Source organism: Quercus robur, chromosome 9 (assembly GCF_932294415.1).
Source record: "Quercus robur chromosome 9, dhQueRobu3.1, whole genome shotgun sequence".
Taxonomy (NCBI): Eukaryota; Viridiplantae; Streptophyta; class Magnoliopsida; order Fagales; family Fagaceae; genus Quercus; species Quercus robur.
In genome coordinates this window covers 29397326-29685683 of record NC_065542.1, presented here as the reverse complement: position 1 = coordinate 29685683, position 288358 = coordinate 29397326, and the positions used below count along the sequence as shown (strand labels likewise).

General features: G+C 36.7%; 7 protein-coding genes and 1 long non-coding RNA gene across 23 annotated transcripts; 3 read left to right on the top strand and 5 right to left on the bottom strand.

Moving 5' to 3' along the window:
- Positions 1-20824: 20824 nt before the first annotated feature.
- Positions 20825-21409, bottom strand: LOC126700941 (uncharacterized). Its single transcript, XM_050399103.1, has one exon. It carries the CDS (start codon positions 21407-21409, stop codon positions 20825-20827), a length of 585 nt encoding a protein of 194 aa, XP_050255060.1.
- Positions 21410-29540: 8131 nt separating this feature from the next.
- LOC126700939 (uncharacterized) lies at positions 29541-31349 on the top strand. The gene is made up of 4 exons (XM_050399102.1): positions 29541-29965; positions 30059-30224; positions 30614-31105; positions 31209-31349. Exons 1-4 carry the CDS (start codon positions 29541-29543, stop codon positions 31347-31349), a joined length of 1224 nt encoding a protein of 407 aa, XP_050255059.1.
- Positions 31350-83831: 52482 nt separating this feature from the next.
- Positions 83832-85946, top strand: LOC126700938 (uncharacterized). The gene has a single exon (XM_050399101.1). It carries the CDS (start codon positions 83832-83834, stop codon positions 85944-85946), a length of 2115 nt encoding a protein of 704 aa, XP_050255058.1.
- A 40524-nt stretch (positions 85947-126470) lies between these two features.
- Positions 126471-128952, bottom strand: LOC126700937 (putative F-box protein PP2-B12; the record flags this gene model as incomplete). The annotated part of the gene is made up of 3 exons (XM_050399100.1): positions 126471-127274; positions 127361-127482; positions 128536-128952. Coding segments are annotated over 3 exons (984 nt in total), but the record flags the coding sequence as incomplete, so codon positions are not given.
- A 4035-nt stretch (positions 128953-132987) lies between these two features.
- Positions 132988-135283, top strand: LOC126700405 (uncharacterized). The gene is made up of 2 exons (XR_007647129.1): positions 132988-133300; positions 134422-135283. It is a non-coding gene; the product is annotated as an uncharacterized LOC126700405 (long non-coding RNA).
- A 2945-nt stretch (positions 135284-138228) lies between these two features.
- On the bottom strand, positions 138229-248300 carry LOC126700400 (F-box protein PP2-B10-like). 16 transcript variants are annotated; one of them, XM_050398545.1, is made up of 4 exons: positions 152316-152608; positions 139517-139607; positions 138969-139090; positions 138229-138861 (listed from the first exon to the last, which is right to left on the bottom strand). In XM_050398545.1, exons 1-4 carry the CDS (start codon positions 152537-152539, stop codon positions 138420-138422), a joined length of 879 nt encoding a protein of 292 aa, XP_050254502.1. In that variant the 5' UTR covers positions 152540-152608; the 3' UTR covers positions 138229-138419. The 16 variants fall into 16 exon arrangements, with proteins under 16 accessions (XP_050254502.1, XP_050254493.1, XP_050254492.1 ...); XM_050398536.1 differs by lacking the exons at positions 138969-139090; positions 139517-139607 and adding exons at positions 151323-151566; positions 151674-151795 and having other exon boundaries at positions 138229-138617; positions 152219-152607; XM_050398535.1 differs by lacking the exons at positions 138969-139090; positions 139517-139607 and adding exons at positions 151388-151566; positions 151674-151795 and having other exon boundaries at positions 138229-138682; positions 152219-152607.
- On the bottom strand, positions 160327-162879 carry LOC126700402 (F-box protein PP2-B10-like). The gene is made up of 3 exons (XM_050398551.1): positions 162514-162879; positions 161046-161164; positions 160327-160946 (listed from the first exon to the last, which is right to left on the bottom strand). The coding sequence occupies exons 1-3, from the start codon at positions 162832-162834 to the stop codon at positions 160508-160510; spliced, it is 879 nt and encodes a 292-aa protein (XP_050254508.1). The 5' UTR covers positions 162835-162879; the 3' UTR covers positions 160327-160507.
- Positions 248301-263596: 15296 nt separating the features above from the next.
- LOC126700936 (F-box protein PP2-B10-like) lies at positions 263597-276224 on the bottom strand. The gene is made up of 4 exons (XM_050399099.1): positions 276143-276224; positions 266502-266692; positions 264251-264369; positions 263597-264140 (listed from the first exon to the last, which is right to left on the bottom strand). The coding sequence occupies exons 1-4, from the start codon at positions 276222-276224 to the stop codon at positions 263726-263728; spliced, it is 807 nt and encodes a 268-aa protein (XP_050255056.1). The 3' UTR covers positions 263597-263725.
- Positions 276225-288358: the final 12134 nt, after the last annotated feature.

Genomic DNA, 288358 nt, shown 5'->3' with positions numbered 1-288358 from the left:
ATTGATCTTAATTATTTTACTATTATTCTAATGCTAACAAGTTTCCAAAATACTTAAAAAAACAGCACTATAATAAATAAAAAATAAAAAAAAGAATAGTAGTCAATTAATAAAAAAAAAATGACAATTACTTTTGCGCACCTTGAATTTGGTATTAAGATTCTCTCAATTTGTTTTTGAAATGAAGTAATTTGAAACAAAAAAGGATCATTTTGTGGAAACTTTTTTTTGCATTAAGAATACTCTCTAGTTTTTTATGGAAGGATAGGAACTATTTTATGGTAAATATTGAGTTGTAGAATCATTCAATTTGCTTTTATTTTGGTGGGTTGATTTTGAAAACTATCCTTACTGGATAGAACTGAATACCTTGATAATAAAAAATCTACCCCATTTATCAGTTATTACTAAGAACCTACCCTCCTAATCTAGGGGTGTAACTAGAGACAAATCCTTTATGGATGGGTTTATTAAATAAGTTCAAAGTTCTTTACTTATTATGTTCTGTGTATTGCTTTTGTAAATATTGAGTCCAAACACTAATAACATGTTCTTTTAAAAATAATTACTAAATTTAACAACTCAGCTTATCAGTATGAATAATATTTGCTCTTTGTTTCCTTTTCGGTGTCATCTTGGACCAACACTTGGGCTTCATAAAAGGTCCAATGGCAGCAACATTCCTCCAAATTTTCAAAAAAAAAAAAAAAAAAAAAAAAAAAAAAAAAAAAAAAAAAAAACCATATCCTGATAATTCCCATGCTGTGAATAGAAGACCCGACCTGACCCAAATCAAAGAAAAATAAAGCACCCTAATTTAATGAAACCCCAACCTGTGAATCCTAAGTCTGTAGTCTCTGTTGCAGGTATGTGTTTTTGTGTGTTGAACTACTTTTTGCTTTGGTTTGCTATGAAAAATTAGGTAGAAATAAGAGGTTTTAGAATATTTTGGTTGGATAGTTGGAATCATTGAAATGAAGCTTTTCACAAAAATTGCATCAAATAATAGCAACTGCGAGTTAATTATGTGGGTTGAATACACTTAACATTGAGATATGGGTGTGTTGAGAATCAAACACTATAAACTTTCAAATCTTTGAGACTTTCACCACACTTGCTTACGCCCCAGTTGGGCTCTAAATTAAATTTTCTTTTATTGCGATGATCTTAGCCACATAATAACTAGATTTGACTGTGTACAACTCATTGTTGGAATGTGACCAAAACATAGCATCATTGGTCTGATAACAAATTAGGGGGAACACGTAGAATTGCCTCAACATTCCCCCTATCAAAGTTTTAAGACTGAGATAAGAGTTGTAATAGCCATCTTAATTTTATGTTTTCAAAAATGCTTGCAAATTGTTTCAATCAAATGAAATAGAAGAAGAAGAAGAAAACGGACTTCATCTCCTTCATTTGAGAGCTGTCTACCTAAAGAGTCGTAGACAGACTTCATCTCGTCTCGTGTCCATGGACACGAGACGAGATGAAGTCTATCTACGACTCTTCGGTTCTCGATCTCCTTTTCGATTCTCTCTTCCTTTATACAACAACAGCAACAACATTTTTACATTTTTCCTTTATACAACATTTATGTCATACATTTATTTGTTTGTTTCTTATAGTTTCGTCAACTTAGCGGTTGTGAATGTTTCTGGGTATTTCTTATTTTCTGGTTTCTTCAGCTTTTCTGGGTACCCATTTGGAATCTTTAGGTACACAGCTGTCAAAGTTTGCATTTTTATTGGTTCAATACTTTGGTTTCTAAATTTTGATTTGACCCCATCTGTTATTTATTTATGTGAATTGGTGCAATGAGTAAATGGTTTTCAATGTGCGTAATGTTTTGAATTATGCAAATTTTAAGTAGCTGAAAATTTTCTCCTGCATTTTTTATTGATTAACTTGCTTTCATGATTTGATTGCTTCAAATTGTTGTTATATAGCTATTGTATACTTTGAATTTTTGTGGGTGCTTCTTGAATTATGGACAACAGTGTTGTATTACTACATTTTTGTGTGGAATTAACTGTTAATTTTTAGGCATTGGATGGGTTTTATAGGTTTAGTGAGTCCATCTCAATCTGTTTGATGTTTAATTGTACCAAGTAGGAGCTTTCTTATCTGAAATTTCGTTTTCTGGATTGTATCAGAAGGGGTAGTTTTTGTTAGGACCCTGACTGAAGTACATTGAGAGGCTGCATGGCTAGACAGTGTAGACTGCAGGGCTAGACAGTCCGTGATGCAGGGCGGCCTGATGGATAATGCAGGGTAGTGTGTTAGGCAGTGCAAGGTAGTGTGTTAGGATGAGCTGTTCTGACAGAGGGGTGTTAGGATGAGCTGTTGTGACAGAGTGGCAAGAGAGGCTTGTAACTAGTAGCTATAAGGTGTTGTACTTAGTTAGTTAGGCTTAGTTGGTTAAGCTGTGCTGTGTTGTACCTAGTTAGGTAGTGTTGTACCTAGTTAGTTAGAATAGGATATAAGCCACAAATCAGATTGTAAGCATGCTTTGAAGAATAATACATGAAATAGCTAATTCTTGAATTGCTACTGAAGGTAGATTCCCTCGAAGAATCAATCAATGGAGGCCTAGTTCCCTCGAAGAACTACTAAACTAAAAATCAATAGGTTGGATTCTTATCAGTTTTTTATTATTTTCATACCAAAGTTTAGTGCTTACTTTTATGTTGATTGTAGTAGTTTTACTTGGTATTTCCTCAAATATAATTAGAAAGTTTAATTTTTTTTTTATAATAATGATTTTTTTTTTTGTTTTCATTTGTTTTTTTTTTTGTTTTCATAGGTATATATCGTAAATTGACTTGGAACTGAAATGGGATTAATGAGTTTATTTTTGAATATCTTTGATATCTTTTAAGTGGGGGGGGGGGGATTCAAACCTTAGATGTTTCTATTAGAAACAGTAAGCAATGCTATTGACCTAAAAGGCTCTTCATGTTGTTTTTGATTATCTTTGAGTTGAATTGATGATAGCTTTGCATGTTTCTGATTTAAAATTTTTTTATTCATCTAATGTGAACACTTTTTGCCTTACTTTGCCACTTTTTAGATTAAAAAAAAAAAACACTATCCAAGTTTCCTGTGGTTAGGGTCTTGATGTGAAGTAGATACTGTGCATTTGTGCTCAAATTCTTGAAAGCAACCATGTAACATTGGTTTGGTTTAATATTGTTAGCCAGTTTTTCACTAACTTCTTGAGGTGGATTGAAGTTAGGGTATGGTTATATTATTATTGTCAGTTTATATTAAAGCTTAATAAGCCTTAATTGCCAAGGAATTTGTAACTTAATTGGCACATTTCCATGCACAAAGTGATTTAGGGTTTATGGAGAAAAGGGTTTGAATTGTGGAATTAAAAAATGCTTAATAAGTTTTAATTATAAATCAAGTGTGTGTCAAAGGAATCATTTGCGCAACAATGGCAAGGAAAAGAGAAAATAATTTGCACAACAAGTAATGGCTTGCTTGCTTGACTTCATTGCTTGCAATGGGACAAACAATTAACCATCTACTAAAGCCTAAACTAATGGAAGTTGCCCTCCACTTTTTTACTTCTACTCGTTTTTAACAACCATTTCTCTTTTGTCCTTTCTCTGGTATTTAGTTTTGTAGTTGTGCCTGTGATTTTCTTCACCTCTCAACATAGTATATGCAACCTCCAATTCCTCCAAATTTAAAATTGGGTCTGTCAAAGTTCGATTGTCCACATTTCTTTAAATTGGGCCTTCTCGAATTTAAAAACTTGAGGCTGTCAAATTTGCCTAATCGAACCATCAAACTTCTCAAATATTATTCTGGAAGAGGATGCTGCAAATGTTCTGAAACAGAATGAAGAAAAGCCTTATTGGGTCATCTCCTCAGTCATTGAAGATATAAAGCTTTCATTAGGTCTCTCTCTCTCTCTTATATGCAGGACTGAAATTATCTAGCTCACAATTGGCTGCTTGGGCCTTTAGTAGAAGTTTGGGCCAGCATCCATCTCTGACTTGTTGATTTGGATTTTTGTTCCAGATGACAGGGATGGAAAAGGGCCCTTCTTCCTCTTTTTCGAGATTAGTGTCATTTTATTTTTATCAATGCGATAATAGAATTCATTGGCCATCTTTTTAGTTCCTAAAAGCAAGTTACTTTTCATCATGATGAGTAAAACTTTGTGCTAAATGGCTTTGCCAACTTTAGTACTTATATGTCTTGTAAGCCTGAACTCAAGTGCTAAAGTGAGGCGGACGAGATGCTTAACCACTAGACTCTCACTTATCATTTGAAAAAAGGAGGAGAAAATTCAGTAATTTCTGTGCATACCTAAAAACAATATAACACATAAATCACCCTAGACCTTAAAAGAGAAGAAGGTAAATTGTAACTATTTCCCATAAATTATAGGGGCAGTTACACTTTTTCAATTGTTTATGCTAGTCTACTCTGTTGCTGTGCTTGTTGGTGGTTTTCTTGGTTGCTTGTGCTACTGTATTTGCTGTTGTGGTCTCTCTGCTTGGTGTTCTTTTGTAATGTGTGCTTGAGTGGGCTCTCTGTTTATTTTTGAGAGCTTTTCCTAGTGTTTGACTGAGGATGATGCTTGGTGTTCTCTGCTATCTCTATTTTTGTTAGTGTTCCCCTCTTTTGCTGTTTCTTGAGTAATGCTTTTTGTTTTTAATATTAGTATTCTATAAATCTATTTTCGTTAAGTGCGAGACACTAGAGCATATTTATTGATATTTGTCGGCTTTGGGTGAGTTGATATCTCCCATAGTAAAGTAAATGGGATAGGAGAGGAGGAAAACAGAGGTGACCTAGAGCATATTTATTGAGTAGGTACTAGTAGGCTAGTAGCCCCTAGCCAGCGTGTGATAAAGAAAGTTTTACAAGCAAATGAGAAGTATATATATATATATGCTTATAAACAACAACAACAACAACAATTTCTCCATTATTAAAAGTACTACAACAACAATACCATCAAAGTTGTAGTCCCAAGTTTGTGGGGGTCAATTATAAATTTTGAAAAGATTATTCAAGGTCAGTTATATTTTTTTGCTTCTTCTCCATTCCACTTTATTTCAAAAGCATAATTTGTTACTTTCTAAATTAACATGTTATTTTTAGCTACTTTTATAAATGTTATTTCTCCAAAATCAAAATTCAAGAACTCAAAAGGTAAAGGAAAATATTTATTCTTAAATAAACATTTACTTGAATTTTGCGCTGCATATATCGAATTATTTCTCCATTATAAGGTGCCACACCATTCCCTTCCGGCTCTTGGCAGAGCAGGCAGTGAGCCTCACAGCTAGAAAAGGTACTAAAATCTAATTATTCTCTTGTTTGCATTCTGGTCTTTGAAGATAGAAGTTTCGGGCTTTTGTCATGCGATTGAATTTGCAATAGATTTGGAAAATTAGAGAAATGAAGATAGATTGTCATTCTCAAAATGTATTGAAGGAGATCACTACACAAGCAAACACCATGCCATGATAAATCTCGGTCACCTTTAGCATGCTACAAAGATTCTACTGAGTGGTCTTAGACATGTAAAATTCGAATATTTTTTGGGTGGAAGGATTAGCTAAAAGAGTCTCAATATCATAATGATATAGTTTACAGGGTGGAAGATATACCCCCATGAATTTCAAATATTTTACTCATCATTGTTGTACAACACTTATAATTAAATTACACTATATATATATATATATATAAATATAAAAATAAAATTACATATTTGTTTCTTTTTCAAAAGAGAAAAAAAAAAATCTCATTGCTATGCTGACAAAAAGGACACAATGGAGAAATTTGACATCACTAATATTATTTTTATTATTTCTAGAGAGAAGAGATGAATTTTTCATTTTTATTCTCGTGGTTTGTTTTGTTCATTGTAGATAAAAACTAAAGTCATCTTTTGGCCTTAAAGTTTGAGGGTTTTTTTTTTTGGCTTTTTACATTTCAAAAATTTTTTTTTGGCCATTCATGCTTGATTGATTTTGTTTTCATATTAGCACTGCCATTTATTTCTGTTAATAATTTTACAGTTAAGTGCCAAATGAGTAATGTTTATTGAACCACATCACAAATGATTAAGTGCCATGAATCCATGAATCAATCTATGCTTGCCTAGGTGTGTAGTTAATCTCTCCTTTCTTTTGCGTGATGAGACTATGGAATGGACATATATGATGGAATCAATGGGCTTGCATGGATGATGAGGTTAGTTATAAACAATTGTAAGGGTGCATGTGTAGTTAATTTTAGCCTATAACCTTAATTGCTTGCACTACAAAACGCGGGGGCATTAGGCCGCGTTTTGCCACTTATTAGATTAATTTTTGTCCTAATTTCACTGCACTTTGCTTGCTGGAACCATATTTGTGTGGTTAACTCATGAACCTCATCTGGGAAGTTGTACCATATAAATATAGTGTTTGATGCTGTTATATGGGTAATGGTAAAAGTTTCAACTTTCAAGGAATAAAGGGTTGTTCATTTTGGAGCTATTCTGAATAGGAGTGAGTTTTCGATTCTCTCTTTGAATTTCTGTTTCTCTTGCTCTACATTTGATATGCGCTGTTTCTGGTTTGTTTTGTGAAGTATGTGCATCAAATCTGTGTTTGGTTGCTGGGAAAATGAACTTTCTAGTGTAATTGCTAATTTTTTGCCTTCTTTAGAACCTTTTCAACAGAATAGAAAATGAGAACTTGCTACTGCTTTTGCTCTTTTTGCTGCTCAAGTGGGGTCTAATTCTATTGTTTTTCTCATAACTTTGCCATGCCTTTAGCTTTTGTGTTTAATTTCTGTTTTTTCCCAAAGATCTAATCTGGTATATTGACATTGAAGGGTGTAAATGTGGCCTTTTACACCACATCCTTACCAAATTTTGTATGTACTCTTTTTTCAGTTTAGTATAGTTTTTCTGGGAATATTTATACCATATATATATTTTTTATAATATAAGTCTTTCTCTCCTTTTTACAGGCACCAGCGAATCGAGGAAACGCAGTTAACACATTACACAACACAATCATAGCCAAGTCACCCTCTGCAGCCTCACTCCCAAATGGTTCTTATACCTTTTTAGGTCAGGTTTTTAACTATCATTTCCACAATTACATTTAATTTAAGTTTTTAATTTTTATTTTGCATCTATAGCTATTATCTATATATGTCTGACTCTCCCAGAATATATATATTTTTTATTATTATCACATTTTAAATGAAAATAAGTTCCATGATTGATTATGCTCCTGATTATTTGATGGGATTTTATGCCATATGTGTATTTGTTGTTTTAAAATTTGAAGGAATTTAACAATAAGAGACTTACCTGTTCACTGGCCTTTTGGATTGAGCTCAACTATATATGGACTATGGATTGGCCTATGCTGAACCTAATCCAAAACTTCATGTGACTCTCCCAGCTTCTAAACCTAACCCATAATATTGCCACTTACCAATTCCTAACACAGCCTCAATATCACAACTTGTCCAATACTCGAACATAGCGGGCCGATTTGTTAGCCCACACACTAAAAGCAATTTTAAGCCCTGAGTTTCTACAAATTGTCTGTTCTAAATATATACCAAGTTATAAACTCATTTCTTTCTCCAAAAAAAAAAAAAAAAAGCTATGAACCCATTTACCGTTACTGTGAAAATTTTTATTTTATTATAGGAAAGAAGAATAGGGTCTGGATTGACCAATATGATTGCCAAGCCTATCTTCAGAGAAAAATATAATTTTGAAGCAATTAATTATTGGTAAAATTAAGTGGAAATAGTATGTATTATTAGGGCTAAGTGGAACGTGTGTATTGCATGTATCCCACATGAAAGGTTATTCCTAAAAAAGTGTGGTCTTACTCTTAAAGGAAAACCCAAAATGGTCTCATTTTTAATGCTTTGTGAATCATAGATGAAGCATGATATTAATACAAGACATTAGTGTCTAATGCATGCATTGTCGATCAGTGATATATAAATGGATTAGTTTTCCAATCTGTTTTTTAAGACAAGTTTACATATTATATACCATTAGTGTGGTCATGTGCTATACATTTTCGTGTTGGACCATGCATTTAGAACAAAACTAATATAGGCCATGAAAGAGCTATATATATAGCATGCATGGACCTAAAATCTGGATTGTGTTTGGGCCAGTCTTGTGGAACCAAATCAACAATATCGACAAGAAAGTGAACTAAGTACGGGGCCGAGAGCACTCCTAGATTTGGTATGTTGTCCCTAAGCTCCTTTATCTTTTTTGTATTATAAATCCGGTTTAAAATACTATTATTCTTATTTTTGTGTGTATTATAATAAGTATTACTGTTTACCCTATTTGTATGCGCAACCAATATATTTGTTGAATTAGTGCAAGTATGTCATTAAATAGGGGGCCCTCATTTCATTCAATGACTTTTTTGCATTCATGCATTAGAGTCTCCAAAGAGAAATATGGGTTTGTTCAATGACTTTTTGGCATTCATGCATTACAGTCTCCAAAGAGAAATATGGGTTTGTTCGTTGTACGTGGAGATTGCTTCTGCCTCTTTTGCGTGTTGTTATATATTCATTGTTTTCTGGGATGAAAACATCCATGAAACTCAAAACACCTCTAAGAAAATAGTGTGAGAGGTGAAATCTGTCTTAAGAACGTAATTTGAAACACTAGCCTTGATCATTTTTGAGTTTCATAATGCAGTTGTATGGTTTGAGTTTTAATTTTTATGTCTTAATTAGTCACACATTAATTTGTTCACATATTTTTTTTCTTCTCTTTTTTATAGAATCATGAAAGAAAAGTGTTTCATGTAATATTTCCAACACTACAAATATAAAAAGCTTTTATTTTTCCTTTTTGCATTTTATGCATTAATTATAATTTTTTTTTCAATATATCTGAACACTTACTTTTTATTATTATTGAAAACCATTTTCTTTTGTGTTCTTTTTTATTTTTATTTTATCTAATTTATATACTAAGTTATATCTAAAATTTGGACATACTGCCTTATGGTTTCATATTAAATTGAAGGAATGTTAGCATTGATAGAAGTACAAGACTGCTATATGTAAAATTTTTAGAATCTCTTTTCTTTATTAAAAAAAAAAAAATGGCTGTTTTGAGTTGTGTAAAGTCAATCAAAGTGACTCTCCATTTGTGCCTTTTGAAGGGATATCACTCCTTTGATATAAATAATGATATCCATTTTCATTTTATGAGTACTGAAATTATGGTTAAATGATTAAAATACTATTTTCCAACAGTTTAAATTTGAGACATTTAGCAATTTATTAGATCCATGCCTAATTTTAGAGAATTTGAATGTAAAATTTAAATTTCATAATTTACTTTTACATCCTTAGTTTGTCTTATTGTTTAGACATTTACAATTTGATAATATGGTGCTTTATAATTTACTTTTAATTTTATTAAATTTTATTTTTTATAATTAATAGTCTTGAAATGTGGGATTTGAACCCTAAATATCTGTAATAAAAATACCAAAATGTGTCAGTCGAATTACTTGGCAATTAGAAACAAAACACATGTTTTAGCCTAGATCTCCCAATGTGAATTGAGAGTGTGTTTTTGAAAGGTAACCCAAACAACTGGAGAAGATAGAGGTGACAGATGAAGAAAAGTACCTATACATAATTCATGGGGATAATAATTTGTGGGGGCACAAGCTAGCTAACATCCAACTACTTATTTTCAAATTGTGGTTGCTTGCTGCTGTAGCGTGGATGACAATTGACAGGTTAAAACCCAGGTTTTCTTAACATGCCCTTCATGGGCCTCCCAAGACCTGTTGCTGTAGTTATAGTACCTCGGAACTATTCTGGATTAAGACAAGTGATTCCACCCACATTGATTTGCTTGTCTTTTACCCACACCCTTTTTAAATAATCATTGCTAGTAGAGAAATTAACGATAAATGTATGAAAATAAGAAAAATAAATACGGTAGTTAGAAGATGTATATATGTTAGATACAAAGTTCAAATTTTCATTTTCTTCTATGTTATGAGTTAAGACAACAAATATTCTACAATCTTGTTTTATTGTCTAAAAATTTCTGGGTAATTTAACAGTCTTTTTAGGAGAAAGAAACAGAACATATAGTATTGAGAGTGTTGAAAATCATATATAATTTGAGATTAAAATAGATTCACTACCTACGAAATCCAATGACAAAGAACAATTATTGAAAGCAAACAATATAGGTTAAAACTATCTCTCAAAAGAAATGTTGAGTTTTTTCTTGTGGCTGTAGTGCAGTCGCATATGGGTCAATTAAAAAAGTGTTTTATTTATTTATTTTTGGAGTCCAATTAACGAGTGTCCTTAGAACATTTATTAATGAATCCCTTTAGAAAATTTGTAATACTACTTTCATGAGAAATATATATAAAAAATAAATAAAATTTTTAAAAAACCAATTCTTTTTTTTCCTATCAAAATTTTCTAAAAATATTTTTCTAAATCAAAGTGGTTAGGGCATCTTTTAACTTTTCTCTTGTTTTGTTGCTTTCTAATAGAGTGAGAGTCAATAGATTCCTTGTTAACAGAAGTGTAATAGCACCCATTAAAAAAAGCCAGATGATAATGTGCTCTTTTTTATTCTAATAAAAAATAAATTTTTATTTCAATTTTTGTGTTTTAGTTTATGCTTAATTATTCACAACTTATGTATTGATATCATTTTTATAAAAATATATAAATTGTAGTTTTTTAAGGTGGCACAAGGGGTAAAATGACATCACTGTAATAGTCAAATGGGTATATTACAAAATTTGAAATTTGAATAACCAATTTAAAAGAAACCACAAACATAGAGAATTTATAATACATTTTAACTAACCTTTTTCATTAATTTATTTGATTTAAAATCATTTGAATAGAAGAATAGTAGTATTTAAAAATAAAAATAAAGTTCTAAAAAGCCAGACAAGCATTCTTATCAAGCTAGTTAAATTAGCATTTTAGTGAAACTATAGCTAAGCGCCAATAAAAGCATCATGCATCAATCCCAGCAGTTTAGCATTCACAAATAACAAAGGAACAATAACTTATTACTGCTATTGAGTTACTGCTCATTAACAAAGTTTATTAAAAAAATTGTGACGGATTGGCGGATTGGCAAAGATGGAGTGCAACAGATAGTGGTTGGGTTTGATGTGGAGGATTTATGCATTGCCGAATTTGGTTGATAAATGGTAGTTGATCTGAATGTTGCTAGTAGATTTGTGGCAAATCTTTGTTTGATATGAAACTGTAAAAAAAAATTAAAAAATAAATAAATAAATTTTACAGTAAACATAACATTTAAATGGAATAGATATAAAATATTGAGGTTGATGTCATTGTCTATAAATAACAAATTAGCTAAAGTAACAAAAAATAAATTGTTTTTAGTCAATTTAATTAAAAATTGCACTGAGCTTGGTGCTAATGCTTTATAAGTTCTAAGCTGTTTATATTCATATATTATAATCTTTTTTTCTAAAATATATTATAATCGTCAGTTAAAAGATATTTGTGTAAATAAATCTAACACCATATTTCAAAATGTAGTACTATTTTTTTTTTTCTTCCCTTAAAATAGTTAGAAATCTCTACTCTACTGCCCTGTTCTGGACTCCTAGGTACAAGGTGCCATCAAACAAGTTAGGTAATTGGCGGAAATGTATACGTTTAAGTTTAAAGCATACAATTGAAGGCAATGTAGACATCTAAAGCCTCTCATTATTGCAGCGGAAGTAAAAGTTTAAGCTGTGAATCCTATGTAGTGTAGATATAGGTTTAGGACAAAACTTTAAGTTACGCGTACTTCAGCTATTATTCGCTTTTTTGTGTTTTAATGGAAACCAATTAACCAATATTCGCTTTTGAGTGTGATCGAATCGAACAGTACTGAGCTAAATAAATTTGAAATTACATGGAGCTCACGTACATTTAACACAATAACACCGATAGTACATTTATAGGTGTCTCGTAATTTAATGAATTGAAGTTAGTTACCTAAATTTTCTTTCATTAATTTTATTTCTTACTTTTAATTTATATAGCATTTTTGTTTTCATTAATATACGAATTGTTTTAAATTCTAACTTACATTTTTCAGAACATAGCTTCAAGTGATTATTCAAAATATATGAATAATTATCTCTTATATTTATTTATTTCGATATAATAAATAATTGTTCAAAGTATTATTTCATCTCAAAAAAAATTCTTCACCTTATTTCTTCAAGAGCTGGATATATAGCATCTAATGTGATGCTAAGCATATTTGCATGATGCTTAAGGTATATATGATTAAATTCTACAGCTACATTTAATTTTTCAAAAAAATTATTTCTTTTATTATTAAATAAAAAAATTGTCATGTTATTAAAAATTTTATATGAGGTGACAAATTATAGACCGTTAGATCTTGGAAAAAAATCTTAATCAACCATGAAATGGATGAAATAGAGAAGTTCATTTTCCAATTAAAACAAGATTCTTCCGTATAATGAAGTTTTCTTTTTCTTTTTCTTTTTTTTTTTTTTTTTTTTTTTTTTTTTTTAAAACTCGATCAAAGGCATATTTTAGATAATTAAAATATTTGACATTGTTATTGTTTAATATATACGAGTGAGTGAAATCTCACACATTGAATAGTAATGAGAATAGTGAGTTGTTAATCTAACATTATTAAACTCAAACCAATTAATTTAAGTTTTTTTGGTTAAGTGGTGTCATATATATTGTAGGGGCGGTTTTTAGGGCCCAGGCCTAGGCCCAGCAAGAAAGTGGTTCTGGCCCAAAAGTCCCTAGACAATGAATTTGTAGAGAGCAGGTTACAGAACTAGGACTGGACGAAGTGAATGTCAGTTAGATGTATGCCATGAAACAGACCAAACATGAGAATATTCCATTTAAGTTCACAGGGTATCAGTCCGAGGAGACGTATAAGTGCACCTCTTGCTCTGGTTACAGACCACAGGATTCTTTCACCTCTCTCTCTCTCTCTTTTTGCTCAATCCTCCGATCCCCTCTTCATGGGGATTTCCTTCTCTTATATAGCACCCTTAAATTGATAAGGGCTTTACACTTGTTAACCATCTGGACTTTCACTTGAGTGCCTGTCCCATCGGACATCCACCGTATCTTTCTGTGAGTTGCACTAGCCAAGATAACACTATTCACCTGTCTTCTCTACATTAATGCGATTGGAAAAGTAGTTTCCTTGCATTTAATGCAGCAGCTGTGGTTGCCTCCTGGACATCTAACATTTTCCCTTTGCTTAGGATGGTTCCTCACTGTGTGCAGGGTGTACGTTGGACTCCCATTTGGTGTGTCCGAGGAGGCATTCCTCCTCGGACGCCCCTTAAATAAGTCCGGCCCAACAGGATTGGGCTGGAAATCTTCTGGCCCCGTTTTCCCTTCTTGTCATGGCTAGACTCCGCGCGGGGCCCAAGGCCCACTGTTGACTTGTAAATTTTACCCCTACAATAGCCCCTCAAAATTCCGGCTCCTTCTTTCTTGTCCGAGGAGGAAAGGCGGGATTTTGACATTCATAGGACTATTTACTGTGGATTCTTGCTTCACCCGTGTGGCGGTATGCTTCTCACGTGACTCATTAATGACAGAGGTGTTTAATGACCCATGAGGCGCTAATTATTGCTTTTAGCGGTTTTATATCTTTTTAATCCGACGGCTGGATGTTAGATCAACGGTTGGGATCATTTCCGTTTCCCTAGGCGGGAGTATGTCTGTCCAGCTTCTCCCGGATACATAAGATTTTCAAAGGCATTTCCTTCTCATTTTTGGACAAGCATCCAAGCACTCAGAGCACTCCCGCACTTTCCCTTTCAAAGCGTTCAAGCCTTCGCAGTCGTCCCCTTGAAGATTTCCTGCAAGTTCCTCACCCGTAAGTGCGCACTCCTTTTCCATTGCCTTTTCCGGCGTTATTTCTTAAGTAAATCGTCTTCGCGTCACCTAGGATTAGGGGGATGGGTATACTTGACAAATTGGTAGATTCCCCGGCCGGTATGGAAGGCTTCAGGGCCAAATATCGTATTCCGCCAGAGGTAGGTCTAGAGTATTGTTCTCTGGAGGAGGTCTTAATCAAGAGAAGAACGGGGCAAGTTGCCATTCCAGTGATAGCCTTTGTGGAAGGAGGAATGACCATCCCTATGGGGAGGATAACTAGGGATTATTTGCGTGGTCATAGGTTGGCCCCTCACCAATGCGTCGCGAATATGTTTCGGATCCTGGGGTGCGTAGAGGTCCTGAACAATCAGATGAACCTCGACCATACATGGCATGACGTGGTTCATCTATATGAACTGCAAAGCCTCGGCGACTCATATTACTTGAAGTCCAGGTCTGATGAGGTGAGGTTGATATCCTGCCTTCCTAAGTCCAACAAAGGCTTGAAGGACGACCTTTTGATCGTCTCCGGACAGTGGCACGACGGTATTCATTGCCAAGTCAGGGCAGGAAAACCAGGTGGGGCACCATAGAGTTAGATCCCTTGGAAGGGATCTTAGTTTTGATCTTTCCCTTTTTTTTTTTTTTTTTTTTTTTTTTTTTTTAATTGTTTCGATTCTGACTTTGCTTGTTTGCCTCCTCGGATTAACATAACCCTCTCTTTGGGCTTTGCAGACAAGGCGCATACGACTCCTCGGCTAAGTTTGGTCAACGTCCAGGCACTCAATTTCCTTCTAAGGTCTGAGATTTACGTGAGTGCAGACGGGCAATTACGGGCTGCACCTCTGATTTTGGACTACGAGCCCCTTACTCGTGCTCTAGTGGAGCCCGGCCAAGCAATCAGGGCTGGTAGTCCGTGATTGGCACGGATCGACGTCTCCGTACCAGGTTTTCTTGCTTCGAGAGATTTACCTCCCGTCCAGCTGCCTGCTCAGCGTGCCTTTCCCGCAGTAGTTGTCCCAGCGGAAGAAGCCGACTCCTCGCACTTGTCTTTGGAAGATCAGATAGATCAATTCCATTTCGCTGAGGAGGGAGAGGTGTCGGCCAGGCCAGTAAAGCTCTCGGACTCTGACTCAGATTTAGACCGCGCCTCGGCAACTCCTGATCTTGGCTTAGTAATCGCACAAATTGATACCAGCCAAGAGCTCGAAGAAAAGGGAATGGACCTGAAACAAAGGTCTGGTCTCAGGAGCCTCCTTTCCAATAGGAACAAAGGGCAGTCCTCCAAGGATGTCCCGAAGGAGCAGCCAACCTCCAAGGCTCCTCCTCCTCCTCCTCCCACATCGAATGCGGCACTGCAGCCTATGCCCAATTTAAGGCGAAAGAGGTCTGTGGGGGAGTTGGAGGAGGGTGAGGTTGGCCAAGAAAAAGCCAAGCCTCAGAAGAAAGGCAAAGAGACCAAGGAGCCCAAAGAGAAGAGGACCAGGTCCATTGATAGCCGAGACGAGGCGGCTATTCGGAGGGAACAACGAATATGGTCGCCACGGCTCGAATTGGATGGCGCTCCAATTTCCTGGGATGCAACCCTGTGGGAATCCCAACAACGGGAGGCGTCATTCTTGGCTGAGGCCCTGCAACAGCCTCTTCTTTTGCCTCACGACATGAAGGGGCTCTGGGATACTCAGCAACCAGAACTCTTCATGTCGCTGAAGAGGGACATGGAAATGGTAAGTGAAAACTTTTACTATCTCGTTCTCTTGTTACGCATCTATTTATCCGTCAATCTCTTTTAATTAGGCCTTTACTTTTCCGGCGCAAGTCATTCAGCAAATCTTCGTTGCTGAGGAATGGGCCAAAAAGGCACGTGAGGACCTTCATAATGAGGCTCAGTCCCGCTGTGCTGCCGAGAGGACTGCTGGCGACCTCAAGAAGGAAAATGATAGCCTGAGCAATAAAGTAAAGGAGGCAAAGAATGGCCGGGCGAGCGCGGAAGCCGGCCTTAAAAACGCTACTAAGCAGGCTGAGGATCTGCGCCTACAGCTCCGCCAGTCCGAGGAAAATCTCGTGACAGAGAAGCAGGCGGTTTCAGATCTCAAGGCCGAGCTTGCGAAGGTCAAGGGGGAGGCCCGTCTGGCCAGGGAGGCGGCTGAGAAAGCAGTAGCAGCCTCTTATGATCGCGGGGTTAGGGACACTGAGGTCAGGCTGGCCGAGGAGGTAGCTGTTGTATGTAGGGAATACATTATCCTGTCTTGGGGTGTAGCCTTGGACCGGGCGGCAGTCCCAGTGGATTCCGATCTCAGGAAAGCTGAGAATATCTTTTTTCCTGAGGACATTCGTGAGATCCCTGACGTGGTTGCGCCTGAAGAGCCTCTCCCAAAGAAGGCTTTAGCCTCGGACTCCGCTATGCCTGAAGTTGAGGATACGCAGCTGGCCGTAAAAGACAAGTTGCCCGAGGACAGTCTTTCAATCAGGGAGGTTGTTGCACAGGCTAAGGAGACTGTTCCGGGGCCCCAGCCAGCAGACGACCAACCCGGGCCTGCTCAGGGATCAGATTTAGGGAAGTAGTATAGGATTTTACTTGTTAGACCCTTTATATTTTGTTCTGTTTAATGGTTGTAAAAGGATCGCTTTTGGGGATTTTAATGAAAGGTGTCGTTTCCTTTTATTCCTGTTGTTTTACTTTCTCTTCTGTTTTCATCATGAATGGATGTTTATTCTTCCATTAACTGTTGAAAACCAAGCATGAGTGAATGAATGTGTAAAAAATGATAGTCGATAATTAGAAAAAATGGCTGCGAGGTTAATTTCCCCCAAGTCTGCAGTCCGAGGAGCCAGGCAAGACTTGGGTTCTGTTTAACACTTAGTGAAAATTGCTGCGAGGTTAATTTCCTCCAAGTCTGTGGTCTGAGGAGCCAGGCAGGACTTGGGTTCTGTTTAACACTTAATCAAAATGGCTTCGAGGTTAATTTCCCCCAAGTCTGTGGTCCGAGGAGCTAGGCAGGACTTGGGTTTTGTTTAACACTTAATCAAAATGGCTTCGAGGTTAATTTCCCCCAAGTCTGTGGTCCGAGGAGCCAGGCAGGACTTGGGTTCTGTTTAACACTTAGTGAGAATGGTTTCGAGGTTAATTTCCCCCAAGTCTGTGGTCTGAGGAGCCAGGCAGGACTTGGGTTCTATTTAACACTTAGTGAAAATTGTTGCGAGGTTAATTTCCCCCAAGTCTGTGGTCCGAGGAGCCAGGCAGGACTTGGGTTCTGTTTAACACATTGTGAAAATGGCTTCGAGGTTAATTTCCCCCAAGTCTGTGGTCCGAGGAGCCAGGCAGGACTTGGGTTCTGTTTAATACTTAGTCAAAATGGCTTCAAGGTTAATTTCCCCCAAGTCTATGTTTCGAGGAGCCAGGCAGGACTTGGGTTCTGTTTAACACTTAGTCAAAATTGCTGCGAGGTTAATTTCCCCCAAGTCTGTGGTTCGAGGAGCCAAGCAGGACTTGGGTTCTGTTTAACACTTAGTGAAAATTGCTGCGAGGTTAATTTCCCCTAGGTCTGTGGTCCGAGGAGCCAGGCAGGACTTGGGTTCTGTTTAACACTTAGTCAAAATGGCTGTACAGTAATACGGCGTCAAGAATGATGTCTTTCATTAATAACAGTACTTTTTCAGGTTATTTACATTCCATGGGCATGGCACCACATGTTCATCCAAATCTTCCAAAAAGTATGCCCCTATGCCGGCTACGGAAGTGATACGGTATGGGCCTTCCCAGTTTGGTCCAAGCTTTCCCCATGCAGGGTTCCTCGCAGTGCCCAGGACCTTCCTCAGCACTAGATCCCCGGGCGCCAATGGCCTTGACTTCACCTTGGCGTCGTAGCCCTGTTTGAGCTTTTGCTGATAGTATGCTAGGTGGACCATTGCACTTTCCCTTTTTTCTTCGAGGAGGTCCAAGCTTTTTTCCAGAAGGCTGTTATTAGCAATGGGGTCGAAAGTAGTAGTCCTCTGTGTTGGGAAGTTTATCTCCAGTGGGATGACAGCCTCGGCTCCGTAGGTCAATGAAAAGGGGGTTTGTCCCGAGGACCTGCTAGGCGTGGTGCATTATGTCCATAAGACGTGGGCTAACTCTTCAACCCACCTCCCTTTTGCATCGTCCAACCTTTTTTCAGTCCATTCACAATGGTTTTGTTGATGGCTTCCGCCTGTCCATTACCTTGTGGGTAGGCCGGTGTAGAGTATCGGTTGATAATTCCCAGCTCATTACAGTATTCTCTGAAGGCTTTGCTATCAAACTGGAGGCCGTTGTCCGAGATCAGGGTGTGCGGGGTTCCGAACCTAGTGATAATATTTTTCCAAACAAACTTCTTGACATCGACGTCCCTAATGTTTGCCAGCGCCTCAGCCTCGACCCACTTTGTGAAGTAATCGGTGCCGACGAGAAGAAATTTCTTATTCCCTGCCACTTTGGGGAATGGTCCTAGTATGTCTAGGCCCCACTGCGTGAATGGCCAAGGGCTGGACAGCGGGTTAAGTTCTCCGCCCGACTGGTGTATGTTCGGGGCGAACCTTTGGCATTGGTCGCACTTCTTCACATATTCCAGAGCTTCTTTATGCATGCTCGGCCACCAGTAACCCAGTGTCATGGCCTTGTGGGACAGGGACCTACCCCCCGTATGGCTTCCACAAATCCCTTCATGTAACTCCTTCAGGATGAGTTCTATAGCCTCTGGGTGCACACACAACAGGTATGGCCCCGAGAACGAGCGTCGGTAAAGTTTGGAGTCCTCAGACAGCCAAAATCGAGAAGCTTTCCTCCTGATTTTGTCGGCCTTAACCTTGTCGTCTGGCAAGGTGTCGTGCTTTAAGAACAGCACCAGGGGGTCCATCCAGCTAGGTCCCGCCCCAACGTTGTGTACCCAAATTCCGTTGGCCTTCTCTGTTGTTAGGCGGCAGAGATCCTCAACTAAAATAACCCGCGGAAGGGGCTGAGCCAAGGAGGTGGCCAGCGTTGCGAGAGAATCAGCATGGGTGTTCCCACTCCTGGGTACGTGCGCTAAGCGGAAGTGATAGAAATGGTTCTGCAAGTGTTTAGCCCGAGCTAGGTACTCCTGCATTCTTCCATCCTTCACCTCCAACTCCCCGTTCACTTGTCCCACGATGAGTCTCGAATCCGAGAACATATTTACGAAATTTCCACCTAATTTCCTGATCATTGACATCCCCTCCAATAGCGCCTCATACTCGGCTTCGTTATTCGTGGCTGAGAATCCAAGCCTCAACGACTTTTCTATAGTTATCCCTTCGGGAGAGACTAGAACGAGCCCCACGCCTGAGCCCCTTTGGTTCGCTGCACCGTCGATGTGTGCTTTCCACCAATTGTGTTCATGCTGAGAGACTGTGCTGATCAGTTTCTCACCAGCACTTGGTGATCCCGACACTTCCATTCCTTCTAGGGTGGGCTCCGCAAATTCAGCTACTAGATCGGCGAGGACCTGACCTTTTATGGCGGTGCGAGGCATGTATCTAATGTCGAAGGCGCCCAGGATCGTTCCCCACTTAGCAATTCTTCCTGTGTAGTCGGCGTTGCGGAGGACGGATTTCAACGGAAGTTGAGTTAGCACAACTACTGTATATGCCTGAAAATAGTGGGGGAGCTTCCGCGTGGCTTGTACGATGACCAAGATAGCTTTTTCGAGGGGGAGATACCGGGACTCTGCCTCCTGCAGCGATTTGCTCACGTAATACATGGGTCGGCATCGGGACTGGACATAATTGGTGGTCGGACGAGGTATTCCTTGAGCTGTTGGAAAGCTAAAGCAAACTCCTCAGTCCACTTGAAGCCTTTCCACTTGTGCAATAGGAGGAAGAAAGGTCTGCATCTGTCCGCTGAGCGGGAGATGAAATGGTTTAAAGCAGCTATCATGCCGGTAAGCTTCTGGACCTCTTTGGGATTCCGAGGAGGCTGCAGGCTATGAATTGCTCTTATTTGGTCAGGGTTAACTTCAATTCCTCTGTGGGTCACCATATAGCCTAAGAATTTTCCTGATCCCACCCCAAATGAACATTTGGATGCGTTCAGTCGTAGCTTGTACTTTCTCAGAATTTGAAAGACTTCGCCGAGGTCTCTGATGTGGTCGGCCACCAATCTGCTCTTTACCACCATGTCATCTATATACACTTCAACGTTCTTACCCATTTGCTGTTCGAACATCCTAGTCATCATCCTTTGATAGGTCGACCCAGCATTCTTCAAGCCGAAGGGCATCACCTTATAATGATAATTTCCAACTGGGGTGACAAAAGCAGTTTTTTCTTGGTCTTCGGCAGCCAGGGATATCTGATGGTAGCCCTGGAAGGCATCCAAAATACTCATTCGGGGGTGCCCGACAGTCGCATCTACCAATCGGTCTATCCGTGGCATTGGGAAAGGATCCTTCGGGCAAGCCTTGTTTAAGTCCGTGAAGTCTACGCAGACCCGCCATTTCCCACTCTTCTTTTTTACCACAACTGTGTTGGCTAACCATTCGGGATAGAATACTTCCTTGATAGCCCCAACTTTCTTCAATTTTGCGACCTCTTCTCTCACAGCGTCTGCATGTTCTTTTAACGGCCGCCGAGGAGGTTGCTTCTTAGGCGTTATAGCCGGGTTAACATTAAGGTGATGGCATATGAGATCTGAGTCAACCCAGGGGCCTCATAGGGATCCTAGGTGAATACGTCTGCATTCCGTTGAAGAAAATCAATTAGTGTTGACTTCTCCTGTGGTGGTAATTCCGAGCCGATTTGAAAAAAACCTTTCAGGGTCTGATCCGACGAGTACTTTCTCCAGCTCCTCACAGCTCACCTCCTTGGTTGGTCCTCCACCACCTGCAGTTGGGACCGGGGTCATTGATTGCTATAAGCCGTTCTCGGCTGAAGTGGAAGGTTCACTACTTAGTCTTTGTGAGATTGCCGATACCATGAATTGCCTAGCCATTCCTTGGTTCCCTATTATTTCTTTGACTTGACCTTCTGACGGATACTTCACTTTTTGGTGCAAGGTTGATAGCACAGCCCCCAGTGCATGAAGCCACGGCCGGGCCACGATAGCTGTGTAGGGGGAGTATGCATCTACGACAATGAAGTTCACCTCTATCACGTTTGAGTCTGTTTGCATAGGCAGCCTTATCATGCCTTTCGGGGTGACGATTTTTCCTTCAAAACTGACCAGAGGGGAGCCGTATGGCGTCAGGTCTTCTGGCTTCAAGTTCAACCCCTTGTACAAATCAGGGTACATTACCTCCACGGCACTGCCTTGATCAACTAACACCCTTTTCACGTCATAACCTCCAATTCTGAGCGTGACGATTAGGGCATCGTCGTGGGGTTGAAGGGTTCCTTGCTTGTCCTCCTCCGAGAACCTGATTAATGGCGTGGCACTCACTTTGACTCTCTTGGATTCCCTTTCGTCCGGCTCAGTCGAGAACCTGCCCACTGACATTACTCTAAAAGGGCTGGAACCGGTCCTCCCAGGTGTGGCAAGAATGACATTTATTGTGCCAATGGGTGGCCTCAATGTGCCTTGTCTGGTTTCGATATTTGACTGTTCCTGCCATCCTTCAGGGCGGTGCAACAGATGCCTCAACTTCCTTTCTCAGACAAGCCGATCCAAGTGGTTTTTCAGATTCCTGCAATCATCGGTGGTGTGACCTGGTTCCTGGTGGTTCGCACAGTACAGATTCTGATTACGTTTTGATGGGTCACCTGCCATCTTGTTCGGCCACTGAAAGAAAGGTTCGTACTTCACCTTCTCTACGATCTTGTGCAATGGTTCTTGAAACACAGCATGGACTGCCTGAACCCCAATAGGTCCGGACTGTTCCGTGTAGTCTCTTCTTGGCCTGTTATTGCTGTTAAAGCGGTCCGACCTGAAGTCCCTCCTCTCCTGAGGGACAACCTTCGCTTTACCATTCCCCATCTACTGGTCCTTCTCGACCCTTTTGTACTTGTCAATTTTGTCCATGAGTTAGCGCACGCTGGTGATTGGCTTCCCAGTGAAGGATTTTCTTAAGCCATGTTCTGTCGGCAAGCCCCTTTTGAACGTACTAATGGCAACGTCATCGTAATTTCCCTTTATCTCATTATACATTTCCCAGTACCTGTCCGAGTAAGCCTTCAGCGTCTCTCCTTCCCGCATGGACAAGGATAGGAGGGAATCGAGGGGCCGAGGGACCCTAGTGCTGGTGATGAAGCGGGAACCAAAAGCCTGTGTCAGCTGTTTAAAGGAATTTATGGAATTCGGCTGAAGGGCATCAAACCATCTCATCGCCATGGGTCCCAAGCTAGACGGAAACACCTTACACATTAACGCCTCATCCCTGGAGTGGACGGCCATCCTTTGATTGAATTGGCTTACATGCTCTACTGGGTCGGTCCGACCATTATATATGGCAAACGTTGGTTGATGGAACTGCCGAGGAAGCACTGCCCTCTCTATTCGACGTGTGAACGGCGACTGGGAGATGCGATCTAGGGCCTTGCTCATGGCATCGTTGGCCAGGCCTTGGTAAGATGGGCTCTTGTGGCTGCGTTTGCGAGGCTGCTCTTCCTCATAGGAAAAAGTCTCGCTCGGAGGGGTTCTTGATCTTCGCCTGTATTCATTGTCCTTATCACTGCTAGTGTCGGAGTCGGGTGAAGGACGTTTTCGCTGCGCTCGGTGCAGCTTCTTCTTCAAATCATCAATCTCTTGCTGTAGAGCCTTTCGTTCGTTCTGCTTATGGGATGCACGATCTTTCCCCTTTGAGCGGCTTCTACTCGTGTGAGGGGTGTTCACACTACCCTCTCGTTGATTATCTTGGTCCTTCTCTCGTTAGAGATTCAAAAAATTGTCCTGCCATTGGGAATCTGCACGTTCGGTTTGGCGCGGACCTGATCCTTCCATTTCTTACTGTTTCACTTGTCGAGACGCAAGTTCTCCCCACAGACGGCGCCAATTGTAGGGGCGGTTTTTGGGACCCAGGCCCAGCAAGTAAGTGGTTCTGGCCTAAAAGTCCCTAGACAATGAATTTGTAGAGAGCGGGTTACAGAACTAGGACTAGACGAAGTGAACGTCAGTTAGATGTATGCCATGAAACAAACCGAACATGAGAATATTCCATTTAAGTTCACAGGGTATCGATCCGAGAAGACGTGTAAGTGCACCTCTTGCTCTGGTTACAGACCACAGGATTCTTTCACCTCTCTTTCTCTCTTTTTCCTCAATCCTCCGATCCCCTCTTCATGGGGATTTCCTTCTCTTATATAGCACCCTTAAATTGATAAGGGCCTTACACTTGTTAACCATCTGGACTTTCACTTGAGTGCCTGTCCCATCGGACATCCACCTTATCTTTTTGTGAGTTGCACTGGCCAAGATAACACTATTCACCTGTCTTCTCTACATTAATGCGGCTGGAAAAGTAGCTTCCTTGCATTTAATGCGGCAGCTGTGGTTGCCTCCTGGACGTCTAACATTTTCCCTTTGCTTGGGATGGTTCCGCACTGTGCCCAGGGTGTATGTTGGACTCCCATTTGGTGTGTCCGAGGAGGCATTCCTCCTCGGACGCCCCTTAAATAAGTCCAGCCCAACAGGATTAGGCTGGAAATCTTCTAGCCCCGTTTTCCCTTCTTGTCATGGTTAGACTCCGCGCGGGGCCCAAGGCCCACTGTTGAATTGTAAATTTTACCCCTACATATATTATATTAATTATTTAATTAGAGTATCTCCAATGTGTTATTCCCTAACCGTCATTGTGTTCAATATTGTATGGGGAGGGAGATTAGAGAAGGTTATTTTTCCCCCTTTTTGTTAATCATATTATATTAAGGACATAGTTTATGTCCAATGCATTAGTGCACTGGGCATATTACTATGTAGCACCAATAACAACAATAATATTTAAATAAATGAAAATATTAGTTGGGTATGGATTCGATGGGTATAGACAGAAAATTTAAATAAATAAAAATAAAAACCAAAAAAATAGTACTTGACTAGAAAAAAAAAATAATATAATTTTTATGTCCTCAAAATGGCATAGTTTACAGGATGTAGTTTAATACTGTACGTCAAAACTACATTGTTTTCAGCTTAGTTGGAATTTAACAATGGCCCCAACAACGGGTATTGACAAAGGGACGCATATCAAAGCATATTTTACTTTTTGGATCCAAATTCTAAATGTTTAAACTTTAAGCTTTAGAGACAAAACAAAATGACCATTAATTTTTAATAGTTACAATATCAATAAATTTTTTGATATTGACAAAGGGACTCAATGACCATTACGCTGAAGTTTAATTTGGTTGACAAGAAGCCACTTAGTCCATAAAAAGCTTCTCAATAGCAAGGCAAGTACTGGGACCAAGCAGTAAAGAGTCAGTACCAATAACACCTTCTAGAATATCTACAGAGTAGTAGTATTTAACTAGGAGACAACTGTGATGTCTTACTGCATCCAAAGAAAATATTCTAGATTTAAAACTTTTTCAGCTGAAGGTTTTCCAACAAGGACAATGGCAAATGAATTGGCCACTAATATCACCATTAAGCTTAAAGCTCTTCAAAACCGGAATAACAAGGGATTTTCAAACAAGATAGGTTGAATAAGTGGATTCAATGCGAGCATAACTCTCAATATTGATGAACAAAAAAGGAGTAGCATAAAGAGATACCCAAGGAATGAATTCAAAACAGTCACTAGACTCTAGATTAGTCACTGCCTAACCAATTACTACTACAGCTTATAAGAATATTACAACTATGCTCATTTCATGGGTCATAAGTACAACACTCATACATCATTCACAAAATACAAACTTATATGCTTAATACTAATTCAATCCAAATTAATGGTGTTAAGAAATCACTAAACTCTTTCTTGGTCTCTGTCTGTGTTCAACAAAAACTAATAAAATAATACGAAGAAAATAAAAGATATAGAGAGAGCAAAAGGCAAGAGAGGAACCAAGGAATATTACCTAGTTTTGCGTAGCAGCCAGTGTTTGCAATAAAAAGCCCTTAGCAACTACATTTTTACTATTCAAAATTGTTGTTTTACAGTGATCTCTATGTAGGTATATATTGGAACTAAATTGACTTAGGAGAATCCCTAGGTTGGACTTAAATCAAGGTCAATTAATGTTACATGATTTCAGACAATCTAGTATATCAACATGTACTAAATGTGATATGCATGGTACACCAACATGGTGACAAACCAGAACTAGATGGGTTGTAGGAATATGCCAAACCAATGTGTCAAGATTTTTAAGAATATAATAATTTTGCTCTATTCTATTAATACTTATTAAATGCATGATTGTCCAACCATGTTTTGAAATTCTATAATTACCCAAGAATCTTTTGAAATTGACAAACTAAGTGAATTTGTAATTGGTTTTGGTACATAAAAGAAAAAGGTCAACTGATGGCCAACCAATAAATCAACCGAGGCCAAAAACAACAAACAACTCTTCTTATAACACTAAATGCTTACCTCATTGTTTTGGCTAAGATGAAGGGCAATATCAAACTAAAAGGTTCAAATCTTAAAGCATAGTAATGAGTCTACTTGTATATGTCTATAATTGATTAGTTTTTACCAGTAACACTCATTATGGTTAAAACACAAGATTTGAATCAACGATATTCACCCTCATGGTGACAAAAAATTATAATATGAAAAAGGGATCTCCTAGACTAGAGTAGTTATTCACTATATATCTCTACATTGGTAAGGTACTCACATCTCAAATTTTAATAGTTACAATATCAATTAATTTTTTGTGTTCTATCATACGTTATGTTAAAGGTAGTTTTCCTTGTTTGTTCCAGTCACTTAACCTACTCTATTATGACTTATGACAATATGATTGCTTGTGCATTACCCTATTACTATTACAAACACAATTTTACATCAAAAATCACAATGTTACATTAACCTTGCTGCTATGTAAGTTTTTGTAGTTTCACATAATATGCTAAAGATTGCAACTCCCATTGTAATTGAAGTGAACTACAGGCCTTTCTCATAATAATAGTAACCATTTAGTGCATCACCAAGTCAAATGAATAGTCCAATGGTCAACTCCTGGACTGTGTAATCATATTTTATAGATTTTAATATAATTATGTGTTTGAATTCAATGGGGGAATCCAATGTATTTAAGTTGTCTTTTTGTCTAGTGTCATCCAATGTCTTTTTGGTTTAATTCTCATTATATATGCCACAGCTACAACTTATTATATAAAACTTTTCATGTTCTTTAATATGAATTATTTCTTAATTTCAGGTGCAAACAGTAAACAAGTCGTGTGAAAATTTCATCCATACTGGGCATCAAAAACTGACATTCGCTAGCAGGTTGACGCTGAACCATAATTTACGCTTATTTCCCGTACAAAGAGTAATATTTTGCAACTTCATGTCACTAAATGTATGCTGATGGAATGGTTTTTATTTTGTTTAGGAGTTCTGAATTTTATTTGGATATTTAGTAGTTTTTTGTTGTTGAAGTACATGATTTTCTGTTGGGGATGGACCTAGCAGGGGGCTCGCCCCCCCCCCCCCCCCCCCCCGACCAAATTTTTTTTTTTTTCTTTTCGTAGGTATATTTTATGTTTTTAATAGTTGGGCCCCTCCCTCCCAAAATCGTGGCCCCTGTTAGCCAACCCCGCCCAGACAACCTATAGGACCCTTTTCAAATTTTTGAAGCAAAGGAGATTTAGGTCTAGGCCTAGAGTTGGTCATGCATATGCATAGTAGTATTATTTTTAGGGCAAAACCTAAGTACAATCTCTTGTGCTATGCATTAGATTCCCAATTAAACACATTTTTGCATTGACAAATAAAGAAGAAAATAATGTTATTTTTTCTAAAGATAATTAAGTTCAATGTTACTATGTCTTCATAATTTATCTTATTCATGCTATCAGAGTGTCCAAACCCATAGATGTATCTCAATGGATTTAGTTAAATTACTTGATTACTTGGTATTATAAAGTGCCTATAATGCCATGATTTTTCAGTAGATTTCTATGTCACAACAACCTCGATAATAGTTGTCATGTAAGCTAATATGTAGATTTTGAATATGTTTCAGTTGTTGCCATGTGGTTATAATGGTTGTTGTGTTCCCCATTATTTTACTTTCCTTTTCAAAACCTGCCAACTTTTTGTCATTTATTGGGTGCCATTGCATTATTTACTTCTGCAATGACACCCAATAAAACAGAAAGCAAACAAAATGAGTCCTTTATTTAGGCATTGTTGATGTATTACGTTCATATAGGTCATTTCAAAGCACATGTTTGGTATGAAACCAACATCACACTCTTGCATCCACACTGATTACTCGACACATTTTCAAACAACATCATTACGAATGAATTTGTCAACCAAAATGTTTTGAACTCACTTTTGACCAATGACCCAAGTAATTGAGTATCATGGTATTACAGACTTAATAATTATGAAGTATTTAATAATTATTACAATTACATGAATTCGGTATTTGTTTTCATATTTTGAAAACACTTATGCTTAACTACTTTTACAACTTATCACATTGAGTTAGTCTAGGACAAGTGTTATATGTTCTAAGAAAATAGCTGCATACTTGGGTATGTCTGTTCTTAACAAATGAGAAATGAATGTAATTATAATCATTAGTATCTTTGTAGTAACAAATCTTGGTGTAGGTAAAATTCCGTAAATATTGTATCGCAATGGACAAAAGTTGGATGGAGAAGAGGAGGGGTACAAGGGAATATTTTGAAGGTGTAAACCAATTCATGGAATTTGCCACTCTATCCGTGCGCAATGGGAAGATCTTATGTCCTTGTGTGAAATGTGTGAATTTGCTTATACAACCACTAAATGTGGCACGTGAGCATTGTTGGGCTTCGGGGATGCTTAAAAAATTACAAAGTTTGGAAATTTCATGGTGAATCGGTGGCTGCTACGCCGGCTACCGAATGTGGGAGCTCTCATGTGCAAGAAACCCAAAATCTATATGGTGATTTTCGTGGGATGTTGCACGATTTGTGCCCCCCCTATGAAATGCCACCCGAACCAATGGAAGAAGGTCCAACTACACAACATCCGGCTGAAGGTCCGAATGATGATGCCAAGAAGTTTTACAAGATGGTAGATGAAGTAGACAAACCTTTATATGAAGGTTGTATAAAATTTAGCATTTTCTCAGCCATTGTCGTGTTGTTCTAGTTGAAAACTCTGTGTGGTTGGACAAATAAGTCATTTACTCTGTTGCTTCAAGTCCTGATGGATATGCTTCCTTCAGACGCTAAGTTGCCAAAGGACCATTATGAGGCTAGGAAGATAGTTTGAGATTTGGGTTTAGGTTATGAGAAGATCCATGCTTGTCCCAATGATTGTATGTTGTTTTGGAAGCAAAATGTTAACCTCGAGGCATGTCCTTGTTGTAAAGCTTCAAGGTGGAAAACAAATGAGGCATCTGTTGCTAGTAAGCATGCTTCATCCAATAAGGGGAAGAAGAAAGCTGCGAAGATCCTACGGTGGTTCCCCTTAAAGCCAAGATTGTCGCGACTATTTCTTTCACCCGATCTGGCTAATTCTACGAAATGGCATGTTAATGGTCGTACTGATGATGGGGTAATGCGGAATCCTACTGACTCAGATGCATGGAAAATGTTTGACAGTAAGCATTTACAGTTCTCATCTGACCCTCGTAATGTCAAACATGGATTAGCTGCGGATGGGTTCAACCTCTTCGAAATTATGAGTACTAGTCACAGTACGTGGCCTATCATGTTGGTCTCCTACAATCTCCCACCTAGGCTATGCATGAAACAGTCATCTTTGATTCTATCATTAGTTATTCCTAGTCCTACCTCGCCAGGGATTGCTATGGATGTGTACTTGGAATCATTAGTAGAAGAACTAAGGGAGTTATGGGATGTTGGAGTACAAACATACGATGCATCTTCAAAAGAAGTATTCTAATTGCGTGCAGCATTGATGTGGACCATAAATGATTTTCCCGCATACGCAGATTTGTCAGGTTGGAGTACCAAAGGTGAGTTGGCGTGTCCTTCTTGTGTCGTGAAGACCGAGTCTCGATATTTGAGAAATGGACGTAAATTCTGTTACATGGGACATTGGCGATGGTTGGATGTTGACCACGATTTCTGCAAAGAAGGTATGTAATTTGATGGATCTAATGATACTCGATTGGCTCCTGAACCACCAATCGCATCTGACATTATTGTGGAAATTGAACATTTACTTGGACATTGTCTGGGTAGGAAATGTCAACTTGCTTACAAAAAAAGGAAGAGAAGGGAGGTAGACCTGAGTGGTTGGAAGAAAAGGAGTATATTTTTCACCTTGCCTTATTGGGAGGATCACAAGTTGCGACACAATCTTGATGTGATGCATATAGAGAAGAATGTGATGGACAATGTACTAAGCACACTATTGAACTTGAAGGATAAAACGAAGGATAATTACAAGGCACGCCTTGACTTGGCGAACATGGGGATAAGGAGTGAGCTCCACCTACAATGAAAAAGTGATGATCAGTGTACCAAACAGGCCGCATGATTTCATATGACTTCATTGGAGATAGATGGTTTCTTGCAAGTTTTGAAGGACGTAATAGTGCCTGATGGGTATGCTTCCAATATCTCACATCGTGTGAATATGAAAGAATGCAAGATTTCTGGTTTGAAGAGTCATGATAATCACATATTGATGCAGCAACTTTTACCCATAGCATTATGTGGGTCTTTGCCATCTCATGTTACTAGGCCTTTGATAAAGTTAGCTTGCTTCTTTAGAGAAATTTGTTCCAAAACCCTTACGGTTTCAGATATTGTGACTAGTGAGACAGACATTGCAGTGACATTGTGTGAATTGGAAAAGATATTTCCTCCATCCTTCTTTACAGTGATGGTACATTTGGTCATGCACTTAGCTGCTGAAGCTAAGATTGGTAGTGCAGTGCACTACCATTGGATGTATCCTATTGAGAGGTAAGATGTGTGTAATATTATTGATCAACTTCCAGTTTCATGTGCGTGTTCGAATTACCATTGCCAATCATTAATCTTATCATTCTTTTATAGGTACCTCTCACGTCTTAAGTCTTACGTACGAAATAGAGCTACTCTAGAAGGGTCTATTGCTGAAGGATACATAGTAGAGGAGTGCTTAACATTTTGTTCACGGTATATGGAAGGAGTTGAAACTATATTCAATCGACCCACTAGGATGATTGAGGAGTCAACGGGGGTGGTTTCGATCATGACACTAAACAATAAAGAGTGGACCCAAGCCCATCGCTACGTTTTATTCAATTCTGAAAACATCAATTGCTTTCATGTGTAAGTATTACGTATACAAATATGATTGCACATCAATCCAATGTACGTAAAGTCTATTAACCCTAATACAATTGCCTACATAGGATGCACAAAAGATTGATAGAGGATGAACTTTGAAAAGGCCACAATCGTAATGTTTCCGATGCCATTATATATAAGCACCACATGGAGAAGTTTTGTACTTGGTTTAAGGGTCACGTATGTATGACATTTTCAACTTATTAAACTTGTAACACTGTCTTAACTATGAGTACTTGTACTGATATGAATTATTTTATTTTGGTCAACTGATGTTAGGTGATGTCCCTCACTGGTGCTGATAAGGAAAGAGAGGGAGTTAGTGATACCCTTGTTACATTGTCCAAATGGCTGTATATTTATGTAAAGCAGTTCAAGCATTATGTCATAAATGGTTTAAAATTTAGGAGTATAAATGATGAGGCAAACAGGAAAATGCAGAATAGTGGAGTTAGTGTCGCTACTGATGGGGGCAGTACTTACTATGGTATTTTAAGTGATATAATCGAGTTGAATTATTCTGACAAAGTCAAACATGTGTTATTCAAGTGTAAATGGGTTCATGACCAACATAGGAGAGGATATAGGACTGATGAATTTGGGTTTCCTATGGTGAACTTTACACACTTCATACATGGTGGGGATAAAATGATGGATGAACTATACATCTTGGCATCTCAAGCTATACACATTTTTTATGTGGAAGATAAAAGGCATAAAGATTGGTATGCTGTTGTCAAAACTAAAGCTAAGGACGTGTTTGATGCTGGTGTTGGTCCCCAACGTGAGGAGGATGACACATAGTTTTTCTAAAAATGTTCCCTACAATATAAGTACTAATGAGGTTGTGAGTGACAACCTTCGTTGGGCTCAGGATGATTTAGAGGGAATGACAATTGATGTCTCCATCATTGCTGAAAGAGATCTTCATGGAGTAAACAATGAAGATGAGTTTATTGACAATGAGTCTGACAATGAAGATGACAACGAGGATGAGTACATCGAGGATGAGTAGTGTAATAGTTTAGTGGTGTATTATGCGTTTGGATGTTAAAGTTGTTAACAAAAATGTTTCCATTCATGAATTAGTTGGAATGCCTCTATGTAGTATTTGTTGAATTTGTTAATTCCTCTTAATTTTGTTAATTCCTTTAATTTTTACTTATTATGTATCCAATTCCTTCCTCTCTTCGCTATTGGATTTGAAATTCATTTCTTATGAACTTGGATATATGTTCGTGTGGTGTTAGGGTTTCATTTTGTTGTGGTTGTAGTGTTTGGCAAAGAGAAGCTCTTAAACTTGGATATATGTCTGTATATATTGTTAGATATTAAAATGAGTTATTTTACCTAGTCTGTTTGACTTACATTTTATGCAGTTGATTGTTGTTTATAATTAACAGTTTTTTTGTTTTGTAAAGTTGTTAGACGCAAGAATGGGTAAGAAACGCCGATTGCCACTTGTAGAAGTTGGCGAAGGACCCTCAAGTTCACGACAGAGGGGGGAGGAGCTGCAAGCCGCCCATACTAGTGATGCTGGGTCACAACCCCCAGGTAGTTTACATGTCTTGAAATGTAACGTTTGATATTTATTACTGTTGTAACTAATTTTTCGGTTGTTTTCTATAGGAATGGAAAGGGACCATCCATTGACAGTTGTGCAAGTTGGCCAAGGTTCGTCACGCTTACGAGACAGCATGTAGGAGGAGTTAAGGGCCGCCTATGTGACTGAGCACGCAAGATGGGAGGAAAGAGAAGATGATGATGATGAGACATAGCCGCCTTCTGCAGGTAGTTATTCGTACAGTGTAGATTATTCGTACAGAAATGAAAATGGGCACCTCCTTTATAATAACAGCAATAATACTAGAAGTTCAAACCATAAGCATAAAATACTACAAAATTTCTCATTATTACTAGACTATCACTTTAACCTCCAGTATCTTAGCACTTTGATGTAATGAAGCTTTTAATGCACTAATACATAGTGTAAGTAATGAAGTTAGCTAGAAGGAGTGTAATTGCACTAAATAAATCATAACAAAACTCCATATTTTAATAAAACTTAAGAGACCATTTAGAGGAAGATGAAATCAAACCATTTAGTATATGCAGGTCCAAAAACATATGCATGCATCTTCATGAATTTATCTATGTATACATGTATGTTTGTTTGTATATATGATTTTAAAATTAGGACGTAAATTATATGGCAATAGCATCTTTAGGTGGCTGAAACCAACAAAATAAAATGGCTTCCAGAGAACATCTAGAATAGATGAAATTTGAACTGCTCGTCCAGCTTACTAACACAATCATATTAAATAATAATAAAAATTATCCATATTCTAAGGTGCTTAGTATCCTCTTAGTCTAATCAACATGGAAAAACATAGAGATGTGAGATAGCTAGAGTATTTTGAGGTGATTAGAACCCCTTTAGTCTAATCAACAAGGGAAAACAGAATGATACACGATATAAAGATATGGGATGGCTTTCAAGAGACAAATCTAAAGAATTAGCTTGACATTTCAAGGACATAGTTTAACAATTAACTTGATACAAGATTAGCCAAAGACATAAATTTTACACTGAAAAACTTACATTGATTAGCAAGGAGACCACCTCACTGGGCATAATATCAGATAAGTAGTAGTTCTTTTGAAGAGAGAGAAAAGGAGGAAAAACAAGGTAATTGGCCGGTTGGATTCAAAATTTTGTATCATGTAAGACACCCTTGATAATTTTTTATAAGATATAACACAACCAGACAGTTTAAAACATCAACTTCGTTCAATTGTCAACACTAATTTTATAAACATGACTACCCCAACAAACACATACTGAGAAGCAGAAGCATCTACTTAGACAGACAAGAAATTTTTTTTTTTTTTTTTTTAATAATTAAGAAAAGGGAACAAATCGTTCACAAGGCTAATTCAATTTCTCAGCAGAAGAATCATCTCTCTGCAGGAAAACAAAAACTTTTTACAAGATGAAGAAAAGAACAATTAAGTATTACAACCATAAATTTCCAAGAATACTTTCAGCCAGGGAAAGAGAGAGAGAGATTTTTTTTTTAAGGTGCAAAATCAGTTAGTTGTTGATAAAGAAAATTAATTTTAACAGGATAAAGACAATAAATTCTTCAAGTAAACGACATATGACTTCCAATCTCCATAACAGAAACAACCCACCTTTCAAAAAAAATTTGTTTTTTTTTAATAATAAATTTCTCCAAAAGATTATATCTTTGATCATTAAATTACATAACTAACATAACCCAAAATTCCATACACAAACATAATTAAGATAAGATCGTACATATGTGTGTACCTTAGCTAAACCTTCCAACCTCCAAAGACCCTTCAAAAAGCTATTTTAAACCAAAAGGAAGAACAAACCAGAGAAGGGTTTCAGTTTCTCTCTCTCTCTCTCTCTAACCTTCCTCAGAATTCCAATACCACATGTTTCTTTTCCTCATAGCTTTTTAACAGAGTTTTTGTTTTGTTTTGTTTCTCTGTCTTTCTTTTAGCTGTGTATGTGTGTGTGTGTGTTTTTTCTCTCTCTATAACTTTGAATCAAGTTCTCTTGCTTGTATGAATTTACTTTTCTTTCCTTTGCTACGTTTCACCTTTTGTAGGATTTATATTTTTTGTTTCTTTTGGTTTTATAATCATAATGATGAGAAGGAAAGAGAGAGAGAATGGTGACCACTTTCTCACTCAATGTAGCCAACTTCAACTAACTTTACTTCAACTTCAACAAACCTTTTGGTTTGTTGTGCATTTAGATGAACTTATTTCTTTTATTGTGTAGAGAAAGAGTTATATCATAAATTAGATAATGCTTTAAAAAATTGTGCATTTTTTTTAAAGGTGTAAATAACCACGTTCAAGGGAAGGATGGTTTAGTTAATAAGTTTGGTCCAAAGCTAACATATAAACTTGGGCTATGTTAGAGCAAAACAACAAAAGAAAAGATAGATAAAACAAATTTAATAAATTCCCATAATAATGGAATGGCAAGGACCTTTTGTTTTATAGTAGATTTCTTTTTTCCCCTTCTTTTCTTCCCTCTCATTTGGCATTTCAATAAATGCACATCAATTATTTTGCTGGTTATATAATGCAGTAAAGATTTATAAATAAATAAAATTCAAAAGACAAGTATAACCACCTCATTTCACTTGTATGTCAATAATAATAAGTATAGATGGAACCATTGATAGAACAAGAGGTCCCAAATTTTTTTCTTTTATTCTTTTGACTTTTGAGTAATATATATATATAGTTTATAACATTTTAAAGCTTGGGTCTTCAAAATTACCCCTAGCCCCCTTAAAAATTCAGTTGGAACAAAAAATCAGATATCAACTAGTCCATATATATTATACGTAACCCACTCCGAAAAAAAAAATAAAATAAAATAAAAGAAGAAGAAGAAGAAGGAAATGTTAGTTGATTACATCATTTGATTTTTTAATTAGAAGAATATTAGATATATATAATGTGATACTACATAGTACATATTACTTTTCTTCGATTTGTAGATTATGGGAAAGTCAAGTCCAATATTAATATTTTCAAAAGAAAAAAAAAATACAAAAACCTTAAAAGCAAATGTTGGTGATCAAGCATTGCCAACTTTTAATGTTGATAACGCAATTTTGGGAAATCCTTGTACAAATTTTAAAAAGTTGAAATCAATTAAATTTATTATTACTTCATTGGTATGTAACCCTATATTGCATCCACAAATATGGGATTATCAATCATAGATTATTTTTATGATTTAAAACAACATTGAGTTCTATTTTAATGGGTGATTGATTTGAAACAAGAAACGATTATTTTGTCTTGTTTTTGTTCATATGTTGTTAACATTGAATATATGCTAGTTTTATTTTGCATGCATTAATTTAGTTTTGAATCTTAGTATATTTCTTATTCTTGAATGATGAAATTTTTTGGTTCATACTTTGATCCTGCAAAAATGAAATATTTGTTTTGTCTCATTTATAGTGTCTCATGTATGTGATATAAACCCACCTCCCCTTCCTGAAAATCAGCCATACATCCTTTGTCTTTTAACCCTATCAAAAAAAAAAAAAAACTATTGGAATTTAATCTGAAATTCCCCTTCAGTTAGGTGTCCAAGAAACCCTCTTTAATGTTATATATATACATACATATATATATATATATATATATTTATTTATTTATTTGGGTTATGTGGCTGTTCAAATTCCATGTCTTCAAGCATAGAGTGAGAAAATTCTTTAGGTAGCAATCAAAAGAAAACATGAGTTTTGTCACTTTCAAAATTGGGTCAACAATCTACTCATAGTCAAGAAGACAAAGCATAGCTACTCTTCTCAATTCTGATATTTATTATTTAGTTCATTGAAAGGGAGAATAAGTAATCTGAAAGAAATAAAATTTTTTAAAACTACTAATATGATCTTTCAATTATTAGACAAAGTTTAATTTGATCCTTTAACTAATTGTGATAATTTTGCCCAAGTCAATTTTTTGCCTTCAATCCCTTAACTATTGATCTTAATATTGGCAAAACCAATTACAAACTTTACTTGAATCAACACTTAAAGGGTTGATCTTAAAAGATTAAATTAGTAAGCAATTCATCAATGTCTTGGTTATGTCTAAAGTTAAATGGTTAAAGGACCTTTTTTTTTTTTTGAGAAACACTCAAAGGACCCAACTATCAAATATATACACAAATCTATGCAAGCGACTAATCGAACCCCAAGCTTCTTTGGCGTGAGGGGGATAGTCACCTACCTTGAGATGAGATGGTTGTCAACCATGCTAACCAATGTGAGGGTTCTTTATGGTCGATCAGTTAGCATGGTCTCATTCTCAAAAAAAGTGTCCATTAACACTATGCATATTAGTATTTATTTTTCCCAACAAACAGCCATCATATTTTATGTTATTGAAAAATGTCTCATTTGGTTATAGATTTAGAGTTGTTGCCGAACACACATCCCATTAGATGACCTAAAGGGACAACTATCTTATGAGTCTTAGGAGAAGGGTTTTCCAGCCAAAACCAACCTTTCCTACACACATACCCCCTTCATATGTTAAATAAGCTAGGTATGCAAGTTTTGACACAACTACTCTTATCATTCTCTCTCTCTCTCTAGTAGTTCATTAATTTCACTATTATACAATTCCTAACTAACTTTTGGGTCCATTGGTTAAAGTTGAAGTGATCCCTCGTTATTCAATCATTGTCAAATTCATTATGATTCGAGTTATTTTAGAACTACAACCAATTCCACACTCATTTTCACAACTATCTTATATGACAAAGTATACTACAGTACACTTTTGATGCGATGATCACTTCACAAATATAACTGCTTGTGAAGTATGGAGATAAGAACCGAAGTTCAAGTCTCCAAAATGGAGCTACACACACACACACACATATATAACAGTGACACGTGTATCTCTTATCTTATCCTAACATTTAAAAAAAAAAAAAAAAAAACAATTACCTAGATCAAAATCAATTAGTGGCCAATAATAAACAAAAATTATTCTAGAATAGAAGCAATATAGTCAAAATTTATAATGAGTTATTTTGTAATATTTTTCATGTTTATTTACATTTTCTATATTCGTTACTGCATTATAAAAGTGGTATTAGCTACGAAATAGCTAAAGGTGATGTCATATCACAATGGCCCATGTCAATTCTTGTCAAAATTATTGTGTGCTTAACAATAACATTTACTTATCCACTCCAATATTAATCCAAGTAGGATTTGTTTCGGCTTTGTGATTATCCAATGACTAGTGAGTAGTGACAATCTCTAACACCCGCATTAGGTTATTTGTACTCTATATGATAAAATATTAGAAACTCATTTTAATTTCGTTCTATTTTGAAACTGTAAATAGGAGCAAGTAGGTATGTGATTTGGTTTTTTTATTATTATTTCGTAATGAGTTGATTAGCTCCAGTTTCACCATTTATAGCTAAAACATTGTATTCAAAATCTAGTGAGTGAAACTCACATAACACATGTTGCTATCTTTTAGGGAATTCATCAAATTTCACTCCTAAATCTTTTTTCTTTTTTTGGCTGAATACTCCTCAACTTTGACACATTGTCATTTTAATCATTTCATTGGATTTTCAATCTGAACAATTATAACTCCTTACCTAGAGGTTCAACCACGTGACATGTACATGACACTGGCAGTAATGGTGTTTTCAATATTATAAGTAATATGGTTGAATTATATGCAAATCATGTGATTAAGAGCATCTTCAACAAGTTCTCTACACCCAAAATTTGGAGAATAAATCCACAAAAGTTGCTCCAACAATCTCTCTAAATCACTATTCATTAAGAAAAAATTGTTTGCTAATGAATAGTGTTTCTCTTGGTCTATGACCCACTATTCATTAACAAAACAATTTATGAGAATAAAAAATTCAACCAATCATGGTTGCGTCCAGTAGCTTCACCAACTTACATAAATATTTTGGATAAAAATAGTGTTTTAGTTTTGAAAGGGATAAAAAAGAAATGCTACCTAAAAGATGCATCGAAAGAAGATGTCCTTAAAAAAATACCAGATTGGGCTGATGAGCAGGACTACCACGCGCTAGTTGACTATTGGTTTGATTCTAAAATGAAGGTTTCGCTATTTTCTTGCTCTATTATCTTTTAGTGGTAATATACATATGATGGGGTATTTGGATATACCGAGTACAATGTTTTAACTGATTTTTTTTGTTTTAATTTGTTGGCGGGAATGTGTTTGTAGAAATTAATTGATACGAACAAGAGAAGTCGTGCATTTCAGAAGGATATCGAGACAACAGGGCCTTTAAGTTTTGCCCAAACTACTGAGAATATGGTAAGAAATGCATTATACAACAACTAGCCAGGTTTTAATGTTCTACTATTTTAATCGAACTTGTGACATATTGGTATCAACAAATTCTAGTTGTATTTATAATTTATTTTTTTGTTGAAAGAACATGGTCGATTCGAATTCATGAAAATTAAAATAGATTTTGTCGGCGTGAGTTTAGCATGAGAAATGGCTTGCATGGGGATGACAGTAATGGTGGCAATGCCCAACGTTGTCGTTACTGCAATAATATAAACTTCTTGGTTCAGAAATAATCAATATTAAAAAATCAGAACAAATTTTCCGTACATATTGTTTGGTTAAATTAGTATTATTAATAGTAATCTGTTTTTCAATTTCAACTTCTCTTCTTCATGAAGTCACTTTTTTTTTTCATGTGAGTGTGTAAATGTTCACATTCTGAGCTATAATGAGATGTCAATTTTTTGTGAACATGGAAGTTTTTATATATCCATCAAATAATAAAGCCTAGCAAACATGAAAAAGCTAGAGAAAAATTTTTAAAAAGCCAAAAACTTTAGCTTCTCTTCTAGGGTGGTCCAGCTTATAAGTTTATGGAAAACATGACACGGTGAAAGGCAAAGAAAAACATATGAATATTAGCTGTTAAATATTTGATAACACCATTATTGACATTAATATAAGCTAATCACAAATAAAAAAGAAGAACAAGAAGAGCAAAATTGATAAAAACGCCTAAAGCAGGGAGAATGACTTTTGCAAAATACCAAGGCCTAGCTCAAGCTATATACTAAAGTAATGAGTACTAAATGAAGCCAAACGTAGAGTAGGGTAACAATTATTTTGTGTGATGAATCTGAAGAGTTTGAAGAAACTAGTTTACTTATGGAGAGCACAGTGTTGGGGTAAGGAAGACTTGGCTTTTTTGCATGTTTATGACTGTTAATAGACATTTCTTGTGACGTTTCCTGTTTTTGATTAGTGATATCATTAATATTTATGTTTGCCACTTTGTTAGCAAGAGTTTGGCTTGGTATGTAGCAATTGGTTGTTTTTTGAATTTGCTTTCCTTTGTTACCTTATTTGTGGAAAACTAAATAGGTTGAAAGTGGACAGCTCCAATACAATTGGGATGCATATATGCAGGGGGTTGTAGCCATGTTTAAAACGTAGCTATAGACAAATTGTAAAAATATTCAGGGGGTTGTAGCCGCGTTTAAAACGTGGCTATAGACAAATTCTAAAAATATTTAGGGGATTATAGTCGCGTTTAAAATGTGGCTATAGGTGACAGATATAACCACATTTAAGAAACGTTGCTATAGTTGTGGCCTATACCCGTGTTTTAAACGCAGCTAAAATGTCTTCAAAGCTGTCAACAAGGGTCTTATGGCCGCACTTTTTCAAATGTTGCCTAAGAAATGGCTATTTTATTTAATCAAAGGGCAAGAGTGTTGGTACCAATAACCGCTTGATACAAAGCATTCACATGAAGAAAACAACTCGTCTTTTTGAACGTAATAAACTACATGTTTAAGGAATTTATTTTACATTTATATTGCATGTTACGTTCCAAATTCCATTTGCTATGTTTGGTTGTCGATTGTCGCTTCATTTCACCAACATAAATTTTCACTATTGTAATGAGACTGTTGAATATGATGTAGGCAAAAGAAAGTGGACAAGCAATGAAGCGTGCAAATGTTTTCATAAAAGCATACTGCACGAAAGATGGGAATCCTGTTAGAGGTGAAGTGCGACGTAAGATTGTAAGCCCTATATCATAACCTATTTCTTTTGAATTTTGTGCGTGAAATGTTTATAGCAAATAATATGTTATTTGGTTCTTGCATGAAAACAGGAAAAAATGACTGAAATTTTAAACAACGGGGGCAAACTACAAGTAGACCGTCGCGATGGAATTCTTTGGTCCAAAGATAATGCGTTTGCTCAAGTGATGGGCAAAGAACGTTGTGGACATGTCCGTGGGGTCGGTTTTGGACCAACCCCAATAGGAAGAAGTGGGTCCAACCTTCCATGTTTGCCTGGGCCGTCGTCCAGTGAAACAGCCCAATGGATGACTGAATTGGAAAATTTGCTGAGGGACCAACTTGCCGAGTCAGAGCAGAGGCATCAGGAGCAAATGGCCTCATTGCATGCACGACATAAGGAGGAAATTGCCGAAGCACTGGCCGAAGCAAAGCAGGAATCAGATGTTTGGCATGAGCAGCAACTGGCCGAAGCAAAGCGAGAATCAGAAACAAGGCATAAGCAGCAACTAGCGAAGCAAAGCGGGAAATGGATGAAATGATGTCTGGCATGAGAGCCATAGAAGAAGCCATGTTACAAAGCATTGTGCGTAGTTTAAGCAATTTTTCAGGTAATAAAAACTTTGCCTTTAATTTAATGAAACTTGCGTGTTTATTGCAATGCATTGTTATGTGCTACTAATACAATGTATATAATATATTCAAGATAGCGCTACATCACAGTGAGGACTCTTTGTGGATATTTTAAGATTGTATGTTGTATAACTTTTTGGATATTCATGGATATTCAAAATATTGTACTATTGTAACTTCGTGGATATTCAGAATATTGTAAACATGATGTTTGATGCTCGCTGCATCTTTTTTGTGTCAAATGGACTTTAAACTTTTTTCCTCCATTTTGTTGCTGTATTGAACTACATATTCCTTAAGGATTGATAATTTTCCCATATTCATTGGAGATATTGATTTGTGACAGGTTGGAGAAAATTCTTGCTTGATATTTAGTTGAAATTCTAGCTTGTTATTTTTGTTGCATGCAACAAGTTGGAATTTTTTGTATGTGTGACAGGTTTGTAAAACATAAGTAGGTTTGTAAAACTCATCTGCCCAGAAAAACGAAATAAAAAGGAAAAAAAAAACCAAAAAAAAAAAACTATAGCCGCGTTTTAAAAACTATAGCCGCGTTTTTAAAACGTGGCTATAAACAAATTCCTAACAGGAATTCGGGGGTCTTAGGCCGCACTTAAAACGCGACCTAAGGTTGTGATCTTGGGCCACATTTTAAATGCGGCTACAGATTTAACCTTAGGCCATGTTTAAAACGCGGCCCAAGACCACAACCTTAGGCCGCGTTTTAAGCGCGGCCTAAGACCAGAACCTTAGGCCGCGTTTTAAACGAGACTATAGGACCTGGTCTTGGGCCACATTTTAAACGTGGCTATTGATTTAACTTTAGGCCACATTTAAAACGTGGCTAAAAGGTGTCTCAGAGGCCGTCACCAAGGGACCTATGGCCGCACTTTTTAAACGCGGCCTAAGGGTCTGGTCTTAGGCTGTGTTTTAAACGTGGCCTAAGGTTAAACCTTGGGCTGCGTTTAAAACGCGGCCCAAGACCACAACCTTAGGCCGCGTTTAAAACACGGCCTAAGACCAGACCCTTAGGCTGCGTTTTAAACGAGGCTATAGGACCTGGTCTTGGGCCACGGTTAAAAAGTGCGGCCATAGGACCGTCAGTCCTATAGTCACAGGTTTTAGGTCACATTAGAAAGCGCGGCCTAAAAAAACACGGCTATAGGCTATAGCCACGTTTTTTTTGACATATAGCCGTGTTTTAAACACGCGGCCGTAGAACCTTTTTTTTGTGGTGAAAATTCTATTATATTTTAGCAATTTAATCTTTATAAATAAAAAAAAAAAAAAAACCCAAATTTGTTTCACATATATATACTTAATAAATCCAAACTTATTTCAAACCCATCTATTTATTTATTTTATTTTGCTCAAAAAGAGGCAAATTAACATTAATACTTTGTGTTAAGTTCTGAACGCTATTATATTATATCACACTCAAATCTTAGAGCCACTATATTTAGTCTTGAGTTCTGGCATATATTGAGTAATATTAATCTATAAATATTTGTTGAATGTTATGTGATTATGTCTACCAATTACTATTACCATTAGAAATATTTAAACCATCTAATAATATTAATAATTTCAAAGAGCATTCAAATTATACCGTATAGTGGCACTTAATTAGGATGAATAGAAAGTACTTTGAATGGTTATTTTCAAAGTACTCTATAAAGGCACTTAATTTGACAAAAAATAATGGTTAGTCAAACAAAAATAATTGAAAGTGACATATTTTAGCTTTTGCTATTAGATTTTAATTATTGTCTTGTTTATAATAATTTTTATAATTATTCATATAAAAGCTTAATCATTGTTTAGTAAAAATTTGTGATGGCATTTTGTGTTTTGTTTGAAAAACATCTTCATATAGGTATATTTTGATTTGATAGGTATTTATGAATGTATCAAGATAAGCAATGTATTTAGTAAGAAATATCATGATCATACTTTTGTATACTTCACAAGAGATAATACTATAATATAACATTAGATGACAATGTAGTGGTTTGGATTAAAGACAACATTAAAATAGAGGGCTACAAGTTGAAGTTTTTGAATGGTGAGGAAACTCTATTTTTCTCTTTCCTTTACGACTATCATGATTGAAAAAAGTTAATCCCAACTATATTATCATTAACAAATTAGCTCATAATAGGAGGGGATGAAAATCTTAAACAAAAAAAAAAAAAAAAGTAAATGAAAAATATATATAGTATTTCAATTATAGAGAATACAAAATTTTCATTAGTTGGCAAAGAAAGCAATACGATATGACTTATTTAATATTCATTATTTTTCAATTTTGTTAAAAAGCTCTTTCTTTTTTCACCTCTATAAATAAGTTAAGACATGAGTTTTAGTTAATTCAACTCATAAAGTCTCACTTATCATAAAAATAAAGGACCTAAATTCGAATCCTACCGATATATCTTGGTTTGATGGTAAATAGCGATCATCATGAAACTGATCTCATATGTTTTAAATCCTATTATATTTATAATGACAAGTTGTTTTAATTCTAGGGATGGACCCAGGTGGGGGCTTTGCCCGCCTTGGGTCCAATTTTTATTTTTTTATATAGTTATTATATATTTCATTTTTGTAGTTAGGCCTCCCTTCAAAAACCTTAAGCTCCCTTCTCTTCAATAAGCCTAGCTAGCCTCACCCAAATAATAATTATCCAACCTAAAAACTTAACAAAATCAATAAAAACATTCACAATGGTGATTGTATTTTAGCAGAAAAACTATTTCGCCACCAAAGATTCAAAAAAATCATGTGTTATTAGAAAAGCTAAAGCTAAATATTTTGTAACTACGGTAAATTGGTATAAATACCGGTTGACTATAGCAAGTTGTTAAAAATAAAATACAATATTTTATCAATATTATATCTCTTCCTTCAATTAAAAAATTCAAATTATCTCTCTTCCTTTAGTATTTTAATGAGTTGTTTATATTATTTTAAATGAAGAGATAAAAAAAAAATAGAACATTTGATTTTAATGAGTTGTTTATATTATTTTAAATGAAGAGATAAAAAAAAAATAGAACATTTGATATTGGGTGTATTATAAAGTGAGGTGGTAAAATAGATAAAGTAGTTTTTTGAGGTGTTAAAAGCTAAAATTTTTAGCACTACTACTGTGAATGTTCTAACTTCAACCAAAAAAAAAAAAAAATTTTCTAACTAGCCTAGTATTAAAGAAAAACATTATTTTGTTTTTGTTTTTGTCTTTGTTGCTAAATGATTACATCTTAATGTATTTAGTAACAACGATTTTGTGTATTTATAATTTTTTAATACTATATGGATGCCTATTTGGAGTTTTTTTTTCTTTATATTCTGGCCCCTGCAAGCTTAATTAAAATCCTGAGTCCGTCCTTGTTTAATTTTATGCTGCTATCGTAACAACTTAACACATAATTTTCACAATAAATTATATTGAGCAGCGATGGGTTCTAGTTAGTTTAACTGTTAGAGTCTCTAATGGTTGAATAGAAGATTTAGGATTCAATCTCCGTCTACATCAAAAATTGTCTTGGTTTAATGATAAAGAGCATAATAATAAAATAAAATGAAAAGTGCACTGCAATATTATTAATTATACCAAACCACACAGGCAAATCTTTAACTGTGACACCCCATATTTCCTTTTTTTTTTTTTTTTTTTTTTTTTTTTTTTGTGGTTGCTAAAAACTCCCCTTATTTCCTTTAAAGCAAAAAAGGTGCGTCCAAATTGACTTGGTGCAAGTTGTCAACCCAAGTGTCAGGTTGAAGCCTTCATCAGATTTCCTTTTTTGTATAGAATATATTCCATTATGGTCAGCTAATTGATGCAGTTCACAAATGGAAGAAACAAAGCAAGACCAAGATAAGGACAGGGCAATTTAGTCAGAGGGATGTAAATTTATATAGCGGTCCAAATTTAATTCTTTCATTTCCTATAAATAGAGACTCTACGATGTAGTATTTGCGTCATGCATTGGTATTATGAAATATTATTTGAGAGAAAGAGAGATCTAACATGAGGACAAGAGTCTTGTTTGGTAGCCAAGGATGATTTGCCTGCTCCTCCAAGGAGTTTCAAGTATTGAGTCTCGGATCTCATCTTGTGTGGTTTGTAGGCAGTCTCCTTTGGCTAATCTGATAGGCTCTTCTTTTACATGCTGGGCCTTCTTTTCTTCTAGCAAGCCCTCAACATTAGTTTGCATGCATAATTCGTAGAGAATGTTGGAATATCCTAGTTGGGCATGAGTTTAAGATCATGAAGAAAAGTACATGCATGAGTTTAAGATCATGAAGAAAGGTACATGCATGAAAATAAAATTCTTGTTGATGCTTGCTGCCTTCTTTAAATAGGTTTGAGTATATGTATTTCTCTCTCTCTCTCTCATTAATTATTCCTAAACTCTTGTTTGGTTTTCAGCCTGTAACCTCGGCTGAGCTGATCACAAGCTCTTCTCGATCTCTAATGTTAGGCCTACTTTCATAAGCCCTTGACCTTAACTATGGATGATGCGCTGGAAAAGAATTTGCATCGTAAATTTATGTGAAGAATTGGTAGACAAACGCATAAAATAGTGGTCGTTCGTTCTAGTCCTCGTTTGTTTGTTTTTTCTTAATTATTATTCATTGTTACTACTACTTTGTGACTGGAAACTACTACTTTGTGACTGGAATGTACAACCTTCAAGAGGTCTCAATACTGCTAATATTTAGTACCTGTTTGGAATCAGATTATAACTTCTGCATCTGCGTTTTTTTTTTTTTTTTTTTTTTAGAAGCACGTTCTATGGCTATGGTGACTTTTCTAATGGGTCTCATGCACTATTCACGGGACTCACAAATCTCTTTTTTCAACAAAACTTTCATTAAAAATGAGTCTCACGGCACTATTCACACATTTAAAAATTATTTTCCTATAGTGTTTTTAGTTTTCAGCAAAATAAGCAGTATCCAATCACACCCTTAATTTATCATTAATTTTTGCCCTTGGCTTTATTTTCTAACCCTTTGCAATGTTAGAGAGAGAGAGAGAGAGAGAGAGTATCCCTTCAAGCGTTGCCAAGCATGTGAAAGATGTAACCCTGATGCATTTGCAAGGTTCTACCTATATTTGATTATTTATAGACCTATCTACCGCATGACGAAAATATGTATGACCTTGATCCATTTTTTCACAATATCTTGTTCACTAGATTTCAAACATTTTAAATAATAATTTTAATGTTTTCAATCAAGATATTTAGGTTCAAATTCTCCACTTATAAAATATATGTAAAAATAAATAAAAATTAACTTTTTCTTTAACCAATCTATTTGTAAGAATTATGGACTTGGCGGGTCAACCCTACATTTGATTTCCGAATATATGATGTCAGGAAAGTTAACTTTAATATATATTGTAAGGACACGATTTGGTTCCCAAGCTCAGAAAGTAAAAGGATTTAGGCCCAAAGAGCCTAATATAATGAATTTGTAGAGACTGAGCTAAGAACTGGACTTTAATGAGTTGGACAACAATCAGAGCAGGTTAAATGATGCTAGAAAATAAGAATAAACGATTTTAGACAAGGAAATTCCTCCTCGGCAAGGTCTAAGGGAAGCAATTCTTATATATTTCTCTTAGACTTAAGGATAATTACAGTTCTTGAATGTATAGTGTTTCTCTCTTCTACAGATTATCTCCCCCCCTGTAATGGGGTCTTTCTTCTTTATATTCTCCTTCTTTATATTCTCCTTCTTTACTTCATCTCAGCCCTCCATATGTAGATCAAATTGCTGGTTCTGATCCTTGTCCCATAAGTCCATTTCTGAAGTCTTTGGGGATAGCTGTAACATTGAACATTACTATTCAGGTATCACCTCCACATAAATGCGGTTAGGGAGTTAGCTGTAGAGCATTTAATGCGGTGATAGCAGCTTTCTCCTAGATATTTCTCAGCTTCCCTTTGTCCTATTCTCTCTTAATGCTTATCCTTACTAGTAAAATTGTCCGGTGTGTTGTTCTTGATGGTAGGTCGAACCTTTGACATCTACTCTACTTAGCCGACGAGGCATTTCTCCTCGGACTACTTTCCCAAAAATTTATAACCAAAATCCTTCCATAACTTACTAATTTGTATGTCTTCGTTAAGGTCTAACTATCCTCGGACAACTAAATGTCCTTGGATAAGGCCGACGGCCCAACATACCTTTCTAGGCCCTTCATCCCTACAATAGCCCCTCGAAATTCCACCCTCTTGCTCTCTAAAAAAAAGGGGATTTCGATATTACGACAATTATTCTGCTTTGCTCTTACATCATCTTCGTTTGTTCAGGTGTCTCTTCAACTGCCTAAAAGCACACTCCTGATGTTTCGACATTCGGGATGCGCTTGCATTTATTTTTTGCGGCTCCATGTTCCCCACGTTCTACGGTACGATGGAGATCCAATAGTGGAAGATTTTATGGGGACTTGGGCGGGAATTCTCCTGCTTGATTTTCCCTTTCATATATATATGGCCTGAAGACTTTGACTCTTTCACTTTTTGCATTTTCAAATCTCAAGAACTAGTCCGAGGAGCCCTTCTTTCCTTTTGTAAGTTGTCCTTAGTATTTTCTTCTTCTCTTCTTCTCTTTTTTATTTAGAGCCTTTTTTTCCTTGGCCCTTTTAATTTCACCTCGTCTCCCTACCACTTTCAATTCTTTTTCATATGGGTAGATTTGCTCATCTTGTAGAACCCTAGAGGGCATAGAGAGTTTTAAAGCTAAATATTGTATCCCACCTGGGGTTTCTATTAGGTATTGCCGTCGGGGGGAGTGGCACGCCATGAGGTAGGAAGGAGAAGTAGTAATCCCTATGATCGCCTTTATAGAGGGAGGAATGAGAATCCCTATGGGTAGAGTAACTAGGGATTATCTTATTGCTCACAGGCTTTTCCCTACTCAGTGGGCCCCCAATATGTTTAGGATTTTAGGTAGTGTAGATGCCCTCAATGAGAAGATGGGTGTGAACCTTACCCACAATGACATAAATTGGATTTACAATCGTCACAAACTAACAGGGCAGGGGTATTACTAAAAAACTAGAGTTCCCTCGGTTTGGCTTATATCGTGTCTCCCTGAGTCCAACAAATGTATGGATAAAGATTATCTAATCATCTCAGGGGAGTGGCACGATGGGCTTCATTGTCTGACATGAGAAGGGACACCAGGTTGGGTATTTTAGGTCTAGATTTCTTATTCTAACATCCTTTTGCTTACTAACCTTTCCTATATTTATCCTTTTTTATTGTTATTTACAACTCGTTTCTTATTCTACCTGTGTTGTTTTCTAATAATGTTTTTGATTTTTGATGAATTTGCAGATAAATATTCTGCTATCCCGAACTTGAATCTCGTTAATGAGCCTGATTTGACAAAAATACTCAAGGCCAAGATCTTTGTCCACAAAGACAGATAATTAAGAGTAGCCCACCTCATCCTTGGCTACAATCCCATATCGTCCAGCTTCTAGGTGCCTAAGTATGTGATTTAAGCAAAAGACATTCATCTACACTAGATCAACATCACCATATCGGGTTTTCTTTATGCAGGCCTTGTTCTAGAAGGCGTACAACAAGCAAAACTACCCTTTCAACACACGGCTGAGGAAGAAGCGACTCCTTTCCAACCAGCTATCAAGGAAGAAGAACAAGTGGTTGAAGTCCAAGCTAGTGATTTTCAACTAGCCTTAATCCCCAGAAGCTCCAATTAGTGATTTTAGCCATCTTCCTTCAGCTCAAGAAAGTAACCTCTAGGAAACTTCAAGTGTTCCCAATGCAAAACTAGAACAAGCCTTTTGGATCTCTTGGAGTCCCATGCAGGGGGCAATGCACCCCATCTAGGCCAAACCCCCCACCCCTCTACCTTCCCAAGCTTCTTAGCCTAACCTTGCTGACAAAAAGAGAAATCAGGACCAGAAGGGCAAGGAGGTTGTGGAGGAAGGAAAGGGTCTTCCTGCTATAGAAGCCAAGCCACAGAAAGGGGCTAAAGAGGTCGGGACTGCTCAAATGGGGTCCTCAAACGAAGGATCCATTGTGGAAAGGGGGCATGATCGTCACACCAAGGTTCAGGCTTAGAACCCCCCTTTTGTGTTGAACGGATCTCCCCTCCCTATGGATTCTTCTATTAGGGATTTCCAACAACGCAAGGCTGGGTACATAGCCAATGCCTTGGAACAGCCCATCCTGTCGCCTGATGACATGGCCGACCTCTGGACCATGAAGAAACACAAGGTGTTTCTTACCTTGAAAAGAGACCTTGCGCTGGTAAGTGTTTTGACCTATTTTTAGTTTATTATTATCAGTATCAATTTTTTTTTTTTTTTTTTGGTCATTACTCATACATATTTATTTTTTAAAGGCTGTTCAAGCTATGCATATGGTCGAGGAGTTGGTGAACAACTCTCACAGACAAATGAAAGAGGAGGAAGGGAGGTGAATTGCTATTGTGGAAGCCTTATCCTTAGCAAAGGCTGACCGGGAAAGGAAGAGTGCTGAGGTTGCCTTGCATAGGGTTGAAAAGTAGGTGGAGATCAATGTAGGCGACTCTGTCAGACTAAAGACTAGCTATTTGCAGCTAGGGAATAGATAGAGGTTTTAAAGAAAAAGTTGGAAGAGGCAGAAAAAGCTGCGGAGAAAGCCACAAGATGGCAACGTCATTGTGGTGGCAGAGACTGAGGAAACCCCTAGGGTTGAGGTCTTTGGGATTTGTAGGATCTACTGCCTCCAAGTACAGAACAAGGCCCTTAACCAAGCTGGAATGGAGGCCTCCTTCGCCTTAAAGAGAGCAGAGAATGTCTACTACCCTCTAGCCATTCGAGCGTCAGGCTCCTCAGGCTCCAAAGATTAAACTGCCCCTAAGGAGTTAGATCCCAGCAATGATGTACCTACCAAGGCTTTCCCTTCTCCTATCAGTCCTTCTAAAGAGGTACAGCAAGTTGATGCCCTTGAAAAAGAGAAATAAATGGCCAAGGAAGTAGCCCCTGAGGTTACAAAACCTCCAGTTGTACCCAAGGATTCTCTTAAGGAAAAGGGGCGCCTAAAAATCTGCCAAGGCTCCATCCAACGACAACCCTCCTCCTCAATCCAAGTAGCACCTAGGCCACATTTTGTAGTAGTCCATTCTATTTTATTTTATTTTATTTATTTTATTTTTAATTTTATGTAATTGTTGTTTATGTTTTTGGAATTGTACTTATTTTGCTTTTGCCAAAGCTCCACTTAATGGAAAATATCAAATTTCTTCTTACTTCCTTGTGTTTATGCAATTTTAGACATAATTTCCTTTCCACTCTGTACTTAAGTGACATAAATATGAGATTTAATTTCTAGTAATTCAAGATATAGCATCATCCTTGAATTTAGCAATTGTCCATACAAGTGGTAGTATAATTAATACATTCTATGCAATCAACAATATAACATTTTAACTTTTCCAAGTCTGTAACCTTTAATAAAGTATAATTTTGACTTCAAAAACATATCTGATGTATCTGACATAAGTAGCTCACATAATTATATGTGCCTTAGGCTTTCTTTCTTAATTTCAAACAATGGTAAAACATCTACTTACCTAAAGTTTCACATACCCATCCACTTAGCAGCAGATCAAGACTGTAGTAGGTGTTAATTTACCCATAGTATATGGCCGAGGAGCCAAATATTACTTTGGTTCTGTTTAACTCCTAGAAAGATACTGAGCAATGCTAATTTACCCAAGGTAAGTGGTTCGAGGAACCAAGTATGACCAAGATTCTGTTTAGCACTTGAAGATTTATTAAGGAGTATTAATTTAACTAAGGTATGTGGTCCGTGGAGCCAGACATTATCAAGGTTCTATTTAATACTTAAACAAATAATGAGTATTAATTTATCCAAGGTATGTGGTCCGAGGAGCCAAGCATGACCAAGGTTTTGTTTAATACTTAAACAAATAATAAGGAGTACTAATTTACCCAAGGTATGTGGCTCGAGGAGCCAGACATGACCAAACTTTTGTTTAATACTTAAACAAATAATAAGGAGTATTAATTTACCCATGGTATATGGTCCGAGGAGCCAGGCATAACCAAGGTTTTGTTTAATACTTAAAAAAATAATGAGTATTAATTTACCCAGGGTATGTGGTTCGAGGAGCCAGGCATGATCAAGGTTCTGTTTAATACTTAAACAAATAATAAGGAGTATTAATTTACCTAAGGTATATGGTCCTAGGTGCTCGGCATAACCAAGGTTCTATTTAATAAACGTGACACATAATGTCCTGAATAAAAACTTGGCAAAGCTACATTTCATTAATAATGATACCTTCATAGGTTATTTATATTCTAAGGGCATGGTACAATATTTTCCTCTAAATCTTCTAGGAAATGGGCTCCTATACCGACTACTGAGGTGATACGGTATGACCCTTTCCAATTGGGTCCCAATTTTCCCCATGCTGGGTTTTTTGTTGTACCCACAACCTTCCTCAGCATTAAGTCTCCAAGCGTTAATGGCCTTAGCCTTACACTTGTGTCATACCCCTGTTTGAGCTTTTGTTGATAATACACCAACTGAACTATGACAATTTCTCTTCGTTCTTCAATTAAATCTAGGCTCTTTTCTAATAGGTTGTCATTGTTGTATAGATCAAACAAGCTTGTCGTCAACGTTGGAAATCCAGTCTCTAAAGAGATCACAGCCTTAGACCCATAAGTCATGGAAAAGGGTGTTTTCCCAGTTGACCAACGAGGAGTAGTCTGATATGTTCAGAGAACATGTGATAGCTCCTCCACCCACTTGTCCTTTGCATCATCCAACCTCTTCTTAAGCCCATTCACTATAACCTTGTTAACAACCTCGATCTACCTATTTCTCTAAGGATAAGCTGGAGTTGAATATCTATTCCTAATACCCAATTCACAGCAATACTTCCTAAAAACTTTACTATCAAATTGAAGCCCATTATCTAAATGAGGGTGTGAGGAATTCCAAATCAAGTACCAATATTTTTCCATATGAACCTCTTTGCATTCACATCCCTAATATTAGATAATGGCTTAGCTTCAACCCACTTTGTGAAGTAATCAGTGTCGACTAGAAGCCATCTCCTGTTCCCTGCTGCCTTAGGGAATGACCCTAGAATATCCAAGCCCCATTGAGCAAAAGGCCATGGGCTAGACAAAGGATTAAGGACACCTCCTGGCTAATGAATGTTTGGAGTATATCTTTGACATTGGTCACACTTCTTCACATATTCCCGTGCCTCTTTCTACATATTTGGCCACCAATACCCCTAAGTGGTGGCCTTGTGAGATAGTGATCTAGCCCTCGTATGACTTCCATAAATTCCCTCATGTAACTCCTCTAGGAGTGGCTCCACTACTTCGGGATGGACACATAACAATTACGGTCCAGAAAACAAACGTTTGTACAACTTTTGTTCCTCGAACAACCAAAAATGTGGAGCTTTCCTTCATACTTTATCTGCCTCTCCCTTCTAACCAGGCAGAGTACCTTCCCTAAGGAACAGAAATATGTAATCTATCCAACTAGGCTATACCCTAACCTGATGAATCTAGACCTTCTCCCTCCTCACCTCAGTGGGCTTGTATAAATTTTCAACCAAAATAACTCGAGGTAAAGCTTGTGTCGAGGACGTTGCTAGAATGGCAAGAGAGTCAGCATGCATATTTTTGCTCTAGGCCTCGTCAATGGGCCGGCCCAACCCGTTTTTACTTGGCCCATGGGTCTAATGGGCTGGGCTTAACGGGCTGTTGACTAGTCAATGGACTGGGTCGGGCCGGGCTGGATGGAAAAACCTTAGCCCATGGCCCTACCCATGGGCATTTTTAACAGGTCTTCAATGGGGTTATAAAAATTTAACCCAAAAAATTATAATTATATATTATTACAAACTATCAAATTGAACAATTAAATCTACTAAAAAGTTTCTATTAAAAAAAATACTAAGACATACCTCTTAGAAAGGTACTAAAATAAGATTAATTAACTTTTATTGATAAGAATAAATAAGTACATTGAATTAAATATCAACTCTTAAAGGAAATATTTGAAGAATAAAATATCAATTCTTAAAGGAAATATATGAAGAATCAAATATCAACTCATTAAGCAAAGAATTTCTTCCAACCAACGGTAAGCTTTTTTTTTTATTTTTTTTTTTTCTTTTTTTTTTTTTTTTTTTTTTTTTCTTTTTAAGGAATTTCTTTTCTAATTGTAACTTGTAAGGAAAGAATTGGAATTTATCAAAGGAAAGAATGACTTTCTTTCCAGAGGCATAGAGGTAGGGCAACAGTCATCTTAGTAACTTTGTTTTAAAAATCAAAACTACTAGACTAATACCAAAATATATATTTATTATGCATATTGTATCACAATCATTCCAAGTATTTAGTGGTTAGATGTGTGGTCTTAAAGTTTTTATAATGTCTAAAGTTCAATCCCTCACCCACCCAACCCCTAAATTATTTTGTTACAAATTTTGGGCAATAAGTCAGGCTAACGGGTCAGGCTACTGGGCTGGGCTAACGGGCTAGCCCATCGGGCGCCCATGGGTAAAGAAACCAACCCATAACCTATCTCATTGGGCTACTGGGCTGCCCACAGGCTTCAATATTACTGGGCTGGGCTACCCATTAGCCTGGTGGGCTAGTGGGCTACTGGGCCAGCCCATGGGTCATGGGCTATTTGATGACCCTTATTTTGCTCCTTGGGATATGCTGCAAAGTGAAAGATTCAAAGCCTAACTGTAAGTGCCTAGCTTGGGTCAGATACCCTTGCATTCTCAAATCCCTGGCTTCCAACTCTTCCTTTACTTAGCCCACGACTAATCTCGAGTCCGAGAATATTTTCACCGTCCTTCCCCCCATTTTCTGAACCATAGCCATCCCTTCCAGCAAAGTTTCATATTAGACCTCATTATTCGTGGCTGAAAAACTTAACCTTAAGGATTTTTCAATCTCTTAGGAGACACCACAACCAGCCCCACTCTAGATCTTCTTTGATTAGATGCACCATTAACATACAATTTCCAGGGTAAGGGTTCCTGTATAGAGATTGTTTCTACTTGTATTCCTCCCAAGTTCTGCTTCTCGTCCTTCTCTTCTAGTGGAGATTCAGTAAACTCAGCCACCAAATCTGCAAGGACCTGGCCTTTAGCAGAGGTCTGAGGCATATACTTGATATCAAAAGCCCCTAAGATTTTCCCCTACTTGGCAATTCTCCCTGTGTAATCAGCTTTCCAAAGTAGCAATTGAAGAGGAAGTTGCGTTAAAACTACAATTGTATGAGCTTGGAAATAATGAGGGAGCTTTTGTGTAGTATGTACCATTGCCAAGATAACTTTTTCTAGTGGCAGATAACGAACCTTTGCTTCATGTAACAACTTGCTCACATAATAAACTGGCCTTTGCACCCCATTATCCACCCTTATCAGTACTAAGCTCACTGTATGAGAGGCTACAACAATATAAGCAAAAATAACTTCTTCCTCCTCGGGCTTGGACATAATGGGCAGTTGAGAAAGATATTCCTTCAACTGTTGAGAGGCCAAGGCACATTCTTCGGTCCACTCAAATCCCTTCCACTTATGCAATAATTGGAAGAAAGGCCTACACCTATCCGTTGACCGAGAGATGAATCGGTTCAGAGTAGTAGTCATTCCGGTTAACTTTTGGACTTCTTTGGGATTCTGAGGAGGTTGTAGATTGTTTATTACCTTAATTTGATCAGGGCTGACCTCAATTCCACGGTGAGTGTCAATATAACCAAGAAATTTTGCTTGAACTAATGCCAAAGGAACACTTAAAAGCATTAAGGCGTAGTTTATTCACATGCTTGGACTCTACCTTGCTCTTCACCACCATATCGTCTATGTAGACTTCAATGTTTTTGCCGAGTTGAGGCTCGAACATCCTAGTCATCATCTTTTGATATGTAGATCCTATGTTCTTTACTCCAAAGGGCATCACTTTTTAGTGGTAATTCACAGTGGGTGTAACAAAAGTAGTCTTCTCCTAATCATCCAAAGCTAACAGTATTTGATGATACCTTTGAAAGGCATCCAAAAAGCTCATCCGAGGATGACCCACAGTTGCTATAGAGAGAGAAAATTCCCGACCTATCACAAGTTGACACATCATATTATCAAGTCCACAAAATACAACCTATTACAAAGCGTCACATACTGCTACTAGGTTTTGCTATCACTACTCAGAAACCAACAGAAATTTGCCAAGTGTCATGCAAAAACCAATCACACATCACCGTGTGTAAGCGATGACATAGGTAGTCCAGCATGTGTAAGCGATGACATGAGTAGTCCAGCATGTGTAAGCGATGACATAAGCGGACCAATCAGGTTGTGACATGTGTCACCAATCAGACTCTGCCATGTGTCGCTCACCGACCCCTAAACTCGTATAAATAGAAGCCTTCCTAAGGCATTTCAAGAGACCAAGACTCCAAGACATCTTGGGAGAGGACCGAGAAGAGATCTTGAGTTCAAAAGTCCAGAAGCTTTACTGGAACCAAGCCCTAAAGCCTCTAGGAACTTCAAGAACTTCAACTTTGAATATGAAGAACATTTGAAGAGAAATCATCCAAATCATCTTCCTAGATCTCAAAGGTCATTGGAATTAAGCTCAATAGCCTCCAGAAACTTCAAGAAACCACAAATTGGTGAAGCTCTACAGATTCAGCCTCCAAAGCCCCAAAGAAGTGCCGCCACAAACTTTCAAATACGAAGAACATTCAGAAAGGAATCATCCAAATATATTCCTAGATCTTAAAGTTCACTGGAATCAAGCTCAAAAGCCTCCAAAAACCTTATAAACCATAAATCAGTGAAGCTCTACAGATTCAAGCCTCTAAAGCCTCGAAGAACTTCTACCACAAATCTTTGAAGACAAAGAACACACGAAGAACACGAAGAACGTGAAGAACAAAGGATTTCTAACAAGCTTATAGCCAGAGATTCATTGTAATTCTGTTTCAAAGATCTTCGATCCATTCTTCATCCAAATTGAAGTATATTTGGTGTTTGAATCAAAATCACATTACCACAATTCCAATCAACAAATCTTTCAAGGAGATCGAATCAGAGGATTACTCTTTTGTAATTACAAAGAAATGTACCACACATTCATCAATATAAATTCGCATTTGTGAAACTATTTTACTTGTTTGACTTATTTCGAACTAAGAAATTTAGTTGTCCACAGTTACATCCGCCAATTGGTCTATTCGAGGCATTGGAAAGGGGTCTTTTGGGCAAGCTTTGTTTAAATTAGTGAAGTCTACACATACTCACCACTTCCCACTCTTCTTTTTTACCACCACCGTATTACCCCTACTCGCTTAAGTTTGATCACCTCCTCCTTGACAACATTAGAATATTCCTTAGAAGAGGGCTGAGGTGATTGCTTTTTGGGAGTGACAGAAGGATTGACATTTAAATGATGGTAAATAAAATTTGGATCCACCCCCGAAGCTTCATAGGCACTCTATACAAACACGTCAACATTTCTCCTAAGGAAGACAACCAATTCTTCCTTCTCCCGAGCAGATAATTGCACTCCTACTTGGAAAAACTTCTCCTCGTCATCATCAATAATGATCTTTTCTAATTCTTCACACTTTGCACCTTCTACCACCATGTCTGTGGACAAGACTATTCCCCTTGATTGCTATAAATCCCTCTTTGCAGAGGACGAGGATTCACCTCTAGTCTGATGCTTAATTCAACCACTAAACATTGTCTGGACATAGATTGACTTCCAACCAGCTCCTTGACTTGATCCCCTAATGGATACTTCACCTTCAAGTGCAGGGTGAAAGATACATCCCCCATGGTATGAAGCCAAGGTCTTGCCACAATAGCGGTATAAGGGGAGTAGGCATCTACAATAATGAAGTTCACTTCTATGACTTCTGACCCTGCCTGAACAGGTTACCTGATTTGGCTTTTCAAAAAAATAATTTTCCTATCAAACCTTATTAGAGGAGAATCGTAATAGGCCAGGTCCTCAGGCTTTAGTTTTAGCTCCTTAAATAGATCAAGGTACATGATCTCTGCACCGCTGCCTTGATCTACCAAAACCCTTTTCACATCATACTCTCCAATCCTAAGGGTAACCACTAGGGCATCATCATGCGATTGCAGAGTTCCCACCTTATCCTCATCAGAAAAGCTCAAGGCTGGCTTGATTTCCACTCTACTCCTCTTAGGGTCAGGGATCAAGGCCTCTGCAAGTGGTTAATCTATAGACATCACCCTAGAAAGATGAGAACAAGTCCTACCTGGGGCAGCAAGAATAACGCTGATTGTCCCCAAAGGTGGTCTTAAAGAAGCATCATTCTAAGCTCCTGACCCTTCCTGACGGCCCTGTCCACTGGGCTTATACAAGAATTGTTTTAACTTCCCAATCTTAACCAACTACTCCAGATGATTCCATAATTCCTACACTCTTTTGTAGTGTGTAATGAAGACTTTGATTACATTTTGTAGGGTCTCCACCCATCTTATTGGGCTACCTGAAGTATGACTCATTCTTTACTTTCTCCAAAATTTGGTGTACACGCTCTTGCTGTGACTTAAATAATGCTCCCAAGTGCAAGATTGTCGTGAAGTAATAACTCGATAAGTCCGAGGTCAAATCCGCAAGGAAAAGGGAATTGATTAGCAAACCACAAGACAATAAAACTAATATAATAAAGTTTAATTGAAGAGATTTTTGATAGTTTAGTACAGGTAATTTAAATTGAGAGAAAATTACAATATATTAAGGTGCGTTTAGGGATCCATACACAACACATCTATTAGTTGTCTTAACAATATTTATTTTATAACTCAACTAAAATTCATATGAAGGATGATTTTAGTCAGATGATTTAACAATAAAAACTCAAGAATTAATTGTCTAAGATAGTTTCATGTAATTGATTGATTTTAGGCAAAACAAAACTAGTGAACTAGTTCGTAGGGAATACTAAGCATTTAACGTGCCCAGAGTCTACGATAAATCAAAGAATTATACAGAACTAAACACTTTTCTAAATGAGTAAAACAATCAAGAACATAAAAACATAAGCATTAAAACCAATAAATAATTGTTAAGAACATACCAATAAACGGTTGGGTTTTCTAGCAAGCCATAACACAAATAAAACTCTAAAAACTGTAAAGAAACTTTAAGAAAACCTAAATTATGTTCTACAGCTGCCCTCCTCTGAATTTTTCCCTAAAGACCCTATAAATAGGTAAAGGAATCCTATTACAAGTTGAATTCCCGTTTGGAGAAAATCCCAGGCTTTTAGGCTTCAATTAACTGACGTTTTTGGCCCATTTAACTTCAGAATTCGGACTTTTTGTAAACTACAAGGTTGTATCCCTTTAAGTTAGCTTTCCAGCACAACTTGAATCATCTCGATTGGACATCTGTGCCGAAAGTTATGCTCCAAATACTAACTGGTGTACAGGCTGGAATCCTAATCCGAATTGGACTTGGATTAGGTGCAAATTTCCTTTGATTCCTTGCTCCAATTGGACTTGAATTTAATTGGGTTGGCCTTCTTTGACTTCATCATGGCCCTTGTAAAATTAAAGTCCATTAGCTTTCTTCTTTGCACAAATCCACTTATTTAATTTTATTATCCTACAAAAGACAAATTCACGCATTAAAATTGAATTAAGCACAAAAGTGATTATTCAGCATTATCCCAAAATCAACTGTAAAATGCATGAATTAACTCAAAATAAATATGATAATGCTTTCTAATAATGATATAAATATGCAAAATTAAGCTATTATTAGCTCCCTGAACACAGTGCTGACTATTTGGGTAGTAGCAGACCCAGAGTGCCCAACAAAATCTCTCCTGGGTCAACTATTATTGTACCTCTCTAACCTGAAATCCCTTCGGTCATGAGGAACCACCTTGGCCTTCCCCTTTCCTTGTTGTTGGTCCTCCTTTACCCATTTGTACTCATCAATATGATCCATGAGCTGGCGTACACTCCTAACGAGATTCCTCGTCAAAGACTTCCTCAAGTCGTGCTCGACAGGCAGGTCGACCTTGAAAGTCCTTATAGCTACATCATCAGAATTCTCATCTATCTCATTAAACATTTCCCAGTACCTATCAGAGTACGTCTTCGGGGTTTCTCCCTCTCACATGGTTGTGGACAGTAAAGAATCCAAGGGCCGAGCAACCCTACTGCAAGTAACAAAGCAAGCCCCAAATGCTCTAGTGAGGTCTTTAAAGGAGTTAATCGAATCTTCCTTCAACCCATGAAACCATCTCATCGCCACCAGCCCTAGGCTAGATGGGAACACCTAGCACATCAAGGCTTCATTCTTTGAGTAAACAACCATTCTTTGGTTAAAGTGGCTAACATGCTCCATAGGGTCTGTTCTACTATTATACATGATAAATGTTGGCTGAGTAAATCACTGATGAAGTTTTCCCCCTTCAATCCTACATGCAAAAGGTGACTTAGAAATTTGGTACAAAGCCCTACTCATAGCATCATTACCCAGGCCCCTGTGAGATGGACTCTTGCTTCTCCGCCTATAATGGTGATCCTCATCACATGGAAAAGATTCACTGAGAGTAGTCCTTGATTCTGGCCTGTAGCTATCATCCTTATCATCATTAGAAGAAGGCTCTAAACTTGAAGGAGTCCTTCTACGTTGCTTACGATGTAATTTCCTCCATAGATGGTCTATCTCTAAATGCATGTTCGTAGTATTCTCTCCGTGAGACATGTGACTCCCACTTCGAGACTGGCTCCTACTAGTGTGAGTAGTATGTACAATAACTTCCCAGTCCCTCCTACATTCAAGGTTGAGAAACTGATCTTGACATTAGGAACCAACATATTCTTCTAGGTCTGGACTTGAGCCTAGCATGGCTAAATGTTGATCTCACCAAAGCTCAAGTTCCCCACCAATTGTAAGGACACGATTTGGTTCCTAAGCCTAGAAAGTAAAAGGACTTAGGCCCAAAGAGCCCAATACAATGAATTTGTAAAGAGTGGGCTAAGAACTGGATTTTAATGAGTTGGACAACAATCACAACAGGTTAAATGATGCTAGAAAATAAGAATAAACAATTTTAGATAAGGAAATTCCTCCTCGGCAAGGTCTGAGGTAAGCAATTCTTATATATTTCTCATAGTCAACTTAGCCTTTAATCTTGGGGAAACTATTCCTGAACCCAAGGTTGTGAGAAAGGTACTCAGATCTTTGCCTGAAAGATTCCATGCCAAGATCACTACCATTGAAGAATCGAAGAATATTGACTCTATTCCTTTGATAGGGTTGATTGGAAACTTGCAAACCTATGAATTAGGTTTGACTAGACTTGGGAAAGGAAGCAAAGGTAAGAGCATAACATTGAAGGCTAAGAGCAATGAGACTGATGAGTCGTCAAATGATGAAGATTCCAAGATGAAGTCCTACATCACAAGGCAGTTCAAGAAGCTCATGAAGAATGATAATGTGAAAGGATTTGATAAGGATCATAAGCAATCCAGTTCTTCACAATTTAAAAGGCAAGACAGAGGAAAGAAGGATGCTAAGGATAGCGGTTAGTACACTATTCCCTCCGGACCAAAATGCTGAAGAAGAGGACTTAGTGGAATCTAAGTTTGAGAAAATGGATGAACAATATGACATTCATATAGCCTATGCTAAGTTGTACAAGGTTTCAAAAAAGCATGAAAAATTGTATAGGTTGGCCACCAAGAGGCTGAGTGATGTGGAGCTAGATCGAGATAAGCTTTCTACCAAGGTTGATGAAGCAAATCAAACCATTGGAGCACTAAGATTCGAGAACAATTTCTTGGTTGAAAGAACCAAGAAGCTTGAAGCAAAATTGTTCCAAGTTCAAGCTCAATTGGAGTGGACTTCCAGTGCAAAGCTCGATGAGATGATGAGTTTTCAGAAAGCTGCTTCTGACAAAACCGATTTGGGGTATGATTTCTCCTCTCCTAATATTGCCTTCTCTAGTACAACTGTGTTTGTCTCACCTGCTAATAATGTTAATTCTAAGAACAATGAATCTAGAATTGAAATAGCTAGTGAGAACTTAGACAAGGGCAAATCTATTCTAGGAGCACCCTCTAATGTTGAAAAGAAAGAGACTAGAAACCCTAGGAATAAGAAGGAAAATAATAAAAAGTCTCAACAAAAGAAGCCCCATCTTTGTCATCATTGTGGAGCTTCGGGACACACTCGTCCAAATTGCTATAAGTGGCTAGCCACTTAACAAAGCAATAGTGAGTTATCATCTGGTGGTTAAGGTCAGATTCCATCATCTTTAGGTCCTCTTGAAGATCTTCTTAAGGCCTTCATGTTCCTTTCGAACTTGAATGGTTTCAATTCTTCCCCTTCACCTCTAGTTCAAAGGTTCACGCAAAGGAAAAACTCTTCCTCCAAACCTAAAGTGTGGAAAGAAAAAGGCTCAAAATGATTCAGTCACTTTTTCTCTCTCCCCCCCTATTTTATTGCATTACTTGTTTGTTTTGCTTGCTTGTTTTTAAGTCAGGCTAGTTTTATGCTTTGTGTGTTTCTTTATGTTCTTGTTTAGTTGTTTTCAGTTTTGGTTTTATTTCATTTTTCATAAAAAAAAAAATGAAAAATCAAAAAAATACAAAAAACAATGTGTGTATGTGTATATTGGTACTTGTGTACCCTAGATGGCCATTGAAACAATGTTTTCTAAACTTTGTATCTTTTGTAGCTTAGATAAGCACCTCAATGCACAACTAAGCAAGTGAGTTTTGTGACTCGTGTTTGTGATGAGTACGATTAAGGTTATCTCTTATATCTTATACTCATATCACTCTTTTTGACGGGAAGGACTAGAAAATCCTAAGAGAAAGGCATTAATAATCATCTCACCACTAAAGCCCGCCAATCATGTATGACATCCATATGTTTTGGCATAGCAAAATTGGGATGTTAAAGATTACATAATTGGGTATTTCTTCTCTCTCTATTATATGCCCATGCATGCTGTGCTTAAAAGAAAGAAAAATATGCAAAAAAATAAAATAAAAGCAAAACGAATCAAAATGCTTTTAAAAATGGTTGCAAGCGTGTTTCTAGGAGATGCGAGAGTTATAGGATGTACCTCAAAGGTGATAGTCCCCATCAAGCAGTTATGATTGTGTATGAGTGTATTTGATCTTCTCATATCTCAAATCTTCATAATATGAGACACTTATGCACTCTTGCTATGCTTTCACACACAACACACAAACTCTTTGCTACTTTTGATACATATGCAAGTACGATGTGATTTGGCCATCACAGAAGATACATGTGTTAATATATGCTCACTAAACTGTCTTAAAATGTTTTTAAAATATAAAATTGGTTAGACTTGTTTAGTGTGTGTTTGTGTTTTTGGATCTATCTATGCTATGCATATATGTTGAGAGATGTTTTGAGAGCTTAATATGTTGCTTGGATTTTTATTTGAGTAGCTTACTTGTTGCATTCATCTTTATGTGTTTTTCCCTCCTTGAAAAACCTTCTTTCTTCAAGCTCGACATCTTCTCGATAGATTCATTTCCATCGAGCCCTTCTTACTCTTTTCTTGATAGCATCTCGATAGATTCTCGATCCATCGAGATTTCTGGGTTTCTGCTTGACACATTCTCAATAGCTTCTTGATCCATTAAGCCAAATTTCTTTGATCTCTGTCTACTCGATAGATTCTCGACAGATCCTCGATCAATCGAGACTTTCTTTTACTGTCGACAGATCCTCATCAGCACCTCGACAGATTCATTTCTTTCAAGATTTAGTGCTCGACAGATCCTCGATAGCTTCTTTGATCCACCGAGCTGCATTTTATATTTAAAGGTTGTGTGTGATTTAGACTTCATTTTTTCACTTCTCTCTCGATAGCAAAAGTTTACTCTCGCCCCAAACATTCTCCTTTCACTCAAATCTCTCTACCCCCTCCCTTTTTGGCCTACATCAAGCTCAAATCTCTTGGTAAGTGTTCTAAATCCCATCTTTTTCATGCATTCATGCATTTTTAGACCTAGGTTTTGGGTTTTTGAAATTTTTTGGGGTTTTTGAGATTTTTGTGAAATTTTTGCGTTGGGTTCTGTTGTTTTGATGTTATATACTCATGCATTGCATTCTCATTGCATTATAACAATGTTTCATGAATTTTAGATGTGTGTTTGATTATTGTGGATTGTGTGCTAATAGGTTTGGATTGGGTTCTGCACATGATGTTTTTAAATTTTGCATGTCACATGCAAATGCATTATTCATGCATACGTTATCACTTGTCTTTCTATTTTGGTTGTGATGTGTCTTGTTTCTCTCTCTCTCTCTTGGATAGACTGCGCTATGGCACCTAAAACGCGTAAATCCACTCCGGCTTTAAATCCTCTTCAAGGTTCCGAGTCTTTTTCTTCTGATCCTCATGTCCCTCTCCATGTTCAGTTCCGTGATAAGAAGGCCTAAAAGGATTTCTCAGAGAACTTCTAGAGCCGTGGCATTCGTCCAGAATGCTAGGTTATTCTGTCAAACTTTGCTGACACTCCTCACCCCTCTATATTTAGACTCGAGGCTAGGAATCTCTTCTTGAAAGTCCCTTGAGGTGTCCCGTTGTGTTTATACAGGAGTTTTACTCCAATATACACGACATTGATATCGATGTACCTCAGTTTGTTACTACATTCTGAGGTACACGTATCATAGTTACCTCAAATCTTATATTTAAGGTACTACATGTTCCCAAGGTAACACATTCTAACTACCCTAGTTGTGAGCATCTTTGGACCGTGTCCAGAGATGAGCTTCTCTCTCACTTTTGTGAGAGACCTTTCATATGGGGTGGTAAGCTAAACACCCCATGCACAGGCTTTGCAAAAGGCCCGCACTTCCTTAACATGGTGATGACATTTACTCTTACTCCTCTATCTCACTATAACTCCATTACAGAGCCTTATGCTGGCTTTCTTTATCTCTTTTGGAGGACCTCTTTATAGACTTTCCCTTTCACTTCATCACATCTATTCTAGATGTGTACTTGATATTACCATCTGTGATAAGCTCATCTTTCTTTTAGCTATCACGCGAATCCTTTGGCACTTCTCCATCTAGATTCCTTCCTTTCCCTTCTTCACTACCATGGGTTCCATTATCGTCGGTTTTGTTCGGCAGAGCAAGGCCTAGCTTCGACCGAAGCGGCCACAAGTGGACACGATAGATCTAACAGCTTCTGTTGTTCCGCCTTCTTCTTCAACTCCTTCTACCTCTGCTGGTGGTGGCGTGACCTTGGAGGTCATCATGGAGTAGCTGCAGCAGATGGATGCTCACCTTGACTATCTCAGAGATGAGATGTGTCAGGTGAACACCCGAGTCAGTCGCATTGCCCACAAACAGGCCCTCATGGCTGGAGTTGTTCCTTCTCCCTCACCTTCTCCAGAGGCCTCAGCTAATGAGGATGGTGATGTTAATGATGATGAGGATGCTAGCTCTTCCAGTGATGATGAGATGACGACCTCTTGGTGACTTGCCCTTTGTCATTCGTAACAAAATGAGGAGTAGTTTTGGGTTAAGAGTAGTCTTGTACTTAGGGGAGAGTTAATACAGGACATTTTTGATAGGGTGAGTGTTTATAGATTTTGAGGGATAATATAGGACATTTTTTATAAGGGGAGTCTTGTGCTTAGGTGGAGTGTTAATATATGTACTTTTCTTTTCTTCTTTTTACATTAGCCTCTTGTACACCAGTCTTGTGACGATTTATTTACATACATTGTACTTTTACTTTTCATATATATGATGATGTATTTTTCTTCTTCACCTATTTCTACACGTGTTGTTTCTTTTCTCTCTTTACACACATGTTTCTTTATGTACGCAATCTTTATTTCTATTTCACACATGATGCCTTGATGAGTTTTGTTTAAGTGTTTCAGAAAGACAGGTTGTGAAAGTCTATCTTTCCATGAACTCTCTTCTTGCAAAGTTTTTCAAGAGTTTATGTTAGGATTAGATTTATTTTGTAATTCAACAAATGGTTATGAGTTTAGTGATTTAAGACTTCTTTCATGATTCATTTGTTTGTTATGGTTTTGTTACAGATTGCCAAAGGGGGAGATTATTAGGGACATATTTGATGTATATTGGCTAATCCTTTGACAAAATGCACTTTACTGTAATTTAGTAGATCTAGGATGGGTTTAGTACTTCAAGAAACAAGTGTTTAAGTTAAGTATTGAAGCCATGCAAGTTTAACCAAGAAACAAGTAAAGGAAGTGTCATTCATTAAAGCTCGACAGAAGTCTTGACAAAATCCTTTCTATCGAGATTTAATGTTGAAGCTCGACAAAAGCTCGACATAAACTGTATTAGTCGAGAAACATGAAATCAAACTTTTCAGATTTGATTACACACATATCCTTAAGTATTTGTGTAGGGTTTCTTTTCTCACAACCCTAGACATATATAAGGATTATTTTAAAGGCTGTCGCACAAGGTATTGGGAATCCCTGATTGTATTGTGTGATCGGAGGCAAAAATTGCTCTAGTTCATCATTCTCTCTATAGAAGCTACTGCGTCTTTGAGCCAAGGGTTTTGTGACCAAGGAGCTTCTTGCTCTTCACTGTTGATGAATTGAAGAACTTTGCAGCCAACATCTTCTTTAAGTTGGTGTGTTAGTCACGTACTAGGATCCATGCATCATTGGTTAATCACGTATTGGGATTCATGCATTGAACGGAGAGATTGCCATTACAATACAAGTCCAATTGGGTATTGGGGTAAGGGTTCAACTGTAGGTTGGTATTTAGGGATAGGCCAAAGGTTTTGATAAGATTCGTTATACTTGTAACCACTTGTGATTGATAATAGTAGATTCTTGGGAATGGTGATCTTAAATTCACCCGGTGGAGTTTTGCCTCTATGGTTTTCCCCATTTATAAACAAATCACCTGTATCAAATTTATTTTCCACCTGATTGTATTATGTGATCGGAGGCAGAAATTGCTCTAGTTCATCATTCTCTCTGTAGAAGCTATTGCATCTTTGAGCCAAGGGTTTTGTGACCAAGGAGCTTCTTGCTCTTCACTGTTGATGAACTTTGCAGCCAACATCTTCTTTAAGTTGGTGTGTTAGTCACGTACTAGGATCCATGCATCATTGTTTAATCACGTACTGTGATTCATGCATTAAATGGAGAGATTGCCATTACAATACAAGTCCAATTGGGTATTGGGATAAGGGTTCAACTGTAGGTTGGTATTTAGGGATAGGCCAAAGGGTTTGATAAGATTCGTTATACTTGTAACCACTTGTGATTGATAATAGTAGATTCTCGGGAATGGTGATCTTAAATTCACCCAGTGGGGTTTTGCCTCTGTGGTTTTCCCCATTCATAAACAAATCACCTATATCAAATTTATTTTCCGCTGCATTTAGTTATTTGTTTGTGCTACCACACTATTGCATGTAATTTGACTAATTAATTAACTTGGGTAATTAATTAATTTGCAAAGGGGTCAATTCATTTTAACCCAACAGCAAGTTTTATAAGTAGTTTGTTTTGTTTGGTTAATAGTAGTAGTAGCTTCTGATAATACTAAAAAGAAGGTGGGATGTAATGTGGCATTCTGCTGATGATAAAGAATCCAATCCCTCGCTTTCTATTTTGGGGCTGCTTTTCATCTATTTGCACCTACTTTGCCTTTAATGCAGATGTCGCTAGTAATACTACGGTGATAAAAGCCCCAGGTGTATTATCATCATTGTGATTGAAATTTTTTGTTCTTGTAGAAAGCAACTATATCACTTGCTTAACCATCTCATATTTCCTACTTCACTCATTTTTCTTTTTCTTGATACCTGATATTAACATTAATTTTATTTCTTTCTTATTCTCAATGATTTTTGTAGTCTTCATTTATGAAAAAATAATATTTTCTAGAAATGTATTGTTAGGTTTTTAGATCCATGTAAACTAGATTGTTTAATGTACTTAATTAACCAAGTGAATAATTAGATTTATTATTCAAATATAGGTTAAAACAAAACAATCATATCATGCAGAGTAGCAGAAAAGTAAATAACACAACGATATGATGACCTAGGAAAACCAAACCGGTAAAAAACCTGGGAATGATTTAACCTAGCTGTCCTTAAGATAAAAGAAAATCCGCTATGAAAGAATTGAAGTTTTTACAATAGAACTTGGACCACTAACATCCTATTACTACCACATGTAGAACTTACTGACATGACCATGTGCAAGCTCTAAATCCACGGACTTCTCTATTAGGCCTTTGCAACACAAGCATCCACACTTGTGACTTTGAGACTCCACTCAAAGGTTTTGGATCTCCTTAGACGTTGATCTTGTATGCAACAACTTCTACAACACCGGATCTTGAGATTCTTCAAGAAATAACACCGGTAGAAGACTTTAGAGAGCTTTTGGATACAAAACCCTAGATACAGAAGAGGCACATTCTTCTCTCTTTGAAAAGCCTTATAAAAATGTGCTTAGGGTTTTCTTAATATACTAGGAGAAGTAGATCTGAAACCTTAATCCTTTTTGGGCTTAAGTTGCTGTTGGGCCGAACTTAAAATTCTGCAGACTCGTATTTCGATCGATCAAGCCCGTCTTTCAATCGGTTGAACCTGGCAGATTACGAAATCTTCTTCCTACAACTTGTATGTTCTTGAATCTTGACTTATATCAACTTGAGCATTGTCTAATAATACCTATAGACTTTAGGATTTATATCTAAACAAGTTTGTGTTCACGATTTGCCAATTGTCCTAAACTTTTAGAACCTAACATGTATGTATATGGTCAAACTAGGAATGCTTGCAGGGACAGTCGAATCTTATACTAAAATATAATCATACTACAGATACTTCAATGCTTGTAGGATCGTAACACAAATTATGTACATAATATGATTTGAAATGACTCTGATTTCGATGTTGATTTTGAGATAATTGTGCTCTCGCATTGGAAGAAGAACAATTAGAAAGAGAGAGGGCATCAACATCACATCGTGGTTTTGTTCTAGGCTGCAAGTTCATCCAATGTGATCATGAGCAAGGCCACCAAAGACTTTTTCAAGACTATTTTGTAGAATCATCGATATATCCTCCTAATTTTAAGTTCTATGTTTGCATGAATTTTTATGTCTTTTGCCTTTATTGTAATTTGAAATTTCTCTTCATTTATGTTACTTTTGTGCAAGTACTTTAAAAATTCTATGTAATTTGAAATTTATCAAATCTATGTTAATCTTGAAATTTATCAAGTCTGATTGAAACATATGACTATTGTGAAATATTTACATTTGAAAAATATGACCCTTAAAAAAAGGCTATTGGAAAATATAATTGTTGGGAAATTTGTAAATGTTACCTTTTGGGAAATTTAAAAATAAAGCTTTTAGGAATTTGAAAAATATAGTTGCTGGGAATGAATAATAAAGAAATATTAAAAAAAGAATAAAGAAAGATTAAAGAAATAATATTTAAATGAGATAAAGAAAGGATAGAGAGACTATTGAAATGTATATTTGAAAAAGTAAGTAGGTAAAAGGTAAATATCACTGTTCATTATCCAAACAGTACAAAAATTTAGAAAAACTATTGGAGATGCTCTAAGAAGGAAAAAATTGGCATGTAGGAGATTGGTGTGAGAGGTAGTGTGTTTCAACTTTTTTTTTCAGGTTTTTTTTTTTTTTTTTTTTTTTTGGGGGCAGAGGTCATATCTCAACCGTGTCCATGTCATTTCTGTTAGAGCATTTGCAACAGTGGAGCTAAAAAGCTATACTGCTATTTTGGCTCCACCAATATACCAAAAAATGCTTGCAACAGTGGAGGCTAAGCTAAAATTTTTAGCTGATTTGCTACAGTACACATCTATAGATAGATGTGCATTGTAGAACACATATAAAAAAAAAAAAAAAAAAAATTTAATCCAACTCCTATTAAAATAATAAAACCCACTTTATTTTTCTTCATTCTTTTATTCTATCTCCGTCCATCATCTCAGTTCTCTCAGGAGCTCTCATCTCAATTCTCTCGAGCTCTCATCTCTCTCACTCATCAAGCTCTCCACGCCGTCGCCGTCGCCATCCCAGCCCACGCTGTGGCCGTCCCAGCCGTTCCAGCCCATGTCGTCGTCGTCCCACACTGTCGCCGTTTAAATTCTGCAGATTGAAAGACCTTTCACCAAAAACAATATCAAATACTGGGGGACTTCATCAAATGCCTGATCTGCATGACTATGGACTTGCAGCTGTAGCATGGGATTCTTTTCAATGCTTCTGGGTTGTCTTTTGGTAATTGGCTTGTATAACTTCTCGGCCGTTTAACGTCTATTTCAAAATATTTTATTGATTAATTTGTAAATATTTATAAATTTAATTGTGTTTATTTCAGTTTAAACTTGTAGAATACATGGAAATGAGGCCAAACATATGGTGAATCAAATTGTGAGATGGCTTGGTGCGCATGGCCCATAAAGCCCAGTAAGAAATTATAGAGACAGGTGGCAGAGCAAATTGACAGCCAGACTAACTTCTCTTGTAAATCTGAGCTATAGTCGTCAAATTTCTAAATTTTTCTAGGCAATCTTGATCACATGCATTTTGTGCACAATATAGTGTTATTATTATAGTCTCTGCTGTTTTCTTCAAAAGCAATCATGTCAGATATTTCATATTTTACATACTACAAATTTACAATGAGCTGGTCCATATATTTCTCACTAATAAATTATCATTTGTCTCAAAAGTTTAAGGTGAATTTAATTATTTTGCTATCATTATAAATTCACAATGAATAAAAATGGCCAAGATTTGAATTTAATGGAGTGGACTTACTTTCAGAATAGAGAAATTCAATGAACAACCAAACCAATCTTTTGTTTGGTTGGAAAAATTGGGTCCGCAAGAACTCGGCAGCGGCGGCGGAAGAGTTGGTGGCGGTGGTGGTAAAAGAGTCATCGGTGGCGGCGGCAGCGATGATGGTGGCGGTGGCGGTGGCGGCAACGGCGGTGACGGTTGAAGGTGGTTGTGATTGTTGTTTATTGTATAAGATATATTATTTTATTGTAGTGGATATATTATTTTATTGTAATGGTTATATTATTTTATTGTGATGTTTATATTATTTTATTGTGATGTTTATATTATTTTATTGTGTTAAAAGTTAAAATAGATCCACTGCTGCAGCATGTATGTAAGTAAAATAGATAAAGTAACTTTTGGTGGAGCTAAAAAGCTAAATTTTTAGCTCCACTGTTGTGGATGCTCTTATTAAAAAATAAATAAAATGGCCAGGATATGTTTATAGCCCTATCCAATGCATTTCTCGTATCTTGTTTGTGTCAGACATGGGCACGACAACCCAAATGTTGTGTCTGTACTTTCCAATAAATCAAATACTCCTGCTTCTAGCTTTGAAATTTACAATTTATCCATTGTACGTTGCCTTATTTTGAATCTTCCAAATTTATTGGAGATAAATTATCAAAAAGCTTTTGAACTCATTGTAGCCAATATTGCTAGGAAGCACAGATATTTCATTTAGCATGTAGTACATGTGTCGTACTCATATCTAATTGGTTGTTTCATATTATAATTTTTCAAAAATTACTTGTGCTGTTGTGTCGTACCGGAATCCATGTCCGTGTCAGTGTTTGTGCTTCCTAGCAATATTTTTGTTCAAAGGAATTTGTCATTCGCATGTGAAAACGAAAATGGTCACCTTAATGCAGTGTGATATCATGGTTTTACAATAATTCAGAGCCAGCTCTTAAATTTTCTTTGTTTTGATTTTTTTGAAATTGGTCACTTACTTTTCTTAATGTTTACTTTAACAATTGTCTTATGTTTGATTTAAAATGTTTTTCTTTGTACTTATGCATTGTAACTTGTAAGGTGGAGTTATGGATTGCTCTTTCATGATTTATTTGCTGATCAAGTCTGTTTGGGCGTTTGTCTCATGGAGTGATGGACCCGTGTCCATCCTAGATATCTCTCTTTCTTTTTCCTTTTATTATTTGGACAATGTTTTTTATGCTTTTTTGATAAATTTTATAGTTCTCATGAGGGGGGATTGATATGTTTATGTTTCTTTCGAAAACATAAAAGATGTTAGTTGATCTACAAAACTTTTAACTTGAGCCTAAATAATTTTTGTAGTTTTCTATTGGTTTTCCGTCTACTAGGTCAAACATTTTTTCTAGTTACTTTATGCCGTCAAATTAAGCTTTCCTTTATTCTTTTATTTCTTTGTTTAATATTTTTTAATCATACTTAAAAGATACATTGGATTAATCATATTTTGTATGGAAAATGAAATATTAGTAGAATTTGTATAAAACTAATAATCAACAATTTTATATTTCGAAAGACAAATGGAATAGATTAAAAATATATATAAAAGGTTAAAGGAGTATTATTTAAGTGATATTTAAATATAAGAAAAATACTTCAAAAAATCTATGTTAATTTGTCTATTTATGTTATACAGTAAACATAAATACATTTTATGTTAAATTTGTATCATACCAAAAAATTTGTTTAATCTTTAAATATATATTTTTTATTTTTTATTTTTACTTATATTAACTAACATTTGAGGATCATTTTTTTTTATGAACTTTGTCTTTTAATCTTACTTCTGACCCCAAACTAAATTCTTGGCCAGTTCTTACGGGTATATTAAATACTTTAGGAGTAATACTTCTTCTTTTCTCATTATACTCATAGTAAGTTTCATTAATTAAATTTAAAAAAAAAAAAATTAATTTCAATGTGATTGTTAAAAAAATGTGTTGTAGTTATGACATTGAATTGTAAATGTTGTGTTATATCAGACATATGAGATTATGTTATTGTGATTTGAAAATAGATCTACTCAACTAAGTCTTTGGTTTCTTTCTCTCTCTCTCTCAACATGGTATTCTTTCTTTTCCTCTTAGTATTTGGGTGATGTGTTGTACGACTAGGCATGCATCATCTGCTCACTTGACGCTTTAACAATTAGGTTACTCACAAAGATGAAGAAGAGAATCATCTTGCAAAATATACTCAAAAGCAGAGGATCAAAATGAAACTTTTAAAATATAATTTTTCTGCTAAGAAAGATATGTTAGCGTGCATTTATGGAAATAGAGAAGGGCTACATCCAAAATATTTTCTCAATACTTTACTCTAATTTGAGCAAATAGGGACTTAATGGTTTGCCAATGAAATTGACCCACAACAGCCTAGCTTTGGAATTTTCTTTGGAAATTGGTACTATAGATTTTGAGGGAAACTCAAAGCTAATAATGAACGTATCTCTATGTGACCTCTTGCATAACTTAATTGAAAATTTTTAAAATTTAAAAATTTTAATGGAACAAAGTAGAAATTTTTCTATTAAAAGAAAAAAAAAAGGTTTGGACATTATTGAGTAGGCTAAATTATATCGCCAAAAATTTTGAAAAAGGAAAAGCCAAGAAATTCACTGTAGGATCCAAATCATTATTGTCTGTAAGTTTTTTCTTGCATAGACATTGATGCATTTAAAAATAATAACACGTGTGTGTGTATTTATATATATAAGTTTAATACTAGGTATATTTGGTTTTTATTTATTTATTTTCCAATTCTTGAGAAATCTTGTAAAGATATCGATTGAGATAATGTGCAAATAACTCATTCCAAGTTGCATTCTTTTCTTATGTTATAAAAATAAAAAATAGGAAAAGGTTAAATTGGAGAAACTTTTATGAGTAATGAATAAGGCACGCACCTCAAACGTCTAATTCATAAAGGTAATTCTACCTTCTAATTGCTATAACGAAAATTAGAAAAGTTAAACCTAAAAATGGAAGTTGAGTATGAGCTAGTTCACAAACGTTCAAGAGAAGAAGTTATGCCCCAATGAAAAATGTATATTCTCCTTGATGACAAAAGGAGATTTGTTGTCAAACTTTATGGTGTCCTAAAGATTAATTTGAACTTATGGATCAAATTCTGGCTATTGGTTCTGCTCATCATAATTACCATACTTAAAGGAGCGTTTGGTGATGTAGGTAGTATCTCTCCCTAGCATCTAGAGGGCTTATGGTTTAGCAACTCCTATTTCCTTGAGGTAAACTTTTCACATTCCATGGATATTTTGTTTGTTAATTTGGACAGAAAAGAAGATCATGTATAACTCATGTGACCTTTTGCGTATGTGGTACCACATGAAAAGACAAATTGCCGATTTTCAATCCTTTAAAGCAAAGTTTTCGTGGCACCACAAGAGTTGAATTTGTTAAATGATTTTGTTTTAAGTTTTGAAGCTCCTAAAGGCTATAAAACAAAAATGAACAATTCAATCTCCATAAAATTGAGATTTTCTTTATTTTTAGTAAATTGAAGAGTTTATATTTGTGGATTTAACGTATCTCTTTACTTTTATCTAGAACAAATAGTAACCCATTTTTTCAACACTTTACGTTTTGCATCACATTTTTCACTTTTGAAATTAGTTCCCAAGAAAAAGAAGCCAATATAGATAAGACTTCATTAGCTCTATGGCTTGGCAAGGTGGCCATTTTATAGTGGTGATGGCCTAATGGGTGATTATAGAATAATGTTATAGACACAAAATTTTTACAACAGTTAAATTTGTAGGTTTTTATTGGTCCTTATTTAGATCCATTATTGAGGTTACTTTATTATCTATCATTAAAAACTTAAAAGACCTTAACATTTGTAAAATATTTTATGAAATTTTTTGTGATCGCCATCTCTGTCGTATGCTAGTTGGACTGCGTTCGAAAGAAGAGCGTGAAATAGACCTTCTCTATTACAAATAAACATATAATGCGCCAAGACTCCAAGTTATGTGGCCATCTCTATATTACAATTAAAGGCATTTAAAATTGATTACTAGCATTGAAATGAAATCCTTAGAGCGATTTCAGTACTCCAAATCTCTCTCTCTCTAAAAAAAAAAAAAAAAAACTCTCTCTCTCTCTCTCTCTCTCTCTCCCATAATATTTTTTTTATAATAAAATGTTAAGAGCATGTCACATCATCAGTCCAGTAGCAAAACTCTGGAATAATGGTCAAAGAACAAAAGTCAAACTTCTTCGAGCTAGCGTGATTTCAAAAAATCAAATGAAATCTACAAGTGGCAAAAGAGCCCAAAAACTAAAAATCTAGCCCAATCCAATGCTACGGTGGGCTAGTGGCATAGCATTCTATAGCTTATATGGGTAGGCGATGCCACCAGTCCCTCAACTAAAAATCTGACCTTTTTGACAACCACAAGGCCCATGAAAAAAACAATTGAAATGATATAAAAGATTCTATTATTTTAGAGAGGTTTCTATGTGTTGCAAGGAAATCAAATAAGAGAAATGAAACAAATTGGAAAAATATTAAAAGTTCTTTGTTTGACGAGTTGTCTTACTATCAATGATTGAAAAGTTTTCTCAAGAAAAATGGAAATTCTATTATTGCAAATGGCTAATCTAAACCTTTATAGTTACTCTCTTTTACAGTATAGCTTAGCAAAACAGAGAGAGAGAGTGGGAAAATAAGTTTGTTACAGCATTCCCTGACCGACTTAATTATCTAAGTATCCCTTATAATGTGGGATCCTAGTAATTAATCCGGTGCATTAGGGAAAGATCAAAACGTCAACGTCTCCTCCTTTGCTACTTCTAAGCTAAAACGTCAGCGTTTAAAAATTAAAAAACAAAATGCCCTAAACCTAAGAATTTAGCAAAATACCCCTAGTCGCGTGTAAGTAACAAATTCATATGACATTTTTTTGATCTTACCATTGGAATAGGATCCTATGAATCATCTTCTATCATTGGGCTTTCAATGATGACTAAAATTTGAAGCTGTTATGATAACCATTCAATGTTACAAAGATTATGAGGGAAATGGGGATGATTGTTTTCTTAATTTCTTTTTGGAGAATCCCTTATTTTGTGTTTTTCTAGTTTTAGACTAATGTTCAGTAAAGCAAAGCTGAAGAGTGGGTAGGGACTAGGGATCACTTGGGCTCCAAGTGGAAAAGCTCTCTAATGATACTAGCTAAGATAGTTTACTTTTACACGTTGCTTTTAATTTGAAGAGAGATATTACGTTCATAATATTTTTACAATATTTTTACAACAAATCATAGATGGTTTTTTTTTTTTTTTTTTTTGAGAAGGAAACTATAGATTAAAAATTAAGGAAAACCGGCAATGTCAGCCAGGACAATGGAAAAGAAAGGTGGCGGAACATCCTCCATCCACACAACAAAATCTGAAATACTCAAAGCATGTCTAGCCAAACAATGAGCAACCTTATTATATTCTCTTCTGACATGAGAGTAACATAATTCATTAAAAATATAGCACAAAAACGAACATCTTCGATAAATAAGCCATCAGTTGACAAAAACATACTATCATTTATCAAGGCTAACATTAAAACCTGCAAGTCACCCTCTAGGATCACCTGAGCAAACCCTAAATCTGCAACAAATTGAAGAGCTACTACTGCTGTCTTGGCCTCGATCTCCAAAGGACTGTAGACTTGTGACAACTGCCGAGACATAGAAGCTAACACCGAGCCTTGAGCATCACGCACCACCACGGCAATACCAGATTTATGCTCCTTGGTGAAAATAGCACCATCAAAATTGATTTTAACAAAGTTCGAAGGTGGGTGTCGCCAACGATCTTGAGGCCGAGGAGGAGGAGTCTGGGGTGCTGGCTGGACCGAGACAAACTCATCCAGTCGTTCCTTTGCCGCTGCTGCAATAAGGTGAGAACTGAAACTCAGCATGTGCAAGCGAACTTGATTCCTCTGATGCCAAATGGACCATGCAGGGACAGAGAAAAGCTCTAAGTGGCTATGGTGGTTGATCAACCATGACAACAACTCCTTAAATTCAGAAAAGTAACTGATCTTCGACAAGCCCAGTAGTCGTCATTTTCCCGAACAACATCCAACTCGACGACAAGGCATGCAACGCAATCTCAGGTTCTTGTTTACATCGATCACAAACTGGGCAATCGATAATAGCTCAGCACACTAAATTCACTTTTGAAGGCAAAGATTCTCGGCAAGCTCTCCACATGAGATTCATAACTTTGTTTGGGACATTTACTGACCAAATTCCTTTCCATAAATCTCTAGCACCATCTTTTTGACTACCTGTAATCTCGACATCATTCTCATCCTTCAAGAAGTGATACCCCGATTTACACGAATATTCCCCCTTTTGCGTGAAAGGCCAAAAGATGCCATCAGTACCCTCCATCCTTGATAAAGGGATATTTTTAATGAGCTCTGCCTCCTTAGGAACAAAAATACCATCAATTAAATGGTGGTTCCACTATCTAGCCGAAGCATCAAGTAGAACATCTACTTTAGCATTAGCCAAGGACTCAATCATGGGAGAAAGCACATAAGGATTGTCTTTCCTTGGTAACCAAAAATACTGCCAAATACTAACAGACTTACCATCTCCAATACGACATCGACAGCCCCTTAAGAGAATATCTCGCCCATGTAGGATACTTGTCCATGCATACGATGCTGATCTAGAATTTCTAGCTTCCATGATAGTGCAATTAGGAAAGAACTTGCGGTTTGTGTAAATCTCTGATGAGATCTAGAGGAGCTTTCCTTTACACAAACTTAGGGTTTTCAAGGAGAAGATTTATCTATGCCTTGATGATCAATTCAGTTGCTGCCATTGAAGCTTAAAGAAAACACAAACGGGTGTGCTTGTATCTGGTGGTGAATCCAAGAAAGGAGTCGTCGATGGATTCGGAGCTTGCACGTGGTCGTGTCAGTAAGTTCTACTGGTTGGTAGCAATAAGAAGTCGAGCGTGGGGGCTTGTAAGTCTTATTGTATGAACTTTGATTCTTTCAAGATAGTGGATTCAAGTTTACCTTGAGGATAGCTAAGTCAAATCCTCCCCAGGTTTTTACCTGTTTGGTTTCCTGGGCGATCATATCTTGTGTTATTTATTTTCCGCTGCTTTGCATGATTTGATCTTGTTATTGTGATAACCTAGACTTGTTTAATTGGACTAAGTAACAACTTGGCTAATTACCTAGGCTAAATCGATTATTTAAGGGGTCTAAAAACTATCATTTATGTTTCTAGGGTGAAGCTTTATAGCTTCTTGTACCATTTGTCAATCATGACAAAAAGGTGGAGAAAATATGGTTTCTTTTTAAGATTCTACATGTTAGGGGGAGAAATACATGCTTTTGTAAGGGGGAGTGTTTACCTCTTTGTTGTTTTAGGAGCTTCTTTTAGGTTCTTGTACACCGATCTTGTGACCATTTTTACATACATTGTACTTTATTTTTCATATATGATGATGAGTATGTTTTTCTTCGCCTACCTCTACATGTGTTGTTTCTTTTCTATCTTTATACACATGTTTCTTTATGTATGCAATTCTTATTTTTGTTTCACACATAATGCCTTGATGAGTTTTATTTTAGTGTTTCAGAAAGATAGGTTGTGAAAGTCTATCATGCCGTGAACTCTTTTCTTGCAAAGCTTTTCAAGAGTTTGTAGTAGGGATAGATTTACTTTGTAATACAACAAGTGGTTATGAGTTTTGTGATTTAAGACTTCACTCATGATTATTTGTTTTGTTGTGGTTTTGTCACAGATTGCCAAAAGGGAAGATTGTTAGGGACATATTTTATGTAATTGGCTAATCTTTTGACAAAATGCACTTTACTTGTAATTTGGTAGATCTAGGATAGGTTTAGTACTTCAAGAAACATGTTCAAGCCAATTATTAAAGCCATGAAGATTGGACCAAGAAACAAGTGAAGAAAAGCTGTTCATTAAAGCTCGACATATACCTCAACAAAAATAGTATCTATCGAGACTTGAGAATGAAGCTCGACAAAAGCTGAATCTATCGAGATTTATGAAATCAGAATTTCTAGATCTGATTTTCGACTCATGCTAACATGTATGTGTAGGATTTCTTTTCTCACAACCTAGACATATATAAGGCTTACTTTAAAGGCCGTTATACATGGAGAACACATGCAAAAAGTGACCTAGTGCCTTATTCTCTCTACAAGAAGTTATTACGTCTTTTGCGCCATAGGTTTTTATAACCAAGTACTTCTTGATCTTCATTGTCGATGAAGTGAAAAACTTTGCAGCCAATAATATTCTTCAAGTTGGTGAGTTAATCATGTACTGGGATCCATGCTTCATTGGTTAGTCATGTACTAGGATTTGTGCAAAAGGGTGGCATTCATATATTGAAGAGTTTAGAGGTTCCGAAGCGGTAGAAGGTTTCTACTAGAAGTTTATCTATGGGGATTGTAGAGTCTAGGGACAATAGTTTTGTACTAGATTTGAAACTTCTCTTTACTATAGTGATTTGCTTTTCGGGAAGGTTTTCCCTCAGGTTTTTTACTGTGAAACTAGTTTGTTTCATTGGTTTCACTGGGTCATCATATCTTGTCTTATTTACTATTTTACTGTGCATGATATTGAAGTTTGTTTGTTTTAACAAGGTTTATTCATAATAAATCTAATTAAGAACTTGGGTTTAAAACTTGGTAATTTTACCAACCGGGGTTTAAATTTCCCAACAACTCTTAATTGCATTGCGTGTATGGATGATCATTTACTTGTTAAATGTTCATTGCGGTCATTTCTGAATGACCGTTTCAATATAATCAAGCTATGTTATATGTTCTCATATCTTGTGTTTATCTTGATTGCATTTTATTGTGCTTTATACATGCCTTGTGTTCTACTTGTTTCATGCTTAATGAAGTTTATTTGTTTTGTGCAAGTGTTTCAAGTTACATGTGTATATGATTCAAGTTCTTCACAACTTTTAGATTTAGTGTGAGTAAGTTTTTCCCCTATTCCCAAACTCACGTTTAAGTCTAGAGTTTATTTAAGGGTTTTGTAACGAAATAGCCAAAAGGGGAGATTGTAAAGTTATGATTTCCAACTAGCCTTTGTTGGCTTTAATTTTGTGCCAAATTTGATTGATTTTTGAAAGCTCGGATTTGCGCTAAAACACAAGAGCTTGTTCAAATCCCCAAATAAAAATTACAGCTAGATTTCTTTCCCTCTAATTTAATCAAAGTGTGGAACAAGAGTAAATAAGCGCAATGAACCGATAATACTAACCTAAGCCATTTTTATCCATCATCAACAATAAAATGAAAGCTTAAAGAGTAGGGAAGAGAGATGAAAACACAAGACGACACTAAGACGTGTTATCGAAGAGGAAACCGATTAACTCGGCGAAAAATCTCTTTTTGACCCTCCAAGTCAAAATTGATCCTCTAGAGAAAAAAATTCGAGTACACGAATAGCAAAAGACCCTTCAAGCCTAGTTTACCCCATGTACTTGAGCCTTTCAAACTCTTGCTACTAACGGACCTCTCGAAGTCATGTCTTCTCTAGCTTTTCGGATCTTGCAATGTCGTCCGATTGCATCCGCCAAGCCTCACTAGCTTCTTTTGGCAGATCTCCAAAGCTTCCCAAGCTCCAAAACACTCACTACACTGAATAAGTGTGGGTTGTGTTTAGGTACAAATCTCGTCTCAAGGTATGAAAATAGGAGAGGGAAGGAGAAGTTTTTACAAAAGATTTAACCCTAAATCTAATACTACCTTATGTAGTAACTTATTAACATAACCATGTGCAAGGTTCGAATCCATGGACTTCTTCACTTCTTGGATTTACAACAACACGAGCACACCCTTGCTTATGACTTTGAGACTCCACTCAAAGGTTTCAGATCACTCTTTCTTGTTGATCTTGATGTAGCAAGAGAGAGAAAATGAGAGAAAATTTCTATGAATAAGGAAAATATCTTGCTTAATTATACAAATGATCAACTACACACTATTTATACACTCACTCTACCACTCTTAACTGAACAATAATTAGATCCAAACTATGCGGATCAAGCTCGTAAATCATGAAAAAATACACAGCTAAATAACAAACTTTTGCCCAATACTAACTGAGACTTGAAACAGAGTGAATGACATCGTTTTGCAGCGTGTCCTGTACTTTGGCTCTGCGTTATTCAAAATGGTGTGTTGCGTTAAATGAAACGATGCATTTCACAACATTAATCTAGCTTCACTGTTTTATTTGTCCTGTGCTGTCGTTTTGGTCATCCCTGAACTTAAGCTTCTTCAAATTGCTTCTATCTTCAACATCCCCCCTCAAACGAAAGGGGGAGGAATCCACTAAGAGTTTGCATCTGAGAAGAAGGAACAGAGGAGCAGATAAAGACTTGGTAATGATATCAGCCAAATTGTCTTTGCCTGAGAAAAATCCAACACACAAATCTTTGTGTAACACTTTCTCACAGACATAGTGATAATCAACCTTGAGATGCTTGGTACGAGAGTGAAACACAGGATTAGCAGAAAAAGCAATGGCAGAGATATTGTCACACCATAACACAGGGTCATGAGAAAGAAACACCTTGAGTTCTTTAAACAAAATGTGCAGCCAAAGCACGATAGTCTGCCTCAGTGGAGGATCTGGGCACTGTGCTTTGCTTCTTAGAAGACCAAGAAATGGGATTAGGACCAAGGAAAACAAGTAAAACAGTAGTAGAGCAACAATTAGAAGGGTCCCCTGCCCAATCAGCATCAAAAAAGGCAATAAGAGTCAAAGGACCAAGGGAAAGATGAATGCCATGATGCAAAGTGCCCCTAACATAACGTAGGACACGTTTAGCAGCTTCCAAATGAGTAAAAGTAGGATTACTCATAAATTGACAGAGCTGATGAACACTAAAGGAGAGGCCAAGCCGTGTAAAAGTCAGATATTGGAGTGCTCCAACCATACTCCGATACACAGAAGCATTAGATAGAGCAACACCCTTAAGAGGAACCAACCTGGTTGAAGGACAACAAGGAGTTTTGGAGGGTTTGGAATTCACCATGTGAAACCTATAAAGTACATTGAAGCATACTTGGACTGAGTGAGAGAAAGGCCAAACTTAGTCCTGGTGATCTGAATTCCTAAGAAATAGTTGAGTGGCCCCAAGTCTTTAAGCTCAAAAGCTTGACTGAGAGTAGAGATAAGATGATCAACCTGAACTGTACTATTACCAGTAATAATAATATCATCCACATACAACAAAAGATAAATGATAGTACCAGAAGAATGAAACATGAAGAGATAACTGTCTACAACAGAGGCAATGAACCCAAGATGGAGGAGATGAAAGGAAAATCTCTCAAACCATGCCTTGGGAGCTTGCTTAAGACCATAAAGAGATTTGTGCAACTTGCAGACATAGGAAGGATATTTGGCATCTTCGTACCCAGGAGGCTGTGCTTTATAACCCTCCTCCTTAAGGAAGCCATGTAGAAAGGCATTGGAGACATCAAGTTGCCTAAGAGACCAGTTGCAGCTCATTGCTATAGCTAAGACAAGCCTCACAATTGCTGGTTTAATGACAGGACTGAATGTCTCTTGGTAATCAATACCTGCTTGTCGATGAAACCCCTTAGCCACAAGTCTAGCCTTATACCTTGATATGGAACCATCATTGTTAAGCTTAAGCTTATAAACCCATTTACAGCCAACCAAATTGACATTAGGAGGAGCTGGAACCAAGGACCAAGTATGCTGCCTCTAGAGTGCCTAAAATTTAGCTTCCATTGCCTCACACCATTTGGGGTATTTGGAAGCAATCCTATAAATGGGTGGTTCAATAAAAGTGTAATCTAGAACTGCTTTGTAACATAGTTTGGATATAGGCTTAGTGATCCCACTCTTGGACCTGGTTTGCATAGGATGATGGTTTAAGGTAATAGTTTGTGGAAGGGCAGTAACAAGTGGATTAGACTGAGAGGGAGTAGACTCAAGTAAAGGGAATAAGGAAGTAGGCTGAGACACATGATTAGAAGGTGTATCTAAGTGAGAAGAATAAGATTGAGATGAGGCAAGAGGTGGAAGAGAAGAAGATTGAAATGAGACATTACCAGGAAAAGGACCAAGAAGAGAGGGATGATTGAGAGAATGGAGATATAACTGATTTGAGAGCCAAAGTGTATCAAAAGGAACATGGGAAGAAGTTGGATTAGATGTAGAGACAGTGAGAGTAGAGAAAGGGAATTTTGACTCATTGAAAACAACATGCCTAGAGACGTAGAAACATTTAGAGCTGATATTAAGACATAGATAACCTTTGAAACTAGTGGGTTAACCAAGAAAGATGCATTCCATAGTCCTAGGTTCAAGCTTGTGACTGGTGTAGGGTCTAAGGTTAGGATAACAAGCATAGCCAAAAATCTTAAGTTGTGAGAGGTCAGGTTTTATAGAATATAACTTGAACCAAGGAGAGTGAAAATTCAAAATAGAGGTAGGAAGGAGATTGATTAAGGAAACAGCTATTTGAATGGCATATGGCCAATAAGAAGAAGGTATAGAGGCTTGAGACAAAAGAGTGATAGATGTCTAAATAAGATGTCTGTGTTTTCTCTCAACAAGGCCATTTTGTTGAGGAGTATAAGGGTAAGAGAGCTGGTGAATGATACCTTGTTGTAACAAATAAGTTTTAAAAACATTAGAGGTATATTCACCACCCCCATCTGACCTGAAAATCTTGATTTTTGCAGAAAATTGAGTTTCAACCATAGCCTTAAAATGAGAAAATTTGGTAAAGACCTTAGATTTAGACTTAAGCAAATAAAACCATGTAAATCTAGTATAATGATCAACAAAGAGAACATAGAATCTAAAGCCATCAACAGAATTAACAGGAGCAAGACCCCATAAATATGAATGCACAAGTTTAAAAGGAGAAAAGGCAACAAACTGAGAATTTGGAAAAGATTGATTATGCATTTTACCATACAAACAATGTGTACAAGTATGGTCAATAGAATTACACTTATTCAAAATAGAATTGACATTTGGAAACAGAAGTTTGAGCACTTGATCATGAGGATGACCAAGTCTCTTGTGCCAAAGAGACTTATTGACAACATACAAATTGACAACAGAACAACTAGAAACATTGTTACAGACCTTAGAAGGCAAAGAAAGCTGAGAAGCCCTTTAAGGATAGATGGGATAAACTCCATCTTCACTCTTGCCTTGGTACAGAACCTTCCCCGTGGCCAAAGCCTAAATGGAAAGTACATTCTCATCAAAATAGCACCAATAATTATTGAGATGAACTGAGGCAAGGTTTGAGGCAATGGAAGGAACCTTAAGAACATTATTGAGATGAATATTTGATTTAGTGAGGGGTATAAGAATACTACTAGTGTGTGTAATAGGAAGATTTTGGCCATTTCCTACAACGAGGTGATCCTGACCATTGTAAGGCTTTGGGAAATTGAGGTGATTAAGGCTGGCTGTGACATGGTCTGTGGCAGCACTGTCAGCAAGCCAAGGCTAGTCTTGAATGAGGTAGGCATTGGAAGCAGTGGCCATTGCTGCAAGTTTGGTAGGAGGATGATTCCCTTGATAGGCATAATCCATCCTATGGTAATAATTTAAAGCAGTATGGCCTAATTTACCACAAATCTGACAAGATGGTCTCTCTGACCTTGGACCAGCATTATGTTTGATACGCCCGACCAAAATGGTAATCGTCCATACAATGCAAGATAGGGACGACCTTACTAAAATCGTCCAGAGAGAGAAGGTCGTCCCTCAAAGACCTGAACACTCATTCCCACTTTTCGCAGAACGGTTACGAGACATTAATCAACCTTCAGACCGTTGGGAATGGCAGCTCATCATTAACACCCAGCAAGGGCGTTACAAGGCTAGATTAAAGCCTCCATCAAGACTCCACCAACGGCTAGAAGAAATGACCTGCAAACACACATATATAAAGACTGAACCCCAAAAGGGGTGGGGTAAGAAAACACTCTAGCACACTACTATCATCGCTCTCCTTTGTCAATCTTTCTGACTTTGGCATCGGAGACCTTTTTGCAAGCACAACGCCGGCGAACCACTTCCTTTCGTTCGTCCACGGATTGCAGAAGATTGATTTGGTGAGGAACGGCTTCCATCTGGACGATCATAATCAACTGACGATCAATTCATCATCAGTTTGGCGCCGTCTATGGGAACGACGATTCAAAACGTGATCTGTCCCCAGTCCAAATGGAATCCAGTACAAATCCAGATCCTGCTGCGCTGGCCCTACAAATCCAGTCGCTGTCAGCAACCGTGGAAGAACTCACAAGACAGAATCAAGAGATGAAACAACGACTACTGCAGGAAAGCAATCGTGCAGATAGGGGGGATGACGAAGACAGCAACAGAAGGCGAACCAGCACTCCGGAGGAAGCAAGTTCGGATCTTTTGAGAGATATGAGGAAAGAGATGGACGAACTAAGAAACGCCATAAAAGGAAAGACAGACCAAAGCTTGGAGAGAATCATCCGGAAGACGGATTCGCCCTTTACCATAGCCGTCCAGGAGTGCCCTGTACCCTCCAAGTTTCGTTTACCCCAGCTGGAACCTTTCGACGGGCTGAAAGACCCCTTGGATCACCTGAATACCTTCAGGACGACCCTAGGCCTCCAACAGCCGCCTAATGAGATCTTATGTCGCTCATTCCCTACGACCCTCAAAGGAGCAGCCAGGGAATGGTTCAACAAGTTGCCAACATCGTCCATTGACAATTTCGAGCAGTTGAGCAGCTCCTTTGTCCGTCACTTCGTAGGGGAACAGCGACCAAAGAGAACTGCCGACCACTTGCTTACCATCAAACAAGGAGAGAAGGAACCACTAAGGTCCTACGTGACACGCTTCACCCGAGGAATGTTGGAAATAGACGAGACAGATGACAAGGTACATCTCACGACCTTCAAAGCAGGATTGAAGTCCAGGGATTTTGTGGCATCCTTGGCAAAGAACCCCCCTAAGACGATGGCCGAGGCACTGTTAAAAGCTCAGAAGTACATGAACGCGGAAGAAGCCCTGGCAGCTATTGACGGAGCAGATAAGAGTAGGGAAAAGAAGAAAGAAAAGGAGGACGATCGAAGAGGGCTAAAACGGGATCGGGCTGACAGACGGAATGACGATGGAAATCGAAGGAGAGAAGACAAAAACCCTCGTCCATCAAAGTTCACCCCGCTGGTGATGCCAGTAGATCAAATTCTAACAGAAATAAGGGACGAACCATCCCTAAAATGGCCAAAACCACTCCATTCAGCACCTGGATTGTGCGACAAGAGGAAATACTGTCGTTTCCATAAAGATCATGGGCATTACACGGAGGACTGCAGGGACCTAAAAGAGCAGATTGAAGAGCTCATCCGTAATGGAAAGCTACAACAGTATGTAAAAAGGGGGGATTTCGGCAGGTATAGACAGAAAAGCCAGCCAGTTAATACACGAAGAGACGAAGATCGCCCCCAACCTCGTCCACAGAACGCCCTAGGGGAAATAAAGACCATCGCCGGGGGACCAACCGCCGGAGGATCATTCAAGTCTCTCAGGAAGTCATACCAAAGACAGGTAAAGAGCGTCCACAACGTACCACCGTCAAAGCAAAGACGCACCAGTAAGGACTTGCATTTCTCTGAGGAAGATGCCAGAAGTGTGAAGCTGCCCCATGATGACCCGCTCGTCATTATGATCATGATTAAGGGGTTCAACACGCGAAGAGTCCTGGTCGACAGCGGAAGTTCAACAGACATAATCTATCTTCCTACTTTCCAACAACTAAAGCTGGACCCAAAAAGGCTCCGTCCTTTTGAGTCTCCCCTCGTCAGTTTCAGCGGAGACAAAGTATACCCCAGAGGAATCACGACGTTAACAGTAACAGCCGGGTCATACCCCCTTCAGGTAACCAACCAGCACAATTTTTTGATAGTAAACTCACCCTCGTTCTACAATGTGATCATCGGCAGACCAATGCTCAATCGCTGGAAGGCTGCTATCTCCACCTACTGCTTAAAGGTGAAGTTCCCAACAGAACATGGAATCGGGGAGATTAAGGGAGACCAAGTACTGGCCAGGGAATGCTACCATGCCGTCCTGGCCTCAAAAGAAAACCATACGTGGACAATTGAGGAGAAGACGCCAGAGATTATGGAGAAACTTGAAACGGTAGATCTGGCTGAAGGGAATCCTCCAAGGACGACCCAAATAGGGACGAGAATGAGTCAAAAGACGAAAGGCGAAATCGTCAGAGCAACCTCGATATTTTCGCCTGGAGCCACAAGGATATGCCAGGAATCCCAGCAAGCCTCATCCAGCATCACCTGAATGTTGATCCGGGAAAGAAACCGGTCCAGCAGAAGAGGAGAGTCTTTGCTCCCGAGCGAAATAAGGCAGTGATGGACGAGGTAAATAAGTTGCTTGCAGCAGAATTTATCTGAGAAGTCTACTACCCAGAGTGGTTGGCCAACGTAGTCATGGTCAAAAAAGCAAATGGGAAGTGGAGAATGTGTGTCGACTTCATAGACCTGAACCAAGCATGCCCAAAAGATAGCTTCCCGCTGCCTAGAATCGACCAGCTAGTAGACTCCACAGCAGGACCCAAACTTCTCACATTTATGGACGCGTTTTCAGGATATAACCAGATACAAATGGCTGAAGAAGACCAAGAAAAGACCGCTTTTATCACCAGCCAGGGACTTTACTGCTATCGGGTCATGCCTTTTGGGCTCAAAAACGCAGGGGCCACCTATCAAAGATTGGTAAACCAGATGTTCGAGAAGCAAATCGGAAGAAATGTGGAGGTTTATGTTGACGATATGCTCGTCAAGAGCAAGGAAGAAGAGAACCATCTGGACGACCTCAGAGAGACGTTCAATACTCTCAGACGATATAGCATGAAGCTAAATCCGTCCAAATGTGCCTTTGGGGTTTCCTCGGGAAAGTTTCTCGGGTTTGTAGTATCGCAGAGAGGGATTGAAGCAAACCCCGAAAAGGTAAGGGCCATCCTGGAAATGTCTTCACCCAGGACGGTCAAAGAAGTACAGTCCCTAACAGGGAGAATTGCGGCCCTCAATAGGTTTGTCTCGAAGGCGACGGACAAATGCCTTCCATTCTTCAAGACTTTGAAAAAAGTGTTTTCATGGACGGAGGAATGCGAAGCGGCGTTCCAAGAGCTGAAAAGTTATCTTAGCAACCCGCCCCTCCTTAGCCCGTCCAAAGAAGGTGAAGATCTATTCCTGTACTTAGCCGTCTCAACCACGACTGTTAGCGCGGCATTGATTAGAGAAGATGGTGGTTTGCAACTTCCTGTGTATTACGTTAGCCAGGCCTTCCAGGGTGCCGAGGCACGGTACCCACGTATAGAGAAGATCACCTTCGCCCTGATTACAGCTTCGAGGAAACTTCGTCCATATTTTCAGGCCAATCCCATCGTCGTGATGACGGATCAGCCCATAAAGAAAGCAATGAACAAGCCCGAAGCAGCAGGAAGAATGGTGCAGTGGGCAATCGAGCTCAGCCAGTTCGACATAAAATACCGTCCGAGGGTGGCGATAAAAGCACAAGCACTGGCCGATTTTATAGCGGAGTTCACCGTCACTGAAAACGTAGAGAACATCTGGACAGTTAATACTGACGGATCGTCCACTCAACGCGGAGGCGGAGCTGGCATCGTCCTCACTTCTCCCGAAAAGAATGTAATCAAGTATGGAGTCCAACTTAAATTCCCTGTGACCAATAATGAAGCAGAATATGAGGCATTACTGGCAGGATTGAGAGTAGCTCGGGCACTAGGAGCTGAGAATGTTGTACTCAGGAGCGATTCCCAACTCATCATTGGACAAGTAAGGGGGGAGTACGAAGCAAAGGAGGCAAGGATGCAGAAATACCTCAAGCTGACGAACCAATTGATCAGTTCCTTCAATTACATAGAGTTCGTCCAGATCCCCAGGGAGCAGAACACAGAAGCTGATGAGATGGCCCGAAATGCCTTAACGGACAGCGGAGGTAAAAGGTTCGATTGGAAGACGGAAGAACAAAACCACCCCAGCATACTGGAACTTCAAATTTCCTCCGTCCACACAGACCATGGATGGACGAGCCCGATAGTCACATTCCTTCAAGAAGGACGACTACCGGATGATCCAGAGGAAGCTAAAAAGGTAAGGAGACGAGCAGCCAGATTTACGATACTTAATGACGAACTCTACAAAAGAGGCTACTCCCAACCGTATTTGAGATGTGTTGAAAAGGAGGAAGCCAGGTACATCCTTGAAGAAGTGCATGGTGGAATCTGCGGAGATCACACGGGGGCAAAGTCCCTCGCCAGAAATATCATGAGAGCTGGCTACTTTTGGCCAACAATGCAACGAGACGCAGCCGATTTCGTGAGGACGTGTGACAGTTGCCAAAGATATGGGAATGTTCAAAGAATCCCCGGGGAGAAAATGACCACAATATCATCTCCCTGGCCATTCGCATAATGGGGGATCGACATCATGGGTCCCTTACCTCAGGGAAAGAGACAGGTGAAGTTCCTGCTCGTCGCCATCGACTACTTCACAAAATGGGTGGAGGCAGAAGCTCTGGCAACAATCACCGAAGCAAAGGTACAAAATTTTGTTTGGAAAAATATTGTTTGCAGGTTCAGTATACCAAGGACGATCATATCAGACAACAGTCGTCAATTTGACAGCCAAAGCTTCAGGTCATTTTGCTCGAGCTTGGGCATCAAAAATAAGTACTCATCACCAGGTCATCCCCAGGCCAATGGACAGACGGAAGTAACCAACCGGACCCTGCTCAAGATCATCAAGTCCCGGTTGGTGGGGGCAGAAGGAATGTGGCCTGAAGAACTACCAAGCGCCTTGTGGGCATATAGGACGACAGCGCGGACACCAACTGGAGAAACACCGTTCAGTCTGACATATGGCACAGAAGCAGTTATACCAGTCGAAGTTGGTCTCACAAGCTTAAGGAGAGAATTTTTTGACGAACAAACCAATGAGAACCAATTGAAGGAAAACTTAGACAGCCTGGACGAGATTAGAGATCAGGCAGCTGAAAGGATGGTAAAGTACCAGCAGAAGATAGCAGAATACTATAATCAAAGAGTGAAGCTAAGAAGATTCAACATTGGTGACCTCGTCCTTAGAAAAGTCACCCCTGCGACAAAGGATCCAGCACATGGCAAATTGGGACCGTCCTGGGAAGGACCCTACAGAGTCGTCCATTATTCGCGTCAGGGCAGTTACCACCTGGAGGATTCAGAAGGAAAAAGACTACCTCGTCCATGGAACGTCGAACACCTAAAGAGGTATTACGAAAAGGAACCATAAACTTCATTGTAAAACCAATCTGATACTTCTATCTTATGTAAGCAATTATTCGAATTATAAGTATTGTCCAGCATCCCTTAAGTGTTATTGAGCAGATCATGCGCCACTGTTTTCAAAGATAAGCACAAACGATCGTCCCTAACGATGATAAAATTCCTTAAATGGATGTACATCATCCCTAAAAAGCTTAGTGACGATAAAATTCCTTAAATGGATGTACATCGTCCCTAAAACGCTTAAGGACGATAAAATTCCTTAAATGGATGTACATCGTCCCTAAAAGGCTTAACGATGATAAAATTCCTTAAATGGATGTACATCGTCCCTAAAAGGCTTAACGACGATAAAATTCCTTAAATGGATGTACATCGTCCCTAAAAGGCTTAACGACGATAAAATTCCTTAAATGGATGTACATCGTCCCTAAAAAGCTTAACGACGATAAAATTCCTTAAATGGATGTACATCGTCCCTAAAAAGCTTAGTGACGATAAAATTCCTTAAGTGGATGTACATCGTCCCTAAAAAGCTTAATGACGATAAAATTCCTTAAATGGATGTACATTGTCCCTAAAAAAAAAAAAAAAAAAAAAAAAAAGAAAGCAGCATAGCGACGACAAAAGTTCCTTAAGGGGATCCACGTCGTCTCGAAAGCTAAAATTTCTTGATGTCCATGTGCATCACACAACATGATTTCGTCTGTACAGAAGAGCAAGAGGATCAAACCCCTCAAGTTGATCAATGTAATCTCGTCCATACAGGACAATCAAAAAATCAGATTATGGGGAAACATCTCCAAAACTCCCAGGAAGGTACAAAAATCCTCACACAACTCATGCAATCATGAAGAGCAAAAACAAATGCAGACATTTATAAAATCAAACATAGAGTTAAATTGTTCTAGAAGCAAAAATGGGGGGCCCCAAAAACAGGAGGGGCATCCAAACAACAACTGTTCTTAACTTAGTTCATAAAAAAAAAAAAAAAAAAAAAAAAAATTTCCTTAAGGCAGAATTAAGCTGGAGGGGCAATATCATCGTCCTGGGTGGCCTGAGATGGTTCAACACCGGTAGACGCCCCTGCTTGAGCCGCCTCGTCCTCTTCAATCTCCTTATCGATGGCCTCAAAGTCTAAATCGTCAAGGTTCACGCCAGGACCATGCTTGACCAAATACCTTCGCAGCAGCTCGAACCCTTTGAAGTACCACTGGAAAAGAATGGTGTTATATTCTTCAGTGGTTTGGAAAGCAGTGACGGCCTTGGCCACTGCAACCTTCATCTTCTGAGCGGCCGCCGCTAGGAGTTCGTCCTTCTGTTTCACAGATTGTCTCTCAACGTCCAGCTGCTCCGTCAGTACACGAACCTGCTCCTTGGAAACGTTGAGAGAATCCATGGTCATGATCAAATCCTTCCGCAAATCAGAGGCCTCAGCCTCTAAAGCTTCTACCTTCGAGTTGGCCACGACGGCCTTCTCTTCATTCGCTAAATACTGAGTAGTGATGTGCATGGTCTCCCCCAACACCTATGGACGAGTACAAAGTTAATAAAAATTAGTTCAATCAAAAGCAACGAAAATGATCAAGCAGATAAAAACAAAGAAAGGGACAAGATGTATGATGATTCACCTGCACAAGCTTATGAACGTGGCGGCTCACCATCTCGTGTGAAGGAATGCTCGTGACTTCCCTCATCTCACCAGGGGTAAAAAGCTCGTTGGCACGGTCCATAGCCGTCTCGGCGTCCGACCAAACGTTGGCACCAACCTTCCCTTTCCCCTTACTAGCAGCCTTCTGCTTCTTCGAAGGATGAGCCACCTCCTCAATTGAAATACCAGGAGATGCAGCCAGACCCTCCTCCAGATCAAGCGTAGGTGTGGACGACCCTCTCTCCACCACCTCTTTCTCCTTCTCCTTTTCTTTATCTGTGATTCTCAGCCTCTTCTGGCTTATGCTGGAAAGGGGCTCATTCTTTTTGCCCTTAATTTTGTCATACATCTCTTTGTTAAATTTCGACGTCATCTCTACACAAAAGAGATCAAGGACGAAGAAAAGAGATCAAGGACGAATAAAAGAGGCGTAAGGACGAATAAAAAGAATGCAAATAAACACAAAGAAAAGACGTGAAGTGTAACTTACGTTTTCTCTCTTCACGGTCGAGGGTACTGAGTACGTAGAGGGAAGGTTCTGGTCCCAGACAGTGACGAGCTAAGGTACGCGGATCAATCAGCTCACCAAAATCTTCTATCGTCCTCGCGTACTTGATTGCAGCCTGCACTCGCTCTACAAATCTGGCATCTAGCTCTGGACGATCTTTCACTGCAAAGGACGACATCAAAAAAAAAATAAAAAATAAAAAAATAATGAAAGGGGGCCAACAACATTGGGGTACACGCACCAATCAAATGGGTCTCCCATCGTCGCAGCAACCTAGGTACGTTCCCCCACAGATCATCAGGCAACGTTTCCCAACCATCCCCAGATACAAAGAAGTATCTTGATTTCCAGTAGCGAAAGGACGACGGAAGGTCAGCTACCAGACGAGCCTTCCTATTCCAGGGTACGAACTCATAGTACCCAAATTCTCTAGACTCTTTCAGACGATACAAGTGGACGAACTCATTAATTGAGATCATATCCCCGTTAGCAATGGTCGTCCAAATCACCATACAACTAATCACTATTCTCCAGGAGTTAGGCATAAGTTGCCCCGGTGCAAGGTTAAAATGGTAAAGAAGCTCAATTATGAACGGATGGACGGGAAATCGGAGGCCACACGAAAAAGCAGCCTCGTAAAAGCAAACTTCTCCGTGGGCAAAGGCACAAGCCTTTTGGCCCTTCCTAGGTAGACGAGCCTTAGTTCCCTCTGGAAATTGGAATCTGTCCTTAAATTTACTAAAGACCTCAACTTTCAAGGAGCAATTTTCCTTCAGGGCATGAAATCGACGGACCGTCGCCGGAGCAGGGGAATGGGAGGACGAGGGAGCACGGGAAAGAGTGGTGGTCGTAGCACCGATCCCGGCCTCTTCCTCGACCACGTTTGAGGACGAACCCCTCTCTAAATCACCTAACCCTTCTTCTAAACCCATATTTTCCTCTCTTAGGTGCCCTCTAATAGACCGAAACCAAGCTTGAGACTCCAACAGAAGAGGGTATAAAACACCCAACGCCGAACCTAACCCGGTACCCCTATTAACAAATTCCTCAACTACTGGGTACGAACCGGCAAGGGAAGGCGCACCCAATAGGTCACCGGAAAGCTCTACCAAGGAACCTAGGCGGGCAAGGAGAAAAGCTACGGAAGGGAAGTTACGCCTAACTTCGAAAGTGTCCACCATTAAAGGAAAAAAAGGAAAAAGCTAACACCACCACTCAGCAAGAAGAGAAAATAGTACAGAAAGAAAAAGGAACCTAAGTGACACAAATGCAAGGAAAAACCAGAAAGGAAAGAAAAGCGTAAATGGGGGTGGGCGTACCTGGAAGTTAGGGAGAAAACTGAGGAGGTGAGGAGCAAAATACGCTTAGGAGAGATCAACCGCACAGAGAATGGGGAAATGGAAAAAGGAAAAGCCAAAAGAAATCAAAGGTCTCTGCCTTGGAAAGTGCGGGAAAACTGAAAAGGCACTCACCGGAAACGAGGCACTCCCACCAACAGAAGTCAAACACGTGGCACTGAGAGGAGCCACAGCCGCCACTACGCAATCAATGCGGAGCAGAACTCCAAGCGCCATTACTGAAAAAAAAAATCAAAAATAATGATAATAACAATCTTTTCGTATTCCTATAATCGTCCGAGAAATGGACAACCATGGAATAGGGGGGCAGCTGATACGCCCGACCAAATTGGTAATCGTCCATACAATGCAAGATAGGGACGACCTTACTAAAATCGTCCAGAGAGAGAAGGTCGTCCCTCAAAGACCTGAACACTCATTCCCACTCTTCGCAGAACGGTTACGAGACATTAATCAACCTTCAGACCGTTGGGAATGGCAGCTCATCATTAACACCCAGCAAGGGCGTTACAAGGCTAGATTAAAGCCTCCATCAAGACTCCACCAACGGCTAGAAGAAATGACCTACAAACACACATATATAAAGACTGAACCCCAAAAGGGGTGGGGTAAGAAAACACTCTAGCACACTACTATCATCGCTCTCCTTTGTCAATCTTTCTGACTTTGGCATCGGAGACCTTTTTGCAGGCACAACGTCGGCGAACCACTTCCTTTCGTTCGTCCACGGATTGCAGAAGATTGATTTGGTGAGGAACGGCTTCCATCTGGACGATCATAATCAACTGACGATCAATTCATCATCAATGTTGAACTTGCTGAAATTGATTGAAGTGTTGATACTGAGATGGTTGTTTAATTGGTCATCTACCTCTACCACCCCTGTTGTTGTAGTTGCCTCTACCTTTGCCTCTATTGAAAGTTTGATTGTAACCACTATTGTTAGGTTTTGGAGTAGTTGCTGCCTGGCAAAAACTAAGTCTTTTACATCTAGGCCATCATTCAGAGATTATTCCTCCGCACTAAGCATAGTAGAAAGCTCATCAAAACTTAGTTTTGTACTCTTGGTCCTTATAGCAGACCTAAAAGCATTGAATTCTCTAGGAAGGCCTTTAATTGCAATGTGGAGTTCCTCATCATCTATAATCACTCCAACTATAAGAAGTTTGTCTCTTACTACTTTAATTTTATGCAAATATAGATCTACAGAATCAATGCCCTTCTTTAGATTATGCAATTCACCTTTCAGATTCAAAATGTGTGACCTAGAGATCGAAGAGAATCTAAGACCTTCCAAACCTCCATAGTTGAGGTCCAACCAATAGTGAAGGCAAGAATTGATGGAGTCAAGGTTGAACTCATGAAGGTCAATAATGCCTTCTCTTTAGATTTCCAGATCAAGAAGTCTGGATTCAAGATCGTGGTGTAAGTACCAGAAAGATCTTTCAGAAATTTGTTAGGAACTAGCTGAGGTTCTTCTAGCAATTCAAACAAAGAGTAAGTCTCCAACACCATGGCAATTTGATGTTTCCAAACGATATAATTTGTACAATCTAGTTTCACTGTCATCATGTTTGAGAAATTGAGAGTAGTAGCAATGGTTGATTCATCACATTCACTAAAGGAATTGAAGATGTAGAAGAAGACACCATTGTAGAACTTAAGGACACCATTGTAGAACTTGAAGCTGCCATAGTTGTGCTTTGAGTAGAGATCAACTCGGGCTCTGATACCATTTAGAGATTCTTGATATTATGAATCTCAAACAGAACAAGATTAAAACAGAGAAAAAATAAGGGGAAAGATCAGTGCAGATAATGTGAGAGAAAAAGTGAGAAAAAGAAAGAAAATGAGAGAGAAAATTTCTATGAATGAGGAAAATATCTTGCTTAATTGTACAAATGATCAGCTACACACTATTTATACACTCACTCTACCACTCTTAACTAAACAATAACTATGCAGATCAAGCCCGTAAATCATGGAAACATACATAGCTAAATAACAAACTTTTGCCCAAAACTAACTGAGACTTGAAACAGAGTGAACGACATCGTTTTACAGCATGTCCTGTACTTTGGCTTTGCGTTATTCAAAACGGTGTGTTGCGTTAAATGAAACGATGTGTTTCATAACATTAATCTAGCTTCACCGTTTTGTTTGTCCTATGCTATCGTTTTGATCATCCCTGAACTTAAGCTTCTTCAAATTGCTTCTATCTTCAACATTCCTCCCCCATTGAAAAATTGACCCAACTCAATTCTAACCATCCATCTTCTCTCTGCTTGGGACGTGAAGTGTGCTGTTGCGGTAGTGATACAATCTGGTCTTGCTGGTTTGGCTCCATGACAAACAGGCCTAATCGAATAGTTTCTTCATAAACTTCACCTCCAATAGTTCCCACTGGAGCCTTGAAAGGAAGGCCATCAAATCCACGGGCTCCGCTCCTTAACTTGTAGACAAGGTAAGCGACATAGCATGTTTTGGGAGACAGAATGGAAGTACTCATCTTAATACTGATGTCAAACCACCACACAAGATTAAGTTTCGCTACCTCTGCGAACTTGTTTGATTTTTACATGTACACAGTTAAGAACTAATGAAAAAAAAATAGAAGAAGTCTAAACTTAAAAATAATAAATAAATAAAGGAGTACTAACATGTAATAGGGACAGACTTGGATTCTTCAGGTAGAGAAATCCAACTCCAATACTGAGGAGTGGCACCCAATACAACGGAAAGTTCCCTTGCAGAAAGAAGGTAACATTTCTTACCACTTGATTTGTCCAAGAAAAAGCTCTGCTAGAAAGAAAGAAGATCAGTACAAATATGGCCACAAGCATACGAATAGCCAAATCTTTCATAATTTGAACACCGAGATAGAAGTTCCTTTTATGGCTGTGTGTGTTTTATTCTGTTTTTCTATTTGCAGATGGCGCTATAATTAAATTCATTCAAGAACTGATCCCTTTACTTCTTTTCATTCAACAAATTCAGAAACAGAATTAAGTGTCCTAGAAGTGGAAAACTAGGAAGACAGTTTGTAACAATAGTACTTAATTATTAAGGGATCAATAGTAGCACCTTTTTAGAGTCGTCAATTAAGATGGGGTTATTGGGGAGACTAAGGTAGATCTGTTTCTTAGAAGACAAATTCAAGATATCCAGTGATGATGATCAAGCAATGATGGCTTGATTATCGGACCGCAAGAACCTTTCCTAGATAGTGTTGGACTCAGCAGTCGCACGAAATATAGGCGAAACTGCACACGCTCTGCACACATCCTTAGAACTCGTCAATGAAAATATGTCCGATATGCATCCCTCTAGTAATATTGATATGTCTGTACGTTTTAAGACCCCTTAAAACATAATCAGATTAACCTGGTTATTTAGCCAAGTGATTAACTTAGGTAAATTAAGTAGATCTAGGTTAACTCAAAACAATCATATCATGTAAAGTGCGGAAAATAAAGAACACGATATGATAACCTTGGAAAACCAAATCAGTAAAAAACCTGGGGAGGATTTAACCTAGCTATCCTCAAGGTAAAATTGAATTCACTATGAAAGAATTGAAGTTTACACAATAGCGACTTAGACCACTAACATCCTATTACTACCTCGGGTAGGAAACTTACTACCATGACCCCATTATAGCCCCGAGTCCATGGACTACTTCTTTCTTGAATTCCTAGCAAGTACAAGCACTCTCGCTTGTGTATCTTTAAGCTCTTGAATCTGCAATTGAATGATCACCAAGCTCTTGACATAATCTTGAACTTGGAAACCCTAAGTATGTGTGAAGGCAACCACCTCTTGATCTCACAAAAGATTCACACACACAACATAAAGAGCGCAACCTAAAACATGGCTAAGGTTTTCCTTTTATACTTAAGACAAAACATACTACATGTCAAACGGGCTTGAGCTGAGTTGGAAAATTCTACAGAAAAACAATCTACACGAGCTTTGATCAGTCGAGTCTAATTCTCGATCGATTGAGCTAGGCAGATTTACACAGTAAAACCTGCAGAACACTTGATTCCAACTTTACATATAAACACACTTAGAGCCAGTCTAAAAAAAAGACTAAAACGTTTTGATCATGGTTTGCCAACATTATAAATTGAAGTTCTAATACATTTAAACCTAAAGTCTTAGAATCCAACAATGTCTGCAACGAAGGGTGGACCATTTCTTTCTCCTTCTCTCTCTTTTTCCATAATTTTCTTCTCCTATGTTTCTATCTCTCTCACACCTTTTTTCTTTTTGGCTTTAATTGCTTATTGCTTAACAGTTAAGTATGCATTTGGATTGCGTCTCCTCTACCTATGCATTTGCATTTTTTTTTTTTTAAGCGCTTCATCACATGGGATGTTGTCTGCCTCTTTGACAAGCTTCCACCTCCACTTCTTTTTTTTTTAAGTGCTACACCAGATGGGATGTTGTCTACTGCGAAATTATAAGGTCCACATGGTGAACAAGTGACGTGGTCCACCATTCTACTAAAAGACTCACACCTTTTTAAAATTGCTGAGTTGGAAAATTTTTTTAAACAGAAACTGATTACTGACTTAGCAATTTTAAACAAGCGGGAGTCTTTTAGTGGAATGGTGTACAAGTGACGTGATCCACCAAAGTATTGTATAATTTCTCGTTGTCTGCCTTTTTGACAAGCTTCCACCTCCACTGAAATGTGTTTGTTAGTGTACTGTTTACGGGACCCACAAACTTCTTTTTTCAACAAAATTTTTATTAAAAATGGGTCCCACAATACTATTCACACATTTAAAAATTATTTTCCAAAGTGTTTTCAATTTTCAATTTTCAGCAAAATAAGCAGTATCCAAACGAATCCTAAGTTTTTGTTCTCTCTATGGAATGATTTTTTTAAAAGAATGTTCTAAAATTTAATTCAAGGAGTAAAGCTATGACTATAAATTATTTTACAATATTTTTACAAAATAATGTTGTAGTTGTACTCGAGTTATATGATGTAGGCTAAATTGCAAAGTATACCTTAAAATTTGGAGTTGCTTGGATTTTACACCATGAAGTTTGAAATTTTAATTTTACACCCTGAAGTTTGATTCCATTAGCTAAAAAACACCCTCTGTTAGTTTTCGGTGTTAAGTGACATGTCATCCTATTGACTTGTATTTGTTTTTTTCCAAATCAGCCATTAAACTATTGTTATTTCACTTAAAACAAGATTTTTTTTTTTTTTTTTCAAAATAACACCATTATTCAAACTATTTCGTTAGTTAACATAACTTTCAAACTATTTAGGAAACTAACATCTCAAGTTTGTTAGAATCGATTTTGCTAGCAAATCATGTCTTAAAAACTTGATTTCCTGGGGGAAATCGAGTTTATAAATCTCTAGTTCCTGCTCTAAAAAACCAAAGACCCTACTCTCTACTTCCTTCTTCCTTTTTCTTCTCCAACTCAAAAATCACGATCTCGGCACTGGCATTGGAGCGGCTCTTGGAATTAAAAAAAGGGGGAGAATCGGAGAAAAAGAGAGAATGCAGAGATAGACCTAATTCGCCACTACGATTAGGACAGGTGGGTATGGGTCTCCTTTTCTTCTCTGTGGGTATGAATAGCATTTGTTGGGTTTTGGTTTACAGGTTCCGATTGGGATGAGTTGTGGCATGATTTTTGGTTTTGGGTTTGTGAGTTCCGATTGGTATGAGGTGGTGGTGTGTTTGTTGGGTTTGGGTTTGAGTTTGCAGGGTTCCGATTGGCTCTGATCGGTATGAGGTGTTGGGTTTGGGTTTGTGAGGAAGGTTTTGATCAGAACAATCGTACCTGGGTTTTACTGTTTTTGCTCTGATTGGATCAGAACTGTGAGGAAGGTTTTACTGGAGTTGATTGGATGAGATTAGACCTATGAGGAGGAAAAACTTGATGGAGTTGGTTGAAGGCAATGAAAGGAATTCGGTGTGAAACTCGAGTCTCCTGAGCTTGATTTCAATGTGGCCAGATCAAGGAACTCAAGTCTTTGTACTCGAGTTACTACAGCAAAATCGATCTCTAACAAACTCGAGATGTTAGTTTCCTAAATAGTTTGGAAACTATGTTAACTAACGAAATTGTTTGAAAAATGGTGCTATTTTTAAAAAAAAAAAAAAAAAAAATCCCTTAAAACATAGTGAATAGTTGGCATCTCCAAATAGTGCTGTTTTGTCCAAAAATCAAAACACAAATTCTTGATTTTTTAAGACACTGTTTCACCTAAATGGAAAACACAACTCATAAATCAAATCCCATGACACCCTTTCACCCAAATTGAACCTATTCCCAAATCCCTAACCCATAAAACCCATAAATTTATAGCAGATCTCATAAAACCACTAGCAATTTCATACCAAATCCACTCTAGAGCATTGAACCCCTATCTTGGAAGTTGAGAAGTCGTGCAACAAGTGGTTCTCTCTATATAAAAGATTGTATATATAGATGTAAGAAAAGTAGACTTCAAATGCCGACTGAAACACAATGAAATTCTCTTAATGCTTAGTCGAACATAATGGGATTCCCACAGGCATCTAATACCCCTTAAAAAATTGGGAAACAAAATAACCTTTTCACTAACTCTTTTTTACATCATAAGAAGACTGCATAGTTTAACAAAAAGTAGTTTATTGCACAGTTCAACTCTTTTAACAATAACTAAAACAAACAATTTGTCAATTGTTGAGCCGATGGTTTTGAGGGGATGGGTTCACAATGGGTCTCTGCTCTACGATTTGGTATTGAGTTGATTCATAGGGTTTTGAGTTTGGGAATAGCTACGAAATGGTATCGTAAGAATTTTGAAATTCATGCGAAACGACAGCTATTCTCTATGTTTAAGGGCTGACTTGGCTAAAAAAACATGTCAGCGCAATGACTTGTCACTTAACACCCAAAATGAACTGAGGGTGTGTTTTTGCTAACGGAATCAAACTTTAGGGTGTAAAATTAAATTTTTCAAACTTCAGGGTGTAAAATCCAAGCAACCCCAAACTTTAGGGATGTATTTTGCAATTTACCCTATAATGTATTATAAACCCGATTTATAACACTAGTATTACTATTTTCATGTGTGTTTTAATAAGTATTACTGTTTACTAAAAAAAAATGTTTTAGTCAATTTTTACTAGCTTTCATTTGGGTTTACTACTAACATCACTCTTTTTACTTACCAATAACAACTCATCACATTAATAGTTTGTAAAAAAAAATTATAAGCCTAACATTTTCCTTTATTTCAATATAGGCATGTTCGTGGGTTAGATTTGGTCGTATTGCCCACTAATATGTCACTTGACCCAATTGGGCCAACTTTATTAGGTCTTATAAATCCTAACATTTGGTGAAGACCTTTCAAATTTAGTGAGATCTTTGTTGGATTTAGCAAGATCTAAACCATGAAAAATGGTGACAAGGTGTACTAGGATGGACGACAACAAGGAATGGTGGGTTGGTCGAAGTCATTTCTTTTTTCAGAATCAAGACAAGTTGTTTTATTGAAATAAAGCTAAGAAGCAGTAGGAATTACAAAAGGTAAAACCTTATGAGGAACATCTTCAAGCCAGACCTGAAGGTTCTCTCAACATCTCTAGCCTTTCTTGTTGTGGCGTGATTAACAATATTTCCACTTTGCTTAACATGGTGAACAAATGTTACATTCTTCAAAGGGGGAAATCCACCACTCGAATTGATATTAATCAATTTGAGTGCTCTGCACTCACCATTGACTGTAGACTAAGTTTTCATTTTTTTATTTTTTATAATTTGATAGTTAGAGGTGGAGGGATTTAAATCCTGGATGTCTCTCTTAAAAGTCCGATGAGATGTCAACCAGTTTAGCTACAAAGCTCTTGGCAAGCCTAAGTTGGACAGCCCTACATCTAATACATGAATTTTTTTGTTTTTTTTTTTTTTTGAAAGAAGGTGTTAAGAGCTTTTAATGAGATCAAAGCATCCATAATTTATTATGGTAATTCTATATAGTATGATTTATTTGGTTTTTATTGAACTCAGGGTTGTCCAAACCCATCCAAAGACCCGACCCACCTAAAGAAACCGACTAGACCTGATTCAACACAGGCCAACCTAACTACTTCAGCGGTGGGCCTTTATTAGTAGAAATTGACTCTGGCGGGTCAATTTCGGTTTCCCTCCCCCAAAACTTAAAAAACCCAAACTGACCAATGTACTAAGAATATCCTGTGGAAAATTTCCAAATTTTGCGAAAAATACCTAGATTCCGACTAAAAAACCCAGATTCTGGAGAAAAATTCCCAAATCCCGACAACAAAACCTAGATTTTTGATAGGCCAAAAACATATTGACCCCTTGTGATTAATTAATCGATTAATTAGTCAAGTTTATTAATTTATCAAATTAACATGCAAACGCGTAGTAGCACAAACAGATTACCAATTAAACTAAGTTTGTAGTGGAAAATAAATTGACATGGTAATTTGTTTACGAATGGGGAAAACCAATATGGCAAAAACCTACCGAATGATTTTAAGGTCACCACTCCCATGAATCCACTATTATCACAACAAGCGGTTTCAAGTAATGGAATCCTAATACCTTATACCAACCTACAGTTGAACGTTTATCCTAATACCCAATTGGACTTGTTCTATAGTAAATATCTATCCTTGTAATGCACAGCTCCCAGTACATGACTAACCAATTGTACGGATCCCAGTACGCGACTTCAATCACCAACTAAAGAAGATTGTTGGCTGCAAAGTTCTTCAGTTCATCACAAAATGAAGATCCAGAAGATGCTTGGTCACAAAACCCTACAGTGCACAAACACAACAACTTCTTCACAAGAAAGATGAACTAGGGCAAATTTTGTCTCAGTTCATAATTTGCTTGAACAAACTTTTACTCAACACTTGTGCAACTTGTGTCCCTTTGATGGCCCTTAAAATAATCCTTTTTTATATTTAGGGTTGTGAGAAAAGAAAGCTCAAACACATAATCACGGATTAGAGTCAAAACAAAACTGAAATTTTGTTTTTCATTAATCTCGACAGATAGCTATCTGTCGAGCTACTGTCGAGCCACGAGGCTGGAACAGCTTTTAAAGCTCAATAGATGGTTAGCTGTTGAGCTTTAATGACTGGCACTTTTCAGACTTGAATCTTGGACAGACTTGTGTGGCTTCAACACTTGATCTTGAAACAAAGTTTTTTGAAGTATTAAACAGATCCTAAATCTACCTAAATACAAGTAAAGTGTGTTTTGTCAAAGGATTAGTCAATTACGTAAAATAGTGACATATGTTCCTAACAAGTAAATCACATATGTCCTAACAATCTCCCCCTTTGGCAATCTGTGGCAAAACCATAACAAACAAATAAACATATGAGAGAAGTCATAAATCACTCAACTCATATTCACTTGTTGAATACAATAAAATCTATTCTAACACAAACTCTTGAAAAAACTTTCCAAGAAGAGAGTCTATGGCAAGAAAGACTTTGACAACCTATATTTCTGAGACTCTTTAAACAAAACTCATTAAGGCATCTTAGTGTGAAACAAAAATAATAGATTGCATACAAGTAATAAGAAGCATGTGCATAAAAAGAGAAAAGAAACAACACATGTAAGGATAGCTGAAAGAAACATACATCAACATATAAAGAAAATAAGTACAATGCATGTCAAAAATGGTCACAAGACCTATGTACAAGATAAATGTATCTCAAATAGAAAGAAAAGAAAAATATACAAATAATTCTCACTACATCCCTCAAATATCAACATTCCCCCTAACAAAATGGTCATATACTAACTCTCCCCCTAAGTGTGACTACTCTCATATACCAAAACTAGTCCCCCTTTTTGTCACGAGTGACAAAGTATAAAAGTCTCAAGTAGACATCTCATTTGTACCGGATGAGCTAGCATCTCCATCATCCCCATCATCAGAAGGAGTAGCATCATCATCATTAGCATCAGCAGCATCGTTGGAGTCATCACTCTCATTTGCAGGGGCTCTCAACCTGGCATCAAGTAATGCGACCGAAACGAGTGTTCACCTGACACAACTCATCACTAATAGTGTCAAGGTGAGCATCCATGCGCTGAAGCTATGCCAGGATGTCCTTAAGTGTCATTCCGCTCGTAGAAGAGGAGGGAGCGGATGTGGATGGAGCTGAAGCGAGTTGTCGTACTAGACCGCCTCGATTGAAACTATGCCTCGCTCTGTCTAATGGTAGCATAGTTAATGGCACACATGGCAGGGAAGTGGTCGGAAGAGGGAAAAGGAACATAAAAATGGCATAAAATCCGCGTGATAGCCGAAGGGAAAATGAGATTATCACAAGTTGCCATATCCCTATACACATCTCTAATAGAAAGAATAAAATGTGAAGGAAAATCTATAGTGAGATGCTTAAGAAGAGAAAGCAAAAATTGAGCACGAGGCTCTGTGATAGAGTTATAGTGAGAGAGTGGGTGCAAAACAAAAGTCATCACCATGTTCATGAATCTAAGACCTTTAGCAAAGGTCGAACATGGTGTAAACTGATGATTGCCTTAATCTGCAGGTCACTCACAGAAAGTAGAATTATCTCGTCTTTGGACACAGTCTTCAGGCACTCATATCCGGGGTAGTTAGGATGCTCTACCTTCAGGACACGGAGCACATCGGAGACCAACTCTAGTGTGATAGCAATGCACGTACCTCAAACGCTAGTATGAAAGAGAGGTACTGAAGAATCAATTCCATGCATGTTGGAGTAAAACTCCTGGATTAGCACTGAAGGACATGTGATCAGGACGTCACATAGTGACTCTCAACCCCGACTGTAAATGACAGTGGGTAGGTCAGTGTTGGAGAAGTCTGATAAAATGACTCGGTGTTTCGAATGAACACCTCATCCAGAAAAGTTCTTCGAGAAAAGTTTTTCGAGAAGTCCTTTCGGGCATCCTCATCACGAAATCGAATAGAAAAGGGGGTAGGATCAGAAGATGAAGATGCCCCGGAACGAAGAGGGTTCTGGGATGGAGCAGATTTATGTTTTAGTGCCATTAACGCACTAACGTAAACTAGGGAGAGAAGGAGGGAAGAGAGAAACATGCAGAAAAGCCCCAAACAGTTCAAATATAGACAAATATATTGAATGTAAGGTATGTATGCATGAAAATGCATGAGCATGTGACGTGCAAAGTAAAAAGCATCATGGGCTCAGCCCAATCCAAAACTACCAGTACACAATCAGTTTAACGTATATAACACACATCTAAATGCATGAAATTATAGTTATAATGCACATGGAATGCAATGCATGAAGTTTTAAGATCAAATCTTCAAAATCCATCCCAAAAATTTCACAAAAACCTCTCTGATTTTGAAAAACCCCAAATTTTGCAAAAATCCCAAAAACTTAGATTTCAAAGCATGAAATGCATGAAAAATGAGGGATTAGAGACTTACCAAGTGAGGAAAAACTTGATTAAGCTCGAAAATCGCTTGAGGAAGAGGTTAGAAGTGAGTGAGAGAGTGTTTGGGAGATGAATATGTGTGGACAGATTGGGAGAGATTAAGGAAATGAAGTCCGGATCATGCAGAACATATATATAGAACCTCAGTAAATCTCAACAGATAGTGGTGTCAAGAGATATCGAGCCAGGTGTCGATCTTTAAAAGCTTCGACATATTCAGCTATCGAGAGGTGTCCAGCCAGGTGTCCATAGTAACCAAAGCTCGATGGATCGATGAGGTATCGAGGGGATAGGAGATATCTTGATTGATCCACCTAGCTATCGAGAGGTGTTGAGATTACGATAAAAATCACTTGAAGAGTTCGACAGATAGGCTAGGTATTGAAAGGTGTCGAGGATGTGTCGAGATTGCTTAAAAACAGTTTTTCAAGAAGGGAAAAACACAGATATGAATGCAATCAAGCATGCAACTCAACCAAGGATCCAAACAACATTTTGAACTCTTAAAAACATCTCTTAACAAAAAAATGTTAAGCACAAAGATCCCAAAACACACACACACTAAACAAGTATAACCAATTTTATATTTCAAAAACAAGTTAAGACAGTTAGTGAGTATACATTAACATATGTAAAACCTTGTGATGGCCAAATCACATTGTACCTGCACATGTATCAAGAGTAGCAAAGAATATTGCGTGTTATGTGTGAAAAACGTTGCAAGATTGCATAAGTGTATACATGTTATGAAAATTTGAGATATGAGAAAATCACTTTAACTCACACGCAATCATAACTATTTGATGGGGACTATCACCTTCGAGGTACATCATATAACTCCCACATCTCCTAGAATACATGCTTGCAATCATATTTAAAAGCGTTTTGATCTTTTTGCCTTTTATTTTTCTTTGCATATTTTTCTTTTAAGAAAATCATGCATGGACATATAAAAGATAGAAAAGAAATACCCAATTATGTTAAGCATTTGACATTCCAATTTTGCTATGCCGAAGCACACAAATGTCATTCATGATTGGTGGGCAACAATAGTGAGATGGTTATTTATGCCTTTCTCTTAGGATTTTTTAGTCATTCCCGTCAAAAAGAGTGATATGAGTATTAAGTATAAGAGATAACTTAATCTTACTCATCACAAACAAGAGCCACAAAGCTCACTTACTTAGTTGTGCATAAAGATGCTCATCTAAGCTACAAATGATACAAAATTTAGAAAACTTTGTTTCAATGGCCGTTCAAGGTACACAAGTACCAATGTACACAAAATACACACTGTTTTTGTATTTTTTTATTTTTCAATTTTTTTAATTTTAAGAAAAAAAAACAAAAACAAAAATGAAAACAAACAAACAAAAACATGTTAAGCAAAACAATGCATAAACACTAGACTGACTCAAAACTTGAAAACAAAACACACAAGTAATGCAAACAAAAACAAGAAGGGAGAGAGAGAAGAAGTGATAGAATCACTTGGAGCCCTTTTCCTTCCACACCTTGGAAGAACCTTTCCTTTGATTAAACCCTTGAACCGGCGGTGAGAGGGAAGAATTGAAACCGTTCAAATTTGAAAGAAACATGAGGGCTTTGAGAAGATCTCCAATGGGAGCAAGAGAGGATTGAAGCTAATTCTGCCTTCCAGATGCTATTATGTTGTTGCTCTATTAAGTGACTAACCACTTATAGCAATTTGGTCGAGTATGACCGGCTGCTTCATAGTGATGAAAGAGATGCTGCTTCTTCTGTTTAGGCTTTTGAGAATTAGCCTTCTTAGTCCTAGGATTTTTAACATCTTTCTTATCCTACTTAGAGGGTGCTCCTAAGATAGATTTGCCCTTGTCTATGTTCTCACTAGCTAAATCAGTTTTAATAACATTGTTCTCAATTTTAACATTATTAGCAGGAGGAACAAAAATAGTAGAACTAGTAGAAGCAACACTAGGAGAAGAGAAATCATACACTAAATAGGTTCGATCTGAAGTAGATTTTTGAATGCTGAGCATCTCATCAAGCTTCACACTTGAAGTCCTCTCTAATTGAGCTCTAACTTGAAATAGCTCTGCTTTAAGCTTCTTAGTCTTCTCAGCCAAGAAATTATTTTCAAAACTCAGTGCTCCAATAATCTGATTTGCTTTATCAAACTTTGTGGAAAGCTCTTCATGATCAAGTTCCATATCACTGAGCTTCTTGGTGGCCAGCTTATAAAGTTCCTCATGCTTCTCAAAAAGCTTGTATAGTTTCTCATAGGCTGTATAGATATCATCTTGAACATTCATCTTCTCAAACTTAGACTCTACCAAGTCCTCTTCTTTGTCCACATCTTCAACAATCCCCTTAGTAGGATTGACAATGGCAGTGAAGGCATTCAAGATTCCGTCATCCTCATTGTCGAAATCATCCTTAGGCTCAATGTCACTCAAGGTAGTAGCAAGTTCCTTGCTCTTCCCAAGGCCCTTCAGATATGTAGGACACTCCTGTTTCATATGTCCAAAGCCTTAACACCCGAAGCACTTCGGTCCTAAGGGAACAGTGTACTGACCGCTATCCCTAGCATCTTTCTTCCCTTTATCTTGGCTCTTGTACTGAGAAGAACTAGATTGCTTACAATCCTTGTCGAAGCCCTTCCCATTGGCATTCTTCATGAACTTCTTGAATTGTCTAGTGATGTAGGACTTCATTTTAGAATCTTCATCGTTTCAAGACTCATCTGTATCACTGCTCTTGGCCTTCAATGCCATGCTCTTGCCCTTACTCGACTTGCCAATTCTTGTTAAACCTAACTCATAGGTTTGCAAATTACCAACCAGTTCTGTTAAAGGAATCTTGTCAATGTTCTTTGATTCGTCGATCATGGTGATCTTGGCATGGAATCTCTTGGGTAGAGATCTAAGTACCTTTTTCACAATCTTGGGTTCAGGAATGGTTTCCCCAAGATTAAAGGCTGAGTTCACTATGTCCTTAAACTTGGCATAAAACTCATCAAATGACTCATCTTCCTCCATCTTGATTTCTTCAAAACTTGTAGTGAGCCTCTGAAGCTTTGAATCTTTGACAGCCTTGATTCCCTCATAGGTTGTCTGGAGAGTGGTCCATGCCTCCTTAGCAGTTTCAGTAGAGGATATCTTCTTGAACTCCTCATTACTGACAATACTGAATAAAGTATTAACTGCCCTGCTATTAAAGTTTGCTGCCTTGATCTTGACTTCATCCCAATCGGCCGGCCCTTCCTTTGGCTTGGTCCAGCCAATCTCTACAACTTGCCATACTTTCTCATCTAAAGACTGCAAGAAAGTTCTCATGCATACTTTCTAGTATGCATGGTTAGTGTCATCAAATAAATGAGGTATAATTAATGATTGTCCCCTATCCATGACAAACAGGGGTCAATAGATCAACACAGCAAAGATTAACCCTAATCAGAGTGTGCCTGCTCTAATACCACTTAATAGGACAAAAACGTATTGACTCCTTGTGATTAATTAATTTATTAATTAGTCAAGTTTATTAATTAATCAAATTAACATGCAAACGCGTGGTAGCATAAACAAATCACCAATTAAACTAAGTATGCAACGGAAAATAAATTGACATGGTGATTTGTTTACAAATGGGGAAAACCAACACTGCAAAAATCCTACTGGGTGATTTTAAGGTCACCACTCTCGAGAATCCACTTTTATCATAACAAATGGTTATAAGTAAAGGAATCCCAGTACCTTATACCAACATATAGTTGAATCCTTACCCCAATACCCAATTGGACTTATTCTGTAATGACAATCTCTATTGTCTCCTTGTAATGCACGGCTCCCAGTACGTAACTAACCAATTGCGTGGATCCCAGTATGCGACTTCAATCACTAACTAGAGAAGGTTGTTGGCTGCAAAGAATGAAGATCCAGAAGATACTTGATCACAAAACCCCACAGTGTACAAACACAACAACTTCTTCACAAGAAAGATGAATTAGGGCAAATTTTGTCTCCAGTTACAATTTGCTTGAACAAACTTTTGTTCAACACTTGTGCAACTTATGTCCCTTTGATGGCCCTTAAAATAATCCTTTTATATGTTTAGGGTTGTGAGAAAAGAAAGCCCAAAACACATCATCGCAGATTAGAGTCAAAACAGAACTGAAATTCTGTTTTTCATAAACCTCGATAGATAGCTATTTGTCGAGCTGCTGTCGAGCCATGGGGCTGGAACAACTCTTAAAGCTCGATAGATGGCTAGCTGTTGAGTTTTAATGACAGGCACTTTTCACACTAGAATTTTGGACAGACTTGCATGGCTTCAACACTTGATCTTGAAACAAAGTTTCTTGAAGTATTAAACATATTCTAGATCTACCCAAATACATGTAAAATGCATTTTGTCAACGGATTAGCCAATTATACAAAATAGTGACTGCTAGGTTCTAAAGACTTAGGATTTTATGTATTTAGAACTCTAATTTGTATTGTTGGCAAATCATAATCAAAATAATGTGTTTAGAAGTGTTTTAGTCTAGCTCAAAGTTGTGCATTTTTGTAAAGTTGGAATCGAGTTAAAGCAGGAAAGCATTGTGCCTTTCGGCCTGGCTCAATCGATCGAAAGATAGGCTTAATCGATCGAAGCTCAGGCAGAATGATTTTCTGTAGAATTTTCCAACTCAGCCCTAAGTGTTTTAAAATGTTTTTAGGGTTTCTTATTTGTCCTAAGTATAAAAGGCATACCCTAGCCACGTTTTAGTGTTGCTCATATTGCGGTTTGTGTAAATCTCTTGTGAGATCTAGAGGAGCTTTCCTTTACGCAAACTTAGGGTTTTCAAGGAGAAGATTTATCTACACCTTGATGATTAACTCAGTTGCTGCCATTGAAGCTTAAAGAAAACACAAGTGGGTGTGCTTATATCTGGTGGTGAATCCAAGAAAGAAAGAGTCCGAGGATTTGGAGCTTGCACGTAGTCGTGTCAGTAAGTTCTACTGGTTGGTACCAATAAGAAGTCGAGCGTGGGGGCTTGTAAGTCTTATTGTATGAACTTCGATTCTTTCAAGATAGTGGATTCAAGTTTACCTTGAGGATAGTTAGGTCAAATCCTCCCTAGGTTTTTACCGGTTTGGTTTCCTAGGTGATCATATCTTGTGTTATTTATTTTCCGCTGCTTTGCTTGATTTGATCTTTGTTTTTGTGATAACCTAGATTTGTTAAATTGGACTAAGTAACAACTTGACTAATTACCTAGGTTAAATCAATTGGTTTTAAGGGGTCTAAAAACCATCAGTGACATATGTTCCTAACAAGTGAATCACATATGTCCTAACAATTTTGACAAGATATTAGGTACATCTGGTGAGATTTCGACTGGATCGAGCGAAATCTCATCGAATCCGGTGAGATTTCTGCTGGATCTGGTGAAATCTCATAGAATCCGATGAGATTTTCACTAGATCTGGTGATATCTCACTGTTTTCTCGCTATTTCTTGTCGTTTTCTCAAAATTCTAACTCTGAATGACCCACCTGCTACTTGTTGAAGGTCTAATTTGCCCAATCCGACTATTCTCTTGATCGGCGGCGGGTTGATGGCTGCTCCACTTGACCAGGTCAGGTTGGATGCGAGTTGAGCCAAAACCCGACCCGACTCGACTCGTGGACAGCCCTATTCCAACTTATTCCAATTGTGTTTTCAAAACTTTCTTATTTATTTGGTTTTTATCTGGCTCATTCCAATTGTGTTTTGAAAAAATTTTAATTTTTTTCTAATAACCACAGGTATAAAATATTTGTATTAATTTTTTCCTTTAATTTAGCTTATTTATTTATGTAAAAATTTTAAAATACCAACTCTCTTTAAGTATAATTGTACTTTCAAATTTCGCTTTGATTTTTCTACTTTTTATTATTATTTAATTTCAAATATTCATTTGGCTTTAGTAGCTTAAAAAAAAAAAGTATAGCCAGTCATACAATAAAGTTAATTCCAACTTTTTTTTTTCATTTTAATTCTCTTTTAGGAGCCATTTATTTTTTAAGTAAATGTCTGTTAGAAAAAATTTAAGTACTATAGAAAAAAATAAAAAGAAATTATTTAAAATGTTGAAATCATCGGAAAAAAATTCAAAGCCTTTTCCCTTTTCTATTACATTGCACATATGATGTGTATCATACTGCCTTTAGTTGCACAAAAACTTCATTTAAGGGCATATTAGGGATTGTTCCTTTTTTTTTTTTTTTTTAAATAGAGAGAGAAAGGGATTGTACTTTTAATCTTTTTAATAAAATACTAGCTGCTAAACTGTGCAGTTTTTAGTAACTATAAGATTTTAGCAAATCAAATGCCTTAAAATTTGAAAATCTTAAGGAAATTACATTAGCACTCATCAATTTGTTTAGAAAGCCAATGCTAAATAGATCTACCAATTGCATTCTCATATCCTCTGTCATTTGCAAGGTAAAAGGACTCTTTTGATTACAATTTGCATCCTTCTATCCTTCAAAAGCTTTAAGAAGTGCCATGTGGTCACTGCATAAGAATGTGTATAAGGTTATACAAAATTTTGTCATTATAATCAACATCCTAGAACTAATATCCAATCCAAAAATGTGTAACCAATGTTACATACTATAACAAAAACTTAAAGAGACAACAAAAACAGTCGTAGGTATATAAGAGAGAGAATCAGATCAAACATGTATTTCTATCTTTGCTTACTTTGAGATTGAATTTCAAGACTGAAACTTAAAATCCAGAATTCCAACAACAAAAGCACAGAAAAATCTCTCTATCTAACAGATCAAAAAACTCTACAGAAAAGTACCAACTTTGCTTTGAAAGAAGATCACAAAGACATCACAATAAAGAATGAGATGGAATTACTCCTTCAGTCTGCCATGCTTCCAATCAGCTAGTCTTCTTTTCCACTCTCCCAACCACAAAATCCAATGCTAACTTTGCATTCAGAGGAACTTATAATAATAATAATAATAAAGCAAACAACAAAAATGAAAATATTCATCCTTTTCATCTAATATGCAACTTGATAGATGGTCTTAGGCACTTTTTGCACATAGATTCTTTAAATTGTATATCAAATTAGAAGAAAGGAATTACATGTAAATATATATATATATATATATATATATATATATATAATTTGCTCATGTGAGTTCTAGCTTTAAAACATTCAAGTTAAGTCTATAAAAATCAAACTCTAGAAGATACAAGCATGCAATTGTTTATAGGTAAAGCACACATATAATCAACATGATCATTAAAACAGAGTAAAATTCAACCAACCTTCATGACTCTTTTACAATTTTATTTGGATTATGTGTCTCAACAGCATACCAATGCAATTATTAATTACTTAAAATTCAAAAAAAATTATTTATACATGATAAGTTACAATTCAAATTGAGTTTCATGAGTTCTTTAAATGTAAACAAACCACTGCAATATTTAGAAATTAGATGTACATAGACAAATAGTTAACCCTATACTAAAAAAAAATAAAAAATTTAGTACAGAAGCAAACGAATACCATACCTTTAACCTTGATTCGAATGGAGGAAAAGACTGAAGAGAAAGGCAATAAAAAAGCAGAAATTAATCAGGAATATTAAATCTAAATAAAAGTGAATGGAAGAGCAAAAATTAAGAATGAAACTTGCTTTAAAACAGCAAACGAATGTACAAAGAATTAAATCTGTTGCTATTTGGTATTCATTGAAATCTGCTGTTTTAAATCTGTTGCAGAGAAGGAACAACACAAATGTACAAAGAACTATAAACTAAACAACCGTGAATTGGTTTGGTGCACAAAAAAATATATAATATAAAAATAAAATAAAATAAACATTATCGTAAAAACTATTTATAAGATAATGGTTCTAGAGTCCTAATTAAATTTGTTTATAATTACAGATTTCTGAACAAATTTGATGAATTTGATTAAAAAAGACATGAACTTGTACAGAAGAGGTAGCAGGTTTAAAAAAAAGAAAAAAAAAAAAGAGGGGACTGAAGAAGGCTGACGTTTTAGGTGCCCAAATAATTATTCAATCAAACAAATGATTAAGCTAAACTAAATCAGATGTGCAAAAAAACCTAGATAGCAAAATAAAGCAAAACCTATAGGATTGTTGTTAGATTTTGAAGGTTGGGAGGCTGTTCAATACATCTCCACTTTCTTACAAAACCTATAGAATTTGAATTTCTATGAGTATTTCCCTGACTTCAACAAAAAAGAATAGAGAAAAAAAGGGGTTAGGAATTGAAATCCCTAAATTGACAACCAAAAAAAAAAAAAAAAAAAACCTAATTAAAGACGAAATCCTTAAATTGACAAAAAAACCTAATTAAAGACAATACGAAAAGAGTTTATTCAAAGATTAATTGAGAGATATCGAGAGAGAATGCTCTGATATGGAGGCTGGGTCAGAGATTGAAAACGTTGGCTCCCATGGTCGTGCCCTTGCAAGCTTTCTGTGAAATAGCTTGGATCTGCGTTTGAAAGTGTATAGGTTCTGCATTTGGTGAGTAATGTTGAAAGGAGGGTGCTGGGTTTAGTTTTGTTGAGAGGAGAGGTTCTGCCTTGCGTGTTTTGGTTTCAAAAATATATCGGGGAAGAGTATTTGGTTTGTGAAAGGAGAGTACATATATTTAATAAAAAAGAAATAAATCAGATTTAAAAATTAAAAATTTAGGACGTTTTTTTTTTCTTTGTTTTGGTTTTATTTATTTTTGTTTTATTATTATTTTTTTAATATTGTGCTAACGTGGAAAATTGTGGGAGCTTCAAAAGCTTTGGTTTTATATATATATATATATATATATATATATATATAGATTATTTAAATCTCCATAGCTGGGAAATATCTATAATGGTATGCAATTAGAGGTTACTATTGGTGTTTGCGTGTCGGTTTCATGCTGTGTCGATTCATGAGTATCCGACTATATGAGTCAATACAAACCTGACATATTTATTAAACGGGTAAAGATTTCTCAATCCTAATACAACTTATTTATTTAACGGATTAGTCATGTCAACCTATTTATCAAGTTTGATCAAAATGAAAAGAAAAGAAAAAAAAATAGTTTTAATATAAAATTCAGAACTAACGAGTAACTGCATCACAAATATTCATTCAAAACTAAAATATATCTCAATATTACAAATAGTCATTCATAATATGTCAAAGAAAATAAAGCACAACAACTAATAAGTTTATATACCTAGGGTTTGAAGGGTATATTAGTAAAAGGTCATTTAATTAAATGGGACAGACGGGTCAAACGGGTTTCATGTGATGGACATTAACCCAATCCATTTATTAAATGGGTCAATCATTTCAATCCGAATATAACACAAACCCATTAAATTAGGAATAACCTACTAATTTCATATCGTATCGTGTCGAGTTCGCGAGTCGTGTCCAATTAGGAATAATAAATAAATAAATAAACAAATCGAATTACAAAAATTAGGAATATTTAAGTATTGAACACATAGTATATAAAATGTATTGCAACGAGGCTAATAAAATCTTAAATTCCTCAGAAAACATTTTATTATTGATATCGGTATTTTATTTAAGATTTAACAATGATTTTTTTTTTTATGCACAACCCTTTAAATATATAATTATCATACATTACTGTCACAAAAATAGTGAAATTGAGTGAGGCATTTATAAAATCTGTACAATTTATATCTCTATTTATTTTCATGAGATAATACAATATATATATATATATATATATATATTAAGTTCCTTAAAAGACTAATTTATTTTTTAAGGAGGGATTTAAATTTTTTTTTTTTTTTTTGGAGACCAAGCTATTAAAAAATTTAAATGTTTTTATTAAAATTTGAAGTTAGAGGACAGTATAGCCCCCTTTTTTTTAGTGAAAATTATATCATTGTGATTCTCGTATTTTATACCATTATATGATTGTTAATCCACTCTTCTATTTACGATTGTACCATATTGTATTGTAAGACTTGTAGAAATATTGAACTAATGGTTTCAATAATCAACATAACAGTCAATGGCATTCGCTCCTGATTATAGCTCTTTATCATCAGACCAAGACATTAATCAGTTTTTGGTGTATGCAGGGATTGAACCCCAGATCTCTTATACAACCATCAGAGACTTTACCAATTGAGCTAACTGGAACCCACGTAATAAGCTTGTAGTTTAGATGTTCAAACTTTTGTCCTTAAAGCAAAATATGAACACTACATGAGTTTGTGACAGTACATAAATGCCATGATATTGACACAATATGGTGATGGTAACACAAATTTTATTAATGCTACTTAGTAATGATGAAGCACAAATTTGTATTAACCCCTTGTTGGCATGATCTCGATCCCCGCAACAATAAGGCCAAACTTCACTGAAAAAGACTTTACCTCCCTAAGTCCAAACTGCAGTTCATCATCTTCCCCCACACCCACCCCCCCCCCCCCCCCCCCCCCCAAAAATTGAAAAACGGACCCAACTCAATATCTAACCATCCATCCTCTCTCTCCTTAGGACGTGAAGTGTGTTGCTGCTGCTGCTACGGCAATACAACCTGGTCTTGCTACCCTTGTTGCACGGACGACAGGCAGGTCCAAACCAACAGTCTGTTCATAAACTCCACCTCCTCCAGTAGTTCCAACTAAAGCCCTTAGAGGAGGGCGGTCAAATCCAAAGGCTCCCTTCGTCAACTTGTACACAAGGTAAACAGCATAGTTTGTTTTCGGAGACAGCATGGAAGTACTCATCTTGCTAGAGATGTCAAACAAAGCCACAGAATTGAGTTCAACTACCTCTAGGAATCTGTTTGGTCTTTAAAATGTACAGAATTAAGAACTAAATGAAAAGCCTAAAATTAAAAAAGGAGTACTAAAATAGAGTAGGAACAGAGTTGGAATTATGTCGAGACCTAGATTTAGGAGGAGGAAGTGAAACCCATTTCCAATACCAAGGAATGTCACCTGATTCAATGGTCAGCTCCCTTGCAGGAAGAAGGTAACATTTCTTACCATTCAATTTGTCCAAGAAAAACCTCTGCTAGAAAGAAAGAAAGAAGATCAGCACAGATACGGTTATATTAAGCATGGTGCTACCATCACTAGCCAGAAGCATACATACAACGAAATCTTTCATAATTTTCTCAGAGATATCAGGTGCTTTTTATGTGTTTTTTGTTTTTAATTCTGTTCTTCTATTCACTGATTGCACTACAACTTAATTCATGGATGATCTCACATAACTAATTTAATCGAACACAATTTCGAGAGTCAACTGTGATACTGATACCAACCCACCCAATCTTGCTCCTTCCATTCCATATGGATCAGATTTACCAGGTTATTAATTTTCAAAGCTGTACAAATAGGTATGCGAACCAAAGCCTTACACAAAATTGGATAAAAATATAGCTAACTTGAATGGCATATTATATTATTATGCCACTGTCAGTTTGATAACATTCTGTAATAAAATTTGTTGTAGTTTTTGAAAGCTCGATAGTCTAATTACTAGATCTAATTAAAACCCCTAAATTTTAATTAGGGCTTGATTAATTTTAAGCTTAACACACTTAATGTGGAATATACATGATTAGCAAATTAATTAATCGAAGCATCCAATAATTGCATGAACGAACAAATATGTGGAAGTCAATAATGTAAAAGGCAGTAGGGAAAGAAAATCAAACCCAAGATAACACACGATGTGTTATTGAAGACGAAAACCAATGAACCAGCAAAAAAATCTCTCTGTGGCCCTTTAAACCAAAATGATCATGTTAGTATTTAGATCCCTAGAAAACATAATTTGTTTAACCTAATTTATTAGCCAAGTTGTTACTTAGGTTAATTATTCAGATCTAGATTAAATAATAATAAATCATATCACACATAGCGGAAAAGTAAAAAACACAAGCAATATGATGACCTAAGAAAACCAATGAAATTGTCCAGTTTTAGTTTAAAAAAACTTAGCGAGGATTTTAATGGAAGTTTTTACAATAGAATTAACCCTAAATCTAATGCTACCTCTTGTAGTACTCACTCACGTGACCACACACAGCTCCGAATCTACGAACTCTTTTATTTTGAATTTGTTGCACACAAACGATCCTGTTTGTGACTTTGAGATCTCCACTCAAAGCTTTAGATCATCAGCAGTAGTTGATCTTGTTGCAGCAACTTAATTCCACCGGTTCATGCAATATTAATCTAATCTCCGATAAATGCTTGTTGAGTTAGAAGGTTACAAACCCTCACAGATCTCATAGGAGTAACTCACAAGACCTCGAAAAAGTGTGTTAGGGTTTTGCTTTTATTCCTAGCAGTGTTGGACTCAAATCCTGAACGTTTCGCAGGCTTTTGAGCCTTCTTTAAAATCCGCAGAATTCGTGTCTTGATCGATCAAAGGACACACTTGATCGGTCAAGTCTTGTAGTTTTTGAATTCTTCTTTTTGCAGTTTGAATGTTCTTGAATCTTAACTTGAATCAACTTGAACAATTTCTAAACCTATTCTAAGAAATAAATATCTTATACTAGACATGTTATTATACTCAGTTTCCCACCATTCATAAAATTAGAACCTAAACATTTAATCCTAAATATTTAGAACCTAGCAGATCCACTAGTAAATAAGTTGGAGTATAAAGATAACCAAAGAGACCCTCCAAGCCTAATCTACCAAAATACTTGAGCCCTCCAAGCTCCAACTTCCAATGGACTACTCGGAGTCTTGTCTTCACTGGTTGGAAGTAGAAAGAAGACGCACTGGCAGAGCCTCAATTGCACCGTCTGCAAGCTCAATCACCACAAACAGAGAACACCATTACTGCAAGCTCTTTCTTTCTCCCTCTCTCGTTAGTTTTTCACTACGTTATTTGTGATTTGGGTTTCAACTTTTCAACTCTATTTTGTTTTTGTGGTTTCGAATAGATGGTAGGCCTGATTTGGGAAAGTTATATTATTATTGAGTGGTGAGCAGCTATAGTGGTGAGGTGACTGTATTGGTGAACAGCTATAGTGGTGGGGTGACTAAAATTATTTTATGAGTGTACTTTGGTGTTAAAGTTGTGTCCTCTTTTGGTAATTTACGGTCAAACAATAATTTTAGACAAATATAGATCAAATACTTAGTTGACAATAAGAAACTTCTTTCTCAATGTTCTCATAAGTTTTGCCAAACGCTTATAGATGGTTTTAAAAATGCACATTTTAAAAACACTCATTTTTTAAAACGTACTTTTTAAAACAGCTTATCCAAATAGACCCTATATGTTGGTTGATGCTGGTTGTATCTATTCCCAAGGAGTGGCAAACTATCTATAAGTATCACATACACGCTAGTGCTTATTTTCATTCAACGAATTCAGAAATAGAACTAAGAGTTGTAAAAGTGGAAAGCTGTTTGAAATTGAATTGACCCTAGTATATATAACTTACTGAAGCCAATCAAATAGTTATAGCAAATACCTTTTTAGAGTCGTCGATCAAGATTGGGTTTTCGGAGAGATAGAGGTAGAGCTCTTTCTTAGAAGGGTAATTCAACGAATCCGACGATCGAGCAATGAGGGATTCATAATCGGACGGCAAGAACCTCACCCAGACAACGTCGGACTCTGCAGCCTTACGGAATTTACGAGAAACCACACAAGCTCTGCACGCATCCTTAGGACTCGTCCGTGATACTATCTCCGATATGCATCCCTCTGGTAAAACTGGCATGTCCACACCGCTTGGAAGACCATTCCTTTCTCCCTCTTTCTCTTTTGCCACCTTCTTCTTTTCAGTTTTCTCCTCTGTTTCTCTCTTCCACTAATCACATCCATTTTTTTCTTTTGCTTTAATTGCTTATTTCTTTTTTACTTAATGATTAAGTAACTTCAGTTTTCCTTTTGATTGGTAGGTTTGTCTTTGAGAATTGGAAGGTTTGATTTTAAAATGTTCTAGCTCCTTCGAAACATAAGTTGAGCTCAAATTTATTACTGGATTATGTACTCAAACTCTTTCATTTTCTTATTGAACAAACTTGAACTTTTTCATGAGTTGATTATCTTATTCTTTTCTATTATTTAATAAAACATGACAATTTTTTTTAGTCATTTACAAATTTATGAATTTTTACTGTAAGTAGATTGTTTACATTATCAATAATATGATATCGTATGGATCTATTTACAAATAAACAAAATCAAATCTCAAGTCTATATAAGTATATTTTTAGTATATTAATGTAATGTTCATTAGTTTGTTCACAAACTTATTATTATGTTTAAGCATCGCTTGTTTTATAGTTGAGCTTAAACTTGACTTGTTTGTTAAATAGATGAATATAAATAAGCTTTGTCTTGAGTCGAAGTTGAGCTATTCATAAGTAGTTTCGTTCATTTATATATAATTAGATTCCAACAAGTTAATCAACAACTCATCCAATGCACAATTTAACTTTGAGAAAGTAAATGTAGGTTGGCCACAATTCCTTGCATGAAGCTTCTCATAAATTACAATTGTCTTGCTCAGGTAAAAACATACTTTAATATAATAATAAATTGTCTATTGTCTCAAAAGCTTAAACTGTTAAGAAATTATTAATTTAGCGACCTTTTACCATTACGTATAAATATATAAATAGCCGTTAATGTCTGTGATACACAAAAAATTAGAATTAAGTTCTGATATGATTCAAATGTTTGAATCACATAAATAAATAAATAAATAAATAGTTTCATTATTGTCTACAGATCGAGTAGCATGTCATCTCTTCTCATATATCCCTAAAGGTGAACAATGAAAAATCCAATGTTAACACAAATAAAATCAAAGAATTTGTAGAGAAAACGAAATTTTTCGAGAAGATGAAACATAATTCAACTAGCTTTTAATAGGAACATGTTTAGTATTGGATTAATTTAATCTAATATTATTGGCTCTTAATATATATTAAGATGCACAATGCAGATACTGATGTCGAACTACTTTTTATGGCTCTCTTTTTTGGTAGATAATTACCATTTACCAATGGCTCTTAATATTAAGATGCTGATGTGGAACTACTTTTTGTGGCTTTGAATATTAAGATGCTTATGCTGATGTGGAGATTAGCAGGTGAGTTATACTCTGATGTGGAGTAATAGAGCAATGTTATGAAAACAATTTTTGCAACAATTGAGTTGGTAAATTTTGACTATTTTTTTTTTCCTAGACTTACTACTAACATTACTTTATTATCTACTATTAACAACTTGCCATTTTGACAATTAAGAAATATTTCATAAATATTTTTGTGGCTTTAGAGTCATTGGTACTTATAGTCTAATGCATTGTTTTTACCATTATACTGCTAGATTTGTAGAAATTTGGGACTAATGGTTCTATCAATTAACAGACGAGCATAGATATCTAGTTCAATATCTTTAACAGACAATTTATTTTATGAACAAGTTAGAATATTTGAGGAAGTATATGCGGGTTGGGCACAATCCTTTGCATCAAGGCCCCAGCTGCTCATTTGCTTGTGCCCAACAATCCCGCTGCACCCCAATAGATTCCTGAAGGCATGCGCCCAATTCAAGCAAAATTCCTGAGCTAGGCTGCCATTATCCGTACCAGATGGGTTTCCTGCTTGGTATTATCAGCAGTAGTGGCATATAGTTGGTAATGAACTTACTTGGGCAATCTTTTTTCAATTCAGGTCACTTGTTAAGAAAGGCCGATTATACTCACATAGGCCTTATTCCTAAGGTGAAGCAGCCAACCAAAATTGCGGATTTCCATCCAATCAGTTTGTGCAATATTTTGTTCAAAATTATCTCTAAAATGTGGCTAACTGATTAAAACATGCGTTGCCCGGTATTATTTCACCTGATCAGAGTGCTTTTTTGCCGGGGGAGAGATTAATTACTGACGTTGCTCTTATTGCCTTTGAGATTAACATGAGCCACCACTGCATAAGCGTATATCTAAGATTAAGTATTGTTAACACGTGGATACGACTGACTTATAAACAGTTTCAAGAGTTTGCATAAACACATAACATTCTGAAAAATGTAAAGCATATACCAATCTCATTCTGGAAACATCAACATTGATCTCATGCTTATAACATAAGGTAACATCTTCTTTGAAAACATTTCCTGTAAAACATGATTTGTGATCATTAGCTTGCAAAGCATCATCAATTCAACATATAACTGGGGTTCCATACACCATTCATGAGAATCATAACTTCCATACTGAAAATGCCTGTGCAGATCTCATAACCAAACATAAATTGTGAAACTCATGAATCTAAAGCTAAAACTATCATAGTGTCAAACATATTATATATATACTGGATCATAATCATTTAAATCATTTTCATAAACTTAACTACCCAACCCTTATGGCTAGCCATTTATCTGGTTATGCATCCCCTAGGTACAAACATCAGGGTACAGTTCATCTGATTCTATGTCAGGTACTCCTTGGCCTATACCGAGTACAATGTTACATTGACTTGATCCACAATAGAATATCTTTTCGTTTGAAATTCACTTTCTTTCTAAAAACAATCTTTTCTTAAAAGTATTTAGTTTCCTTGATAATCATTTCCTTGAAAAATCCATTAGCCACAAACAAAGGTTATAAACATCTTGCATATCCACATGATTTACTCTCCATATCTCACTATAAAACATACATATAGTTTGACAAAAAACGTGCATAATTTCAAAGAAACATAAGCATAATCATGTTTATCAAAAAGCTTTGTTTTGAAACACATGGTTACAAAAATATGGGCTGCTAGACCCTCATATCACAATCCCTTACCTCAAGGCAATGCTTTTGCTCGTAGTGGAGTCCCCTACTGGTCTTGTCCTGCTCCAAAATCAAAAACGGCCAATTTCATTATTAAGCACACTATTCAATTCATGGAGTGTTCTAATCCATAATTTCGTTACTTACCTATACCTATTAATTCTTCACCCTAACTAGGCCCCTAGGAATTCCTACAACCATCCCAAATGCAACCAAACACTCAAACATGCGGTTACCAAATTAAACATCAAAACACACAAAACTGTGCACTAATCATTGAAAACTATAGTTGCAAGGCTTATAATTTTTCCTTTGTGTACTAAAGAGTAGAACCAAGGTTCATTAACATTCATCCATACTCTATACATACTAAATAGAGCTCCCACAAATTTACAACTCAATCCATTCACCGTAACTTAGGGGTGGCAAATGGGTGGGTTTGGGGTGGGCATAATTGGGTTGGGTATATAAAACTCATTCACCCATTAATACCCATTTAACTAATTACTTCTAACTCAAATCAAATCCAACCCACCCAATTACCCAATTATCAAAATTACCAAAATGCCCATAAACACAAAAAATAGAGGAATAAGATAAGAAACCAAGTGTTCGATGCCAAGAAAATTTAGAAAAATAAGGAAATGAATTTTGAAAATTGGATTCCAACTCAATGTCGCCCCACAGACCATTTTTGTGCATATCCAACGCTTTCAATTGCTGTAAGTTCCATATTCCGGTCGGAAACCCATTGTAGAAGTTGTTTTGAGAGAAATTCAAGTAATTCAATCCCCAAAGATCGTTAATCCAGGCCGGGATCGGGCCATAGATGCTGTTACTGGATAGATCCAAATGTTGCAAAGCAGTGATCGTGTCGAGAACTGGCTCGACCCGGCCAGTGAAGTTGTTTCCGGCAAGGCTGAGGTTTCTAAGCGCTTTGAGTTCAATGAGAGCGTGAAACTTCAACTCGCCGGCGAGTGCGAGACCTTCAAGGACGATAGCGATAACATTGCCCGAGTTTGCACCGTAGCCGCCTTCGCAGAAGACACCGTGCCAAGCGGAGGGACAGTCATTGGCGTTTAACGATGCAACGGTAGCCGAGTCCCAAGACGAAACAGCACTGTTGGGGTCGCTGTGGATCCCTTTCTTGAATTCGAGTAAGGATCGAAGCTCCAAGTCGGAGGCGGAGTGAAGTAGTGGAGGTAGAGAGAGAGAGTGAGAAGAAGAAGAAGTGTGAGTGAAAATGGCAGTCTAGGAGCTCTCTTTTAATGCTTTTGTTAAAGATATTAACGAAATTGTAATGCTTTTGGTTGCCGAGGAAGATAGGGAGACAGAAATAAGAAAATTAAAGCCTAATTTTGTCTGAGGGCTGGGTTTTTTTTTTTTTTTTTTTAATTTTAATATGAAAAGGGTTAGGTTGAATTTGGGTATATTGTTTTTGAGTTAAATGGGTTTCAATGAGTTTTTAGTTAAAACTCAATCAATAATCACTGGGTCTAATTGGGTTGATGCCCATTTAACCCAACTAATAATTAGATGAGTTTGGGTTCAATTAGAGTGAGTGAGTTTGGGTGGACAAATAAGTTTGGACTTACTTTGTGTCTATGACCACTACCCTAACTTGAGAAATAAATCCCGAAAGTTAGATGGTACAATTCATTCTTACTGCTTTATCCAGCAATGTGCAACTTACTTCCAAACTTCAATTAAGTACTAAAACACATCAACATGTCATGCCATTGTGCATCCTACCCTAACTTGAGAAATAAATCCCCAAAGTTAGGTGGTACAATTCATTCTTACTGCTTTATCCAGCAATGTGCAACTTACTTCCAAACTTCAATTGAGTACTAAAACACAACAACATGTCATGCCAATGTACAAGGATGCTACCCTATATGTCTAACACATGCCATAAAATTCTGAAAGCCAGATTCTAAAGCTACGATTTTACAAAAATTATACAAGCTAGTACACTCAAATCTGCCCCAACAGATTTGAGGTCTAGACAGAAATTCCACTGTAAATTTTATACTCGTCCAATTGGCTTGGGACCAATATCAAGTTCGATAGAATTGCAATTTAGTGTATCATCAATGTCACTTAGTGCTAATAAAAGCACAAATTTTACTAACCCTTTGTTGGCCTGATCTCGATCCCTTCAACAATGAGGCCAGTCTTCACGTTACCAGCTTCTACCTCTGTAAGTCTAATCTGCAGCTCATCATTTTCTCCTCCCTCATTGAAAAACTGACCCAACTCAATCTCTAACCATCCATCTTCACTCTGCTTGGGACGAGAAGCATGCTGCTGCGGCGGAGGTACAATCTGGTCTTACTGGTTTGGCTCCATGACAGACTGGCCCAAACCAACAGTTTGTTGATGAACTTCACCACCTCCAGTAGTTCCAACTGAAGCCCTTGGAGGAGGATCATCAAATCCATAGGCTCTATCAGTCCTTTTGAACACAAGGTAAGCAGCATAGTTTGTTTTCGGAGATAGCATGGAAGTACTCATCCTGCCACTGATGTCAAACCACCACACAAAACGAAGTTCCGCTACCTCTGGGAACCTGTTTGATTTATTTATTTATTTATTTTTTTCGGTAAACCACGATATAATAGACCTGTTTGATTTTTATATGTACACAATCAAGAACTAGATGAAAAAAGCCTAAAATTAAAAATAAAATAAAATAAAGGAGTACTAAAACAGAACAGATACAGACCTGGATTCTTCTGGTAGAGAAATCCAATTCCAATACTGAGGAGTGTCACCATTACCCCATATAATGCTCAGCTCCCTGGCTGAGAGAAGGTAACATTTCTTGCCACTCAATTTGTCCAAGAAAAAGCTCTGCTAGAAAGAAAGAAAGAAGATTAGCATAGATATATATGGTTCTATTCAGCATGGTGCTGCTTTCACTGGCCACAAGCATACATTCAACAAAATGTTTCATAATTTGATCTCAGAGATAACAGCTCCTATCTGTGTTTTTTTAGTTTTTGATTCTGTTCCTCTATAACTAAATCCATGCATGATCACACATAACAAATTCAAACCAAACACAATTTCGAGAGTCCATAATGAAACCAACCCACCCAAATATTCAAACCGACAGATCATAACATAAAATGGGATGTAAATATCAAAATCCACAAACCAAACCCAACAAAAAAGATTGTATCTTGGAAGCAAATAACATAAGATATCATTAACAGCTGAAACGTATGTACTTTTGTAGCTCCATCAATGAGAATTGGATTATCGGAGAGAGAGAGGTAGAGGTGTTTCAGAGAAGAGAAATTCAAGGGAGTCACAGATCGGGCGATGATGGCTTGCCAATCAGACGGCAACATTCTCTTCCAGACAGTGTCTGACTCGGCAGCCGCACGGAGCAGAGGATAAACCGCACAGGCTCAGCTGGCGTCCTTAGGAGTCGTCCATGATAGTATGTTGGCTATGCATCCCTCTGGTAACTCTGCAAACCCATTCCTCTGGGAAAGAGAAACCATGATCGCTCACTACTCTGTTTCTGTGGCTCACTCTCACACTCAAAGCAATGAGAACAAGAAGCAAAGTGACTCAACTTTCTGTAGACGTGTGGAGCGAGGACAAGATGATTAAAAAAATACAGTCAATAGACGGACGGAGACTTTTCAAGATACTTTTTAAAACCGACTTTGCCTCTTACAAGAGCAGGTGGGCCCCACACTAATGGAATGAGAGATTTTTTTCACTTAGAGTATTTTTTTTTTTTTTTGAAACCCACTTAGAGTATATTTGATAAACTGTAATAGGACATAATCATTTCTTATAAATAACTATTCTTTAAAACGATGAAAAATTATTTCTCTAAAATGGATATAATAACTATTCCTATGGTTATTTAGTAATTTTGTTATATTTTTGTTACAGAGAATAATCATTCCTTATGAATAACTATTCTTTAAAATGAGAAATAATATTTTTCTAAAAGGGATGTAATAGTTATTTTTTAGTAGGTGTATTAATTTCTACAATTAATATATTTCTAAATAAATAAACTTTCCATATGCACTTAACAATTATGAAAATAAAAAATCATAAAAAATAACTAATCTCTCTTTTAAATTTAAAAAGTATTATTTTTTATGAAATATAATTATATAAGTAAGATATTTCTTAAAATATATTTTAAGTTTGATTTAAAATGTTTTCATTTCATTGTCTTCAGGGTTTTATTACTGTGTTGTCACCAAATAAATGAATAGTAATAAACATTACTTTACGGTATTTTGTATTCTTTGTAATATTTATTTCTATTCCTATGTAATTACCGTTACAGTCTATCAAACGTGCTCTTAAAATTTGTTGTGAAAGTATTATTAAATATTATAGACGTAACATTTCTCAAATAAATAATAATTTAATACTAACCAAGTTAATTAGTTTTAAAATGTGACCGCATTAGCCTAAATCTTAGGTGTTGACTACATTTTACCCAATAAAAAATAAGATTAAAAACAAAACAAAACTATATCAATTGATTAGAGCCATTAACCCATTTTTTATTTATTGAAGGATAAATTACTATTTTAGACCCTAAACTTTACCAAAAATTCATTTTTCATCCCTAAACTATTGAAAAGTTCATATTTCCTCCATAAATTATTGAAAATGTTTTCTTTATATCCTTAAACTTTACTAAAAGTTTGTTTTTCATTCCTAAACTATTGAAAAAGTTCTTTTTTCATCCTTATTTTTGTCTCTAAACTATTGAAAAACTCTTTACAAAGTTTAGGAAGAAAAAAGAACTTTTTAAAACTTAGGGATGAAAAATAACTTTTTGTAAAAGTTTAGGAACCAAAATGGTATTTTCCCCTTTATTGAATTATTTGTGTGAGTTGTTATTATTGTAATAGAAAATTAAAAGTTGCATTTTCTTTTTCATACACATGCTTTGATTTGTTTTATCTGTGTTCTCTTAAGTATTTATATTTACAACAAGTGGCATTGAATTTGGCTTTCTTAGAAGGTCAACAACATTTTGAGTAGCTTCTTAAATTTTAGGATCTGTTTGGAATCCGCTTATTTTGCTATCTGGTTAGTTGGTGCGAGAGAGGGGGGCCCCCCGGGGGGGGGGGGGGGGGTAGTAGTAAACTATTTAGCTTCCCCGTCCCTCCCTTGGGGATCTTATAAAAAATTCTCTAAGTATTAGTAGTAAACTATTAATAAATGTAGTAAAATGTTATTTGCCCCTCCTGACAAACAAACAACTTTTTACTAGTTATATATATGTATTAGTTAACTTGTGTTTGTGTTTCAAAGAAAAATCCAAATTTCAAACCTATCTTTTGGCTTCCCCAATTTCAAATCTCCTGATCAAACAAAATACCAACCCAAACTTCCAAACTCCAACATAGATCAATAAAAATTCCCATGAGCAAACCAAACACAAACCCAGGTAAATGAAAATTCCCATGAGTAAACACTGAACACCAACCTAATTTTGAATAAAATTAGAAGGTGTAATTTGTAATTTAACCTCAGACTATGCATTTCTAACCCTAACACGATTAGGTCAAAACCAAACCCATTCAAACCATTTAATTTGCCAGGCCAACTCCTGAAATAATAATAATAAGTAATAATGGGTTGGCTAGTCCCATGGCTTGATTTTGCTTTATCTGTGTTCTCGGATGTTCTCTCCAGAACGGACCTCTTTTTGGCTTTTCAAAGCTGCATACTTCACTACCCTTCTCATCATTTCATTATGGGTAAAAAAATGATATTACAAGTAAACTTCTAATGTTCAAAATTTTGTCAATAAAGCAAAATATTAACACAATATAAGTATGATAGTACATCAATGCCACTTAATGCTGATAAAACACAAATTTCATTAATGCTACTTAGTGTGCATTTGGACCTGGATTAAAATTATAAATTATTTCACTATTCAGTTTATTTTTGTTACTATTTATAGGTTTATTGCACTTTTTAGTACTATTTATGAGTCTCATTGTATTATTTCAACTAACTTTACCTTTATTTACGATACTTATTAAAGCACAAATTTTATTAACCCTTTGTTGGCCTGATCTCCATCCCTTCAACAATGAGGCCGCTCTTCCACTGATGAGATTCTCCCTCCAAAAGTCTAATCTGCAGTTCATAATCATTTCCTTCCTCGTTGAAATACTCACCCAACTTAATCTCTAACCATCCATCTTTTCTCTGACTTGGATGCGAAGTGTGTTGCGGCTGCTGTGGCGGTACAATCTGGTCTTGCTGGTTTGGCTCCACGGCAGGCTGATACAAAAAAACAGTTTGCCTACAAACTTCACCTCCTTCAGTAGTTCCAAGTGAAACCGTTGGAGGAAGGTGATCAAATCCATAGGCCTCCTCCGTCAACTTGTACACAAGGTAAGCAGCATAGTTTGTATTCGGAGACAGCATTGAAGTGCTCATCTTGCCAAAGATATCAAGCCAGCACACTTTTAAAAGTTCAGCTACCTCTGGGAACCTGTTTGATTTTTGCATGCACATAATTAAAAACTGGATGAAAAGCCTAAAATGAAAAAAGAAGTACTAAATAGAGTAGGGACAGACCTGGATTCTTCAGGTAGAGAAATCCAGTTCCAAAACTGAGGAGAACCACTCCATATAATGCACAGCTCCCTTGCAGCAAGTAGGTAACATTTCTTACCACTCGATTTGTCCAAGAAAAAGCTCTGCTAGAAAGAAAGAAGATCAGTACAGATATGGTTCTATTCAGCATGCTGCTGCTTTCACTGGCCACAAGCATACGTACAACCAAATCGTTCACAATTTGTACAAGAGATAGAAGCTCCTTCTGTGTGTGTGTTTGTTCTGTTTTTCCATTCGCAGATGGCACTATAACTAAATTCATGCATGATCATATAACTAATTAAAACCAAAAAGCAATTTCAAGAGTCCATAGTGAAACCAATCCACCCAATGTTGCTGCTCCCAGGAAAATCAGAGCTACCAGGTTATTATTTTCAAAGCTGTTAGGCTAGCATAGATACAATAAGTATGCGAAGCAGAGCCTCACAAAAAGTAGGATAATGATATAGAAAGCTCAAAAGCTAACACACTAAAAAATTTGTTGTAGTTTTAGCATTACCCTTATGATTTGATAAAAAACTAACCATATCATATTTTCAATGTTAGTGCGTGGTTTTGACGGGTGATCACACCCTAATAAGGTTATAGCTCTTGGTATTGATATGTGTCTGTTTATACAGGTTGTGTCTATTCTCATGAAGTGCAAACTTGCCTATAAATATCACATACACATTAATGCACAAGACCGAATTCTGAGATCTCTGCCATCCACACAATTAGGATCAACATTCAAGAACTGACCCCTTTGCTTCTTTTCATTCAGCAAATTCAGAAACAGAATTAAGTGTTCTAGAATTCAAACCAAATAAATAAATAATTAATAGTTGTAGAAGTGAAATCTAGGGGTCCGTAAAATTGAAAACACCGTAGTAAATAATTATTAATATTTTTAAATACGCGTAAAATTGAAAACACCGTAGTAAATAATTATTAATATTTTTAAATACGCGTAAAATTACGTAAACAGTATTGTTCAGTATGTAAACACTGCATACACGGGTTAAATTTTATCTCTCTGAAAGTCAACATAAGCGGCTTGCAAAAAAAAAAAAACAAAACGCCCGACGCAGACGCGCAATCCAAACCGCACCTAGGATGACAATAGTAATTAATTATTAAGGGATCGATAGTAGCACCTTTTTAGAGTCGTCAATTAGGATGGGGTTATCGGAGAGACTCAGGTAGATCTTTTTCTTAGAACACAAATTCAAGGAATCCGATGATGATGATGATCGAGCAATGATGGCTTGATAATCGGACGGCAAGAACCTCTCCCAGACAGCGTTGGACTCTGCAGCCGCACGGAATATAGGAGAAACCGCACACACTCTGCAAGCATCCTTAGGAGTCGTCAATGAAAGTGAAACTATGTCCGATATGCATCCCTCTGGTAATACTGATATGTCTGCAACGAAGGGTGGACCATTTCTTTTCCTTCTCTCTCTTTTTCCATCATTTTCTTCTCTCCTGTGTTTCTCTCTCTTTCTCACACTCTCACATGCTCCCACTTTCTCTTCTTTTTTTGGCTTTAATAATTGCTTATTGTTTAATGGTTAAGTTTTTGTTCATTTTTTTAAAAAAAAATACTAATCGTTGACCCGTGCTTTTGCATAGTTTTTTATTTTTTATTTATAAATTTTGCAAATATTGTAAGCACACACATAAAGAAAAAAATATTAATCATCTAAAAAAAAATATATATATATATATATATTTATATTAATTATTATATAGAGAAGTATTTATAATGATTTCACCTAATCCTATTTTAAAATGTGGATGATTTTTTTTACCTCCTTGTTAATATAACTTGTACATTGTCAAAATGTAAAAAATTATTAAGTGTACTTGAGGAGAATGGTAGCAATACCGTGTGTTTGGCAAAAATTATATTGGTTAACTTATTTTATTATTCAGTTTATTTTTACTATTATTCATGGATCTTATTATACTTTTTAATACTATTCATGGGTCACACTTAGGGATAGTCATGGATAGGGTACCCAATTACCTTACCTAATTAGTATCCATACCCAATTGTTACTCAGTTTGTTTACCCGTGGATATCCATACCCTACCCAAACCCAATTTTTATAAAATCACCAAATATGCTTAAAAACCACTAAAAAGACCAAAATATTGTCAAAATCTCTAAAATGAGTAAAATACCCATGAAACCTCTAAAATGGCCAACGTACCCCTAATATCTTTAAAATCACCAGCTATGCTAAAAAACCACCAAAATATTTCAAAATCTCTAAAATGAGCAATATCCATGGAATCTCTAAAATGACCAAAATACCCCAAAATCACCAAATATGCTCAAAAATCACTTAAAATTACCAAAATACCCCCTAAATCTAAAAAATGACTTAATACCCATGAAACCTAAAAAATGTCCAAAATACCCCCGAAACCCAAAAATTACCAAAATACCCCATAAACCTAAAAAAATGACTGAAATACTTCCGAAACCTAAAATTTGACTAAAATACCCCTGAAACTTAAAAATTACCAAAATACCCCAAAAATCTTAAAAATGACCAAAATATCACTAAAACCTAAAAACTAACTAAAACACCCCTGAAACTTGAAAATTACCAAAATACTTCTGAAACTTAAAAATTGGCTGAAATACCCCAACCTGAAAATGACTAAAATACCCCAAAAACCTACAAAATACCAAAATGCCCCCAAAATCTATAAAATGACAAAAATGCCCCTAAAACCTGTAAAATTACCAAAATAAGCCCTAAACCTGTAAAATGACCAAATACACCCAAAACCTCTAAATGACCAAAAATAACCCCAAACCTCTAAAATTACCAAAAATACCTCAAAACCTATAAATCGGCCAAAATAACCCTAAACCTCTAAAACAACCAAATACTGCAGAAAATATCTAAAATGACCAAAACACCCTTGAAACCTTTAAAGTGACTAAAATATCCCTAAACATGTAAGATGACCAAAATACATTTGTAATCTCTTAAATTATGAAAATAGAGGTTTGGGGTATTTTGGATGTTCTGAGGGTATCTTTATCAAGATTAAAGGTTCTAAGAATATTTCAGCCATTTTGTAGGTTTTGAGGGAATTTTGGTAATTTTTTAGGTTTCGGGGTTATTTGGGTAATTTTTTAGATTCTCAGGGTATTTCAATCATTTTTTAGATTACGGGGGCATTTTTGTCATTTTTTAGGTTTTAGGTGTATTTTGGTAATTTTTATATTTTGGGGGTTATTTTGGTAATTTTATAGATTTCAGAGTTATTTTGGTATTTCAATGTTATGGGGGTATTCTTGTCATTTTATATGTTTAGGGGGTATGTTGGTAATTTTAAGGTTTCGTTGGTATTTTAGTCACCTTTTAGGTTTAGAGGGTATTTTGGTAATTTTAAGTTTATGTGGGGTATTTTGGTCATTTTTAGGTTTCAGGGGGTATTTCGGTAATTTTTTAATGTGGGGGGTATTTCGACCGTTTTTTAGGTTTTGAGTGTATTTTGGTAATCTTTAGGTTCCAAGGGTATTTTGGTCTTTTTTTAGGTTTTAGTGGTCTTTCGGTCATTTTATAGGTTTAGGGATTATTTTGGTAATTTTTAGTTTTCGAGGGTATTTTGGTCATTTTCTAGGTTTCGTGGGTGTTTCGGTCATTTTTTTAATGTTTTGGGGGGATTTTTTGGTAATTTTTAAGTTTCAGGAGTGTTTTGGTCATTTTTTAGGTTTAGAGGGTATTTTGGTAATTTTAAGGTTATGGGGGGGGTATTTTGGTTATTTTTAGGTTTCAGTGGGTATTTCGGTAATTTTCTTTTAGGGGGTATTTCGGTCATTTTTTAGGTTTTGATGGTATTTTGGTAATTTTAAGGTTCCAAGGGTATTTTGGTCATTTTTTAGGTTTCAGTGGTCTTTCAGTCATTTTTTAGGTTTAGGGGTTATTTTGATAATTTTCAAGGTATGTTTGGTAATTGCTTTTTCCCCTTATTTTCTGTTTTCAAAAATAATTTTCTATTTTTGAAACTAAAAAACTTGCTTGGCAATCTAAAATGAATAGAAAATAAAAACTGTTCTCAAAACTCAATTTGTGAAGAAAATTGAAAACATGCAAAAATCTGTTTTCAGTTTCTAATTTTCAAAAGTTAATGAAAACACACATTTAATTTAATGAATCTAAATCATTTAATGAGTTAGCATTAGAGTTCAAATCTTAACAACAACATATTTTACTATTTTCTATTTTTTTCTTCAAAAAAACTATCTTTTTAATTTCATCTAACCAAACATGTTTTTTATTTCAAAAATACAAGAAAATTGTTTTTTATTTATATTCCCAAAAACAAATTTTTGAATATAGAAAAGAAAAACGGTTACCAAACATAACCTTAGTTTTTGGGGGTATTTTGGTCATTTTATAGGTTTCAGGGATATTTTAGTTATTTTTAAGTTTCGTGGGTGTTTCGATCATTTTTTTTTTAATTTTTCGCCAGGGGGGGGGGGGGTTTGGTAATTTTTAAGTTTCAGGGATATTTTGGTCATTTTTTAGGTTTAGAGGGCATTTCAGTAATTTTAAGTTTTAGGGGGGGGGGGTATTTCAGTTATTTTTAGGTTTCAGGGGGTATTTCAGTAATTTTCTATGTTTCAAGGGTATTTCGATCATTTTATAGGTTTAGATGGTATTTTGGTAATTTTTAGGTTTTGATGGTCTTTCGGCCATTTTTTAGGTTTACCGGGTATGTTGGTAATTTTTAGTTTTCAAGGGTATTTTGGTCATTTTTTAGGTTTTGGGGGGTGTTTCAGTCATTTTTTATGTTTCAAGGATATTTTGGTAATTTTTAGATTTCAGGGGTATTTCAGTCATTTTTTAGGTTTAGAGTGCATTTTGGCAATTTTAGAGGATTTTAGGAATAATTTGGTCATTTTCAAGTTTTAGGGGCAATTTGGTAATTTTGATTATTGGGTAATTGGGTGGGTTGAGGTTTTCCTATAATAATTTGGTTAAGTTGTGTTTGCGTTAGATCTAATTAGTTAAATGTGTAATAATGGGTAATATCCCAACTCTACCCAATTACCTTCTTCCCATTAAGAATTAGGTGTAACACCCTGACCTAACTTTATAATTAAACTATGTGTTTTAATGGTTAATTATTATTTGAAGCAACCTTCTTTTTTATAATTAATAGAAGAGTATTTAATAAGCATATTATTTTATAATACCTTTGAATAAGAATTGTAAAGATTATAAATAATTTAATGGCCTTTTGTATTTTATATATATACACACACACACACACACATACACTAAGTATGTACAAAACTATATTAAGTGATTTAAGTTATTAGATACATAGTTGGTGTTTTAATTAGGCATATGATGCATGAAATGTTATAGTGGAAATTCCACCCACATGCAATCAATTGAAATTCAACACATGTAAAGCCAAAGTTTCATGCATGTGAACTAACCCAAATACCAAGACTTGGACATGCAATCACCAAGCTCCACCTCACCTCTTCCCTGACTTTCTCAAACAAATAGAACATCCAAGAAGCCATCTCCCTCTCTAGTTTCCATGGGTAAACAACAAATCTGAATTTCTTACGTCACTTTGCTCTCTTTTTCTCTTAAGGAAAGTGCTAGGAAGCTCCCTTGGGTCTTTCTCTCAAGTCCAGGGGTTCACACACCAAAATAAAGATAAGTCTCATCTTATCTCTTCTTTGACTCTTTCAAAACAACTACAGCAATCAAGAACACTCTCCCTTGCATTCGTACGGGTCCAACACCAAAAAGAAAGAAAACTCTCTCAAGCTCTCTACCTCTCATACTTTTGGGTCCAGCCACTAGGAAAGGAACATACTTTCATGCAAGAGTGATTTATTTCTATTTTCTCTCAAGAACCATAAATTTGGTAAGGATTATAGCTACTCTCACCTTATAATCCATGATTTCTTCAAGGAATTTTTAGTAATGGTTTTTGTGGTTTGTGAAATTAGGAAATCATGAACAATCTATATATTTATAGTGTTTTAAGAAGTTTTGAAATTGTGTTGGTGATTTGTTTTGAAGGTAGATTAGAGTTTTCACTAATTAATGATTTTATAGGATTAAGGAAGTAAAAAAAAGTTAGGATGAGTATTTTTGATGCTGTTGCTGGGATTTTTGTTGTGTGTATTTTTCCTCTAAATGGTTAAATGACTATATGTCATTGTTTTGTAACATGTCTAATGATCATATAAAAATCCACATATGAAAATACCATCGTTTGATAATTGTGTGTGAATTTACAAGAAAATGTTACAAAGCTGTCACTGTGACAGATTCTATGTTTACACATGGTAAATTAGGTATTAAATTGTATTCAGTGAATTTGGATACTAGGGATATTTCTTATGAAATCGAGGACACATATGGTTGTAATAGAAGTGGTCTCATAGCATTTGGATTAATATAAAAATAATGGTTTAATTTCCAAGTTGCATGAAATTCTGTCAGGACAGAGTTGAGTACATTGTCTTGTATGCTTTTTAGTAAATCATGGTTTTATGTTTCGACTCCGAAAGTTTTATGGTATATACTGGACATACAGGGGAGTGGTTTTGTAAATTTTCATGACATTTGGATGTGTATGGGCAGCCCATTTTTATTTTACAAATGAGGCATATGCTGCTAAAATGTGCAGTAAACAGTAAATGATAACTCTGACTTTGAGGATTTAATTCTAAAGTTAGGGTGAACGTTTTAAGTTATAATTTAATTTGTTTATCTTTTGATATGTTTAGATCATAGATTAATTTCGTGTAACTTGGTTTGAGGTTTAGTACTCAAAGGAGGGGTTCTAAACCATGCAATGGTTGTATTTATGAAGCTGCTTTGTTCAACATGTTGTATGATGAATATATTTTGTGTTTGTGGGAACCTCATTGAGGTGGGATTAAGATTTCCTTGATTATAAGAGATAGATTTTAACATGAATATGTAAGTTTATGATAAGAAGTAATTGATAGTAATAAGTTTTGATATTTGGTTTAGGTGTTACCAGTATCCAAGTTTAAGCTCCTTCGACTTTAAGCTCTCAGTTCCTCTGCTTTCAGGTAAGGGATAAGTCATATGGGTATTTGGTAAGTCATGAGATTATTTTAAAGTATATTATGTATCAAAAGGTTTTTTATTAGAGATATAGCATATAATCATTACTCTGACAAAGATATGTTCGTGAGCTTTCGAAACCTTATGTATATAATTTGAGCATAATGATGCCATTACTAATTTCCACGAACATGATGTTTAAAGAAAATAATAGAAATGCTATTATTATGAAATGTTATGCAAAATAAGAAATTTCAGTATGATGTAAAGTATGAAATGTTTTCGGGTTATGTCCTCTAGTGATCTAAATTCTATCAGTAGGGGTTAATTAATGGCTTTCCACGGAAAACGTTATATGATTGGCCATTAAGTGGGACTGGCTCTGGTGTACCTGTCATTGTTTGTTACAGCCAACTTGTGGAGAAAGTCAACCTATCCCCATGGTTGAAAGATATGTATTATGATGTGATCTCAGGAATACCTGGCATTGTGGGGAATGCTGGATGCCTAGCACCGTGGTGATAGAAGCCTCCCAAATAAGTACAGACTTATCAGATATGGACTAACCAATAAGTTATTTATGAACAGCTATATTATGTTGTTAATCATTTGAATGATTTTTTTTAAATGCATTATGAAGAGTTAAAAGCTCTCATGAAAAGAAGTTTATGATAAAAAGAAAAGTTGTTTTTTAAAGATAAGAGTTTCTGAAGTTCTATTGTGCTATAAAGATAAAACTTTTGATGAAAGTACAAGTTTATGTTTAAAAGTTATCAGATATCTGTTTTTATGAAACGTTAAGTTTTATGACCATGAAAATTATAATATTTTAGGAGAAAAAGCTTATAAAGAAAATGTTTTCTTATTAGTCAAGATGTTTCTAGTTTAATACAAAATTGCCAATTATCTGATTTAAGTTAAAATAATTATTTCGTAATGAGAATATATATATGGTAACTTTGTAGGAAATAAAAGAAGTTTGATCCGAAAGGTTTTGGTAATATTAACCTGATAAGAAAAAGGAGAACAATTATTTTCTATGAAGAGCGTAGAAGTTATTATTGTAAATAGTATAAAATACTATGCATGAAAAATTGTTCTCCTATTCGAATATTCATAGAATGAAATGATCTGATTTACATGCATCCTTATTAAATTCTCATATATCTTACCTTTACTGAGCTGTGTAGCTCACCCCTTCCACTCTTTCAATTAGCAGGTTTTATTTTGGAGTAGAAGGAGCCTTAGTCGAGTTTGGAAGGAGTTGGTTTTAGTTTTATATGTATAAATCCTAAATTAGCAATTTGATGTTTAGATTTGTAGCATTGTGTATTTTAGGATCTAATGAAAGTGTATACCTTAAAGTATTAAGAGATGTATTATGTGAAATTTAGAATTTGAATAATCGGTGGATTGTGTTATCCTTTAAAGTACAATGTAGATGCTCTGAATATCAAGTGGAAAGTTATATCATTTAAGTAAAGAAACAATAATGAAAAGAAAGAGGGAAGCTTTTGTAAAAGTTTTGGAAAAAGTTAAGTTGGTTCTTGTTAATATCAGGTTTAAGCTTGATATTAGCATGCCGGTCATGGTCACAAATCCGGGTATCGGGTTTGGGGCGTGACACTGGATATTACCTAGAATAATTGGATCAGGTAGGGTTGGATATCCATTATCCAATGGGTATGGCCATCCCTAATCACACTATACTATTTCAGCTAATTTTTACTTTTACTTACAGTACTTTTAGCAAAAAAATTTCAATTTCAGCAAAATAAGCGAATCCCAAACAGACCCTAAGTAGTCTTTTTACTCAATAGTATAATGCAAAATAGTCAATACCATATTGGGGGCCATTTTAGTTTTGCTACAAAAGGAAATAATTTGGTATTTATGTATGCTGGTATGTCATTTTGTTTTTTAGATAAATATCTAATTAATTTATTATTGTCAATTTTTTCTTCATTTGAGCATTGGATTTATTTCTAGTTTTAAAATTAGATATATAATTAGTAATAAAATAATATTTTATTTTATTTTTTCTTAGCTATAGATATATAATTTTGATCATTATTGGTTCCATAATAGTTGGGATTGTTTAGTACAACACTATGCTACAAGCAAAGAAAGTTGGCTCTTTTCACCAATCATCCTCTTTTGTTCAGAATCATCATGCTCAATCACATAACATATATAGAACATATAAATAAATGAAAGATGTCAAATCCAAATCCAAATCAACTGATTCCTTTGTATTTAAAATTATCAAATTTTGATCAAATTGTATTATTATATATTTAAAAACTAGAAGCAAGATAGAAAATTTATAGAGGGAGAATACCTTCCTTCGCTTTAAATACAAAGCAAAACTTACGAATTTTAAGAAGAGAGAGATTAAGTTTCTGTTTGACAAAGATTATTTTTGCCAACTTATTTTACTATTCAGCTTATTTTTGCTACTATATATGGGTCCCACTGCACTTTTGGTACTATTCATGGGTCCCACTATACTATTTCAACTAACTTTTACCTTTATCTATAGTACTTTCAGCAAAAAATTTTCAGTTTCAGCAAAATAAGCTGATTCCAAATGGACCCTAAAGAAGAAACTATACGCTTTGATTGAATTTTTCCGGAACATCCCTTACTTCCTTTGGTCAAAATCATCATGATCGCGCGCACACACACACATATATATAAAGAGAGAGAGATGAAAAATCCCAAATTTAGACTTTGTCGTTCATAAACTTTGTCCTTCATAAATTTATGAATTTTTACTATAAATGAATTGTTTACATTATCAATACTGCAAATAATAATATGATATCATATGGACCTATTTACAAAAGAACAAAATCAAATCTTAAGTCTACATAAGTATATTAATGTTAAAATAGCCTTATATTCATGAGCTTGTTCATAGACACATTATTACGTTTAAGCATCGCTTGTTTTATAGTTAAGCTTAAACTTCAACCTAATCTTGACTTGTTTGTTAAATAGATTAATATATATAAGCTTTGTCTTGAGCCGAAGTTGGTTCATTTACAGTTAGATTCCAACGAGTTAATCAACAACTCATCCAATGCACAATCTAGAAACTTTGAGGAAGTAAATGTGGGTTGGCCACAATCCTTTGCATCAAGCTTCTCATAAATTACAATTGTCTTGTTAAGGTAAAAACATACTAATATAACTTTGTCATCTATTATTCACAACTTCTCACTTTGACAATTGAGAAATGTTTCGTAAATATTTTTGTGGCTTTAAAGTCATTGGTTAGTCATTGTTTTTACCAATATACTGCTAGATTTGGGACTAATGGATGGTTGTATCAATTAATAGAAGAGCATAATTATCTAGTCCAGTATCTTTAACAAACAACTTATTTTATGAACAAGTTAGAATATTTGAGGGAGTATATGCGGTTGTACCATTATATGATTGTTGATCCACTCTCCTATTTACTTTTGTACCATTATAGTACTGCTAGATTTGTAGAAAATTGGACTAATGGTTTCAACAATCAACATAACAGCTTGTCAAGAACTGTGTAGCTTGTAGCTCATGGGCATTCCTGATTTCACCCACAGAATTGAACTTTGATTTAAATCCCTTCTCTGCTGATTTGGACAAAAAAAAAAAAAAAAAAAAAAAAAACAACAACAACAACAACACAGGAGCACTATATCTAATTTACAGTTTGGCCAAGGGTTTTGGGGTTCAATTATAGCTCCAAAGATCAAAATCAAGAACAATGAAAAAGATTGGCTTTACTGGTAATAAGCTTGTTGTTTAGATGTTCAAAATTCTGTCCATAAAGCAGAATATTAACACAATAAAAGTTTGACAGTATATAGATGCCACGATATTGACACAATATAGTGATGGTAACAAAATTTTATTAATGCTACATAGTGATGATGAAGCACAAATTTTTATTAACCCCTTGTTGGCCTGATCTCGATCCCTTCAACAATAAGGCCAGACTTCACTGAAAGACATTTTACCTCCTTAAGTCCAAACTGCAGTTCATCAGCTTCTCCTCCCTCATTGAAAAACTGACCCAACTCAATCTCTAACCATCCATCATTTCTCTGCTTGGGACGTGAAGTGTGCTGCTGCTGCGGCAGTACAACCTGGTCTTGCTGTCCTGGCTCCACGGCAGGCAGGCCCAAACCAACAGTCTGTTCATAAACTTCACCTCCTCCAGTTGTTCCAATTGAAGCCGTTGGAAGACGGTGTTTAAATCCATGGGCTCTGCTCCTCAACTTGTACACAAGGTAAGCAGCATAGTTTGTTTTTGGAGACAGCATGGAAGTACTCATCTTGCCATTGATGTCAAACCAACACACAAAACTAAGTTTAGCTATCTCTGAGAACCTGTTTGGTTTTTACAATGTACAGAATTAAAAACTAAATGAAAAGCATAAAATTAAAAAAAGGAGTACTAAAATAGAGCAGGAACAAATCTGGAATTATGTAGAGACCTGGATTCAGGTAGAGAAATCCATCTCCAGTACCGAGAATCGTCACCCCATGCAATGGTTAGCTCCCTTGCAGAAAGAAGGTAACATTTCTTACCACTCAATTTGTCCAAGAAAAAGCTCTGCTAGAAAGAAAGAAAGAAAGAAAGATGAGCAGAGATATGGTTATATTCGCTGATTGTGGTACAACTTAATATTCATGCGTGATCAGTGATATATCACATAACAAATTTAATCCATACAGAATTTCGAGAGTCTTGATCACATAACCAAAGCCTCACACAAAATTGGAGAAAATGAAAATGTTTAAATAGTTATAGCATACAATAAGGACCAACATTCAAGAACTGACCCCTTATTTCTTACTACGCTTATTTTCATTCAACGAATTCAGAAACAGAGTTCAGAGTTCTAGAATTGGAAAACTGTCCCTTTTAAAATGTTTGAAACTGGAATTGAACCTACGTATATAACTTACTGAAGCAAATCAAACATTTAAAAAGTTATTTAACTCAGGATAATTATGGGATTGTTTGCTTGGCTAATAGTACCTTTTTAGCGTCATCGATTAGGATGGGGTTATCGGAGAGACTGAGGTAGAGCTGTTTCTTAGAAGAGAAACTCAAGGAATCCGATGATGATGATGATTGAGCAATGATGGCCTGATAATCGGACGGCAAGAAGCTCTCCCAGACAGCGTTGGATTCAGCAGCCGCACGGAATATAGAAGAAACCGCACAAGCTCTGCAGGCATCCTTAGGAGTGGTCAATGCTATTGTGTTCGATATGCATCCCTCTGGTAACACTGAAATGTCCACACCGCAGGCGCAGGGAGGACCACTCCTTTCTCCCTCTTTCTCTTTTTCCATCATTTTCTTTTCTCCTCTGTTTCTCTGTCTCGCTCTTTCTCACATACAATCCACATTTTTTTTTGGCTTTAATTGCTTATTGCTTAATGGTTAAGTTTTTTTTTTTTTTTTTACAGGTAGGTTTGATTTTAAACGTTCTAGGGTCCTTTGAATTTATTAAGGAATGTTCTAAAATTTATTTAAAGTTTACTACTACACACACAAACTATTTTATAAAATTTTGTTGTGATCAACTTTGACTAGCTCTCATTTGGGTTTATCACAAACATTACTTTCGTAATTACAAATAACTATTTATAATATCAATAGTTCGTAAAAAAAAAAAAAAAATTACAAATTTTGTATCTCTAACATTTTTCTTATTTCAATATAAAGATGTTCATGGGTAGGGTTTGGTCATATTGCCCACCAATTTGTCACTTGACTCAACTAGTCCAACTCTATCAAGTCTTATATACCCAAACATGTTATTGATTGGTGGGATACAAGTTGTCGACCGGCAAGCCTCAATATGTCAATGGTAAAATAAGTCCAGATTACCGTCCTCCTCATTAATAGTGGCACGTCGCAGAGCTATTGACAGATTTGGTAGAAATTTCACTAGATTCGATGAAGATCTCAACAATTCGGTGAAGATATCGTCAAATTTACTGAGATCTTTGTTAGATTTGGCAAGATTTGAATTGTGAAAAATGGTGTCAAGGCATACAAGGATGAACAACGAAAAGAAATCGTGGGTTGGTTGGAGTCTTTTTTTTTTAATAAATTTTATTTAGAATCAAGATGGAGTTGTTTTATTAAAATAAAGCTAAGAAGCATCACAAATAACAAAAAGTAAAACCTCATGAGGGTAAGCAGCAATATTTCCACTTCGCTTGACATGATGAACAAATGTTACCTTTCTAGAAAGGGAAAACCACCATTCAAATGTTAGTCAATTTGAACACTCTATACCCACCATTTACTACCACATTCTGGCTCTAAATTTAGATTACTCCGGAACATGTGATTTTGTTAGATCCAAGCCTAATTTTTTTGATAATTTGATAGCTAATGGTGGAGGAATTTAAATCCAAGATGTCTCTCTTGAAAGTACCATGAGATGTTAGTTAGTTTAGCTACAAGGCTTTTGGTGAACCTAAGTTGGACAACCCTACATTTAATAAATGACTTTTTTTTTTCCTTTTCAAAAGAAGGTCTTGAGAGCTTTTAATACACTCAAAGCATCTGTCATTTATTTTGGTAATTTTATATATGATTTATTTGGTTTTTATCCAACTCATTCCAATTGTGTTTTCAAAACTTTTCTAATTTATTTGGTTTTTATCTAACTCATTCGAATTTTGTTTTCAATGTTTTTAATTTATTTCTAACTCAACCAAACATGTGAATTTAAAAATTTTAATAATAAAAAATATACATTATTAATATATTTGATTGAAATATATTTTATTATCAATTTAATAATCCATTAAAAAAGAATATTTTTCCTTTAATTTATTTATGTGAAAATTTTAAAATACTAACCCTTTTTAGATATATGCGTACTTTCGAGAAAAAAAAAAAAAAAAAAAAAAAAAACTCAGCTTGTGCTTAGTTTGTCTACTTTTTTAATATTTAATTTCAAATATTCATTTGATTTTAGTACCTTAAAAAAGAATAAAGCTAGTCATACAATAAAGTTTATTCCAATTTTTTTTTTTTTTTCATTCTCTTTTAGGAGCCATTTATTTTTTTAACAAATGTTAGGAACTATTTAAGTCCTACATAAAAAAATATATATATATATATATATATATATTTAAATATTATAGTACACGTGGGATAGTACAATATTTGGCAAGTATCTATCTATCTATAATCTATAATCAATCTCTCTCTCTCTCTCTCTATATATATATATATAAGAAGAGACTTCATGTGAGAAAGCATGAGATTTTGCCAAATGGCACATTCTATGCAAAAAGAATTAAAATATTTTTAAGTGCCACATTAAAGATAAGAACAAATTAAACATTGACTTTTTTTGTTTCATTTGGTTCAATGTTTTAAGACTTTTCTAATTAAAAAGTAAATAGTCTTTGTATCATTTAGTTCAATGTTTCAAGACTTTTCATCCCTCACACATACACACAAAACTCTTTGTATTTTAATTCACAATTTTCTCCTCTTGCACTTCTACCCCTTTATATATACCTATTCATAACCCTTCATGTCATTCCACGTCAAATACATACAAACCAAAAATGATGTCATTTACCTTTAATTTTTTGACGATGCCTACCTATCTCTAATATTGTTATTTCATCTAATCCTTATCGTATGAGTTGGCTACAACCAAGTAAGGGGAGCTTGCATTTTATATTAAGTGACAACGGTAATTACGATTTTGATATTAAGGTCAGACTTTGTGAATTTATGGGTTTTGTAAATGATGTGATTGATTGTGGGTATTTGGGATGTGTATTTTGTTTTAGGATTAAAGAGAAAGAGAAAAACACATTCTATATCAACTTTTATTCTATAATATTCCTCCATTTTTTTTTCATTCCTTCAATTGAATAATTATAATAGATATGTGTGCACAATTTATAATGGATCATTCTATGGCACTCCCATAAAAAAATAGGGGTAGGGTACCCACCTAAATCTAAACCATGCATTCTAATGTTTTTAATCTTGACCATTTAAATAATTTAATTGGGTTACCTTTTACCAGTAGAATAGGTTAGGGTATAAGTTAAAAATAAAATTTCTTTCTTTCTCTCTTGTTCTTTCAACTTTGCTTCTCTTCATTGATTTTCACCACGTCTACCCCCAAATCTCATGTAACCATTTTTCATCCATTTTCCTGAATTTTCTCCTCTAGGTTTATGCTTTTGAATGGTGGGTTTAACCATTTTTTTTTCTCTATTATTTATGTTGGGCCTAGTTGAGAGATTTTCTTTCATATAGTAATTTTTGAGCACTAATATTGGGAAGGTTGCAAAATCTAAACTGAAATTTCCTATTCAGCAGATTCAAATCGAAAATGAAGCCATTTTCTTTGATTTTCCCCCAATTGTAACCCATGTGAAATTTCCCCTCTAAAATATCCTTTAGCAAATGTATAATGTGAAACTTATAGAGATTTTGATTTTGGTTTTAGTTCTTGGCAATGGACATCTCTAATTCCTAACCTTACAACTACCGTATCCAAACATAAACGGGGAATCTGGATATGAAATCAAGAATTTAAATAAAATTTTATGAAATCTAAATAAAGAATATTTTATTTTATTTTATTTTAATCTCAAGAGGACAAAGAATTTAGACTATAGCATAATAGTCATAGAAATTAGATGAAGTAATGAATTCATTGTTGAAAAGCGAAAAAATTTTAAATTGCACACATATGTCCATTACACTTTTTTCACTTAATGTAAAGAATTATTAAAGTATAAAACACCAACGTAGGAATATTGTAGTTTAATTAATGATAAAAGCATCTATTCAATATATTGATATTTATTATGTGGTGTAATAAGTTATTTGTTCATTTAATAATAGCTTTTGTTTCTTTAATACATTAGAGTTTAGCATAAGATATTTATGATATCATATTAATGTTGAGTTGGCTTATGGAAATATCATAGAATTTTTATGGTATCATGTTTATGTTAAGAGTATGATAATGGTAGGTTAAATGAAGGATAAAGTTTAACAACAAAATTGGTTATAGCCTTAAACTACAACCTTACTCAGTATCTTTTTATTGGAGGTGAATTTTGACAAATCCACTATTGGATTTGATCTTCTTCAATATCCTCCATTCTTGCAAAATTTCAAGAAAATTAAATATCAATAGCTATGTCATCAATTGATTGTTTAAATTGCAAGTTTTTGTAATTTAAAATTATGCATAAAATATTAGCTTATAGATTATATAATAAATAATATCCGATTGACGCAATATTTGACATGTGTATTAAGAGAATAAAGAATATGCAATTCAATGGTTAGATTTTTAAAATATGTAGTAATGTTTATTTTATTGAGTAAGGTTGTAATCTAAGGTTACAATAAATTTTGTAGCTAAACTTTGTCCTTAAATGAATCATCATTCTAATATGCATATTTTATTACTCATGTATATTTTAAAAAAGATAAAAATAACCGTTATAAATGGGAATTGGGAAAAGTAAAAAAAGAATTAAATTACAAAAGAAAAAAAATGTATAACAAACTTAAAAAGGAAACAGGTGGCATGGGTTGATGTGATAAGTTTTATAAAATAATATGATTATGCAATTAAGAGATAGGTTATAAGTAGGTTCTAGTTTGCTCAACTGGTAAAGTCTCTGATAGTTGTATAAGAGATCTAAGGTTCAATCCCTGCCTACACCAAAAAACTGATTGGTGTTTTGGTCTGATGATAAAGAGCTATCATTAGGAGCGGACACCACAAGTTGAAATTCTCTAAAAAAAAAAAAAAAAAAAAAAAGAGATAGGTTATAGGAGTTGATGCAAACGTGTAGACATGGAGAAAAAAATAGTAATAAAAAAAAGTGGAAATAAAGAGATAAATTTAAGTGTGTTGATCATTCTCAAAAAAAAAAAAAAAAAAAAAAAAAAATGAAGTGTGTTGATATGTTAAAATGATGTGTTAAATGCATATTGATTAATAGAGAGGGCCTTAAATTTTTTTGGGTGAAATAGTCTTAAATAAAATAGGCTTTTACTAACTTATGCCTAGAGATGGACCCAAAATTTCAAGCTAGGGAGAGTTGGAGTATGAGAAAATAAATTTTTAGTTACAGTACTTTCAGCAAAAAATTTTCAATTTCAGCAAAATAAGCGAATTTCAAACAGACCCTAAGTAGTCTTTTTACTTAATAGTATAATGCAAAATAGTCAATACCATATTGGGGGCCATTTTAGTTTTGCTATAAGAGGAAATAACTTGGTATTTATGTATGCTAGTATGTCATTTTGTTTTTTAGATAAATATCTAATTAATTTATTATTGTCAATTTTTTCTTCATTTGAGCATTGGATTTATTTCTATTTTTTAAATTAGATATATAATTAGTAATAAAATAAAATTTACTTTTATTTTTTCTTATGCTATAGATATATAATTTTGATAATTATTGGTTCCATAATAGTTGGGATTGTTTAGTACAACACTATGCTACAAGCAAAGAAAGTTGGCTCTTTTCACCAATCATCCTCTTTTGTTCAGAATCATCATGCTTAATCACATAACAGATATAGAACATATAAATAAATGAAAGATCTCAAATCCAAATCCAAATCAACCTCAATTGCTTTGTATTTAAAATTATCAAATTTTGATCAAATTGTATTATTATATACTTAAAAACTAGAAGCAAGATAGAAAATTTATAGAGGGAGAATACCTTCTGTGGGGCCAAAGAATTTACGACCTTGGCCCACTTTACATTAGGGCCCAGGGCCCAAGCCGAGGAGAACAATTGCCGAGGACGCATAGTGAAAGTCCCAAAAAAGGCCTAAGGATATGGCCGAGGACAATCTTATACTCAGCACCTCACAGATCGCCTAAAGGAAAGGACGAACTCAGTGCAGGGGCAGGACAAGTGAGAAAGCTGCCAATACTGTAGTAAAGAACTCTGCATCTGACAGGCCCATACTCTTCACCATGCCATTCAACTTTTACAACCACCCCCAACCATTCTAGGTATGGACTGATAAGACAAGTCTCTACCCCAGAAAGTGGAATTGACACGTGGACACAGGAAGGAAAGTGAATGCTAATATAAAAGGGAAAGAGAACAAAAGGGGGGGGGGGGGGACCAGGAAGTCTGGGAGGAGGAGGAAATGAGCATGAATCTCCTCGGAAGAGGTCTGAAGACCGGAACTACTCGAGTCGCACCAGAAGAAGGTTTTGCTAGATACGCTGGGTTCACCCTCGTACAAAATTCATAGGAACCAGGGCTAACCGCTGTCCGGTGACCAAGGGTTAGCCTTACAAGCCCACGCTCTACAAATTGTATTGTTTGGGCCTTTAACGTGCGAACCCCACACTATTTTGTGGGTCGCTACAAATTGTGTCCTTACAATTAGCACCATCTGTGGGAAAGGCTTGTGCATTGGCGTAGACAGTGGGTCGAGCTCCTGTCAACCCAGGGCCTGTGAGGGCCCCTACGTTACTTCCAGCGACCTGATGTTGTTACCCCAGTATAAAATTCTACTATGGACTATGTTTCGAAGCACTAGCGACAAGGACAATTCTAGGGGCTTCCACCATCAGTTCAACGCCCCACGCCTTGGCCGGGGGACTAATCCTCGGTACTTCAAAGAAAAACTACAAGTTTTGGCCAGAACAAAGGCCTTGTATAGTCCTCGGACTCAAGTCTATAGGGAAACCAACTACTTCAAAGAAAAACTACAAGTTTTGGACAGAACCAAGGCCTTGTATGGTCCTCGGACTCAAGCCTATGGGGAAACCAACTACTTAAAAGAAAAACTACAAGTTTTGGACAAAACTAAGGCCTTGTATGGTCCTCGGACTCAAGCCTATGGGGAAACCAACTACTTCAAAGAAAAACTACAAGTTTTGGACAGAACCAAGGCCTTGTATGGTCCTCGGAATCAAGCCTATGGGGAAACCAACTACTTAAAAGAAAAACTACAAGTTTTGGACAGAACCAAGGCCTTGTATGGTCTTCGGACTCAAGCCTATGGGGAAACCAACTACTTAAAAGAAAAACTACAAGTTTTGGACAGAACCAAGGCCTTGTATGGTCCTCGGACTCAAGCCTATGGGGAAACCAACTACTTCAAAGAAAAACTACAAGTTTTGGACAGAACCAAGGCCTTGTATGGTCCTCGGACTCAAGCCTATGGGGAAACCAACTACTTCAAAGAAAAACTACAAGTTTTGGACAGAACCAAGGTCTTGTTGGTCCTCGGACTCAAGCCTATGGGGAAACCAACTACTTAAAAGAAAAACTACAAGTTTTGGACAGAACCAAGGCCTTGTATGGTCCTCAGACTCAAGCCTATGAGAAAACCAACTACTTCAAAGAAAAACTACAAGTTTTGGACAGAACCAAGGCCTTGTATGGTCCTCGGACTCAAGCCTATGGGGAAACCAACTACTTAAAAGAAAAACTATAAGTTTTGGACAGAACCAAGGCCTTGTATGGTCCTCGGACTCAAGCCTATGGGGAAACCAACTACTTAAAAGAAAAACTACAAGTTTTGGACAGAACCAAGGCCTTGTATGGTCCTCAGACTCAAGCCTATGGGGAAACCAACTATTTCAAAGAAAAACTACAAGTTTTGGACAGAACCAAGGCCTTATATGGTCCTCGGACTCAAGCCTATGGGGAAACCAACTGTTATTATTACTAATTAATTGTTATTATAACTACTGGACACAACCCGAGCATTGTATGGTCGCCGGACTCTGTCCCATGGAGAGGTTACCCATTAAAAATTGGGTTAATTCCCAGACCGAATGGAAGTCCCGGTCTACCCTCGGATCCTCAATTCTAAGAGAACTAATGCGAATGTGTTTAGGCCTGGTATAACCACACCTCAGTCCTCGGATTAGAGGCCATAAAGCGATTAAGGCCAGGTATTATCAAGAACACGACCAAAGTCCCTCACTACTCGACAACCCTCTCGGGTGGTTTACTCTTGGTTACTCATTCTCAGATGACTGCCTCACGCGCATTACAGAGCACTCGGCTGTTATCTCGGTTAGTCTCGTATGTTTAAACTACTGTGGGTTGGTACTATTATGATTGATAGTCTTAATAAGTTTAAAATAATAGCGTTTTGTTACAAGTTTTTCTGGCCTAAGTATCGTTAAAGCAAAAATACACATGAAACACATTCATTCACAAAGTAATTACTGTAGAAAAGAAAAAATATTTAGAATTGAACAGGATCATCTTTTATTAAGACAAAGAAATAGTACAACGTACAACGTTTAATGAAAGGGCTCAAGTAAGCCTATACTAAAAGTTAACTGCATAAGCAAAAAGAAAAGATACAAGGGAGAGAAAAATCTTTCAAAACTCTGCTCTGGAAGAGATTATGTATGACAGGATGGCCCTGTTGACGGAAGAGAAGATGAAGCAGCAGACGAAATAAAAACACCAGGGTGGCCCCGGTGATGGGAAAGAAGAAGAAAGGGAGGTAAAAAGAAGCACCAGTGAAGGAAGAGAGGAGGAAGCAGGGATACTTAATCCCCGCATCAACCCTGACTCCTAACACGAAGGTGCCATATTAGCGGCGCTCGCGATTGAGCGGATGGTACTAACGACGAGAAACCCCACTGCTGTCGCACCAAAAATCTGACACGCCTAGCACCTGCTTCGAATTTTGACTGAAAGAGATAGAGACATCGCTCCCACCTTGTGAAAGCGGAGGATTGTCTTGAGTCTATGTCTCCCCTATCCAGATCGCGCCACCTTGAGTCTCGGAAGGACCCAGTGCCTCTGGAGCGAGTGTGGTTCCTTCACTCCCACTTGTGCCTCAAACATATTACTCTAAGGATTGATTGCACTGGAGATGAAGACTGGGAGCACAGCTGAAGGATTAGGAATTTGAAGGGGCCGAAGGGTTTGTATGTAAAGGGAGTAACCTCCTATCCTGCTTCTTATATAGAGGGCAAGTTGGCGGCATTTAATCTACGCAGGTTCCCCAAGAAATGCTACAGACGAGACGGTTTTTGCTCAACTCCCAACACCGTCTACAACCATAAGATTTGGATAGCCTCGTAAAGGAGACATATTCAAGTCGCACCTCGAGCAATGAAACGGCAAAGACGGAGTGTGAGCAAACCTAAGAGGGGTGTCCCGTAATCCGGCGCAGCTCCCAGACAAATGAAAAGACACCGATACTAATGAAGGGTAAAGCTGGGCAATCCATAATATAGGCCCAACATCACCAAAACCCTCCTCCCCAACCAAGAGGTTAGGCAACAGGATTTTAAAGGGCAACAGGATTTTAAGGGGCTATTGTGGGGTCAGAGAATTTACGACCCTGACCCACTTTACATTAAGGCCCAGGGCCCAAGCCGAGGAGAACAATTGCCGAGGACGCATAGTGAAAGTCCCAAACAAGACCTAAGGATATGGCCGAGGACAATCTTATGCTCGGCACCTCACAGATCGCCTAAAGGAAAGGACGAACTCAGTGCAGGGGCAGGACAAGTGAGAAAGTTGCCAATACTGTAGTAAAGAACTCTGCATCTGACAGGCCCATACTCTTCACCGTGCCATTCAGTTTTTACAACCACCCCCAACCACTCTAGGTATGGACTGATAGGACAAGTCTCTACCCCAGAAAGTGGAATTGACACGTGGACACAGGAAGGAAAGTGAATGCTAATATAAAAGGGAAAGAGAACAAAAAGGGGGGGGGGGGGACCAAGAAGTCTGGGAGGAGGAGGAAAGGAGCATGAATCTCCTCGGAAGAGGTTTGAAGACCGGAACTACTCAAGTCGCACCAGAAGAAGGTTTTGCTAGATACGCTGGGTTCACCCTCGTACAAAATTCATAGGAACCAAGGCTAACTGCTGTCCGGTGACCAAGGGTTAGCCTTACAAGCCCACTCTCTACAAATTATATTGTTTGGGCCCTTGACGTGCGAACCCCTCACTATTTTGTGGGTCGCTATGAATTGTGTTCTTACACCTTCCTTGGCTTGAAATACAAAGCAAAACTTTCGAATTTTAAGAAGAGAGAGATTAAGTTTCTGTTTGACAAAGATTATTTTTGCCAACTTATTTTACTATTTAGCTTATTTTTACTACTATATATGGGTCCCACTGCACTTTTGATACTATTTATGGATCCTACTATACTATTTCAACTAACTTTTACCTTTATCTATAGTACTTTTAGCAAAAAAATTTCAGTTTTAGCAAAATAAGCTGATCCCAAACGGACCCTAAAGAAGAAACTATATGCTTTGATTGAATTTTTCCAGAACATCTCTTACTTCCTTTGGTCAAAATCATCATGATCATGCATGCACGCGCGCGCACACACACACATATATATAAAGAGAGAGAGAGAGATGAAAATTCCCAAATTTAGACTTTGTCGTTCATAAACTTTGTCCTTCATAAATTTATGAATTTTTACTATAAATAGATTGTTTACATTATCAATACTACAAATAATAATATGATATCATATGGACCTATTTACAAACGAACAAAATCAAATCTTAAGTCTACATAAGTATATTAATGTTAAAATAGCCTTATATTCATGAGCTTGTTCATAGACACATTATTACGTTTAAGCATCGCTTGTTTTATAGTTAAGCTTAAACTTAACCTAATCTTGACTTGTTTGTTATGTAGATTAATATATATAAGCTTTGTCTTGAGCCGAAGTTGGTTCATTTACAGTTAGATTCCAACGAGTTAATCAACAACTCATCCAATGCACAATCTAGAAACTTTGAGGAAGTAAATGTGGGTTGGCCACAATCCTTTGCATCAATCTTCTCATAAATTACAATTGTCTTGTTAAGGTAGAAACATACTAATATAACTTTGTAATCTACTATTCACAACTTGTCACTTTGACAATTGAGAAATGTTTCGTAAATATTTTTGTGGCTTTAAAGTCATTGGTTAGTCTAATGCATTGTTTTTACCATTATACTGCTAGATTTGGGACTAATGGATGGTTGTATCAATTAATAGAAGAGCATAATTATCTTGTCCAATATCTTTTAACAAACAACTTATTTTATGAACAAGTTAGAATATTTGAGGGAGTATATGCGGTTGTACCATTATATGATTGTTGATCCACTCTCCTATTTACTTTTGTACCATTATAGTACTGCTAGATTTGTAGAAAATTGGACTAATGGTTTCAACAATCAACATAACTGCTTGTCAAGAACTGTGTAGCTTGTAGCTCATGGGCATTCCTGATTTCACCCACAGAATTGAACTTTGATTTAAATCCCTTCTCTGCTGATTTGAAAAAAAAAAAAAAAAAAAAAAAACAACAACAACAACACAGAAGAGCACTATATCTAATTTACAGTTTGGCCAAGGGTTTTGGGGCTCAATTATAGCTCCAAAGATCAAAATCAAGAACAATGAAAAAGATTGGCTTTACTGGTAATAAGCTTGTTGTTTAGATGTTCAAAATTCTGCCCATAAAGCAGAATATTAACACAATATAAGTTTGACAGTATATAGATGCCACGATATTGACACAATATAGTGATGGTAACAAAATTTTATTAATGCTACATAGTGATGATGAAGCACAAATTTTTATTAACCCCTTGTTGGCCTGATCTCAATCCCTTCAACAATAAGGCCAGACTTCCCTGAAAGACATTTTACCTCCTTAAGTCCAAACTGCAGTTCATCAGCTTCTCCTCCCTCATTGAAAAACTGACCCAACTCAATCTCTAACCATCCATCATTTCTCTGCTTGGGACGTGAAGTGTGCTGCTGCTGCAGCAGTACAACCTGGTCTTGCTGCCCTGGCTCCACGGCAGGCAGGCCCAAACCAACAGTCTGTTCATAAACTTCACCTCCTCCAGTTGTTCCAATTGAAGCCGTTGGAAGATGGTAATTAAATCCATGGGCTCTGCTCGTCAACTTGTACACAAGGTATGCAGAATAGTTTGTTTTTGGAGACAGCATGGAAGTACTTATCTTGCCATTGATGTCAAACCACCACACAAAACAAAGTTCAGCTACCTCTGAGAACCTGTTTGGTTTTTACAATGTACAGAATTAAAAACTAAATGAAAAGCATAAAATTAAAAAAAGGAGTACTAAAATAGAGCAGGAATAAATTTGGAATTATGTAGAGACCTGGATTCAGGTAGAGAAACCCATCTCCAGTACCGGGAATCGTCACCCCATGCAATGGTTAGCTCCCTTGCAGAAAGAAGGTAACATTTCTTACCACTCAATTTGTCCAAGAAAAAGCTCTGCTAGAAAGAAGAAAGAAAGAAAGATGAGCAGAGATATGGCTATATTCCCTGATTGTGGTACAACTTAATTCATGCGTGATCAGTGATATATCACATAACAAATTTAATCCATACAGAATTTCGAGAGTCTTGATCACATAACCAAAGCCGCACACAAAATTAGAGAAATAGAAAATGTTTAAATAGTTATAGCATACAATAAGGACCAACATTCAAGAACTGACCCCACATTTCTTACTACGCTTATTTTCATTCAACGAATTCAGAAACAGAGTTCAGAGTTTTAGAATTGGAAAACTGTCCCTTTTAAAATGTTTGAAACTGGAATTGAACCTACGTATATAACTTACTGAAGCAAATCAAACATTTAAAAAGTTATTTAACTCAGGATAATTATGGGATTGTTTGCTTGGCTAATACTACCTTTTTAGCGTCATCGATTAGGATGGGGTTATCGGAGAGACTGAGGTAGAGCTGTTTCTTAGAAGAGAAACTCAAGGAATCCGATGATGATGATGATCGAGCAATGATGGCTTGATAATCGGACGGCAAGAAGCTCTCCCAGACAGCGTTGGATTCAGCAGCCGCACGGAATATAGAAGAAACCGCACAAGCTCTGCAGGCATCCTTAGGAGTGGTCAATGCTATTGTGTTCGATATGCATCCCTCTGGTAACACTGAAATGTCCACACCGCAGGCGCAGGGAGGACCACTCCTTTCTCCCTCTTTCTCTTTTTCCATCATTTTCTTTTCTCCTCTGTTTCCCTGTCTCGCTCAAAAAAGAAAACATACAATCCTCATTTTTTTTGGCTTTAATTCTTATTGCTTAATGGTTAAGTTTTTGTTCTCTCAATGGCCGTAGGTAGGTTTGACTTTTTTTTTTTTTTTTTTGAAACTGGTAGGTCTGATTTTAAATGTCCTAGGGCCCTTCGAATTTATTAAGGAATGTTCTAAAATTTATTTTAAGGGTAATACTACAATCACAAACTATTTTATAAATTTTTGTTGTGATCAACTTTGACTAGCTCTCATTTGGGTTTATTACAAACATTACTTTTGTAATTACCAATAACCATTTATTATATCAACAGTTCGTAAAAAAAAAAAAAAAAATTATTACAAATTTTGTATCTCTAACATTTTTCTTATTTCAATATAAAGATGTTCCTGGGTAAGGTTTGGTCATATTGCCCGCCAATTTGTCACTTGACTTAACTAGTCCAACTCTATCAAGTCTTATAAACCCAAAGATGTTATTAATTGGTGGGATACAAGTTGTCTACCGGCAAGCCTTCATATTTCAATGGTAAAATGAGTCCGCATTACCATCCTCCTCATTGATGGTGGCACGTCGCAGAGATATTGATAGATTTGGTAGAAATTTCACTAGATTCAATGAAGATCTCATCAACTTGGTGTAGATATCGTCAAATTTAGTAAGATCTTTGTTGGATTTGGCAAGATTTGAATCGTAATAAATGGTGTCAAGGCATACAAGGATGAACAACAAAAAGAAATTGGGGGTTGGTTGGAGTCTTGTTTTAAATTTTTTTTTTTTTTTTTTAAGAATCAAGATGGAGTTGTTTTATTAAAATAAAGCTAAGAATCATCACAAATTATAAAAAGTAAAACCTCACGAGGGTGAGCAACAATTTTTCCACTTCGCTTGACATGATGAACAAATGTTACCTTTCTAGAAAGGGAAAACCACCACTCAAATGTTAGTTGATTTTGTTAGGTTCTAAAAGTTTAGAACAATTGGCAAATCGTGAACACACAAGAACATACAAACATGGGTGTTTGTATTTTGTAAAGGCCAAAGAAAGAAGTAATCCGTGAACTCGGAGCTATTATGGGGTCGTGGTAGTAAGTTTTCTACTCGAGGTAGCAATAGAATGTTAATGGTCTAAGTCGCTATTGTACAAACTTCAATTCTTTCATAGTGGTTTTGCTATTTTACCTTGAGGATAGCCAAGTTAAATCCTCCCTAGATTTTTTACCGTTTTGGTTTTCCTAGATTATCATATTGTTGTGTTATTTATTATCCGCACTTTACAATAATATGATATATTTGTGTTAACCTAGATTTGATTAATTTGACTAAGTTATCACTTGGTTAAATAACTATGTTAATCTGGTTGTGTTTTAAGGGGTCTAAAAACGTACAAGTGGTATCAGAGCAGATAGCTCTTTTATTTTAAATTTTTTTATCTAAGAGCTGATCCTTGACCTCTGTTGTCATGGATAATTTGAAGTGTCTTTCTGATCATGTTTCTGCTCGTGTTTCTGTTGATCTCATTAATGCTTGTGAAACTCTCCGTAAGGAATTATTGAAATCTATGAAAATTGCTAAGAAATTCAAGAAAGAGTTAAAATTAGTTAATCTTGAAAAAGAAGAATTGATTGTTAGATTAGATGAATCTAATAAAAAGATTGAATTTTTGAGAAATCAAATTTCCTCTCAAGATGAGAAGATGAAAAGCTTAGAACAAGAGTTAGTTGAATCTAAAGATAAAATTGAAAATTTGACTAATACCAAGCCTGCTGTTGTTAACAAAAGTGTTTATGTTTCTCTTAAGTCTAAAGCTGAAAAGGTTTATATACCTCCTTTCAAGAGGAATAATAAAGAAAAGACTTATTTTGTTAGGTTAGACAAAGGTAAAAGTTCTGATGTAGACGCTGAAGTTTCTAAACCTATGTCTAAACCTACTGTTAGAGAGCATAATTAATCTGTTTTTGTGCCTACCTGTCACCTTTGTGATGTTGTTGGTCATATTAGACCAATTTGTTCTTTGTTGAGGCAAAAACCGAAATCTAAGACTAGATTTGCTGTTAGGAATACTGATGTTCCTAAATTTGTTCTTGTTTGCCACTTTTGTGGTGTCTCCGGTCACATTCTTCTTAATTGTCATAAATTGAAATTTAACCATTTTGTCTAGGATATGTGATGATATTTCTCCTACCATAAGTCCATATAAATTGTTTCATATTCTTTTGAAAAATTTAAGCTTGTTAGCTTGTGAAAGGAATTTGCAGGATTTCAGTCTCTCTCAGAAGATTGGTGTAATCCCTCAAATACACTCTACCTCTCATGGATTTTCACCTACAAAGCCAAAGACTCGTGTTATATGGGTGAGAAAAGATTCTTTAAAGTGAGTGTTGTTTACTTGTCCCTAATTTAATTCTTTCAACTGTTTGTGGACATATTTTGTTTTTGTTTTTGGTCATTTTTGTCTTTTTTAGGTTGTTTTTTATTTAAAAAAAAAAATCAAAAACATTGAAAATTTTCAAAAAGATAAAAATATTTTATTTTATGTCTAGTATTATTTTTCTTGAGGATTACATGAATTATGATATTTTTCTCTTGGTTTAGAACATTCTTGACATTGTGAAGAAACTTGAATAGTATGTGTTATATATGTGCTAAGCTATTTTGATTTTGTATGAGTATGTACTAGTTTGTACATGTACTCAAGGGTTAATTAAGAAATTGATATTTCTTATTTGTGTACCCTCTATAGCTTAGTTAAGTACTGTCATGCATTGCATTTTTAATCATTTAGGATAATGTGTGCTTTTTGTTTTTGGTTATAATTTTTTTTTTTAAACCAAAAAGATTTTTATGTTTTGTATTATTTTTCTTGGACTTGTAATCAAGGATGGCCAATTTATCTTTACATAACATGTCTATGTACCTAGTTTAGCTTGGATGAGCTTATTTATTGCACTTTACTAGTTGAAACTTTGTAGTATATGTTGTGTGGAAAAGATATTTATAGTTTTTTATCACATGCTTTTGATTTTCAAGTCACATGCTTTTGATTGTAAGGACGAAAAAATCCTAAGAGAAAGGCATAAATAACTATCTCACCACTGTTTACTAGCCAATCATGAACACTTTAGTGCATATCGTAAGATTTTGTGTTCAAGAAAGTGTAGCACATGCACAAAAAAAACATAAGGTGTAGCCTCAGCTTAAATAATTAAAATTGGTGTGTACATTATTGAGTTATAATGAATTCTATTCTAAATAAAATTGGTGTGTATAATATGAGGCAAATTAAAAAATATATACATGATTGCAAGCTTGTTTTCTAAGAGATGTGGGAGTTATACGATATAACTCTTTAGGTAATAGTCACTTTCAAATTCATGTGATGAATTTTGTAGAAACTATGCTTGATTTCTATTCACATACCGCCTCACATGTATTTCAAGCTTTTGCTAGTTGCACACACTACACAAGTTACTCTTTGCTAAACTTAGTACATGCTATTGTGTGTGATTTTGGTTTGGCCAACCAAGTTTGAAAATTCCTTAAGTTTTTGTAAAACATGTTTGATGCTTGAAAATATAAGGGTCTTGATTGAAAATCTTAATTTTGGGAAAACTGGGTTCAAAACAAGTGTTTTTGAAAAAGCATTTCATCTCATACTTATGCATTTTATTTATAAAATTCAATGCTTTGAGGAGTTTCTGCGTAAAAATGCTCTGTTTTTCAAAAAATTGATTTTTCCAGATTTATGATCGATCGAATCTATTGCTCGACTAATCGTAATTGCGATAAAAGTTTTGGTTTGAATCTACCTAGCTCGATCGGTGCTCGATAGATCGAAACTGAAAATTTTTCAGTTTTTAAGTTTTTGACCAAATTTTTTTCATGCATCATTTATGTTTAGGATTCACATGCATTGCATTGTTTTTTGTATCCATCTTGCAGTTTTGCAGTCATATCTCTCATTATTTCACACATAACATGCATACACTTTACTAAATTGGGTACTCAACTTGATTTAAAAATTGATTGATTAATTTTTGAGTTATGTACTTTTTAGTATATGCTATTTTTATTTGTGAACTGCAGAAAATATTTTTCTTAAGAGATATAATGGATAATCAATGTGCAAGTATTTTCTCTACTCATGCAACTGTTTATGGGTCACATAGTGTTAGGTTTGCATTTATTGAAAGAGAGAATATTTTCTTCGTGTGTATCCTCAACTTTGTTTTTAAGTTTGGTTTGTGTGTCTTTATTTTCACCACCTCCTAAATTTTCCCCAAAACTATTTTTCCCAAAACTTGTTTTGTTTTTCCTATTTTTATAGGGGGGAAGTTTGTTTTTAACCTTTGCTTTCATAAGGGGAGTTGTCTCTATTTTCTATAGAGTTGAATTGTTTTATGTTCCCTTAATTCTCTATTTTCTCTTGGCTTTTGTTGTGTATGTTGTCTATTTACTCTTTGTATGAGTTGTCTTTGTCAATACGTGACAAAAAGGGGGAGATTTAGATGAAATGTGGGAATATGTGGGAATTCTATTTGTTTTGTTTATGGGGAGATAAAATTGTTTTTCAAAGGGGTAGAATATAAAAACTTTTTGATGTATCTAACTTAATAGGAGAGTTAGTTTACTTTTGTTTTTATATTCTGTTTCATATTATTATTTATACGTCTTTCTTTCCACACATGCGGTGATGTGTTTGTTGAGTGTTTCAGGAAAGACAGGTACATTCTGATTAAGACCTTCTACCTCTTCTTGCAACTTCTAGGTTACGAGTCTCAGATTGAGATTTGTGATGTAATTGGACATTTTATTGTAATGGGTTGTTCTTGAATTTGAGCATTTCATTTTGTATGAAAGTTTTGTCATGAATTGACAAAGGGAGAGATTGTTAGGTTCTAAAATTTTAGAACAATTGACAAATCGTGAACGCACAAGAACATACAAGCTGTAGAAAGAAGATTTCAGAATTTGTCTTGTTCGATCGATCGAAAAACAGTCTCGGTCGATCGAAAGTCGTATCCGTAGAATTTTAATTAAGCCCAAATAGAAATTTAAGCCCATTAAAGATTAGGGTTTTTGATTTACTTCTTCCAGTATATAAAGAAAACCCTAAGCACGTTTTATAGGGCTTTTTAGAGAGAAAAGAGTGTGCCTCTTTTATTTAGGGTTTTATACCTAAAAAGCTCTCTCATATTTTCTACCAGTATTATTACTTGAAGAATCTCAAGATTTAGTGTTGTAGAAGTTGCTGCCTTATCTAGTCATCAAAGGTGCTGATGATTTAAACCTTCAAGGGTGGTCTTGGAGTCACAAACAGGAGAGTTTGTGTTGCTAAACCTTTAGGTGGGATCTCAAAGTTACAAACGTGGATGTTTGTGTTTTGCAAAGGCCAAAGAAAGAAGTAGTTTGTGGACTTTGAGCTATCATGAGGTTGTGGTAGTAAGTTTTCTACTTAAGGCAGCAATAGGATGTTAGTGGTTTAAGTCGCTATTGTACAAATTTCAATTCTTTCATAGTGGTTTTGCTATTTTACTTTGAGAATAGTCAGGTTAAATCATTCCCAAGTTTTTTACCGGTTTGGTTTTCCTAGGTTATTATATCGTTGTGTTCTTTATTTTCCGTACTTTACAATGATATGATATATTTATGTTAACCTAGATCTGATTAATTTGACTAAGTTATCACTTGGCTAAATAACTAGGTTAATCTGGTTATATATTTAGGGGTTTAAAAACGTACAGATTTGAACACTCTATACCCAACATTTATGACCACATTATGGCTCTTAATTTAGATGATTCCGAAACATGTGATTTTGTTAGATTCGAGCCTAAGTTTTTTTTTTTTTTTTTGGGATAATTTGATAGCTAATGGTGGAGGGATTTAAATCCTGGATGTCTTTCTTGAAAGTACCATGAGATGTTAATTAGTTTAGGTGCAAGGCTTTTGGTAAACCTAAGTTGGACAACCCCACATTTAATACATGATTTTTTTTTCTTTTCCAAAGAAGGTCTTGAGAGCTCTTAATACACTCAAAGCATCTGTAATTTATTTTGGTAATTTTATATATGATTTATTTGGTTTTTATCCAACTCATTCCAATTGTGTTTTCAAAACTTTTCTAATTTATTTGGTTTTTATCTAACTCATTCCCATTGTGTTTTCAATGTTTTTAATTTATTTCTAATACATGTAAGTATAAAATGTTTGTATTAAAAAACAAAAAAAAAACCCTCAACTTGTGCTTAGTTTGTCTACTTTTTTAATTTTTAAAAAAGAGTAAAGCTAGTCATACAATAAAGTTTATTCCAAATTCTTTTTTTTTTTTCATTCTCGTTTAGGAGCCATTTATTTTTTTTAGCAAATGTTAGGAACTATTTAAGTCCTACATAAAAAAAGAAAAAAAAGAAGAAGAAATTATTTAATTCTTATAGTACACATGTGATAGTACAATATTTGGCAGGTATCTATCAATCAATCTATAATCTATAATCAATCAATCAATCAATCAATATATATATATATATATATATATAAAAAGAGGTCTCATGTGAGAAAGTATGAAATTTTGCCAAGTGACTCATTATATACAAAAAGAATTAAAATATTCTTAAGTGTTATATCAAAGATAAAGACAAATTAAATATTGACTTTTTGTTTTATTTGGTTCAATGTTTCAAGACCTTTCTAATTAAAAATTAAATAGTTTTTGTATCATTCAGTTCAATGTTTCAAGACTTTTCATCACTCACAAATACATACAAAACTCTTTGTATTTTAATTCACAATTTTCATCTCTTGCACTTCTACCCCTTTATATATATCTATCCATAGCCTTTCATGTTATTCTATGTCAAATATACACAAACCAAAAACGATGTCATTTACTTTTAATTTTTTGACAATACCTACCTATCTCTAATATTGTTATTTCATCTAATCCTAATCGTATGAGTTGGCTATAACCAAGTAAAGGGAGCTTGCATTTTATATTAAGTGACAATGGCAATTACGATTTTGATATTAAGGTCGGACTTTATGAATTTGTGGGTTTTGTAAATGATGTGGTTAATTGTAGGTGTTTGGGATGTGTATTTTGTTTTAGGATTAAGGAGAAAGAGAAAAACACATTCTATATCAACTTTTATTCTATAATATTCCTTCAAATTGTTTTTTTTTTTAATTAAATAATTATAATAGATATGTGTGTACAATTTATAATGGGTCATTCTATGGTACCCCAATAAAAAAATGGGGGGTAGGGTACCCACCTAAATCTAAACCATGCATTCTAATGCTTTTAATCTCAACCCTTTAAATAATTTAAGTGGGTTACCATTTACCAGTAGAATAGGTTAGGGTATAAGTTAAAAATAAAATAAAAATTCTTTCTTTCTCTCTTATTCTTTCAACTCTGCTTCTCTTCGCTGATCTTCACCACGTCTGCCCCCAAATCTCATGTAACCATTTTTCATCCATTTTCTTGAATTTTATCCTCTAGGTTTGTGCTTTTGAATGGTGGGTTTAACCATTTTTTTCTCTATTATTTATGTTGGGTTGAACTTTGATTCAAATCCCCTCTCCGCTTAAAGTCAGCGAATAAAAATAACACTACCCCCACCAACAACATAGTGTGGGTTTGGTATCCAAACAGACCCATAGAAAAGCACTAATAAGTAATATCTAATTTACAGTTTGCCCAAGGGTTTTGAGTCTCAATTTTAGCTCCAAAGATCAAAATCAGGAACAATGAAAAAAGTTGGTTTTACCGGTAAGCTTGTAGTTTAGATGTTCACAATTTGTCCATAAAGCAGAATACTAACACAATATAAATTTGACAGTACATCAATAACGTAGTATTGACACAATATAATGATGATAACACACAAAGTTTATTAATGCTACATAGTGATGATAAAGCACAAATTTTATTAACCTCTTGTTGGCCTGACCTCGATCCCTTCAACAATGAGACCAGACTTACCCCAAAGATCTCTTACCTCCTTAAGTCCAAACTGCAGTTCATCTTCTCCTCCCTCATTAAAAAACTGACCCAACTCAATCTCTAACCACCCATCATTTCTCAGTTTGGGACGTGAAGTGTGCTGCTGCTGCGGTAGTACAACCTGGTCTTCCTGGCCTGGCTCCACGATAGGCAGGTCCAGACTAACAATCTGTTCATAAACTTCACCTGCTCCAGAAGTTCCAATTGAAGCCGTTGGAGGAGGGTCATCAAACCCATAGGCTTCCTCCGTCAACTTGTACACAAGGTAAGCGGCATAGTTTGTTTTCGGAGATAGCATGGAAACACTCATCTTGCCATTGATGTCAAACCAACACACTGAATGAAGTTCAGCTACCTCTGGGAACCTGGTTGTTACATTTACATAATTAACAAAAATGAAAAGCCTAAAATTAAAAAAGAAGTACTAAAACAGAGTAAGAACAAACATGGAATTATGTAGAGACCTGGATTCAGGTAGAGAAACCCATCTCCAATATCGAGGATCGTCACCCCATGCAATGGTCAGCTCCCTTGCAGGAAGAAGGTAACATTTCTTACCACTCAATTTGTCCAAGAAAAAGCTCTGCTAGAAAGAAGCACATATATGGTCATATTCAGCATCGTGCTACTATTAATGAAATCTTTCATAATTTGATCTCAGAAATAGTAGGTTTTTTGTTATTGATTCTGCTATTCTATTCGCTGATGGTGCTACAACTTAATTCATGCACGATCACATAACTAATTTAAACCAAACACAATTTCAAGAGTCCATAGTGAAACCAACCCACCAATCTTGCTCCTTGCTTCCATGTGGATCAGACTTACCAGGTTATTAATTTTCAAAAACTGTTGGCCATGTGAAGATTAACTATTGAGTTTCACGGAGGCTAGCATAGCATACAATAAGTATGTGAACCAAAGCCTCACACAAAATTGGAGAAAAATATAGAAAGCTCAAAAGCTAACTTGATAGTTTGTAAACATTTTGTAATGAAATTTGTTGTAGTTTTAGCATTACCCTTATGATTTGATCAAGAACTAACCATATCACATGTTCAATGTTAGTGTGTGGTTGTTAGGGATCGTATTACAATTGTATTCTACTGAGAAGGAGAGAAATCAGTTAGCGACAGTTAGTGGCAGTTATTGACAGCTGTGAGTTGGTTGTGACAGTTGGCCAGTGGTTACTGTGTCAATCAGTTGTGGTCCGTTTGGATTGAGGGAGAGTAAAGTAGAGTAAAGTAGACTTAGCTTAAAATTAGCTTATTTTTAGCCAACTCTACTCTACTCTACTCTCTTCTACTCCCCCTCCTTCCCCCCTCAATCCAAACAGGCCATTAGAGTAGGGGATTAGGGAATTGCTGAGTGATGTATAAAGAGGGCATTACTGATTGAATGAAGATTTAAGCAATAAGAATGTTCTAAATTCAGTTCAATTCTTTTCTACTCTCTCTCTCTCTCTCTCTCTCTCTCTCTTGGAGGACCAGCTGACCTTGAATACAGCTAGATACATACATTTCTTGATTTCCACACTTAACAGTGGTTGTGATGGGTATAAGGTTAGAACTCTTGGTGTTGATATGTATAATTATACAAATTGTGTCTATTCCAAAGGAGTGCAAGCTTTTCTATAAGTATCACATGATTCACGAACACATTAATGCACAAGATGGACGATTGTGATCTTTGCCATCCACAATTAGGACCAGCATTCAAGAACTGACCCCTTATTTCTTACTATGCTTATTTTCATTCAACAAATTCAGAAACAGAATTAAGAGTTCTAAGAAGTGGAAAATTGTCCCTTCAAAATTTTTGAAATTTGAATTGACTTGTATATAACTTACTGAAGCAAATGAAATAGTTACAGCAAATCAAAAAACGATCAGTTATTAACTTAGTATTATTTATGGGATTGTTTGCTAATACCTTTTTATTGCCGTCGATTAAGATGGGATTATCGGAGAGACTGAGGTAGAGCTGTTTCTTAGAAGAGAGATTCAAGAAATCCGATGATGATGATGATTGAGCAATGATGGCCTGATAATCGGACGGCAAGAAGCTCTCCCAGACAGCGTTCGACTCTGCAGCCGCACGGAATATAGAAGAAACCGCACAAGATCTGCAGGCATCCTTAGGAGTGGTCAACGCTACTATGTCCGATATGCATCCCTCTGGTAACACTGAAATGTCCACACCGCAGGCGCAGGGAGGACCATTCCTTTCTCCTCCTTCCCCTTTTTCCATCATTGTCTTTTCTCCTCTGTCTGTCTTTCTCTCTCTCTCTCTTTGTCTCACATACAAATATATATATATATATATATATATATATATATATTTATATATATATATATATTTATATATATATATATATATATTTTTTTTTCAGTGGCTTTAATTGCTTATTTCTTAATGGTTAAGTACTTCGGTTTATGTTTTCTCTATGGTCATAGACAGGTTTGAATTTTTTTTTCCCCCCCTCTTTTGAATGAGGTAGGTTTTATTTTAAATGTTGTAGGGCCCTTTGAATTTGTCAAGTTATGTTTTAAAATTTATTTCAAGAATTTATTTCAAGAGTAATGCTATACCCATAAATTATTTTACAAACTACTACTGGATAGGTTTCATTTTAAATGTTATAGGGTCCTTTGAATTTGTTGAGGTATATTATAAAATTTTGGGATAATAACACTCCCCCCCACTCCCTTGAGGTTAGAGAAAATGACACTCCACCTCAAACTCAAAGGGAAAAAATATTTTTCCCTTGTTGACATTCAATTGACCAAACTTTGTTATAATATAAATAATATTGTGAACTATTTGTCCTTCCTCCTTAATGATGGTGGCACGTTGGAGAGATATTGACATATTTGGTAGAAATTTCACTAGATTTGATAGATCTCATTAGATCAACGAAGATCTCGTCAAATATAGTGAGATTTTTGACGGATTTGGTAAGATCTAAACCTTGAAAAAATGGTGGCAAGGCGTACAAGGATGGATGACAACAAGAAATGGTGGGTTGGTCAGAGTCTTTTATTTATGTGAAATGTTAACCAATGTGTTTAGGAACTATTTTTAGAAACATTTTATTGAGAAAATGATAAAACAATAAATACTGTTGATAGCTTTTTATATTTCTAATGAAATGTTAACCAATGTGTTTAGGAACTATTTTTAGAAATATTTTATTGAGAAAATGATAAAACAATAAATACTGTTGATAGCATTTTATATTTCTAATGAAAATTGCCTCAAAACTTTCCTGTTATAGTTTATTAACAATTGCCCTAAGGACATTTGTTAACATGGCCCATTCTTTATTTATTTATTTTATATAAAATCAACATGATGTTGTTTTATTGAAATAAAGCTAAGAAGCATCATGAATTATAAAAGGTAAAACCTCATGAGGAATGTCTTCAAGCTAGACCTAAAGGTCCTCTACATCTTTGGCCTTTCTTGCCAAGGCATGTGCAACAATATTTCCACTTCGCTTAACATGACGACACAGTTTACCTTTCTAGGAGGGTGATGTCGTCCAATTTTTGTAACAAAAATTGTAGTGTAGATAAGGTTGTCGTTCCACCGAGAAAAGGAAAACAAGAACACGTCAAAAACACCAATAATATATATATATATATATATATATATATATAATATGATTGAAACTTAGGAAAAAGAAATTTTGGTAAAATTCAATAATTAAAACCACTAGGGCGTTAGGGTTTGTCCACCAATACTATTAAACATTCACTATCAATCCAATTTAGTACACAATTGGGTAAGTAAACACATAAACGATCTGATTGGAAGATTTAGAAATAAGTTTTAATAATAGAACTCTCTTTTTTGTTGATTATATTCATCAACTGTTCTAACAATTTAGTCTAGAAAATAATAAATTTGCTAAAAAAACTCAAGAACAACGCATACCCTAGAGGCAATATTATGGCAAAAGTGATTATAAAATCTTATTCTAACAATAAGAAGATTCAAGAATAGACTTATGAAAGAATTAGAAATTAAATATCAATCTAGCAAAAAAATTATGAAAAGAGAACAATTGATTTCAATAATAAAAACATGAAAAACATGCTTGAATTGAATAGTGGACAACTTACAACATTGGGGATTCACCCATAACCCTAGCTTAGGTTCATAAGCTTCCATAGAAAATCAAAACTCTCAAAAATTGATGCAAAATAAGGTTTCCTAGCAGCCAAAAACGTGGCTGCCCTTGTATCCCTTTAATATTTATAACATTCAAAACCCTAAAACACATGCTCCCCAAAAAGGAAAATATAAAATGTCAATTTCTATTTTTCAATAGTGGGTCAACTTGGTTTTGGCCTTGAATATGTCAGATTCTGAAGTTTTGGTAAACTACAAAGTTTTAAATCTTCAATTCCTCTTTCCATGGAGAAATTATAAGGTCCACATGGAGGACAAGTGACGTGGTCTACCATTCCACTATAAAACTTCCACCTGTTTAAAATTGTTAGTTAGAAAAAAATTTTTAAACAGAAATTAATTACTGACTCAGCAATTTTAAATAAGTGAAAGTTTTTTAGTGGAATGGTGGACAAGTGATGTGGTCCACCAGAGGACTCTATAATTTCTCCTTTCCATGGCCTCATGAATCAAGTCAATCTGACATTAAAATAAAAAGATATGGCTAAAATACCAAAACTGGTCAGAATATTTCCATTACAGGATTTTTTTCATCTTTGGCTCAAACAAATTTCTCTCTTTCCTTTTATGTTTCCACACATCTTTGACTCACTAAATTCTTCAAAAACCACTTCTCAATTGATCTTTACCCTTAGATTCTCTTGACTTCATGTCTGCATGCTTAACTCATTAGTTTAAATCTCCTACAAGAGAAAAATAAACGTAATAAGTATATTTTAGAGAAAACTTACAAACTCTCAAATTTACATGTAACTGTAGGAATAAACAAAAAAGAGATGTGATAATGCCTACCAAAACTAAGAAAATATTGTACTTTTAAGCTATAATCAAAGGGCTCGAATTGACATTAATTGGTTTAAATGCTTTACACCCACCATTGATCGTCACATTGTGGCTCTCAATTTTGATGACTACGGATAAGGCAATTTTGTTAGATTCGAACCTAAGTTTTTTTGATAATTTGATAGTTAGGAGTGGAGAGATTTACCTGGATGTCTCTTTTGAAAATATTATGAGATGTTAATTAGTTTAGCTACAAGGCTCTTGGGGAGCCTAAATTGCATAACCCTACATTATATGATTTTTTTTTTTTCAAAAGAAGATGTTGAGAGCATTTAATGTGCTCAAAGCATCTGTAATTTATTTTGGAATTCTATATATCATTTATTTGGATTTGTCTAACTCATTCTAATTGTGTTTTCAAAACTTGTTTGATTTATTTGGTTTTTATCTCACTCATTCCAATTGTGTTTTCAAATTTTTTTAAAAAAAATTTTATTTCTAATACATGTAAGTATAAAATGTTTGTATTAGTGTTTTTTTTTCCCTTTTAATTTAGCTTATTTATTTGTGTACAATTTTTAACATACTAACTCTTTTTAGCTAGGTAAGTGCACTTAAAAAAAAAAAAAAAATCAGCTTGTGCTTAGTTTTACCTACTTTATATATATATATATATATATATATATATATATATGTGGGGCCCAATAATTTATGGGTCAGGTCCACTTGCTCGTGGGAAGTCCAAAGGCCCAAGCCAAAGAAGGCTACGGCCCAAGCTCAATAACATAAAGCCCAAATGGCCCGGAGATGTTGCCGAGGACAGTTCAGTCCTCGGCAAACCCAAAATTCCACCGAGAAGAAGGGCAAAAACGGTATAGGACCAAACTGGAAAGAAGATCTAAAATATCTCGGGAAAGCTGCCCTTATTACCCTTCCCAGATAAGACTCTACATCCAGCAGAGCCGGATTCTTCGGCTTTATCAACCACCCCCAATGATTCTGGGATTAGACTGACGGCACAAATATCAGTCTTGGAAAGGTTGACCCTACACGTGGACGAAGGACAGCGAGCGTCGGCGAGTATAAAGGAGAAAGTAAGTAATCTGGATAAAGGGACTGGGGACAATGGAGAAAAAACCAGAGACTCCCATCCTACCTCAAGGAGAAAAACTCCAGGGGTGAAAACCACTTAACGATGTATGCACACCACAGAAAGAAAAACCACCGCCGGATAACCGGAGGAAGACCTTAATGATCCTCGGACTAAGTCCGAGGAGTCCAACCCCTCAGGATGTGACGCTATAGGGTTTAAATGTTCAAATCCAACTCCTTTTTTCTACATGAATTCCTCTAAAAACAGGACCGGACCATCGCCCCGTGATCAAAGACAAGCCTTTCAAGCCCACTCTCTACAAATCATATTGTGAGGGATTTTTCATGTACGAGCCCAACATCATTATTGGGCCGTTAAATAATCGTGTCCCTACAATTGGCGCCGTCTGTGGGGAGGCTTGCGCGTTGGCACAGGTGGCGTTCGAGTCAACTCTCTAGCAAGCAGAGATTCGCGGGTTTTCCCCCATCTCCGACGACATGCAGTTGTTATTCCGACATAAACTTGTGCCAGGGCTTACGTCCTGTAGCGCCAACAGCACGGGCAGCTCTAGGGGCTTCCGACCCCAAGTCAGCTCTCCCCGCCATGGTCAAGGGGCTGACCTGCGAAAAAGCAAATAAGTACAAAAAACTACTCAAAAAGTTTTGGACAGAACCAAGGTCTTGCATGGTCCTCGGACTAAAGCCTACGGGGAAGCCAAGTACTCAAAAAGTTTTGGATAGAACCAAGGCCTTGCATGGTCCTCGGACTCGAGCCTATGGGGAAACCAAGTACTCAAAAAGTTTTGGACAGAACCAAGGCCTTGCATGGTCCTCGGACTCCAGCCTACGGGGAAACCAAGTACTCAAAAAGTTTTGGACAGAACCAAGGCCTTGCATGGTCCTCGGACTCAAGCCTATGGGGAAACCAAGTACTCAAAATTTTTTGGACAGAACCAAGGCCTTGCATGGTCCTCGGACTCAAGCCTATGGGGAAACCAAGTACTCAAAAAAGTTTTGGACAGAACCAAGGCCTTGCATGGTCCTCGGGCTCAAGCCTATGGGGAAACCAAGCACTCAAAAAAGTTTTGGACAGAACCAAGGCCTTGCATGGTCCTCGGACTCAAGCCTATGGGGAAACCAAGTACTCCGAAAAAGTTTTGGACAGAACCAAGGCCTTGCATGGTCCTCAGACTCAAGCCTACGGGGAAACCAAGTACTCAAAAAGTTTTGGACAGAATCAAGGCCTTGCATGGTCCTCGGACTCAAGCCTATGGGGAAACCAAGTACTCAAAAAAGTTTTGGACAGAACCAAGGCCTTGCATGGTCCTCGGACTCAAGCCTATGGGGAAACCAAGTACTCAAAGTTTTGGACAGAACCAAGGCCTTGAATGGTCCTCGGACCCAAGCCTCTGGGGAAACCAACTACTTATAAGGAAAAACTACATTACAGGGACCTTAGGATTTATCCGAGGAAAACTCTCCACTAGCAATTGGGGTAGTTCCTAAATTGCGAGGATTCTCAAGTCTGCTTTCGAATCTTCAGCACCAAAGGGATCGATGCAATATAGAGCAATATGTCGCCTGAAAAACGATCGGGGTTCCCTACTGCTCAGTCAACTCCTCGGATGGATTATTTAGAGATTATCATTCTCGGACGGTATTCTCGCACTTATCACAGAATATTCAGTTGTTACCTCGGTTAGTTTCCTAAGTTTAACTTACTATGAATTATCGTCGTAATGCCTGGTAGTGTTGGTAAATCAGAATTAGTTGGATTATGTTTCAAGGTTTCCTGCTCTAAGTATCATTGAAGAAACACACACATAGAGCACACCCTTTCACAAAATAGTGTTGCAAAAAGAATAGTATTCAAAACAGGTAAATAAATTCCCCTTTTTACTAAAACAAAGAAATAGTACAGCGTACAATGAAAAGCTGGAATCAGCTTATGTCAAAGCTTACTACATAATTGAAAATGAAGAAACAAGAGAATAAGGCAAAGCCGAGGAGGCAGTACAGACGAGAGGTTGGCTTCTAAAGCTAACCACATAATCAATAGGAAAGATACAAGAGAATAAGATAAAGCCGAGGTGGTGGCACAGAGGAGAGGTTGGCTATTGCTTCAAGACCTTGTTCTTCCTCAATGCTTTTACATGCCCACAACTCAGGCAGCAAAAGAACCCAGCTTGGGGCCTACACCGTCGAAGAAAAGGTGCAGAGAGAGCCCAGCTTCAGGCTAGCGTAGCTGAAGAAAAGGTGCATGAAACCCAACTTGAGCCTCACACCTCTGAAGGAAAGGTGCAGGGAGCCGGAAGTTGAGGAGCCTTCACCAAAAATTTGCCTGCAACAAGGCAGAGGCGATGATGGCGGAGAATCTTTCTTCTGACACACCAAAATTCTGGCCTGAACAGAACCTGCTTCGGATTTTGACTAAAAGGGGGAGAAACACCCTTTCCCCTCTGTCGAAACGGAATATTCTCTTGAATTTATGCCTCCTTTGCCCGTACCTCACTATTTTGAGTCTCAGGAGGACACAGCGCCTCTGTGGCGAAGAGAGTTCCTTTTCCCCAACCCTCGCCTCAAACATGTTATACTAAGGGAGGATAGCACCGGATATGGGAGTTGTGATGTGGGAGGAAACTGCAGGATTTGTGCGTAGGTAAAGCAACTTTCTCTCCTATTTATTTAAAAAGATAAGGTGGTGGCATTTAATTCACGCAGCGTCCCAAGGAACGCTACAGACAAAAGGGCTCTGGCTCAATTTCCAACGCCACCTGCAACCATGAGATTAAAGGAGTCTCGTGAAGGCGCACCTCGAATACTGGGACGCCAAAGAGTACCGCTTGACCAAAGACTACAGAAATACCTCTTAATTTGTGGGCCTAGTGAATTCGCGGCCCAGGCCCGTTCTACATGGGGGCCCAGGAACTATGGCCCACGCCGAGGAATAGCCGTTGCCGAGGACAGGGAGAAACTTAACTCAAAAAAGTTTTGGACAGAACTAAGGCCTTGCATGGTCCTCGGGCTCAAGCCTATGGGGAAACCAAGCACTCAAAAAAGTTTTGGACAGAACCAAGGCCTTGCATGGTCCTCGGACTCAAGCCTATGGGGAAACCAAGTACTCCGAAAAAGTTTTGGACAGAACCAAGGCCTTGCATGGTCCTCGGACTCAAGCCTATGGGGAAACCAAGTACTCAAAAAAGTTTTGGACAGAACCAAGGCCTTGCATGGTCCTCGGACTCAAGCCTACGGGGAAACCAAGTATTCAAAAAAGTTTTGGACAGAACCAAGGCCTTGCACGGTCCTCGGACTCAAGCCTACGGGGAAACCAAGTACTCAAAAAAGTTTTGGACAGAACCAAGGCCTTGCATGGTCCTCGGACTCAAGCCTATGGGGAAACCAAGCACTCAAAAAAAATTTTGGACAGAACCAAGGCCTTGCATGGTCCTCGGACTCAAGCCTATGGGGAAACCAAGCACTCAAAAACTTTTGGACAGAACCAAGGCCTTGCATGGTCCTCGGACTCAAGCCTATGGGGAAACCAACTACTTGGATGACAAAACTAGGTTTTGGACAGAGCCAAGGCGTTGCGAAGTCCTCGGACTCAAGCCTATTGGGACGCCAACTACTCGGATGGGGAAAGCCCTCGGCTCAAATACTGTAAAATGTTAAGGCCAATAAAAGTGTTAGGATGATGGCGAGACGCCGCACTATTCGGTAGCCTAAGGGGGCTGTTCATTTTTGCGGGTGATATGTCTTCGGATGATTACTTCCTACACCGCATAGAGCATCCAGTTCTAATCTCGACATTGTTTTGGGTAAGTATTGTTATTCACAGGTAGGCATTGCTGTGTCAAACAATTCTATTAAAGTTATAGTGACATCTTTTTGTTAGCAAGTATTTTGGCCTTAGTTATCATTGATTGAAATGCTATACTATTATGCCGAGCAGCGCTTGCAAATTTGTAAAAACATAGAGACAGAACATGCGAAGTAAGATAACAACAATTTTTATTAATATGAAAAATTATTACAACGTACAAAGAGGGGCTTAAACAAGCCTATACAAAAGGTGAACTGCCGAAGCAGCGATAACATCCGCAATACAGATAAGTAAACAGTCAGGTGTCTTTTAAACTCGTCTTCAAAGTCTCTCCAATCTTTGCCTCAGTATTGCTCATATTGAGAGAAGAACCTGCTTTAGAAAAAGATGAAGGAGAAGGAAGAAGAAGATGAAGGAGAAGGAAGAAGAGGATGGAGGAGATGAATGAGGAAGATGGAGGAGATGAATGAGGAAGATGGAGGACATGAGTAAAAGAAAGAGGAGAAGAAGAGGGAAGAGATGAAAAGAAAGAGAAAGGAGCAAAAGAGGGAGAATGAAAAGTACCAGGATGGACCTGGTGGTGGAAAGAAGAAGAAGAAAGAGAGGCAAAGGGAGGCGCCAGTGAACGAAGAGAGGAAGAAGCAGGGGCACTTAGTCCCTGCCCCAGTCCTGACTCCTAACACACTGGTGCCATGTTAGATATGCTCATGAGAGAGCGGGTGGTACTGATGATGTGCTTCCTCGGCTCAGTCACGCCGAAAGTGTGACGTGACGAGTCCCTGCTTCGGATTTTGGCTGAAAGGAAGGCGAGACAAATCTTGAGTCTCCGCCATCCTTGCCCTGACCGAGCCATTTCGAGCTTCGTTAGAACATGGTGTTTCTGGGAGGGGAATGATTTTTTCATTGCTTATTACTATGGGGAGTGTATTTCAAGTTAAGGTATAACCAGAGAGTAAAAGTAAACTCCGGAAGGAATCTAAGGGTTTCAAATTTCGGGGGGACTAAAGGGATTCATCTGTGGGAGAAACAACTCTTGTTTCTTCTCTTTATATAGGGGACGAAGGGGAGGGTACTTAATATGTTCAAATCCCCAAGGAGATCCACCAACCAGAATATGCCCGTTCCGCTCCCCCACGCCATCAATAACTGTCAAATCCAAGAGGTCTCGTGAAGGGAAGACATTAAAGACACGCTTCGGATAACCAAACGTCATAAGCGCATCGTGAACAAATTAAGAGGAACGTCTCGTGGACCGGTACATTTCCTGGGCAGATGAAGAGTCGCCAACGTCAGTCAAAGGCTGAATTAAGTGAGCCATGATAAAGGCTCGGTATTACCAAAACCCCCCTCTCCAACCAGGAAGTCAGACAGCAGGATTTTAAGGGGCTATTGTGGGGCCCAATAATTTATGGGTCAGGTCCACTTACTCGTGGGAAGTCCAAAGGCCCAAGCCAAAGAAGGCTACGGCCCAAGCTCAATAACATAAAGCCCAAATGGCCCGGAGATGTTGCCGAGGACAGTTCAGTCCTCGGCAAACCCAAAATTCCACCGAGAAGAAGGGCAAAAACGGTATAGGACCAAACTGGAAAGAAGATCTAAAATATCTTGGGAAAGCTGCCCTTATTACCCTTCCCAGATAAGACTCTGCATCTAGCAGAGCCGGATTCTTCGGCTTTATCAACCACCCCCAATGATTCTGGGATTAGACTGACGGGACAAATATCAGTCTTGGAAAGGTTGACCCTACACGTGGACGAAGGACAGCGAGCGTCGGCGAGTATAAAGGAGAAAGTAAGTAATCTGGATAAAGGGACTGGGGACAATGGAGAAAAAACCAGGGACTCCCATCCTACCTCGAGGAGAAAAACTCCAGGGGTGAAAACCACTTAACGATGTATGCACACCACAGAAAGAAAAACCACCGCCGGATAACCGGAGGAAGACCTTAATGATCCTCGGACTAAGTCCGAGGAGTCCAACCCCTCAGGATGTGACGCTATAGGGCTTAAATGTTCAAATCCAACTCCTTTTTTCTACATGAATTCCTCTAAAAACAGGACCGGACCATCGCCCCGTGATCAAAGACAAGCCTTTCAAGCCCACTCTCTACAAATCATATTGTGAGGGATCTTTCATGTACGAGCCCAACATCATTATTGGGCCGTTAAATAATCGTGTCCCTACAATATATATATATATATATATATATTTAATTTCAAATATTCATTTGATTTTAGTACCTTTAAAAAAAAAAAAAGTAAAGCTAGTCATACCATAATTTTTTTTTTTTTTCAATACAATAAAGTAAAGCTAGCCATAAAATAAAGTTTATTCCAAATTATTTTTTAAGTAAATGTTAGAAACAATTAGGAACTATTTAAGTCCCATAGAAAAAAAAAATTTAATCTTATTGACTTACTAGCCTTATCACACGTGTTTTGCGCGAGCAGTGGAACTTTTTTTTTTTTTTTTTAAGTGTCATAATTTCCTTTATTTTATTTTATTTTGAAGACATGGATTAGTAGGAGAGTGTCCTATTTGGTAGACCTTTTAAGTGGAGTTGGAGATATATTTTTACTTGGTTGTCCTTAAGTTTTTTCCTTGTTAAACACAAGGTTTAGGGATATTTCTGAACCACATAAAAGTTCAGTCCAAAAGAGGAATCTTTTTATAAATAGTATAAATAGTCCATGTGGGTTAGTATGATGTTTGGCATATATTGATAGAAAAATACAAATCCTTTGTCAAAATTTTCATCATCCACTTTATGCTTTTATTAATCCATATGATATACAGCAACGAATTAAGTCAATTTTTTTTGAGAAACGAATTAAGTCAATTTAACGTGTTGAAATCATTAAAAAAAAAAAAAAATTCAATGCATTTTCCCTTTTCTATTACATTGTACGTATGATATGTATCATGCTGCCTTTAGTCGCATAAAAACTTCATTTAAGGGAATCTTAGGGGTTATACTTTTAACCCTTAAAAAAGGCTTTTTTCTATGAAAAAAAATTATAGAATTTAAATCCCCATGGAAATATCTTTTGAAATGATTTTATGGAATCATTACCTCTCATATAAACCCAAACATACTGTTAATTGGTGGGATACAGATTTTCAATAGGCAAGCCTTCATATTTTCAATGGTCAGATTAGTCGAAGTTACTGTCCACCTTATCATTGGTGGCACGTCGGAGAGATAATGACAGATTTGGTAGAAATTTCACCAGATTCAGTGGAGAGATCACATCAGATCGGTGAAAAAAATGGTGGCTATACATACAAGGATGAACGACAACAAGAAATGGTGGTTGGTTGGAGTCTTTCATTTATTTATTTATTTTTTATAGAATCAACTTGAAGTTGTTTTATTGAAATAAAGCTAAGAAGCATCATGAATTACAAAAGGTAAAACCTCAGGAGGAACATCTTCAAAGCCAGACCTAAAGGTCCTCTACATCTAGCCTTTCTTGCGAAGGCATGTGCAACAATATTTCTACTTCGCTTAACATGACGAACAAATTTTACCTTTCTAGAAGAAGAAAACCACCACTCGAACTGATATTAATTGGTTTGAATGCTCTACACCCACCATTGATCGTCACACTGTGGCTCTCAATTTTGATGACTCTAGATCAGGCAATTTTGTTTGATCTGAACCTAAGATTTTTTTGATAACTTGATAGTTAGGGGTAGAGAGATTTAAATCCTGGATGTCTCTCTTAAAAGTATCATGAGATGTTAACCAGTTTAACTACAAGGCTCTTCACAAGTCTAAGTTGCATAACCCTACATTTAATACATAATTTTTTTTTTTTTTTTTTTTTTTTGAAAAGAAGGTGTTGAGAGCATTTAATGTGCTCAAGGCATCTGTAATTTATTTTGGTAATTCTATATATGATTTATTTGGTTTTTATTCAACTCATTCTAATTGTGTTTTCAAAACTTGTTTGATTTATTTGGTTTTTATCTTACTTATTCCAATTGTGTTTCCATTTTTTTTTTAATTTTATTTCTAATACATGTAAGTATAAAATGATTGTATTAATATTTTCTCCTTTAATTTAGCTTATTTAATTATGTAAAATTTTTAAATACTAACTCTTTTTAGCTAGGTATAAGCGTACTTAAAAAAAAAAAAAAAAAAAATCAACTTGTGCTTAGTTTTCCCTACTTTATATATATATATATATATATATATATATATATATACGAGATGGGTTCAAGTTACACTTGGTGTAACTTCATAATGTTACACTTTTTTTAAACCGTTGATTTCAAAAAGATCTAATGGTTAAAAATGCATCATTAAATGTTTATTACTTTTGACATCCATACCTAATTAATTGCATCTTTTTTTTTTTCCTCTCTCTCTCTCTCTCTTTATTTATTCCTTTCCAAATTCCACCTCATTAAACTGGCATGCCACTTCTTCTTTTTCCTTTCTTTTTTAAAAGAAACAATGATTAATTTTATTGCAAAAAAAAAAAAAAAAACTAAGGAATTGTGCTGTAAACAATCTTGAGAGACTTTGTTGCTGTTACCTCTATGTTTCTATAATCCTCTCCACTGAAATTATATTTCAGCAGTTTAATTTCCTTTCCCATAAATGATGTCGTATTTGCGTTTGAAAACAATGACCCCTCATTCATAGACGCTAATGGATTCATTAAAAAAAAAAAAAAAACAAATTTCAATTTGTATTCATAAACGCTAGTGGATTCATAAACTCAAAATCTCCTAGCAAAAGCAATTATTAATATTCAGTTGCAAAGCCAAAGAGGCAGTAAGTTTTAAATACTAGCTTTCAAAAGAATAAAGAAGTTGGAAAGAAAGTATTATTCTTTTAAACTTTGAAGTTTGAAACAGTAAAAGTGTAAGGTTGAATTTATCAACCATCTTATTGGTTTTATTCCGTGCCAAATTTGCTTGTATTTCAGCATTTAGTAACCCTGTATCTAGGTGGGTTTTGTTGTAAGGGTAGTGAGTGAGATAAAGTGTTGATTGCTCAAGAGTGTACAAGAAAACAGACACTCGCGGCTTAATCTCGCGGGTGACTCGTGGCTGTAAGCCGCCAGATGCAGCACACGTGCCAAGCATGCCAGAAGGTGAACCGTCATGCTAGTTGGAGCACTACAGGACAAAACAGGACAACTGGCCATACGGTTATCTTGCGACTGGATCTCGCGACTCAATCACCCCTGTTTTGAAAAACCTGACCTTTCACATCATCTTCTCACCTTAGTATAAATACCCCTCATACCCACAAATGAAAGAGAGCTTCCAGAGAGATTTTTGAGAGAGAAACCCTAGAGTAAAACAAGATTGATTCACCTACAATCTATACATTAGAGTCTCTTCAAATTCCTCAACTCTCTTCCTCTTCATTGTCAAACCCTTGAGAGGCATTTTACCAAAACCTTGTTCTCACCATATTCATTACTGTGAGAGGGCTGTTTGGTGTCCTGGGAAGCAGTTAGGAAGGAACCAATCTACATTGGTTGATGCTATGGTCTAGTAGCGGAATCCGGGAAGTTAGAAAAGAAAAAGGTTCGGCGTAACCTTGTTGGAGCAAGAAGCTTGGAGGGCTTAGGTGCACTGGGTAGATTAGGCTTAGAGGGTCTATTGCCGTCCATGTATCCCAACTACATTTTCTAGTGGATTGTTTACCGTTTGGAGAGCGGCGGAGAGGTTTTACGTCGAGAGTTTCGGTTTCCTCTTTGATAACACATCGCGTGTTGTCTTTGTGTTTGCATCTTCCTTTCCTTTTATCTTTGTTTTTTATTATCTGCTGTGGGTTGTGATTTTAATTTGGCTTAGATCGTTTTTCCAATTCTATATTATAGCTTTTGTTCATTTTTTGCACACTAGTTGTTTGACATAAAGCTTGAATTGGTTAATTTGTAAATTGGGGGTCTAAACGTTCAAAAGTGTTTTTACACTATTTGAACTTTCAATTGGTATCAGAGCGGGTACACTTGTTGTGGTTTAAATACCTAAGTGTGATCCTTGACCCCTTGTGTTTATTTGCCATGAATTGTGCTTTGTATGCCTCTTTGTATGATTTGGTTGATGATGAATGTAACATGCCACGTGTTTGTGAAAATGCCTCTATGAGTGTTAATCCTCATAAGTGTGATGACATGTTATTTGAATCTATGGGTGTTGTTGACAAACTCTTGAAGAAAAATGCTAAGATGTTTCAAAAGAATTTAAGCAAGTTATTTTGTGAAAAGGATGATTTGATTTTTAAGCTCAATGAATCCAACAAATTGGTTGAGAAATATAAAAAATTTGCTGAAGATTCTCTTGAAAAGGTAAAAGAGTTTGAATGTTTAAATATGGACTTGGATGCTAAACTTGTGTTGTCTAACAAACTTGTTGATGAGTTAAAATGTGAAAATGAATCTCTTAAGATGCATGCCAAGTGTTTGATTGCTGAACCTATTGCTAAAAAGGATGATAATATTTGTTGCAATCATGTTGTGGTACCCGATTTTGTGCCTAGTGTGTGTTCTACCTTAAAGGACAAATTGGTGTACATTCTTCCACATAAAAGAAATCAAAAGGTGGAGAGAAAAGCTGTTAAGTCAAAGCTTCCGTTTAGGTCTCAACCTAATGTTTTGAATGGATCTAAGTTTGTTTCAACTTGCCACTATTGCGGTGTGATCTTTCATATAAGACCTCAATGCTCCAAGTTGAAAAGGGAACAAAACAATGTTGCTAGATCACTTCCCAAAAAACCTAGTAGACCTAAACGCATTGTTTGTCACCATTATGGTGTCTTTGGTCATCTAAGACCTCAATGCTCTAAGTTTCATGTTTTTAAAAGAATCAAAAGAAAAGATAAACTTGAGCTTTTTGGAAGTGCTAAAAAGAGTAAACTGGTTTTGAGTGAAAATAGCATGTTGTTAAAGAAAATGTTTAATGCTCTTAACTCCTTGACTATGTGCATCTCCGGTTCTCATTCTTCCAACCCTCGTCTCACTTCTCTTGAGACACTCATTCCAAACAATCGTTTCGTTTGGATGAGGAAGGGTTCCTATGGTTGAGCTTTTGCTTTTTTAGTCTTTGATCTAATTCTTTCGATCTTTGTTGGACCCTTCATGCATTAAATGTCATATCTTCATGCATTTTGTACATCTTGTATTTATTTGTATGCATTGTTTCATTTTTTATCTTACTTTTATGTTTCAGTTTTGTGTGAGTAAAAAATCCAAAATCGCATAAAAAGTGAAAAATTCAAAAAGTTTGATTGTATATGTTTGAGCACATATCACATGTGAGTTTGGCCTTGTACCTTTGTACAAATGGTTTTGTGCATTTACGAGCTTAGCTTGTTATTTTTGCACTTATATCTTTGTGGGAAAAATCTTGACATCTTTGTGTGATTGTTGTAAATTGATCTCCAAGCTTGTCATGAATGATTAGTCAATAGTCATGTTGGTTTTGATACTTGCGTAGACTTGTGCTTATATCTCTTCCCACTCTTTTATTTTTATTGCTTAAAGAGCTCAATAAATGTAAATCTCAAAATGAAAAGAGATAATGAGCTGCAAAAGTCGTCGCATATACTAGTATTTGACTAGGAAAAAGGGAAAACGACTTGTATTGAAAATGTTTGATGCCCAAAAATCAAAAACTTGTTCATCAAATTGAAATATCAAAAATTTCAGGCATCAATCTCAAAAATGAGATGTATTGCTCAAAATGAGTTGTATTGATTCAAAATGATCAAATGATATGACTTGTAAGAAGCCAAATGAAAAGCTTCAATCTTATGTAATCATTTTCTTGTGGGAGGTTATATATATTCACTTCTATAATTGAGATAGACCACTTGACTTAGTACTAGTTGTGTATGACTTGATTGAATTGATCATTGAAATTTCACTCTAGACTAAGGACTATTCCACATTTGATCCACACACACAACACACATGTCTAATGTTCAATGAATGTCTTATTCATTTGTTAGATTGTATTTGTCTAAATGTGATGTGTGTGTGCTCAATCTTATATGGATTAATCAAAAAAGATTTTTTTATCATTTTATATGTTTTTGGAAATGATTTTTATCACTTTTTGTGTTCATGTTTAGTGCTTACATTGTTTTTCATTGTTTAAACATGTTCTGTGTTGAAAAACAGGTGTCAGAGTTTTTCGCGACTCAGCTGGCGACTCGCCAATCGCGAGTTCATCCAGAAGATTTGGCGACTCACTCGCGACTCACTCGTGACTCGCTCGCGACTCGCGAAAATTTTCGCGACTGAACCTGGCGACTCGCGAAAATTTTTGTGACTGAACCTGGCGACTCGCCTAGTCGCGAAACGCCCAGAAATAGCTTTTTAAGGAGTATTTTTGTGGGAAACTTGTTTTAAACCTGTCCCATCCTCTCTAAAACCCTTCTTTCAATATTTTTACATCAAAACCCAACCAATTTTAATGATTTTTCATTCCATTAACATCTCTAAGGTAATTATAAACTCTTTTCATTAATTTTGTTCTTTAGATTATGTTTTGGAGAGTTTTATGCTCTTGGTTGGGATTTTCATCATAGGGGTTGGAAAAAAATAATTTTTGTCAAATTTCTTCATGGGATTGGTTTCTTTTGTTGATTTGTATTGGATGTTGGCCCTTTATGGCAGAAAGAACATGTATTAAGGGTAGATTTCATGATGTTCATGCATTGTTTCACATTATTGTTCATAGTGTGCATGCTAGGTGTTTGATAAAATGCTTCTTAGACATTTTCAGGCTTGTTTGGACTCCGATGAATACCAAACTTTGGGGTTTCTCATGTTTCCTCATTAAAAACATGTTTGGTTCATTGGTTGTGTATTTAACACACCTTACCCTACATGTGCATTTTTCATGCATTGGTCATGCATTGCACACAGCCACCTCTTACACACACCTTTGCTACCCTTGTCATGCATTGGTCTAGACCTTATTTCTTCATCCTAGCATGTCATGTCTACCTTATGTTCTGTAGCATTTTACATTGTCTTAGGTTTGAGCTTCATTTTCTCATTCATCCTGTACCCCTCATGCATCATTAGCATTGTTCGTACCTTCATCTCTTGCCCTCGTTTCTTCTTGACCCTTGTCTATTCCTGACAAAAAGGGGGAGAGTATACTCTAGAAAGTATACCAGAGTATTTTGTCATTTATATATGACTCTTGTGCACATCCTTAGGGGGAGAAATTATATTTCTCATGCACATTTATAGGGGGAGAGTTATTCCATAAGGGAGATGCATATACCAAGGGGGAGAAGACATTGAGATAATAAGAAAACTTTGTTTTGTTTGTTTCTCTTTATGTTTGTTTTCTTGTATTGCATCATGTTTATGTTTTGAACATGCATATATCCCTATGCTATCGTGCTCTATTGAATGCATGTTCGGATGCTCATTTGTTTTGCTATGTGATCATTGTAGTCATTTCTATATGACTGTTTTGGTGTTTGATCAAGTTGCTCACATGTTTCACATCATGTTTACTTGATCGCAATTTACTTGTTACATTATATTTGTCCTTTTATTACTTGCTTTAACTTGAGGGTCTAATGTGTTTTGTGCAAGTGTTTCAGGTTACAAGTATATATGTTCCAAGTATATATGTTCCAAGTGCATCACAGCTTCTCATCACTTTGAAGGGGAGAAACTTTAAGCACTTTTAGTTTATATTGTTTAAGTTTATATTCAATATTTTGTGCTTTGTACCCATGTCGCTTTTGTAAGCTTTTAGGGTTACTTGTAGGCTTTATGGTTTGTACCATGCTTTATGCAGTCTCTATATTTTTGTTAAATCAATACTTTTATCTAAATGTCTTGCATTTTCTTTTAAGTACTGTCACTCTTGTGCCTTTGTAGGATTGTTCCTAGATGCATATACTTAGTGTATTATGCATTGGTTGAGTGTTGGGCATACAAGTAACTTGCATTGTTCTTGTTAACCTGTATGTTCAAGTGTTCATTCCAAATGTGAATGAGTATTGTGATCACTACCTTGTAGTGGTTACCTGTTTGATCAAGCCATGAGTTGGTTCTTTTCTTCATCTTTGCTTGATCACTTTAAGCCTGTTTCATATGCATTTCATGCTTTTCTGCATACAATGATCATGGTGTATTGTTGTGTTTCAGAAGTTTCATGTTCTTATGATTCAAGTGTTTCACAGCTTCTAGAGTTAGGTGTGAGTGAGTTCTACTTAACTGTTTCCAACTCACATGTTAAGTCTAGAGTCTGTTTTAGGGTTTTGTCACGGAATAGCCAAAGGGGGAGATTGTATGGTTGAATTTAATTAAACATCTTATTGGCTTTATTCCGTGTCAAATTTGCTTGTATTCCAGCATTTAGTAACCCTGTATCTAGGTGGGTTTTGTTGTAAGGGTAGTGAATGAGATAGAGTGTTGATTGCTCAAGAGTGTGTAAGAAAACAAAGACTCACGGCTTGATCTCGCAAGTGACTCGCGGCTTGCAGCCGCCAGATGCAGTACACGTGCCAAGCATGCCAGAAGGTGAACAGTCATGCTAGTTGGAGCACTACAGGACAAAACAGGACAACTGGCCATATGGTTATCTCGCGACTGGATCTCGCGACTCAGTCAAGTCGCGAGCCACCCCTGTTTTGAAAAGCCTAACGTTTCACATCCTCCTCTCACCTTAGTATAAATACCCCTCATACCCACAAATGAAACAGAGCTTCCAGAGAGATTTTTGAGAGAGAAACCCTAGAGTAAAACGAGATTGATTCACCTACAATCTGTACATTAGAGTCTCTTCAAATTCCTCAACTCTCTTCCTCTCCATTGTCAAACCCTTAATAGGCATTTTACCAAAACCTTGTTCTCACCATATTCATTACTGTGAGAGGACTGTTTGGTGTTCTAGAAAGCAGTTAGGAAGGAATCAATCTACATTGGTTGATGCTATGAAAGCAAATTTGCAACTTAATACGGTAAGAATAGGAACTTGTGCAAAGTTAGGGAGGAATTAACTAGGAGAGAGAAACAAAGCAAAAAAAGGAAATAATATAATATTCTCTCAAATTAATTTAGTAGGCTGATGTGATTTTTAACCATTAGATCTTTTTGAAATCTATGGTCCAAAAAAGGTGTAACTTTTGTAGAGTTACACCAGGTGTAACTTGAAACCATCTATATATATATATATATATATACACCTTTTTTGTACCATAGATTTTTAATAGATCCAACGGTTGAAAAAATAGCATTAAATGATTAAGGATTTCCACCTTATTTACCTAATTAATAACTAATTTTCTCTATCCTCATTTATTACTTTCCATAGACCTCATTGGATGTTGTTTAACTGTGTCCCTTTCTTCCTTAAAAAAAAAAAAAAAAAAAAAAACACTTTTGCAAGCTTAGTAACGAAAATTATTTTTATTATAGAACACGGTTTTGACACTCTGCCACCTTCTCTCATTGACTTACACTCCAAAAAATTTGATGCTTTCTTTACATGAACACTCTTCTTGTCCTGCTCCCTTCGTTATTTTAATTTTTGATCTCAAATCTATCCTCAATAGATTTGAGTTTTGTCATGTGTTTTTGCTATAATGCGTTGAAACTGGAAACCACAAGGCTCTTGCTCATTCAGTCATTCTATGAATTGTATAGGGGCAGTTCTGCAGACATAGTGTACTTATAAAATCACAAATTATATATCTTTAAATCTTTCTCAAGGGATATACTTTTCAAGTAACAAGCCTCTATGGGTTGCCTAAATATTTACCGCTATGTACCAGTCAGTAATTAGTCACATTGGTGTTTTGGGCTCCTCATCAATATAACCACACTTTTTCTTTGTGAACTTGAGGGGAGGAGGAGTCCATTCTTCATTGAAATCTAAAGTGGAATTCATACCCACTTGGAAATCCTCCACCAAATCCATATCTTGTCCCCCCATGTCTTCAACGTCTTCTCCTCTATCATATCTCGTTCGTTTTTCTTCATTGCTGAGAACCTCATATGCAGCAGGCCGGCACCCAAGGATTTTGAGAGAATAAAATTTTAAACTTTTTCAGTCTTTGTTTTTTGCCTAGATTCATATATATCCAGCAATTTTAGGAAGAAGGGACACAGTTAAACAACATTCAATGAGGTCTATGGAAATTAATAAATGAGGAAAGAGAAAAAACTATTATTAATTAGAAAAGTAAAGTGGAGAGCAATAATCATTTAATGCTATTTTTTCAACCGTTGGATTTATTAGAAATCTATGGTACAAAAAAGGTATAACTCTTAAGGAGTTACACCAGGTGTAACTTGAACCCATCTCTCTCTCTCTCTCTCTCTCTCTCTCTCTCTCTCTCTCTCTCTATATATATATATATATATATATATAAAATTTCAAATATTCATTTGATTTTAGTACCTTAAAAAGAAAAAGTAAAGCTAGTCATACCATAAAGTTTTTTATTCCAATTTTTTTTTTTCATACAATAAAGTAGCTAGCCATACAATAAAGTTTATCCCAAATTATTTTTTAAGTAAATGTTAGAAATTGTTAGGAACTATTTAAGTCCTATAGAAAAAAATAATTAATTAAGTTTTATAGACTTATAGTCCACGTGTGTGTTCTAGTTAGTTCAACTGGTAAAGTCTCTAATGATTGAATAAGAAAGAAATCTGGAATTTAATCCTCACATACACCAAAAAATGATTGGTGTCTTGGTCTAACGTGAGTAGGGACGAACCTAAGTAGGGGCCCAAGGGGGCCTGGGCCCCCCTGGGTCCATTTTTTTTATATAGTTATTATATATTTTATTTTTGTAGTTGGGCTCCCCTTCCAAAACTTTAGATCCCTCTTTTCCCCAATCAACCTAGTTAGTCTAACTTAAATAGCAACTGTCCAACCCAAAAACTTAACAAAAACAATAAAAACATTTACAATGGTGATTGTATTTTAGCAAAAAAAAAAAAAACTATTTTACCACGAAAAAACCAAAAAGTCATGTGTTATAAGAGAAGTTAAAGCTAAATTTTTGGCAACTACAGTAAACTGGTATAAATATTATTTGATTATAGCAAGTTATTAAAAATAAAATAAAATATTTTGTTAAGATTATATCTCTTCTTTTAATTTAAAAACTCAAATTCTCTCTCTTTCTTTATTATTTTAATGAGTTGTTTATATTATTTTAAATAAAGTGATAAAAAAATAGAACATTTGATATTAAGTGTATTGTAATGTGAGGCGGTAAAATAGATAAAGTAACTTTTTGAAGTGTTAAAAGCTAAAATTTTTAGTACCACCATTGTGAATGCTCTACTTTCAACCAAAAAAAAAAAAAAAAATCCTAGCCAGTCTAATATTAAAGAAAACATTATTTTGTTTTAGTTTTTTTCTTTGTTGGTAAATGATTGTATCTTAATGTATTTAGAAATAACAACTTTATGTATTTATAATTTTTTAATACTATATGGATGGCTATTTGAAGTTTTTTTTTTTTTTTTTTTCTTTATATTCTAGCCCCCGCTAACTTAAAATCTTGGGTTCGTCCCTGCATGTGGGATAGTATGATATTTGGCATATATTAATAGAAAAATACAAATCCTTTGCCCAATTTTTCATCATCCACTTTATGCTTTCATTAATCCATATGATATATGATATATGGCATATGGCTACGAATTAAGTTAATTTAACATGTTGAAATCATACCACTGCACATCCTTGGTACGATGATCACTTCACAAGTATAAGTGCTTGTGAGGTGTAAGGGGTAAAGGTCGGGGTTCAAGTTTCTAGGAGGGAACTTCACATACATATATACTTAGGTTAGGTTAGAATAGAATTTCTATCTTGTATTTTTAAAAAATAATATTAAAATCTTTAAAAAAAATTCAATGCATTTTCCCTTTTCTATTACATTGCACGTATGACATGTCATGCTGCCTTTAATTGCATAAAAACTTCATTTAAGGGCATATTAGGGGTTGTACTTTTAACCCTTAAAAAAGGATTTTTGTTTTCTATAAAAAATAATAATAAAATTATAGAATTTAAATCCTCATAGCTGGGAAATATCTTTTGAAATGATTTTATGTAATGATTACCTCTTTCATAACCAAAAAAAAAAAAAAAAAAAAAAAAAAAAAAAAAAAAAAAGTTGGCCTGACATCATCAATTTCAAGCCGGAGACAAGGATGTTAAATGGGGACAATATCTAGGGAGGTCAATTCAAGTTAGTATGTCAGGTTTGTGTCTTGTCAAGGTAGGAGTATTCGAATAAATGGCTCAACTCTAACCCAACTCATTAAATAATCGTGTCATAATCTTTTGATCCTAACCCCACCTATTAATGAGGTGGGTTGACTTGACCAAATCCACTTGACACGCTTAATAAATAGGTCGTATTGGGTCGACAAAAATGTGACACGATTACACAACCCATTTTAATTTACTTAATATTAAATATAACATCCATTTAGAAATAAATATTTTTTACATCCTAAATGTAGTGCATACACTTCACGTCTTTAACCCATTCAAAATAATATAGTTCAATTTCCAATTATATTAGGATATGTAAAGTTTGTAAAGTTCTAATTTCCAATTATACTTATAAGTTTTTTGTAATTACTTACTTTTCATTTTAAGTTTAAAGTATAGGTTGGATATAAAATGTATTTGACAAATCTAAAATAAAATGAATATTTGTTTGTTATACAAGTTAAAAGAGTTGTATTAAATGGGTCATTTTAGGTTGACACAAATAAATTGATGTGTTAAACATGTCTATTATGGGTAATGCAGGTTAACTCTCTTATGACCTATTTTTTAACATATTGCTTTCGGGTCAACCTATTTAGGATCCAAACCCGTTTATGACCCAACCCCTGGGTGTCATTGACACCCAATGACACCCCTAACAATATCTTAGAATTAAAGCCGAAATTGATGTAAACAAAAATGGACTCAACTTTTGTTTTGTGCACAACTATTTCCACAATATAATTTATACGATTATGAATGTGAAAAAAAAGTAGTGAGTGTGAAAGTAATAATTCACCAATTACATGGATACGCATATCATCAAATTGTCACAAAAATTGGGAGAAAGTATACTTCTAGTTAAATGAAACAAACCACTAAGTGGCATGTATTTGGATAGGGCACCCCAAGATGATCTTTGGCTAGAATTGAGGTATGAAAGGGTCTCAGATTCTTGTTTCGCTTGTGGCCGCCTGGGATACACAGAAAAAGAATGCAAGTTTGGTTGAACTTAGATGCAGCGTGAATTGCAAGTTGAGTACATGATCATGGATGAAACTACTCCTGACATAGAGCTGCAAAAATTTCTATGTGACACAGAGAAAGAGAAGTTAGACAGTGAAGAAATGTTGAATTTTGATTCAAAATGCATGTGATTGAGAGTGAACTCAAGTACTTACTTAACAATGCTAGCGGGACAAACGGAAATGGTTGTCTCCATGTCAAAAAGGAGATGTGTCTCTAGGAAAAGAAGCAACAATGTCGAAGCCAATGGGTAATGAGATGCAAAAAGTGAGAGAATGCATGTTTCACGTGTGAACTATATGGGATGCATAAAGAGTTTTCTGATATCCCAAACAAACCATAAACTTTTGATATGAACCTATTTTTTTTCTCTATAGCTCACAATTAGTCATGTGGGAGAACCAGAGAATTGTGGCAAAAGTTATGAATTTTTTTTGTGGTATTAGATTTTTTTTTATGTAGAAACCAAGAAGTGGTATGTGTATTAATGAATGTGAGGCCACGTGTTTGGAGTCTAATGAGTTTGAATTTTATTAGGGTTGTAAAGAATAGACTTGTGTATAAAATTTTATTTTGAACATAAGTTGAGCTCAAGTTTATTCCCAAACGAGATTACATATTCAAACTTTGTTCATTTTTTTGTTGAATAAGTTTAAGCTTATTTACAAGCTACTTAATTAACTTATTTTTTCTATTATGTAGTAAACTATGACTAATTTTTTTTTTACTCCTTTACAAATCTATGAATTTTTACTATAAATGGATTGTTTACATTATGAATATACTACAAATAATAATATGAAATCATATAAACCATATTATGGTTTTAAAAACGATTATGGTCAAAGAACCGGAATAGAGAGTGGTTCTCGGTTTTATGGTCGGACTAGGGTCGGATCGATGGTCAAACCAATGATGTCATAAATAATTAATTAATAATTATAAAATATAAATAAATAAATAAATAATTTTTATAACTAATATTTTAACTAAAAAATTAAATTAAATAACAATAAAATATTATACCTTAACTTTAATTTATAAGAAATGATATGTCCACAATATTTTCACAATATTTCTACAACAAATTCTAACGCTCCATTTGTTTTGATGTAAAATATTTTCAGGAAAATATTTTCTCATTTTACTGTATTTATTTTGCAGTAAAATATTTAGTCAAAAGTAAAATATTTTCAGTCAACCAAATCAACTAGACAAATTTATGTAAAATATTTTATGCTTAAAATTTTGGTAAAACATTTTACATTTGCTCTCTGGCTCTCACCCCGATGCTTTCACTCTTTCAATCCAAAGTCTCAACAATATCTCTCCCTCAGTACCTCTCACACTATTTCCCATGACTCTCTCCATTCCCACTCTCAGCTCTCCGTTCCCACAAACTAGAGCCACCAAACCATTCTTAAGTTCACGGCAACACTCTTCTCCGGCGACTCTTATCGTCAGCTCCACCTTTGCCATCGTCAGCTCCACCTCTGCCCACACAAACCAGAGACACTAAACCACTCAAGTTCGTGGCGCCACCCATCTCCAATTTCTCTCATCGTCAGCTTCGCTTCTGCCATCGTCGGCTCTACACCTCTGCCCACCGATTCTTGGTTTAACCACTCAAATCCATCAGTTCTTTTTTCAGTCCGACCATACACCGTCTCTGACTCCACCGCCAATTTATTTATCCTCCATCACACCGATTCTACATCCATCGTTGTCAACTCATCCATTGGTTCTCAAATCTGGGTTTTTTTAACCACTTTGGGCTTTTTGGCTAGTTTATGAGTTGTGGTGGGTGGCTGGGTTTTTGAGTTGCGGTGGGTGGCTGGGATGGTTTGTGGGTCATGGTGATGGCTGAGTTTTTTGGTGGCTAAAATGGTTTGTGGGCCAAGGTTTGTGGGTTAAGGTGGGTGGTTGGCCGGCTTTGGCCTGTTTTTTTCCTTCTCCAATTTGTGGATTTGAGTTGTCAGTCAGTCAGTGAAGTGTTAGGGTGGTGGTAGGTGGGTTTGTGTAGATATGGTGGTGGTTTGGGTGGTTGGTGGTGTGGTGGTAGGTTGGTTTTTGCAGGATTAGGTGGTGGTTGTGAGATTGTTAAATTTTTTTCATTTTGTTGAAACATACATTTTTTTTGCATTTTCAAGAATGCAAAACAAACATGGTAAAATGAAAATAACATGGTAAAATGAAAATATTTTCAGTAAAATATTTTACATGTAAAATATTTGACTTTTACAAATATTTTACGTCAAAACAAATGGAGCGTAAGAGACAAGTTGTTACTAGTTGTTATTGTTAGGGTAAAAAAGTAATCTTAGTATTAAGTTCAAATTTGAACTAATAATAACTAATCACCTATAATTTATTATAAAAATATTGTAAATATAACGTCTCTCTTTATTTATATATTAGACAACCAAACTCAAGTCCACTACAAAAATTATTTTAGTTATTCTTTCATTTTTCAAATATCAAAAATTTCATTTTTCAAATATCAAAAAGTTACGTGACAATATCATTGCCCATTACTTTTCCACTACATATCCTACCTTTAGTCCTTTATACGTTGATACTCCACCTACCACATATTTTGAAATCTTACATCCACATCTTGGTTAATTAAAGCTCTGTACTAGTTTCTTCTTTTACTTTTCTCTAATTTCTCATCTCTTTGCCTTCAATACTCTCTCTCGGTCAATATATGTGCATCAGTGCATGTGCAAGTCACCAAGAGCAGCAGCAAGATTTTTCTCATTCTTTTTATTCAGCCCCCAAAAAAAAAAAAAAAAAAAAATACAAGAGCAGCAAGGAAAGCTCTTAAACTGAAGCGGACAGATTGTACCTGCGTGGCTGCATCTTTTTGGTTTGGGTTTCCTAGCTCTTTTCAATTGTAAAAATATTGTGATAACAATAAGTGTTGTAACATTTTCTCAAAACATTTATTTTTAGTTGTGGTTGGTCACAATCTCATATTTTATTATTTTATTTCGACTTGTAAAAAATTGACACGTCAATAATTATAAAAATATTTTGAAATTTGTTGTGTCAGTATAACAATATATATATATATATATATATATATATATACCTGTAGGGTCACGTTTCGTGACGAACCGCAATAGAGTTGGGTTCGCACGTGAATGGGCCCAAACAATATCATTTGTAGAGAGTGGATTCGAAAGGCTGGGCCTTAGTTACCCAGTGGTGGTTCTGGTGGTGTTCATAAGCGCTTTCACCCTTGGAGCCTTTCTTCTGGAGGTAGACTGGGAGCCTTTCTTTTTTTGCCAGTCGTCCCAGCCCCCCCTCTATATTACTTATTTTTTCTTTTATACTAATCTGCATTCACTTTCCTTCGTCCACATGTAGGGTCGACATTTCCAAGACTGATACTTGTCCTGTCAATCCCAACCCAAAGTTGTTGGGAATGGTTAATAAAGTTAAAGGATAAGGCTCTGTTAGGCGCAGAGATATGCATGGGGAAGATGGTAAAGGCAGCCTTTCCTAGATATTTTAGATTTCCCTTCAAGCATGTCCCTTTACCGTTTTGCCCCTCTTCTTGGTGGATCTTTGGGTCAGCCGAGGACTGCACTGTCCTCGGCTGCTTCTCCGGGCCAATTGGGCCTTATTATTCTTGAGCTCGGGCCATGACCTTTTTCGGCTTAGGCCTTTGAACTCTCCATCAGCAAGTGGGCCTAGCCCATCAATTATTGGACCCCACAATAGCCCCTCAAAACCCTGCTGTCCGACATCATGGTTGGAGAGGGGGGTTTTGGTAATACCGAGCCTTTATTATGGCTCATTTAATTCATCCCTTGACTGGTGCTGGCGACTCTTCACCTGCCCAGGGAATGTACCGGCCTACAAGACGTTTCCCTTGATTTGCGCACGATGCGTTTATGCCGTTTGGTTATCTGAAGCGCGTCTTTAATGTCTTCCCTTTACGAGGCCTCCCAGATTCAACGGTTTTTGATGGCGTGGGAGAATGAAACGGACGCATTCATGTTTGCAGATTTCCTTGGAGATCTGAACGTATTATGTACTCTTTTCCTCGTCCCCTATATAAAGAGAGAGGACAAAAGCTTACTTTCTCATACCTGAGTCCCTCAGATTCCTCCCAGAGTCCACTTCTTCTCTCTGGTTATACCTTATTCGATAGAAAGTTCACCACAGTAGTCAGCCATGAATAAACCACTTCATTCCCAAAAACACCATGTCCTAATAAAGCTCGAGATGGCTTGGTCAGGGCAAGGATGGCGGAGACTCAAGATTTGTCTCCCCTTCCTTTTAGCCAAAATCCGAAGTAGGGACTCGTCACATCTCACTTTCGGTGTGACCGAGTCAAAGACATCCATTATCACCACCCTCCGCTCTATCATGAGCATATCTAACATGGCACCAGTGTGTTAGGAGTCAAGACTGGGGCAGGGGCTAAGTGCCCCTGCTTCTTCCTCTCTTCGTTCACTGGCGCCTCCTTCTGCCTCTCTTTCTTTTTCTTTCCACCACCAGATCCATCCTGGTGCTTTTCCTTTTCCCTCTTTTGCTCCTTTTTCTTTCTTTTCATCTCTTCCCTCTTCTCCTCCTCCTTCTTTTACTCATGTCCTCCATCTTCCTCATTCATCTCCTCCATCTTCTGCTCATGTCCTCCATCTTCCTCATTCATCTCCTCCATCTTCCTCATTCATCTCCTCCATCCTCTTCTTCCTTTGCGTTCCTTGATGACAAGAGCTAGCTGAAGTGCTTCCATGTGTTCCAATTCTTCTTCCTTCTCCTTCATCTTTTTCTAAAGAAGGTTCTTCTCCTGATATGAGCAGTACTGAGGCAGAGATTAGAGAGACTTTGAAGGCGAGTTTAAAAGACATCTGACTGTTTACTTATCTGTATTGCGGATGCTATTGTTGCTTTGGCAGTTCATCTTTTGTATAGGCTTGTTTAAGCCCTTCTTTATACATTGTAATAGTTTTTCATATTAATAAAAGTTGCTGTTACCTTATTTCACATGTTATGTTTTTATGTTTTTACAAGTTTACAAACGCTGCTCGGCACCATAATATAGCATTTGAATCAATGATAACTAAGGCTAAAATGTTTGCTAATAAAAAGGTGTCACCATAACTTTAATAAAATTATTTAACATAGCAAAGCCGACCAGTGAGGAACGAAACTCACCTTAAAATTAGCCAAGATGAGGACTAAGTGCTCGATACGGTGTAGGAAGTAACTATCCGAGGACATGTCACTCGCCAAATGGACAGTTTCCTTAGGTTAATGAAAGTTGGGTCGTTTCGCCATCTTCTTAACACACTGGCTTTAACCTTTTACAGTATTTGAGCCGAGAACCTTCCCCATTCGAGTAGTCGGTTTCCCAAAAGGCTTGAGTCCGAGGACTTCGTAACGCCTGGGTTCTGTCTAAAACTTAGATTTTTTCTCAGTACTTGGTTTCCCCATAGGCTTGAGTCCGAGGACCATGCAAGTCCTAGGTTCTGTCCAAAACTTTTTGAGTTCAGTTTCTCCCTTTCCTCAGGTATTTCACGAGGTGCCGAGCAGGAAATTGTCCTCGGCAACGGTTATTCCTCGATGTGGGCCATTGCCCCTGGGCCCCCATGCAGAACAGGCCTGGGCCGCGAATTCACTTGGCCCATAACTTAAAGGGTATTTATGTAGTTTTTGGTTACGCAGTACTTTTTGGCGTCCCAATGTTCGAGGTGCACCTTCCAGAGACTCCTTTAATCCCCTAGTTGCAGGTGGCGTTGGAGATTGAGCCAAAGCCATCTTGTCTGTAGCGTTCCTTGGGACGCTGCGTGAATTAAATGCCACCACCTTATCTCTTTAAATGAATAGGAGAGAAAGTTACTTCACCTTCGCACCAATTCTTTAGTTTTCTCCCAAATCACAGCTCCTATACTCAGTGCTGTCCTCCCTTAGCACAACATGTTTGAGGCGAGGGTTGGGAAGAAGGAACTCTCTCCGCCACGGAAGCGCCGTGCCCTCATGAGACTCAAAATAGTGAGGTATGGGCACAGGAAGCATAAGTTCAAGAGAATACTCCATTTCGATCGAGGGGAAAGGATGTCTTTCCCTCTTTTAGTCAAAATCCGAAGCAGGTTCTGTTCATGCCAGAATTTTGGTGTGTCAGAAGAAAGATTCTCCGCCATCAGCGCCTCTGCCTTGTGCCGGGCAAATATTTAGAGAAAGCCCCTCAACTTCCAACTCCCTGCACCTTTCCTTCAGCGGTGTCAGGCTCAAGTTAGGTCTCTTTTACTGTTTGAGTTGTGGGCATGTGAAAGCATTGAGGAAGAACAAGGTCTTGGAGCTGTAGCCAACCTCTCCTCTGATCTACTTCCTCGGCTTTATCTTATTCTCTTGTATCTTCCTTTCTTTTTGGTTATGTAGTGAGCTTTGACACAAACTGATTCCAGCTTTTCATTGTACGCTGTACTATTTCTTTGTTTTAGTAAAAAAAATGGAAATTTCTTTACTTGTTTTGAATACTGTTCCTTTGACAACACTACTTTGTGAATGGGTGTGCTCCATGTGTGTGTTTCTCCTCGGCGGTATTTAAAGCAAGAACTCTTGAAACACAATCCAACTAATTCTAATTTACCGACACTATCAGGCATAATAATAATAACTCATAGTAAGTTAAACTTAGGAAACTAACCGAGATAACGGTTGAACGTTCTGTGATAAGTGCGAGAATACTGTCTGAGAACGACAAATTCTAAATAATTCATCCGAGGGAGTGACCGAGCATTGCATGACTTCGATTATGCTTTTGGAAACACGTTACTCCATTCCGTACTCGTCCCTTTAGTGTTAAGGATCCGAGGGCAAACTAGAGAATCCATGTAACGTAGTTTTTCCTTTTAAGTAGTTGGTTTCCCCAGAGGCTTGGGTCCGAGGACCATACAAGGCCTTGGTTCTGTCCAAAACTTGTATTCTCTTTTTAAGTAGTTGGTTTCCCCAGAGGCTTGGGTCCGAGGACCATACAAGGCCTTGGTTCTGTCCAAAACTTGTATTCTCTTTTTAAGTAGTTGGTTTCCCCAGAGTCTTGGGTCCGAGGACCATACAAGGCCTTGGTTCTGTCCAAAACTTGTATTCTCCTTTATTTATTTATCTTCCGAAGGTTTAGCTCCTCGAACAAGGTGGGGGAAGCTAGCCTGATGTTTGAAGCCCCTAGACTTGCCCATGCCATTGACACTGTGAGACGTAGCCCCTAGTGGGAACTTATGTTGGAATAGCAACAATGTGTCGCCGGTCATAAAGGCACCCTCATAGACCCTTGTTCGACAGAAGCTCAACTTCACCACCGCTCGAGCTAACGCGCAAGCCTTTCCCACAGACGGCGCCAATTGTAGGGTCACGTTTCGCGACGAACCGCAGTAGAGTTGGGTTCGCACGTGAATGGGCCCAAACAATATCATTTGTAGAGAGTGGATTCGAAAGGCTAGGCCTTAGTTACCCAGTGGTGGTTCTGGTGGTGTTCATAAGCGCTTTCACCCTTGGAGCCTTTCTTCTGGAGGTAGACTGGGAGCCTTTCTTTTTTTTCCAGTCGTCCCAGCCCCCCCTCTATATTACTTATTTTTTCTTTTATACTAGTCTGCATTCACTTTCCTTCGTCCACGTGTAGGGTCGACATTTCCAAGACTGATACTTGTCATGTCAATCCCAACCCAAAGTTGTTGGGAGTGGTTAATAAAGTTAAAGGATAAGGCTCTGTTAGGCGCAGAGATATGCATGGGGAAGATGGTAAAGGCAGCCTTTCCTAGATATTTTAGATTTCCCTTCAAGCATGTCCCTTTACCGTTTTGCCCCTCTTCTTGGTGGATCTTTGGGTCAGCCGAGGACTGCACTGTCCTCGGCTACTTCTCCGGGCCAATTGGGCCTTATTATTCTTGAGCTCGGGCCATGACCTTTTTCGGCTTAGGCCTTTGAACTCTCCATCAGTAAGTGGGTCTGGCCCATCAATTATTGGACCCCACAATACCAGCTTATATAAATATTTAAAAGAAAAAAAAAAAACACTTTAGGCACTATATCTACTGTGCCAATTGAATAAATCAAAAGCACTGCACAATAAGTGTTGTAACATTTTCTCAAAACATTTATTTTTAGTTGTGGTTGGTCATAGTATCATATTTTATTATTTTATTTTGACTTGTAAGAAATTGACACGTCAATAATTGTGAAAATATTGTGAAATTTGTTATGTTAGTATAACAATATATATATCAGCTTACATAAATATCTAACAAAAAAAAAAAAAAAAAATCCTAAACCGATTACTTAAAAAAAAAAGAAAAAGAAAAAAAAATTTTAGGCACTGTAGCTACAGTGCCAGTTGAATAAAGTAAAAACACTGTACAATAAGTGTTGTAACATTTTTTCAAAACATTTATTTTTAGTTGTGGTTGGTTACAGTCTTATATTTTATTATTTTATTTTGATTTGTAAGAAATTAACACGTCAATAATTGTAAAATTTGTTGTGTCAGTATAACAATATATATACCAGGTTACATAAATATTTAAAAGAAAAAAAAAAAAACACAAACCGATTGATGAAAGAAAAGAAAAAAAGAAAAAAGAAAAAGGCACTGTAGTTACATTGCCAGTTAACTAAACCAAAAGCACTATAGATACAGTGCATACATGCATTGGCGATAAAACAAAAGCACTACACAATAAGTGTTGTAATATTTTCTCAAAACATTTATTTTTAGTTGTGGTTGGTTACAATCTCATATTTTATTATTTTATTTCGACTTGTAAAAAATTGACATGTCAATAATTGTGAAAATGTTGTAAAATTTATTATGTCAGTATAACAATATATATACCAGCTTACATAAATATATAAAAGAAAAAAAAAACACACACACCGATTACTGTAGCTTTTACACATTTATCTAACAAGTGTCACAATATTTTCACAAAACATTTATTTTCAGTTGTGGTTGGTCACAGTTTCATATTTTATTATTTTATTTTGACTTATAAGAAATTGACACCTCAATAATTGTGAAAATATTGTAAAATTTGTTGTGTCAGTATAACAATATATATATAAAAGGAAAAAAAATGGAAGACCGAAAAAAAAAATCTGTAACTATTCAAAACTAAAAAAAAGAAAAAAAAAAGAAAAGAAAAGAAAAAGTGGCTCACCAAAACTGCACTGTAGATGAACAGTGCAATACGTTATGTGAACAGTGGCTAAACACTATAACAGCATAGCCGCTTTTTATATAGTTAATAGATATTATATATTGTTAAATTGAGTCTACGTATTGCATCTTTCTCATACATCCAAAAAGGTAAATAAAGGAAAAATCAAATATTAACATAAATACAATAGAACAAATAAAATGTTAAATCAATGAATTTGTAGAGAACACCAAACGTAATGTAATTAGTATTTGTTTTAAAGAAGATCAGACATAACTCAGACAGAATTTTTAATCAAAACATGGTTGAGATTGTGTATTGAATTATCTTAACCTAATATCATAATTGATTTCAAGTTTCAGCTACTTTTTATGCTTAGATTATGAAACAGCCTTATACGATACATTTTCCTTAATAAGATAGATGTTGATGTGGAAATACTTTTTGTGGCTCTGAATACCAATGGCTCTTAATATTTAGATGATGTTGCTGATATGGAGATAAATAGATGGTGTAGTCTAATGCTTTATTTTTATTATTATACTCTACTAGATTTGAAGAAACATTGGACTAAAAGTTGTGTCAATCAACAGAAGAGCATGTCACGACTCGAGCTTTCCTCTGTTCTCCTATAACTTGTAGCTCATGGGTATTCCATTATTCTCTCCCCTAGAGAATTTGGTTCAAATCCAGCCTTTTCACTTAATGTCAGCTAAGGCAGAAAAAAAAGAACACAACAACAACAACAAAAAACAGAACTGCACTAATATCTAATTAAAAGTGTACCTAAGGGTTTTTAGGCTCAATTATAGATCCAAAATCAAGAACAATGACAAAGAACACAGTTGGAAGGGTATAAATATGGTTTTACCAATAAGCTTGTAATTTTAGATGTTCAAAATTTTGTCAATAAAGGAAAATATTAACACAATATAAGTTTGATGGTACATTAATGCCACTTAGTGATGATAAAGCACAAATTTAATTAACCCATTGTTGGCCTGATCTCGATCCCTTCAACAATGAGGCCAGACTTCCACCTACCAACTTCTATCTCCGTGAGTCTAATCTGCAGTTCATCATCTTGTCCTCCCTCATTGAAAAACTCACCCAACTCAATCTCTAACCACCCATCTTTTCTCCGTTTGGGGCATGAAATGTGCAGCTGCTCCGGAAGTAGAATCTGGCCATCCAGGCTTAGAATCTGGCCATCCAGGCTTGGCTCCCCCAGGTCCAAACAAACAGATTGTTCATAAACTTCACCTCCTCCAATAGTTCCAACTGAAGCCTTGAAAGGAGGGTCATCAAATCCATAGGCTCTGCTCCTCAACTTAAACACAAGGTAAGCAGCATAGTTTGTTGTCGGAGACAGCATGGAAGTACTCATCTTGCCACAGATTTCAAACCAACAAACATCGAGAAGTTTAGCAACCTCAGGGAACCTGTTTGATTTTTACATGTACATAATTAAGAACTAAATGAAAAGCCTCAAAATTAAAAAAAGGAGTACTAAAAGTGAGGGAGTGAGAGAGGACCATACCTGGATTCAGGTAGAGAAACCCAACTCCAATACTCAGGAGTGCTACCCCATACGATGGAAAGGTCCCTTGCAGCAAGAAGGTAACATTTCTTACCACTCAATTTGTCCAAGAAAAAGCTCTGTAGAAAGACAGAAAGTAGATGAGCACGGTTATGGTTCTATTCAGCATGGTGCTGCTTTAACTGGCCACAAGCATACATTTAGGGTCCGTTTGGATACCACTGAAAACTAAAAACTGAAAATTGAAAACTGAAAAATACTGTAGCAAAATAATTTTTAAATGTGTGAATAGTACCGTGGGACCCATTTTTAATGAAAAAGTTGCTTAAAAGTGAAATTTGTGGGTCCATGAATAGTACATGATGTGCACTGATTGGCTGAAAAAAGTTTGAAAAGTCAAAATTTGCGGTTACTGTTCATTAAACAGTACATGAACAGTAACCGCAAATCTAAAAAACGCGAGAAAAAAAAAAAAAAAAAAAAAAAAAAGCTGAAAAACGCAAACGCACTGGTTTTCAGCGCAATCCAAACGCAGGCTTAATGAAAGTTTTCATTTGATCTGAGAGTTAGAAGCTCCTTTTTTGTGTATTTTGTTTTTGATTCCATTCTTCTATTCGCTGTTTGTCCTATACCTCAATTAATGCAGGATCACAAAACTAATTCAAAACAAACACAATTTCGAGTCCACGGAGAAACCAACCCACTCAATATTGCAGCTTCCATGTGGATCAGACTTTCCGGGTTAAAAAATTTCAAAGCTGTTAGATTAGCTTTTGAGTTTCAAGGAGGCTAGCATAGCATACAATAAGTATGTCTGATATATGTGAACCAGAGCCTCACACAAAATTGGAGAAAGATGCAGAAAGCTCAATAGCTAACTCAGTAACATTAGTTGTAGCACCATGCTGAATATAACTAATCAGTAACATTAGATCAAGAACTAATCATATCATATGTTCAATATCAGTGAGCGATTGTGCCGGGTGATCACACCCTAACATGTTTCACACTCACATTCGCAAGAACCCCACTTAGTGGATGGTGTTGCTTCACACAATTAATCTTGGTGTTCATATGTATGTTTATACAGGTTGTATCTATATTCCCAAGGAGTGCAAGCTTGCCTATAAATATCACATAAACATTACTGTGAATTATCAAGTGCTCTCGTGCTTAGGCGCGTGGTAGCAAGTGGAAGTCTTGCAGTTTTCCTTGCAAGAAGTGGAGTGCCTCCCCTGGGTGAGGCAGCCGGTTGTTTTTTGTTTCTTTTCTTTTGCTTCGGTTCTGTTCCAGTGTCAAACAGTGTGGGTTTCCTAAAAGGGTTACATAGGTAAAGAGTGAATAAGCGTGCTACCCATGGCAGAGGAGTTAGAGGAGTTGTGGAAGAAACTAACGTTTACAGAGGAAGAAGATAAGGGAATAGAGCTGGACAGTAGAAGCACAAGTGCTGCAAGGAAGGTGGGGAAGTGTTGTGCTGTAATGAAGATCCTATCTCAAAGGAGCATAAATGTGGATGCACTGAGAAAGAATTTAAGAATGCTGTGGAAGCCTAATAAAGGGGTCCAGATTTTTGAAATAGAAGAGGAATTGTTCTTGGTAGAGTTTGGTGATGAAAAGGATAAGAAGAAGGTGCTGGATATGTGTCCTTGGAGTTATGAGAAGCAACTAATTCTCATCCAAGAATACGTAGGACAGTTGACTCCGAAGGAGATTGAAGTTAAATGGGCTCCTTTCTGGGTTCAGATCTATAACTTACCCTTGAACAGCAGGACAAAAGAGACAGGATAGGCCATTGGGTCGTGTTTAGGGTCAGTGCTAGATGTGGATGTAACAGAGGCTGGAGTACAATGGGGTAAGTGTCTCCGTGTTAGAGTGAAAATCGATGTAACTAAGAAATTGGTGCGAGGGAAGAAAATCTCATCAGAAGGTGGAGAGCAAAAATGGGTTAATTTTAGATATGAGAGATTACCCAATTTTTGTTACAGATGTGGGTTGCTTAGTCACTCTCTAAAGGAGTGCAGTGAAGGGAGGATTCCAGGTGAGAATGAAGGAGATAGCCAGCTTCAGTATGGAGCGTGGCTAAGGGGGGAGCCACTGCGAAGGGGAGGGAAGGAAGTAGTCACACAGGGAACAAGAAGAAACACAGCATACAAAGTCTGCTGAAGGAGGTCCGACAGTCCAGTCGGAACAGAGAGACACGGCAAAGGGAAAAAAGGAAGACGGAAGCACTCCCGTGAATGACATGACAAGTCAGGGGTGTAGCTATCCATTACGAGACGTGGGGGCAGTAACCACTTCTAAGCATGTGTCAGAGAAATTACATGAGGAGGGTAAGGTCAAAGAGATGGAAAAAAAGATAGAGGTGCAGGTAACTGATTTGGGGGGATTTGGTGAGGAAAAGTCAGGGTGTAAACCGGGTTTGGTTGAAGGAATGCAGTGGGAATCAGATTTGAGTCGGGGTAAGTCAATACCAGAAGAAAGGTTGGAGCCTCAGATTGTTTTAAATATGAAAGAGGCTGGGCCGAGTGCTGATAGTCCAGAAATAGGCCCATTAGCGTTAAGTTTTGATGATAAAAAAGGCTGGGTTGCTGAAAACTTGAAACAAGCAGGCACTGGAAGAGGCTGGCTAGGGAAAATAGTAAGCAGACATCTCAAGAAGGTGAAAACCCAATTAAAGGAAAGAGGGACGGCCCAATACCACTTCAGGAGCTTGATCCAAACTCAGAAAATCTAAAACGCAGGAAAGGAAGCAAAGGAGGTATTTACGATCAAAATGGTTAGGAGGAAAAGGTTGGCGGTGTGGTGGTGGCTGCGACGCAGCACCGCTGAGCCAAATGAGTTTGTTAGCCTGGAACTGCCGAGGCTTGGGGTCATCCTTGGCAATTCGGACACTCGCCGATGAGGTGAGAGCAAAAGATCCTATTTTGGTTTTTTTGTCGGAGACAAAGGCCGGAAAAAATCGGATTAAAGGTATTCAAAACAAGTTGGAGTATTCTCAGGGTATTACGGTTCAAAGCGATGGGCGAAGCGGAGGTTTAGCTTTGCTATGGAGAGAAGGTACTGATGTGCGTTTCAAGAGTTGTTCAAATTCGCACATTGACGTCGAGATTCACGATGGTTCCGCTTCAACTCCGTGGCGTGCAACTGGGTTTTATGGGCAACCCGACACTGCAAAAAGGTATATTTCGTGGGAACTAATGGAGGTTTTGAAGGTTCAGAGCTCTTTACCGTGGGTGGTTTTTGGGGATTTCAATGAAATATCCCACCCCGATGAAAAGTTTGGGGGCCAGGAGAGAGAGGCCAGACAAATGAAAGATTTCAGGGAGTGCCTAAGCCGATGTGGTCTTATTGATTTGGGCTATGTCGGGCAAAGGTATACTTGGTGCAATGGGAGGGAGGGGGAGCAGTGAACCAAACTTCGACTGGATCGGATAGTGGCAAGCGAGAGTTGGATGGATATCTTCCCGGAAGCGAGTGTTCATCATGTGTCTATGTCTATTTCTGACCATTGCCTACTTTCGCTTTTCCTTCAGCGAAGAAAGCCTCGTAAACCTACTAAGAAGAGATTCTTCTTTGAGGCCATGTGGGTGCGGGAGGCAGGCTGTAGAGAAATTATTGAGGAAGTTTGGGATCCAGTGAGGAGTGCCACAGGGAATACAATTTTGGACCGCCTGAAGAATTGCCAAGTGCAACTTCGGAGGTGGAATTGGAAGGTGTTTGGGAATGTGAACAACATGCTGAGGCAGAAAAAAAAACCAGCTACAACAACTGGAAGCTGTGGATGGCATTATTGATAAAGCAAAGGAAATTCAGGAGCTGAAAAAGGAAATCAATGAGATTCAAATTCGGGAAGAGATCATGTGGAATCAGAGGTCTAGGGCGTTATGGCTAAAGTGGGGTGATCAAAATACGAAGTTCTTCCACGCCACAGCCAGCCAACGGAGAAGGAAAAATAGAATTGATGGCCTGCAAAATCATCAAGGGGATTGGATAGATGATCAGGAGGGTATTGAAAATATTATCTTAGAATATTTTACGAAGATGTATAGATCAGATAACCCCTCAAATTTTGATGCTAGCATGGGTGCAATCACCAAGCGGGTCACTCAAGAAATGAATGAGGAGCTGGTGGCAGAATTCAAGGCAGAGGAAGTTTGGCAGGCTCTACAGCAGATGCACCCCACAAAAGCCCCTGGCCCTGACGGTATGTCGCCCATCTTTTATCAAAAATATTGGGATATAGTAGGATATGATGTGATTAATTGTGTTTAAGGAGTTTTAAATTCTGGTATGTTGCCCTGTTCTATCAATGAAACTTTTATATGTCTCATCCCAAAGGTAACTTCCCCACAGAAAATTTCAGAATTTAGACCGATAAGCTTGTGCAACGTAGTGTATAAGATTATATCTAAAGTGCTTGCAAATAGGTTGAAAAAAATCTTAAAGGAGGTAATTGATGAATCCCAAAGCGCATTTGTGCCAGGTAGATCAATAACAGATAATGTCTTAGTCGCATTTGAGACGATGCACTGCATAAACCAGAAGAGGAAGGGTAAAGAAGCTCTTATGGCAGCAAAACTTGATATGAGCAAGGCATACGACCAAGTTGAATGGCCCTACTTGGAAGCGGTAATGCGAAAAATGGGGTTTCATGAAAGGTGGATTGCTCTTATGTTGATGTGTGTCAGCACGGTTTCTTATTCGGTCTTGATAAATGGGGAGCCAAAAGGGAAGATTATTCCCTCAAGGGGGCTTTGACAAGGGGACCCAATCTCCCCTTACTTGTTTCTTCTATGTGCGGAAGGGTTGTCGGCTATGTTAAAGAAGGAATAGAGTGAAGGGCATATTAAAGGTGTGGCTGTTTGTAGAGGAGCCCCGAGGGTCTCTCATTTGCTATTTGCTGATGATAGTATTATATTTTGTAGGGCGTCAGTAATGGAGTGTGAAAGGATTGTGAAGGTTTTGGAAGATTATGAAAGGGACTCGGGCCAGAAAATTAATAAGGAGAAAACATCTTTATATTTTAGTAAGACCACGAATAGAGAAGTGCAAGACCAGGTCAAGCAAAGGTTAGGGGCCGAGATTGTCAGACATCACGAGAAATACTTGGGGCTTCCACCTTTAGTTGGAAGGGGAAAGAGAAAAGCCTTCAACCGAATAAAGGATCAAGTGGGAAGAAAAATTGCGGGGTGGAAAGGTAAGCTCTTATCCAATGCGGGTAGAGAGATACTTATAAAAGCTGTCGCGCAAGCCACACCAACTTACACTATGAGTATTTTCAAGCTACCGGACTCCTTGTGCAAGGATTTGAACTCAATGATGGGAAATTTCTGGTGGGGTCAGAAAGAAAAGGAAAGGAAATTGGCATGGGTCTCCTGGGAGAAACTTTGTAAACCGAAGGCCGAGGGCGGTATGGGGTTTAGGGATCTTAAGGTCTTCAACCTAGCACTCTTAGCAAAACAAGGCTGGAGAATCTTGCAGCAGCCAAACTCACTGGTTCACAGAGTTTACAAAGCCAAGTATTTTCCAAAGGAGACGTTCTTAGATGCTCAGGTGGGGAGGAGGCCTTCTTATGTGTGGCGTAGTATTTTGGCAGCAAGAGATATAATTAAAAAGGGCTCCCGGTGGTGTATAGGCAATGGGCAAAGAATCCACATTTGGAAGGACAGCTGGATTCCAAGTCAAAGCTCGTCCAAAGCTTTCAGCCCCTGGAAACCTCAGTATAAGGAAGTGATGGTAGCTGACCTCATTGATACAGACAGAAGGAGTTGGGATGCAGCCAAGGTTAGAAGTATTTTAATCCCGCATGAAGCTGAGATAGTGCTGGGTATTCCAATCAGCTATAGGCTTCCTGAAGATTCGGTCATTTGGGCTGGAACCTCAAATGGATGTTTTACAGTAAAGAGTGCTTATGGAGTTGCTCAAAATTGCCTAAAGGAGGTGTCTTCAAGACCTGATATGGGCAGTAGCTCTGACAATTCGAAAATGAAGGCAATATGGAAGATGGTCTGGCAAATGGAATGTCCAAACAAAATAAAACACTTCATGTGGAGGGCATGTAGGAACATTCTTCCTACTAGAAATAGGCTAAAGGCGAAGGGTGTTGATTGCGAGGACTGCTGTGCTCTGTGTGGGGACTGTGAGACATCGGGGCATATACTTTGGGATTGCATTTTTGCAAAGGAAGTATGGAGTGAAACTAAAATAAAACTCCCTGCTTTACCTGAACCTGTGAATGTGTTTTTGAATCTAGTTTGGGAAATTGTGGATTCTTGTCCAAATGTTAATTGGGTGCTTTTTGCTGTGACAGCATGGAGTTTATGGAACAACAGAAACACTGTAATACATGGTGGAAATAGCAAAGGAAAGGAAGGGCTTATTAAGTCAGTAGCCGGTTATGTTGAAGAGATCAAAAAGGAGAAGACAACACAGAGGAGAGTTTTCTTAGGTGCTGCACAAAAATGGAATCCACCGAAACAAGGCTGGTATAAGGTTAATACGGATGGGGCAGTGTTCAAGGAAGCGGGATGCTGTGGCATAGGAGTGGTGGTTAGGAATGAGAAGGGCCAGATCATGGGGGCGTTATGCAGAAAACTGGAGCAGCCTCTGGGAGCGCTGGAAGTAGAGGCAAAAGCTGTGGAAGAAGGGGTCCAATTTGCAAGGGACCTTAGCCTTGGTAAAATAGTAGTTGAGAGTGACTCTCTTGTGGTAGTTAATTCATTACGCACCCCGGGCTTGACTCAGAGTTGTGTCCGCAAGGTTATTGATGGCACAAGACTAGACTTATGCTGGTTTCACACGTGGGAGGTGTCCCATACGCGTAGATGCTGCAACACTGCAGCTCATTTCCTGGCAAGATATGCCAAGTTTGTAACTGACTGTGTCATTTGGGTGGAGGATACTCCTCCAATGATTGTAGACCAAGTGTTAAATGATGTAAACTGTATGACTCCAAGTTCGGTTTAATGAAATTTATGTTGAGAATCAAAAAAAAAAAAAAAAAACATAAACATTACTGTGATCACTGCCATCCACAATTAGGACCAACAATCAAGAACTGAACCCTTATTCCTCTCTCTCTATTCTCCAGGAAAAAAAAAAAAAAAAAGTGGAGCTTACTTTGCTTCTTTTCAATCACCGAATTCAGAAACAGAATTAAGTGTTCTAGAATTCAACCCCAACAAAAAAACTTAAAGAGTTCTAGAAGTTGAAAACAATAAAGCTGTCCTATTTTTTTTTTTTTTTTAATTTTTAATTTTATATATTAAAAGTCACTGCTCGAACCTAAAAAATTAAAATGAAGCAACTTTAAAATGTTTGAAATTGAATTGACCCATATATAAATTACAGAAGCAAATAAAATAAGAGTAATAAATCAAACAATTAAATAATACAATTTAAAATATTAATATTATGGGATTGTTTGGTAAAGGAGTACCTTTTTACTGTCATCGATCAAGATGGGGTTATCGGAGAGACTAAGGTAGAGATGTTTCTTAGAAGAGAAGTTCAAGGAATCCAATGATGATGATGATCGAGCAATGATGGCTTGATAATCGGACGGCAAGAACCTCTCCCAGACTGCGTTGGACTCGGCAGCCGCACGGAATATAGGAGAAACCGCACATGCGGTGCACGCATCCTTAGGTGTTGTCAGTGAAACTATGTCCGATATGCATCCCTCTGGTAATACTGATATTTCTGCAACGCAGTGTAGACCATTTCTTTCATTTTCTTTTTCCATTATCTTCTATTCTCTCAGTTTATTTGACGGTATCTCTCTCGTACATTCCATTTATATACTCCGATTAAGGAACGTTTCTTTAATTGCTTAATGGTTAAGTATGGTTTTTTTTCCTTTTTTTTTTTTAGGGAAGAGGTCGGTTTGATTTTTCCTAGGGCCATTAAAATTTTTATGGTATGTATTTAAATTCACTTAAATAATTAGAAGTTGTCACGGAACTATTATTCTCAAATCTGTGTTTACCGCAACAACAAAAAGAAAGTTCTCAAACCTATCATTTTCTTTGGTAATTTTAGATAAGATTTATTTGGTTTTTTATCCAACTATTTCCAATTGTGTTTTATTTATTTATTTTTGCTGATTTATATCTAATACATTGAATGCATAATATGTTTGGATTGACATTTTTCCCCCCTTTAAATTTTGGTATAAATTTGATTTTGCCCCCAAAAGTTTCAAAATTTTGATTTATACCCCTAATGTTACATGTTTTTTCAGATTTAAGTCAGTCTATCAATCCGTTTGGATGAAGTGTTCGTCAAGTGCCAACTAAGCTTGAAACGACATCGTTTTTTATTCAAAACTATGTCATTTTGAATCTTATTAAAGCCATGTCATATATTATTTGGAATTTATTGTGATTTACACCCGTAAAGTGTAGGGTAATTTTGATTTTATCCCCTAAATTTTCAAAATTTAGATTCATAAAACTATGTTGTTTTGAATTGAGACGACATTTAACGAACACCTTATTATAGCACATGGTCGGAAGGGCTTAAATTCAAACAATATGTAACATTAAAGGTACATTTCCAAATTTTGAAACTTTGAGAGTTAAAATTAAAATTACCCCACACTTTATGTTTGTAATTTGCAACTTGACTGAAATTTTATTTTAAATAACGGTTATATACAACATCTCTCTCACATGGGAGATAGACCCCACAAGTATGAAACTCAACCCCATGTAAGATAGATGTTATATATTCTTGTTATACCAAATGACAACTCCTTTTTAGCAGGGAATATTCTTAAAAAATGATTGTACGAGATCACCACCACTTCCATAATAATTATTGAAGATCAACCATTATCAGTATCTATTAAAAAGTTGGTATAGAGAAAAAATAGTCATAGTACTTTTTTTTAATGAGTAAATAAAAATAAAAATGAATTTTAAACGGTTAAGAGTTTTTTATTTTATTGTTTAGATAGGATAATATTTCAACTTATGGAGTCTACTCATATGATTCCCATATATCATCAAGTCAAAACACCAATTAGTTTTTGGTGTAGGCAAAATGATTCGCGATAACACTCAAATGGTTAAAAGAGAAAATAAGCTTAGGCCGAATTAGGAGAATCATGACAACTGGGGTCAAATAATCCTCAAATTGTTTTACCGTAGTAAGCTTGAAGTTATTTATGTTCAAAATTTTGTTAATAAAGCAAAAAATTGAGACAATATAAGTTGGACGGTATTGCAATTTAGTGTATCAATGCCACTTAGTGATAACAAAGAATGATTTTTATCAACCCTTTGGCCTGATCTGGATCCGTTCAACAATAAGGCCAAACTTCTTGGTACCAGCTTCTACCTCCGTAAGTATATCATGCAGTTCATCCTCTTCTCCTCCCTCACTGTAAAACTCACCCAACTTAATCTCTAAAGTCTAACCATCCATCGTTTCTGCACTTTGGACAACAAAACATGCTGCGGTGGTGGCCAAATTAAAACAAATATTTTATATACTCATTGGAGTTTAAAAAATGATAAATTCTCCTAAAAAAATTATCTCTTTTGTTAGGTAATTGTTTATGCGGGTGCGGGGGCTCGAACCCCCAAGCTAACGGTTTCATGGTAAACCGGGTACCACTTGGGCTACAAAGCCCGGTAAAAAAATTATCTCTTGAATATACATGTCAAAGTTGATATTTTTGTATATAATATATTTGTAAATTATGACCTACTGTAATATTAAAATATTAATATTTATATATGTGTGTTTATGCATGTATGTGATTGTCTCTCTTGACTATTCCCCCCCCCCCCCCTCCCCCTCCCCCCCACCCCAACCAAAAAATCCTGTCTCTACCATGCACTAATTGAATGTTTTACGTGTCAAGTCAAATTCATAAATAGTATCCCAATGGTATGTATGATATGAAGATAGTGAAGATAGTTTTTCGTGTTTTCGAGAAAAAAAAAAATAGTTAATGAAAAATACACGAAATATTTTTAAAGGTTGTTTTCCTTTATTTTTATTTATTTATTTTTGAAAAATAACTTTATCTCATACATCCTGAAACAAAGAAGTAAATATTCAACATTTTTAAACTCATTTTCAAGGTCTCTACCAAATACACAAAAAATCAGATAATTTTTTAGAAAATGCCCTTTAAAAAGTAACTCATTTTAAAATTAAAAAAAAAAAAAAAAAGTGAGAGTAGAAAATAATTTTAAACAATATAAACAATTTCCCTATAACTATAAATAAGTCATTAAAATTAGGACTTGTTTGCAGCACTTCCTGCATATTGGTGTATATGTCAAGATATTAGAAGGACACCTGTCTATGACTATGACCGTTTAAAGAAAACTCTGTTAAGTGCTTAACGTTTCTTTCACTCTCTCTTCTCTCTCTTTTTCTATCACACGCACGGGAAAAAAATAAAACAAATCCATCTCTCTCATCAAAACCCCACCAACTCTCTCTCTCTCTCTCCCCTTCTTTTGTTCTTCTCTCTTCTCAGATACCCAGCCACATCCTTTGTGCCCAGCACAGCCCCGCCACATCCAACTCATCCCTCTCCACCGGTCTCACTCCGCCGCCAAAAACCGCCGCTCCACCATGGCTGAAGCTCGCAGTTGTGGGTTGGTTTCTGGGCTTTTTCATTGAATGGGGATTTTATGGGTTTTTGGGGTTTGATTTTGGTTTTTGGGTTTCTCATTGAATGGGTTTAATGGGTTTTTGAGATTTGATTTTGATAAGTGTTTGGGGTTTGATTTTGGTTTATGGGTTTCTCATTGAATGGGGCTTACTGGGTTTTTGAGATTTGATTTTGATGAGGGTTTGATCACTTTGATGGATTTTTGGGGTTTGATTCTGGTTTATGGGTTCCTCTTTTTTTTTTTTTTTTGTAATGAATTTATGGGTTTCTCATTGAATGGGGTTTAATGGGTTTTTGGAATTTGATTTTGATGAGGGTTGAATTCGTGTGAAGAATTTGAGTGGGATTTTGAGTTGCAGTGAGAAGTGAGAAGAGCAGCCATCTTTCTAGGTTGACATATCTCAACCTCTCTAACTAATTTTTTTTTGGCCAGATTTCGTCAAAATTTTCAGAGCTTTCCAAGTTAACATCCCTTGATCTGTCATATGATTCTGTGCTACATGTCACAAGTCTAAATGGTTTAGTTCAAAACTTAACCAGCCTGAGAGATTTACGTCTTAGTTACGTTCAAATATCATCTCCAATGCCAGAAATCACTAACTTTACAACTTTACAGGTACAGGTTAATTTCACACTATAATTCATTGCATCTTCTCTGTAACAAAATAAGATGATTCCATTTTGATTCAACCTTACAAACATTAAAATTTGTCATGGGTCCACAGACCTAACTGTTTCAAGGCTCACGCAGGATCACATTTATTTTGGGCCAGAATGTGATTTCCACATGTTATTAAAAGCTTTTAAAGGAAATCATTAAAAGGGGTATATACTGATGTTTTCAAATACTACTAGAAAATTGGAACTGGTGAAGAGCTATGGGTAAGAAGGAAAAATATTATCGTAGGAAGGAAGAGAAAGCGTTGGTGGGGTTTTGAAGAAAGAGAGAGAAGGATTTGCATTTTTATTTTTTCCGTGCGTGTGAGAGAGAGAAACGTTAACAATTTAACAGAAGTTTTCTTGGTCATGGACAGGTGTACTTTTAATATCTTGACATATATATCAATATGCTGGAAGTGCTGCAAACTCATATATGTGATTTTTAGTTAGTTTACTTGGTAAAAATTTTTTGTAATAACAATCACCATACACAAATATTATACAAATATTATAGGTTAAAACTATCTCTGAAAATATATATATATATATATATATTGTCAAAAGAGATCATAGGACGGGACAAGTCCAAAGAATGGAAGGGTTAGTCGGTTAAAAAATGTGTAATTCTAAAATCCACCAAACCTGATGGATGTGTGATGTGTCCCACGACCACAACTGTGGGACTACAGTGGGAGTGGCGGGAAGGCCTCTGTCTCTAGCTTCCTTTCAAATTTCAATGGACCGTCCAATTCCCCTTCATGTCAATTTGCATTTGATGGTTGAAAATGTAAAATTGAACCGCAATTATTGCACTTCAAAATCAAAATCAAAATCCTTTGGGCCTCATTGAAAGCCATAGCACTTGTAGGCTTGTTGTTTGTGAGAAGAAAACAAAGTGTTAAGACAAGTCCGTGATCTTGGAGGTACTACTTCAACGCTCTTGGAATATTTTTTTTTTAGGGTAAACTATATATTTAGTCTCTAACCTTTATGCCAAATTTCAATTTGATCTCTAACCTTTTATATGTGTCAATTTGGTCATTAACCTTTTGATTTTGTATTAAAATGGTCTCTGCCGTTAAGTGATAGATGAAAAATACTGATATGACTAACAAACAAAATAAAATATAAATTTATTGCCACTTGGACTACCACGTGTCCTAACTAAATAATACTAATAAATAAATATATAAAACTTCAATCTTATTAATTTTTTCCTTTTTGCACTTTCTCGTCTTCTTTGTAAACTTTTCTTGGAAACAAACATATAAAAAAAAAAAAAAAAAAAAATCAAAACTCAAACCCAAACCCAAACCCATACACTCTACTCCCCATAATTGCACCCATAGACCCACACTCCTTCGCAAACTCAACCCAACCCACCCACATCTCCCTCTCTCTCTACTTGGACTTCCCATCCTCCACCATCTACCATCCACATTGGCCCCCTTTCTCACCATCCATGACCCTCAATCCCATACACCCATCCCCTTCACTCTCTCCCCCAAAAAAGGCACAATCAAAGGCCACCACATCACCCTCTCTCTCCAACCACTCCTTCCCCATTACCTACTGAAAAGAGATTTTATTGAGATTAAAATCAAGGAAGCAACATTTTTTACATACACAGAGGTAAAATGAATGGATTTTGAAAAATATATAGCTTGCCGCGATCAGTTGGTATACTTTTCAAGACTAGTAATGATGGATTCAACATTTACAGAAGATGAAAGATCATCCTGCATGTGAGAGTGAGACACAATTGGGATTAGGGCCTCCTCTGCTTACTTGATGCTTTAAGGTTGCATCTATGACTATTACTATGGGAGTTTTCTGTTTGGATGCCAATAAAATGAGATTTTCTCTTAGTGGTTGGGGTTTAATCTTTGGTTCTGAGTTTTTATAGTATGTGTTTGTTTCCAAGGAAAGTTTATAAGAAAGATGAGAAAGTGCAAAAAGAAAAAAAAAAAAAAAAAAAGATATTTAAGATGTGTTTACACATGCACTTGCTCTCTTTCTTCTTCTTCTTCTTTTTTTTTTTTTTTAGGTCACTTGTCAATCCAAATGGCAATTTATGTGTTAATAAATTTATATTTTATTTTCCTATCAAAAAAAAAAAAAAAAAAAATTTATTTTAGCCATTAGTCATGTTAGCACTTTTCATCCATCACTTAATAACAGAGACCATTATAAATTTATAACATAAGACTAAAATGTTAGGGACTAAATGAACACATTTAAAAGGTTAGGGACCAAATTGACATTCAGCATAAAGGTTAGGGACCAAATATGTAACGCTTTGTTTGTTTTCCTGGAAAACCTTCTATAAAGATAGTTTTCCACATTTTCCAGTGTTTGGTAACATAAATAAATAAATAAAAAAATGGTTCTTTCTCAAATGCTATAAATTATATGTTGGTCTTTCCTTATTAAACATTTTGTATTTATGTTTTTGTAAAGGAAAAGATTTTGGTTGTAAAACACAACTGGCATATGAAAGGGTATATGACCGTTGGTTTCATTTTAACGAAGCTTTATATGTAAGTTACTAGTATAGAATAATTTCTATAACTAATTTGCAATAATAGGCAAAGTAAATTAGCCTTTTATGCTTTTTTTTTTTTTTTGGGAGAAAGAAGTTAACTATTAATATTAATCAAAATTGGCTAAATCAGCCTGAACAATATGGTGGATGTCTGGTGGTACATCTTCCATCCAGACAGTTAAATCAGCTTCCCTAGCAGCCCTTCTAGCCAATGCATGTGCTACACTATTCCCTTGGCGACGTACATGAGAAAAACCAATAAATTGAAAAGTACTTGACAAACACTTAATGTCCTGGAGAATATGCCCGTGCAAAGCTAGAGACGGGTTTGGGTCTTTTAGTTCCCTGCAAATCACTTCTGAGTCTCCCTCCAAAATCACTCTAGTAAAGCCAAGATCCAGTGCAAAGTCCAGAGCTCTTCTCGCGGCTAGTGCTTCGACTTGGGCCACAGTTGTTGGGAGTGGCAATTGCTGTGCCATCGACGCCATTACAGCGCCGTCTTCGTTCCTGATGACAACGCCAATACCAGCTCTCGCTTGCTGGGCAAAAATGGCACCGTTGTAGTTGACTTTGTAAAGGCCTTGATCTGGTGGCTTCCATCTGACATGATTCCTATGCTGAGGCGTTCCAACCGATTTATGGAGGAGTTGAAACTCGTTCTTCCTGTCTTTGGACAAGGCATGTATCTGCTCAAGAGGACATGCCGTTTCCTTGAGTCGAACTTGGTTTCGTCTGTTCCACATTGCCCAGCTCGTGAAGGCCAACAGCGCCACATCCATCTCCTCTTCAAGGGCTCGTTTAAAGATGTCTTTTACGCATCTTCCTGTCATCTCCGAGAGCCAATGCCATTGGGGATCTGCGTTCCACATTACCTGCACATCAACACAAAAGAAAATAGCATGTGAGCAATTCTCCTCCCTTGTTCTGCATGTTTCGCACCAGCCCTCAGGGGTGATCCATCTACGGCATAAATTTGCTTTCGCCGGTAATGCTTCTCTATAGGCTCGCCAAACAAAGTTTTTGATCTTGCTAGGGGCCTCCAAACTCCAAATTTTCTTCCAAAAACCTGAGTCTTGCTCTGCTCTTTGGGGTTGTGTAGAATTCTCAAAAAGAAACCTGTAGCCTGACTTGACCGAGTAGTTGTCGGAGGGTGTAAATGGCCAAACCAGCACATCCGTTTGGTTTGTGGAGCTCAGGGGAATATTTTTGATGGCTTCAGCTTCTTGCTCATTGAAAACATGGTCAATGATCTCAGTCCTCCACCTTTTAGTTACCGGATTTATAAGCACCTCCACATTCGAAGTCTCCTGCCCATAAAGAACCGGTGTAGTTATCTTGGCTGAAGATTTTGATGGCAACCAGTTGTCCCCCCATATCCTTATCTTCTTCCCGTCTCCCACTCTCCAAATGGCCCCTTTTTGAATACCTTCCCTTCCTTTTAGTAAACTTTTCCAAGCATAAGAAGTGGAAGGGGAGTCCTTAGCTTCTAGAATGGAACATCTAGGAAAGAACCTAACCTTAAAGACTCAGTAAAATAGGGATTTATCATCATGGAGAAGGCGCCAAGCTAGCTTAGCAAGCATCGCCTCGTTGAACATTGTCAAATCTTTAAACCCTACTTCCCCTTGATCTTTATGAAGGCACAAATCCTCCCATTTAACCCAATGTATCTTCCTCCTATCTCCCCTTTGCCCCCACCAAAACTTCCTAATGAGGGTCTCTATTTTGTGGCAAAAAGTAATGGGGAGTTTAAAACAACTCATCGTGTAGGTGGGAATAGCTTGGATAACTGATTTAATGAGTATTTCCTTTCCAACTTGTGATAAGAGCTTACACTCCCATCCTTGTAATCTCTTCCAAATCCTTTGCTTCAATTGGTCAAAACTAGCTCTTTTATTCCTCCCTACCATGGCCGGCAATCCCAAGTAATCTCCATACTGCTTCAACTCATTAACTCCAAGAGTTTCCATTATTTGCCTTTGCACTTCATTAGGGGTAGACTTGCTAAAAAAGAGTGCAGTTTTGTCTCTATTCAATTTTTGCCCCGACACCTTTTCATAAGAGGAAAGAATATCCATCACCTTTTCACACTCCTGGGTGGTAGCCCTGCAAAACAAGAGGCTATCGTCTGCAAAGAACATGTAAGTTAGTTTAGGGCCACTATGACAGATAGATACCCCCTGAATATCACCCTTCTCTGTTGCTTGTTGGATCAATCGGTGCAGTCCTTCCGAGCAAAGCAAAAATAAATAGGGTGATAGGGGATCACCTTGGCGAATACCCCTACTTGGCCTGATTTCGCCACTGGGTTCTCCATTGATCAAGATTGAGTAGGTGACTGTGGTGATACACTCCATGACCAAATCTATCCACCGATCATTAAACCCCATCTAAGACATCATCGCCTTCAAGAAAGACCACTCCACTCGGTCATATGCTTTGCTCATATCAAGTTAAGAGCCATGTACCCTGAGCTTCCGGAGTTGTGATTTTTCATATAATGCAATGTTTTGAAGGCTACTAGGATATTATCTGTAATCAAGCGCCCTTTGAGAAAAGCACTTTGATGTTCTGAGATAATATTGGGGAGGACTCTTTTCAACCTGTTGGCAAGAACTTTTGAAAAAATCTTATAAAGCACGTTACACAAGCTAATAGGTCTGAACTGAGTAACAAACTCTGGATTTTTAATTTTAGGAATTAAAGTGATGAATGTATGGTTTAGAGAGTTAGGAAGGGAACCTGAATTCAGAAAACCCAACACATCATGGATTACATCACCTCTTACCAAATCCCAAAAATTCTGATAAAATAATGGCGGCATCCCGTCCGGTCCAGGTGCTTTAAGCGGTGCCATTTGCTTCAAAGCCAACTCAACTTCCCAAGGTTGAAAGTTTTTAGTCAAACTCTCGTTCATTTTAGCTATAACTACCCGTGGAATAGAGTTTAAATCAGACACTTCAATCTCTGGATTGGAGGATGAAAATAGTTGCTGAAAATATGTCATGAACATGCCCGAGACTTCCTCTGGTTTAGTGCACTAGATATTTGACTGGTTTTTAATCCCTGTGATGAGATTCTTGCACCTTCTTTGAGTTACCCGACAATGGAAATATCGGGTGTTTCGTTCACCATCTTTAATGTGCAAGGTGCGTGACCTTTGTCGCCACATTCTTTCCTCTTTACCCATAAGAGAATTGATCTCTTTCTTGAGCTCAATTAATTTGCTTGAATTTCCACCCTGAAGGACCATTTTTTCTACCTTCATAAGTTCTCTTCTTTTTTTCTCTAATTGCTTTCTTACATTGCCGAAACTGTCTTTGCTCCAGTTGGTCAATGCCGTCCCACATTTCTCTACCTTTCGGATCACCCTAGTATTTCCGTCCTCTTCATAGTTGATCTACCATACACCTTCCACAGTTTCGCCACACCCCTTATCACCTAGCCACATTTCCTCGAATCGGAAGAGCTTCTTCCTCGGTGAGCAATCCAAGACCGACTGCTCAATCCAAAGAATCTTATGGTCTGAAGTTGTGCTGTCTATATGATGAACTTGAGTACCTGGATGTTTTGAAAACCATTCATAAGAGACCACAGCTCTATCTAACCTCTCCCATATCGAAATTCCGTTGTTGCAATGTTTGCTCCAGGTAAAGGGAGAGCCCTTGAAGCCAATGTCCATTAATCCACATTCATCTAGTGTGTCTCGGAAGAGTTGCATCTGTCCTGGTGGTCTAGTCCGTCCCCCTAGCTTCTCACTCTACTTTAGAATCTCATTGAAATCCCCGACGCATAGCCAAGGCAATGAATTTTGGCTATGTAGATTGCGAAGCAATTCCCATGATTCCTGCCATTTGTGAGTTTCTGGTTCGCCGTAGAAACCGGTAAAGCGCCATGCTGCCTCTGTATCCTTGTTTATGATTACATCTATATGATTCAAAGAAGAAGAAACAACATCAATTAACAAGTAATTCTTCCAATAAAGGACCAAACCTCCACCTCTGTTAACCCTCTGAACAACAAACTTTTTGTCAAAACGAATCCGGTCTTTTACGAAATCAAGCCTAGCTTCATCTGCCAGTGTTTCGGCTAAGAACACGACAGTGGGAGCTTTTGTAGTCACTACCTCCGCAAGTTCTTGAACTGCCAGTTGGTTCCTAAGCCCCCTGCAGTTCCAAACGATGCAACTCATTGCGCTTGGCGGGGCTGAAAATCAGCCTTCGCCATTATCAGATAGTTTTTTGTATCTCCATAAGAGACCAAGATTTTCTTGCGTGGTGACTCACTAAGGTCAATGGCCATGTCGATGGGGCGTTTAGAACCAATCGGGTCCTCTGTGGTGGAAGCAGTATCGGAAAACTCACGGACCAGGCGCTTCCATTTTGTCTGAGATGGTTTCTCAACGGACAAGGGTGCATGGTTGTAGTTAGTGACGTCTTGGAGTGGACGTGCATGGGCCCTGTGACGTGGCATATCACTTGGTGGGGTCTCAGCAAACCCTTGGTTGGATGCCAGCTCATTCTTCAAATTTTCCATGTTGAAAGGCTGGGTAGTTACGTGCATAGGTGCTGCATTCTCGGTGTAACCCGAGTTTTTTGGCTGCTCATAAATCCCTAGTTCTGTGTCAATTTCATTTAATTGCTCCTCAAAATCATTCCCATGATTTCCGTGAACCTGGACAACTAGAGTGGGGGTTTCCCTGATTATGGGGATTTGTATTATTGGTCCCCACAAAATCCGCGCCCATATCTGTTGTTTCCTTATCCGTATGGATAGTGGTGTTTGACTTTGGGATCGGTCCTGTCGCCACCGGATTGGATTTCATCTCCCTCCGCCGTCGTGTAGACATATTCTCCACCCTATCTTCATAGAACCCAGATACCCGAACCACCATTTTCTTCGGCGGGCTTGTCTGTGACGCACAGACCCACGATCCAAATTGTTGTTCCTCTGCCTTCAGTGTGCCTTTACTTTGGATCCAAATATCACAGTCCCTGTCACCATGGTCAAAGCACCCACACCAGTAACAAAAAGTAGGCAAACGTTCATACTTGAAGCTTACCCATATTTTTCCGCCTTCTTCGAAAGTGACGACCCTTCTTTGGCAAAGTGGCTGATATACATCCAGTGTGACTCGCACTCTAATGTAACTGCCTCCCTCACTAACAGAGACACTAGTTGATCTGTCAACCTGGCCTATCGCTTCACAAATATCTTCAGCGACCGATTTGTTTCTATAGCCAATTGGAATATTATGCACTTGAACCTAGAATGATGCCTTGTCGAACTTCAACTCTTCCAGAGGAGTTTGTCTCTCATATCTCTCCAAGACCACCAAATATTTATCGAAACTCCATGGTTCACTAGAGAGAACCCTATCTACATCCTCCTTGTTATCAAAAACAAATAGCGTCGTGTGAGACCCTTCCTTGCTCACCATGAAACCACTGTCTGCCTTCCATAGTGGCTTGAACGTCCTTGCCACTGCATCCATATTCAAAGCCCGTTTTATGAAAAACTATGCTGCTATGATGTATTCCTTTGAGCATCTATCTTTTTTGAAACAAACATCATCCCCCTCCTTTTCGGAAAGAGATAGGCAGTTCCAATGCCTTGTGAGATCTTCCATGGAATATTGAAGAGAAAAAACTGTCCTTTGAGGAATGAAAGGAGAAAAGAAGACTGTTTCCCAATCCCCTGAAAAAAGGTTAACCCACAAGCCCTATACGTAACACTGTCATGCAAGGGGAAAGAGACCTTACAAGAAGGTAGAACAATTCTACTGCCTGAGATAAGGGAGAAAAACGCCCTCTCTCAGAGACAGAAAAACAATTGCAAGGTCCTCACCTTACTTCAAATTAGCCTTTTATGCTAATAGTTAATTTTCATCAAAATAATTTAAAGGTTTTTTTTTACCATAAGCCCTGTAGATACAAACCACCATTTATCTATAATCTAATCTAATACAATATATAAAAGTAGGTGCCTTTCCTTGCAATTAAGGAGGTGTTGCCATGTTAGAAATAAAGACCACTTTAAAAACAACCACGTATAGAGTTTAAACTTTAAAAAAAAAGAAGGTACGGTGCACCATTTGGAGAGTCTTCTTTTCGTCAAATGTATTTATAAAAACACAAACCCACTTTAAAAAAAAAAAAAAATACAAACACAAACACAAACACGAACACAAACACAAACACAAACACAAACCCAACAACCCAAACGTCATATTCCCAATCAAAAGTTTGGTTTGCATTTTTTTTTCGTTTGCCTTCATGTTTTGTCAATTAGAGTAGAGTGTAGATTTATTGATGATTCCTCTCAAAGTGAAATTATGGTTTTCTTGAAATTATTTACTGTATTTTTTTAATAGAAACAAATAGATAGATAACAAAGATTTTGTTAAATACAATTTTGCCGCATTATTCAATCAAGGTTTAAGGTTTGGCTACCTTTTTCCCTAATCCGCCATTTATTTTTACAGTTTCTTGAGTTTTGTTTTATTCAGTTGTTGTATTGATTAATTTTTTTTTTTTTTTTGTTTGGCAGATTTTTGTTAGGTTTGTGCTTTTTTTGGTTTGCCCCTCAAATTTGAATTGATTTATACTTTGTGCAGATCTATGTTTTGTTGAATCATTCTCAAAAGAAAAAAAAGACATTGAACTGTTAATTACCTTTCAAATGGAAACAACCCTTGATTTTTTTACTCATATTTGTAACATGGATGGTTTAAAATCTGAATGTTTGGAGAGTACAATCGCCTTTGTTATTTTTCTTCTTGATATTTAATTTTATTATTATTTCTCTATTGATATATATTTTCATCGTTTTGCACCTTCTGGCTTAATTTATGTTGTATCATTTTACATACACACACACACACACACATATACACAACATTTTTTTTTGTTTTAAATATTTTGTAGAAGCCACTCATCATCTGTGGTATTTTGCATATAAACAGTTTGTGTAAATATCACATACAAAACGATTTCAAAAGAAAATGATAAAAAATATAAAGATTTTATGGTTTTTGGTTTTTATTTGGAGAATCAATTAGGGGTTAATTATTGAATCATTCTTGTTTTTTCATTTAGATCCCTTAAACTAGATTGTTTTACCTAATATATAAACCAAGTGATTACTTAGATTAATTATTCAAATCTAGGTTAAATACAAATAAATCATATCATGCAAAGATGCGGAAAAACAAATAATACATGTTATGATGACCTAAGAAAACCAATAAAACGAATTGTTTCAAGGTAAAAACTCGGAGAGGATTTAACCTAGCTATCCTCAAGGTAAACCAAATCCACTAAAAGAGAATTGAACTTTTTACAATCAGATTTAACCCTAAATCTATTGCTACCTCTAGTAGTAACTTAATGACACGACCATGTGCAAGCTTCGAATCGACGGACTCCTTCTCTTCTGGAATTTACAGCAACACAAGTCGCCTTGCTTGTGACCTTGAGATCTCACTCAAAGGTTTTAGATCATCAACAGGTGTTGATCTTGTATGCAGCAACTTCTACAACACTAGATCTTTTGAGATTCTTCAAGGAATATTGCTGGTAGAAGATTTTAGAGAGGTTTGGGTACAAAAACCCTAGATCTACAATTGGAGGCACAAGATGCACTCTTTTCTCACTCTCAAAGCTCTAAAAACGTAGTTAGACTTGATAGTTGAGCAATCATGGCTTGATAATCGGACGGCAAGAACCTCTCCCAGACAACGTTGGACTCGACAGCCGCACGGAATATTGGCGAAACCACATATGCTCTGCACGCATCCTTAGGAGTGGTGAATGATACTATGTTCGCTATGCATCCCTCTGGTAATGCCGATATCTTTGCACCATTTGATTGTTCCATTCCCTTCCTTCTCTTTTTCCATCTTCTTCTTTTATCTCTCTCTCTCTCTCTCTCTCTCTCTCTCTCTCTCTCTCTCTCTCATCATAGGTGGGGTCTTCGATGGAAACAGCTTAACATTTACAAACTCGCGAAATTATCTTGGTTTTTCTCGTGATACGACTTACGAGTAATGTAATTTTGGTTACATTAATTTTTTTTTATTAAAATGCAAAACCCACAAATTATTAAAAAAAACTCATTTCATTCATTAACTTTTCATTCAATCTTTTCAATTAGTTTATTTAATTAAGCCCTCTCTATCTAGTATCTACTGTTGTTAAATGTTCGGAAAAATTACACTTTACCATCTTAAATTATGCACTAAATTACACTTTGCATCCTAAACTATCCAAATGCACACTTTACACCCTAAATTATCCTACTTATCACACCCTAAACTATCCGAAGGCACACTTTGCACCTCGGTATTACTTTTGCTGTTATGTTTGATGGAATCCTATAGCATGTGACAAACATATGCTTCTTGATTAGGTAGAATAAATGTAAAAAAAAACTGAAAACACCCTTCTTCAAAATCAATTACAACAAAAACCAATTTTTTTTCCGCTCTTTGATGTGCGTGCCTCTCCCTAAATTTAGATTCTTCTCAAAACCTCAAGTCCCACCCACCTCACCCATCGTCCAAAGAAAAAGAAAAAAATTCAAATTTTCTTCTTTTTTGTTCTTTATTTGGCCAGAAAGATCCATGAATGAAAACAAAGATAGAAAATGACCAAAATGGAGCCAAAATTATGAAAAAGAGGAACTCTAAACTGATGGTAGGGAAAGTATTGCTAGTGTAGGAAATCAACATGTAAGTTTTGCCCAACACTGTTTCTGATAGTAATGTACTTGATGAACCTGGACACACTCATTTTCCAACAATGAAGCACTAGATCTCTCCTCCGCCCTCAAAAGCTAATTCCAATCCAACAATAATAATAATGCCTTTTTCACTTCTCCTTAGTCTTATTTTCTTTCTTTCTTCAGAGAGAGATCACCTACTAGACTCAATTTCTTGGGAAGAGCTTTAAGAGAGAAAGAATAGGAATTCTTTAAAAGCAGCTTAAGCTTTTTTTTTTTTTTTTTTTTTTTTAACACTAATTGCTCGAAAAAGGAATTGGAATTGAAACGAGAGAGAGAGAGACGGACAGAACGATGGGTGAGGTGGGTGGGACATAAGGTTTTGAAAAGAATTTGAATATGGGGAGAGGCACGCTAGAGAGAGAGAGAGAGAGATGTGAAAAAAAAATTAGTTTTCATTTTAATTTATTTTGTAGAAGGATGTTTCGGTCTTTTAAGTTTGTTACACCTAGGGACGGAGTTAGGACTTAGAGTTAGGGGGGGGGGGGGGGCAAAAGTATAAACAATTTTTTTTTTTTTTTTGAAACTCCAAGTAAGCATTCATTTAGAAGAGAAATGCTATGTTCACAATATTTTCACTACATTTTCACAACAAATCGTAAGTGGTAGGTTATTATTGGTTGTTATGAGTGGTAGTTTTAGGGTGTTGTTTGGGTTTAAGTTTGTTATTGGTAAATTTTGTTGTTAAGCTTGTTAAATTTATTTCAAATTTTAGATCAATAAAATTTTTTATAGCCTTTAAAAAGATCAATAATATTGTTGAGAGGACAAAGTGCAAATTTATTGAAACAAATTGCTAAAATTAATACACACACACACACACACATATATATACACTAAAAAAATTTGAAAAAATTTAGGGGGGGCCACTGCCCCCCCAGTCCAACTATAGTTCCGTCACTGGTTACACCTAAGCAAAAAGTATGTACTTGTCATATGCAGTAGAATTTTGTTAAACATAACAGCAAAAGTAACACCGAGATGCAAAGTGTGATAAATGTGATAGTTCATGGTGTAAAGAGTGCATTTGGATAGTATAGGGTGCAAAGTGTAATCTGGTGTATAGTTCAGAATGAAAAAAATTTAATTTCCCTAAATGTTGTGATTAATTATCTAAATTTTTAATACCTTCAAATTTTTTTAATTAAAAAATCCAATTAATGATTGAAAACTATTTTCCAGATTTTTTTTTTAATTCAAAACTGAACAGGATTTAACAAAGAGGCCTTAATTAAAAAAATAGACTCTTTTTTATGAGTTAATTAAATAGACTTGAAACCTTTTTTTTTTTTTTTGTTTTTTGTGAAGAAAATAGACTTGAAACTTAGAGAACTAAAATGAAAGAAAGCAAAATTAGATGACTAAAATAAATTCTAGTGAAACTTAAAGGGAGAGTTTTACATTTTAGCATCTAAAATGAAAGAAAGCAAAATTAGATGACTAAAACAAATTCAAGTGAAACTTAAAAGGCGAGTTTTACATTTTAGCTACACCGATCGATTTTTGGTGTAGACAAGGATTGAACCCCAAATCTCTTATTCAACTATCAGAGATTTTACTAGTTGAGCTAACTGGAACTCATATTTTTTGCATTTTTTTTTAATAATGAATTATAAGATTTATTTAAATAATATACATTGATACTCCTGTAAATCGGCCACGTAATCGATTATAAAAGATAGTACCAAACAAGTTTGGAGACAAACTTTGTCGGCCTTGATCTTGTTAAAGTATGTTCTTAAATTTATTTCAATGGGGGTGTCCACAAGTTCTTAAGTTTTTGGGCTAATACAACTTACCCACTTATGGTTTAGCTGAAATTTAAGTTACCTACCCATTGTTTGAAATTTGGCACTTTACACACTTGAGATTAGCTTGGTTAGGGTTTTGGAACCCATTTCTGTTAAAAAATGGGCTAAATATATATATATATATATATATATATATTTTTTTTCTCCCAGTTTATATCTCTCTCCTCCTAAAAAATATAAAAATATAAAAATAAATAACGAAAAACAAGATCAAAAAGTGAGAGTTTTGTATAGTACACCAGCCAAAGCATGGGGAATGCTATCATGAGCAAGGAAAATGAATGTTAGCTGAGAGAAGGGATCTTTGGTCTATGCCGATGACATGACCATCTTGGGGAAGAGTGAAATTTGCACCTGATATGGACATCCAATATTCACAAAAGGGAGATAATGACTCTCTTTGGTCAAAGGTTATGAAATCCATCCTTCCCATTGGCTGTGCATGTGCTGGGCCATTGTTGGGGATATGTGCATTACTCTCAATGCCCCTAATGTCTCTTTCCTTGTCCAAGGATTGCTCCCCATGTACTGGCAAGGTCACCTTTCATGTCGCTATACTGACCTCAGCGTGCTTACTCTCTCTCCTCCAACCACTACATAGTACAGTAGTTGTATTAGGCTTCAAATGGTGGAATCACAGTGTGACATCTGTCTTGTGTACCTAGCAACATTCCTTGGACTATAAGAGGAACATGTTGTTGGACTATTAGGGCAAGAACCAGGATAGAACAATAGAGAAAATGGTAGAAAGTTTGTAAGGAAGTGAGGTAGAGAAAATGCCTCTTCTTTAGTAAGAACACTACTACTATACAAGGGAAACCTCCATTTTCATATAATAGAAAGCTTCAAAGGGCAAGGGACATTCACCCTTACTCACCTGTGGTTTTTCATTCATTTCAAAGGGTTTTTCACATACATCCCATTGCCATCTTTACTTTCCTTGCACTACTTTCTTTTTCTATCGATGTTATGATATTAAAACTTCCATTTTTATTGTTTTTAAGCTTTTTCATCAAAATGTACTATTAGATATCTCATACACTTTTCATTCAAGTTTTACAAATCTAAATTGCACAAACAAGTTTTGTAAAAATAAGGAACAAACATTAGCCCCACTTGTATTTTTACATAACTCTCACATTTTGATCTTGTTTTTCTTGTTCTTGTTAGGATTAGTGCCCTTAAATCCTATTGTATGATGCTATGTATGATATTAAGTTTGACATTATGTATGACTTAATATTGTAATTGATAAAGTTGTTTTATTATTATCTAAAATAATGGTAACATGAATATTTGGACATTATCATGTAGTCCATGAGATGCATAGAATGTGATTTATGTGAAAAGTCACAGAAGATATAAATCACAAGTTCTTTGTAAACACAGAATTATAGTTCGTAGTCGGTGATGAAATTGGGCATTTCATCTGCGAAAATAATAACATATTAACTAAGATGATTTGTCTTGATCATGGAAGTGGTGACTTTTAGTTGATATATTGATATGTTTTGAAAGTTAAGACATATTGAACTGGACCGTTGTGGGATTTATTATTCTCCTAACGACTGTTAAATGAATAATAAATCTCATGACTTCTATTTGCATGAACTCTTAATCCTAAGAGAATAATGGATTTGATCATGAGGTGTAGGTTGCTTTGATATATCAGGAGTGAGATCTAAAGTAACGGTCAAAACCTTAGTATGTGTTGGGCAACCACATTTAGTGTTAATGGAACATATATTCTCAAGATGGAATTCATAGTCTCTTAACGGAAATACAAAATATTCCCTTGAGATAAATTTAGTGGGTTTGTTATTCAGAATGTTAGGCCTAACTACTTTAGTAAATAGTTACTAAAGTATATATTTATGAAATTGGATTTCATAAATATATGATGAATAACTTAAAGGATTAAACTGGGTACTCAAGAATTAAGATGTAGTAATTTACAAAGTGGCAGTCTACATTCATGACTTTGTATTACTACGAATATTTTATGAAGGGGTTGCATGTACAATAAAGTCTTGGGATATAATTTATTAATAAGGTCTAGAGTGTAATTATATTTATATAGTGGTATTAAATATAATTAATAGTAACTTCGGTTGTAATCTATTTTCTAGAATGGAAAAACACCACTCGAATTTATGTTGATTTGTTTAGATGTTCTCCGACCCTACATTTGATACATGCATTTTTTTTTTTTTTTTTTTTTTTTTGATACAAGATAGAATTCTACTCTAGCCTAATCTAAGTGTATATGTGTGTGAAACTCCCTCCTGGAGACTTGAACCCCGGCCCTTGCCCCCCACACCCCACAAGCACTTATACTTGTGGAGTGACCATCGCACCAAGGGTGTGCGGTGGTTGATACATGCATTTTTGCCCCTAAAGAAAGGTGTTGAGAGCTTTTAAAGCTCTCAAAATATCTGTCATTTAAGTCATTTACTTCTTTCTCAAAAAAAAAAAAAAAAAAAAAAAAAAAAATCTATTTCAACCAACAACAATTTAATCGATGCTTCTGCTTTGTTTTCTCTTTGTCCTCTTCTCTATTTAAACCAACACGACCCAAAAAAAAAAAAAAATGTAGTACCCAAAAATAAAAAACATATTCAGCCGTAATGACTCTCCTATTTTGAAACATTATATCATTTTTTTTTTTGGAAAAGAACCATTATATCATTGTCTATGATGGTACCGAAAACAATACCACCAATGAGTCACACGTTCCTCGTACGATCACTAATGGCACCTGCACAACGAAAAAGAATAACCTAGCGGGGAGTACCGGTGTGGTACCGGCCAAGTACCCTCCGAAGGTCAAATTAGAATTATTCTCACTGCTCTAGAGTGCTAGAGAGGGTAAATTACGCGTACCTTGGTTTGTGAGGGTGCTTGGGTTTTTATAGTAGAGAGGGCTGACCCTCTTTTCCTTGGAGTAGAAGTCTTTTCCTTATCGGAGTCTTCCTGGGCGTATTTTACGGGATCCTTTCCATATAGGAGTCCTTAGGTTCCATGAAACGTGGGGAGCAAGTTATTTATTTGTACATGTAAATGTGTAGAATAGGCGTTTCATAGACTGACGCCGTCAGTCTATGCATCCCGTCAGTCTACACATATCCTGTGACCTTCAGGACTTTCGGCTTTGTGTCCTTTTGCCTTAGGTCACCGTCAGCCTCGAAGGTATGCTGACGGCAAGACCGTCTCGTCACCATTGCAAGGCATTCACCGTCTCCCTTGTTAAGTACGTGCCGTCACCTCTTTTTAGGTCTTCACCGTCGCTCTTGTCCGTTATGTACCGTCACGCTGGCCAGCATAATTTTATCCTCATCATTTGCCCCCTACTCCATAACTCCGTCACCCTCTGTACTGACGGGCTATGGAGTTTGTTTTTCAAAAGAGGCAGAAACATCGTTCGCGTGGATCTGAGCATTTAATGCCTTGGACAGGTGGCTCGTTCCCATTGGCCTCACTTCTGACGAGATGTCGCTTCGTCTTCCGCGCCATTTCTTCCATATATAAACAGCGTTTCCAGTCACTTTTTTCACTATTTCATCCTTGCTGAACTTGTGGAGAGACAGACCGTCGATCACCTTCCGTCAGCTTTAACTTCCGTCAGCTTATCCGTTGCTGTAGCCGTCCAGAGGGCTTCCATACCGGTAAGTTTTCATCCTCTCTCCTTCTCTTTATTTTTGCCTCATTAGTGAGGCCGTCAGCCTAGGTACTTAGTTTGAACCCGTCACTTGTAGGTAGTCAGATGTCGAGTGACGCGTCTTGTGACGAGTCGTCAGTCCGCGAAGGAGCGGGCTACGACGAGACCTTTGGTTCCGGAAACGAGTCGGACTTCTCCCTCCCGTCAGAGAGAGAGTCGTCAGCCCAATCTCCTGACGGCAATGAGAGTTTTGCTGAGGGAGAAGATGAGGGAAGAGGGGATGAAAATGACGGGGGTGGAATGGATATTGACGGAGGGAATAGTGACGGGGAGGAGAGATCCAGTGAAGGAACCTCGGAGGGTACCGTAGATAACCGTCCCTTCATTCTTCCTGAGGATTGGGCCGTCAACAGATTTTTGCCTGGGATGAGTGGTAAAGTTTTTAGGGAGTTACGGATCCGTTATCAAATCCCAGACCACATCCCCCTCCGTCTCCCTAGAGAGGGTGAGAGGTGTTACTTCGGGCGGACAGCGGACGTTGGCATGTATGACGCCATGTTTGCTGCCGGCCTGAGGTTACCGTTGACGGCTATTCACCGTCAACTAGCTGACTTCCTTGGAATATCCGTCACCCAGGTTGCCCCAAACGCCTGGAGGACTTTTATAGGAGCTGAAATCCTGTGGGGCAGCTTTAGTGGAGGGCACCGTCAGCTTACACTCGGAGAATTTTTTTATTGCTATAGGCCTCATCACATTGCCTCGTCTAAGGGGACTTATCATTTTAATGCCCGAGAGAAAGGGCTACGGTTAGTGTCAGATATGCCAGACTCAAATAGGAATTGGAAGAGTAGGTATTTTTTCGTTGAAGGGACGGACTGGGTGTGCCGTCAGGAGGAGTGGGCGACGATGCCCAGTGGTTACTTTGACAATACCTGGGCCTTTGTCAAGGATTCAGGTTAATCCCGTCACCAATGAGGCTCGTGCGTTTTTTGAAGTGACGGTGCTAACACTTATTATTTTTTTTCTTTTTCCAGCTTATACCCGTCCGCATATAACTGACGAGCAGGAGGAGTTCATCCATCGGATTCTAGAAATTCCTTTGGAGGACCGTAAGTGCAGGGATTTGATTACCCTTGACACCCTCCATCTATACTGTGGGGGCCCAAATCCGTCAGCGGAAGCTCGTAGGTTGGAGGAGTTTGCACGACGTCGTAAGTAGACTTTTATTTTTCCGTCAGTTTCATTATTTCCGTCACTTTTCCTAAAGTGTTTTCTTTTGTGTTGTAGAGATGGATTCTGCGAAGCAAAGGATACGAGCTGCCGCAGCTCGTCAGAAGGAGGAGAGGAAGGCCAAGGAAGCAGGGGGGGAAGCCTCGTCAACCCCCACGGCCGTCGCCAAAGTGGCGAAGAGGAAACCTGACGGGAGTGACGGCCGTCCCTCAAAAAAGCCTGCCGTCACTCCGTCAGTCGAACCATTGAAGGAAAAGTCCCCTCCGACGTCTGGCCATGGTGCGGGAAAGGGGGTGATGACTTCCGCTGGTCCCGTCACTGAGGGTCCGTGCCGTCTCCTAACCCACAAAGAATATGCCGTCGGGGAGGTTGAGGCCCTGATAAAACCAACGGACATGGAGCCCTGTGATCAAGTAGGGACGGAGGATTTAGGGGCGTCGGCCCTCTTTGATCTCTCCAGGGTAAGTTTCTCACATTTTTGGGTTGAACATGCCGTATCTTGTTTTGGCGTACTTTTTATCTGACGGATATGCTCTTTCAGGCCTTGGTTCGTGTCAAAGCCCTCCGTGACCATTGCGTGGCGAAGGAGGGGGTCGTCAGCCGAGTTCGCAGCCATAACAAGAACTTGCTGAATCAGCAGGCTCAGTATAAGGAAGCCGTCCGTCTTCTTAACCAGGAGCTGCAGGAAGTCAAGGAGAAACTGACGACGGTCAGTGGCGAGAACGTCAAGCTCCAAGGAGAGGTGACGGATCTGGAGGAGAAGTTACAGACGGCGGGGGCTGACGCGATTGGACACTTCAAAACGTCGCAGTCATTTATCGACTCATGTGGTCAATATTACGGCACTGGGTTCGATGACTGCCTTCGACAGGTCGCGTCGGCCTTCCCAGAGCTGGACTTATCTGGGATTTCAATGGATGATGGAGACGACGTCTCTCTTCAGCCAGAACCCACTCCGGAGCGTGACGGCTCGGTAGTCCTGGCTCAGCCTGCTGCTAATCCTACAGCTTCAGATTCTCCAACCGTTATCGTGGATGTTGAAGATCATCAGGCTGACGGAAATCCTGCTGACGCTCCTCCTGCTTAACCATGGCTATGTAAAATTTTTTTGAAAATAGTTGTAATCTTTAGACGGTTTTTGGAGAACAGTTGTAATTTTTTAAACAGTTGTAGTTTTAAACAGTTGTAATTTTAAACAATTGTAGTTTTAAACAATTTGTAATGTTTAAGTGCCCTTGACGTTTATGCATAGTTGCGCGTATTTCATTTCCGTCGCTTTTATCTCTATCTTAGACAAATGTTGGAAATTCCCGTCTGCTTTTAATACGTCGGCTTTTTAAACTGTTTGAATACCTCGTCAGCTTTGAGACCGTCAGTTTACAAGTGTTATCTTTTGACATCTTTGTTGGTCCGTCAGTTTTGAGGACCTTGCCTCTAAGATGGTTATTCCACCTTATCGGACCGTCAGCCCTTAGGCTGTTAGCCTTTTTGGGCCGTCACCTTCTTGGCCTTGGCCCTGATGTCGTTTGACATCCTTTTAGCCCGTCAGCTTTGAGGACTTTGTCCCTACGATGGTTAGACCGTCAGTCTTTTGGCTTTCAGCCTTTTTGGGCCGTCACCTTCTTGGCCTTGGCCTTGATGTCATTTGACATCGTTTTAGCCCGTCAGCTTTTTAGGTGTTGATGTCTTTTGACATCTTTGTTGATCCGTCGGCTTTTTAGCCTTTTCGGACCATTGTTTTCTTGGCTTTTTTAGCCTTGATGCCTTGACATCTTTCATTAGTCCGTCAACTATTAAGGCCTGGGCCCTGTGATGGTTACTCCATCTTATTGGACCGTCGGCTTTTTCTTTAGTCCGTGTGTTATGGACTTAGTCGTTTTTTGGGCTGCAAACTTAGTGGACCGTCGGAAGGAAAATACACTTCAGCAATTTCTGAATAAAACTCCTCTTATTGCCATGCATTTAAATAAAAGTAATTAAAACCAAATCCTGCCCTTTGGGCTAAAAAAGTTGTTGCGAAAAAACTAAAATAAACGATAAATCTGAGGAGTTAAACTATAATTTGCTGAAAATATAAAAGGAGTTGGTCTTCATGCTGCTGCTCCTATTGGTAGTACTTCCGTAGGTGCTCGGTGTTCCACGGATGTGGTAGTTTCTGTCCCTCCAATGTTTCAAGGTGGTAAGTACCTTTTCTCTGCCACGACGAAACTCGGTAAGGACCTTCCCAATTGGGGCCGAGCTTCCCTTGGGTAGGGTCCCTAGCGGCGCCCATGACTTTTCTAAGAACAAGGTCTCCGGCTTGGAAGTCTCTGTGTCGGACCCGAGAGTTGTAGCATTTGGCCATGCGATCCTGGTACCTAGCGAGCCTTTGTTCTGCTGCTGCCCTGATCTCGTCCACTAGGTCGAGCTGTAGTCGCATAGCCTCGTCGTTTCTGCTCTCATCGTGGTTGTGTACCCTGTAGCTTGCGAGTCCAACTTCGGCCGGGATGACTGCTTCGCTTCCATACGTCAGGCGGAACGGAGTCTCTCCTGTGGGTGTTCTTGCCGTCGTCCTGTATGCCCATAGTACACTTGGCAATTCTTCGGGCCATATACCTTTTGCCCCCTCGAGCCGAGTCTTGATGATCTTTAGCAAGGATCGGTTCGTGACTTCGACCTGTCCATTAGCTTGAGGGTGGGCGGGGGAGGAGTAGTGGTTCTTTATTCCCAACTGTGAGCAAAAGTCCCGGAAGTGATCGTTGTCGAACTGTCTCCCGTTATCCGAGACAAAGACTCTAGGAATGCCAAACCTGCATACGATGCATCTCCAGACGAAGCTCCGAACGTTTTTCTCCGTAATCGTGGCTAAAGCTTCAGCTTCCACCCATTTCGTGAAATAGTCGATGCCTACTACCAGGAATTTCAGCTGCCGTATAGCTGTAGGGAATGGTCCCATAATGTCTAATCCCCATTGTGCGAACGGCCATGGGGCTGTCATTGGGGTCAGCTCTTCGGTCGGTTGCCTGATGATATTGCTGAACCGTTGGCATTTGTCGCAGGTCCTGACATAGGCTTCGGCGTCCTTCTGCATGGTGGGCCAATAATACCCTGCTCGTACAAGCTTGTGTACCAATGATCTGGACCCTGAGTGGTTTCCGCAGATTCCTTCATGTACTTCTCTCATGATGTAGTCTGCTTCTTCCGTACCCAAGCACCTTAGATACGGTCGGGAGAAACCTCTCTTGTATAGGACGTCTTTTATCAGGACGAACCTTGCCGCCTGGACTTTAAGTTTCCTTGCGGCGTCCTTCTCGTCTGGTAAGACCCCGTCTTTTAAGTACGAAACTAACGGTGCTGCCCAGCTGCTGTCGGAACATATTTCCTGCATGTTGCCGAGATCTATTAGCGGGGAAAGCTGTACAAAAGAGAGTACATTACCAGGGATGACCATTTGCTCAGCTGAAGCGGCCTTCGTGAGACGGTCGGCTCTCTGATTTTCTTCTCTGGGAATCTGGACGAGTTTGGCTTCTAGGTCTCCCACCCTTGTCTTTACTTCGCCAAGGTACCTTTTCATCTTTTCGCCCTTGCAATCGTAGTCTCCGTTTATTTGGTTAGTGATGACCTGTGAGTCGCAGTAGATGACTACCCTGGCGGCTCCTGCTGCTTTGGCAAGGTCAAGTCCTGCTATCAGAGCCTCATACTCTGATTCATTGTTGGTGGCAGGGAAGTCGAAACGGACCATACATTCGATGATGTCTCCCTCGGGCGACAGCAGCACGATGCCGGCCCCTGCGGCTTGTCTGTTGGACGATCCGTCCGTATACATGCTCCATTGAGGGGACTCTGCTGCCCCCTCATCTTCCCCATGGGTGAACTCAGCTATAAAGTCGGCGACGATCTGTCCCTTGATGGCGGTCCGCGGGCGATATTGAATGTCAAATTCGCTTAGTTCTATGGCCCAGAGTGCTAATCGTCCCGCCGTCTCAGGGCTGCTCATCGCCCGTCGTAGGGGCTTGTCCGTTAGGACGTTTATAGTATGAGCTTGGAAGTATGGCTTGAGCTTACGGGCTGCCGTAATCAATGCGAAGGCAAGTTTCTCCATGGGCGGGTATCTCTCTTCGGCACCGTGAAGCGCTCGGCTTGCGTAGTACACGGGTTTCTGCACCTTCTCTTCCTCTCTGACCAAGGCCGCGCTAACGGCTGCGGGGGAGACGGCTAGATAGAGGAAAAGTTCCTCTCCTGGCTGCGACGGGCTTAGCAGTGGTGGGGAGGAGAGGTAAGCCTTCAATCTTTCGAACGCTTGTTGGCACTCGTCAGTCCATTCGAAGGATTTCTTCAATGTTCGGAAGAAGGGCAAGCATTTGTCCGTCGCCCTTGACACGAACCTATTCAGTGCCGCTATCTTTCCATTGAGGCTTTGCACCTCCTTCACACTTCTTGGTGGTGCCATATCCATAATGGCCCGGATCTTGTCCGGGTTTGCCTCGATCCCTCTTTGAGACACCATGAATCCCAAGAATTTTCCTGCCGTCACTCCAAAGGCACATTTCCCCGGATTGAGTTTCATGTTGTAAGAGCGAAGGGTGTCGAATGTTTCTTTGAGATCTCCTAAATGATCTTCCTCCCTTCGGCTTTTGACTAGCATGTCGTCTACATAGACCTGGACATTCCTCCCAATTTGTTGCGCGAACATTTTGTTCATGAGCCTTTGGTATGTTGCGCCCGCGTTCTTCAGGCCGAAGGGCATGACCTTGTAGCAGAATAGGCCTTGGCTGGTCACGAACGACGTTTTCTCCTGGTCGGCTTCGTGCATCCGGATTTGGTTGTATCCTGAGAAAGCGTCCATGAAGCTCAGCAACTGATGTCGGGCCGTAGAGTCTACTAGGACATCGACCCTGGGGAGGGGGTAGCTGTCCTTGGGGCAGGCCTTGTTAAGGTCGGTGAAGTCCACACACATTCGCCATTTTCCGCTCGCTTTCTTCACCATCACTACATTTGCTAACCAGTCGGGATAGTACACTTCCCTGATGAAGTTTGCATCCCGTAGTTTTCTGACTTCCTCTGCTATGGCTCGGTCCCGCTCCGGGGCAAACACCCTCTTCTTTTGTCTGACGGGTGAAAAGGCGGGCGACACATTCAGCTTATGCACCATGATTGAAGGATCTATTCCTGGCATATCTTCATGACCCCATGCGAATACGTCTTGGTTTTGCCTAAGGAATGTTATGAGCTCTTGACGGGTCGTGGTGTTAGCGAGTGTTCCAATTCTGGTCGTTCGGCCAGGATCGGAACTGTCAAGGGGTATCTCTTCTAGCTTCTCAACCGGCTCCGTTACCGTCCGGTGCTCTTCTATACTTAAAGTCTGAACCTGATCCTCCATTTCCACCATGGCTATGTAACATTCGCGCGCGGCCATCTGATTCCCGCGCAACTCCCCTACTCCGTAGTCAGTTGGGAACTTAATCATCAGGTGGTAGGTGGAGGTTACTGCCTTCCATGAGTTGAGCGTGGGTCGCCCGAGGATAGCGTTGTAGGCTGATGAGCAATCAACAACCAAGAATGTCACGTCCCTGGCTATCTGTTGGGGGTAATCACCCACAACTACGGATAGGGTAACTGCGCCCAGTGGGAATACTCGGCTCCCACCGAAGCCGACAAGCGGGGCATTTGTCGGGATCAGCCGCCCCCTGTCGATCCTCATCTGCTGGAACGCGGTGTAGTATAAGATATCTGCTGAACTGCCGTTGTCGACGAGCACCCGGTGCATATTGTAATCTCCTACACGCAAGCTGACGACGAGTGCGTCGTCATGGGGATGGTGAAGGCGTCGTGCGTCTTCTTCTGAGAATCCGATCACGGGACCTTCTCTTCTTGCTATCTTCGGCACGGCTCCCGTCAGTTGAACATTCTGTATCAGCCGGAGATAGGTCTTACGGGCCTTCTTGGATGACCCGGCAGCGGTTATCCCTCCTACGATCATCCTTATATCCCCAATTGGGGGCCTTGGTCGCTCATTGTCCCGTCGGGGGTGCTGGTCTTGTGCGGGGGGATCCGCCCTCTCCTTGCTAACGAATCTCTGCAGCTTTCCTTGTCTAATAAGGGCTTCAATCTGCTGCTTGAGGTCATAGCAATCTGCTGTGTCGTGGCCGTGGTCGCGGTGGAATCGGCAGTACTTATCTCGTGAACGTTTGTTGGGGTCACTCTTCAGCTTCCCTGGGAACGTCAGCGACTCCTCGTCCTTGATCTGCATAAGGACTTGATCTATCGGGGCTGTTAGCGGAGTGAAGCTTGTGAACCTTCCCCCCAGGGGCTTAGGGCGTCTTTCGTCCCTTCGGTCCGCGGTTCTTGCCTTTTTTCGGCTTTGGTCCTGCCGACCGTCTTCCTGCCGTTCTCTTTTTCTAGGCCTCTCTTCCCGAGCTAAGAGTGCATCTTCAGCGTTCATATATTTTGTGGCACGATAAAGTACTTCTGACATGGTTTTTGGGTCGTTTTTGTATATGGAAAACAAAAACTTGCCCTTCTTCAAACCATTCGTAAATGCCGCGACAAGTATCTTGTCGTCCGCTTCGTCGATTGAGAGCGCCTCTTTATTGAAATGGGAGATGTAGGCTCTTAGAGTTTCGTCTTCTCGCTGCTTCATACTCATCAAGCAAGCCGTAGACTTCTTGTACCGATGGCCTCCAATAAAGTGTGCGGTAAACTGAGCGCTGAGTTCCTTGAAGGTGCTGATGGAGTTTGGGGTCAGTCGACTGAACCAAATTCTTGCCGCGCCCTTTAGCGTTGTAGGGAAGGCCCTACACATGATAGCGTCCGCTACTCCTTGAAGGTGCATTAGGGTTTTGAAGGTCTCCAGGTGGTCCAGTGGGTCCTTGACCCCGTCATAACTGTCTATCTGCGGCATGCGGAACTTGCTCGGCAACGGGTAGGAGTTGACGGTAGTGGTGAACGGTGAGTCCGTTCGGTTGACAAGATCGTCAAGGTCGCTCGATACTCGTCCCTTGAGAGCATTCATCATAACCTCCATTTGTTCCTTCATGGCTTGCATCTCCGCGAGGACGAGGGGCGGAGTGGTTTCCGCGAGGGAGGGGATGCTCGTGTTCTGTCGTTCAGGTTTGCTCGGGGCGTTGCTGGCCTGGGGTCCTTCCTGGTTTCTCCTGTCAGCGCTGGTTCCTTCCTGCTCTGCTCCTTGGTTATTGGGAGCTGCATTCTTCTGTCTCAGTTGCTCTTCTAGGTCGTGATTTTGCTTTGTGAGGCACTCTACGGCGGCGGCGAGCGTTCTCACTTGTCTTTCAAGCGCGGTTGTAGGGGTTTCTTCTTCCTGAATGTCGTTGTTGGTCGCCATTGAGCGAGTGAGTACCATGTAACTCTCTTGTCTTGAAAGCGAGAACGTGCTAAAGCGGTCCCCACAGACGGCGCCAACTGATGGTACCGAAAACAATACCACCAATGAGTCACACGTTCCTCGTACGATCACTAATGGCACCTGCACAACGAAAAAGAATAACCTAGCGGGGAGTACCGGTGTGGTACCGGCCAAGTACCCTCCGAAGGTCAAATTAGAATTATTCTCACTGCTCTAGAGTGCTAGAGAGGGTAAATTACGCGTACCTTGGTTTGTGAGGGTGCTTGGGTTTTTATAGTAGAGAGGGCTGACCCTCTTTTCCTTGGAGTAGAAGTCTTTTCCTTATCGGAGTCTTCCTGGGCGTATTTTACGGGATCCTTTCCATATAGGAGTCCTTAGGTTCCATGAAACGTGGGGAGCAAGTTATTTATTTGTACATGTAAATGTGTAGAATAGGCGTTTCATAGACTGACGCCGTCAGTCTATGCATCCCGTCAGTCTACACATATCCTGTGACCTTCAGGACTTTCGGCTTTGTGTCCTTTTGCCTTAGGTCACCGTCAGCCTCGAAGGTATGCTGACGGCAAGACCGTCTCGTCACCATTGCAAGGCATTCACCGTCTCCCTTGTTAAGTACGTGCCGTCACCTCTTTTTAGGTCTTCACCGTCGCTCTTGTCCGTTATGTACCGTCACGCTGGCCAGCATAATTTTATCCTCATCAGTCTATATATAAAAAAAAGCTAATGGTTCTATCTATGGTCATTTTTTGGTTTTGTCAAGTTTTGGAAACTAGCTACTAAAAACGCACTGTTTTAATACTTTCTATAGACACTTCAGTTTTGTTAAATGTCAATGGAAAAACGCCCCACTTCAATTTGGTGAGATGACATATTTCTTTTTATTTTATTATTAGTACACCAGCTTGGTTTGAGCTTTTCTTTTATATATATAAATATATATATATATATATATATATATATATTTATTGTAGGGATGAAAAGCTCAAGAATGTATATTGAGTTGTGGGCCTTGTCCAAGGACATTTAGTAGTCCAAGGACAGGTAGACGTTGGCGAAGAAGTACAAATCAATGAGTTATGATAGGATTCTGGTCATGAGGGTTTGGGAAGGTAGTCTTAGGAAAAATGCCCCATTTGCTTAACAGAGTAGAGGTCAAAAGGGTTGACCTGCCATTGAGAGCAACCCTTAGGGCAATTCTACTAGTAAGGGTAAACGTCAGGAGGGAATAGGACAAAGGGAAGCTAAGAAATATCTAAGGGAAAGTTGTTACTACCGCATTAAATGTTCTGTAGCTATTTCTTTGATCACATTAATGTGGAGGTGATACCTGAATAGTGATATTCAGCCTTACAACTACCCCCAAAGACTTCAAGAAGGTGCTGATGGGACAAAGATCAAGATAGGTAACTTGACCAACACGTGGAGGGTTGAGATGAAGTAAGACAGATCAATATAAAGGAGGAAAACCTCATTACAAGGGGTTGGCTAAGAATCTGTAAAAAAAAAAAAAATACTGTAGCATTAAGAACTATAATTATAATCAAGTCTAAGAGAAATATATTTAAGAACTACTCTCCTCGGACTTTGCCAAGGAAGAATTTCTTTACATAAAACTTGTTTGTCTTTATTTTCTTATCATCTTTAATCCATTGTGAGTGTTGTCCAATTCATTGAAGCCTAGTTTTCAGGTCACTCTCTACAAATTCTTTGTATTGGGCTCTTTGGGCCTTAATCCTTTTACCTTTTGAGCTTAAGATCCAAACCCTGCCCTTACAATTGGTGCTGTTTGTGGGAATAACTTGAGTTTTAGTGAGATCAACATTTAGCTATGGTAGGCTCAGGGCCAAACTGGGAAGAGTCTGTTGGTTCCCAACATTAAGACCAATTTCTCAATCTTGAACAAAGGAGGGACCGGGAGGTTAGTATGCATACCATGCATACTAGTAAGAGCCAATCTCGAAGTGGGAGTCACCTCTTTCATGAAGAGAATACTAGAAGCATGCAATTGGAGATTGACCATTTGCGGAGGAGGTTACACCATGAGCGACGTAGAGGAACTCTTTCAACTTCTGACCCTTCTTCTGATGATGATAGGGATAATAGCTATCGGCCCAGGTTAAGGACTCCTCCTAGCGAATCTTTTTCGTGCGATAAGGATCACCATTATAGGCGAAGAAGGAAGAGTTCGTCTTGCAAAGGTCTGGGCAATGATGCTATAAGTAGGGCGCTGAACCAGATTTCTAAGTCACCTTTTACACATTGGATTGAGGGGGGAAAACTTCCTCGGTAGTCTACTCAGCCAATGTTCACCATGTATAATGGCAGAATAGACCCTGTGGAGCATGTTAGCCACTTCAACCAGAGAATGGTTGTTCACTCAAAGAATGAGACTTTGATGTGTGAGGTGTTCCCATCCAGTTTAGGCTCCGTGGCGATGAGATGGTTTCATGGTTTGAAGGAAGGTTCTATTAACTCCTTGAAGGAGCTTACTAGAGCTTTTGAGGCTCGTTTTGTTACTTGCAGTAGAGTTCCTCGGCCCTTAGATTTCTTGTTGTCTATGACTATATAAGAAGAGGAAACCCTAAAAATGTATTCTTACAGATATTGGGAAATGTTTAATGAGATAGATGGGAACTTTGCTGATGTGGCTATAAGGACTTTCAAGGTTGGCCTACCCGTCGAGCATGATTTAAGAAAATCTCTGACAAGAAAGCCTGTTAGGAGTATGCGTAAGCTCATAGACTGTATTGACGAGTATAAGCAGGTCGAAGACGACCAATAACAAGGGAAAGGGAAAGCTAAGGTGGTCTCTCAGGATATAAGGGATTTTAGGTCGGATAGATATAACAATAACCAACCTCGAAGAGATTTTGCTGGGCAATCTGGATCTATTGCTACTCAGGTGGTTAGCACTGTGTTCCAAGAGCGTGTGCACCAAATCTTGGAAAAAATTAAGAGTGAGTCGTACTTTAAATAGCCAAATAAGATGGGGGGAGACCTCATGAAGCGCAACCAAAGCCTTCATTGCCAATATCACCAAGAGCGGGGGCATACTATAGAAGATTGAAGGGTGTTGTGGAGTCATTTGGAGCAATTGGTTAAGATTGGGAAGTTAAAGCAATTCCTGTATCAACCCAATGAACAGGGTAGTGAGGCAGGGTCGGGAGCTCAGAGAGATGCTTCTACAAGACCACATTTAGGTACAATTAGTGTCATTCTTACTGCTCTAGGAAGAACTAGTTCTCAGCCATCCATGGTGATGTCTGTAGCTCAGCCACTTGCAAAAGACTTGTCCCCTGATCTAAAGAGAGGTAGAGTGGAGGTCCGACCAGCTTTGAGCTTTTCTGATGAGGATAAAGTTGGAACCTTATAGCCACATGATGATACCCTAGTAGTTATTCCTAGGATAGGAGGATATGATATGAAGAATGTGCTGGTAGATTAGGGCAGCGGTGTAGAGATTATGTACCCTGATTTATATAAGGGGCTTAGATTGAGACCTTAGGACCTGACCTATACAAGTAAGATCAGAAGTGGTAGAGGTAGACTCCATTGTGGTGGATGCCTACTCCCTTTACACTGCCATTGTGGCAAGACCCTGGCTCTATGCCATGGGGGCTGTTTCTTCCACCCTATACTTGAAGGTGAAATATCCGTCCGGGGACTAGGTTGAGGAGCTGGTTAGGAGCCAGTCTATGGCTAGACAGTGCTTGATGGTTGCAATTAGACATTAGACTAGAGAGCAATCCTCGGCCTTTGTCGAGCAAGGATCATAGCAATCAATGATGCCAATTTTGTCCACGGAGGTAGTGGGAGAAAGGGCAAAATGTGAGGAATTAGAAAAAATTGTTATTAACAATGATGAGGAGAAGTTTTTCCAAGTTGGAGTTCAGTTGCCTCCTCAAGAGAAGGAAAAGCTGATAGTATTTCTTAAGAAGAATGTTGATGTGTTTGCGTGGAGTGCTTACAAAGCTGCAGGAGTAGATCCAGATTTTATCTGCCATCATTTAAATGTCAATCCATTTGTCGTTTCCAAAAAGCAATTACCTTGGTGCTCATCTAAGGAGCATTCTAATGCTGTCAAGGAGGTGGTGGTTAAGCTTAAGCGGTCAGGGGCTATAAAAGAGGTGTTTTACTCGGAGTGGTTAGCCAATACAGTGGTGGTGAAGAAGAAAAATGGGAAGTGGTGAGTATGCATAGACTTCATCGATTTAAATAAAGCTTGCCCAAAGGACCCCTTCCCCATCCTCGAATAGATTAGTTAGTGAATACAACTGTAGACCATCCTAGGATGAGTTTTTTAGATGCCTTTCAGGGTACCATCAAATACCATTAACTTTGGGCGATCAGGGGAAGACAGTTTTTGTTATGCCCACTGGAAATTATCACTATCACTATAGAGTGATGCCCTTTGAGTTGAAAAATGTAGGGTCTACCTATCAAAGGATGATGATCAGGATGCTTGAACCTCAACTAGGCAAAAATATTGAGGTTTACATAGATGATATGGTGGTGAAGAGCAAGGTAGAGTCCAAGCACGCAGATGGCCTCGGGAACATTTTTGAAATACTGAGGGAACACAAATTGCACCTTAATACTTCTTAAGTGTTTTTTTAGTGTTAACTCAAGCAAATTTTTGGGTTATATGGTCACCTATTGCGGAATTGAAGTTGACCCTGATCAGATTAGAGCAATTAACAATTTGCAGCCTCCTTGGAATCCCAAAGAAGTCCATAAGTTGATAGGAATGACTACTTCTTTGAATCGATTCGTCTCTCGGTCCGCAGACCAGTGCAGGCCTTTCTTCCAGTTGTTGCATACATGGAAGAGATTTGAGTGGACCGAAGAGTGTGCCTTGGCCTTCTAGCAATTGAAGGAATATCTTTCTCAACCACCCATTATGTCTAAGCCCAAGGAAGAGGAGGTTCTATTTGCTTACATTACTGTAGCCTTTCATGCTGTAAACTTAGTACTGATACGAGTTGATGATGGGGTGTAAAAACCAGTTTATTATGTGAGCAGGTCATTGCATGAAGCAGAAATTCGTAATTTACCATTAAAGAAGGCCATCTTGGCAGTTGTGCATGCTACATGGAAGCTCCTTCATTACTTCCAAGCTCACACAGTGGTGATTTTAACCTAACTTTCTTTTCAATCATTACTTCGGAAAGCTGATTATACAGGAAGAATTGCCAAGTGGGGTACAATCCTAAGGGCTTTTGAGGGCTGAGTTTACTTAAGGGCCAGGTCCTTGTAGATTTGATGGTTGAGTTTACTTAGTCTCCATTGGAAGAGGATGGAGAGAAGCTAAACATGGATGAAAAATCAGTTAGAATCATTTCCTCACAAGGACCTTTATCTTGGAAGGTATACGTTGATGGTGCAGCAAATCAAAGAGGATCTAGAGTGGGGCTAGTTGTAATATCATCTAAAAATATTATTATTGAGAAGTCCTTAAGGTTGGACTTCTCAGCCACGATCAATGAGGCTGAGTATGAGGCTTTGTTGGTAGGAATGGCTATGGTTCAGAAAATGGGAGGAAAAATAGTGGAAGTATTTTCTGATTCAAGTTGGTTATTGGCCAAGTAAAGGGAGAATTGGAGGCCAGGGATTTGAGAATGTAAGAGTATTTGAATCAAGTTAGGCACTTGCAATCAGGGTTCGAGTCTTTCACCTTACAACAATTCCCTAAAGCAGAAATACGTATGCTAACTCTTTTGCCACTCACAACCTCCTAAGCACAGGGTTTATCTCAGGTTATCCTAGTTGAGGATTTATGTAAGCCTACTGGGATGAAGAAGAGGAAGGTCAAGGTTCATCAAATTAGGGTAGGGTCTAGTTAGATGGATCCTATTATGCTGTTCCTTAAGGATGACATCTTGCCCGAGGAGAAGAGAGAGGCTGATAAAGTGCGAAGAAAAGCTCCTCGTTTTTGGTTGTTTGAAGATCAAAAGTTATACAAGCGCTCTTTTTCTAGGCCATATTTATTATGCGTTCATCCTGAAGCAGTAGAGCCACTCCTAGAAGAGTTACACGAAGGGATTTATGGAAGTCATACATGAGGCAGATCATTGTCTCACGGCCCTCACTCAAGGGTATTGGTGGCCAAATATGCAAAATGAAGTACAAGAATATGTGAAGAAGTGTGACCAATGTTAGAGATTTGCTCCAAACATTCATCAGCCAGGGGGTGTCCTTAATCCTCTGCCTAGTCCTTGGCCTTTTGCTCAATAGGGCTGGATATTATAGGGGCCTTTTGCTCATATTATTGGGCTTGGATGATGCATAGGGCAAATGGGTGGAAGAGTTGCCACATGTTCTCTGGACATATCAGACTACCCCTTGCAGGTCAATAGGGGAAACACCCTTTTTAATGACTTATGGGGCCAAGACTGTGATTCCTCTAGAGACTGGATTCCCAACGCTAAAGACAAGCTTGTTCACTCCAAGCAGCAATGACAGCTTATTAGAGAAGAGCTTGGATTTGATTGAAGAGCAGAGAGAAAATGCCATGGTTCAGCTAGCATGTTATCAACAAAAGCTCAAACAGGGCTATGACTTAAGTGTGAGGTTAAGACCATTAGCGCCTGGAAACTTAGTATTAAGAAAGGTTGGTGGTATTGCGAAAAACCCAGCATGGGGAAAGTTGGGGCCTAATTGGGAAGTGCCATATCGTATCACCTCGGTAGTCGGTATAGGGGCTTATTTCCTAGAAGAATTAGATGAAAATGTCATACCATGTCCTTGGAATGTAAATAACCTGCGAAGGTATTATTATTAATGAAATGCAACTCTACCATGTTTTTATTTCTGACATTGTGTGTTGTGTTTATTACTTGTTTGAATATTAAATAGAACCTAGGTCATGTTTGGTTCCTCGGACCACATACCTTAGGTAAATTAGTATTCCTGATTATTTATGGAGGAACTAAACAGAACCTTGGTCATGTCTGATTCCGCGAACCACGTACCTTAGGTAAATTAGTGCTTCTTATTATTTGTCTAGGTATCAAACAGAATCTTGGTCATGCCTGGTTCCTTAGACCACATACCTTGGGTAAATTGATATTTCTTGTTATTTGTTTAGGTATCAAACGGAACCTTGGTCATGCCTGGTTCCTTGAACCACATACCTTGAGTAAATTGATATTTCTTATTATTTGTTTAAGTATTAAATTGAACCATGGTCATGCCTAGTTCCTCAGACCATATACCTTAGGTAAATTAATACTTTCTAAGCAAATATTCAAGCGTTAAACAGAACCTTGGTCATACTGGGTTCCTCAGACCATATACCTTGGGTAAATTAACACTATTCAGTATCTCCCTAGGTGTTAAACAAAACCTTAGTTATGTTTAGTTCCTCGGACCATATGCTATGGGTAAATTAACACCTATCACTGTTTTGATATGTTGTCAAGTGGATGAGCAGGTGAAACTATAAGTAAGTACCTAGTTTACCATTTTTTAAGGTTGAAAAGAAAAGCCTAAAGCACATATAATCAAGCGAATTACTTGTTTCAGATGTATAAGGCACATTTTTGAAGTCAAGAGTACATTCTGTTAAAGGTTGTAGGTCTGAAAGACTTAACTTATTATGTTATTGATTGCAGAGATTGTGGTAGTTATATTATTACTTGAGTAAGCAATTGTTTAAAGTCCAGAATGAGAGTATATCATGAATTGAAAGGGATTATAGATTATACTTATATTGATTAAGTTTAAAGTAGGACAAAAATTAGGTTTGACTTTGCACAATTATAATGAAGCATAAAAGAAAGTTAACACTTATCATTAGATAAAGCCTTGAAAAAGGGAAAAAGAAGTACAACTTTAAAGATATAAATTACAATTACATGAAAACAAAAAAAGTCTATAGACTTTAGCCTAAGCTCTATTTGATCTTTAGTGGAGGGTTGTCTTTTCCTATGGCATTGGTGGACTTGGCAGTTTTAGCAGTTGTGGAGGTTGGACCTTTGCCCTTGGGGTCCTCCTTGGCAAGCATGGGAAGGGTAGCTAGGACAATCTCTAGGCTCTAAGATGTTTCCTTACCCTTATAGGAGTCCTTGGGTGTAGTTGGAGGCTTGGTGGCATCAGGGACCACCCCTTTAGTTGTATCTTTATCCCTTTCATCTATCTCAGTCTATCTTGCCTTTTTTGAAGGACTGTTGGAAGAAGGGAAGGCCTTGGCAGAACTACCCTGGTAAGGATCTATCTCCTTGGAAGCAACTTCAACTTTGGAGCTTAGAGGGCCTGATTCTCGGATTGCAGAGGGATAATACACATTCTCTGCTCTCCTAAGGGCAGAGGAGGCCTCAACCCCAACTTGATTGAGTGCCCCATTCCACACTTGGAGGCAGTATGTTCTAAACACCCCCGAGACTTTAGCCCTAAGTGCCTCCTCGGTCTTTGTTACCCCTACTTCATAGCCATCTTGTTCAGCTTTGTTTATGGCCTTCTAAGCCTCTTCTAGCTTTTTATTTAGGACCTCAATTTGCTCTTTGGCTGCAGTTAGCTGGTCCGAGGTCTGGTGGAGTTGTTTGCATTGACTCTTTACCTAGTTCTCAGCTCCTTACAAGGCAGCCACAACTTTTTTCTTATCTCTGTTAGCCTTGGTTAGTTTGTTGTTCAGCTCTTGAATCCTTTTCTTGGCTACATTAAAGGCATCCACAACTGCAATGCGCCTCCTCTCCTCATCCTTCATTTGCCTATATAAGTTTTTCACCAACTCCTTGGCCCTATGTGCAGCTTGAACTGCCTTTCAAGGAAAAAACATAATGGTTAGAAAAAAGCAATCATAACCTTAAGTTAAAAAAAAAAAAAAAAAAAAAAAAAAAAAAAAAAAAAATCATTTAAAAGGCTTACCTGGGCAAAGTCCCTTTTCAGACTGAGGAACACTTCATGCTTCTTCACGGACCTGAGATCGGCCATGTCCTCGGGCAGCAAAAGGGCCTGTTCCACAGCGTTGGCCACATACTCAGCCTTCCCATATTAGAAGTCCCTTATAAAGGCATTAGTTGGAAGAGGAGCTTTGTCCAACACCAAGGCGAGGTTCCAAGCTGGTATCTTAACTTGGCAGTCATTCCCCCTCTCCACCATGGATCCTTCGCTTGAGGGCCTTTTGTGAGTGGTCTTGGCTGCTTTGGCTCCCTTTTGGGGCTCACCTTCCTTGGAAGGAAGGCCCTTCCCTTCCTCCACCACCTCCTTCCCCTTCTAGTCCCTCTTCCTCTTCTTGTTGGTAGGGTCAGGTTGGGAAGCCTGAGTAGAGGGAGGGGTGAAAGGCTTGGTCTGGATTGCCTTTTCGGGCATGTAACCTCCAGCATGAGACTCCAACAAATCTAAAAGACTTGATCTGGTTTTTCGTTGTAGCACCATAGCGTCAGGGACAGTGGAAGCTTCCTAGGATTGGCTTACTTGGGCTGGGGGAAGATGGTTGAAACCACCAGTTGGAACTTCTAGGGATTGGGGCTGGTTGAAGACCTCGAAGTCATCCTTGGAGTCTGAGACTTCAACTTCTTCTTCTTCTTCTTTGATAGTTGGCTGGGAAGGAGTCGCTTCTTCCTCGACTGTGTATTGGAAGGGTAATTCTACTTGCTGTACGCCTTCTGGAGTAGGGCTTAGGTTAAGGAAGCCTGGTACAATGATTTTGATCAAGTGAAGGCAGCGGTCTTTCGCTTTGATCACGTACTTGGGCGCCTAAAAGCTAGATGAGATGGGGTTGTAGCCGGGGATGAGGTGGGCTGCTCTGAGTTGTCCATCTTTATGGACAAAGATCTCGGCCTTGAGTATGTTGGTCAAGTCTGGCTCATTAACAAGGCTGAAGTTTGGGATAGAAGAGTAATTATCTGTAGGTCCATCAGAAGCACAAATGTTGTTAGAAAACAGCACATATAAAAGAAAAAAAATAAATTACAAGTACAAATAGAAAGATTGAGCAAAGAAAATGTTAGTAAGAAAAAAGGTTATTGTTAGAGTCATAAACCTCGACCTAAAGTACCCCACTTGGTGTCCCTTCTCTAGTCGGACGATGAAGCTGATCGTGCCACTTCCTTGAGATGATTAGAAAATCCTTATTCATACCTTTGTTAGACTCGGGGAGACACAATATGATCCCAACCGCAGGAACTCTAGTTTTTAGGTAATACCCCTGCCCTGTTAGTTTATGACGATTGTAAATCCAATTAACGTCATGATGGGTGAGGTTCACACCCATCTTCTCATTGAGGGCATCTACGCTACCTAGAATCCTAAACATATTGGGGGCGCATTGGGTGGGGGTGAGTCTATGGGCAATATCTAGTTACTCTACCCATAGGGATTCTCGTCCCACCCTCTATAAAGGCGATCATTGGGATTACCACTTCTCCCTCTTGCCTCTAAGTGTACCATTCTCCCTGTTTGTAATATCTAATAGAGACTCTTAGTGGGATTCAATATTGAGCTTTGAAACTCTTTAGACCCTCTGGGGTGTCTACTAGCTAAGCGAATCTACCCATGTGACAGAAAGGTTGAAGGTGGTAGGGAGGCGAGGTGAAGTTAGGGGGGTCGAGGAAGAAAGGGCTTTAAATAAAGAAAAATAGAAGAGAAAATGAGAAGAAAAAAGAAATATACTGAAAATGACTTACGGAAGGGAAGGACTCCTCGAACTAGTTCTTGAGATTTGAGAGTGCAAAAAGTGAATCAAATGAAGTTTTTAGGCAATATATGTATGAGAGGGAAAAGTAAGCAAGAGAATTCCTGCCCAAGTCCCCATAAAATCTCCCACCGTTGGTTTTCCATCGTACAGTAGAACGTGGGGAACATGGAGCTGCAGAAAACAAATGCAAATGCACCTCGAATGCCGAAATGTTAGGAGCGTGCTTTTGGGCAATTGAAAAAACACCTGCACAGATAGAGATGATGTGTGAGAAGAACAGGGTAATTGTTATAATATCGAAATCCTCCTTTTTTTCCCGAGTACCAAACCCTGCCCTTACATATATATATATATATATATATATATATCAAGTTGTCACAATATTTTCACAATGGTTAAAGTGTTAATTCTTTATATATCAAAATAGAATAATAAAATATCATATTGGAACCAACCACAACTAAAAATAAAGGTATTGTAAAAAAAAAAAAAAAAAAAAAAAAAAAAGGGGCTAAAACCACAACATTTTTCACATCATTTTCATAACAAATCTTGGGTGGTAAATTGTTATTCTAATTTAAACTTACCAATGAAATTACTTTTTTGTCCACCAATAACAACGTGTAATAACCTACTACTAATGAATTGTGATGAAAATGTTGTGGAAATAACATTTATCTTGTTAAAATGTTAAAATATCTTATTATCGTCACAATATTTTCACAACTGCTAAGTGTCAATTTTTTTACAAGTTGAAGTAAAATATAACAAAGTTATGAAGGTATTATGAAAATGTTGTGCCATTTTTTGTGTTTCTAGAATATTATTTTTTATTAATCAATTTTTATTGAGCAAAAATTCATTGTTTCATGTACAGTTTTCTTGGATTGAATTTTTGTATTTTGTTTTGTATTTTTTTTTTCTTTATGCACCATTTTAAGTAAAAACATAGTTTTACATACACACACCAAAAAAAAAAAAAATATATATATATATATAGGATTAAAAACACTTTTCATCCTTTATGTTTGGAGTAGTTCACAATTCCTCTTTAAATTTTAAAATCAAGTAATTTCCCCCTTAATATTTTGGAAAAGAGAAAATATGTCATATTGTTATTCTCTCAATTAAACCTAATGAAAGCTTATGATTCTTAAAATATTCCATTGTGTAATGTCTAAAAAATACTCCCACTAAATTTTAACATCCTAAAACTTTTCTTCACGTATTTTGAGTTTTAGATGGAAGTAATGCTTAGAAAGTTGGAATGGTAATATAAGATGTTTTATTTGTCACCTAGAGAACATTGATTTTCTAGATTTAAATTTTCGAAACTTATAATTTATCTAATGGAAAATTAATTTGATGACACATGCCCTTTGTTATCTTCTTCTTCTTCTTCTTCCTTTTTTTTTTTTTGGTTGTTGTTGTTGCTTAAAATGGGTGTTCATTAAAAGCTAATTAAGCTAAAAAATTGCACCTAGACTCATGTAGAATGATAAAGAAGAAAGTATAAATGACAAAATTTTCATTGTGTATGGTTGAAAGTATTTGATTAAGAGTTTTAATTGTAGCATATGACATCATTTATTGCGAAAATTTAAATATTGTGACAAGGTTTTAGCAAAACTTAGTTGCTTATTGTTGGAAAATGTTGATATTTGTTATCATTTTTAGAAGTTTTCAATGAATGAATATTGTCAAATAGGTATCAAAATTTTTATATGAATAAGATTAACTTTGTATGACATACAATTTTTATGTATATAATTTCATACTTCTTCAAATAAAAATTCAAAAAGAAACTCCTTAATTGTTTGGTTTAGTGACCTTCACCATTTAGTATGGATGTATAATAGTTGCTATTATTTTCATTATTGTCGACAAAGTAGCATAATTTTATCATTAGGTCTCTGCTATTTTGTACCATTATATGATTGTTAAAACCCAAAAAAGCAGAAAACTGGAGAGGGAAAAATTAGTTTCATTAAGAATAGGTACATAACTAATCGTTAACCTTTGGGATACAAAGAAATTTAGAATTGAGTTCTAAAATAATATAATTCAAATGGTTGAATCACATAAAATTAGTTTCATTATTACCTACAGAGTAGCATGTCATCTTTTCTCTTACATCCCAAAAGGTAAACAATGAAAAATCAAATGTTAACATAAATAAAATGGAAAAAAAAAATGTTAAGTCAGAATTTGTAGAGACAGGGTAACGGTTAGAGAAGATGAAACATAATTCAACTAGCTTTTAATGGGAACATGTATAGTATCGGATTAATTTAACCTAATATTATAATTGATTCAACTATTTTTTATGGCTCTTAATAATATGAGATGTGGAACTACTTTTTTTGGCTCTCAATATTAAGATGCTTATGCTGATGTAGTAGGTGAGTTTCATGAGAGTAATGCTACAACAATAATTTTCACAATAATTGAGTTGACAAGTTTGGAGGATAGGTTTTAATTTAGACTGTTAACATCACTTATTCATTTATCATTAATAATTTGTCATCTTGATAGTTGAGAAATATTTTCTAAAATTTTTTGTGGCACTAGTCATTGGTTATAGTTTAATGCTTTGTTTTTTTCCATTATACTACTAGATTTGTAGAAATTTGGGACTAATGGTTCTATCAATAAACAAAAGAGAGCATAAATATCTAGTTTACAATGAGACAAACGGTTTTGGGCTCAATGATATATCGAACAATAACCAAAACTCAAAAGAACAATGACAAAGCAGAGTCGAGGGGTTTAAATAAAAGAGAAGCGTAGGCCAAATTAGGAGAATCATGAGTTTAAATAACACTCAGATGGCTTTTACCAGTAATCTTGAAGCTTTTTAAGTGCAAAATTTTGTCAATAAAGAAAAAAATTAACACAATATAAGTTTGACAGTATTGCAATATCAATGCCACTTAATGATAAAGAAGACCGGTTTTTATCACCCCTTTGTTGGTCTGATCTCGATCCCTTCAACAATGAGACCAGTCTTTTGGGTACCAGCTTCTACCTCCATAAGTCTAATCTGCAGTTCATCTTCTCCTCCCTTATTGAAAAACTCACCCAATTCAATCTCTAACCACCCATCTTTTCTCAGTTTCGGATGTGAAGTGTGCTGCTGCGGCAGTACAACCTGGTCTTGCTGGCTTGGCTCCACAGCAGGCATGCACAAACAAACAGTTTGTTTATAGTCTTCACCTTCTCCACTTTTTCCAACTGAAGCCTTTGGAGGAGGGTTAGTAAATCCATAGGCTCTTCTCGCCAATTTGTACACAAGGTAAGCGGCATAGTTTGTATTCGGAGACAGCATGGAAGTATGTATCTTGCCACGGATGTCAAACCACCACTCATCTAAAAGTTTAGCTACCTCTGGGAACCTGTTTGATATTTACATGTACATAATTAAAAACTATATGAAAAGCCAAAAATTATAAAAAGGAGTACTAAAATAAAGTAGGGATAGACCTAGATTCAGGTAAAGAAATCCATCTCCAATACTGAGGAGTGCCACCCCATACAATGCAAAGGTCCCTTGCAGCAAGAAGGTAACATTTCTTACCACTCGATTTGTCCAAGAAAAAGCTCTGTAGAGAGAAAGAAGATCAGCACAGATATGGTTCTATTCAGCATGGTACTGCTTTCACTGGCCACAAGCATACATACAACCAAATCTTTCATAATTTGAACACGGAGATAGAAGCTCCTTTTGTGTGTGTGTGTGTTTATTCTGTTTTTCTATTCGCCCATGGCGCTATAACTAAATTTGTGCATGCTCACATAACTAATTTAAACCAAAAGCAAAATCAAGAGTCCATAGTGAAACCAATCCACCCAATGTTGCTGCTTCCATGTGGATCAGAGTTACCAGGTTATTAATTTTCAAAGCTGTTAGCCATATATATGAAGATTAACAATTGAGTTTCAGTGGGACTAGCATAGAGTACAATAAGTATGTAAACCAGAGCCTCACACAAAGTTTGAGAAAGATAGAGACCTCAAAAGCTAACTCAGTAAAATTTGTTTTAGTTTGAGCATTATCCTTTTTATTTGATAAAGAACTAACAAATATCATATGTTCAATGTTAGTGTGTGGTTGTGATTGAGGATCACACCATAATATGGGATTGTTTGTTAATAGTACCTTTTTATTATCGTCGATCAAGATGGGGTTATCGGAGAGACTGAGGTAGAGCTGTTTCTTTGAAGAGAAGTTCGAGGAATCCAATGAAGTTGATGATGATCGAGTAATGATGGCTTGATAATCGGGCGGCAAGAACGTCTCCCAGACAGCGTTGGACTCGGCAGCCGCACGGAATATAGGAGAAACCGCACAAGCTGTGCAAGCATCCTTAGGACTCGTCAATGATACTATGTTCGATATGCATCCCTCTGGTAATACTGATATGTCCACACCATTCCTTTCTCCTTCTCTCTCTCTTTCCATTATTTTCTTCTCTCTCTCTCTCTCTCTCTCTCACACACACACACACACATTCCACTTTCTTTTCGTTGGTTTTAATAATTGCTTATTCCTTAATGAAGTTTTTGTTCTTTTCGATACTATCTATCCTCTATGGTTCAGGTTTGACTTAAATAGAAAATAAAATAAAAAAAAAAAAAAAAAAAAAAAAAAAAAAAAAAGGCCCTTTCACATTTCTGTTTGATTGGAACCTGTTATGAATACAAAATATATACACCCTTATCTTTCATAAAATATATATATATATATATATATATATATATATATATATATATACTCCCTTATCTGGTTTGACACTTGTGTTAGGTTGTTAGAGTTTCCAATAGATTCTTAGGGTCCGTTTGGTTAAAGAAGTGAAAAAGTGGGAAAATAGAAAATGGTGAGAAGATGAAAAAGTAAGAGGATAAAAAATATTTAAATTTCTCTTATATTTATTTGGTTGGGAGGTTTGTATAAAATTATTCATATACCCTTATTAAAAAATGATGTTCAATTAAAACAAAAAAGTGACCAAAAAAAAAAAAAAAGGGCAATCACTCAAATTTATTAAAAAATAAAAATCATGTCAAGAAAAAAAAATCACGTCTAGTTAAACAATAAATAAATAAATAAATAACAAAAAATAATGAAGAAGAAAAACAAAACAAATCCCCAAAAAGCAAATTTAAAATTTTTTTTTAAAAAAAAAAAAAAAGAAGAAGAAGAAAAAGAAGAAGAAGAAAAAGAAGAAAGGAAAAGAAGAGCCATGTGTTGGCCAGGAAAGCAAAAACTATTAAAAAAAGTAAATGGGATCATTTTTTTAATCAAGTAAATCTCATTTTCCTTCTCAATTTTCATCCCATTTCGGGGAGAAAACACCGGACCCCACCACATTTTTTTCCTTTCCCCCTCTTAACCAAACACCTTTGAAAAAGTTTTCCCCTTTTTTTTTTCATCCTTAAAGTTGTGCTTGGAGAATAAACCCCAAAAAAATAGCTCCAATGACCTTTCTAAAATGTAAAAATAGAATAGATTAATTACAGTAGTTTCCACACATGAAATGTTACTGTTGCTCTCCAAATAAATTTTTATGACTAAAATATTCAGCCTCATCTCTCCGCTAATTAAGTAGCATTGTATCATTGTGAGTTGCGACTCCTATTTTGTACATTATATGACTGTTAATCCAAAATAAGTAGAGGACCAAAAAATAAAACCCCTAAACTTTTTTGGTTTGGTGGCCTTCCACCATTAAGTATAGATACATAACTATGAGCTAACTCTTGCTGTACACGGAAGTTTATAATTAGTGTTAGGGTCATATTTTGTGTAATTGGCTAATCTTTTGACAAAATACACTTTACTTGTGTTTGGGTAGATCTAAGATGGGTTTAGTACTTTAAGAAACATGTTGTTCAAGTCAAGTATTAAATACATGAAGATTGGTTTAAGAAACAAGTGAAGAAAAATTATTCATTAAGTCTCGACAGATAGCTTAACAGAAGCTTGCTATCGAGACTTAATGTGAAGCTCGATAGATAGCTCGACAGCAGCTCAATCTATTGAGAATTATGATTTCAAAATTTCCAAATTTGAAATTTGGCCCAGCCTTGCATATTTGTTTGGGGTTTCTTTTCTTATAATCCTAGACATATATAAGACTTATTTTAAAGGCTGTCATACACAGATACAAAGACCAAGAGACTTATATTCTCTGTGTGAAGCTACTGTGTTTGTATGCCAGAGGGTTTTGTAATTGAATGCTTCCAGATCTTCATTATTGATGAAGTGAAGAACTATGCAGCCAACAACATCTATTTAAGTTATTGGAGTTAGTCACGTACTTGGGATCCATGCAAAAGGTTAGTCATAAATTGGAGGTTTATGCATCAAGGGAAAGAAGGCTACTACAAGATCAAGTCCAGTTGGGTATTGGAGTAAAAGTTCAATTGTAAGTTGGTATTTCAGGATAAGCCAAGGGTAGTTGGTAAGATTCCTTATACTTATAATCGCTTGATTGTTGATGTGGGTGAGTTAGGCCTGGGCGACCATGTCGGCCCACTTGATCAAAACCCAACACAAAGCCTGAGACCCATCAGACAAATTAGACTTGGTGCATGGGGAGATAGTTAGCCTTGGGCCTTATCACAACGGGCCTAGTCCCAAGTTCGGGACCATGGTCGAGGGGATGACAACTTGAGGGACTCTTGAGTGGTTAGCTAAACACTAACCAATAACGAAGGTAGTCGAGGTGAAACATGAACCAAGCGAGATACGTAGTTGAGGACTGATAGTGCCATTGGGGAACCACTCCCGAACACAATTTGGCATCTGGAACAAATTCCAAGGGAATCCTTTAAAGTCGTGAGGATCCCTTGGAATTCTTAGGAACATAGGAATATGTGTGTGAAGTGGCGAGATAATGATGAAGACCCCACTAATGAGAGGCTATAAGAAGGGGAAGAAGGTGGAGGCTTAAGGGTTGGAAAGTCTGGGGAGTGAAAGAGGAAGAGAGAGGGAAAACACAGGGAAACACTAGGAAATATAGAGGAACCAAGGCAAGTTTAAGGCCTTACCTGTAGGATTGAGTATTAACCCACATATAAATAAATTGTGTCCCAAATACTATCACTAAAATCAATATTGGGTGACCACAGTTGATTAGTGGATTCTTGGAAATGGTAACCTTAAAATCACCCGATGGGGTTTTTGCCTTGCGAAGTTTTCCCCATTTATCAACAAATCACCATGTCAATTTATTTTCCACTGCATTTAGTTTAATTGGTGATTTGTTGGTGACTCCATGATTTACATGCAATTGAACCTATTTAATCAACCTGGATAATTGAATTAATTAACCGAGGTCAAGCTATTTTAACCTAACAAGTGGTATTAGAGTGGGTACACTTTGATTAGGTTTTAATTTTTGCTGTGTAATCCATTGACCCCTGTTGTCATGGAATCAAATTGCATGAAAAATCTTTTTCTCGTACTATCTCTTGTGTTTCTAACCTTTACATGCTTAAGTTTCTCAAAAATTACAGGTCTGAAGGTTATTTGAAAGTTCTTTTGATGATTCTTGAAAAAGGCCTCTTTATGAGTTGAAGAAGACTAAATTGTCTCAAATTGTTTAGCTACAAGGGTATATGCCTTAGAAAGATAAAGGCAAGGGTAAAATCATGGGGTAAAATCACGTGGCTATCAAAACAAGGAAAAGACCATCCGTGATGACTTGACAAATAAGCATGAAGTATGCTTCATGATGCACTCAATCTTCAAAGTCATGAACACCTATCTATGGTATCTTGATAGTGGTTGCTCAAGACACATGACCAGAGACCGCACTCTATTCAAAGAAGTTGAATCCAAGAAAGGTGGAAATGTTACCTTTGGAGATGAAAGCAAATCCTAGATAAAAGGGAAAGGGATCATTTCTTTACCAGGGTTACCGAATATTGCAAACATGTTATATATGGAAGGGCTAAGAGTGAATCTATTAAGCATTAGTCAAATTTGTGATCAAGACTTCATGGTGTTGTTTTCAAAAGGGAAGTGTCTGGTGCTAGATGAGTCAGGCAAGCAACTCATGAGTGGAATTCGCACACTAGACAATTGTTATGGTCTAGTTCATGGTGTTGCAAACGTGCTATATGTGGAAGGGCTAAGAGTGAATCTATTAAGCATTAGTCAGATTTGTAATCAAGACTTCATGGTGTTGTTTTTAAAAGAGAAGTGTCTGGTGCTAAATGAGTCAGGCAAGCAACTCATAAGTGGAATTCGCACACTCGACAATTGTTATGGTCTAGTTCTTGATACTGAGATTGTATGTAATAACATCTGAATGCCAAGTGAGAACTTACGGCATCAAAGGATGGGGCATGCTAGCTATAAGCAATTATCACTTATGTCCAAAAATGATGGAGTTTTGGGAATGCTTAAACTCAATAAGGTGAAAAATGTTGTGTGTGGACCATGTCAACTTGGGAAGCAAACAAAAGTTCAACATCATGCCACATTGACCACAGCCATGACTAGACCTCTTGAGCTTTTTCATGTTGATTTGATGGGTCCAACAAGAATAGAATCTCTTGGAGGAAAGAAATATATTATGGTAGTAGTCGATGACTTTACCAGATTCACTTAGGTCATATTGCTGCAATCTAAGTCTGAAGCTCCTCATCACATCGAGTCACTATGCAAAAGGATGCAGAGTGAGAAAGGATTGAAAGTTGATTGAATTAGAAGTGATCATGACAAAGAATTCGAAAACTCTCAATTACAGTCCTTCTACACAAGTGCTGGCATAGCTCAAGAGTTTTCTGCTCCTATCACCCCTCAACAGAATGGTGTTGTAGAAAGAAAGAATAGAGTCATTCAAGAGATGGCTAGAGCTATGTTGCACAACAAGGATGTAGCAAAAGATTTGTGGGGAGAAGCGGTTAACACTACATGTCATATTGTGAATCGAGTGTACTTCAGGCGAAGTACAAAGAACCTTATGAACTATGGAAAGGAAGAAAACCAAATGTGAAATACTTTAGGATATTTGGTAGCACTTGTTTCATTCTAAAGGACAGAGAAAATATGGGAAAGTTTGTCACCCGGAGTGATGAAGGAATCTTTCTTAGGTACTCCTCCACAAGCAAAGCCTATAGGGTGCTGAACAAGAGGAATAGAAAGGTCATGGAAACTGTTAATGTTGTGATTGATGAAGCATTATCTCCAAGGTCCTTAAAAGTTATAGAGCACATGCCTAAATCAGTTCTCCCTCTACCTTTAGAGATTGAACAAGAAGTAGGTGATCAAGATCCTTCTCCTCCTGCCTCACCTAGTGCTACACAAGCCCCAAAAGCCTCCTCCACATCTCTTCAGCTTGAAGATCAAGTAAAGAAGAAGCCTTCATCTAGAATTAAACTGAATCATCCTTCAGATATGATCATGGGAAACATGAATGAGCTAATTTTGAGAAAGCGAACAGTTGATAAATATGTGGCTAACTTTATTTCTTATTCATGTTATTTATCTCAGGTAAAACCTGCCAAGGTTGAAGATGCTCGTCAAGATGAAAGCTGGGTTGAAGCCATGCATGATGAACTTCATCAATTTCAAAGGAATGATGTCTAGACACTGGTACCCAAGCCAATGGGGGTGAACATCATTGGTACAAAATGGATCTTCTGCAACAAGATTGATGAAGAAGGCAATGTGATTTGCAACAAGGCCAGACTTGTGGCCCAAGGGTACACTCAAGTAGAAGGAGTGGACTTTGATGAAACCTTTGCTCCTGTTGCTCACATTGAATCCATAAGAGTTCTACTTGCATTGGCATGCCACTTGAAGTTCAAGTTATATCAAATGGATGTGAAGAGTGCCTTCCTGAATGGTTTTCTCAAAGAGAAGGTTTACATAGCTTACCCTAAAGGGTTCATTGACCCACACTTTCCAGATCATGTGCTCTATCTTAACGAGTCACTATATGGATTGAAACAAGCACCTAAAGCATGGTATGATCGTCTTACCGAATATTTAGTGTCAAATGGCTTCACAAGAGGACAAGAAAATTGAATATTGTTCATCAAGAAGTGGATTAAGAACTAGTTGTAGCTTAAGTTTATGTAGATGACATTATCTTTAGATCTATAAAAGATGAGTTGGCTCATTCATTCTCAGGCATGATGCAAACTGAATTTGAGATAACCATGATTGGAGAATTGAACTACTTCCTTGGATTGCAGATTCGTCAAAGTGACTCAGGTATTCTCATCTCTCAATCTAAAAATGCTAAAAATCTTGTGAAGAAATTTGGTTTAGACTCTGCTAGTTCTGTTAGAACACCTATGAGTCCAAATGTTAAACTCATTATTGACTTGTTAGGAAAGAGTGTTCATCATTAGTATCCTTTACCTTATTGCTAGTAGACCTGACATTAGCTGCAATGTTAGAGTGTGTGCTAGATATCAGGCTAATCCCAAAGAATCACATCTCATTGTAGTAAAACGAATCATTAAATATGTTAAAACTACTAGTAACTTTGGGGTATGGTATGACAAAGATACTAATGATGTTTTAGCTAGATATTCTGATGTGGATTGGGCAGGGAATGCTGATGACAGGAAAAGTACTTTTGGTGGGTGTTTTTACTTAAGGAATAACATTATCTCATGGATGAGCAAGAAGAAAAATTCTATCTCTCTCTCCATTGTTGAGGTTGAATACATTACTACTGATAGCTGTGTTAGACTTCTCTCATAATTACTTTTTGTGGTTTTGTCATGGATTGCCAAAGAGGGAGATTTTTAGGGTCATATTTTGTGTAATTGGCTAATCTTTTGACAAAATACACTTTATTTGTATTTAGGTAAATTTAAGATGGGTTTAATACTTCAAGAAACATGTTGTTTAAGTCAAGTATTAAAGACATGAAGATTGGTTCAAGAAACAAGTGAAGAAAAGTTGTTCATTAAGTCTCAACAGATAACTCGACAGAAGCCTACTATCGAGACTTAATGTAAAGCTCGATAGATAGCTTGACAGCAACTTGATCTATCGAGAATTACGATTTTAGAATTTCTAGATCTGAATATTGGTTTGGCCTTGCATATTTGTTTGGGGTTTCTTTTCTCACAACCCTAGACATATATAAGGCCTATTTTAAAGGCTGTCACACACATATACAGAGACCAAGAGACTTATATTCTCTGTGTGAAGCTACTGCATTTGTACGCCAGAAGGTTTTGTAATTGAGTGCTTCGAGATCTTCATTGTTGATGAAGTGAAGAACTTTGCAGCCAACAACATCTGTTCAAGTTGCTAGAGTTAGTTACGTACTTGGGATCCGTGCAAAGGGTTAGTCACAAATTGGACGTTTGTTCATCAAGGGAAATAAGGCTACTACAAGATCAAGTACGGTTGGATATTAGAGCAAAAGTTCAACTGTAGGTTGATATTTCAAGATAGGCCAAGGGTAGTTGGTACCATATTTTTAATAACATTTTTTTTTAAAAATGAAATAACATAATTGTGTGTTTAGTATGTGTAGATATTTTTTAGAAAAAGTGTAATTTTTCTGACATGAATAGTAAAATTTAATTATTTATTTATTCTCCCTCTTCGTCCCATCTCTCTCTTCTGTAAGTCCAAGTTTGAACAATTCACTAATCAATGCAAATCCAAACCCAGCTGAATCAGCCAAATTACTAATTTTTTTTTAGTTTAGAAAAAATTTGTATTAATGAATCAGAGAATAAAGAAGCAAAATAAAAGAAAGAAGCAAGCTTGTTCTCCAGACAAGAAAGAAGCAAAAGAAAAAAAAAATACAAGGAGAAAATTGGTCATCTAAACCCAAAAAAAAGAAAATAAAAGAAGATCAAAAAACAAAAACCCATCAACTAGGGTATTAAAAAAGAAAAAAGAAAGAAAGAAGAAGAAGAAGACCGAAACATAAACCCATCAACTAGGATATTTAAAAAAAGAAAAGAAAAGAAAGAAAGAAAGAAAGGAGAAGATAGCATACAAGAGAGAAAGAGAAAAAAAAAAAAAAAGTGCAAAAAGAAAGAGAAGAAGAGAGAGTGGAAAAAAAAAAAAAAAAAAAACAAACAAATCTGTGGGTATTGTCAAATCTGAGAAAAAGAAAAAAGAAAAGTTTGGAGAGAGAAAGCAAAGTTGGGTATTGTCAAATCCATGGGTCCCACTTTTTAAAGATATTTATGATTGTGCCATTGAGCAACATTGATACTTGAAAACTGGTATGAGAAGCTTTCTAAATTCAGTGTTTAAACACCCTAAAATAAGCAACATAACTCAAACACTTAAAAAAAATTACTATTAAGATGGAAAAATTGCAACAATAGAGGAAAATAAATTATTGGCGTGGGTACTAGGAAAAGATCAGAAAATGACTACTCTAGTCTATACTCAAATGCCTTTTCAAGATCCTCTATCAACAAGAAAACCACAAATTTAACAATTAAATTTCGGATTTTTCATAAAAATTAACAATTAAATTTCTAACTTTCTTGACAATATGATGTGGAAGATTTAAGATTTATAACTAATTTTATAATTATAAATGATGTGGCATGGAAGCCACAAAAAGGAAAAAAAAAGTCAAACATATCTACTTCAAGAAGATAGTTTCAAATCCATTAGGAGTTCTTTAAATCCACAAGGTGATGCGTTCTAGAATCCATAAGAAAAGAAAAATAAAACATCTATATTTTTTTAAAATGGAATCTAAATTGTCTTGAAATCTACCATGCTTTTAAATAGTAAAAGAAATTCTAAGGCGGCTAGCAAAACGTCCTAAAAATGAGTAAAATTAAGATAATTGTAAAATTAAAACTAATGTCTCTCAGCGACGCCTTAGAACAAATAGGATTGTATTCAAACTTTTAAATTAAAAGTTATAAAGGAAATAAAAATTACTATAATAAAAAATAAAAAGGCAAAAAGGAGAATTTTGGGGCCTATATGAAGGAATTTGGCCCAAAGGTGGCGTTGGTCATCCCCTAAAGGCATGAGTTGTTCCCAATGACATCATTTCCCTTTTTGTCACCAAATTTCATGCAATTATGTCATTGTCAGTTTGATGATTACTCTTATTTCTCTCACAATTTTTTTTACTTATTCACTTTTTTAAAACTTTTTCTTAAGGGTTGGGATTGAAATTTTTTTTTTCTTTTTTTCTTTTCTTTTCAATCTCAATCATTGATAGCAATAGCAAATAGGGTATGGCATCTAATCTTAATCCAAAACTAAATTATTGGTGTGTATATATAAGAAAATGACTACTCCATGGTAAAATGATTTTTCAAGAGCCTCTATCATCAAGAAAACTATGAATTTAACAATTAAATTTCTATCTTTCTTGTCAATATGAGTTTTTTTTTTTTTTTTTTTTTAAGCCAAGTTAGTAGATTTAAGATTCATTGAATTTATGTAATTTTATAATTTTAATGTTAAAATTAATATTCTACATATTGAAATATTACATGACATGCTTAAATACAATATGTATAAACTTTTCTCTATATAAAAAAAAAAAAAAAAAAAAAAAAAAAAAAAAAAAAAAAAAAAACAATATGTATAACTTTTCCATATACGAATCAATTAAATTTTATTTATAAAACATAAGGAAATTTTCATAAATATATTCAAAGTTGAATAATAAAATAATGAATATAAATAAAAGAAAATTACATTAAGTTATATAATAGAAACTACGGTCCCCAAACCTCCTTAGGCTGTAACACTACACGAAGTGTATGGGCCCTAATTTATTTATTTGTGGGCTTTCTTGCAATCCTACAAGTAGAGCTCCAAGCTTCACCTAGATAGTCCAAGCTGTATCCTTCTCCCTTCTTCCTCACTTACACTCCCTCTCCCTTTGCCTGTAATTCCCCCTTTCCTAGTATCTACCTCTTTTTCCCAGTGTTTCCCTCTATTTTCCAACATTTTTCTCAACGTTATTCAACCAGCCTCTCTTGTTTACCTCCCCATTCCTTTTATAGTATCCCATTAGTGAAGTACCCATCATTACCATTTCACCACTTCACACACATTTCCACTTTTGCCAGAATCCCAAGAGAATCATCATGCCTTCTGAGGATTCTCTTGGAACTTGTTCTAGACACCAAATAGTGTTCAATGGCGAGTTTCCCAAAGGCATTGACAATGTTCGATTGCCGACCTGAATTTGACAGTCTCCTCGCCAGCTTCCCTCTAGCTTATTAATTAGTATTGGGCCCAACCTGACCCAAACACAATATGGTTCCCCTGAACACTAATCCTTAGACTCCTACACATTTTTCAGTGGACTGATCTTGTCCCCTCAGTGTTGGGCCTTGACCACATGGGCCATTCTCGGTCACTTGCGCCCAAGCTCCTATAGAAACCTATCATGTAAAACAATTTTTTATTATTATTTAAAATTAAATATTATGGTAAATATAAATTAAAATAATTTAGAAAAAATAATAACAAATTTTAAAATTATTTCAAGTATTATTAATAGAATTTTAATCAAAATAATAATTTAAACTTCTTGTAATTTAGTAAGAGAGTTACACCTAGAGTTAAATTAACTTAGAAAAAAAAAGAGGGTCCATGGTCGTTGGATTATACATAGGGGTGACAAAATAAGCCCAAACCCACGCAATTATTATTTGGGTTAAATGGGCATCAACCCAATTAGACCTAGTAATTATTGGGTTTTAACTAAAAACCCATTGAGCCCCATTTAACCCAAAAACAATAAACCCAAACTCAACCTAGCCCTTAACATTTAAAAAAAAAAAAAAAAAAAACCAGCCCCTCTGTTTCTCTCGCACTTAACACAGAGCTCGATTTGGCCGTCAATGGCGGCCTCGGAGACCTCAAACGGAACCGCCTTAAGAAAGGAAATGTTCTCTCCTTGTTCATCCTCCTCTGATTGGCGTTCTCACATTCTCGATCTGACTTTTCTCCGTAAGTTCTTCTCAACCTCATAGATCCGATCTTTTCATTCTCTCCCAACAAATTCAGTCCATCGAGGGAAGGTATTTGCCTGAAGGGAAGAAGAGTTATGAATCCAAAACCCTCCAAACTCAAACTAAAATCTATGAAACAGAAACTATCATACATGGCGGTGTGTTTCATGGTGATTACAAATCAAATCATACGCTCCAGGTCATAGCCTTGGAGTTAGGCATTCATAAAATTAAAATAGATGCAGTTGCAGTATGATTCTTAGGCCTAACTAATGGAAATTTAGGTCGAAATTTTCATTTCCTTTGTGTTCTTACATTTTCTCACCAGCCAAACGGAAAGTAACAATGTGTTTGTGTACTTTGGTCATTTTCACTTTAGGGGCATTTTGGTAATTTTGATAATTGGGTGGGTTGGGGTTTACCCATAATTATTGGGTTGGGTTGAGTTTGGGTTAAAAGCAATTAGTTAAATGGGTTTTAATGGGTAAATGTGTTTTATGTACCCAACCCAATTATGTCCACCCCAAACTCATCCATTTGATACCCCTAATTATATAGTATATGTTATTGATTATAGATTGATTGATTTGGGCTGAGGCTAATTATATTAGCATCGTCGTCGGATTATATAATTGAACAATCATGGATGCTACACAAAAATGAAAGTGAAAAAAAAAAATTATGAAAAAATTGCGATTGGTAAAGCCTGAAGTTACATAATTGGTGATAGCAACCTAAAATCCTGAAGGACTTATGATCTCTACTACATTCCAAAAATCCAAATAGTAAGATTTACACGAATATTAGGAAATATTAAACAAACGTTGTGCCAAAGTATACACATAACACACAGCTCCACCCCCATTCTACACCGCCATAGATCTTGATAGACTTTTTAAATAATTTTATAGTGAAGTCTCACATTGAATAAAAATGAAAAGAATTAGTAGTTTATATAACATAATTGAGCAAATATCCATTGAGTTTAGGCTTTCTGGATTAAAATGTGCACCCCAGAAGGTTTAAGCCTTTTGGGCTTAGGCATGTTATATTAATTATTCAAAAATATCCAATGTGTTTATCTCCCCAACATGCTCTACACAACTTAACTTAATTATCTAAAATTTTTTTTTTTTTTTTTTACCATATATATACATCCTGGTTGGACAATGTATTATTGAGTCTATATGGATTTAGTGAAATTCAAGCTTTAACAAAGCTGCAAATAAAATAAATCAATGATGGTTATTTCTTCAGGTAATTAACAAAATCATTATGAAGAAGACAGGTTCCTAAATTCTAGGCCGTCGCTACCAATTTTTCAACTTCTTTACTTCTTTTTTCCCCAATAAGTGCCTTGAAAACTGTTATTTAAAATGTAGTACCAAACGCAGAGATCCACTAATACTATACTCTAGATGTTCAAAATTTTTGACAATAAAGCATAATACTGATACGATACAAGTTTTGACAGAATTGAAATTTGGTGTCTCATAATGCCACCCTTCAACAACTAGGCCAGCCTTCCACCTACCAGGTTCTGCCTCCTTAAGACTAATACGCAGTCCATCATCTTCTCTTCCCTCGTTGAAAAATTCACCCAACTCAATCTCCAACCATCCATATCTTTTCTCTGTTTGCGAAGAGGAGTGTGATGCTGCAGCGGTACAATCAGGTCTTGCTGGCTTGGCTCCATGGCAGGCCATTTTTTAAAGATAAAGTTTAGCTATAAAATTGATTGTACCTTAATACTACAACAGCTTTACTCAATATCTTTTTATTAGAGGTAAATTTTGACAAATTTACCATTGAATTACATTTTCTTCTTATATCTTTCTTGCTTGCAAAATTTCTAGAAAATTAAAGATCAATAACTATATCATCAATAAATTGTTTAAATTGGAAATTTTTGTAATTTAAAATTATGCATAAAATATAATATTATAGGTCATATTGTAAATAATATCCAATTGATACAAAATTTAACATATGTACTAAAAGCGTAAATAATATGCAATTCATCGATTAGATTTTCATAATATATGGTAATATTAATGATATTGAGTAAAGTTGTAGTCTTAAGTTGCAATTAATTTTGTAATTAAACTTCGTACCTTTTTCAAACAGTTCCAACTAAACCCAACCCATTCAAGCCCATTTAATTACTAGCCAATACTTACCGTTTTAATGTCATTGCTGACCCCCAAAACTCACCGTTTTAATATCAGTGATGAAATTTAGAATTTAGACCTTTGGTGATCAAGACAAAGTTGACAACCTTCCAAGGCAGAAGTGTTACTACTGACAGACACCACAGCAACTCCAAATGCTCGAACTCTCGAAGCCTATAATTTTTCGATTTTTTTTTTTTTTTAAATATTGATTTAAATTAACTAGTGTGTCTCATTAAAATTAAATTAACGGTTAAGATTAAAACAAAGTGAAATAAACGGTTAAGATGTAAGTGGGTACCATACCCACTAAAAATATGAAGGTACTGTGGGTGGGTATGACGGGGACTGTCAAACTGGGGGCCCATAAAACTTCTTTTTCTTTTCACAAACAGAGAGGCCAATTAAAAAAAAAAAAAAAAAAAAAAAAAAAAAAGCCAAGTAAAATTCAAAAGCATTAATCTAAACTGCATCTTACCATTATGTCAAAATTATAATTTTAGATAGGGCAGCTAAATCTAATTTGCGCATTTCTTTTTGCATTTGTTGATATTCTTTCTTGATTTTGGAACCTTAATGGGTATTAAGCAACTTTATTTTAGATTTTTCCTCATTAATGTATTCATAAATGCATACAGATCCAAGTCTTTGACAAAGTGAGTATAATGGAATGAAAACAAATTGGGATCATCCACAGTTTTCAATACATGATAAATTATGTGTGAATGGCATGATAACAACAAAAGAAAGTTTAAAAAACTGTCGACGTCACAGCCTCACAGGTTATGCAAGTTGACTTGACATAACGGGTTAGGTCACAGGTCAACTCGTTTTTATTTTGGGTCAAAAGCTTGGATTTGGGTGAAGAGTTTTTCTTCAGGTTTATGAACTGGTCCAATTTTTACAGGTCTAGAATTATCTTCAGGTCACAGATTTTTCGCTTGTGGCCCAGCGGCCACACCAAAAAGGAATGCAAGTTTGGTCGAACATGTTTTTTTTTTTTTTTTTTTTGAGCAAAAGTTTGGTCGAACATTGAAACAGCGTGAATCGCAAGTTAACGTGATCGTGGATGAAACTACTCCTGACAGAGAGCTAGCTGCAAAAATTTCTATGGGACAGAGGAAAAGATAAGTTTGACAATGAAGACGTGCAACAATGAAACAAATCACTAAGAAGCCAATGTGTAATGACATGCAAAAAGTGAGAGACTGTATGTCTCTCAAGAAGTGCTGTCTAATTAGAAGATTTGAGGAAGTTATTAGGGTCCGTTTGGATACAGCTGAAAACTGAAAAACACTGTAGCGAAATAATTTTTAAATGTGTGAATAGTATCGTGGGACCCATTTTTAATGAAAAAGTTGCTGAAAAGTGAAATTTGTGGGTCCGTGAACAGTACACGATGTGCTGTGATTGGTCCAAAAAAATTTGAAAAGTCAAAGTTTGCGGCTACTGTTCATTGAACAGTGCATGAACAGTAGCCGCAACACCCAAAACGCTCCAAAACGCGTGAAAAAAAAAAAAAAAAAAAAAAAAAAAAAAAAAAAACAGACAAAACGCAAACGCAGGGAACTTTCAGCCGAATCCAAACGCACTCTAAATGTGGTTTGGTCACAATCCTTTCCATCAAGCCACTAATAAATTGCAGCTTGCCTGTTAAGCTAGAGATATAGTTTGAACCCAAGACTTCTTGCTCTATTACAATAATAAATTGTCAATTGTTCTAAAAACTTAAATTGTTAAGATATGATAAATTTAGCAACCTTTTACCATTGAGTAAAGATACATAACTAGTTGTTAACCTTTGCAATACACAAATTTATAATGAAGTTATAAAATTATATGATTATCAAAAAGTTCTAAAATTATTTGGTTTCAAATGTTTAAATCACATAAAATTAGTTTCATTATTGTCTACAGAGTAGCACGTCATCTTTCCTCTTACATCCCAAAATGTAAACAAATAAAAATCCAATGTTAACACAAATAAAATGTTAAATCAAAGAATTGCAGAGAAAGAGAAATGTTTTCGGAAGAAAAATATAATTCAACTAGCTTTTAATAGGAACATGTTTAGTATCGAATTAATTTAACCTAATATTATAGTTGGTTTCAACTATTTTTGTGGCTATTAATATTAAGATGCAGCTGATGTGGAGCCACAATTTCTGGCTCTTTTTTGGTAGATAGTCACTAATTGCTCTTAATATTAATATGCTGATGTGCAATTACTTTTTGTGTCTCTGAATACTTAGATGATTATGTTGATGCTGATGTGGAGAATAGCAGGTGAGGTACAGCGGAATAATGCTATAATAACAAATTTTCACAACAATTATGCTGATAAGTTTTGATCTGGACTCTCTTTTAGCAATGACAATACTTTGTCATCTATCATTATCAACTTGCCACTTCAACTGCTGGGAAATATTTAGTAAAAAAATTTTGTGGCTTTAGATTCATTGGCTGTAGTCTAATGCTTTGTTTTTACCATTGTATACTAGATTGGTAGAAATTTGGGACTAATGGTTCTACCAATAAACAGAAGAGCATAAATAATTAAATATATAGTTCACTATGAGGCAAACGGTTTTAAGGCTTAATGATAACTCGAATAGTAACCAAAACTCAAGAACAATAACAAGAGTTCGATGAAATAAAATAGAAAAGAAGTGCAGGTCCGAATTAGGAGAATTATATGGCTACTGGAGTCTATAAAGCACAAAATTAAGACACTAAATTGGTTTTAATAGTAAGGTTGAAGTTTAGCACAAAATTAAGACACAATAAAAGTTAGAAAGTATTGAAATTTAGTGTATCGCTGCCACTAAAAGTGATAAAAAAGAACAATTTTTATCAACCCTTTGTAGGCCTAATCTCGATCCCTTCAACAATGAGGCCAGACTTAACGGTACCAGCTTCTACCTCCATAAGTCTAATCTGCAGTTCATCATTTTCTCCTCCCTCATTGAAATATTCACCCAACTTACTCTCAAACCACCCATCTTTTCTCCACTTCGGAAGCAAAGGGTGCTGCTTCCTTGGCTCCCTTTTAGGCCTGCTCAAACAAACAGTTTGTTTACAATCTTCAACACCTCCAGTAGTTCCAACTGAAGCCATTGGAGGAAATCGATGAAACCCATGAGGTTTCCTCCTCAACTTGTACACAAGGTAAGCGACATAGTTTGTTTTTGGAGACAGCATTGAAGTATTCATCTTGCCACAGATATCAAACAACCGCACATGATGAAGTTCAGCTACCTTTCGAAACCTGTTTGATTTTTACATGTACATAATAAGAATTAAATAAAAAGCCTTAAATAAAAAAATTAAAAAAAAGTATAACATACATAGGGGACAGGCTTGGGTTTAGGTAGAGACCTGGATTCAGCTAGAGAAAACCATAGCCAATGCATATTATTGTGACCCGCTGCAATGGACAGGTCCCTTGCAGAGAGAAGGTAACATTTCTTTCCACTCAATTTGTCCAAGAAAAAGCTCTGCTAGAAAGAAAGAAAGAAAGAAAGAAGACGAGCACAGAAGGTTGAAATTAATATTAAATTCATCATTTCTTAAGAGTTTAAACTTTTGAAACAATGAGTAATTTATCAAGCAATTGAATCCTGTTCCCACTCAATCTCCCCTTTAAAATGCTAAAAATCTCACGTGTTAAACCCCATTTAATAAGTCAAAGTCTAGGCTCACACGTGGGATAGGTGTTGGAACTATGGCTAAACAATTAAATTTATAATTTATTAATAGGTTACACTTTTGGGACAATCGTTAATTTATGAAAAATATATTTGTATCTATTCAACATGGTGTTGCTTTCACTGGCACTAGCATACATTCAATGGAATCTTTCAAAATTTGATCTCAAGAGTTAGCAGCTCCTTTTGTTCTTTGTTTTTGGTTCCTTTCTTGTGTTCTATTTAACTAACAAATTCAAAACAAACACAATTTTGAGAGTCCATAGTGAAACCAACCTACCCAATCTCACTCCGTCCATGTGGATCAAGCTTACCTGGTTATTAATCTTCTTTATAGCTATTGAAATGAAGCACCTCCAACATGTTTGAATTTTCTTTTTATTTTTTATTTTTTATTACTAAAGAGGGTGTTCATTGCTTTTTTGGGACTATTTCCTAAGTGTGTGCAGGGATAGAGCCAAAGTTCTACGAGGGAGCCAAAATATGAACCAAAAAATTCTTAAAAATCCAAACTAACATCCATTTAGAATAACAAATGGTTTGCCATTTTAATTTTATAAAAAATTGTCAACAAATGAAAAGACAAATAACTATTTTTTGATACATTACGAAACAATCATCTATCAAAAAGGAAGTTAGCATTCTTTTAAATCTTGAAAATCATCATAACTTAAAGCTGCAGCAAATAGACACTTACAAAATAAAAAAAGTAAGATCAGGCCACTCAATAAAACAAATAGATAAAAGAATCAAAGCTTCAAGCTATTCAGTTAAAGGGTCTCGTTAATGGTGTCTTTAGGACATTTGTTAATGGACTATTTTAGAAAAGTTTTGATATCACTTTATAATAGTTTGGACAAAGGTTTTGACACCACTTTCTTATAAATAGAAAATCTCACTATGACATTAACCAAATAGTGTCTATGCGTATCATTCATTCAACAATGTGTAGTGTGTCATGACTCCCGTGGGTGTGACATTTTTAATCTTATTATCTTTTTTTTTTTTTTTTTTTTAAATTATCTACTTGTTAAGCATACCAGTAGCCATTCCATTAAGTTACTCTGATGGACCGTTTTGTTAGAGAGATGGAAAAAAAAAAAAGGGAAGATAGAAAATGAATGATGAAAAAGTAAAAAGATTTAAGAGATTTTAGTTTTCTATATTTGTGTTTGATTGTGGGTGAAAATGTGAAGGGATGAAAAACTTAATCAAATGTTTATAAAAAGAAATTATAATGCCTTCACAGTAAACCATATCACTTATCCACTATTTTATTAAAAGTTTCTCATTTATTTAAAATTGTTAAGTTAACTTATAATTAAAAAAAAAATTGTTCAACTTACTCGGCAATTTTAACATGTGAGAGTATTTTAGTAGAATAGTGAACAAGTGATGGTCAAATGACAAAGACCATATAATTTCTCGTCTACGAGGGGGAAAAAGCATTGATTCATGGTAAGCTTTTTTTTTTTTTTTTTTTTTAGAAGAAAGGTTCATGGTAAGCTACTAACTAAGCTGGTACTCTAGTGTTAAGAAAAAAAAAATCATGCGTTGCTTACTGTGAGAGTGAAATTTTGGGAAAAACTGACTTTATAAAGTATGAACAAGAAGAAGAAGCATTATGGGTGAATTGTTTTTTGTGGGCCTGGTGGAAAACACCCCCTCTATTTCTCTTGTTACCAAACACACCAAATAATGTATTATTATAGAGTTTGATATTTTAAACAACAAGACAAAACATCTCAGCTCAGCTGGATTAATTGTTCAGTAAGGCAGTAATTGGGTAACTTTAGACAAATTATACACAACTTTACTCATTTGAAAGTCTAATAAAGTGAAGCAGTAATAATAAGTGCGCTATTACCTATCACACAAAGTTATTAATATTAATATAATGGGATTGTATGTCAACAGAGTACCTTTTTATTGTCGTCGATCAAGATGGGGTTATCGGAGAGGCTGAGGTAGAGCTGTTTCTTAGAAGAGAAGTTCAAGGAATCCAATGATGTTGATGATCGAGCAATGATGGCTTGATAATCGGACGGCAAGAACCTAGTCCAGACAACGTTGGACTCGGCAGCCGCACGGAATATAGGAGAAACCGCACAAGCTGTGCAAGCATCCTCAGGACTCGTCAATGATACTATGTTCGATATGCATTCCTCTGGTAATACTGAAACGTCCGCATCGCAGGAGGTAGGACCATTCCTTTCTCTTTTTCCATCATCTTCTTTTCTCTCTCTTTCTCTCTCTCTCTCTCTCTCTCTCTCTCTGTGTGTCAGTCTTACGTATATTCTCCAATTTTTTATATGAAGGAGCGCTTCTTTAATAGCTTTATTGCTTTGTCTTTTTCTTTTTGATGGACTTACTTAATGGTTAAGTTTTTTTTTTTTTTTTTTTAGTTCTACAGTAGAAACAGGCTATCTGAGTAGGATAGCTTGTCTAACTTTTTATTCATTTTATATATATATATATATATATATATATATTAGCCAAATTCTATCATACGACATTTAGGTTGAGGTAAATGTCATTCAGAACTTTTCAAAATTAACTAATTTAGTCTCTAAAACTAATTTAGTTCTTAAAATAGTTGAAAAAAAAATAACTAAGGCCTTGTTTGGATGGTAGAAACACTATCACTCATCACTAAAAAATCATCACTTAATAACTCATCACTTATCACTTAAAAATCCCCAAGTTACAGCCCTAGTATGTTTGGCACTACAACCCGGTATAGTTTTCATTCCCAAAACTCAAGTATTTTCACTTTATGTGGGATCCACAAACTGACTAAGTTCAGTCTTCTTCTCATTTCACTTCTTTTTCTCTAATCTTTAGACTCTCTCACTAGTTGGATTGGTTCTTCTCATTTCTCTGCTCTTTCTCTAATCTCAAACTCTTTCTCTCTAGCTGGACCCAAATCAAAATTTCATTTTCCATAACCACACCATAGATCCAAACCTCACCCCTACACCAACATCTCAAAAATCCAAACCCCACACCTACATCTCAAATCCGAACTCCACACCCACAAGATAGAGAGAGAGCTTGGCAGATTCCACCATCTGTGCTATCAAGATGACGACCCACAACTCGAAATCATGAGACCCACTGTCGAGATGGAGACAAAAACGAAGAAGAAGGAAGACTTAAGCTTTAGCTGGAGTAGCAAACTGGGACGGAGAGTTAATGAGTTTTGTTAATGGCAGATGGGTATGGAGAGAAGAGAGTTGCGTGGGAAGAGAAGAGGAAAAAGGAGAGGAAAAAAAGAAAAAAGAAAAGAAAAGAGCTGGTCTAGCAAGGAAAAGACAAGACACATACATGGGCCCCACAATATGAATATATTTACAAAAATGTCATTGTAACTTTATTTCTATAACTCAAAAACACCAAAACTTTGTTTTCATTTTCACTAACTCATAACTCAATTTGGTGAGATATGAGTGATGGAAACAAAAAATGAAAACTCATCTAAACAAGCCATGCACATGTGGGACCTACAAATTTTCAGTGATGAGTGATTGAAAACACAAAATCCAAACATCCCCTAACTATTTAAGAACTATATTGGTTTTAGAGACCAAATTGGCTAATTTTGAAAGGTCTTGAACCTGGTTGTTGGAAATATGAATGTATGCAGCGGAAAAATTAACGGATCTACTTCATTCGCAATTAATAACATGTGCTATGTAAGTTTCAGAATATAAGAATAAGAGAGTGTACCTTGATGCGGTGAAATTCAAAATCAAACATGAAAAGCACTTGGGAACATTTTTAATCTTTACTCCAATTCCACTTAATGCCCAAGAAGTGTGGTCTCTCAATCAATTATATGTGTATGTTCTAGAGAGAATGAATGAATGAATGTCTAACATTCATATACATACCATTTGATGTTGTTACAAAAATGCTGTATGTTTCTCTCCACATAATTGATTATCTAATTGGGCTAACCTTTTGAGCCTTTCCAATTGGGCTTTAGTATGTGGCTTGGAGTGGGATCAAAAGAGAACAAATAAGACTCTAGCTCCAATGGGCCTTAGGCTTTTTTGTTAACTCTTGACAAGTCCAAAATTACCATTAATTATATTTAATACCACTATATAAATATAATTGTACTCTAAGCCTTATTAATAAATTATATCCCAAGACTTTATTGTACATGCAACTCCTTCATAAAATATTCGTAGTAATACAAAATTATGAATGAAGATTGCCACTTTGTAAATCGTTACATCTTAATCCTTCAGTACCCGGTTTAATCATTTTAAGTTATTCATCACATATTTATGAAATCCAATTTCATAAATATATACTATAGTAATTTCTTACTAAAGTGGTTAGGCCTAACTCTCTGAATAACTGAACCTATTAAACTTATCTCAAGGGAATATTTTATATCTCTGTTAAGAAACTATGAATTCCATCTTGAGAACATATGTTCCATCAACACTAAATGTGGTTGCCCAATATACTAAGGTTTTGACCGTTATTATAGATCTCACACTTGATATATCAAAGCAAACTACACTTCATGATTAGGTCAATTATTCTCTCAAGATTTAGAGTTCATGTAAATAGAAGTTGTGAGATTTATTTTTCATTTGACAGTCATTAGGAGAATAATAAATCTAACAGCGATGCAGTTCAATATGTCTTAACTTTTAAAACATATCAACACATCAACTAAAAGTCTCCACCTCCATGATCAAGACAAATCATCTTAGTTGATATGTTATAGTCTTCGTAGATGAAATACCCAATTTTATCACCAACTACGAACTAAAATTCTAAATTTACAAAGAACTTATGACTTATATCTTCTGTGACTAAATCACATAAATCACATACTATGCATCTCATGGACTATATGATAATGTCCGAATATTCATGTTACCATTATTTCAGATAAGAATAAAACAACTTTATTAATCATACATTAAGTCATACATAATGTCATACCTAGCATCATACAATAGGATTTAAAGGCACTAATCCTAAGAATCTCGCACTTGCCTTAAAAACTATTGCGCACTAATCTTACTCCCATTCCCTCCAAATGTGACTCGAAAGCCCTTTGAGGCAAGGTTTTGGTAAAGGGATTTGCTAGATTATTTGCACTTTCAATCTTTGCAACTACCACATCTCCATGGCAATGATGTCTCGAATGATGTGGTATTTTCTCTCAATGTGCTCTCCTTTCTTATGATTCCTTGGATCTTTGGATTGTGCAACCACTCCACTATTGTCGCAAAACAATGTGATGGGTACTTGCTCTATTCTCACTACACCAAGATTAGAAAGGAATTTCTTGAGCCATACAGCTTCCTTTGCTACCATGGTGAGCTACTAACTAAGCTGGTACTCTAGCGTTAAGAAAAAAAAAAATCATGCGTTGCTTACTATGAGAGTGAAATTTTGGGAAAAACTGACTTTATAAAGTATGAACAAGAAAAAGAAGCATTATGGGTGAATTGTTTTTTGTGGGCCTGGCGGAAAACACCCCCTCTATTTCTCTTGTTACCAAACACACCAAATAATGTATTATTATAGAGTTTGATATTTTAAACAAAAAGATAAAACATCTCAGCTCAGCTGGATTAATTATTTAGTAAGGCAGTAATTGGGTAACTTTAGACAAATTATACACAACAACTCAACTTCCATGGTGGAGTCCGCAATACAAGATTGCTTAACACTCCAACTTATGACTACACCTCCTAAGGTGAAAACACATCCTGAAGTGGATTTTCTGAAATCTAGATTCGATTGAAAGTCTGAATCTGTATAGCCAATGGGAATCAAATCATCACACTGGTAAACAAGCATATAATCTCTTGCTCTCCGTAGACACTTGAGAATATGCCTTATAGCTTACCAATATTTTGGTCCTACATTTGATTGATATCGACTTATCATGCCAACTGAATAACAAATATCTAGTCTAATACAAAGCATGGCATACATGAGACTTCCTAATGCAGAAGCATAAGGGATTTGTCTTATCATATTTTTTTCCTCTTAAGTCTTAGGCCTTTGGTCATCAGACAGAGGAACTCTATGTCTGAAAGGAAGCAACCCTTTCTTGGAGTTTTGCATGCTAAACCGTTCTAGAACCTTATCTATATATCCAGCTTGTGATAAGCCCAACATCTTATTCTTGCGATCTCGCCAAAGCTTGATCCCTAGAATAAAGTTAGTCTCACCCAAGTCCTTCATATCAAATTGGCTTGACAACCAAACCTTTATTGATGACATTACTCCTACATCATTTCCAATGAGTAGAATATCATCAACATAAAGCACTAGGAACATTACTACTTTATCTCGATGTCTTTTGCACACACATGGTTCATCAAGATTTTGTTCAAAACCAAATGACTTGATTGCTTGATCAAATCTGATGTTCCATGACCTAGATGCTTGCTTAAGTCTATAAATGGACATTTTCAACTTGCATACCATATGCTCTTGGTTCTTCGCTATGAAACTTTCTGGTTGCATCATATAGATTTTTTCTTCAAGATTGCCATTTAGAAAAGCAGTCTTGACATCCATTTTCCAAATCTCATAATCATAATGAGCAACAATAGATAAGAGAATTCTAATACATTTAAGCATTGTTACTGGTAAAAAGGTTTCTTCATAATCAATACCTTCTTTCTTTGTATACCCTTTGTCGGGGCCCTTTTTTGTGCGCGTGGCCACGTGCCTTTGGAGGTGTGACTTTGCTATGCCCGGATTTGTTTTGGGGAGGTCAAATCGGAACTCGACATTGGGCCGCATAGACCAATAGCTACCGGTGTATTTTTAAGCCTACAAAATAAATAAAACCCAAAGTCTTAGAATCATGATAATAATTGAAATAAATAAATAATATACTTAACATAATAGCTTTGATTAAATGGTGAGTTGATACATTATTATTATGTATATTGAGTGATGTCCAATATTAGAAAATAATTAATTAGGTGTCAAATGTCCAACAATGAGATGAGTCCAATAGTCCATGTCCAGTTGCGGTTCATGGTTCATGTTTATCATAATAAGGTATGTCCGGCAATGGTCCATGTCCAAATAATAAATGTCCAATGGTAGTTCATGTCCAAAAAAGATATGTGTCCAAGGATGGTTCATGTCCAAATAATATATGTGAGATGATGGTAGATCGATTTATTAATATGTATGTTCATTAATAAAGTATTAGTGAGATGATATTAAAATAACTTGCATCCAGTGGTAAAATAATAATGAATTAACATGTACTTAATAATGTAATCTTGAAAATAGAGAAAGATTGACTTATCTTGTGTGTTTCTGACTCCAGGCGTATAGCATCACTTTGTTCTTTATGTGATTTGTGGCCCTAGCCATGTAACAATAATGGTTTGATGACATTCCAACAGTATAATAACATTAGTTGAGTGGTATAATGATAGTGAATAAAATATACTTAATAATATAAGTTTGAAGGTAAAATATAATGACTTATCTTCATAATTTGGGGCTCTAGCCATAACATCAGTGGACTTAGTCATTTCAGCAACCTTCAGACTTTGCAGCTCCAACCATACAACACCAATGGGCTTAACATTTCAGCAGCATGGTGAAGTGAATACTTTCATGGTGACTCCATGTTTGAAAAGGGAAAAATTGGTGCAACTGGAGGGAGAGAGAGCATATCCAGCCGTGTGCATCAGTTGGTTAAATTTGTCCCCTTAATCATGCACTTAAATGATTTTCCCCATGTAATGCTCTTTTAGTTTTTTAGTCAAGCATGAGTGATATTGTCTTCTATAAGAAAGGCTTTTAATTTTTATAAGTTTTTGCCTTCCATAAAAAGGGCTTTTAGCATTATAAATATATGTCTTCCATGAGAAAGGGCTTTTGTGATGTGTTCTTGGAAGAATGTTTTGATACGTTTAAGATGTGTAGAAATGGTAAGAAATATATATACTGTGAGATATGGTGTTTGTAATATGTATGGGAATTATATGTAGATACTTTGTTGGACATGGATCTTGTATATGTATAATTTGTTAGACATGGAGTTTAGAGATATATGAGAAGTATGTATGGGTATTTTGTGAGGAATGTGTTTTGTAAAATAAATGGAAGTATGAGATAGATAAATGAGGGTTAAATGTAGTAAAGGCTGCTGTTGGGATTGTTTTTTGTATTATGACATTAGTTATGTTGCTTTCTAAGAAGTGAGGTATTGCAAGAGAAAATGGAGAAAAAGATGGGGATGTGTTTATGAGCAGCAGGATGATGATATTTCAAAATAATGGAGAGTGAGAAAGATGGGTAATGGATAATGGTATGTTGTAATATGTGTGTTGCGTTGTTCTCTATGAAGAGAGACTTTGTAAGAGAGATGAAGAAAGATATGGAGATCTTTAGAGACATGGCAGCAAAATGAAGGGAGTTTCAGATTATGGCAGATGAGAGAGGGATCAATCAATCTTAAGTGTGTAGCTTGGCCCTCTTTATATAGAGCCAAGTTTTGTAACTAGATTAGAATTTAGTTGAAGGAAAATTAGCAAATAAGGGAAAATCTTTGACAAAGTAAGTAGTCTTTTGTTTTTTAACCAAAAGAAGAAATTTTGAGACTTAAATGTTGCTAATACAGTTGGATGATGTCATGTGGATGACATCCTTTGCTTGGAGGACAATACTTGGCATTAAATTCATGGTTTACCTAAAAATGGTAAGATAATCTTTATGAGATCCTTTTATTTCTTTGGGTATGACAGCAAGCTGCTGAGATTAGGCATTAATGAGTAAGTGATGTCATTTTTAGGACATGTGTCAACCTGCTGGAGCTTCTGCAGCTTAGTTGGAGCTGTTACAACTTCTGCAGAAGCTGTTTGCAGCTTCCGCTAAAGCTGTTTTTGGTGTTTTCGGCTAAGTTTTCTCTTTTGGAAAATATATTTGATGAATTTTTAGAGATGTAATCATGATCCTTTTGCATTTTAACCAAATCTTGGAGAGTAAAGAGAGCATTTAATGCTAGATATGAGATATTAATATATATTTAGCCATGTGCTTGGAATTGATTTAGATGATAATAATATAATTTATATGAAATACTATAATTACATCTTTAAACTTATATTATATGATGGACATTAATTTTTATATAAAGAGCATGGGGAGTTTTATCATTTTAAGTGTTATGTGATATGAGAGGCTTACCCAAATGTTACCTATTGCACACTGACCCATCAGAGTTCAGGGAATTGGGGAAGACACACCAAGCAACATGCTTTCCTTTATCAACTTTGAACCACTGGAGCTTTACTGAACATACTTCTTGGCCCTCCAAACCACGACTCTCAAAATTCCCCCGATAAGACTCATGAGCTTGGATCATGAGCCAAAAAAATGAGATGATGTGCTATGAGCTTGAACCATGAGCTTTGACGCCTTTTTGTCTAAATATGGGCTCTTTTGGGCTTTAGAAGAGATTTTCCCAAAATCCATGATAGTGTTGACGTGGTGCGGGTTGCCAATGAAATGAAGCCATGTGTTGTGAAAAATTTGTCCTCAACACCCTTTCGCCACTAGCCTTACTTTAAAGGTTCCAACCTTTCCATCTATCCCTCTCTTCCTCTTGTAAACCCATTTGCAACCAACAGGTTTAATGCAGTTAGGCACCTTTACAAGATCCCAAACTTGCAACCAACAGGTTTAATGCAGTTAGGCACCTTTACAAGATCCCAAACTTGATTGGAATACATAGAATCTAATTCAGATCTCATAGCTTTGACCCAATGATGTACATCTATATCATTCATTGCCTTTTCATAACTGTAGGGATCCGATTCAGCCTCTTTTGAGATAGCTTCATAAGTTTCTCCCAAACCTATAAGTCTTATAGGAGGCCGAACAATTCTCCCACTACGACGAGGCACCTATGTACTAGTCATCTTATGAGTAGTATCTTGTGGTGTATCTAATACAGCCACATCATCCCTAGTTTCATCCATTGATTGTTCATTTACAGGTTCATTCATTTTAGCCAAAACGACTTTATTTCTAGGATTAAAATTATTCACATAATCATCCTCCAAAAATTTGGCATGTGTGCTAACAAACACTTTGTTATCTTTATGATTATAGAATAAATAACCCTTTATTTCTTTTGAATACCCTAAAAACATGCATACTTCGATTTTAGCTTTCAACTTATCAAACTTCCTTTTTAACACATGTCCTGGACATCCCCAGATGTAGAAATATTTCATACTAGGCTTACGCCCACTCCACAATTCCTTAGGTGTGTTGGGAACAGATTTTGATGGAACTAAATTCAAAATATGCATTGCAGTTGTTAGTGCATATCCCCAAAAAGAAACTAGTAAAGTTGAGTAACTCATCATGGACCTAACCATTTCCAAAAGAGTCCTATTCCTTCTTTTTGTTACACCAGTCTATTAGGGAGTTCTATGTACAGTCAATTGGGATACAATCCTATTTTGAGTTAAGTAATCCTTGAAATCCCTAAGAAGGTATTCACCACCATGATCAGATCGAATGGCTTTTATGCATTTTCCTAATTGATTCTCAACTTCAGCGCTAAACTCTTTGAACTTTTCAAAGGCTTCGGACTTCCGTCTCATTAGGTACATATCACCATATCTTGAGTAATCATCAGTAAAAGTGATGAAGTACTCATAACCTCCTTTTGCTTAGGTTGACGTAAGACCATATATATCCATATGAACTAATTCAAGCAACTCTTGGGCTCTTCTACCTTTTGCATTAAAAGGTCGTTTGGTCATTTTGCCTTCCAAACAAGATTCACAAATTGGAAATTCATCAAAGAGCAAAGGCTCTAAGAGTCCATCTTTGATCAGTCTTTGAATTCTGTTTGGATTAATATGACCCAAACACAAGTGCCAAAGATATGCATCATTAGTAGAAGGAAACTTTCTCTTTAATGATTTTACATGAGAGTTATTATCTAATTCAGAATTATATAATTCATGCTTATCAGGAGTTAAAATATAAAGACCATCAACAATATTACTAAAACAGATAAACACTTTACCTTTCTTTATTACAACATTGTCTTTCAAGATAACACAATATCCATGTTTACCTAAATAAGTTGCAGAAATTAAATTCCTACGAACATTAGGTACATATAGACAGTCTTCCAATATTAAAACCCTAGACTAAAAACATAAATTATAAACTTCAATAGCTACAACTGGAATTCTACTTCCATTAGCCAAAGTAAGAAACAATTCCCCTTCATTAAGCTTTCTAGTCTCCTGGAACCCCTGCAAAGAATTGTAGATATGATTAGTACAACCTGAATCTACACACCAGGAATCTATGGGATTTTGTACTAAACATATTTAAAGGAGGAATGAACTTTTCTTACCTTTATTATTGGCAGCTTTGAATTTTGGACAATTCCTCTTCCAATGTCCTTTCTCACCACAATGGAAACATTTTCCTTTGATCTTCTTTCCTTTGTCAACAACTCCTAAGGCAATTTGTTTACCATCTTGCTTGGTGAAGTCCTTCTACTTCTTCTTCTTACCCTTGCCTCTCGACTTAGGTTGAGAAGTAGAAGCTTCAGCCATATTAGCATCAACACTAGAAGTAACAAGAATGCCTTCCATCGCTACCAATTCATTCATTAATTCAGACAAAGAATAAATCTTTTTGTTCATATTATAATTGAGTCTGAATTCCTTGAATGATTCCAGTAGTGACTGGAGTATCATATCCACTTAGGATTCTCCATCAATATCGACACCTAAAACTTCCAGTGTATTTAGGTTAGAGATCATTGTAAGACAATGCTCCCTCACTGAACTACCTTTAGTCATTTTGGTATTATAAATTTTCCTCATAGTTTCTTGCCTTGCAGAACGGTCTTACTCACCAAACATCTCCTTCAGACTTAGCATAATGTCCAAAGTTAGTTCTACATCCTGCATTTGATGCTGTAGAACATTTGAGATAGACGCTAGGATGTAGCACTTGGCCATCTCATTAGATTTCTGCCAACGATCATATCGCTATTTTTCGTCTGGAGGAGCATCTAAAGAAGGAAAGCTAGAGCATGGTTGAGTAAGCACATATTTGTGCTCTTCAGTTGTAAGAACAATGTCCAAATTTCTTTTCCAGTCAACATAATTGGATCCAGTAAGTTTGTTTTGATTAAGAATAGTAAAAAGTGGGCTAAATGATGCCATGTTCAAATCTAAAAATAATAAACATGAATATAATAAGTAAACTGGACATGATCAACTTAGCATATAAGCATATAATATGGAATCTTAATAAAACCATAAAATAATATATGCAACGACAACCCAATCCATGTCTATAATTCCTTGGTAGCAAGTTTATTATAAACACATTAATTGATTGAGAACTATTTTCATTATTAGTGCTATCATGATAACTCTTATCATACACTAATAATATGCCGTATTATCTTTAGCCTCTAAGTAATAATGACATATCTCCTTTGGGAGGTTAACATTACACTTAGTCTAGTGTATACCATTATCTAGAATCATGTATAGCCACATTTCATCTCCCTTATAATGTTTAAACTTGTAGTTCCATGGAACAAAACACCTTCCTTTGGGATCGCGAGGCATATACGCCAAGATGAGGTGCTTGTCCACACTACTTCAAACAAGTAAGTTCAATCTTGTAGTACTATGAAGTAAACACCCTCCTTTGGGATCACGATGCATATATGCCAAGACGAGGTGCTTACCCACACTACTATGAACCGATAATGGAGGCCGTGAGATCCAACCCTTGTATCTCTCTCCCACTAGATGTTTTAAAATAAAAGGTTTTTATTTTGTAAACAAGTGTAATCTAATCACAAACAGCCTTGCACTTTAAACATTTGAAAACACATAGAAAAAGTTCAAAATTCCCTTTAGCGGCATTTTCGCGAGAATCTCGCGACTAAGCTCTTCCTACAAAAATGAGTTAAGGCAAAATAGTGAAAACACAAAATTCAAACAGAAACTTTCGCAACTATCTCACAACTGTTTCACTAGTAAAGCTTACTCATGAAAAGTTTTGTGAAAACACAAAATTCAGATAGAAACTTTTGCGACTGTCTTGCGACTGTTTCGCTAGTAAAGCTTACTCGTGAAAAGTTTTGTGAAAACACAAAATTCAGACAGAACCTTTTGCGACCATCTCGTGACTGTTTCGATAGTAAAGCTTACCCACGAAAAGTTTTGTGCTTCAGAGGCATTTTTCGCGAGTAACTTCGCGAGAAGTTGATCCACGAAAAACCCGTGTTTTCAGTTTTTAAAGGAAAGATCTGAACAGTTTTCAACGATTTTCATGAATAAACAGCCACCATATGAACATGATAGTTAGAATTTGATATCAAAACTGAATTCCATTGATATTATAGCCTTAAAGTTCAATTTAACATACTTAAATTCAAATTTAAACAACATCATAACATCAATATTAGTTTTCATCAAACCATAGTTTCAATAACCATGCAAAAAATTAAATACCTATAATCTTCTAACATCATGAAACTATTATCTCTAATTCCAAAACTCATAAAACATGTTATTTAGATTGGAAATTGAAAACCACTCTGATACCATTTGTTGGAAATATGAATGTACGCAGTAGAAAAATTAATGGATCTACTTCATTCACAATTAATAACATGTGCTATGTAAGTTTCGAAATATAAGAATAAGAAAGTGTACCTTGATGCGGTGAAATTCAAAACAAAAATGAAAAGCACTTGGGAACACTTTTAATCTTCACTCTAATTCCACTTAATGCCTAAGAAGTGTGGTCTCTCAATCAATTATATGTGTATGTTCTGGAGAGAATGAATGAATGTCTAACATTCATATATATACCATTTGATGTTGTTACAAAAATTCTGTATATTTCTCTCCACATAATTGATTATCTAATTGGGCTAGCCTTTTGGGCCTTTCCAATTGGGATTTAGTGTGTGGCTTGGAGTGGGACCAAAAGGGAATAAATAAGACTGTAGCTCCAATGGGCCTTGAGCTTTTCTGTCAACTCTTAACAAGTCCAAAGTTATTATTAATTATATTTAATACCACTATATAAATATAATTGTACTCTAGGCCTTATTAATAAATTATATCCCAAGACTTTATTGTACATGCAACCCCTTCATAAAATATTTGTAGTAATATAAAGTCATGAATGAAGACTGCCACTTTGTAGATCACTACATCTTAATCCTTAAGTACCTGGTTTAATCCTTTTAAGTTATTCATTATATATTTATGAAATTCAATTTCATAAATATATACTTTAGTAATTTCTTACTAAAGTTATTAGGCCTAACTCTCTGAATAACTGAACCCATTAAACTTATTTCAAGGGAATATTTTATATCTCTGTTAAGAGACTATGAATTCCATCTTGAGAATATATGTTCCATCAACACTAAATGTGGCTGCCCAACATATTGAGGTTTTGACCGTTATTATAGACCTCACTCCTGATATATTAAAGCAACCTATACTTCATGATCAGGTCAATTATTCTCTCAGGATTTAGAGTTCATGTAAATAGAAGTCGTGAGATTTATTTTTCATTTGACAATCGTTAGGAGAATAATAAATCTCATAGCGGTCCAGTTCAATATGTCTTAACTCTTAAAACATATTAACACATCAACTAGAAGTCTCAACTTCCATGATCAAGACAAATCATCTTAGTTGATATGTTATAGTGTTCACAGATGAAATGTCCAATTCATCACCGACTACGAACTAAAATTCTGAGTTTATAAAGAACTTGTGACTTATATCTTCTGTGACTAAATCACATAAATCACATACTATGCATCTCATGGATTATATGATAATGTCCGAATATTCATGTTACCATTATTTTAGATAATAATAAAACAACTTTACTAATTATACATAATGTCATACATAGCATCATACAATAGGATTTAAGGGCACTAATCCTTACACTGGTTTGCATTAGATCAAACCTCAGGAGATGTTAGTGGAATATACTTTTTATTTTTTCTTTCTGAAAGTTGATTTTTTTCTTAAAGTACTGCAACAAAAAATTAGAATGAGATCCATAATAACAATAAAGAAAACTTAATGTTTTTGTGCAAAAAGAACTTACAAAAGTTAATCTTATACTACTCTTTTTTTAGAAATATTACCTCTATAATATTTATACAACGAGTAATGTCACAGTTACAAACTATTTTACACAATTTTTACAAAATGTTGATGTGGTCAATCTCTTATTAGTTTTCATCTAAGACAACTATTAATTTCACCTTTTCATTTACTAATAATCATTTACCACATTAGCATTTTGTAAAAATTTTATAATTATTCTTTCACAACAACTAATAGGTAGTAAGTTATTATTAGTTTTAATTTACACATACTATTGAAAATAGTTTTTACTTACAAATGACAATCCATAATAACTTGCCACAACTAATTTATTGTGAAAGTATTATAAAAATATTCTCGGCATATTATTCCCCTAATTTTTTTTCCTTTTTTTACTAAAAAGTTGTAGCGGAACACCCAAAAGTCAAAACTTGTCGAGCAAATTGAGCATTATGGCTGCGTTTGTTTTTGCTGAAAAAGATTTCAGGAAATTATTTTGCTCCCAGCAGCGTGTTTGGTAGGGCCTGTTAAATAAAGTCAAACGGAAAATCAACAACTTTGACTGGAAAATAAGCTCTTTGACTTGGAAAATATTTTACACTTTTATTTTACCTTCAAATGATTTCTGGACTCAGACACCGAAGAGAGAGAGAGAGAGCACGAAGAGAGACTAGAGAGAGTAAGATCGGGATCGCACCATTGAGCTCAGACCACCGCCCCAAGCCCAGACGCGCTGTTGAGCTCGCGCCTTCAAGATCGCGCTGGGGAGATCGTCCCGTCAAGATCGCACTGTGAGATCGTCCCGCCGCCCTCTAGATCGAACTCTTTTCGTCTTAATCTCGGCGCCGCCTGAAGCCTGCTGCCGTTGGACCGGTCTCATTGCCCATGACCTACCTATGATCGATCTCTCTCTTTCTCGATCTACCTCTCCCTTTCCCTCAATTTGTGATCACTCTCTCTTCCTCCTCCCTCTCTCAGTTTTACTGAATGGTTTTGTGTATTGAGAATAGTTTTGTTTTGATTTTTGTTTCTTTAAAAGTTTATATATTGAAATTTTCTATTATAAAATTTGTTTGGATACTGAGAAAATGGCTAAGAAAATGTGAGAAACTAGTAAAAAAATAGCATTTTCAGAATGTAACCAAACACATGAAAACATTTTCTAAAACAATTTTCATAATGCAGTCAAACACTTGAAAATATTTTCCTTTCTCGAAAACATTTTCACCTGAAAATATTTTACACTCGGAAAATATTTTACATTCAACCAAACGCAACCTAAGCTAACTTAAGCCCAAAAAAGGCTTCTACTTGGTGGACCCACAAACAGTAGCATTAATAATCAATAAGATAGCTTTAAATTTTATCCCAAGCCAGTGTGTTATGGAATTGACAAATATTTATTCCAAAAAAAGTTATAAATAAGACTATTAAAAAATAAAAGAGATTTCTATAATCTTGAAAATCCTTAGATAAATCATATTATATATAATAAAAGTTGGGTTTAGACGCCGTGGTTGCGCCACGTGACTTCACCAAATTGGACAAATTTTAATAAATTTTTAGATTTTAAGAATATATATACATATTTTTTGGGTAAATATGACAAATCAAGTAACGAAAGAGAGTAGTATTTGATTTACAACTATAACAATTGTGTCTATCTAAAATGTTATCAACAAAACCTAAAATCAATAGAATAGAATTACCTAAGGATAGAATTGTCATCAGCAGGTTTTTCTCTAACTTTTTCTAGAATTCCTTTACGTGTCTCCTTTCATGATTAATTCATAATCAAACTGCCTCTCCATGATTAATTAATGAGCATCATCTAAGGAGTTTGCAATTGTCATAGCTGTTTTAGGCAAATAACAGTGAATATATAATTTATCCAGAAACCAGAGCACTCCCACAATTGTCATGGTTGTTTTAGGTAGATAAAAACTCCTCTCTCCCAGAGGTAACTCAACTACATTGTTTTTGCCTCTAATGTTGGAAACTCTTATGTTTTATTTCTGGGCTTGCTGCTAGAACTTGCATTTTTTTTCTACATGTTTTTGTGTGTGTGTGTGGATAAATGTGCATCTTATGTCATCTTTTTCCTAATAATAAAGTTAAAAAAAAAAAAGTATTTGAGTTTCACCTAAACTACTTCTTTTTGTTCATATCATCTTCTTTACAACCTAAAATTCCCACTATATATACATAGTTTTTTGGTGTTTCATTATTTTTACTACGTACTTTACAATTGTTTGTTATATTCTTCCTTTCTCTTCTCTGCACTACCTACAAGCTTGCAGGTAATTTTTTTTTTCTTTCATCAAATTGAATAAATTTTGTGTATTTGTTGCCTTTTTATTATATATAATATGATTTTTATGAACAAGTTTTATAGATAGGCTAAAACTCTATGTTTCATCACAGTTTTATTTTTTTTTTTTAGAAGTCAATATAGCAAGCAATATATTTTTATTTTTTAATTTCTTATTATATGATTATTTGTTATTGACATCAATATTTTATAATGGATTTAATTTATTATGGCTTTTGTTTGGTGCTTTGTTCCATGTAATCTACATTCTTTAATTAAAAGCAAAATTTGTTGTCTATCTTTACTTAACTCCGTTTTTTTTTTTTTTTTTCAAGTTCAAAATTTTGGATATTTTTTCATTAATGAATTGAGGTTTTCGCTTAATTTTTTTTTCAACCATTTCAATTATTAAATTCATTATTTTTTCATGTGTAATATTAATATCTGTGTTTTTTTTTTTTATGATAAAAAAATAATATATGTGTTCTTAAAGGTTAAAACACAATACAATTACAAACATTACTTTAAGTAAGGATATTTATTTATTAGTAAGTTAGAATGTTACTGTAGGGTCACATTTTTTTCAGGCCAGGTCCAAGATGCATGGAACCTTAGACCAGTGAGCCCAATACAATGAATTTGTAAAGAGTGGGCCAAAGAGCTGGGCTTTGGTGTAAGAATGACGACCATCAAGGTATTCCTCATAGGCCGAGTTTAACAGAGAAAATTTGGTCCTCGGCAAGATCTGAGGAGCTTTTTCTGGTGCCTCTCGTGTGTTGGGGGTCCCCCTTCTGTTTCTCTTTACTCCCCTTTTTATAGTCGTTTTCCTCCTCCTGACTGGGGTCCCTAGGGTAGGTACTTGTCCCATCAGCCCCTATCTCCAGTTGTTGGAAGTGGTTGTAAGGACAGAGAAGCATGGCTGTGTCAGGCACAAGGCACTGAATGCAATAAAGGCAGCCTTCCCTTAGATGCTTTCGTTCTCTCTGTTATCTTTCTCTACTTTAGTGCTTTCCCTGCCCTATGGAACAATCTGGAGTCCCGCTACCGGTGATCTGTTACCTCTTTTACCCTCGGCTATATCCATCCGAGGAGGATTTTCCTATGGCCGAGAAGGGGTTTTTCCATGGACTGAGCCTCTGGCCCAGTATAGATATTGAAATGGGCCTATTAGTCTTTTACCCCCCACAGTTACATTAAGTTAGAGCATTATATTTTTATTTATTATTAATTTAGAATGTTACATATGGATACATATGCTGGTTTAGGGTTGATATAACTTATAACCATTTGAATAAAAATCAACACTAAAAAAAATGATTTAAATATCAAAATAAGAAATAAAAATTAAATTTCTTTTAAGTGTACAAGTGCAATTTAATTTTTAATCTTAAATTTTGAATTAATTATTTTTTCATTTTACTTGTTATTAAATTTAATTATATTATCAAAATATTTTTTATTAAGCTGTGCATCACACGGGCATAATACTAGCTTATAATAAAGTCAATAATGATTGAAAATCTCAAATCTTTAAATAAAACCAAAAAAATTCAAGTAACATATATGTTTTTCGACAGACATGATAGCTAAGCAAACAGTTAAACTAAATAAAAAAATTAAATTAGAAAAAGCTTATTACGTTGTTATCAATCAAAAAATTTAGAATTATACAAATAAAATTCTCAATATTTTTTTATTAACTAGCAAAATGAATTTTAAATACAGAGTTTGAAAAAAAAAAAAAAAAGTTGTTTCAATGAGAAAAGCAAAACACCTGCTTCCTCATGATTTGTTTAGAATTAGCCCTTGGCCAGCAAGCGAAGTTCCTTTTATTTAAAACCACTTATATACCTTGCAAAACAAATAATTTAGGCCTTCTTCCTTTTTTGGGAATCCAAGTAAACTAGATTGATGACCCAATGGAAATCCTAATTTCATTTCCTTTAATTTAAGATAAGAAAATTTGGGCCAAATTGCAAAGGCAGCCCACCCTATCACCGGTCGATTTGATTTTTTTTTTTTTTTGGGGGGGGGGGGGGGGGTGTGGTGTGGGGGGGGGGGGGGGGGAAGAACAGTCGGTTTGATTAAATGTTCTAGGGCCTTCAATCTTGTTGTGGTATGTTTTTAAATTAATTTAAATAATATAAAAAGGCTTCAAGGAACTGATAAACTTTTCAAAGTAACTCTAGCCTAAGGATTAAGATCGGGTGCAATACTCCTGGTTCAATTACCACCTAACTCACAATTTTATTTATTTATTTTTTTACCACTTTCACTTTTATTTATTCAATAGTTGAAATTAATTTTTTTTTTTTTTTCAATTCTCAATCTTAGCGATTAAGAGCTACTAGCTTGTAACCTATGCATATGCATAGTGATAATGCAAAAAATCACCAAGTTGAGGACCTCGTCTCACCGGATGGACGATCTCGTGGTGTGTTGGATCTATGGTCCAAGCTTGCAATAAAACTTGAGAAAGAAGTGTAATATACCGGTGTGGTGATTGCCAAAAACACTCTGATGCTTAAGTCAGAAAGGGAGAAAAATGGTTCAGAGAGAAAAATGACTCAAACTGGTTTTTGGGTGAGTATTTGTGTGTAGCTTTGGATTGTGTTGTCCCCTTCTTTTATAGTTGTTTTCCCATCTTTATGGATAATGAATTCTAGCATTTATGTGCAATGGCTAGTGTGCAATGAATGGGAGCTCTAAGGTACACAGCTCACTCGTTACTGTTGCTCCGTCCGTTACTTTTCATCATTAATGTACGCAATAAATGCATAACGCTTGTTTGGATTGTCATAGACACGGAATGACGATCTCGTGTTATTTTCGACTCATCAGTTGCCCCCTTGTTCGTGTCCTCGTCTTTAGGACAAGACGAGAACATATTCGTCCGTCGCTTCATGTTCCATGTTCAGCGCATTTATTGTGAAATGATGTCTTGTTTGCTGCGCCCCACGTGTACGGTCAAGATGTCCTCGTCGTGTCAGTTTTCCCACGCATGATCCCCACTCATTTCATGTCTTTTCCCTCCTTTTATTTTCATTTTTGGTTCAGTTTTCTTTTCTCTTCTTTGGCATTTCACCTACTTTGGAGCTCTTTTGAATTTTCCTCATTTCCTCTCCATTTTTCTGGAAATTTTTTTGTGCTCCTCCCCTTGCTTTTGTTCTTTCATGGTATATTATTCTTCAGTTAGGTTGGATTGCCCTTCAGTTTCTTTTTTCTTTGCTCATTTGTGCGGTTTTCTTGGGGTTATAGGTAGGAAACATCCTAGGGTTGGGCTTTTTATAGTAAAAAGTTGTCCTTATAGGTCTATTATGCTTTTCCTATTTCCCTTAGTTTATTGTTCAGTAGGAATAGCTCAATCTTTTACAATGTCAGAGGGAGGTGAGGTTAGGTCTAGTGAGCTCGAGACGAGTTTGCCTTCATCCGTGTATCGTGGTGTCCTCAAAGTTATTTCTCCTTCTACTCCACATAAGGCTTGGGGTAAATGTTGTTCTCTCAAGGAGAAAGACTAGAAGAGGATTAGGGATAGGTTTCAATTCCCTTCCTCTGTAAAAATTAGGGTACCAAATAGTGATGATAGGGCCTACCACTCTTATGCTGACGAAGTGTGTTTCTACGAAGCTGACTTTGTCAGTGGGCTCCGTCTTCTAGTTTATCCATTCATCAGGGAGCTTTTCTTCGTTTTACAACTTGCCCCAGCCCAGTTAGTACCAAATTCATGGAGGATAGTGATATGTTGCATGGTGTTATGGATGTCTGCTAATGATGGAGACATCATTAGGATAGACGAGTTTTTACACTTTCATCGTCTTCAAAAATCCAAGGGCCTAGGCTATTGGGAGTTTAAGCCATAGGGTAATAGCTCAAGGTTGGTTCTTGACTCCCCTTCTTCTCTTCGAAATTGGAAAACCAATTTCTTCTTCGTCTCTGGCGATTGTTGGGAGTTTATTTCAGGTGAAGGATTAGATAATGCCCCCAAACTGCTTCGTAGTTGGGGAACTCCTGTGTCTGGTGCGTCCTTATGTTTATTTTATTCATACACACTTAATTCTCTAGATGTTCGTGATGCTGATGTAATTATTTTCATTTTTTGCAGCTTCCACTCACCTTCATTTGAAAAGGAGGTACCGCACTCGTGTTGAGAAAGTTAGAAAGTATCTTGAGACGGTCAGGGATTTTGATGAGTTCATTTCTCCTCAGTCACTTTTTTAGCATTTCCTTGAGCCAGAACCTTCCCAACACGTCCGAAGGAATGTTGAGATCGTTAAGAAGAGTAAGTTTGTTGAATCGTCGTTTGGGTAGACTTCACATACTTGTACTTATTTTTCTTCACCCTTCTCCTCTATATATATATATATATATATATATATATATATAGGGATGCCGTCTAGATTTAGCAAGGCAAAGTTGACTGAGATCCGAGAGAAGAAGGCAAAGGTTGGTTTGACAAGTGGCCTTCTGACGAGGAAACGTCAATGAGACAATGAGCCACCTAAGGACGACCCTATGTTGATTTCGCTTATTGCAAAGGTTGTCCCTCAGCGTCCATCCTTGTCCACTTCCTCTTTGGAGTTGATCACTGACGATGCCCCCAAGCTCAAAGGAAAGGATAATGGTTCTTTTTGGGACGATGTAGGGACTATGGTGTTAAAAGCCCATGAAGTGATATCAGTTGACGATCTTACACCTCTGGGGATGAGGCTGTCTTATGAGTTGATGTTTTCTCATGTGCATAAAGTTATGCAGGTATGAATTGTGAATAGGACTTTTCTACTTCTTTCAGTGTATTCCCTATTTTAACATCTCTCTTTGTTCTTTGTAGGTGTTGGAAAAGTCTTTATACATTTCTAGGAAGTACTTAGATTATGAGGAGAAGTATGTGGTGGCGAAGTCCAAGGTGGAGTCCCTTTCTGTGGAGAATGAATCGCTCAAGAGCCAAATTTTTGCCCTTGCTGAGGAATCTAGGAAGGACAAAGAGCGTCTGAAAACTCTAGAGAAGATCCTTGACACTGAAAAGGCCTTTTCGAGGTTGAAGGACAAGCAAATTGACGAGGCCCTTTTGAAGGTTGAGAAGGCTAGCTCAGAGGTAGTGGAGAAGTACAAAGCTTCAGACGAGTACTCAGATAAGCTTTGTGACTATTACGTAGAAGGCTTCGATCTTTTCCGTAAGTACTTAGCAAAACACCATCTAGAGTTGGACTTCTCCATGCTAGACATGGAAGAGGTGGAAAGGGAGATCTTGGAAGATTGTCCTTCTAAAGTTGCAACAGAAATAGCTGACAGCATCCTAACAGACCCATCTCCCTCTAACCTTCCTTGAAAATTCCCCATTTTTTTCTTTTTCTTTTTTTGTAAGGAAAAAACATTATTACTTTAAGGCTTGCTGTTTTGAGTGTATCTATTTTACCTTTCTTCTTTGAACGATTTTTTTTTAAAAAAAAATCTTTCGGGTCATCTGTTTTTAGCATACTTTATGAATATCTTTATCCTTGAATCCATTTGGCAACTGTCTTTATGAATGACAGCATGGCTACGTGCTAAATAATTTCCTAATGAAGTTGTATGTATTATTAGGTCATGTGTAAATGACGAACTTGTTTCATATTAACGACTTTATTTTGAATCATGTATGAATGACAAATTTGTTATGTGCTAATAACCTTGTTGGATGACGATGTTGTTATACGTAAATAGTTTTATTAAGTCATGTATGAATGATGATCTTATGATGTTTTAATAGCATTATTCTAAGTCATGTATGAATGACGATATTGCTATGTATTAATAACATTATTTTAAGTCATGCATGAATGACGATATTGTCATGTATTAATAACTTTATTTTAAGTCATGTATGAATGACGATTTTGTTATGTATTAATAACTTTAATTAAGTCATGTATGAATGACGATCTTGTTAAGTATTAATAACATTATTTTAAGTCATGTATGAATGACAATTTTGTCATGTATTAATAACATTATTTTAAGTCATGTATGAATGACGATTTTGTTATGTATTAATAACATTATTTTAGTCATGTATGAATGACGATTTTGTTATGTATTAACAACTTTATTTCATGCATGATTAGTGTTTGTTAATACGTATTAATATTTTTCAACGTCATATGTGAATGACGATTTGGCCAATAGATCGTGATGGAAGAATCTGCTACATATAATTCCTGAGTAGTACTTTTGCATATGTTCCATTGATATAGAGACAAAACATTCCTTCGTCTATGTAAAGCAAATAACAACAAAGAGAAGAAAAATAAAAGTAAATACTGTAAAC

What these genes read in the sequence shown, in the direction of transcription:
- LOC126700941 (XM_050399103.1), bottom strand. Translation starts at nt 21,409, where the DNA reads ATGTCAGTGGGCAGGTTCTCGACTGAGCCGGACGAAAGGGAATCCAAG.
- LOC126700939 (XM_050399102.1), top strand. Translation starts at nt 29,541, where the DNA reads ATGACTTCATTGGAGATAGATGGTTTCTTGCAAGTTTTGAAGGACGTA. An exon ending in TGATTGAGGAGTCAACGGGG is followed by an intron (nt 30,225 to 30,613) that starts GTGGTTTCGATC and finishes AACTGATGTTAG; the next exon opens with GTGATGTCCCTCACTGGTGC. An exon ending in AGGACGTGTTTGATGCTGGT is followed by an intron (nt 31,106 to 31,208) that starts GTTGGTCCCCAA and finishes CGTTGGGCTCAG; the next exon opens with GATGATTTAGAGGGAATGAC.
- LOC126700938 (XM_050399101.1), top strand. Translation starts at nt 83,832, where the DNA reads ATGGAATCCAGTACAAATCCAGATCCTGCTGCGCTGGCCCTACAAATC.
- LOC126700400 (XM_050398537.1), bottom strand. Translation starts at nt 152,539, where the DNA reads ATGATGGAAAAAGAGAAAGAGGGAGAAAGGAGTGGTCCTCCCTGCGCC. An exon ending in TAATCGATGACGCTAAAAAG is followed by an intron (nt 151,796 to 152,218) that starts GTAGTATTAGCC and finishes TCTTCTTTCTAG; the next exon opens with CAGAGCTTTTTCTTGGACAA. An exon ending in GTTTCTCTACCTGAATCCAG is followed by an intron (nt 151,567 to 151,673) that starts GTCTCTACATAA and finishes AAAACCAAACAG; the next exon opens with GTTCTCAGAGGTAGCTGAAC.
- LOC126700402 (XM_050398551.1), bottom strand. Translation starts at nt 162,834, where the DNA reads ATGATGGAAAAAGGGGAAGGAGGAGAAAGGAATGGTCCTCCCTGCGCC. An exon ending in TAATCGACGGCAATAAAAAG is followed by an intron (nt 161,165 to 162,513) that starts GTATTAGCAAAC and finishes TCTTTCTAGCAG; the next exon opens with AGCTTTTTCTTGGACAAATT. An exon ending in GTTTCTCTACCTGAATCCAG is followed by an intron (nt 160,947 to 161,045) that starts GTCTCTACATAA and finishes TGTAACAACCAG; the next exon opens with GTTCCCAGAGGTAGCTGAAC.
- LOC126700936 (XM_050399099.1), bottom strand. Translation starts at nt 276,224, where the DNA reads ATGGAAGGCATTCTTGTTACTTCTAGTGTTGATGCTAATATGGCTGAA. An exon ending in ACCTAAGTCGAGAGGCAAGG is followed by an intron (nt 266,693 to 276,142) that starts GTAAGAAGAAGA and finishes ATGCTTGCACAG; the next exon opens with CTTGTGCGGTTTCTCCTATA. An exon ending in TTTTCTCTAGCTGAATCCAG is followed by an intron (nt 264,141 to 264,250) that starts GTCTCTACCTAA and finishes AAAATCAAACAG; the next exon opens with GTTTCGAAAGGTAGCTGAAC.